This window comes from Bos javanicus, chromosome 21, assembly GCF_032452875.1.
Source record: "Bos javanicus breed banteng chromosome 21, ARS-OSU_banteng_1.0, whole genome shotgun sequence".
NCBI classification, from domain to species: Eukaryota; Metazoa; Chordata; class Mammalia; order Artiodactyla; family Bovidae; genus Bos; species Bos javanicus.
In genome coordinates this window covers 67,198,150-67,446,240 of record NC_083888.1, presented here as the reverse complement: position 1 = coordinate 67,446,240, position 248,091 = coordinate 67,198,150, and the positions used below count along the sequence as shown (strand labels likewise).

Sequence of the window (248,091 nt, the reverse complement as noted above, 5' to 3'; positions counted from 1 at the left end):
AGGAAGGTCTCCGGCCCGTCCGTCACCCTGGGCCCGGAATGTTCATTGTGCCTGTAGCTTAGCAACAGGCCTCGGAGGGCCCTGCGCCTCCACCCCAGGGCCAGCCACCCGCATTCCTCAGCCAGGCACTCGCCCCCGCGGGCCCAGGCCGTGCTCACCAAGCGTGTCCAGTGGCCCTGAGCCTTCCCATCGGCGTATCCTGGGTCCTGGGCAGCCATTGGCCCGCTGCTGGCCCTGTGGGTGCCCGTGATGCCTCATCCCCTGGTTCATGCCCTCCCCCCGCCCCCCTCACCCCCCAGATTCACCTTCTCAGCAAATGCAGTGACAGGAACAGGACAGACAAGTGGCATCGGGGGCAGGCGTGGAGGAGACAGACCAGGGAGGGGCGGGGGCCCGGGGGTGCGTGTGTGGGCCCAGGACTCCCCCAGCTGGGCTGTCCTTGCATGCAGATCTCACTGCAAGAGGGTGCAGGCCTCAGCTACTTTCTGGGGGCCAGGGATGAGGTCAGGCCTTGGTGGCAGCAGGGGACCAGGGGGCCAGGGCGGCGGGAAGGTCTGGCAGGAGGAACAGGGCGGGTGTCTGGAGTCGGACGGGCCAGGACAGGGGCCGCCTCGGAGCTCGGAGGCGGGCAGTGAGGGGTCCCTGCAGCCCTGCCCGTCCCGCCCTCCGAGGCAGGGGGGTGGCTCCTGAGGTCCACCCTCCCCATCCGCAAGTGGGCTCCCGGGTCAGCGGCCACTGGACCCGCGCTGGGAGGAGCAGAGTGCGTGGCTCACCGTGTGCCCGGCCGGCACCAGCCCGTGTGTCTCTCGTGGCAAACAGTGCGTGACCCATGGCTCCCTGCCCCAGCGCTGGCGACGCCCGGGACATGCCACTACCTTTGACTTAGGAGGAGTCTGGTGACCCTGGGCATTGACCTTGCTGGCCTCTTAATGGTTGCCTGGAGCACTGCTTCTTAAAAAAAAAAAAAGCCAAAAACAAACGTTTTACTATGGAAAATATCAAAGAAATGCAGAAGCAGAGAGAATCCCAGAGGCTGCCAGGTCTCGGGGGACCTGGATTTCAGCTCCCCCCTCCCCCACCTACGTTATTTTGAGGCAGACTGCAGCCACCCTGTCATTTCACAGTATCAGTAGCACGCCTAAAAGTCGTTCCCAAACCCTCGAGACATCCACTCGGGTTTCCAATGTTCCAGCTGTCTTATTTTGTAAAATAAAACATTTGGTTTGTTCAAATCAGAACCAAAAGAGGTCCCTGCTGCTCTCACTCTGGGATCTCAGGGGCCTAGTGTGATGAAGCCGCTGGGAGACACGATGATCCCAGAGGGGCCTGGGGCCTGTGTACAAACATTCCAACCAAAGGAGACAAAATTAACCTCTCGCTGACAACAGCATGGCCTTGGAAAGAGCCAGGTGGATGGCCCTGGAAGCTCCCCGAGTTGTGACCACATCAAAGTTTGATGAACGTCAAGGTTTTGTTTAAGAAAGAAAAGAGCAGTGTGAGAGGTCCCAGTTCCTCTGCTGGGGGTCACTGGGCCCTCCGCCCCCCCCGCCCCCAGCTCCAGGTGCAGGTGGTCAGGTGTGGGCCTGGGAATCTGCACTTCCCCGAGTTCCCAGGTGACGCAGAGGCAGCTGATCCAGGCCCCACCCCGCTCCGTAGCAGCTCCAACGTTTCCTGAACACACCCGCAGCCAACATTCAGGATCTGTCACCTGAAACGTGATGACTGCCTGGTGCCTTTGTAACGATTAAAGAACCAAGAACAGTGGCGAAAACGTCCACAGCAGAAAGATACGATACATGTATAGTTGTAGTGTTAGCCGCCCAGTCACGTCTCTCTGTGACCCGATGGACGGCCAGGCTCCTCCGTCCCTGGGATTTGCTAGGCAAGAATACTGGAGTGGGTTGCCGTGTCCTCCTCCAGGGGATCATATCTATATCTATCTCGGTCAGGGGTACCTGGGGCTTCCTCAATGGCTCAGTGGTAAAAGAATCTGCCTGCAATGCAGGAGATGCAGGAGACACAGGCTTGATCCCTGGGTTGGGAAGATCGCCTGGAGGAGGAAATGGCAACCCACTCCAGGATTCTGGCCTGGGAAATCCCACAGACAGAAGAGCCTGTGGCTACAGTCCATGGGGTCACAAAGAGTCAGACATGACTGAAGGAACTGCGGGCGGGCCAGAGGGACTTACCGAATGGCTACAAGGAGGGGTTTGGCATTTTAATGTGCCACTTGGTGGCAGGGCACCCAGGAGCCAAAGGGAACATGGGCTCAGAGAACCTGCGTCATCATCCTCCTCAGTCCTGTCAAGGCTACTGTGGGAGGAAGAGAGGGGGACATCAGGAAAAGCTGGGTGGGAAATAAGATGAAAGAGGTGAAGTTCTCTCCACATCTGCCAGATGGACCGCAGACTCGGCCCTGAGCTTCCTAGTGGCTGAAGCAGAGGGAACAAGATTTGCTAGACTAGTGTTTCTCAAGGAACCACCTGGGGCATCTGTTCAGAACACACCTTGAGATTCTTATCAAGGCTTGGGATTGAGGCCAAGCTTGAGATTCTTATCGAGTCCTGTGTCCACCCCCACCAGACACGCAGGGGCAGCTGCCCACAGACTGCATCCCGGGGACAACTCGGTGTCCCTGGGGGGAAGAGTGTGGGGGGAGCAGGACTCAGCCCTGTGCAGGGCAGCAGGCGAGGGCGGTCTGAGGCTGCCCCCCACCCAGCAGCAGCCCCACAACCTCCGCCTCTCCAGCAGGGTCACGTCTGGACGCTTCAGCAGTCGGCAGGGCAGGTGGCCAGCAGAGATAGAACCAAAGGCCAGGCGATGGGAGGACACTTCTGCCTCCCGGGGGTAGGGAGGGCAGTGGGGCAGGATTCGTCCTGGGGAGGACCGACCAAGACAGGACGTGGAGGGCGGGCGGAGCTTTGGATCCGGCCAAAGGCGAGGCCACGCGAGCCTGTCGCCTCCCCCGAGAGGCACGCTGTGTGCAGACACAGAGAGACGCGCCCACACCTGGCTGTGCGGGAGGGAGGGGCTCCGCCCAGGGAGGGAGCGGAGGGCGGGGCCTGAGGCCTGCCGGTGCCAGGTGAGGGGTGGGCACACGCGGCTTGGTGGGACTGTGGGTGCCCCGGGGCCACGTCCAGGCCTCAGGGCCTGGAGAGACCTGAGCCTCCTGCGTTCTCGGAGGGGTGGGGCCTCCCGCTGCCCACCGACACCTTCATCCTGCAAGCAGTCCGGGCGGGAGGCTGTGGGGGGCACCCTCTGGGGCGTGGCATGCCCCTGGAGTGCCCGAGCCCTGAGGAGTCGGGGAGCAGCGGGGCGAGCAGGAAGGAGGGAGGCGGCCAGCCAGGCGGGACGGCAAAGGAAGCGGGGGCAGGTCAGCGGACGCTCCCCACTCCGTCTGTCTCGACCCCCTCGGCTTCTAAACACATGCCAGCAGCCGGCCTGCCCTGCTCTTTGAAGGGACAGCTGTCGGGTAGAAAGCTGATTATCGTCCGGGGCTGGAGGCTGTGCCGAGCTCCCGGGAGCGTGACCCAATTCCGCGCTATTCTCAGCCTGGTGGGAGCGACTGCTTCCCTCCCACCGGCGCTGCCGCTTCCCAGGCAGCCTGACTTTGAAATGCCCTCGTCCCGAGGCCGGCCGGAGACACACACACGCACACGTGCTCACACACGGGGGGAGGGCGAGGCCCCGCGTGCCCCCCGGCCCCGGCCCTGCAGCTCCTCCCCTAAAATCACAGGGTCTCCTTCCACTGGGACCCGAGGTTAGACCCTGTGACCAAAGGCCTGAAAAGCGCCTGCATGACCGGGCTCGCCCCTACCGCGCCTGGGCCGCTGGCCGCGAGGAGCCGGCCCCAGGAGGAAGGGGAGGGGCAGTTTACATAAGCTCGGGCCCCACACGGGGAAGAGCCGGGTCTGGTCGGCCGAGTGCCGCCAAGCCACAGGCCCAGAGCAGCTGGCTGCGGCTTTAAGCCCGAATGCTTTTTTGGGAGCGGGGGTGGGGGGTGGGGGGTGGGGTGATTATTTGTTATGCAGCATGTTTGTGGGGACAGCTAACTAATACACCTACTTCTGAACCTGGGGGGGGCGGGTCAGCTGTGCTGCCTGCCCGTGCGTGGTCCAACAGCCTGTTTCTGGTTTAGTTACACGACTAGCTATAGGCACAGGGACTGGATGACCCGGATTTTCCAGAAGAGGCTCAGTGTCAAGTCTTCTGATAAACATACAAGTGTCCCTGAAGGTGCAAAAAGCTATCCGAGTGCTGCGAAGTGCAGAGGCCATGTCCCAGACGGATTCAGAAGCAGTCCTCAGATTCTGGCCTTGGCAAAAGCAAGATCACAGGTCCTCCTGGAGGCAGTGGTGGCTCCCACGGGTGCGGACCATCAGCGAGACACTGGACACAGACTGTCCACACATCCATGTGATGCTTCATCTCCTGGCAGCCATCCCTCCCCTGCACCCCCTAGGCAGGCAGGAGGGAGGGGGGATGTGATTCTGGAAGCCTGAGCCCTTAAGCGCATCCTCGGGAGGGCAGCGTGGGGTCTGGCCATCCCTGCTGGGGACAGGAGGCCTGCAGGGCCCCATCCAAAGTCCTTGTTCCCCTGTGACTGCGGAGGCCACATCCTGGCAAGGCCTTCTTGTTCCTCCCTGCCCCCCCTGCTTGCTTTGCTGAGAGCAGGCACTTCTCGCCTGCACTGTCTGTGCCTGGTTCCCCTGAGCCCTTGAGGACAGGACAGGCTGCCCTGGAGGCCCGGGTGCTCAGCGCCCCAGGGTGCTCAGCCTGTTTGCTGGGTGAGGCTGATGAAAGTTGCCGTGAGGTCTTGCTTGCTCCCTCTTGGGGGCACTGGGAGCCAAGACCTCTGGCAGGGCCAACCCCCCGACCCGAGACCCTCTCACCTGAGGCGCCGCTGGAAGGAAGGGGCACCCCCACCACCACCACCCTGGCTGGCACGGGAGCCCGGCAGCCCCTGGGCAGAGCAGAGCACTGGTCCTGCAATCTGTGTGGGCTCAGAAGCCTTGCAAACGTGGCTGGCAGTTTCCAGCCAGAGGCTGCCTTCTGATCCAACTTTGCTCCAAAGCAGCTGTTCCTGGCGCTTTCCACTCACTCTCCCGGGTCATGGGAAGATGTCCTGCCTGGGGAGGCCACCTGTTCACCTGCCTCTAAGTCCCATCTGCTCTTCCACATGCAGGACTGTCACCTCTTCCAAGGAGCCTTCTAAGATTACAACAGCCATCTCTCTTCTTTGGCTTCTGTGGTCACACCCAACAACCACATAGTGGGGCAGTGCGTCAGATGTGGGAGGTCCCGGGTGGATGGGATGGGCCGGATCTCAGTCTCACCTCTGCAACACAGGCCTGTTTCTCCCCCCACGCATTGGGCTGGGATGGGGTAGGAGCCGCACCATCCCCAGCTCCAATCCCGGGCCAGGATCCCAAACAGCCCACCTGTCTCCCACACAGGCTAGACGCCCGAAAGCCATACATTCCTGGGAGAACAGAGGCCACGGAGGCAGAGAGAAGGGGATGGGGAGCGGGGCAGGGATGGGAAGCCCACCCCCACCCTGACCACACCCTGCGAGGCCAGTACTGCCTCCAGGGTCCCTACCCGCACTGCCCCAGGTTGGGCATAGAGCATGAGCCCCTCTGATAGGTGATGGAGTGAGGGGGGCTCGGGGGGCCAGGGGCAGCTCACCCTGGGGCTGAGGGGTAGGGCCTGGGGTCTTCCAGGGGAGCTGGCTGGAGGCAGCCCCCACAGAAGTGGGCTCTGATCCCAACCTGGGGCCCTCGGGCAGGTGAGTCTCACAGCCAGGCCAGCTGTCTCAGGGGCTTGGGCCCAGGAGCGGGGGGATGCGTCACACCCTTCGGGCCGGGGCCACGTGGGTGCAGGACTTCCCGAGGAAAAACTGAAGGCCAGGGGTGCGTGTCTGGGGCTGGACGGGACTTTCCCGGTGAATCCTTGTCCTGTGACCAGCCCCAGGCTGCTGCCTCAAGGGGGTGACCAAGTGACCTGCTCATCGGTCACTCGCTCACCAGGGGCCCTGGGTGGCACACTCCCCATTTGAAGGATTTAAGGGAACCGCCTGGCTTCTGGCCATCTGTCTGCAGGGGATCGCTAGCTGGGGTGCCGGGGCGCAGCGAAGCGTTGAGTGGGAGACTACCTGGGGGCAGGGGTGAGAGGCACCAGGACGCTTGAGGGGCTTTGAAGGGTGCGCGGGAGCTCACTGCTGGCTCAGGGCCAGGTGGGGCTCCAGGCTAAAGCCCCTGGGATGGGATCGAGGTCTGGTGGAGCTCTGGGGGCTCGTGTGTGGGCCCAGTCGAGGGGCTGGAGGACCATCCATCCGTAAAAGAGCAGCTCTGCGCCAAGTATAACCACATACGTGGACAGGAGGCCAGGAATCCTGCCACCGAACCTGGTGGCCCTACGCCCGTCATCCATCCTGGGCTGGCCTCCCTTCCGGCTCACGGGGACCCTGGTGCAGGCCCCAGAACCTCCCCCCAGGCAGCACAGGGCCTGCCCCCGACACATACACCACATGGGCCTTTCCCAAAGGCCAAGGAGAGCCCAGGCCCTTCCTGTCCCCACATTAGACTTGTCGTCAGAGGTCAGCACAGGTCCTTGAAGGCAGACATGACCCCTGGAGCAGAGCAAGAGGTTCAGGGGACCCTAGGGTCTCACAGGGGACACAGGTCTTCCTAGGAGACAGGGTGTCCACCCCCCGCCACCCTGCCCTGTGATGAAACAGGAGACTGGTCCTCTTGGAGGTTCACCTCATTTGGCACAACCCCAAGGACCCCCAAAACCTGGGAGGTGGGCTGGGGCCAGAACAGCAGGCCTGGAAGGTCGGGCCCAGCCGGACATGCATGGACGGATGCACACACCCCCGCAAGCCAGACATGGACGGAAATACACACACACACACACACACACACACACACACACAGCTGGAGCTCTCTCTCCTCTCCCACCCCCACTCCAGGAACAAGCAGCCCTCTCTGCAGCCGGGTGGGGGTGGCTTCACACTGGCCCCTTTGTCCACCATGTCCCAGGCCATTGTCCTGGAGTCCACAGCCCCGTGGCAGTGGCCCTGGGAGAGGAAGAAGCAGGGGCCAGGTGGCCATGTGGTGAGGTCCAGCTGGGTGGTGCTGCAGGGAGTGGAGGACCAGGCTCGAGGCACCAGGGGACCAGTCATTGCGTGGGGGCAACAGCGTTTATTTCTCCGCCGGGGGTGGTTGGGCAGCAGCCCCAGACCAGCTGCTCTCGTGCCAACAAGGGGTCACTGAGGCTCCTGCGGGCGGGCTGAGACCAGAGCAGGCACCCCAGCCCTTTGTGAAACAGGGTGCTGGGGGAGGCCACACGGAACCGGAGGCCGGGCGAGGTGGTGCGGCACGGCGCGGAGCTCAGTCCAGGACCCCGGGTCCCCTCCGGGCAGGTACACAGACCAGCTCTAGCGCCGCCAGCCGCCAGGAGGCAGGCCCACGCCCGGCTCTGCTCTCCGCCACGTGATCCGCACCTGAGGCTTTGGCGGGGCCGGGGCCTCGGAGGAGGCGCTTCCTGGGTGGAGAAGCCAGGTGGCGGATGGGGCCTGCCAGGAGGGAACCTGGGCACACGGCCGGTGCAGCGCCCAGTGGGGGTGTCGGGCCTGAAGCCACCTCTCTGCTGGCAGCTGGGCAGTGGGGGTCCTGGGCCCAAAGCCACTGTCCCGGGCCTCCTCCTCCACCCTCCCTGTTTGGGGCCATGTGCCCACCCGGAGGAGCCCGTGGAAGTGAAGACTGCGAGGCCACGAGCCGGCAGAGCGGGCACACTGACCCCGGGGGGCCGCAGGCAGGAGCGCTCCCTGCCAGGGCCATGACGCTGCACACGGCAGCAGCCCCCCACCCGTCACCCCGCCAGCCGTCCGGGGAGGCACCCTCGCCCCAGCCTCCCCGCTGCAGGTCCATTTCTAAACACCAGCCCTGGCAGGCGGCCGCTGACCATACAAGGCAGTCTCAGGCCGAGGCTCGCCTCCCAGCCCCCGGGGCTCCCGGGCGCGGCTCCCTAGCCCGGAGTCTTGGTGGCGAAGGTCAGGTAGCCGGTGTGACCCACGGTCTCCTTCATGGGCGTGCCGCTGCGGAAGGGGGCGGCGTCGGGGCCGGGGCGGGCCCCCAGGTCGGGCACGGGCAGGCTGACGGTGCGCACATTGTAGACCTGCGGCAGCACCTCCAGGGTGCTCAGCTCCGAGAAGCCGCAGGCCGCCAGCGCCTGGCATGTGCGCTGCACCTGCTCAATGCAGGGTGAGAAGGAGCAGAAGCGCCCACCTGCGTGGGGTGGGGGTGGGAAGCAAGAGGCCGGGTCAGAGGGCGGGCGCCAAGCCCCGCCCCCGGCCACCCCAGAGCCCAGCCCCCCGCCGCCGGCGTCCCTCTGCCCAGGGCTCTGTGGCCGGGACCACAGCGCAGAGGCAATGCAGCCTGGCCCCTTCAGGAGTGGGTGTTGGGAGACACCCCGGTGTGCGAGGCGTGGACGCCCAGACCCCGGCTCTGGGCTCCGAGGACGGCCAAGCCCTCCGGCCACGAGGAGCTGAGGCCTCAGAGCGGAGGAGCTGGCAGGGCCCACGGGGAAGGGGCCGCCTGCACCAAGCCCACCACCTCACCCCCTGGGCCGCCAGCGGGCACAGCCACCCCGACCCCCACTGGCGGCCGAGGGCTGGGGCCAGGGTGGAGTCTCCGCACGGCAGCTGCTGGAGCGCTGAGCCCAGAACAGCTCCAGCCACAAGGAGCGGCCTGGGGCGGGGGCTGCTGTCAAAGAAAATTAGAGGCTTCTGCAACTGGAGGCGCCTCCGGAGCCAGCCCTAGGCTCAGGGATGACGGGCGGGGGCGGGAGCCCCTTCCTGCCTGCCACGGCCCCCAGACGGGCACGGGCCCAGGCCCCTCCCAGATCCCCCCTGCAGGGCAGGGGCGGGGAAGCCAGGCTGGGGGAGGGGAGAGATTGGGGAGGGGAGGTGCCCGGGGACAGCCCTCAAAGGTCCCCGAGGCCTGGTCATCTCAGCCCCGCCAGGGAGGCCTGGGCTCGGAGCCAGAGTTGAGGTCAAGCTGGAGGGCACAGGGTCACCTCGGGGAGCCCAGCCCCTGTGTGCACAGTAGAGGCGGCCCCACCGGACAGGGCCGATCCCCGGGGGCTGAACTGAGCCGGCGCCGGGCTCACGCAGGCAGGAGAGCCCTGGAGAACCGCCAGACCACGAGGGAGTCTGGAGCCTCTGGGCCAGAACAAGCAGATGCAGAGAGCGGGGCTCAGTGGGGCGGAGGGGACAGGACAAAACACACAGGGCTCCAGGGCCAGGGACCGCCTGCTCTCAGCCCAGGCCGTGCACCCGGCTCTGGCCTTACGGGACCAGGGCCTGGGCCCGCTGGGGTCCCCGGGGCAGGAGGGATCTGCGGGCGTCGGGGGCCAAGCCGAAGGGGCGGGGGCAAGGGAGCTGGTGCTCCCTGGCCACCCTGGCACAGACCGGGGACACGGGAGTCCAAGGCCAGCGGGCAGGGGACCCACTGGCCAAGCATCGGCGTTCAGAGGGGCGGGCCATCCCCGGGGGTTCCAGGCTTCCCCCTCCCGCTGCTCTGCTCAGCAGGGAGGAGGCAGGGGGGCCTGGCTGCCAGAGCCAGCAACTTCTCCAGAAAAGGGAAAAACCCAAGGCCTCGCCAGCGCCTCCTGGCTCAGAGCCGACCTCCCCGCCTCTGCACCCAACATCTTCCCTAAAAGGGGTGCATTCGCCCGGCTTGCGGCTGGTGGGGAGGGGAGACTCTGCAGGGACTGGCTGGGGTCAGGGGCTGACCTCTGACTTCTGGCATGCCCTGCCTCTCACTCAGGCAGGGCTGCGAGGACATTCCCCAGAGACCTCAGATATCACCCACCTTGGGGTGGGAGTGGGCCAAGCCAAGGGGCAGGGGCCCAGCTGAGCCCCGCATTCCCCAGTCCTGACTTCTCCAACCACCCTCCAACCTCTCTGGGCCACTCTGACCCACCCTGACCCTTTCGTTCCCAGAAGCCCGGCTCACCTTCGACCTTGAGGGCATCCCAGGCATGCCCCACAGCCTCCCAAGGCGAGGGGATGTCCAGGAAGACGGCGTCCGCCACGTGGCTCACGCCGAAGCCGCTGCGGCACACGTCCTGGTTCAGCACGGTCACCCAGCGGCCCACACGGTGCTCCTGGAACTCCTCCCGCGCCCTCTCCGCCCGCTGCTGGTGGAACTCCACCGTGTGCAGGTGGCCCGTGGGCGCGATGGTGCGGATGATGGCATGGGACACGGAGCCGCTGCCGGTGCCTGGCCGGGTGGGGCAGGAGTCAGGTGGGAAACGAGCGCACCCTCACCCTGGGGAGACCCACCAAGGCCCACGAGGTCAGCCCAGCCCGGGTTATCAGCAGGCACCAGTCCGGAGCTCCCTGTGGGGTCCTGGGACACAGGGACTGTCCCAGGTGGCGGTGGGGGAGCTGCCTATTGATCTGGTGCAGGTCCTGCTGGGGGAGGGGGCAGCCCTGCCCACCCCAGCTCTGGAGCAAACCCTGCTGCCCCGACCGGGGGCTCCAACAGGGGTCCTGAGAGGGGCCAGACTGCCCCAGGGCCCTGCAGGGTCTGTGCAGAGCGGAGGCTGGCCTCGCCCCATGTGGCCGGGCCCAAGGGATGCAGGTCCGTCCACCTTCCTGCCCCCAGTCTGCTGCCGCCACACGGTGCAGCTCTGCCCTCACCCTGCGTGAGCGCATGGCACCGTGACACAGTGACCAACGTGCACCCACGTCATCATCCCTGTTTTCCTCCAGCCTCAGGCTACCCCTCTGCTTGCTATCTTGTCCTGCAGTGCCGGGGGGGGGGCCCCCCTAGTCCCTGGTCACCCCCACGACCTCCCCAGCCCTCATGGCTCCAGGTGCCAAGCTTGATGGAGATACTCTGTGTCCACTACACACTGACCACCTCCCCCGTGACTGCAAACAGAGCCCGGCATTTACGAGTGCAGAGCTGGAGTGATCCAGGCCCAGGCAACTCCCTGCCAAGCCTCTGTACCCAGTGACCAGGGCGGTGACTGCCCAGCCAGACGCCGTGGAGCCGCCCCCGCCCCCGCTGGTACCTCCTCCCCCATCTCTCTAGGAGGCGCTTCTCCCCAGCTGCCCGCAGCGCCCACCTGGGCCCCCCCCGCCTCCGTTACAGCCCCCGAGCCCTGCCCTCAGGCCTGCCTCCACAGCCGCCGGTGGTTCTCTGCAGCCTCCGTCAGACCAGGCCTCTGCTCCATGGCCGAGTCGGACTCATTGTGACCCCCGGAGGCATGCACTTCCTCCCTGACCTCATTCCTGCTCCTGCCATCCTGGCCTCCTCGACAGTCCCCCATGCAGGGTCTCTGCGAGGCTCTCCCTCAGGGTGACCCTCCCCTGTGGCTATTCACAGCTCCCCATCAGGTCCTCCATGACCACCCAGCCGGAGGGACTCCTCTCAGTCACCCTCAAATGCGCAGTCCACAGTAATACTGAGACAGTCATGCTGAGCCCACTGTCTGTCCCCTTCGAGAAGCAGAAACCCAGCCTGACTTGTCGCAGCTCTACCACGGTTCCCAGAAGGGGAGCTGGCACCTCAGAGGAGCCCAGAAGCCCGCTCACTGACCGCGCTTTTCAGCTGAGTGGAGCCAGGTCCTGGCCGTGGATGCCTTGTGGCCAGGGGTGGGTGTGGGAGGCACCAGGGGATGAACTGGCCCTGAATCCTGTCCACCCCCAGCTCCCCTGGTGCTGAGCAGCCAGCCCCTGCCCAGCCCCTAACCCACTCTCTGAACCTACTCACTGTTCAGATTCTGCATCTGACTCTCTCCATTTCAAAGTGATCGGCTAGGCAAAAGCAACCATCCCATTGTCCGCATTGAGAAACCGAGGCCCAAAGATGGAGGAGACGGCCTGAAGCCTCCAAAAGCTGGCAGCAGTGCTGCTAGGAACTCTTCATGAGCCTGGAGCACAGGGGCCCGGGGCGTGCAGAACATTCTGGAAATCCAGGCACACCTTCTCTTGGCCAGGCTTACGTGTGTGTGTGTGCATGCACGCATGTGTGCATGCACACATGCAGAGTCTGGGAATATCTGGCTTTCGGGTACTTTCATCTGCGCCCCAGGCCTGGCCTCAGTGATGAAGGCGATGGCCTGGGAGGAGCACAGGGCAGGCTCTTCCCCCACAGTGAGCACCCTGGAGCAGCCCTGGCCTCCCTCCAGAAAGAGGCGATTCTCAGCCCTGGGCCCCGGCTCCCATTCGCGGCAGTGAGGGACTCCTAGGCCAGGCACCCCTGCCCTTCTGTCAGCACCTTGGTCAGCGCCAGGCAGCGCTCACCACCCCCTCCCCACCTCAGACAGGCAGGCTTCCCCCTGGGCCCCTGTTCCTCCTGCAGGCTGTCCTCGGTCAGATCCCATCAAGTCTCACCAGAGGACAGCACCAGTCTCCTAACCAGCTTCCCTGTGTTTGTCCCCCCACCTCGCTGCAGTGAGCCCCCCCAGAAAGACCCTGTAGAGACAGATAGTGAGTAACTGTGCCTCTGCCTGGGAAGGGCAGGCTGAGGCTGCCTGGACACTGGGTCTAACCTCCGCCTTCATTAACAGAGACAGCCTGCGGAACTCACCGGATTCACAGACCACGGAGCCAGGCCGAAGCTCCAGCATCATGGTGAGCAGGGCGATGTCGGTGGAGTAGAGGATCTGGGTGCGGTGCGGCAGGTTCAGTGTCCAGAGCTCCGGCGTGGGGTGCAGCACATACACCCAGCCGCCTCGTCCGCAGGTCACCTTGGAGCCGAAGGGGCGGCCGATGAGGTCTACTGAGTGCCGCAGCACGCCGTGCCGGGTTTGGGTCTGGGCCCCCCGCTGCACGCGCACGGCCACCATCGCGCCATGGCCCAGGGACAGGATGGCTGTGTCACCCTCTTTGATCAGCTCCTCGTAGGCCACGAAGCTCATGGTGCTGCTGGTCCCACAGGTGCTGGGGACCTGGGAGGTGTGTGGGCATGAACGTGTAAGGGGCCAGGAGGTGGGACTGTGCGCCTGGCATCCAGGGAGAAAGCCCTTCCTGGTCTGGTCCTAAGAGGAGAGCCATCAGCCCAAACCTCAGACGGAGAGACTGAGGCCGGGTCCCAGGATTCCCACAAAGTAAGGGCCTGACCCTCTCCCTCGGCATCCTTCTCTGGGAGCTTGGCTCCCGTTCTCTAGCTGTGAGACAAGAGAGGGACCACGCAGGTGGGGCCCGCGAGGTCACCTCCAGGCCAGGCAGAAAGCCCCCTCTTCACCTTCCCCCGTGGCGGGCTCCTGGGCAGACGGGTGACGGGGCGATGCAAATGCACGGGTCCCCAAGCGGAGGCTGGGGCCGTGCAGCAGGCAGTAAACAGCAACATCGGCCTGGCCTGCGTAGAGGCCGGGGACGGCGGCTCAGGCCAGGCCGGCAACAGGGCTGGGCGCGGCCATGGGGGGGGTGCCGGGACGTGCAGGGCCTGCCGGGGAGACGCCCCCCACACTACCCGCGCTCTGCCACTGTAGCCCCGCCGAGCCTCACCGGCGACGCTCGTCGGCCTCCGACTCCTGGAGGCGCCGCACGTGGCTTCGCGTCGCCGCGGCAGCACTTCCGCCTCCGGCTAGGGTGCGGCGCCCGCTGATGACGTCACAGAGCCCCGCCCCCCCCCCCAGCGTGCGCGGGGCTTCCCGGGAGAGGGGGCGGGGTCTCGGGAGCGCGCGACGCCCGTCCCCGCGTCCGGGGCGCGCTCTCGATCGGCTTGTCCGGGTGCCGTCTGCTCGCGCCCAAGACCACCGAGAGTCCGGGTAGCCCGCCCCCAAGCTGCCGCGGTCTCCTCTGTGGGCGCGGGCGTGACTGGTGAAACTCCAGAAAATTGAGCTGCAGAGGAACGGGTGGTCCCACAAAGCTTTGGCGGAAGGCAGCCTGAGCAGCAGGGGACGGTGGCCAGGAGCGGCCTTAGACCCAGGCCTGGGCGCTCCTGAAACGGGCACGTTCTCCGGAGTGCGGAAGCCGCTTCCAGGACGGAGGGAGCCCTGCGTCCCCTCCTGGAACCCAGGGTGCGCTGAGCACTGGGGCTCCTCTTGGGGCCGGGTCAGTGAGGACAGGAAGAGCGGCCTGAGCGGGGGAGGGCCAGATGGAGGGCCCGGCAGAAACAGGGAAGCTGCAGCCCTGTTGTGTCTCAGCGGGGCTGAATCAGAGCCAGGCTCTGGGCGGAGTGTGTGCGGGGGAGGGGCACGGGGGCAGGGACCGTCTTCCTCCAGTGTGCATGTCCCCGTGGGCCAGGCCTTATTTGATGGAGACCCCAGTCCACCCAGCCAGGCTGGGGCCTGAGCCCCAACTCAGAGCCAGCTAGCATGACCCTTGGCCACGCTTCCCAGGCCCAGGCTGCTCCATCCTGGACATCTGGGAGTGGCCAGGCCCTGCGGAACCAGTCCCTTCCCAGAGCCCTGCCAACTTGTGGGGCGCTGAACTCTTCCCTCCTCTGGGGCCGGGGCTAGTGAGGGTGTCTGCGGACCGCAGAATCCATGATGGAGACCCAGGTGCCTAGCCTTAGCCCTTCCATGACCCTTCCCTGAGTGGGCCTGGGTCTTGGAACCCCAGGAGAGAAAGGTGAGGGCCTTTAGTGACCTCCCATTCTCTGTGGGGCCAGTGCTCTGGCCACCAGCTGCCCGTGTGGCTACATCACAGCCTTGCCTCCTCCTCTCGGACAACCCAACTCCCATCTACAGCTCGCCAGCCTTTGTTGCAGATGACTTTGCACCCGCCTGAATCATCCCTTAATTGCTCTCCTGGTAGACAGCAACTTTCCACTTCTTGGGGGTTCCTCTTCCCCAGCCTCTCAGCTACTCAGAGGCTGAGTGCACACTAAGAGCCTAAATTAGGACTCGGTGACTCGGCAGTGGTTTCCTGTGGTCCCAACTTCCCATCGCCTTTCTGTGGGGGACTGGTTGGCCAGCTTCTCCATTGCCCCCTCCTCCAGGCAGCCTTCCCAGGGCTGTCCGTCTTTTGTGAGTCTGCTCAGCCCTCAGCCTGAGTCCTCAAGCACCAACTGATTAGCCAGGTCAGGTGGGTACTTTGCCTAGGACAGAGTTTATATATTGCTCCCCCCACCCAAAAAAAAAAAACAAAAAAAAACAAAAAAAACTGATGCTGTGTAAGCCCAGTTAAGTGTCATCACTTTGAAGCTTCCCCACAATCCTGTGAGAGAAGGACCATTTTACAAACTCAGGAAAGTCAAGTAATTTGCCTAAAATTACACAGCTAATGTGGCCAAAGTGGGACTGGGATTTAAAGCCAGGAAACTCAGCTTCAGAAAACCAAAGGCAGATTGGAAGAAAGATGAGAGCAGGCAGGAACAGGGCCCTGGAGAGCAGGAGGCCGATGACGCCCCTGGGGAGGGCCGTTCTACTCTGATCTCTGAGCCAAGGTCTCCTCTCCCCTGGCCTGCCCAGCCTCCTGCCCCACCAAACTCTGTGGCCGCAAGGCAGCCCCTGCCCCTTTTCTGACCCCAACCAACTTCCCCTTTGGGTTCTGTGGAGCTCAGGGACAGGGCATTAGGAGGAAGTCCCAGCCCCTGCTTGGGGCCTGGCCCTCCTCCACCAGGCCCACTCTGTGCCTGCCGAGCAGGGCCGTATCCTGTGGATGAAAGGCCAGGGACTCCTTTGAGGCTCCCCACCCCCTCCAGGGCCAGGTGGTTAATGTGTAACCAAGTGTGATTTCTGAGAAACCTGGACCATAAACTGGCCGGATGATGTCACCTAGCTTCTTGCCCAGACGCTGCCAAACCGGCTCCTGTGGGCCCTGGAGAGACTGGAGGGTCCACAGGGGAGGGCTCGGTTAGCTGGGAGCAGCGTTCTTCTGCTGAGGTGGAGGCTGGTACCCTCCTGGGCCCCCCTCCTTGTTCCCTTGCTCAAGACCACCCAGGCTCCCAAGTGGCCACTGCCCAGTAGGGGCCTCACCCTGACTTTTGGGTCTAAAGGCCTCCAAGACCCCTCCTCTCTTCCCCCGTCACAGTTGCTGACCACATGTGTTGTCAGTCTGAGTCCAGCCCAGGCGTGGCCAGCTGGAGGTCTGCAGGGTGGGCCCTCGGTCAGGTTAGCACAGGGCCAGGCACTGCAGGATCACAGGGGGATTGCCAGACCTCGGACCTAGTTCCCCATCACCCACTTCTCATCTTCCCTTTGCTCATCTGCAAAACTAGGACAAAACATGCATCTCAGAAGGCTGAGACCTGCTGGAGCCCCAGAGCAGGCCCTGGGCAAGACCTCAAGCCTCTGGTCTTCGCTTCTCTAGTGAGGACCTCGCTTGTGGAGAGAGAGGGGAACCGGGGTCTTTCCCTGCCCCCGCCCCCCAAGTGGGTCATGCCGTTGGTGGCCTGAAGGTGCGGGGGGCGGCGGGGGGTGGGGGGAACCTTCTGAGAAGCTGCTGAGGCTACAAAGAGGAAGGAAGCCCTGAGCGCCCCCGCCTGCAATCCCCGGGGTCTGAAAGTCAAGTAGGCCTCCAGGGCCAGCGCTCATTTTCTAGAAACAGAAACTTGAGTCCATCAGGCCTTTGTTCATGGGGAGATGGGGAAGGCAGGTGCAGATATTCCTAAAATTAGGGAGAGGGGCAGCAGGGGGCACGGAACACAGGAATTTCAGGCTTAAAGAACACCTGTCTGGCCAGTCCAGAGCCATTTGTCTTTTTACCTTGCTTTGCTTTACGGGTCTAAAAAAATGCTGACTGGGAGCAGGTCAAAACACGCCAAATTGAGCAAGGGAAGAGTCAGGAGTCCTCCATGGTAACCGCAGGCGGTGCACAGAGGCAGAGGCAAAGGGACGTGCTCACCCTGTGCTCCAGCGCCCTCAGAGGCCCCCGCACACGGATCGCCGCTTGGCCCCGCCGGAGGCACCCGTCTCCTCCTGGTTCTTGACTATATCTTGTTCCCTTGGCTGCTTGCTCACAGCTGCCAAGCTCACAGTCTTCCTCTAGCAGCAGTCCTGTGCAGTCCTGGAGGGATTTTGTTGAATAAACACATAGATAAGTGTTTCCCCCCTTCCTTGCTTTGTTCACAAAGCAACCATATGATGGACATTAACCATAAAAGCGCCAGTTCACCCTTTAAAAAAATATTTATTGATTTATTTTTGGCTGCTCTGGGTCTTCGTTGCTGCTCTCAGGCTTTCCCCAGTTGCAGGGAGCAGGGGCTGCTCTGTGTCGTGGCCCGCCAGCTGCTTCTGGCAGTGGCTTCTCCGCTCTCAGGGCTCAGTAGTTACGGTGCCCGGACTTAGTTGCCCCTTGGGCAGGTGGAATCTTCCTGGACTAGGGCTCGAATCCCTGTCCCCTGCATTGGTCGCTGGGTGCTTATCCACTGCACCACCAGGGAAGTCCCTAAGTCGCACTTTTCAATAGCTGTATAATATTCCACACTGGGGTGATGCCCTCCCCACCCCCGGCCAGCCCCCAGGAGACGGGCATCCGGTCACATACAGGTTGTTTGTGTCTGTTTCTCCTACTAGAGAGGGTTGGCCTGTGTGCAGACAGAGATGAGACTATAGGCTGGATTCCTAGAAGTGGGATTGCCGGGTCATGGAGTACAAAGATTTTACGTTTTAATAAATACTGCCAAATTACTCTCCAAAACTGATGTAGCACTCCTCAATTGCAGGCAGCCTGTGAATGCCTATCTCCCCACATCCCAGCCCACAGCCAACACTGGCTGGTGCCAGTCTGGGGCGTTGGGGACAGTGGAAGGCAGAGTCATTACTTTCACTTGCATGATTCTGGTTTTCAGTGAGTTTTTTTGTTTTTTAAATCTCACATGTGCTTACTGTTTGTGAGTATTTCCTCTAGCCCCTGCGGAGATTCTCTGAGGATGACCTTTGGGGTGGGGTGTGGAGATGGATTTGTCCCTGGAAGAGAGAGCCCAGGCCTGGGGTCTGGGGGCTCTAAGACTGTGCACTTCCCAGCAGGGCCGCAGTCAGTATTCGCTCATCAACCAGAAGGGGCTGAGTCTCTGGCTCAGATGACCCCAAAGCCCGGGGACTTGCCCAAGGTCACGGCACCAAGGGTGCCGCCGGGCTGGGCCGCAGCCAGACTGCGCCTCTGGCGTGCCTTCGCTCTGCACCAAGATCTCCGGGGAGATGCCTGCGGGCACCTTGAAGAAGGTCGGCGGCTCGCCGCCAATTCAGACTGGGCGGGAGAAGGTTGGGGGGGCGGGTGGGTGTTGGGCGGCGGGGGGTGGCGGTACCTGCCGTGGAAGCCCAGGACGGCTCCCGCCTGGCCTGTCTCTGCGACCACCGCGAGGACTAGCGGGAGGGGGGAAGGCAGGGGCCGGGGTGCAGACCAGGCCGAGCGTTCTCAAGTGCCTGCAGGCTCTTCTGCCTCGGTTTCCCGCTCGGAGGCAGGCGTGGGTGTGGGGGAATCCGGAATGTCCGAGGGCCTGAGGTTCTGGCTTCGGGATCCTGGGCGGGAGCGAGGTGGGGTTAGGCAGGCTGTGCGGGGTCCCGGCCAGGGGATAGTCGGGGTGGGCTGCTTGGGGTGGGGTGGGGGGGCTCCGGGGGCAGAGGGTGGCGGACAAAGCGGCGGCACCACCCCGCAGCGCGACCCAATCGAATGAATGGGCTATAAATAGCGGCCAATGGGCGGCCTGCGTCGCGCCCCTTAAGAGCCGCGGGAGCGCGGAGCCGCCGCTCTTCGCCTGCGCCGCGCCCTGAGCTGCAGACGGACCTAGAGCCCCCGCCCCTGCCCGACTGCTCAGTGAGTGAGCCCGGGGCCGGGGGTAGGGGGCGCTGGGCATCGAGGCGGGGGTTATTGTGCACGGAGCGGGGGGCGAGGGCCAGGGCGTCGCGCGCTCCGGAACTCCCGGGGTCCGCCGCCTGGAGTGGGAGCGCCAGCTGGGCCGGGGGTCCTGGGCGCTGTGGTAACCCCCTGCGTGCAAGCGCCGACCCCGCTGACCTTGACCGAGACCTGGCTGACCGGAGCCCGGGGCCCTGGGTGGTTAGCAGGTCACCAGGAGGCCCGGAGCCTCGGGACCCGCTGACTCCCGCGTCTACCCGCAGCCCGCCGCCGCCATGCCCTTCTCCAATAGCCACAACACGCTGAAGCTGCGCTTCCCGGCCGAAGATGAGTTCCCCGACCTCAGCGGCCACAACAACCACATGGCCAAGGTGCTGACCCCCGAGCTGTACGCCGAGCTGCGCGCTAAGAGCACTCCGAGCGGCTTCACGGTGGACGACGTCATCCAGACCGGCGTGGACAACCCAGGTACGCGCGCCTCAGTCCCGAGGTCAGGACAGGAGCCCGCGGCTGGGGTCCAGCGCCCCCGCTCCCTCGTCCCCCGCCCCCCGGGCCAAGGTCCGGGCGCCCTCTTTGCGCGCACAGCTGCAGGGTCCTCGGCGGCTTGCTCGGGTCTGGCAGTGACGTCACTGTCCCCATTCCGCGCTCCCCCCAGGCCACCCCTATATCATGACCGTGGGCTGTGTGGCCGGCGATGAGGAGTCGTACGACGTGTTCAAAGAGCTCTTTGACCCCATCATCGAGGACCGGCACGGAGGCTATAAGCCCACCGACGAGCACAAGACCGACCTCAACCCCGACAACCTGCAGGTGCGGGGTGGCCCAGGGCGAGGGGCCGGCTGGGTGGGGAGGGGTTGCCCAGCGCTCAGCCCTGCTCGGCCCCCAGGGCGGCGACGACCTGGATCCCAACTACGTGCTGAGCTCGCGGGTGCGCACGGGCCGCAGCATCCGCGGCTTCTGCCTCCCCCCGCACTGCAGCCGTGGGGAGCGCCGCGCCATCGAGAAGCTCGCCGTCGAAGGTAAGGGTCCGGCCCGCTGAGCGGCGCTCTTCGGCCTCGGGCCCTGCCGGCCTGTTTACCAGTCACCCGAGCTGCCGCGCTCTTATCTCCCCGTCGGCTCGGGTTTCCCGGAGGCACCGAGCCAGCCCCGCGCCCACAGAGCCCTGGGGCCGGCCGAGGGTCGGCTTGGGCCGTGTAGCTCCGGAGCGGCCCGCCGCTCGGACCTGGAGGACTAATTGGGCTCCAAGCCAGGCCGAGCGGGCATCCTGGGGGTACGGGGTGGGGCAGGAGCCCACCCGTCCTCCTGAGCGCGTTCCTCCGCAGCCCTGTCGAGCCTGGACGGTGACCTGGCGGGGAGGTACTATGCGCTCAAAAGCATGACGGAGGCGGAGCAGCAGCAGCTTATCGACGACCACTTCCTTTTCGATAAGCCCGTGTCGCCCCTGCTGCTGGCTTCGGGCATGGCCCGCGACTGGCCCGACGCCCGAGGCATCTGGTGCGTATCCCCCGGCCCCCACCCCGTGCCCGGTACCGGAGGAGGAGGGCGGCGCCGCGCTCCTCAGGTGGGTTTGGTGCCGCCGGGCCTCCTCGCGGGAGACTTTGACCTCGCTGGTGCGGAGGGCCTCGGGCGGGTGGGGCCGTCGTGTCGGCGTTTCTCCTCCCTCCCCCCGCCTCCGGGAGCCGCGGCTCTTGTTTGCTCTCTCCTTTCCCACCCGCCGCCCGCGGGGAGTCGGTCAGGTGCGGGATGACGCAGACGCTTCCTCGAGTGGGGGTGGGGAGCAGGGCTCACAGGCTCCGGATCTGATCGCACGGTCCGGGCACCGGGCCTCTGCGCCGGGATAAAGCGACCCCCGTGGGCGGGGCTGGGCCAGCTGCCTCTGCCCCTCACCCCCTAAGTGGGGACCACACGGTACCTGACCGGCTAGCTGGGAAGCAGCTCAGGGCTTCGTGTGCCCTCTCTGAAGTGCCCTGTGTGCCCCCAGGGTGTTGATAGGGCTAGAGTCGTGATAGCAACCCCCCCCCCCCCCCCCCCCCCCCCGCCCCTAGGCACAGCTAGCACCTCAGCGACTTGGGAAGTGCCCCGGCCCTGGGGGCCTCGCGAGGTTTTGTTCCTGGATGTGTCCCGAGCCCCTCGTCCAGGGAGGAGGCTTGACTGTGCCCCTCCCCCAGGCATAACGACAATAAGACCTTCCTGGTGTGGGTCAACGAAGAGGACCATCTGCGGGTCATCTCCATGCAAAAGGGTGGCAACATGAAGGAGGTGTTCACACGCTTCTGCAACGGCCTCACCCAGGTCAGGGCCAGGCCCCAGGGTTCAGGCAGAGATGGAGGTGCCCCATCAACCCCCCGGGGAGCCCAGGTCTTTGTTGCCTCAGGGTCCTATGGGAGGGGGCACCCCAGGTCCCAGCTGGTCCCCTGGGGAGGGCCAGGCCTCCCCTTTCACACCTTTTCCATTTCCAGATTGAAACGCTCTTCAAGTCTAAGAACTACGAGTTCATGTGGAACCCTCACCTGGGCTACATCCTCACCTGCCCGTCCAACCTGGGCACCGGGCTGCGGGCCGGGGTGCACATCAAGCTGCCCCACCTGGGCAAGCACGAGAAGTTCCCCGAGGTGCTCAAGCGGCTGCGGCTTCAGAAGCGAGGCACAGGTGAGTAGGGGGGCTCCGGGCAGCTGCCCACTCCCCCAGGGCCGCCCCCCACCCAGCCCGGCTGAGCTGGCTGTCTCCCCAGGCGGTGTGGACACGGCCGCCGTAGGCGGGGTCTTCGACGTCTCAAATGCCGACCGCCTGGGCTTCTCGGAGGTGGAGCTGGTGCAGATGGTGGTGGACGGTGTGAAGCTGCTCATCGAGATGGAGCAGCGGCTGGAGCAGGGCCAGGCCATCGATGACCTCATGCCGGCCCAGAAGTGAAGCCCTGGCCACACCTGCCGCCACCACCAACTCCTCAGCTGCTTCCTAACTTATTGCCCGGGCCGTGCCCACCACGTGCCCTGGAGGCTCGCTGTGTGGTGGCTGAGCCCTTAACCTTACTGTAGAGACTTCCGTCGCCCTCGGTAGAGTTTATTTTTGTGATGGCTGAGATGTTGCTGATGCTGAAATAAACTAGGGTTTTGGCCTGCCCCAGGTCTGAGTGGTGCCTCCTTTTTCCAGGGCAGCCCAGGGCCCAGCACCTGGTTCTGAGGCCTGGCCTGCCCCATCCACCTCACTGTCAGCTGGGACCCTGCTGTGGCCCCCCGCCCCCTCGTCCTATTCCGTGAACCTCTGCCCTCCTGCCTTGGCCCTCCCTGCAGGACTGGGTTGGGCTGCTGGCAGAGACTCAGCCTGAGCATCTAGAGATCTATTCGGGGGCCTGCGGGGTGGAGCCTGGCACTTCACTGGCACTGTAGCCTGGAGGAGCTCTAGATGCTGGGGGGAAGGGCAGGAGCCCAGAAATTTGGTACTTTTCCAGCTCCGCCCCCGAAAGCCATTTCCTCCTCTTCCAAGCAGCTTCTCCCTGCTGCCTCCCCCTCCCACCCCAACACCTACTCTATTTCCTAAATAATCTCTCTGCTCTGCTTCCTTCCCTTCTAGCCTCCTCAGGCCTAGCCCTCCCATCCCTCCCAGGGAGCTCCAGGGCCCCCGCTGTACCCCCATCCTTGCAGCCTCCTCTCTAGGACCCTCCGTGCCCCAGTTCCTGGGCCTCACAGGGTCCCCAAACAGGGAGGGGGTGGGCTGTTCGGGATAAGATCTTTTGGTCTGTCTCCTGGCTGCTGCAGTCCCCACCCACCATCTCACTTGGGAGTCTCACCATGGGTGGGTGGGCAGGCACCCTACGCAGGAAAAATGAGCCAGCCGCGCCCCTCTCCTGGGCTTGTCCGCTCCAGCTCCTCAGTTCACCGACAGTCTCCTGCCCTCTGCTGGCCAGGGCTGCCCCTGCAAAGTCAGCCGCAAAGACCTGACCCTCCTGGGGTTACCCTACCGCTGGGAGAAGCGTACCCCGGGCTGGCAGTCATGCCTACCAAGAACCATGGGCTCTCATGTCCCAGGGGCAGCTTGTCAATCTAGACCCTGGGGCCCCGGACAAGGAGGTTGGGGTGACAGCTGTGGAGTTGGCATGCCTTGGCGTCCTCCACGGTGGCCAGGCGGGTGTGAGGGACTCATGCAGGCAGAGCCTTTGCCGGGGGAGGGGGCAGAGGCTGGGTGAGTGAACACCTGAGTAGGCTGGGCCTAAGAGGGCAAGCCCTCTGGCACAGAAGGGGTCTCTGCACCATCCTGGGGGTCCCTGACTAGCCTGCGGGCCAATGCTGCACTTGCCTTCTCACCACGAAGTTCCAGGTCAGGGCCATGTATAGGCAGGACTCCTTTTCTCAGCTTCCTCTTCAGCTACGGTCCCCCTCCAGCAAGTGGGGGTTGGACCAGGCCAGGCAGTGGCTTTGTTGACTGCCTGGTGATTCAGAGCAGAAAGTACGGAAGTGCATCCCTCTGGGAAGGCCTCTCCATGCTGAGGGGGGCTTGCGCAGCTCAGAAGAGTCAGCAGCGGGGTGGGAGGCCTCCCTGCTGGTCCAGGAGCCGCCAGGGTAGCTGTGTTCCCATCATCTGCGTGGCCAGCAGGCAGGGTTCCAGGCCTGTCTGCCCGTGTCCACCCTGAGGCCCTTGCCTGTGTGCTCCCTCCAGCTGAAGTCCCCCCTGCCTGACCAGCCCCCCTCACCACCCGGGACTTGAGTCAGGGTGCAGGCTGAGGAATGACTGTGCATGGGTACCTGAGGGGCCTGGCCTGGCAGGCACATTGCTTCCTGATAAAGAGATGCCCAATGCCTTCAGCACCTAGGCTGTCCGAGTGGGATGTGCCCCGCACTAGCAGTGATCACACCAAAGGAGCTGGAACTTCAAGTCACCCTGTGCGGGCGTGTCACCAGGAAGGCCGGGTGGGCAGGGCTCCCTTACCAGACAGTAAAGTCAACACCCTGGGAGCCTCGCCCCTGTGCCCGCAGCTGGGGTGGGGCCCTCAGGAACCAGGTCAAGCTCCCTGGGACCCTGTAAGAAGTGTCTTCTGCAGGCTTAGGGCTACTCTGACTCAAACCCACTTCTGCTCACTGGGCCACTTGTTTTCTCACTTTTTACTAAACATAAACTTGTAAACTGCACTATTTTTGGAACAAGACATAGCTGATGATACACCCAGTGAGAGCACTTCTGCTCGGCCATCCATGGACCCTTCAGCTAGAGTCCCTACAACCCCCCCGCCTTTCCTCTGGATTCAAGAGACCTTTACATGGGGCAATTTTAACATCCCTTGAAACTACGGTCAAACGTGGAAAGTTTAAGAAATGCCCAGCCACATGGAAACACACATTGGTTCCCATTCGGTGTCTGGAGTGGAAGTCACCCGGGAGCACCAGAGCCCATCGCACCTGCAGTGCAGCCAGGGCCCGGCCAGGATGCCCCTCACCGTGGTGCCAACAAGAGCAGGTGGGAGGAGGCAGATGCTCGCTGTCGCCCGCCTCCAGATGCCAGCAGTCTCACTCACCCTGCTCGGGACAGTGGGAAGAATCTCTCTCTCTAGGCACTGCGAAGTGTCTCCTGGGGGCCCAAATAGCCCTCAGCCCCTTCAAGAACCATCACTGCATAGAGATAACAAAGAAGGCAATCACTCAGAACAGAGGTGAGCTGGTCAGGACCCCAACAATAAAGGTCTGGCTACAAAACCGGGCCACCTCCCTCCCTCGACGTGGCGCCACGCGGGCGAGAACTTGGTGAGCCGGCGACACGCTTAAAACAGAAGTGTAAAAGCAGGTTATAAAACAGCTTGTCCTTGTGGGATCCCACACAGATCATGGATGGAAAAATCCCGGCGAACAGTAGTCGGCTGTGGGTGGCGGGGTAACAGGTGACTTCCTTCTTTATACTTTCTTTTCCAGATTTTCTACAGTGAACATGTATTCCTTATATAAATAGCTGAAACAAATTTCTTTGAGTGGTTTAAAATAAACGCTCTAAGGTGTCCTAGTTGGTGGGAGACTTGAGGCTTCTCTCCTGACATCCTGGACTGTCTACTGGTCCCAGACTCCTCGCCAGCCCAGCCAGCAGGTGGGTGTTGCCTCACTTCTGCAGACAGGCAGCCTCCTTCGCAAGGACCCTAAAGAGGGGAGCTTGTCTCCTGCAGGTATCACTGCCTTAAGGCACCACAGCCCTGCCCTTGGGCTCTGCTCCTTTCTTTCTGTTGTTTCAGTGATAACTGTTTAGTTAGGTCTCCTCCCTCTCGGTCTGACTCTGGTTGCTTGTTCCCGACTGGCTCTTGATCCTTTCCTTGACTGATCCAGCGGACCTCCTTAGGCTAACCAACCTGGCAGACTTTAGGAGATCACAGGACCCCGTTGTTGACACTGGGAGAATACCAGGACAAGTAAGTACCACCAGCCAGGACCCATTAGACCCCCTGTCAAGCCATCCCAATAAAACACAGGAGCAACTGTAAGCATCCAGATGGACTCCCTGCTAGGATGCATATTAGCTAACTGGGGAAAATTTAGACCAATAGGGCAAAAAATATTAGGTCATTAAATTACAATACCATCTTGCAGCTGGTCATATTTTGTAAAAGAAAAGGCAAATGGGGAGGGGAGTCCATTCATCCAAATGTTCAAATTAAAGTCACTCAGTCACGTTGGACTCTTTGCGATCCCGTGGACTATACAGTCTATGGAATTCTCCAGGCCAGAAGACTGGAGTGGGTAGCCTATCCCTTCTCCAGCGGATCTTCCCGACCCAGGCATTGAACCGGGGTCTCCTGCAGTGCAGGGGAATTCTTTACCTACTATCAGGGAAGCAAGACCCTATTCCAAAATCCGAGTCTAGAGAACTGCCTGGCGTTGCTGGCTCACACCCCGTCCCCCCACAGGAACCCCATGTTTTAGATGATACCCTTATGAGTCAACTTCCCTGAGGTCCACAATTGGGAGCTCCTACATATCCCAATTCTGAAGGGGTGACAGTTTTCCAGACCATTTACCCCTAATGTACCATCTGGGGAGCTGGAGACCCCAGACTCCTATCAATAAGCTCATGGATATGGTCTTTGGGATATTTAACAGTACAGATAACGTACAAGGGGCTACCCTGGTGGCTCAGATGGTAAAGAATCCGCCTGTAAAGCCGATGTGGGTTCGATCCCTGGGTGGGAAGATCCCCTGGAGAAGGGAATGGCAACCCATTCCAGTATTCTTGCTGGAGAATTCTATGGCCAGAGGAGACTGGCAAGCTACAGTCCATGGGGTTGCAAAGAGCTGGACATGACTATTTCTCTTTTTCTTTATAGGGGACAAGAGACGAAAAGGATTTGGGGACAATGTGAAAAAGCCTAATCACTGGCAGCAGCCTTAACCCCAGCACCACCTCAGGGTCACGCACCCTTGCGAAGACCCATGCTAAGACAGGACCCAGGAAGCCTGGATCAGAGCCACTCTCTCCCTGAGAAAACAAGTTTTAAGTGTGGACAAGAGGGCCACTGGAAGCATGACCGTCACCAGTCCTGAAGGGATACTGGGGCTCTCAAACCAATGATGGATGAGAGGACCAGAGGCTGACGGGGCCCAGGGCCTCCCTGTCTCCCAAAGAACACCTGGAGAAGCCTCTGGGGTTCATTTCCCTGGAAAAGCCTCAGGTAAGCCTTGACATGGCTGGTAGAAGTATTCTTAGCAGACACGGGGGCTTTCTGACCTCCCTCCCAACCCTGTACGACAATGGGGACTGATGGAAAGCCCCAGACCAAGAGCTGCTCCTGCCTGAGTGCACCGCTCCCTTGCTTGCTCACTAAATCCCAGGCAACAGTACAGTCTGGAGACCCTCAAAGAAAAGGCACCCACCAAGAAAAAGTTACTCCTGGTGGGGAGGGGAGCATGCTCAGTCCCAAGAGACAGGTCTCTGTTCTACCCCATCCAAGTTGTCAAACTATGGGCTGCTGACCTGGTTCACGGTGCTGGAAGTAAAGGTGGCTTTCTTCTGCACCCAGACTCTCAACACCTCTTTGCCTTCGAGTGGACAGACCCAGACACTGTAATGCCATGAATGCTTCCGCTCTGTGTGCTTATAAAACTCAAGCCAACGGTGCCCACAGGATACGAATGGAAACAAGTCTGGCAAAAAACTGTCCCAGTACCTTTAAAAATGGGATTCCATGGGGCTGTAGACAAGCCTCCTCACATCAAAGGCCAGACTGAGGGCCATACAAAATTGTAAATAGATTACCAAAACGGGAGGCCAATGGTCTGACTCAATAGCCGTACCTGACAGGAATTTTGGGTGAGGGATTCCCCGCTAAGTTAAATCAGGAAAAGTAAAACATCCCAACATGGGTGAGCACGGGTGTGTCAGTCTCTCAATGGCAGTTAGGTAGCCACCTAATTCTTTTTAAAAAAGAAAAAAAAATTGTCCCTGCTTTACAAGTCTTCACAGAACTAGAGGTGTGGCTCTAAAAGCAATCCAAAACCCACCAATCCTTTACCACTCCCAAAACCTTGCCTATTGATCTTAAAAAAAGTATTAAGATTAAAGAAAGGGAAAACAAAGTCAGGCTGGGAGGAAGTGCCTGTGCCTTTGAGATACAAATGTCCTACCTGGTTTTCTCCAGGAACTCTTACCTCTGCCATCTTTTTAAAATACAAAAAAGCGGAATCACTTGTTTGACTCAGTATGAATAGAATGCCCTTGTGGCTCAGCTGGTAAAGAATCTGCCTGCAAAGGGAGAGACCTGGCTTCAATCCCTGTGTTGGGAAGACTGCCTGGAGAAGGGAAAGGCTACCCACTCCAGTGTTCTGGCCTGGAGAATTTTTGTTAGGGCTACAGTCCAAGGGGTCACTGAGAGTCAGACACAACTGAGCGACTCTTTCGCTTTCAGATTTTAAAAAAATAGACATGCCACAAGCAGCAGAGGTTTACTGTACAGCACGAGGGACTATAGTCAACATCTTGTTCTGTTCTTAGTTGCTCAGTCATGTCCGATTCTTTGTGACCCCATGGACTGTAGCCCGCCAGGCCCTTCTGTCATTGTCCAACCCAACCCAATCCACTGGAGGGGGTTGCCATGATGTCTTCCAGGGGATCTTCCTAACCCAGGGATCGAACCCAGGTCTCCCACATTGCAGGTGGATTCTTTGCCATCTGAGCCACCAGGGAAGCCCAAGAATAGTGGAGTTGGTAGCCTATCCCTTCTCCAGGGCATCTTCCCAACCCAGGAATCTAACCAGGGTCTCTTGCACTGCAGGCAGGTTCTTTACCAGCTGAGCTACCAGGGAAGCCCCAATATCTCGTAATAACCTACAATGGAAAATAACTTCAAAAATAATATATGTATTTAAGTGAATCACCAAAAAGAATCTACTTTTTGAAAATAAGTAATTTTTTAATTATTTATTTTTGGTTAAGTTTTCTAAATGTCCTTTGGACATCCAGTAACAAGGAGCGAGATACAACATTTTAAATATATTTGTGTAGGACATAAGAGTGATACGATTTTTGCTTTATCTATTTTTATTTGTCATATGTCTAATGGTTTATGATATCTATCTTCTCTGTGAATTGTATCTTTTATCATTAAAAATACTCATCTTTGTTTCATTAAAAATAATAAAATGCAAATTTTGAAAGAGGGAGTAAATAATTTGAAACAGGGACTTTACCGATGGTCCAGTGGTCCAGAATCTGCCTTGCAAAGCAGGGGATGCAGGTTTGATCCTTGGTCAGGGAACTAAGATCTGACATGCCAAGGAAAAACTAAGTCCCCACACCAAAACTACAGCCTGTGTGTGGCAACAAAAGATCCCATGTGCTGCAACTAATAACCCACACAGACAAATTTTTACAAATTAATAATTTGGAACTTGTCAAGGACAAATAAAAATCTTAAGCATTTTCCATAAATATTAGCAGAAAGGGTTTAGCCAGTGAGACAAATAAGCTTGATTTGTTCCATCTGCCAGAAACTCAATTTCAATCCAACTTCTTTTGCAGACTAATGGGTTTATATTGCTGTACCTGACTCATGGCTAAATTTTAGAATAGGAACTATGAGGCCTCTGTGTTTATGTGTCTTGTAGATGTAAGGTACTGGCAAAAATTAATTTGTAAAATTGACTTAAAGAAAATTAAGCTTATATAAATACTCAGAAAATAATCTGGCCAGAATGAACTTCAGTTTCACATCATCTGGAAAATATTTAGTACTAAACTGATGTCATCAATGTTATGTACCATGGTTTACTAGACCTTGTATCTATTGTTAATGTATCAGCAAGAAAAATAACATGGAAAAACTTTTAAGGAAAGCATGTGTTTTCAGTAAAAGAAGGTGTGAGGAACGAAAAAATACTGAAAAGAGTTATGTACAATCAGGATTTTCTAAGATTGGATTGAGTTTAGTTAGGTATTTCGGGAGGGCCCCCGAGGCATCCCAGAGAGAAATATTTAGCTAGTATTATTTACTATGTTGGGAGTAAGGTAAAGTAACACCTGGATTTGGTTTTTCTGTTAAAAGGGAACAAAGTCTTCCTGGAATGTCTTTTAACTTCTGACCACGGACAGAATCCTTGTCCCCTACAATGGAAGTGCAGAATCTTAGCCACGGGACCACCAGAAAGTCCTGGAATGCCTCTGATAACAGATTGTGTAAGTGATCTGTATTTGCTTTTGAGATTTCTTATAACTTTTAAGTGTTAGTCACTCAGTCCTGTCCAACTCTGCGACCCCATGGACTGTAGTCTACCATGCTCCTCTGTCCATGGAATTCTCCAGGCAAGAATACTGGAGTGGGTTGCCATTTCCGTCTCCAGGGGATCTTCCCAACCCAGGGATTGAACCCAGGTTGCTTGAATTGCAAGCAGATTCTTTTCTGTCTGAACCACCAGTGAAGCAAATAAATAGTGTAATGGGAGGGAAAGGGGCAGGGCACACTTTTTGAAAGAATGACATAGCCCAAGGACACAACATAAACCGATTAGAATCAAAAGGGACCAAGACTAGACAAGACTAGACCTTGATCCTCAATCAACTGGTGACATGACACACCCAGAGGTGCCATGACAGTTCCAGTGAAGTGAAGTCGCTCAGTTGTGTCCGACTCTTTGCTACCCTGTGGAGTGTAGCCCACCAGGCTCCTCTGTCCATGGGCTTTTCCAGGCAAGAATACTGGAGTCGGTTGCCATTTCCTTCTCCAGGGAATCTTTCCAACCCAGGGACTGAATCCAGGTCTCCCACACTGTGGGCAGATGCTTTAACCTCTGAGCTACCAGGGAAACTCAAACTATTTCATCTTTCCCTTCTGTTAAAAGACCAAGGAGTGGGCGTTTCTAGAAAAGAGAGTTCCAGAAAAATATCTACTTCTGCTTTATTGACTAAGCCAAAGTCTTTGACTTTGTGGATCACAACAAACTATGGAAAATTCTTAAACAGATGGGAATACCAGACCATCTTACCTGCATCCTGAGAAATCTGTATGCAGGTCAAGAAGCTACAGTTAGAGCCAGATGTGGAACAGAATGGTTACAAATCACTTCATGGCAAATAGATGGGAAACAATGGAAACAGACTTTATTTTCTCTGGCTCCAAATTCACTGCAGATGGTGACTGCAGCCATGAAATTAAAAGATGCTTGCTCCTTGGAAGAAAAGCTATGACCAACAGACAACATACTAAAAAGCAGAGACATTACTTTGCCAACAAAAGTCCGTCTAGTCAAAGCTTTGGTTTTTCCAGTAGTCATGTATGGATGTGAGAGTTGGACTATAAAGAAAGCTGAGTTTGGAAGAATTGATGGTTTCGAACTGTGGTGTTGAAGAAGACTCTTGAGAGTCTCTTGGACTGCAAGGAGATCAAACCAGTCCATCCTAAAGGAAATCAGTCCAGAATATTCATTGGAAAGACTGATGTTGAAGCTGAAACTCCAATACTTTGGCCACCTGATGCAAAGAACTGACTCACTGGAAAAGACCCTGATGCTGAGAAAGATGGAAGGCGGGAGAAGGGGATGACAGAGGATGAGATGGTTGGGTGCAGCACGGACTCAATGGACATGAGTTTGAGCAAGCTCTGGGAGTTGGTGATGGACAGGGAGGCCTGGTGTGCTGCAGTCCATGGAGTCGCAGAGTCAGGCATGACTGAGCCACTGAACTGAACTGAACTGAGTGGGCGGTGGCCCAAATCCTGGTAATCTCCGCCCCTTCCCCCAAATACTTGGAATAATCTTCCCACTCATTAGCATATGAAATTACCCAGCCTATACAAACTAACCACATCACATTTCGCAGCTGAACTCACCCTCTGTGATGGTCTACACTGTCTGTGGAGTATGCTTCTCTCTGAATCTGAATAAATCCACTTCTTACCTATCACTTTGTCTCACTGAATTCTTTGTGAAGAGACATCAAGAACCTGAGCTTCATTAGAAGGTCCTCAAACCAGGTACTGTGGGTTTTGGCTGACTCTGAGTACAGTCATGTGGGTTTGAGTCCTAGCCACACGGGTTCAAGTCCCAATCTGAGGTAAGTGGTTTCAGCAGTGAGAAATCCTATTTGATCAACTATTTTGAAACTTTCTGACAAACTTTCCAAATCCCAAATTTTAATCAAAAGTTCTTTTGACTTTTAGCTAATTTGGGGACGCTTCAGAGGGACCCTGAGGCATCTCAGAGAGAAATATTTTACTATTATTATTTAGCATGTTAAATTACATGGAAAGCATTATCACATAAGTCATAATCCTACTTAAAAACATACTGTTTGGGGGTGGGAGGGAGGGGATATATGTATACATACAGCTAACTCAGTTTGTTGTACAACACTGTAAGGCACCTCTACCCCAATAAAAAATTCTTAATTTAAAAATATAATGTATGGATGTTATTAATGCAGAAATTCTAAAAATTACATACTTTCTAAAATCTGGACATGTCCTGGTATAATGCTAGAGCTCTAGTTGTTACCTTAAAATGCTGTATGTCGTACCAGTAACTAAGATGATCAATTACACTGTAATCAGATGTTTAACTGTGCCTTTTAAGTCTTTTGTCGTTTATAGAGTTATCGTACCCTGATGCTGTTACAAAAATGCTTCATCTTCAAAAATAGGAAGCTATGGAAGCAGTTATAACAATTCCACATCAAGATAATGGCTGTGTGAGGACTGCAGGCCATACCTACTCAAAACAAGGAGCTGTCCTGCCCCTGGGGCCCTTAGATCAGGCATCCAGAGATTTTCACTCCCTGACAGGCAGGGTCGATGCCCCTACTCAGCCCGGAAGCAGCTACAGAAGACAGACTGTTGTCCCTCTGCTTTCCATAAGAACGGGGAGTAAATCTCTGAGGGGTGAATTAGTCAGGAAGTGGGCCTGGCACAACCTTTAGAAGAATGACACGGCCCAAGAACATGCCATAAACTGACTAGAACCATCTGGGTCCAAGACGGTGGACAAGCGGACTTCCACTAGACCTTGAGCCTCAGTATACGCTCACTGCAACACGTCAGAAAGTTAAGTGACACAGCCACAGGCACCATACTGCCAAGGCAGACAGTAAAGGTTAAAAAAGTGGGCAGTGGCCCAATTCCTGGAAATCTCTGCCCCTTCTCCCAAACAGCTGGAGTACTCCTACTCATTAGCATATGAAATTACCCATCCCTATAAAAACTGACATCCTCATACCTTGGGGTCACTCTCACCTTCTGAGACGGCCCACGCTCTGTCTATGGAACACAGTGGTTTTGTTCAGACACCAAGTTGAGACCAGTCTCTGCAACCTCATGGACTGCAGCATGTTAAGCTTCCCTGTCCTTCACCATCTCCTGGAGTTGGCTCAAACTCATGTCCATTGAGTCGGTGATGCCATCCAAGCATCTCAACCTGTTGCCCCCTTCTCTTGCCTTCAGTCTTTCCCAGCACCTGGGTCTTTTCCAACGAGTCAGATCTTCCCATCAGGTAGCCAAATTACTGGAGCTTCAGCTTCAGTCCTTCCAGTGGATACACAGGGTTGATTTCCTTTAGGGTTGACTGGTTGGATCTCCTTGCTGTCCAAGGGACTCTCAAGAGTCTTCTCCAGCACAATTTGAAAGCATCAATTCTTCAGTGCTCAGCCTTCTTTATGGAGGCGCTCACATCGTACGAGACACTGGAGAAACCACAGCTTTGCCTATAGCGACTGTTGTTGGCAAAGTGATGTCTCTGCTTTTTAATAGTATGCCCCTGAATAAACCTGCTTTCTCACTAAACAGAAAAGGAGGCCCTCAGCCATCCTCCTCCGTGTACGTTATCCCACACTGGCTATGGGGTCAGGCGTTAGGCCTTTCCCCGCTTGTCCCACCCCACCCAAACTGGGCTGCTCCTGTGTCTGGTACAGGTGGTCTGTGTTAATACATGCCTTGGTTATTTTAGAAATGTACCATTTAGTAAATAAACAAACTATCAGGTTTCTAATGGAGTAAAAAGTCTGGTTTTGTCAATACTTTTGACCCATCAACTGCGCAACACTTCAAAGAGAATCACAATTTCAAAAGACCGTAATAAAGGTGGTCCATACTCATCCACACTTGAAAGTGCTGACTGTTTGACTGGGGCCACTTGCAGGCAACACCAACAGTCACGGCACCAGTGCAGTGTCTGTCTCAGAGCGGAAACGCTTTCAGCAGGGGGGGCCAGGGTCCTGCCTCCTCCTCCTTCCTCGAGACTAGAGAGGATGCAGGTGCTGACGTCTTTCCTCTATTCTCCAGCATCAACGAGACATGCTAACACAACTTTGCCTCTCTAGTCCTGTTTCAGTATTTTGGTTCAATTCATTAATACTGCGAGGCTAGGGAACTCAAAACACACCCCACATCCTGAGCGAGGTCAAGACAAGAGGATGTCCGGCATGCTCTTTCAGGATAACATGACTCCCACCCTCTACTCACAGGCTAAGCCACGAGATAAGCCCACGCGGAGTCTCCAGAGCTCAGAGAAGGGGAGGAGAGGATCCAGGGACCCAGGGTATTGGGGCTGCAGAGAGAAGCCAGCTGGGCTAAAGGGGAGGACACCAAAGACAGGAGGCAGCGGATGCCAGTGGAGCTGGATGCTGCAGGCCGACAGAGGAGGGAGCAGCACACAGTCCTTCAGGGAACAGGGTGCGTCTGGGGTGGTGGAGTGGCTGCAGCTCTGGTGCTGGGACATGACCCCCAGGGGTCCCTCTACCAAGTTCTCCTGGTCCCATACGAAGGACTGACTGCATATGCTCCCACTTCCCGGCTTCCTTCCATGCAGAGCACGCCTGCGTGGGAGTGCATTCACACCTACTCCTGCCCGCTGGTAGCACCCTCCAGAGGGGGACGGGCAGCCAGTGCAGCCCTCACTCCAGAAAGAATGGGAGGACCACATGGGCCACACCGGATACCTCCTGTCTGGCCCCCAGCACCTGGCTGCCCAGGGCAGCAGGGTCTGATTTGCTCTGGAGGCAGCACTGTGCCCAAAGCCTGCCACTCCCTAAGGAGTGCTGAACCCGAGTCCCCTCAACGGAACAGAGCAGCACTGAGCCCACTGCTGCCCCAACACTCGCCCCACAACTCGGGGACACGGTGAGTCCGCCGTGCCTGCCTTGGCACAGGCTACTCAGTCCCTCCCTCCCACTGTGTGACCTGGGGCGTTTGGTCGTTCCTTCGTCTCCACCTGCCTCCTCCACCTGGACTGGGCTTCCTGCTCAGCCCTGAGCCCGGCGTTCCTTTACGCAGCACTGGCCCTGCCAGGCTTCGCAGCTGTGCTTGTGTCCCTCTTCCTGTGAGGGAACTTACAAGAGAACATGGCTGTTACCTCATTCTTGGATCCTCAGAGCTCAGCACGGGGCCCTCTGAGAGCAGCTGTCCCACCTTGAACCTCCTAGTGTGAGTGTTGCTAAGTGAACACACAAACGTAGAAACAATGAGAGACTCTTCCCATCTTGTCCTGAAACACTTGAAAAGAACTAGAACAGTAATCACCTGGAGTGATAAAACTCAGGGAAGGAATACAATTTTGATCTTCAAACACTGGAGCCTTGAGCATAAAGCTGCCGAGGAGAGGAGAGCACCAGGGCGGTGTAGGAAGCTGCGACACGTCAGGAAAAGGCAGCAGCCGCCAGAACTCCCCGCAGACCCAGGCACCGGAGGCCCCCAGAGCAGAAGTTCCTGATGAGCAGCTGCAGGTTTCCTTTCTAAGAGGGTGGGTGGAGGGGGCAGGAAGGAGGCATGGCACGGGCTGGGTATGGATGCTCCGCCGGCTCTTCCCTCGGTGACACCCCCAGGAAGGCCTCTGTGTGTCACCACAGTCAGAAACTGCAGGGATGAATACCAGGGAGCTGGGGAGGGCACGAGAGCATGTAGCCACTCAGCCCTGTCACACAGACAGCCACAAAAAAACCACAACAAAAAAATCCACAAGGCAACCAAACCAACGCTGACGGCATCAGACCTGCCAATCCGGCCCCAGTGGCCCCTGCTGTCACCCTGAGACTGGGTCGTCTCGGCAAGTGTGGTCTGGTCTAACCTCCACCCCAGAGTGACCCTGGTCTGTGGAAGGCTCCGGCTCGTGACTAAGCAGTCAGAGGTAACTGGTGGTGGCCACTGTTAATCAGAGTTAACGGTGGGGGCCACCTCTAAACAGAGGAGATGGTGGTGGCCGCTGTTGATGCCCAAGTGAATCCTGACTAACCTCCCGATTGAACACACCTCACATGCTGGCGAGCCTCAGGTCGCTACTCTTTCAAGGGACTGAAACCCAAATGCCACGCTGACTGTGTGACGCTTCATGGCCAGGCCCAGAGTAAGGCGCTCAGCCAAGCGTTTCAATTTGAAGGTTCGCATCTCATGGCCGATTCCTCACCAGGTGGCCTCCTCCTCGACGTCTGCAGGAACCTGCAGGGTCTGGACTGAATGACACTGCAGGGGCATCAGTACAGGCAGACGGGTGAAGAGCAAGGAGCACCGGCCCAAGCGGGACCACGGGCTCCATTCTCACCCCACCGCTGGGCCTCGTCTGCAACACAGGAAGGGTCCAGAGTTGCTGGAGATCAAGCAGGATGGGCCTTGTCCGGACCAAACACCACTCCCTGCAGCTGCAGCCTGTGTCAGCCTATCTCAGCCTGGGCTGACGGGGGAGAGGCGGCTCGGGGGAGACTCAGAACAGCCGCCTCATGTGTCCCAGACCCTCGGGCCTGTGCTCCGTCACTGTCGCCAATGAATACCTCTTTTGTAGTATGTACCAGGCACCATGCTAGATCCTTGGGTTACAGGAAGGAAAAAAAAAAAGACCAAGCTCCTTGCCCCATGCGCTTGTAGTCTAGTAACAGCATACAGAAAAGAGAAACCTGTAACTGCTGTTGGCTGTCAGGGCGGCAGGGGCAGGCACAGTGGCCACTCAGGGCTGAGTGGGGCAGGCAGGCCCGGGAGTGGCCGGCATCGGCGGTGGAGACTCGAGCCCAGAGGAGGTGAGGCGCCCTCAGCTTCCTGCCTGGCACTCACACCTGGCCCACTGCTTCTCCCTGTCCTCTGGGCACACTGGCACGGGCCTGTCAACTTTCCTCACAGCGGGCTCTGAGCCCAGAACCCTACAGACACAGGTGGAATGTCTTCACGAAGTCTCTGCAGGCAGGGCAGGTCCCCTCCTGAGCGCCAGAGCACGCCGTTCAGGGACTTCTGTGTTCTGGGCAAGCCGGGAGGGGAGAGACAAGGACTAGCCCGTGTTCCCACCTAACAGGGCCTGCGCCTGGGGAGCTGCTGACCTCCAGACGGCTGCCAGGAGCCCTGCTCTGCACATGCCGTCTGGGGGCCCCGGCCAGCATCCCAGCGTGAGACACCTTAAACATGTCGACTTTCTGGGGAGGAAAGCCGAGGTTAAGAAGCTGGGATCCGGAAAGAAGCCACCCAGGTGCAGGGCATACAACAGGAGGGCACGCTGCGTGACCCACGTTTGAACAGGGCTCTGCGGACCATGGGGAGGGACTCTGGTCCCTACCTGCTCCGCCCTGGCCCCTCTGGTGGCACTGACCCCGCTGTGGCAAGGAGCAGGCAGAGGCCCCACGGTGGCCAGCGGCCCCCTTCCCGGCAGAGGACATTCACTTTTGAGTTCACATAGCCTTCCTCAAAATGCCCGTCTACTATCTGTCCTGGGCCCTAAGGCCACTGCTGCACTCTCAGCGTCCTGAGAGTTGGGCCCAAAGTGAAGAAAAGTCTCAGACTCTCCCAGCAAAACCCATTTTCCACATGCCCCCCTCACCCGGTGAGCTCCCTCCCCTGGGGACACAGTGAGGCCCAGTTTCCTGTCACCTCTGGCTTGCCTCTGGTCTCTCAAGAGGCAAACCAAGACCAATCCACAGAGCTGCTGGCCTCTGGCCTCCTCGTGGACTGGCGGGGACAGCCGGGTTCTGCGCTGGGGGACAGAGCCACCTGGACTCACCTGTGCATCAGAACGCCTGCAAGGCATGTCACGCTCTTCACGTCGCTCCCTTCAAAGCTACCACTTTTCTCCCCACTTAAAGGGCTGCTGAACTGTCTAAAGGATTTCACGGCCAAGTAGTAATAAAACCCACCCCAACAAAACCCCGAAGAGCAAAGTTCTGGGCCCTGTGCTCCAAGCCCTTCCTATACCTGCTGCCTGTCTTGCCTGAGCCGGACCAGGAGGCAGCACCTCACAGACGTGCCCCCCGGCATCTCTGGTGTTGCTCACGGAGCCACACGAGGTCCATGAATCCCACGGTCACCAAGCATCACTCACTGAGCAAGAACTGCTAGGAGAGGGTGTTCCAGGGACAGTTTCCAAGGCAATGGTAACTTGTTCATACTGCACAGAGGGAAATTTTTCTTTTAAGCATCATCTTCTCTAGGTTTTTGGAGCAGTATGCTGTGAAAGCGCTCACAGTTGTTCTTCTGAAAGTTTCAGTCATGTTTCTTAAGTTTTCTGCACAGGTCTTCACTTTTGGAAATGAAAAGGACAGTTTGAGGACAAGGCCTGTCATTAAAGAATGCTGTCTTGGTTCCCCCGATGTGCCTGACCTAGATGAGCGGGAAGTCAACCTAACTAGGAGATAAGCCTTATTTTCAGGAATAAGAAAACATTCTGGGTGTCGGGTAAATAAAAACAGTAGCATGCCCCCACCAGGTATCTTATCTCACTTCTGGGGATTCAAAAAATATGGCTTTGTCTCAAGTGACTCAAGTACTCTAGAATATTCTCTTTCAAAATTCACTGTATGAAGAATAAAAATGCTCTATCCTGAGGGTACAGTATCTCAAGGAAGGACACGGGTCCTTTAGTAACGGATGAGATTTCACATTTTAACCTCAGTAAAGGTAACACTATCTATGCTGCCACTAAAATCAAACCTGTATTGTTGGAGCCCTTTAAATATGACCAGTTCAGATGACTTCTGCAGGTGAACACTGGTGCTAAAGATAGCATTGTTCATTGGGTCAGTAACATACTAAAATACAGAGATAGCTTATGACAGATGAGTAATCAGAGAAATTAAACTCCTTTAAGAGAACTTTGTATTCCGTTTGTCCTTTAGAGCATGAAGTTCCAGGAAGGTGAAAAGGACCTGCTCTGTTGTTAGGTCACAGGGCGTTCACCCCACCACCCTTCCCTGAGCCCCGACTCAGGCCCACCGGTCTGGCCTCCCCCGACCACAGGGCCCTCCCGCCGGGCCCCCTTCTCCTGGCCTCCCCCAGCACCGTCTCAGGGCTCAGCGCTGGTCCTCTCCTCTGCTCCTCTTACTCGCTGAGGGCTCTGGGGTCTTCCCCCCAGTCACCACCTATACCTAAAGGTACCTCAAACTGCGTCTACACCTGCTCTCTCACCCCTAAACTCTCCCACAACTTGCTCCATTCCATGGACAGCAACCCTGTACTTTCTACTGCTCTGGCCAAAAAAAAAAAAAGGGACAACCATTCTGGCTCTTTCTCACCCACTTGCAATCAGGAGCAAATGGACTCTTATTTCAAAACATACCTAGAATCCAACCACTGTCTTGCCAGGACAGCACCACCTCTCACCTCATTACTGCAGACAGCCTGCAAATGGCTTTTCTGGCCTTTTTGCAATACAGCTGCCAAAACAAGCATCTGAAAGCCTGAGGCCACTCCTCTTCCATCCGAAACCCCACTCCCCATCTCCCGTCTCAGAGCAGACACACTGGTGTGGCCTCTGTGGCCCAGGTGGGCATTCTGACCCCCACCACTCTGCTCCAGGCCACGGTGCACTCTGGCCTCAGCCAGACACAGACTCGGGTGCCTCCCTTGCAGCCACGTCTTGGCGAAAGCACCTCATCCTCACCCGTCACCCATTTAACATGGCACCACTCACCCCGGGACCTCTGGATCCTTACCCTGCGCTGATCTTCCTCGTGCCATTGACCCCTTTGTTCTGTACTAGACACTTAATCACTGTTTACTGACTGCTGCCCTATTAGGACATAAACTTTAAGAGGTCAGGGATGCATCCCAAACACCTACACCACCTCCCTGCCTGTGTAGATGGAAAGCACTGACGACCTTGTGTCCAGACTGTCATCTGGACCACCACAGACAAGCCCAGAACCCACAGCCATCAGTGTCACAGCATTCCCACGAGACCGAGACGTCAAACTGACCGATGACCTCAGTATCCTCTCTGCGTAATCATGCAGCAGCTGGGAAAAGGCTGTGGGTCTAATTCATGTCCTGAATCACAATGAACAAGAGAGGAAAATTACATACTTCTTGGAGAACAGACCCAGAACAGCCAAGGCCTGGCGTTTCTCCACGCAGGGGCACATGTGACTCCCGAGGGTGAGGCAGACAGCCACGGCCCACTCCCATCCAGCTCTGGTCGCCATGTGGGCCGTCTTCTCCCTTCAGTGCCTTTGGGGAAAGAAGATGCTAGAAATGACAAAATATTAGGATCCACAATAAGGAAAAAGTGGCCTGGCCTTCACACGCTTTCCATTTGCTTTTGTTCAAGGTGGTGGTGGAGGCAAAAACACATACTTTTAGTCACTGCCTTAATCTGAGTCTTAAATACAGCATCAGGAGACAAAGCAAGATTTTACTGAGAAAAAGTGAATTTTTAATTATCTTGTGAATCTACTTAGAAAAACACACAAGCAATGTTCACAACTATAAATTTAAACCTTTTGCACTAAAAAAAAAAAAAAAAACACAAAACATCAAACACAAAACCACAGGCATGAACTGTAAACCTGTATTAATTATCAACTAGTCTTAAAGTTAATTCTTAGTAGTAACTCAATATTTTCCTCCTTGGCAATTTTAATGTTTTAGCACCAAATAATCTCCCACAGAGGTACTCATAAAAACTCTGGTTGCCAGTGTAAGGAGATGCTTCTGTAGCACTACACACACGCACACCGTCCACTCTCACACCCGCACAGACAGGAGGCCCGTGGAGACGGGTGTCACACGCTGACTTCAGGCAATGGAAAGGAGACAGAGGGCACGCGTGTCACACGTCTTTAATGTAGTGCATTCGTAGAAAAAAGGCCAGCTTTCGCTCCCAGGCGTGCGCTCGTCCTTAGACTTTAATATCATGATTTAGAAGATGCAGACGTTATTGCCTAAATATTATTCTATACATTTCCATCAGTGTTCAGGAAAACACTTTAAATTGCTACTTAATTTACACCATAATTACTGGGTTACAGCTTTAGCTCATTGGCAATTTTGGAAGCGATATTTTTGAAAGCTATGGACGTCCCTGATATCCGCTTAAACCGGACCCCGTTCAGAGACAGTCTTGGCAGCTTGCACACCTCCATCTCCCACTGCACGAGGTTCTCCGCGTGCCCATCGCCGTGGACACAGAAGAGTAAGAAGCGCTCTCTCTGCTCATAGTCGCAGTTATTGGCGTCCAGCACTTTGCGGATTTCCCGCATCATGTCATTGGGATCCATGGAACTAGTGGTTTTCATGCTCCAGGTGAAGCGCAGGGAACGAGGTTTCGCTTCTTTGTTTTCCTCCTTTTGCTCGGCAGACACGTTGCGACTGAAATGCACAGTGGCAGGTTTATTCTTAACGGCACAGGAAACCCCGCCTTCTCTACTCTAGCTCACTCAATGCAGCACGATAAACGATTCCTGGGTGGGTCCTGCAGAGGCTCACCGTTGGTAATCAGTTCCTTCTCTGAGAAGCATTCATCTATCTATCCATTCTCCCATCCCATCATAAGCCAGGACACAAAAAATCTACCTGGCTGAAAAATCTTCACCAGTCATCTGGTGAAAATTAAGAAAACAATTTGTTAAACAGAATCCTTGGGAGTCAGGCAAGGTAGAGAGTGATCTGAGCATATCTCCAAGAGCCCAGCCCTTGTCATCTGGGCTGGCTGCAGGCGGCAAGGCCCATCACAGCCCGTCACAGGCCCAGCTCGGGGAGGTGGCGTTAGCAGGCCAGCCTCCAGTTCTGCCCCGCCTGGCTGCTTTTCCCACCAGTTTTTAAAAATTCAACTCATCATAACCTCCACTGTCACTGTTATTCAGGACAATCAGTGACAAAAGAGTTTAAAATCACTTTCCCTGTAAATGGCCCCAGTTGCTAAACAGAGCTGGGTGGCAGGTGGGCCATTCTCTCAGACCCCTACAAAAACCTCAGCATTTTTCCTTCTATTCTGTTCATTTAAACTTCTAATACATCACAGTTAAAAATAATTCTTACTACTGAAACAGGAAAGTGACATGTTGAGACTAATTTGCTGCTGAGCACTAAAATGACTGGTCTAAATGCAAACCCTACAGACTCACAAAGTGCAGGCTGTGGCCCCAGGCACGGCTCTCTGAGGAACTCCAACAGGCGCCTACCAGGTCTGCTCCGCAGCATTTAATCATTACTGCCGGGAACCGCTACTTACGTTCTCCTGTGTGTTTCTGGAGGTCTTAATTAGGATGGTGAATACCTATCACTCTCGATCATTAAAACCTCCCAGTGTATGTGTTAATACACTCAATCCTTTGGCAAATTCATCAGCGCTAAGGGTGGGCTATGGGTTTTACTGTGTACGTAGCCCTCCCTGTCATCCACCTGCTAGGAGAATATGCAGTTTGGTTCACATCTACCAAAACTGTTTGAAAGCTTCTTAAGTATAAAGTGCTGTTAAATATGACATAGGTTATAAAAAAAAAAAGCAAAAGCACTCAGAGCTGGGGTCAGGGACACAGCCGCAGCACAGGTGAGGAGCGGGCAGTCTGCTAGAGTCGCAGAGAGGCAGAGCCCGCCTCGCGGGAGGACTGAGAAAAGGGACAGGAAGGGCAGGGGTGGGGAGCAGCGTCTGAGGAGAGCTATGAAGAACCTGGGGACTTTCAACAACAAGATGGAGGTGGTTTAAGCCTGCCTGCTGAGCAGAGGCAATCTAAGGCAGGCAAGGAGGTATGGAGGCACAGAATGCGTCCCGAGCCCCTGATCCTCAGCACATCAGGAACAAGGGTCTGTCCTGCCCCTACCCCGGGGCTAGAAACAAACTCAAGGCAGCTAGACCTGCTCCAGGGCAGGCTGGGGGTGCTGCCTGGCTCTCGCCCCAGACTTCTGCTCAGCTGAGGAGGTTGTGTGTGGGGGAAACTGAAGCTGCTGAGGCCACACAGGGCCTCGTGTGGACACGCTCGATCAGGCGATGGGGCCACCGCAGGCTTCCATTCAGGGAAGTCATATGACCAGAGTTGTGCCTCAGGAAGAAAGCTAACAAGGACCTCAAACAGCACGGTGGTGACCGGTATAAAAAAGGGCCCAAGTGGAAGAAATCTAGAGTCCTGAGTCCATCTGGTCACTCTCTCTGCAGCCAAATCCATGCACTGACAGCTAAACAAAACTTAAAAGCAAAACCCACTCAACCACATAATCATTCTTTTTTCATTTTTTTGGCTGTACTGCATGGCTTGTGGGATCTTAGTTCCCCGAACAGGGACTGAATTCAGGCTGTTGGCAGTGAAAGTTCAGGGTCCTAACCACTGGACCTCCTGGGAATGCCCCACATAGTTATTATATATATACATATTCCAGTGGTTAGGACTCAGTGTTTTTACTGCTGGGGCCACGGTTGGAGTTCAATCCCTGTTCTGGGAACTAAGATCCCACAAGCCACGTTGCAAGGCCAAAAAAAAAAAAAAAAGAACATTCTCCTGAATATTCTGCTTTCCTTCCTCGAGATCAGAACTAGGCCAGGAGTATTCACATGTCGACAGTGCTGCCACAGACTCCCGGGCCTCAGGGGCGCGCAGGCAGGAGGAATGGCACCTTAACACCTAAACACTAGCGTGAACCCGACGGGGCTGGGCGGCGTGCAGGCGGCGGCACCGCAGCGCCCTCGCGTGGCCGCCAGGCACCAGCACACACGCTTCCTGACCACAGACTGCTGCCCGCCCTAAGCAACCCCACGTGGAGCAAGGATATGACGCAGAACGTTCGAAAAGTGTTGCCTCCGCCACAGAAATGAAGTAAATACCTATAAAATATTTTAAGTAAAAATCATTTCCCTCACCTGGAGCCCTCATATCTCCCGTTCCTCTCATATTCAGTTGGAAGCCTCAATGAATAGAAGGCAGAAGCACAGAGAAGTGGGAAAGAGAAAAGAAATCTTACACACCAGAACACGACCAACCCCAATATAAACACAGACATTATAAAACAAACCCGAAGTACTTTTTGGTCACCTGCTGAGCTCATTACAATTCTTACTCTCGTAGGTGTGACTCAGCCAAAAACCATCTGTGTGCCCACAAAGGCTGTGCAGGAGGCAGGCTGCACATCTGCTTCATATACACAACAGGTATTCCTGCCCAGTTCTGGAATCTCTGCACATGCATGGCTTTCTAGTGGAGTTATTCTGACTTTTTAATCACTCCCCAAAGTATGTGCTTAGTCACTCAGTCGTGTCCAACTCTTTGTGACCCTATGAACAGGAGCCCACCAGGCTCCTCTGTCCATGGGATTCTCCAGGCAAGAATACTGGAGTGGGTTGCCATTTCCATCTCCAGCCCCAAAGTACAGTACGTTTCCAATTACATCATCAGAGTGGAAAGAAGGAAGAAGAAAGCACTCTTCCTGTGGTTTCTGACAAAGAACTCCCGTGAATAAAGCCTCTCTGTGACCCACTTGTGGCATCTCAGGTAAACCCATGGCCTGGCCTCTGGGGAGCTGAGAGGCGCGGGCACAAGGCTGCAATGGCCACTTTCCCCTGAAGGGCGTGTGTCCTGAGAGTGTGAGCAATGCCCCTGGTCTCTTGACTGTCACATCACAAAATATCCACCTAATAAGAGTAACATTTACTAGAATAAGACATACTTTCTTCAGAGGTTGGTGGAAAGTGCCTTTTAGATACAAAACTATTTACTCTACAACTCTTAGCTTTTCCCTAATGCAATCCTCCATGAAATTAAAAAAAAATAAAAAAATCAACACAATTACCACTTACCTTTTGCATGCCTGGGGCTAATCATTAATTGCATATTGTTACTGAACATCTCATTCTTCCAACAGAAACATGCTAAGTGTTATTAGTATGAAGACAGAATTATTTGGATGCTAAACAATTCTACCAAAGGAAGAAAATGCACAGAGCATGCGTAGGCCTCTTGTTACATGGGTGCAACAGTCCCTTTTAAGATGCCTGACAGAGTTAATCTCTTTCTCTCCAATTTCCTTTCAAAGAAATAAGTATTTAGTTCTCAGCAGAAAGTTTAGTTTTCAAGGGAAAAAACAGGGCTACAAAGCCAAACCTGATGTTAATTGCAGGAGCCATTTTGGGGTGAGGATTGAAAAAAAAATGTGTATATATAAATCCTACCTTTTGATAAACCTGAATGACATGTTTCTAAAAGAAATTAAGCCAAAAAAAAAAAAAAAATTAACAAAAATGACTTGCACAAGTTAAATAGTTAATTACAGATAGAATAAAACCAGCAAGTAAAACAGGGCTCCTCTCTTGCCCAATGAACAATGAAAACAATGACATCTGATGAAAAAGTAAAATTATCACAAACAACTGTCTTTTAAATATAAATATAAAAAAATATAAAAAAATAATAAGAAAAAACCTAGCAGTAAATATTGACAGTATCTACAATTAACATTTCTTAAGGTTCTTCAGATGGGTACACCTTAAGATAATAAAATTCAACATCTTGTATTAAAGAAAAGCTATTTTCAATGTACTAGAAATAAAATAACATTTCTCAATTTTCTTCAAAATATCTTTGAACAAAAAATATCACCTTATTCAGAAACATTAAAAATGTCATTATAAAATGTTTATTCATGAAGAGAATCAATACGTATCACAGTGACTCGATATAAATCACTTTTTAAGGAGAGGGAAAAAAAAGTCATCGGAGATTTTTTTTTTCCCTTCCAGTTTTGATATAACTGACATACAGCACTGTAATAAGCTTCTGGGATTTTAAAATGAAGTAGACTTTTTAAAGCTTTTATACCAAAATGATAGAAAATTAAATGACAACATTGGGAGTTTCATTTTTAAGTAATACAACTGAAAGAGCTGTATTTAAAAGAACTGACTCTGCTTGTTAAAAAATTGAAGGAGATGTTTAGGTTGTACTGAACTGAATTTGACAAAAGAAAACTTCCAGCTGTGGCTCAGGCCTGTATGATCACACGATAAGCATTCCTGGGTGAATGCGTCCTGGGCTTGTAAAACTACTGATATTTCTAAATCTCAGATCTGTGGCAGCACAGGAAGTACCCGTAAGTATTTTGCTGTGATTGAATTAATAGTTTTCTTTTTGTTGTTTTATTTTTCTCTAATTTGGGATGACTTTGGCGCTGCTTCAGATACCTACCAATTTGAAAAGTACGTAACCACTGGAGATAACCAGCATCTACTCCACGCTCACATCAAGAGTAGTACACTTTGGATTACACACAGTAGGAAAGATGCCTGTGAAAACTGATTAAAAGGTCTTTAAGACCTATTTTCATTTCCAATTTTTCTACCTGAGAAAAGTCAAGGGGACTGCTCAGGAGTCATAGGACTTATTTTAACTTGTCCTCTCACAAACCCCTTGAGGGATTAGAGGAGGAAGTCTCGGGGGCACAGGGCCCCGTGCGTGCACCCGGGCTGTCCCGCCTGCAGGGAACGGACTCTCTAAAGCACTCACACTGTCCAGTGCGCAGCCGGGGGCAGAGGGCGAGCTCGGACACCAGGCCCTGTTCTGCCACATCCCGGCAGGTCTCCCCTGAGGCATTCGTGTGCCCACACCTGAGCCTTTCAGGCATTAGCACTTTGATCAGCTCAATTATTAGGGGCGGATAAGATGCTGCTGCAGCAGCAAGGACGCTGGCTGCTTTTAAGAATTAACTGACTACAACAGAAGTACAGCACCGCGGGAGGCTCCAAGTCTGCCTGCAAACTAATGAACAAGACTTTCTGAAAAAATTTGGGGGTGGAAATCATAGTTAGATGACCCTCTCTAGAATATTTTTAACAAGGGGCCCCAGCCTTCAATTTCAATTCAAATACATAAAATAAACAATTAGAAAATGAGGGAAAAGGACTCACATCCACAACAGCCCTTCACTGTTCCCTCCCAGGGACACTATGTGGTGGGGATCAAGGGCCTCTCCTGGAAGCATGGACCTGACTCAGCATTCTTCTACCGTGGGATCTTGAACACGTGCCTTAGTCTCTCTGAATCTTATCTCCAGTTTCTTCTATAAAACTGGAGTAATGTGTACTCCACGGGGTAGACTGTGGAGATTAAATGTGTGAGAGAGAATGTATGTGTGTATACGCACATACACAGGTATATAAAACAAGTATCTCCATATCGATAAATGTACAGACATCTATTTGTTAGCACATAATAAGTTATTTGATGTACTGTGGCTGATATTACTTTTATCAATGATAGAATTCAAGACAAAAGAAAAAGAACACAAAGGAGACAAATAAATACAAGGATTTTAATGATGTGCAAGGCTTTATTTAAAGAGCCCATCTGAGACCAAAACCTAAGGACACAAAGCTGATCATCCTGCGACCGGAGCTTAGACAGTGTACCTGACTGCCACACCCCCTCTTTGCGCTGGGGCACCAGAAGGCAAAATACCAGTTGATACTAAGCAGCCTAGTCTCTGAGGAAGGAGCTAAGGCACAGGGAGGCTTGGGAGAGCCCCTGGAATGACCCTGAAAGGAAGCAATGCATTATTCTGGGGTCATCAGACTCTCCTTGGGTTGAACTCATTGTCTCTCCTGCTGCTCACAAATGGGTGCCTCGAATCTGGCAAGGCCCCTTGGACCACTCTGCTCTTTAGCCCATCCTGGAATGGGAGGTCTCAGCAAAAGGGCTACGAAGAGAATGAGAGAGTAGGCCAGAAACTTTTTATTCCTCTGACCTCTAGTCAGTTGCCAGTGGGTATCTGAAGTCCTCCTTAATCTGGTATTCAACATCCTGACAATGAACAGATAATCTAGGGAAAGATAGCTTAATGTGATTTGTCTGAATTATTTTTTATTTTTGATGTGGACCATTTTTAAAGTCTTTACTGAATTTGTTACTATGTTTTTGTCTCACAATTTGTCTTTTTGGCCCTGAGCATGTGGGGTCTTAGGTCCCCAACCAGGGATTGAATCCTCACCCCCTGCATTGGAAGGTGAAGTGTTAATCACTAGACTGCCAGGAAAGTCCCATTTTGTCTAAGTTTTAGATGGCTGATTTAAAATAACATTACTGGAGGCATTAAGGAGACTGCCAAGTGATATCCAGCTTACAGTTAAGTAACAAAGATGGAATGGAACACATCAGCAGGATAATGCACCACAGGGAATGCAGAGAAGTGCGGAATGAGGAGGGCATCTATCATTCCAGACGCTGGGAAGGCCCCATCACTGTCCTGTGAGGGTCTCTAACAGGCAAATCTGCAGAACACCTGGAGAAGAGACTACTGCACAGAGAGGCTCCAGTACAAAGGATTTCCTCCAGGTATCCGGGAACTGCAGGGGGTGGAGGCTCCCTGCGAGTGGCCCTGGCTTAAGGTGCCCTTGCTTTCTTGAGCGCAGTGCGCCATGCTGTCTTCTCTCTGTCCTCTCGTAGCGGCCAATGTTTCCAGGCTTAGCAACCTCTAGACTAGCTTCTGCAAGGAAAGCGCCTTAGAGGTCTCCCAAGGCCCCAGCTGACAGTCAACTGGACAAACAAAAGATTTCATACATGACCAGATAATAGTTCTTCCTGGGGATAAAGCAGGGATTTTATCTCCAAAACTACACAACAGAAGAATGCGGCTTTGTTCTCGTTATGCCTGAGGCCAACAGAGAGCAATGTCCAGATCTAAGCTCCCAGGAACTTAGTGCTCCTCCATGACACTGGGATGAAATGAGAAAAGAGGCACTGTGTCTCCCCTCTGTGTCTACGGGGGGTCAGACCACACAGTTTTCCTCAGTGGCAGCTTGCAGGGCACCAGCCGCTGGACGACAGCAGATCTGGGGTTTTGCTAAATTGCAGTGCACGCGCCATGTGGAGAGGTGTATGATTAACAGAAACGGTAATTAAGGAACAACAATTTCCCAAGCGCTAGAGAACTTTCAGTGTTGTGAAAGGACTCGGGGCTCTATAATTTCTCTTTTAAAAGGTTTTAGAAGTACAGAGTTAGATATACAAACCAGAAAACTGTGAGCTAAAGGCAGAATGGAAAGCATCTGGGCAGCGGCTTCACATAATGGAGGGGACATTTCTCCTTTTGCCCTTGTGTGTGCTCCAACCAACCAGGGCCACCTGGCACTTACCTCCTTGTGAGTTTGGAAGTTAATTTACTAAAAAGATTAGTGGAGCCTCGGCTTCGAGTCTGCGACAACGGTGTGGCTTCATGGGACAGGCTGGGCGAGGCAGGTGGGCCATTGTACGTGGCTGTGCGCCGCTCCCGGGGCTGACCGTGGAAAGTGCTACGACTGGCAGTGCCTCTTGGGAACCGGGTTCGATCTGGGGTGGTGCTGCTGCTAATACTGTGTGTTGAAGCGACCGGAGCTCTCTGGTCAGGAATAGTGCTAGGAGACCAGCAAATGACAGATTCTTAGATCCCTGTTCACAAAATCCTGGCTTCGTAGCAAACAGGGCACACAAACATTTATAGTCATAATATACCTTTGATATAGAGTAGAAATAACCAGTATATAAATCCAGATCCAATGGGTATTTTATAGGACTTAAGAGCAAAAGGTAAGTTAAATGGCCAAGGGTACCAAAGGAATAGTACACAGTGAAACGACACCTTATGGAGTTGAAGGGGACAATACGTACATATTTTCAAGGACAAGATTAACGCAGGGAAATTCTAGAACAAAGAACAGCTAACTCAAGCTTCTTTTCCTTTGCTTCCCTCTCAAATTGCTTACATGCAGAGAACCCTGCCAATACAAAAGAAACAAAGGCTATGCAGGTGAAACTGAAGAACAGGCAACTAAAAAGTTTCGGAAGCACAAAAATGGCGTAAGTATTGTAAAATCCCACATGCTGAAAGCAACTTGGAGAAAAAGGGGAATGTCTTACATCCTTTATAGTATGAAGAGGCATGAAAATACAAAGATGACCAGGGACACCATGAGACAGGATGTGCGTAACTAAAACCACACACAGGAAGGACACTTTGTGGACAACTGGAACAAAACCTTAGACTGTAATATCCACAGCACAAAATTAAGAAGCAGTGGGTACACATTAGTTTCACAAGGAATGTGCATTTTTCTTACATAGCCTTGAAGTTATCTCCTTCACTGTCTATTGGAGGTAACATCATCTTGGGGTGCCCAGAGGCTGACATGGACATCGACTTCTGATGTCTCAGCCGACAGGTGGAAGATGTCTTACAAACAGAGGCAGGGCTAGCTGCGTAAGCGAACATTTCTGTCAGGCTGGGAGGGGGTTTGGGTTCAGGCAGAGGCAGAAACAACAGTATGATGGACCAGTGACAAAAAGAGCAACCTGTTGTTCAAAGCACATTACCTTCCTCCCCAAACCATCTCATTTCTGTCAAAGAACAAAAATCTCTTAAACTCGTTTTGGGGATTCTGGAGCAATTGCTAATCTGTATCTGCTTTTTAAAAACCAGTAATTTTAAAAAGTTTATTAGTTTTAAAGAAAAGAAAGTAACACTGTACATGTCTGAATATTTATGTGAGTGATGATGATCTCCGAGCTATGCGTAAAATAAAGCTTATCTTAAAAGATATCTCCATTCAAATCAAAGCGAATCTGTAATACGTACACTGTGCTCTCAACCTGTTCCCAAGCACACTGTCATACATTAAATGGACTGGAAAAATTACGGCTATGGTAGTAACTAGTTGTACTTATCAAAGTATCCTATGTTATCAAACCATTCCTACTCAAAGCACACTGACTTCTTTATAAAAAACACTCACAATTCTTAAGAGGTCAACAAAGCCCCATTTTTTCAAGGTGGGAAAACTAATAAGAGCAAATTAACTGTTTACAGACAGAGAAAGAGCGACACAAGCGACCACACACCAGCAGTCCCACCAGGCACAGCTACAGGACACAGCGACCCAGGGCTTCTCTCGCTCTTAACGCCAGCACAGCCATCACGTCCGTGCAATTTCAAAGGGAGCAGTTAAGGATAATCAGGGATTTAGAATTCTGACCATACTCTTTCAGTGCCTCTCTGCAGAAATCCTCTCAAAGCCTGAAACCTAGAAAACATCAGGTTTTCCCCTCACGCCCGACATACAGAGCAGCTGGATCTTCCTGTTGGTGTCAGCCCCTCACAGCACTTCACTGGGCTCGCGCCTCCCCACCTGAGGGTCCCTGTGCAGAGCTTCGTCTCTCTCCCAGGCCCAGACCTCAGCCACCTGTCTTCACTGCTCTCCAATCTCACACTTTCCCGTCTGTCCACCATACAGCTGTGAACTTCCTAAAACACACACCTGACCTCGTCCTTGTCGCTTATCTGCTTTTAACCTTGGAAAAGCACACGGCCTCTTCAGGATAAAGTTCAGACTCCTCACCCTGGCCCTGAGCCGCATCCTCAGGCACCCGTCTGGCTGCGACCCTGCCACCTCTCTGGGCTTGACCTTCCACTGTTACTTCCCAGAATTTGACTTTCTGGCACATCAGATGACCTGCCGTCTCTTGGTCATGCATCAGGTCAAAGAACTTTTGCAGGAGCTAGTCTCTGTGTCTGGAAAGCTGACATCTTTCTCTTTTCATCAGATTTCACCTCCGAAGTTATCCCTCCACGAAGGCTGCACCAGTGCCCTCTCTCACCAGGAGTTACCCCTTTCCCTCTGTGTATTCAGTGACAGCACCTGCTGTGCACACCCCACTGCACTGCAGTGACTCGTCTCTTGTGTGCTCTGGAAACACGGCCTGCAGCCTCAGTGTGACCCCACACTGTATGTGCAAGACCATGTGGACAGGTGCTCTGCAGTCAGCAGTATGCCTCAGATAGAGCAGGTGCTCAAGAATATTCAATAACTGAGAAGGAACATTAGTGAGGTGAGCCACTGGAATTCCAGCAGTCCCAATAATGGAGGAGACAGGTCTGTGCAACAAACTACTCAAGAAGATCTGCTTGCCCTGTGTCTTTGACAACCCTGCCCTCTGACTTGGGTGTGACTTGAATACAGTCACAGAACTGTACAAACACCTTATAAAAGATAAACACGGATTCGCTTTTTTGTCTCTGACACTTTTTTCCCTTTGGCGCCTGAATTCTGTTTTGGGAGAAATAGGTTCTTGGTCTCCGTCTCCCCATGTCGCTGACTCCCTGCTGGATTTTCCTGCTATTCTGGCCAGTGACAGATTTAGAGATGGGCAGGCCACAGCCAAACCAACACTGCCCCAGGGCTTCTGCTTGAGCAGAGCTGAGTGTGGGACAACATCAAGGCGGATGTTGCTGAGCCCACCAAGGAACTCCTGCAGAAGCAGCAAAACTAGGAGACAAACCCTGACTCTATCCCTGGACTTTTTCACTTACAAGAATTCATAGATGCCCTTTAATTTAAATTTGTTTGGACTGAGTTTCTGCCACCTCAACGTAAGAGTCTTAAGTGATTCAACTATGTGAAGAAATGTTTTGTTGTTTCCAATATGCACATATAGACATTCGCACACAGAGATACATACACGTTTACTTTACTAAGTTACAGATAAATAACTTTACCAGCTGGGCCACCAGGAAGTCCTACAGATAAATGCAACTGTCCTTTGTGCTCTATTATCTGTTCAGAGCAGCTCAAGGGTCAACATGCTTTATTCCCCTGCCCAGCAGCTGACATTCTCTTGCCCAAATTAGGACCTAGAATCAGTAAGTGCACTAAAAAAAGCAGCAGCAGAAGAGGTGGTAGGGGTTACCTGGCATGTTCTCTGGAGAATATATAAATGGTCCCAAAGACTCAGATGAGGAAATTGGCTTTAGTCAGAATCCCGAACAGGGAGAGGCTCAGTCTATTCGCCCTGAGCTATCCCCCTGGCTGGAGAGTGCAGGCAAGATTACGTGAACAAGTACTCTGCAGCAAAAAACTGACCTTCCTTAGAGTCAGAGACCTTCTTAAAAAGGAAGTGCAAATTGATATATTCAACTATAAATTATTCAATTTTTGGCATAATCTTAAAAGCAATGAAACGAATTATTTCTTTAGAAATTTAATCATGTCATATCACAAGCTCCACAAAGCAAACAACAAAACAGATTTTTTTTTGAACTCTCAAAGCAGGCCTAGGACTTCAAATTAGGAATCAGTAAACTCAAGAAATGTTTGTGGAATTTCATGTTTGTACAAATTCACAAAAGTTCTATTTACAACAAACAACCCCAACTCACAATGGGCTGCATCAAGTTGGTTGTTGTGAAAAAGCTGGACAAAATTTTTTCCTCAGAAATGTGGCAAAAAGGCTGGTTATGTTCCACAGACTATCCCACAAAAATTTACACAAACAAAACAGTAGTTGCATCATATTTTTAGCAGTTCTGGGTCCAAGGAAAAAAAAATCATTATTTAAAGAAATAGCACTAGTTCTTAAAATTCAAATTGTGTGAAGTTCCTATTGATCTTTTGACTTTATATCTAAATATGTCTAATATGACTTTTATTCCATATTGAAATATTCCAATATGAAACATTTTGGATGCTTTATGCAAAGCATACTCAGTGATTGGGCAAAAGCAGAATTAAAAATAAAATCCAAAGATACATGTGTTAACTGTGATAAAACCTTCTTTGCTCATCTAATTTTTATTAGCCATGGTCATTCTTATGTTGGAATTCTGTAACAACACTCACATATTTAAGAAAAAAGTCAAACATACTAAAGGCTAAAATAGGAATTCATGTCTTTCTTCCGGAAGTTAACATAGATCCAGGCATCCTGTACCTCACTAGTATTTTAGTCAAGGAATAAGATGTGTGTATGTGTGTGTGTGTGTATATATATATCTATAGGAGAGGAAAAAGCAACAATCTTCCAAAGAAGTCATCTGTGCACAGAGAAGGCTCTGTGAATAATTTATGACTCAAGCATCTATTTTAAGGGTGGAAAAATTGTCACACTTAATGTCTTCCTTAACTGAAAGTAAAAAAAAAATATGACCACTAGTTTGGAACTCAAACCTCCAATATTTTTCCATTAATTTTTCAATTCATTTATAAGATACAAAAACAAAATCCAGGTATTATTAAAATTATGTGCCCCGTTTTGTGTGGCAGGAGGCTGTTTACTAAGATAAAGACAACACTTTCAGAAGGAGAGCACTTAAATAACTGACGCCAACAGAGCAACAAGGCCCAGGTTTGGATATGGAGGGGGCAGCCCCACTGAGGAAGGTATCTGCAGGTAGAAACCAGGTAATGACTCCAAAGAAATCAAGAGTATTCTTAAAACTGTCTCCAAGGAGTGAACTGTGTAGCTGCACGAGAGGAGAATCAGAGGAGCCATGTGCACAAACCCAAGTCGAGGGAGCAGAGAGATTGCGGTCATAACAGCCTTTTAAAGCAAAGTCTGACTCTACCTCAGAGAGCTGTATATTCTAAAGTTCAAGAGGAATCTGAGAGAGCAGTTCAACAATTTAGAAGAATTTTTAAAAAACAATAGTCATGAAACAACATTCTTCTAGTTCTACAGATTAAAATTCGTAACAGAAATGTCTGGGAACTCCCCGATGATCCAAGGGTTAGGCCTTGGCGCTTTCACTGCAGGGACCCAGGATCAATCGTGGCTCCTGTGGAGCCAAAAGAAAAAGAAAGAAACTTCTGTCTAATTAAGTCTTCTATTAGTATCCCCTACTCAGTCCCCTAAACCACAAGCAATTTGATAGATTTGAGAAAGCAACTGTAATAAAAGAAAATTTACTGAAGAACAGACTATTAAAAAAATAAACATACCAATCATTAATCTGTAAGTTATCTAGCCCAGTGGCTCTACTCAAGTTATTAGGAGAGAACAAGCATAGACAGGACTCAAAGACAGAATACCAAGATGTAAATATTTCTAAAAAGTCACTGAAAAAAATGAATGAATGTAATTTCACAGAACAAGCTTTTCCCCTCATGTCAATTCAAACATAAGTGGTCTGTGCAAGAGGGGAATGACAAAATAGTCTGGTTTTAAGGATAAAAATGATAGATAGGTTGTTATAGAAGTTAGTGATCAAACATTTCATTTGACTAGTGAGATCTAAGGACAGAAACTTTACAGTGCAATTTCAGAAAGTAAATGTCAGAAAAAGAAGAAAAACAATTTTGATGCTACACATGAGAATGTGCTATGACCAAATAATGTTCAAGCTGAGAGGCCAGGGGACAGTGAACGATGATGTGAATTTATTTTATGGATTTCTATTTCAGAACTTTTCTACTCTATCTCATCATTCTGAATTTAGTTTTATACTACTCTTCCAAAACAGAAGAAGGAAAACCATACCCATTTGCGAAATCTTTTCTATACCGAATATATTCAGCTGCTCTGCCAAGCCAACGTTCTCCTCTCTTTTCTCTCCACCCAAACTGAACTCTATTGCATCATTGCTGGATCTACTTAATCCTACTTTTCTTATTTTGAAACCCCTAGAAAGGGGTCTGTATGATCTGATTCCTTACTGATATATTACTGTTAGTATTTTAAAATCATGCTTATTCAATCTAAGACTGCCTCTCTACCAGATTAAAATCATTGAGAAGACTGAACTCTCCATTTCTCTGGATATTCAAGTGTGTCTCTTTTAAGGTGAAGACTACCTTTACAGGGTTACTTGTCTACCCGGCCCTTCTGGCACACTGCTGACCTATAACAGATGGCTCACCCACCCCATCTGGTGCTCCATGCCCCTGAGGCGTGGCTCCCTGTCTCAGGTCATCATCCTTCCCCGCTTCCAGTCTTGGTTCAAGATATTCACGTGCACAAAGCAAACTCTATTTCCCTGTTCATAGTTCTACAATTAAAGCACAGCTTACCACCTATTTCACCTGGGAAAGCTCCCTGGTTTAACTCAACCCTTCCAATCATCATACCCAGCCCCCCGAGAATAGGCTCTGGACCAGGAGAGGAATTTGGAATTCTAGGATCTCACTAGAACTGCATTTAAATTTAACTTACCATTAGAGAATACTTACCACTATTACTTGAATTTTGATTATAAAAACTAAGAAGTAAATACCATCCTTCCATTTCTCTTGGGAAAAACACATTTTCTTGCAAACAGGTAAAATTCCATACCTGTTTTCTTTGCCATTCTGGATTACTGAATGTCTATCAGCTGTAGTTCTTTCACTGCAAACGTAAGTATTCCGTCGCGTCATTCCACCAGATGCCGTATTACTCTATTTAAAAAAAAGGGCATTTTGGTTTTAAACGATTTATTAAGTATAATACAACAGGGAAAAAAAGTCCTATTTAAATAAACATAAGTACTTAGTCTTTAAATAAACCTGAAGTATTAATGGGCTTCCCAGGTGGCTCAGTGGTCAAGAATCCACATGCCAATGCAGGAGATGCAGGTTTGAGAAGGTCCCCTGGAGAAGGAAATGGCAACCCACTCCAGTATTCTTGCTAGGGAAATCCCATGGACAGAGGAGCCCAAAGGGCTACAGTCCAAGGGGTCACAAAAGAGTCAGACAAGACTTAGCAACTAAACAACAACAAAGTATTAACAGCACTAGGCACTAGATCAGAAGAGAAGACAAAGGCAGCAACCTCTACCCTCTTTCCTACCTTCCAGTACTTCTGCAATAATGAAAAATGGCTATGGAAAAGTGACTTTGAAAAGCTGGCTACAATAATCTATAGAGTAATAACTCATGGATTATTTAAAATGAAGAAGGAAGGTAGAGAAATTCACTTTTTAAAAGGTAATAATTTCAAATTAAAACATTAAAAAGCACAGATTATAAGGTAAATATACAAATGAAACAAAAACTTAAAAATATAAGAATTAACACTGCAAAACTATTAGAAAAAAAATTTTTTTAATAAATAAATAAAACAGATAAATCTGCATGATCTTGGATCTGACAAGAGATTCAGATATGTCACACAGGGCAAAGGACAGAATAGACATTTTTCCAACGAAGGCCTACTAACAGCCAATAACCATATGAAAAGATGCTGAATACCACTGGTCATTTAGGAAATGCAAATCAAATCCACAATGAGATACCACTTCACATGCACTAGGAGAGGTACAATCAAAAAAAAAAAAAACTAGAAAATAACAAATATGGCAAGAATGTGGAGAAACAAGGACGTGAATATGTAAGGACGTAAAAAAGTGCAGCTGTGGTACACAAACTTGTACACAAATGCTTATATCAACATTATTTATAATAGCCAAAGGGTAGGAACACACTCAATGTCCATCGACAGATAAGGAGATAAACTGTGGCATATAAAAAGGAATGAATTCATCCAACAACTTGGATGAAACTTGACAATATTATGGTGAGTGAAGGAAGTCAGACACAAAAGGCTTGTGTAAGTGCACGTATATGAAATGTCCAGAAGAGGCACATCTACCAGGAGAGAAAGAGGTTAGTGGCTGCAGGGGCTGGAGGAGGGTGGACTGGGGAGGAACTCCTCAATGAGCACAGGGCGTTCTGCGGTGTTTGCGAACTAGAGAGGCAGAGGCTGAACGTGCACCAGATGTGCCAAATAAATGCTTCAAATGGTTAACTGTATGTAGGGGAACTTTACGTGAACTTCACATCAATTTTTAAAAGTTAAATACTTTCAAAATTTTAAAAAAAAGGAGAACAAAAGTCACGGCACAACTTTTATTAGATAACTTAAAAAAAAGATTAAAAGGAGCCACCTTTACCACAGCATGAGCAGGTCGTGTATAAGGAAACTGAAGACAAATGGGAGAAAATTAAAGCAACATACTTTTTTCCTTTATAAATAAATATGAGTGGCTAATAATGCTTGGGATATATTTTCAAAAGAGGATGTGCTAATGAGTAGAGCCAAGGAACAGACGTTATGAAGGCAAGGAACAAGTTTCTTTAAGGCTGGATTTAAACTGCAGGGCTATGGAATGACGATTGAAGTCGAAATAAAAAGCCTTTCCATACAGTGTTTATTCCGATGAAGCACAAGGTCAGCGGACAGAGCAGACAAGACTCTCTGGGCTCCTGTATGAGCCCCTCCCCAGAACAGGACAAGGGAGCTGCACAAATACGGGATCCTGACTCTGGGGTTTCTTTAGGGTTGGAGGAAGGCTGTGTCACTGTTAACTTTCAGGGAAAATGTGATTACAGGATATCCTTAAAATTGTTCATTTTCTGCAAATTCTTATCAAAATTACTTTTGGAGTCTTCTATTAAAATAAATAAGTCATGGGGATGCAATATACAGCATGGTGACTATAGTTAGTAATACTACATTGTATATTTGGAAGTTTATGACCAACCTAGGAGAAGGCTATGGCACCCCACTCCAGTTCTCTTGCCTGGAAACTCCCATGGACAGAGGAGCCTGGTAGGCTGCAGTCCAAGGGGTCGCTAAGGGTCAGACACGACTAAGCGACTTCACTTTCCCTTTTCACTTTCATGCATTGGAGAAGGAAATGGCAACCCATTCCAGTGTTCTTGCCTGGAGAATCCCAGGGACGGGGGAGACTGGTGGGCTTCCGTCTGTGGGGTTGCACAGAGTTGGACACGACTGAAGCGACGCAGCAGCAGATAGCATATTGAAAAGCAAAGACATTACTTTGCCAACAAAGGTCCGTCTAGTCAAGGCTATGGTTTTTCCAGCGGTCATGTATGGATATGAGAGTTGGACTGTGAAGAAGGCTGAGCGCCAAAGAATTGATGCTTTTGAACTGTGGTGTTGGAGAAGACTCTTGAGAGTTCCTTGGACTGCAAGGAGATCCAACCAGTCCATTCTGAAGGAGATCAGCCCTGGGATTTCTTTGGAAGGAATGATGCTAAAGCTGAAACTCCAGTACTTTGGCCACCTCATGCGAAGAGGTGACTCATTGGAAAAGACTCTGATGCTGGGAGGGATAGGGGGCAGGAGGAGAAGGGGACGACAGGGGATGAGATGGCTGGATGGCATCACTGACTCGATGGACGTGAGTCTGAGTGAACTCTGGGAGTTAGTAATGGACAGGGAGGGCTGGCGTGCTGCAATTCATGGGGTCACAAAGAGTCGCACATGACTGAGCGACTGAACTGAACTGAAGAGAATACACATAAGTTCTCATCACAAGTAAAAAAAATTCTGTAGAGTGCTAAGAAGAGTGATTATTTTTTTAGCTCAGAGAACACATTTCAATCCATGAAAAGTTTCTGAAACTGAACAGATTAAATTTAATAAACACTACCTAATCTCTAGGGAGATTTTGTTAAGTGCAAGAATGAAGAGATGGATTTAGGTCAGTAGTATAATTTTGGACAATTACCTAACTTTTCTTTGATTTCTTTGCCTTAAGATTCAGCTGACACATGGAAAAGCACTCGGCAGGGTGCCTGGCACAAGATTAGGGCTCAGTCAATGTTCTGTATTGATAGAGCCCTTTGACATGCTGGGCCAACACCGTGTTCCTGCCTTGCAGTTAGACCTCACAGTGTCCTGGACAGAATCCGTCAGCTGTGACCACCTGTCTGCACTGTCACCATTGCTTTTATTGATTTCCTGTCAGACTGTGCGGTCTTTCCATCTCTCAGACATTTTTGGAGTAACTATAAACAGCCCCTGACATGAAGGATCTCATCCAGTGGGGTGGCGTGCATGCAACAAGAAACATCTGCAACAAAGCTAGTGACCCCACATGGTGACACTGTACACAGGGGCCCAGGGGGCAGGGCTTTGCAGGCAGAGAAGAACAGAGGAGCAAAACGTCGTGTCATTTCAGTCCTACACTCCCAGGCAGGTCATACAGCCCAGCAACACTTACACTAGGGACAGTGGAGCTCTTCTTCCGTTCAGGGATATCCGCCTTGTTAGGATTACTTGCGTTCCCAAGCATGGGACTGGCTGGAGCAATCCCCTTTCCTCCAACAGCACTGGCGCCTGGTTTCCGGGAGGGAACTCCGTCTTCTTTGAGGTCACTGTCTGCAGTGCTGGTCTGACTCCTTTTTGGATATGCCACAACTGAAGGAATAGCTGGTCCAGCTAAAATAAAGAATTCACTTTTTAAAATTCAGAGTATTTTATCTTCTGAATATTTTTAAAGTTTTATATTTTATCTTATGAAAATAAACTTTATAAGATGATCCAAGATTTATATTCATCTAATATAAAACAGTAAAATCTTCTAAGATGATTCCCATTCATGTATGCTTTCCCTATGCAATGAATTCAATTTTAAAATTTTACTTACTAGTCCCCAACTTTCTAAAAGTGTTTTGTTTCTTTTTTTTAATTAGTAAGCTTATATAGTTGTCCTGAAACATCTTCACAGGGTGTTCCTGGACAGATAAGTATGCACACACATCATGCAGAATAACTGCTTCACCTGGTACATCTGAGTGAATCTCATCCTTTTTGTACAAGAGATGCCTTCACCTTTTGGAAAAGGACAGTACAGATTTACAGGCCATTTCTTCTGACACTTTATCTTGCATCTTTTTTAAAGCACTCATGCTCATCTAGATAAACAGGAATTTGAGTCGATGAGGAAAGGCAGCACAAGCAGAGGAAAGCATGTTCCTCATGCAAGTGACTGGGAGGGCATGGGGTGTGGGTGCCGCAGCTCGCGCCTGCTCCCAGGAGGGTGCTTAGGGACATCATCCAGAGACTGTGATGACACAGGAGAGCTGGCGTTCAAAGGATTTTGGAAATGAACAAGGTAACTTGCATGTTCATTATAATGTCCAGTGGTAATCTTAAGACACAGCACCAAATGCTCAACATTTATGTTGAGAAAAGATTTTTATATACTTAGGTCTATTAATGGATGGAAGGGGAAGGGAGGGACTATGAGTTTGCGTCACTGTCCTCTGACTATACACACAGGATGGGCAAACAACAAGGCCTTACTGTACAGCAAAGGGAACTATAGTCAATATCTTGAGATAAACCATAATGGAAAAGAGTATAAAAAAGAGTGTATATTTATGTATAACTGAGTATACATAAATACATTCTGTACAGCAGAAATTAACACAACATTGCAAATCAACTATATTTCAATAGAAAAATAAATCAATAAAAAAATAGGATGAAGTGGGGTACAGAAAAGCTACCTCTTGGACAAAAATCTAAATGGTAAACCTAGAGAATTCCCGGGCAGTCCAGTGGTTAGGACACTGCACTTTCACTGCCAAGGACTCGGGTTCTATTCCTGGGTGGGGAACTAAGATTCCACAAGCCACTCAGTTTGACCAAGAAATAATAAATATATAAACAGTAAATCTATTTGGAAATGAATTAAAAATGAACAGAGATTTGATTTCACTTGTGGGAAGAGAACAATTAAGCTCCCAGTTTGGCAATTTTAACATATAAAACAAAGAATCAGCCAAATGTAAGATGATACTACCCTTAAAACTTACTTTTATTCTCACTATCATGATACATCCAATGACATTCTAAACCTTTACGGTTACTATATCAATTTGTTTTCAACATCTATTATTTTGATTAAGAAAAAAAATTTCTTTTCATTTTAGGATTTGGGATTGTGCATGGAGATGGCTGTTGATACAGCCCACTGACCTCATTCCTTCAAACCACTCCAGCTTTACTTGCATTGTGTGCAGTGTATTCAGTTCTACACACTTTAATCACACATACAGATTCATGTGTTCACCCTCTGCCACGACACAGAACAGTTCTGTCTCAAGGATTTTGAGGGCAACCCTTCAGAGCCACCTCTATTCCACAAGTCCCTTTCCTAAATCCTGGCCAATCTGTTCTCACCTCTGGAATTTCCTCATTTCAAGAATGTTATATGAATACAGTCAATGCAACCTTCTGAGATTGCTTCCCCCTACTCAGCGTAACTCCCCCAAGATCCTTCCAAATTGCTGTATTTATCAACAATTTGCTCCTTTTCATTGCTGAGGAGTGTCCCATGTTGTGTTTCATATCACACAAAAAAGTAACCGTTCCTTTTTAATTTTTTAGGGGCAAAGGGGGGTGTACTGCGCAGCTTTCCAGATCTTAGTTCCTTAACCAGGAACTGAATCTGTGCCATGAAAGTGCCTAGAGTCTTAACTAACCACTGGACCACCAGGGAATTCCCCCAAATATGACTTTTATGTAGTCAAATTTTTTAAGTCTTTTCTTTTGTGGCTTTTAGTGTTTGGGGCCATAGTTGAAAAGACCTTAACAAGTCCAAATTACAAAAAAATTATCTCATTTTTTTTTAACATTTTTCTGGTTTCTGTTTATATATATTTACATCTTCATTTCAATTGGAATCCAACCTTGCGTAGGATGTGAGAAATGGATGCAGTTTTTTTTTTTCTGATCACTACCAACTACCCCAATACCATTTATTAATAGAATAGTGAGTCTTCAGCATTTTTTTTTAAATAAAAGAATCCCTTACACATCTGATGAAGAGCTCCCTTCCAAGGAAAAAATATACACACGTGGCAGCAGGGTGGGGGGGGTGTTCACACAGGGGACCCAAACGAAAAACACAAAGAAAATTTGTTACCATTTTACAGAAGCAGGCATATATAAGTCAGTGGCATTGAGAGCTAGAGGACAAGAGGAGAGATGAGGGTGGGAGGCTGAGCTGGACTGGCCAGGCTGCCTGCCGCACCTGGATGTGCTTTACGAGACCCCAGTACTTGGAACCTAGCCCATTCTTAGCACTTATATGAACAGTGCCAGAGGCATAATCAATTCTTCTTTTATTGCTGACCACTATCTTCATCCCCAAAGAGAGTAAAAAAGAATATGGAATCGGGTCTGCAATCTGTGTACAGAACTTCCTGATATGTTCCTTTGTGAATTTTTTTAGTATTAAAGGCTCCAAGAAGGCAGGATGACCATCACCACACAAGCAGCGCGACAGCGGCAGTGGTGGGCTAGTGGGCTGAGCCCGAGCCAGGGCCAGGAGTGCTGGGTCCTGTTGCGAGCACTCCACTTCCATTTAACCCCAGAAAACCTGGTGAGCAATCTTGACCTATTTCTTTATTGCCAGTACGGGGGGGTTTGGTGATCTCTTTTTAGCTCTACAATCTTCTGAGCTGGGAAAAGGGCATTACTAATCCAGACAGATTCTGCTTAAGGAAGAATGAACTTACTAAGACAGTCATTAGGGACGTGAGAAAACTAATACCAGGTTTCTTCCAGGATTTAGGAACAATTCTCTTTATTTAAATTCAGAGCAACACGTAGGCATTTCGCTAATTGCTCTGTACCTAGTACACAGAAAAACCCCTCCTTGCTAGCAACGAATATGAACACAAAAGACTGAGACCCAGATCAACACTTGATTTACAAATGCCATCTGCAAAATTCTGGCATCAGACAGGCTCTGAGCTCTCAGTTTCAGCCTGGAAAACAGCAGACGTGCAGACAGCTTACTGACAGCATCAGTAAGCAGTACAATGTGCTGCTTCAGCCTAAACCACACAGAGGCACTGGCAGCAGGAAGAGAAATGGAAACCAAGCAAACAGTCATCACTTTCGGCACAAAGCCAAAGCTGTAGACACCTGGAATACTCTGTACAGTTCTAAGTGCCAGCTCTCAAGGTGGAAGAACACAGGAGGACAAAGCCCAGGGAAGGGAAGTGAACTGAACAAAGAAATGAACGAGGATTCCATGTGAGGATGTATTTTTAAAAGTCAGGACTAGGCCAACATAAATTTGTGCACTGGAATTAAAGGAATTAACACGTGAATAAATGCACATCTGCTAGAGTCTCTGGATTCCAACAAACGGGACTGCCTTGAAGGCAGAATAATTGGCACGTGTGGTAAGCATCCTTTTGGGTCCTAAGTCTCACGAAAGATTGACTCTATGGTGAAAATGTAAGAGTGAGGGTGTTTAGACACGTGGACAGTTAAGAGTGTGGTCGAGAATGACATGAGTCAAAAATTTAAACCAATTAAGGCAAAACTGGTGTACTATACATTTTCCAGGGCTGTGCTGTCCATGGTGGTAGCCACTGGCCACATGTGGCTTTATAAATTTAACTTCGACAAAACTGAAAATCACTTTCTCCGTTCAAGTGCTTGATAAATTCCCATGTGGCTCAGGTTTCTACCCAGCCAGGCCTTGTCAACCCAAGACTAAGTGTACCAAGGAGTGTACCAAGTTGAGTGTACCTTGGTACATTGAGTGTACGAAGGACTGCTTTGCAAGAAATGCTAAGAAGGGCAATCAAGCAACCTTAACCCCAGGAGGCCATAAGCAGAAGGATGCTTGGCAATGTCAGGAGGCCTCTTGGTTAACGGGAGGCCTGGAACACGCTGGAACGATCTCAAACTTACGCACCGTGGTCACTGTAACGCCTCTGCTTCTGGCTTGAAGAGACGCTTCTCTGCACTTTGTGGTGAGGAGACTGGCCAGTACTGTTGTTGAGGTCACTGCTTGGCCTAACCTTAGCAAGTGAAAGATTGCTGCTAGAACTGGAATCACTAGCATCCAGCTAAGAGAAAATGAGAAAAACAGAGCAAACCACAACACGAGCCCAAATGGTTTATTATGAAACTAAACTTCTCATAACACACAAACCTCTTACAAATTGTTCATTTAGAGAGAAAAACCACAGTGTACAAAAGAGACACCCTAAACTCAGGCAATAGTATTTTTCTGACTACTGGAAAAATTCACACAAGGATAGATATTTATGTCCTTCTAGGCTTTTTCAAAAAACTAAAAATGCTCTATTTCATCTGATACTTTACACCATTTTAAAAGTATCACTGACTACATAGGTTAACTTAACAAAAGCCAAGTTAATTAAAGTTTATTCTCTTAAAGCTAAAATAGTAGCTCATAATAGTCATAGGAGGTAAATTTGAAGGTAATTTGAAGTCATTTGAAGGTAAATTTAAAAATATCATCAATGTTATACACACTAAAAAAACCCAAAACTAATTATTACATGAGCTAATAATTCACAAAAAGGATATTATACATTTTTATCTGGTTATACTTACCTCTGAAGATTTTCTCCCCAACAATAAATATGTAGCTGTGATTTCATCATATTTCATCTTACTAAGAGATTCTTGAATTTCTTCTTGTGTATATCCCATTCCCACCATAATATCTAAAAGAAGGGCATAATACAGTTTATGGGTTTCCTTTGGTTAAGAAATCATTACATTACAGGGTAAACTAATTTCCTTCATTTGACTGAAAAGATCACACATTGTTCTAACATAAATGGGCAGTTGGCTTATTTCTGAGTTACTGAGTACTATTACAGGGCCTGCAGATAACTTCCTAAATATGACAAAACATATTAGCTGCTTCATGTAACCTACATTTATCCCAGTTATAATCCCCGTTTTGGTGGGTTGTGTCCCACTCTTGTGATCCCATGGACTGTAGCCCACCAGGCTCCTCTGTCCACGGGATATTCCAGGCAGGAACAGTGGAGCAATTTGCCATTTCCTTCTCCAGGGGATCTTCCCGACCCAGGGATTGAACCTGGGTCTCCTGCATTGCACGCAGACTGTTTACTGACTGAGCTACCAGGGAAGCCCATCCCTGTCTTAGGTGTACACATATAAGTGAAGGGAAAAGTATGTTACTTGCACATACACCAGCATGCAGGCACAGAGTAATTACCTATTCTTTTCTGGTCTGAGATGTCCAGTTCTGGTTCAACGAACGGTTTCAGCTCATCATCCTCATGCCCTGCGTTGATCCACCTGTCCTTCATGATTTGCTGAAAGGTGAACTGGGTCGTTAGCAGTATAAATGAAGCATTCTGATAATCACAATATTTAGGGAAATTTATTCTCAACATTTCATCAATTATGGTTCAAACGATAACTTTTTTAAAATGTCTCAATCTTGTTTAAAAAAAAAAAAAAAAAAAACCCAGGATAGTATTCAATATGGCATACAAACTAAGCAAAATTCTAAAAATACGTTTAAAGACTCTCCACTGTTGTTCTTTATTCCACTTATGTGATTACCTCTAGAGTGCCTCGTTTTATTGGATTTAGCACCAGGAAACGTTTGAGAAGGTTTTCACAGTCTGTGGACATGTAGAAAGGGATTCTGTATTTCCCTCTTAATACTCGCTCTCTCAGTTCCTTTGGGGAGGTAGAGAGGAAAGAAAACTACTAAGTCAAGTTTTAGGTTAAAAAAGAACCCAACTCCCCCACTGAAACAACACTGACACGTTAACTCTAATCATTTGACAAAATCCTTTAAGCTTTTTGAAGAACTAGGATGAAACTGCTTCATATACCTTTAGGTTCTGCCCATCAAAGGGGAGCGACCCGCTGACTAGAGTGTAAAGAATGACGCCGAGGCTCCACACGTCCACTTCCGGCCCATCGTATTTCTTGCCCTGGAAGAGCTCTGGGGCCGCATACGGAGGACTGCCACAAAACGTATCCAGTTTACTGCCAACAGTAAATTCATTGCTAAAACCAAAGTCAGCTATTTTAATGTTCATATCAGCATCTAACAATAGATTTTCAGCCTAGAGGGAAAACATCAAGACAAAAATGAAATTTAACAAAAAAATATAGTGAACTGTGAGAGAATTAGGCATTTCATAAAACCTTTCTGTAATGATATAAACTTAATATATCCTAATGAATAAGAAAACATTCTTTCTAGAGAGAAAAAAAAAGATAATTCAGAATACCTAATGTTCTAGCATTAACCACCACCAAGAGGTGCACGGTACAGTGGTCCCTCGGTCTTCTGAGGGCACTGGCTCGGGCACCGTGGACACCATCCTCCACCATCATATAAAACGGTCCAGCCAGCCAGCCCTCCTAAGCCACAGATGCAGAACCTGGGGGTATGGGGGCCCAACTGTATAGATCAATTCCAGCACCAATTTAAACAGCAAATGTTCATGACAAAACAATATTGGAAGAGCTTATTCAGCTAAGAATAAGGGGCTTTTAAAAAACAGATCCTTCTAAGTATCCTTTTAAATGGACAGTCACATTTTACAAACACTGCTAAATAAGGTGTATAATGGCTATTACTGAGAACAGGGGCATCCTAAACTTCATTTAAGACAGAGATCACAGTCATGCCTGCTTGTCTTAAGAGACATTTAGGCAATTATACACCAGGTGTTATATTAGTGTCTGGATGCACAGACAGACAGGGTCCTGCCCTCAGAAAGCTCACAGTTTACAAAGGGAGGGGAGGAAAAACCTGCAGCTATACTCCAGGCCCCCAGTGCTGTGACCGAGAAGAGGGGAGTGGTGGGCCCGGCACTGAGAGGTGCGGTCTGGCTTCCTAACCAGATGGACTGAACCACTGCGAGGATTAGGTGATGGCAGTGGATGTGTCAACGTGAGGGATTTCAAGCACAGTAACGGTCTGAAAACCCAGAAGGTGAGACAGAACATGGTTTGCTCAAGAAACTGAAAGGCAGAGTACGGTAGAGAGGGCTGCGGACACGGCTATGGCTGAATTACAAATGGCTAAGCGACTTGAATTTGGCAGTAAGGAGTTCATGATCTGAGCCACAGTCAGCCCCTGGTATTATTTTTGTTGACTGTATAGAGCTTCTCCATCTTTGGCTGCAAAGAATATAATCAATTTGATTTCGGTGTTGACCATCTGGTGATGTCCATGTGTAGAGTCCTCTCTTGTGTTGTTGGAAGAGGGTGTTTGCTATGACCAGTGCATTTTCTTGGCAAAACTCTATTAGTCTTTGCCCTGCTTCATTCTGTATTCCAAGGCCAAATTTGCCTTTTACTCCAGGTGTTTCTTGACTTCCTACTTTTGCATTCCAGTTCCCTCTAATGATGGCCTCTGGTCCCATCACTTCATGGGAAATAGATGGGGAAACAGTGGAAACAGTGTCAGACTTTATTTTTTGGGGCTCCAAAATCATTACAGATGGTGACTGCAGCCATGAAATTAAAAGACGCTTACTCCTTGGAAGCAAAGTTATGTCCAACCTAGATAGCATGTTGAAAAGCAGAGACATTACTTTGCCAACAAAGGTCCGTCTAGTCAAGGCTATGGTTTTTCCAGTGGTCATGTATGGATGTGACAGTTGGACTGTGAAGAAAGCTGAGCACCAAAGAATTGATGCTTTTGAACTGTGGTGGTGGAGAAGACTTTTGAGAGTCCCTTGGACTGCAAGGAGATCCAACCAGTCCATTCTGAAGGAGATCAGCCCTGGGATTTCTTTGGAAGGAATGATGCTAAAGCTGAAACTCCAGTACTTTGGCCACCTCATGCGAAGGTGGCCAGCCCCCAATCCCCCCCAGCATCACAGTCTTTTCCAATGAGTCAACAGGAGAAGGGGACGACAGAGGATGAGATGGCTGGATGGCATCACTGACTTGATGGACCTGAGTCTGAGTGAACTCTGGGAGTTGGTGATGGACAGGAGGCCTGGCATGCTGCGATTCATGGGGTTGCAACGAGTTGGACACGACTAAGTGACTGAACTGAACTGAAGCGACTTATATTCAGGAAGTTTAGCTTTTTATCCTAAGGGCAATGGGAAGCCACTGAGAAGTCATTCAAGCAGGGAAATGACAAGTTTTATTTGTGTGTGTCGTTTTTTAAAAAAACATTTATTTACTTATTTGGCTGTGCTGGGTCTTAGTTGTAGCATGTGGGATCTAGTTCCCTGACCAGGGATCAAACCTGGGCACCGAATGCAGGAGGCCCAGAGTCTTAGCCAGTGGACCTCCAGGGAAGTCCCACAACAATCTTATTTGTGTTTTTAAAGGACCATTCTGGTTGCAGTGTAGGAAAGAGGCAAAATTGGAAGCAGGGAGGACCAGGCAGGAGGCTAGTGCAGTGATCCGGCCCTGGACACCAGGGGACTAGAACTGGACAGTGCAAGTGGGGACGGAGAAAATCACACTCAGGAACACGCAGGGAGCAGCAGCAGGGACCTGAGGACCGAGGTGGCGTCAGAGCAAAGGAGACAGAGGCACCTGGGGTGCATCAGTCGCCACAATGAGAAATACAAATTTAAGTTTAGCAAGGGAGAGTTTAGGTATCTAACGTGCTAAATCAAGCTGCCTGGGGGTTGCTGAGGAGCTGTCCTTCTGTCAGCTGGACACTGAGTCCTGGAAGAGAGCTCTGGGTGCAGGAACAGATCTGGGGGTTAGCAAACCAGAGGTGATGGAGTGAATGTGAATGCAGCAAGGGTGGGTGAACAGAGGAACAAGCCAATCAGTAAACAACAGTTATGTGAGGAGAGAGAAGAAGTGATCACCAAGTTAACAAAGAATCTAGACAATGTTTAGAGAAAAATGGCTGTGAAGGTGAAGAGAATAAAAGGGTATATTGGGAAGAAGAACTGGGGTGGGAGGTTCTTAGGTAGAAGAGGGTGTGAATGTAAGCATGTTTTACACATGCTGCTATTGAGGCGCCAGCAGAGACAGGAGGTGAAGAAGGAGGGGTGGGAGGAGACAGCAAAGCAGCCTGGGAGGGAGGGACACAGATCCTGAACACCAGAGGGGTCAGCAGCAGTGCTGTGCTGTCCTGTGACAAGAGGAAAACTCTGAAAGGTCAAGGGTGGATGCAGGTGCAGCTAAGCTGAGGGCCTGCTGGGAAACAGGGAGTTTCTGCCTGCTGTTTCTATTTTCTCTGTGCAGTAGGAAACCTGAGCCTATGCCAGGAATGTGGGCAAAGGCGGAGAACCGTGCAGTCGGTCTCAAATAGCCGCTGCTGTTAATAGGAGAGAATGCTGACTAGGGAGACAGAAAAGGGTGAGGGCAGCACTCAGCATGCTGTCCAGGGGAAAGCGTGCACTTCTGGGAGTGCTCAGCTGTTGGGTGGTGGGTGATTTTTCTCCAGAGACCAACAATAAGCTGCTTTAACTAAAATGGAAACTAAACCTTAGGATTCCTTCTAAATTTACTAACACAATCTAATGTATCCCTCATTTGTGTCGTGAGCAGCAGGAGCTGAACACACACAAGGAAAGCGTACAGGAGTAAGGGCACATGGCTCACCTTGAGGTCTCTGTGAACGATGCGCTTCTGGTGGCAGTACTGCACTGCAGACACAATCTGGACAGGAGAGAGGCAAGGCCATTAACCGTCACCGACGCAGACTCACGGTCAAGACAGAAAAACGCCTCTAATGTCCACATACGCAAAGCACTCAGTGGGCACTTCAACGGCTGTGTAGATCTCTACAGATAATTTTCTTATGCTTTATACCTTTCAATTTGGAGAGACTGAGGGGTGAGTGCAAGAAGAGCTAGGTGAGGCTGTTCTCTCCAGTTTTAACTATAAAGTCTCTTCTCAGGCCCTGTCCCTCAACATTCCAGTTATTTCTAAGTGTGGTGCTGGGGCCCAGCAAACCACTGGGACCCAGAGCCCAGAATCAGAAGGCTCTCCACGCCCACGCCATCAGCTCACAGCCCAGCTGGCAGCGGCAGACCCTCCGCACCAGGTGTGTCATCAGGCTGCCTCTCTTCTGCCATCCGCTCCTGACAACACTCTCCTCCTTTTGGCTAATGTAGGTTCAAGGGCAGCAAAAATGACTTCACCTCTCTAATGACCAGTGTCCTCTTTCTTAAAATGGAAGAATGAATGTTGTAATGCATGTGAACTACAAACTATTAAAACTATTATGTGCTTTATCAATAAGAATCTCTTCTACACTTAGCAAATGATATCCTTTTATTTAGCCAACTTTTGATTACTCCTGGGATTAGCACTGTTATTCTTCCTATTATTTTCAGCTGCACAGTGCAGCTTGCAGGATCTTCGTTTCCCAACCCTAGGGATTGAACCTGGGTCCTCAGCTGTGACAGTGCCAAGTCCCAAACACTGGACCGCCAGGGAATTCCCTGATTGGCACTGTTAAATAACTGCTCTAGAAATTTAACAGTTACTACCAACTTTCAAGACTCTTATCCTAAAACTTTATAAGATTTATTAAAGTTTTATATGATTATAAAAATTTTAGGAAATACAGAAAGTACATACAAGAATATGCTTTTATAACCATCAAAGGCAAAATGAAAGGAAAATGATATGAAAAGGCAAAATGATAGGATACTGAAAGAGGAACTCCCCAGGTCGGTAGGTACCCAATATGCTATTGGAGATCAATGGACAAATAACTCCAGAAAGAATGAAGGAAGGGAGCCAAAGCAAAAACAATACCCAGTTGTGGATGTGACTGGTGATAAAAGGAAGGTCTGATGCTGTAAAGAGCAATATTGTATAGGAACCTGGAATGTCAGGTCCATGAATCAAGGCAAATTGGAAGTGGTCAAACAGGAGATGACAAGAGTGAACGTCAACGTTCTAGGAATCAGCGAACTAAAACGGACTGGAATGGGTGAATTTAACTCAGAAGACCATTATATCTATTACTGCGGGCAGGAATCCCTTAGAAGAAATGGAGTAGCCATCATGGTCAACAAAAGAGTCCAAAATGCAGTACTTGGATGCAATCTCAAAAACGACAGAATGATCTCTGTTCGTTTCCAAGGAAAACCACTCAATATCACAGTAATCCAAGTCTATGCCCCAACTAGTAATGCTGAAGAAGCTGAAGTTGAACAGTTCTATGAAGACCTACAAGACCTTTTAGAACTAACACCCAAAAAAGATGTCCTTTTCATTATAGGGGACTGGAATGCAAAAGTAGGAAGTCAAGAAACACCTGGAGTAACAGGCAAATTTGACCTTGGAATACGGAATGAGGCAGGGCAAAGACTAATAGAGTTTTGCCAAGAGAACGCACTGGTCATAGAAAACACCCTCTTCCAACAACACAAGACAAGACTCTACAAATGGACATCACCAGATGGTAAACACCAAAATCAGATTGATTATATTCTTTGCAGCCAAAGATGGAGAAGCTCTAGACAGTCAACAAAAACAAGACCAGGAGCTGACTGTGGCTCAGATCATGAACTCCTTATTACCAAATTCAGACTTAAATTGAAGAAAGTAGGGAAAACCACTAGACAATCAGGTATGACCTAAATCAAATCCCTTATGATTATACAGTGGAAGTGAGAAATAGATTTAAGGGACTAGATCTGATAGAGTGCCTGATGAACTATGGACTGAGGTTTGTGACACTGTACAGGAGACAGGGATCAAGACCATCCCCATGGAAAAGAAATGCAAAACAGCAAAACGGCTGTCTGGGGAGGCCTTATAAATAGCTGTGAAAAGACGAGAAGTGAAAAGCAAAGGAGAAAAGGAAAGATATACGCATCTGAATGCAGAGTTCCAAAGAATAGCAAGAAGAGATAAGAAAGCCTTCCTCAGCGATCAATGCAAAGAAATAGAGGAAAACAACAGAATGGGAAAGACTAGGGATCTCTTCAAGAAAATCAGAAACACCAAGGGAACATTTCATGCAAAGATGGGCTCGATAAAGGACAGAAATGGTATGGACCTAACAGAAGCAGAAGATATTAAGAAGAGGTGGCAAGAATACACAGAAGAACTGAACAAAAAAGATCTTCACGACCAAGATAATCATGATGGTATGATCACTGACCAAGAGCCAGACATCCTGGAATGTGAAGTCAAGTGGGCCTTAGAAAGCATCATTACGAACAAAGCTAGTTGAGGGGATGGAATTCCAGTTGAGCTATTTCAAATCCTGAAAGATGATGCTGTGAAAGTGCTGCACTCAATATGCCAGCAAATTTGGAAAACTCAGCAGTGGCCACAGGACTGGAAAAGGTCAGTTTTCATTCCAATCCCAAAGAAAGGCAGTGCCAAAGAATGCTCAAACGACTGCACAATTGCACTCATCTCACATGCTAGTAAAGCAATGCTCAAAATTCTCCAAGCCAGGCTTCAGCAATACGTGAACTGTGAACTTCCAGATGTTCAAGCTGGTTTTAGAAAAGGCAGAGGAACCAGAGATCAAATTGCCAACATCTGCTGGATCATGGAAAAAGCAAGGGAGTTCCAGAAAAAACAACTATTTCTGCTTTATTGACTGTGCCAAAGCCTTTGACTGTGTGGATCACAATAAACTGTGGAAAATTCTGAAAGAGATGGGAATACCAGACCACCTGACCTGCCTCTTGAGAAACCTATATGCAGGCCAGGAAGCAACAGTTAGAACTGGACATGGAACAACAGACTGGTTCCAAATAGGAAAAGGAGTATGTCAAGGCTGTATACTGTCACCCTGCTTATTTAACTTATATGCAGAGTACATCATGAGAAACGCTGGGCTGGAAGACGCACAAGCTGGAATCAAGATTGCCGGGAGAAATATCAATAACTTCAGATATGCAGATGACACCACCCTTATGGCAGAAAGTGAAGAGGAACTAAAAAGCCTCTTGATGAGAGTGAAAGAGGAGACTGAAAATGTTGGCTTAAAGCTCAACATTCAGAAAACGAAGATCATGGCATCCGGTCCCATCACTTCATGGGAAATAGATGGGGAAACGGTGGAAACAGTGTCAGACTTTATTTTTGGGGGCTCCAAAATCAATGCAGATGGTGACTGCAGCCATGAAATTAAAAGACGTTTACTCCTTGGAAGGAAAGTTATGGCCAACCTAGACAGCATATTCAAAAGCAGAGACATTACTTTGCCAACAAAGGTCCATCTAATCAAGGCTATGGTTTTTCCAGTGGTCATGTATGGATGTGACAGTTGGACTGTGAAGAAAGCTGAGCACCAAAGAATTGATGCTTTTGAACTGTGGTGTTGGAGAAGACTCTTGAGAGTCCCTTGGACTGCAAGGAGATCCAACCAGTCCATTCTGAAGGAGATCAGCCCTGGGTGTTCTTTGGAAGGAATGATGCTAAAGCTGAAACTCCAGTACTTTGGCCACCTCATGCGAAGAGTTGCCTCATTGGAAAAGACTCTGATGCTGGGAGGGATTGGGGGCAGGAGGAGAAGGGGACGACAGAGGATGAGATGGCTGGATGGCATCACCGACTCGATGGATGTGAGTCTGAGTGAACTCCGAGAGTTGGTGATGGACAGGGAGGCCTGGCGTGGTGCAATTCTTGGGGTCGCAAAGAGTGTAACACGACTGAGCGACTGAACTGAGCTGAACTGAACCATCAGAGATGACATTTCCTGTTATTTTGGTGTATTTGCTTCAAGTCTTTACTTTGGTATTATGTACGTGTACTTAAATATATATGATTATATACATACAAAAGTGGGGCCATAATGAAAATACTTCTTGTTTCTTCAAATCATCAACTTTCAGTTGTAAGCAACATGCACCTAACTATACTGGACACAAAAACTCAGAGAGGGCTGATCTCCTGGTTGATATTGGTTCAAAATAAGCAGCAAGGATACGCTGGGCTGGGTTTGGGAAGGATGCCAGAGTCAAGGCTTCACTAAGCAGCTTCCTACTTTATAAAGTGAATACGAAGATTAGACCCACTCACAGTCACCTGCTGCTGCTGCTAAGTCGCTTCAGTCGTGTCCGACTCTGTGCAACCCCACAGACGGCAGCCCACTAGGCTCCTCTGTCCCTTGGATTCTCCAGGCAAGAATACTGGAGTGGGTTGCCATTTCCTTCTCCGATGCATGAAAGTGAAAACTGAAAGTGAAGTCGCTCAGTCGTGCCCAACTCTTAGCGACCCGATGGACTGCAGCCTACCAGGCTTCTCCGTTCATGGGATTTTCCAGGCAAGAGTACTGGAGTGCGGTGCCATTGCCTTCTCCCACAGTCATCTAGAGGCCCACAAATCCTGTGGCCAAGACACCAGCTCTAGAGCATCTGTTAGCAACGACGCTGCTCCATTCTGGCAGCATGAGAACTGGGAAAGTGAAATAGATTTGTTTCCCCAAAGGAACAGGTTTATTGCCGAGGACACAATTTTATCTTACTTCTTCTGCCTGATCCAATTTTCCCTGTCTCTTCGCCCCCGCCCCCCTGCCCCCATAGTCAGATTTCTCTCATAGGTTATTTTCAAATTCTACTTTTGAACCAGATGTGACACTTTCGTACCATTTCTCAAAGAGAATTTCTCTTCTTTTACCTCCAAACAGTGCAAATGCCACAACAACTTGGAAGTACTCAACTTTAAATTATTGCTTTTTCACATTCTGCTTTTAATGTAAAAGTAGTTATTTCTATGGAAGGCTGAGAACCTAGGTTGAGTCTCAGGTTAAAATAAGAATGCAAGCCTAATTCACTTCTAGTCACACATGAAAAAGTAGACGTAGCAACACAAGCAACCCATCAAAGAAGAGCGAGGAAAGAAGATGGAGCCAGGAATCTATTCTTCTTTGGAAAGAAAAAACTAAAGCAGCATAAACAGTGATTAGGATGAGAGTGGTGAAGGAGGGGGGAAGAGGAAAGACCATCTGCTGATGAATATGGAAAGAAGGGCTTATTTCTGGCAGAAAACAGATGAAGCACAGTGTACTCTGTGTGTGTGGCATACCTTTGTCTTCGCTGTAAACAGGAAAACTTTCTATTTAGTCAAAGTAATGAGGACTTAAGTTTTTGGATCCAATAAAACAACAACAAAACCTTTTGGAAAGCATGGCAATTAGAAACAGAAAAGTGGAGGTACCAATATCATGCCTGACCTTTCCAGGTTTACACAAGCGGACTTAAGGAAACACGGTGGCAAGGAGAAAAGCCGACATTAATTATAAGCACTGTAAATCAAGGCATTAACTGTGAAAGCACATAAACTATCTTTCCTAGACCAACTAATAGATTCCTCAACTACATACTTCAGAATCTGTGCTGGAAATTTTTAAGATAAAAAGCTGTGTGACAGGACTTCCCTGGCACAGTGGGTGGGAATCTGCCTGCCAATATAGAAGACACAGGTTCGATCACTGGTCTGGGAAAATCCCATATGCTGTGGAGCAATTAAGCTCCTGAGCCACAACTACTGAGCTGGCAAGCCTGCAGCCCGTGCTCTGCAATAACAGAAGCCCGAGCACCACGAGGAAGAGTAGCCCCCATTCACCACAACTAGAGAAAGAAAGCCCGAGCTAAGCAATGAAGACCCAGCATGGTCAAAAAATACAAATAAAAAGTGATAAATGTCCAAGTCCCTTTGACAAGTCAGATCCTACCTGGAAAATGGGTGAAGAAAGAAGAGAGGAGCCAGAGATCGGAGCACCACACTGCTTCCCTGAAGAAGGTCCAGACTCACATCTGATACGAGGGCTGGCAGGAGCCCTTCCCTCACAGTCAATAAATCACACTCACATAAACACTTGCAAGTCACACTCATCTGAGTGGGAAGAAATTCCAGTTTTATGAGGCAAAAAAAATCTTGATTTTCAGGTGGCCAATTTATAAAAATTAAGAGTACAGATACGGAAAGGGCCAAACAGACTTGTTTTGTAACAAAGAGAAATTTGAGCTTCCTTCCATAGACCACAGAATAAAGTGGTATCAAAACTGGAAAGGACTTCAGAATTAATCAAAGAGAACTTCCTCTTTTTAGAGCTAGAAAAACTGAGGACCAGAAAAGTTAAATGATGGTTAAAGTCTGATATGTAACAGGTTTTAATTCAAAGTACCATTAGGATGTCTTAAGATTTTAAAAGTAAATTTAAGCAACAGCAAAACTTGAGACACTTATTTATAAGCCCTTATCTGTAAACACTAGACTAAGCAGATCAAAATCTTGAAAATCAGTTAAACCTGCCTTTATAAATATTGTGAAACCCTTAAAGACTCCTACCTATACTTCCACCTTAACAACCTTACATGTGAATAAAACAAAAATGTTAAGTTTCTAAAAGAAATGAGGCTATACTGCCATTTACATACAGAACTTCAAACTATGGGAGGATAGTTAGATAATAAAGTACCTGCCCTTCCTTTTACCTGAATCTGAGGTGGGCAAATTATGGCCTGTAGGCTGAATATGGCCCACCACTCGTTTCTGCGAAGAAAGTATTGTTGGGAACACAATCATATGAGTGTATTCATCCAGATATTGTCTAAGCTGCTTCTACGCTACAATAGCAGAATTAAATAGTTGCAAAAGACTGTATGGCCTACAAAGCCTAAAATTTACTATCTGGCACTTTACAGAAAGAGTTTGCTGATGCCTACTCTAAGTAAGACCACACCATAACGATTAAGAATTTTAGTTTGGAATCACAGGTCCTGGCTCTGAATCAATGGAAGGTCTGCTATTTGCCAGGCATCAAATTTTGGGCAAATTATGTAATCTTCCTGTGCCTCAGCTTCCTTATCTTTAACAAATGAGCACAATGATCTTTTGGGCTTCCCTGCTGGCTCAGAGGTTAAAGCATCTGCCTGCAATGCGGGAGACCTGGGTTCAATCCCTGTGTTGGGAAGATCCGAAAGAAATGGCAACCCACTCCAGTATTCTTGCCAGGAGAATCCCATGGACTTGTAGAGAAGCCTAGTGGGCCACAGTCCATGGGGTTGCAAAAAGAGTCGGACATAACTGAGTGACTTCACTTACTTATGATGATCTTTACTGACAAAGCTGCTGCAAGATTTACATTAATGGAGGTAAAGGACTTAATCCAATACTCACGGGTAAGGATCAATCAATAGTTACCTTTATTAGAGACTTATATCACATTTATGCTCAAAACCTACGTATTAAAATGAGTCTCTTTAAGGCAATGGGCAGAGACAAAGCAAGAAGACAAGTCATTAATTCACAGGTTAAGTTCTGTTTGGTTTTGGCTTATGTAAGACAAAACCGATAATGAATTTTGAGATTATAACACTTTTGCTAAAAATTGGAAACAGTTTTAATTAATGCAATCACCAAGTGCTCAAAGACTCATTTTTTAAGGCTCAACTGTCAAACAACTAAGATTAAGAGTGGGACTATAATTCCAATTACAAAGCTAGAAACAGAACTCATAGCTGCCTCTAGCACAGTGCTTTAGGCATGAAAGCACTTAATAAATTAATATTTTGTTGCATTGAACTGAATGGCCAACCCCTGCTTCATCCAATGCACCTTATGACATTTATAGAGGCAAACACTTGTTTGCTTCAGGGTTTAAGCCAGATAACGTTATTTAATCAATAAACTAAACGTGCAATAATCCATACCTGTCTAAATTTAGCTCTTGCTTCTTTTTCCTTCATTCTTCCATGTGCAACCAAATAGTCAAACACTTCACCTATAATTGAGAAAAATAAAAGTAAGCAGAAGGCCTATTTCTGAGCATTAACTTTCCCATAAATTAAAAATGCTTCACTTTTAGCAGTGCTGTAATTTTAATTTTTAAAATGCAGTTATGAAGATAAACAGAAATATGTGGAATTTGAACTAACCCAGCCTTAACTATAGGAGAAGTTTATTGATAAAATCTTTTAAGTTATAGAAAAGCCTTAACATTAAATTCTCATATATTTCAATTGTGACACTTTTACTTTAAAGGTTTTGTTTCCAGTATGCTTTAGTAAAAACTTGGCAATGAAAATTGAAAGTTAAAATGGAAATGTTATTTGTGTTCAAAGAAGGTGTTTTCACTATAGGATTATGACAGAAAAGCATTTCCTAAATTCATTCATGCAACAAATAATTACTGAGAGTATACTAACTGCTGAGAACTGTTCTTGGCTCTGGGGAAATACAGAAGTGAACAGAGCAAAGTCTTTCTCCTCACGGAGTTTACATTTCAGGAGGGGGTAGACAGATAATAAGCAAATAAATGAATATACAGTGTATCAGATGATAAAACGTACTGTGGAGAAAACTCAGGGGAAAGGAACAGGGTGTGTGCGCGTGTGCACGCGTAAGCACTGTGCCGACTGCTGTGAGGGAGTGCATACTGTAGTCAACCGTCAAATGAAACATTTTGATACTTAAAAAGCTTAGTTTCAGAACTTAAGTATTTCTGAGGAAAACCTTATTCTGAACTGTACATTAGTATCTCTGACTTTTGAACTTTCGGCCCTAACTCTGAATAAATTTTAAAATAATAAATGGGCATAAATATTTTCAAGTTATTACTGATTGCATAATGATCTTTTGAAAGGAATTACATACTGTTAATTTACACTACGCAATACATTTAACTATGGTGAATTATAAAATTAAATGTCAGTATTTTCTCCAAGAATGCCATTCTATCTGCAGAATAAAAAAATATGTCAAAACAAGTGGTTAAAAAGTGAAAAAACAAAGATGTGTGCATACCACATGGAACAGTTTTGACTTAAAAAAAAAATTATGGATTAAACCCAGTAGTTGTACAGTCACACAGATAATGTCAATGTAATTTTAAAATATTTTAGGATTCCAATGCGATATAAACCTGTTAAGAGATTTTGGAACCACAAAGTCATACTCACAATCACTGTTATAAACCAGGCATACAACCCAGACTCCCCCCGCTCCATTAAAAATGCATTAGCACTCAGGGTAAGCAACTAAATTAAAAATCTCTGCATGATATTATTTACTAGTAGAAAAAACAGCAAACAGTAGTTCTCCCCACCCATGTCAAGACAGTTCAGAAAGCCCTTGGTTCAGGTCCTGTCACTATAACCAGTGATGAAACCATGGGCACCAGACCAACTTTTCAGATGTTCATCTGTAAAAACTAGGCAGTTGCCCTGGATGACTTTCTGAGATTCTTTCCAATTCTAAAATTCTATGATTCTATAAAACTGAAGAATATGAGGCTAGGGAGGAGTAGGTAGCCAATTTAATGAAACTTTTGTTGTTCAAATTGGCAAACATATCAACAATAAACAGCTGCCTTGGAGACAGAAGGTGCTTTGTTGAGCTGATTAAAACAAATGGTCCAAGCCAATAAACCACCACTGATCAGTGCTGTTATCATGTTAAGCAATGGCACTGAGGCCTCGAAGGAGGACGGTGCGGCCATGTCCACTGAGTAGTTCAGAGACATGCAACTTATAAGGTCACACTGCCAATGAGGGGCACTGGCTAGACTGACTCCATGTTTGTCCTTTCCAGAGCCGATCCTTTCGGGATGGACACTTCTCCAATACAGAGCAACTGCTATGACCCTGTGACCTAAAATAGATGAAACAGAAAGCCATGACTGACCAATCGGGAGAGGCTATGTGGTATTGGAAGGCTCGGGCTCCAGGCCTGGTAACATGACCACAGGGGTATTTCCTAGCCTCCATCTCCTCACTCACTGCCTGGCCACATCATGGACCCATTGTTAAAGTCAGAGGAGATCAAGTAAGAGAAAAAAGCACTTGTGCACTGTAGAGGCTCCATAAAGGAGAAGATTACGAACTGTAAGAGGAGTAGAAAGCACGGGAACTCCATACAGATTCATGGTTCTACAATTCATGAACTGAATTCAACTCTTCCTACTACTCCTCAACTGTGAAAATCCCAACTAAAATCTCAAACCATACATTTAAAATACGAAGCACACAACTAATAATGAACTGCTTCTGCTGCTGCTGCTAAGTCACTTCAGTCGTGTCTGACTCTGTACGACCCTATGGACAGCAGCCCACCAGGCTCCTCTGTCCACAGGATTCTCTAGGCAAGAATACTGGCGTGGGTTGCCATTTCCTTCTCCAAATAATGAATCAGGAGTATGAAAAAGTGGTGTAGGGGGTGCGCTTGCTCTGCCCACAACAGATTTACAATCTTTTATTTAGTGGTCAACTCATCACAATGAGGCTGTGATTCAACTTTCTGTCTCCAGGTTTTACATTCTGGATCAAAGGGTTTGTTTAATAAAACTCTACTATAATCAAAACAATTAAATCTATACTGTGGAGTTAAACAGAACATGTCGCTAGTAGATTAAAATTTCATTAATTCAACTCAATTCTTATTTGCTTAGAGCCTGCTATGTGCCAGGCACTGTATTAGAGGCAGGGAAAACACAAGCAACAAAGCTTCTGCCTTTCACAATGAAAGTTCATGCGTGGTCCACAACCTACAAGCATAGCCTAGCCAAAACCTTAAAATAAGAATCTCTGTGAAAGAGAACAGCTATATACATTCATTTCATAAAAATGTCTACCTTTATATATCCTTATAGGCAAGTAATTACTAGTCTTTAATCTTTAAGGAAATCTAATCCTATACACTGTGACCACCATTTCTGGCCTTGGGAAACAAGGGGCACAACTGATGTAAAAATCTGATAAAGAAATCCATCCAACATGCAGTACACATTTATTTCAAACAGGCTAATGCATTGATGCTTTTGAAAATTCAAGTACTGGAATAAAAAAAATGTGCTATAAACAATGGAATATTACTCTGCTTTAATAGGGAAGGAAATTCTGACACATGCTACAACATGGATAAACCTGAAGGACACTGTGACGTAGGAAGTCACAAAAAAGACAAATACTGTACGATTCCAGTCATATGAGGTCCCTAGAGCAGTCAAAGTCATACAGACAGCAGAATGGTGGTTGCCAGGGGCTACAAGGAGGGAGGACGGGGAATTATTGTTTAATAGGGACAGAGTTTCATTTTGGGAAAATGAAAAAGTTCTGGAGATGGATGATGGTATTGGTTAACAATGTGAACGTACTTAATGCCATAGCACCGTACACCTGAAATGGTTAAAATGGTAAACTTTATGTTACACCATAAAAAAAATCCAACTATTTGCATATTATCGATTAATGATGATAACAATGAAACGCTTAACAGCAAACCACTGAACTGCTAGGAATCGGCTCTTCTGATTCTCGTCCTAGTGTATTATGATTCTGAAGGTTACATGAAACTCTATCTTTATCTACATGGGCAGTGCAGTTGCATATTCTTCTAAAAGGGAGGGACGAAAGAAAAACAATTTATAAATGCCTTACCTCCACTTGCATACTCCATGATTAGGTAGAGTGTTTTGTCAGTTTCAATGACTTCGAATAACTTCACTACGAGAGGAGAGAAGATACAGGAGAAAAAGAAACAAATGTCTGTATGTACATACCATATACATATAAACTAACTACAAAAAGTTAACTTTTTCCCTGTTAATACCTGGCCCTCTTTAAAAAAAAAAATGATTTTAGGAAACTTTATATTACAAAAGCAGAAAAGACTTTATAAAAACATGGAATTCCATAAAAATGATTTCTGGGTTCTCAAACACTGTAACTTCAGGATGCATCAGCAGTTTCTCGGCTCTCATTTCATGCCCCTGTAGTATGTCTGTATCTAGCCTACTCCTGTATGTTCATGTCCATTCACCTGTCATTGTGGGTTTAAGGATACATAGAATTCCACTTGAGACTTTTGTTGCTTAAGAAATTTATCACAATTCTCAGAGAAAAAGATTCCTTTCTTTTTTAATGATGTATATTTTATTTTTGTTTGTCCGAGCCATGCAGCATGCAGAATCTTAGTTCCCTCACCAGGGATCTGACCAAGGATCCAGGGATCCAACCTGGGCCCTGTCAGCGAGTGTGCAGGGTCCTAACCACTGGACCACCAGGGAATTCCTAAGATTCCTTTGTTTCTATTCTAAAGCCAGAGACCAAAAAATAGAACAGGTTATACTGAAAAGAACTTTTTAATTATTTTCAATGGGTCAGTGTGACTGCTATAGCAGTCTCTTATTACAGATAAAACTAAAATTTCTATTATTGCTAATTCATAAAACCATAACAAATCAATCAGAAATATATAATTTTTAAATAAAACTGAAGTTGATTTCCAAAACTATCAAATCACTATGTCCTGTATCTATTTTGTTAATACATATGTTACAATTAAATTCAGCAAAAAGGAGAGCGGCGAGCGAGAATGCTAGTCTCTTCTATTGTGGGTTATTTTCTGATGCTTTAATACAGAGTATTAAATCAGATCAGTAGCTTGTACAGTATTTGATGTGTTTGTCAAACTGGTGAGTTAAAACTATCATATCATTTCTAAGATGGCATATGTTCAGGTTGTTAAGAAAAATTATTTAAATAAATGTAAGACATATGCTGGTAAGCCATCAACATATTAGTAAATTCTGTAATTCCAATGCAGGGGGAATCCCTGGCAGTGCAGTGGTCAGGACTCTGTGCTTTCACTGCAGGGGGCCTGGGTTTGATCCCTGGTTGGGAAACTCAGACCTGGCAAGCCAAAAATAAATTAAAAAATAAAATTCCAATGCAAATATTGGCTCTTCTAGGAAAACTACTTTAATCCAATGGGAACTTAAATTTTTAGAAATTTATATTTTCAAAGATATGTCATTTAGTGGTAAGTATAGAGAACTTCAATCAGGGTACAACTTAAGAAAAAACACAACAGGTTTCCGTGAGCGGGCTCTTGGCAGTGCATTTGCAGCAGGGAGCTGGAGTTTGAAGTCTAGCGCTGGTTGGCTGCCCTCACACAGCTGCAGTGCAATATGGAGGCCTCTCTGCGTTGCTATATATCCTGCCACACCCCTCGCTATTCTCCCCAGCCCTGTCACAGCCCATGATACGGATCATTTCACATCTTAACTAACATCACCGATAAGGGGATAACGGCTTGGTAGCATTTTCTTAATAGCACATGAACACAATAATGCCTTTTACATGATGGTGGCTCAGATTAGATGAAATAGGGTGTAAGTTTTTTCCATTCTGTGGTTCCATTTTATTTTTCTATTCTTGTGCTTCAAGAAGTCTTGATAAGATTTCCCTAACACCAAAGTTATCACACTCCCACTTCCTAGAACTGATTTTGATATTAAGCTGATACAACTGGTTCTCTTAGGAGCTATTTCACTCAAATATTTTTAGATTGTAGGACTTATTACTATATAAGAAAGCAGTTGTATTATTTTAAAAGATCTGCATTATGCATGGAATCAAAAATTTTCACTGAGGTGTGTACACAGGGTCAGCTTTCATGTTGTTCCTACAACTACGATGAGGGCAGGACCATGACCCACCCTAACCTTTAGACACACCTCACTGCATACAGCACAGAGGACACAGAAAGCAGGTCTGTACAGTGTAAAACAATTCATACCAAAAAATTCTATTAGATAGCAAGTACCCTGTATCTGTTTTTTTTGGCCGTGCTGAGCAGCATGTAGGATCTTAGTTCTCTGACCTGGGATCGAACCTGTGCCCCCTGCACTGGAAGCACGGAGTCCTAACCACTGGACTGACAGGAAATTCCCTTTATTTTTTAAAATATGTTTCAATGCACCATTATTTCCTCAGGAATACAGCTAGAGCAAAAAACACCTTTGAAAACTTTAGCTTACTGTAATTCCCTCTAAAATTTAGGTGCAATTATGACATTTTGATATATTAAAATTTAGAAAATTACAATCTGATTACAGATGTTTCTACTAAATTAAAGCTTTACATTTGAATGTTTAATACTGAATCTTTTAACCTATCTTTAGCAATTTCAAAAAGTTAACAGAAATGATCAACTACACACACACACACACACACACACACACACATACATATATTCTAAAAGTGTACCTGGAATGGGAGAAGGGAAGAAATCTCCTGTCACTTCTGGAATATATGTTTAGCTTTATGAAAAACTTTCAAGAATGCATTTAGACCCAAAAGTATTTAAGAAAGCAGAAAGTACCTATGTTTGGATGATTTAAAATCTTCATTATTCTCACTTCTCTGAAGAGCTAAAAAACAAACACACACACAATCCCCCCAACACAGGTTATTAAACATTATATTCCACAGTGGCAATATCAATTAAATTGTTCTCTTAGATAACTGATTCACTGATAATGTTTAGTAGTCCACATCTAAGACATGGAAATCCAGAGTAATTATGACGTAATTTTGTTGTCTAATACTAAATGAGTCCATTTCAATGCTCCAATACTAATGCGTCAGTTTTATCGTATGAAAAAGCAGAGTTCCCAGAGGATGATACTTTGCTATTTTGAATTATATTTTGCTATCTTGAACACAGAAATCAGATTTAAGCAGAATAGTTTGTTATTAGCCTTAGTCCAATTCAGTATCTATCGAGGAATTCTAATTCTGCAAATCAAAACTTGTACAGTCCCAATGAACTGCATCATGAGTGTAATGGATTGATAATTCCAAGTAATTCTATAAGGCTTTAAATAAAACCACTTCAAGCTGCCTAGCCATCACACAGAATAAAGCAGAATATTAAACTGTTGCTGTACAAACATGCTGTGAATTCAGAGCATCATGGTCTGGGCTAATATGATATCTCATAAAATAACAGAATTTTAGAGGTCATCTTAGACAACCCTCCTGCAAACCAGTGGAAACCAGAAAAAGAGAGGAAAGATCTTCCAAGGTTCTCCTATGGGGGAAGGTGGGGAATGTGGTTACAACTAGTCTCCTAGCACCCAGGGTATCACAGCCTGTAGGAGGCAAGGCTAGAAAGTGGTCTGGGAAACGAGGAGCGGCTGCCTATGGGATGGGGAAGGTGGGACTCTCCCCGCCCTTGTCTTTGTCCACCAGGTCTAACCTAGAAATGAATCAGCAACTAACAGGCATGGAGGCAGCTGAAAGGCAGGGAGGCACAGCATCTGACCTACAAACAGCTCAGAGCTTAGAAACATGGAATCCAGATGAACGGCCTTTCTGTCTACAATACCGGGCTTCCAGGTGGTGCGGTGGTGAGGAATCTGCCTGCCACACAGGAGACACAAGAGATGCAGGTTCGATCCCTGGGTTGGGAAGATTCCCCTGGATAAGGAAATGACAACCCACTGCAGTATGCTTGCCTGGGAAATCCCATGAACACAGGAGCCTGGCAGGCTATACAGTCCATAGGGTCGCAAAGAATCGGACATGACTGAAGCGACTAAACCACGACCACCTATGATACTGGACCATCCACTAAAGGCTTGGGCTCCTTCTTCATTTCCTTCTGTTACACAAACACAGGAACCTTGTTTTCCCAATTCATTATAGCTGGACTTGTACCTATAATTTGAACCTCCCAGTTATTTCTATGGCTGTTAAATTAGAAGAGTGACAAGTTGGCTGTCATACTAACTCAGCTCAGGACACTGTTTTAGAATGAAACCCTGAGCATGGCCATGGCAGACTGCTTACACTTTCAGCCTCAACTCCAGGCACTCTGATTTCTCCCAGAACATACTCTTTCTTTCCTTAAAATTTTTTCTCCTTTTCATCCTTCAAGTCTCAGGCAGATTCTCTGAAAACCTTACTTAAGTAGGTTTCCTTCGTTTTACATCATAGCACTTCTTTCCCAGAATGTCCTTCACGTTGTGATAATACATTGTGTTTATCAGTGCATTTTTGCCGCCTCATCTACAGGGAGTGTGTCTGCCTCCTGTCACCAGTGGAACCTCGAAACCCAGCCTGGCACACAACAAGAACTCATCTGTCTGATAAAAGCCTGCAAGAAAGTACTGGGTATCAAGAAGTGTGGTTTGAGCCAGTCTCCTTAGCATTCTAATGACCACACTGCTTTTAGATCCTGAGTAGCAGAATGCCTAAGACAGGGTTGTCACAGTTCTGCTGGCAAAAGGGGCCCAACAAAAACACCTTACATCCTACTAGCAGCACATCACCACAACATCAGAACCAAAGAGCAGGAGAAAGACAGAGTCCTGCAGGGACCCAAGGGACAGAGAGCTCACCTCTGTCTGCGGTGCTGGGCACCATGGAGGTAACTGGATTTATGCAGTTCCAAATGGGCTGGTGATGTGAGCAAGACAGGGAGGCGCAACCAATGAAGACTATTTCAAGAAGACCAGGTGCTCCACCTGCCAGAGCACGGGTTTCCAAGTGTGGACTTTACACCACCAGCATCAGAACATTAGGGTATCTGTGCAAACTGTAGGTTCCTGGGTTCTACCTATCACTAGATCTGAAATGAGCTTTGAGAATTTTACATTTCAACTAGCACCCCTGGTGTGGTGCTTTTAAAACAGGTCCACAAATACTTTGTCAATCCTCTTCTCAAAAGGTAGAACTTAATATTCCTCCCTTTCAGTGTGGACTGCACTTAGAGACTTGCTTCTCATGAAGCGAGGAAAGCAGAGCGATAGGGAGGGGACATCAGAGACTAAGCTGTAAAGGCACTGGGGCTCCTCCTTGCTCTCACAGATCACTGACATGCACGTCGTAAGGACAGTAAGTACTTCAGTGGACAGGCCCAGGTGGCAAGGAACTGAGGACTCACACCTGCGGCTGCTGAGGAACCGTGGGCCCTAGACAAGAGCCAGGTGAAAGGGCCTCCTAGAAGCGGATGCACCAGCCCCAGTCAAACCTGTGGGCGCCTGCAACTGTGGCTCTTCCCCAAAGTATCTTGAGAGCATCTGAGCCAGAACCATCCAACTAAGTTACCCTCAAACAGATGACTCAAAGAAACTGAATTACCACAGGTTCTAAGTTGCTAAGTTTTAGAGTAATTTTTAGAGACTAGTAGTAGGTAATACACTAGAGGAAACACAATGAAGTTTGAAAACCAAATCTGTGTGCAGGTCAAGAAGCAACAGATAAAACCGGACATGGAACAACAGACTGGTTCCAAATTGGGAAAAGAGTATGTCAGGCTGTATTGTTGTTGCCCTGCTTACGTAACTTACATGCAGAGTACATCACGCGAAATGCTGGGTTGGATGAAACACAAGCTGGAGTCAAGATTGCCAGGAAAAATATCAATAACCTCAGATACGCATATGATACGACCCTTATGGCAGAAAGTGAAGAGGAACTAAAAAGCCTCTTGATGAAGGTGAGACAGAAGAGTGAAAAAGTTGGCTTAAAACTCAACATTCAAAAAACTAAGATCATGGCATCTGGTCCTATCACTTCAAGGCAAACAGATGGGGAAACAAAGCAAACAGTGACAGACTTTATCTTTTTGGGCTCCAAAAATCACTGCAGATGGTGACTGCAGCCATGAAATTAAAAGATGCTTGCTCCTTGGAAGAAAAGCCATGACCAACCTAGACAGCATATTAAAAAGCAGAGACATTACTTTGGCAACAAAGGTCCGTCTAGTCAAGGCTACGGTTTTTCCTCTAGCCATGCTATAAAGAAAGCTGAGGGCCGAAGAATTGATGCTTTTCAACTGTGGTGTTGGAGAAGACTCGAGTGTCCTTTGGACTGCAAGGAGATCCAATTAGTGAGTCCTAAAGGAAATCAGTCCTGAATGTTCACTGGAAGGACTGATGCTGAAACTGAAGCTCTAGTACTTAGACACCTGATGTGAAGAACTGACTCATTGGAAAAGACTCTGATGCTGGGAGGGATTGGCGGCATGAGCAGAAGGGGACGACAGAGGATGAGATGGTTGGATGGCATCACCAACTCAATGGACATGGATTTGAGCAAGCTCCGGGTGTTGGTGATAGACAGGGAAGCCTGGTGTGCTGCCTTCCATGGGGTTGCAAAGAGTCGGACACGACTGAGCGACTGAACTGGGTCACACACAGCAGAGGCCACACCAAGGGAAATGTTGTGAAAACACACAGGACAGGTGAGTGGGACCAGACAGAGGGATGAATAGTACAAGTTTCTTTCCATAGGCAAACAGAGTAGCTGAAGGTCTCCCAGCTGGACAGCGTCCAAAGTTATACAAATAACTTTATGTATTTACCTCTGTCAGAATTACATATCAGGCAGAAGCTAGAATCAACTCTATACCAACTTAATCGCAGGGGGTGGGGAGAGGAGGCATGAAGCCAGCAGCTGTCAAGTGTCACCTGTGTCTGAAGTTCAGCACCAGATGCTCCACGGCTATGATCCTACCTAACTGAATGTTCACAGCTCTGTCAGGTGACTATGATCATCTCCAGTGCACAGGAAAGGAGGACTGAGAAAGTTAAGAAACCAGCCCAAGTTTGCCCAGCTAACCCATGCCAGAGCTCAGAGTCTGAGTTGTCTGACTCCAAAGTCCTAACTCATCTCATGATTCCAAACAGCCACCTTTGAAATGTACAAGTAAAGCAAAGGATACATTTCAAGTTGGCAAAGACAGAAAACTCCAGAGCAACAGGTGGGTACTGGCACAGAATTTTTTAACGTTGACAGTTTACGTATGTGATTCACATGCCAGAGATCTCACTGCCATCAACTGTGAACCTGATGGCTGAAGATAAATTTGGGTAGCAATAATTTGCTGAAAACATGCACATTTGAAACTCCAGTACTTTGGCCACCTCGTGTGAAGAGTTGACTCATTGGAAAAGACTCTGATGCTGGGAGGGATTGGGGGCAGGAGGAGAAGGGGACGACAGAGGATGAGATGGCTGGATGGCATCACCGACTCGATGGACATGAGTTTGAGTGAACTCCGGGAGTTGTGATGGTCAGGGAGGCCTGGTGTGCTGCGATTCATGGGGTCGCAAAGAGTCGGACACGACTGAGCAACTGAACTGAACTGAGACCTTGTATCTCATTATACACTTATTGTAACACATTAGCATGTTAAATAACTCACCCACAGGTGCCATGACAGTTCTAAGGCCAACCATAAAAGGGCAGTAAGTGGGCAATGGCCCAATTCCAAGCTTCACAACTTCTCTAAAACAGCTGGAATAATCCTCCTACTCATTAGCCTATGAAATTACCCAACCTATAAAATCTAACCAGCCCATATTTCCGGGCTGCTCTCACCTGTTGAGGTGGATCACATTCTGTCTATGGACTGTGCATCTTTCTAAATAAATCCACTACTCACCTATCAAAAAAAAAAAAAAAAATGCACATTAAGGAAAGGCCTCACTAGGATAGTACAATACATATTTTTTTAAGTTTTGCTATATAAAAGGACATTTAAATATGAAGCTCACCGATTTCTACTATCTTACTTCTCTACATTCCCTTTCAACCTTATCCAGATGCTAGTTGTAAAAAATAAACTGAAATAACACAGAAATGTGTAAAGTGAAAAAATTCTCCTCTCTTTATTAATCTCCATCTTCTACACTAGCAGCCCCCAGCCTTTTTGGCCCCAGGCCCAGTTCTGTGGAAGACGAGCTCTCCACGGATGGTGGGGGGGTGGTTTCAGGACGATTCGAACACAGTACATTCATCATGCACTTTATTTCTATTACTACCTCAGCTCCACCTCAGATCATCAGGCACGAGATCTCTGAGTTTGGGGACCCCTGCTCTACACATCTTCCCGTTTTTATGTCCTTTAGAAACTGGCAGATAGGAGGAGAACAAACATTTCTGAAGGCAAAGACCTGGATCCTGGTGATGAGAATACTGAAGAGACACTAAGCCTACAGTACCACAGAAAAAACAAATGTCCCCAAAGCCAGGACCAAGGACATACAGAAATTATCCTTGGGAAAAAACAATTTTATCAATTGACCTAAAAATAAAATGAGCAGGGTCTTTACTGGGGATTCAGTGGTGAGGAATTTGCCTGCCAACGCAGGAGACACAGGTTCAATCCCTCATCCAGGAAGATCACATATGCCAGAGAGCAACCAAACCTGTGTGTCACAACTACTGAGCTGTGCTCTATAGCCCAGGAGCTGCAACTCCTGAAGCCCGTGTGCCTAGGGCCTGTGCTCTGCAACAAGAGAAGCCACTACAATGAGCAGCCCGTGCTTGGCAGCTAGACAGAAAGCCCATGCAGCAACAAAGACCCAGCACTGCCAAAAATAAAGAAATAAAATAAAAAAAATAAGCATATCAGAGAGGGCATGGGGTGAGGTATTGTCATAGCCATCAAACTGCGACATAAGTCATCATGGCAAAGGTGACCCGACTGGCTTCTCCGGATATACAGGCATGAGACAGGCCAAAGGCTGAGAGCCTGTCAGCTGGGCAACTGACTGGATGACAACTTATCTGTTAAAAATAATGAACAGGTATACAATCAACAACCTCTTCTTTACTAGGAAAGAGCTGTACTGTAAACTCAAGGTTGTAAGGAAACACTGAGTGGGTAAGGGAGAGGAGGCAGAGTTGAAGCAGACACCCATGTTTGTGAATTTGGGTGCCACTGTGAGACAGAGAAGACTCAAGCTGCAGTGAGGAAGGGTGGCAGGCTGAGTCTGCTTTAGGACACACCCCGTGAAGGGCAATTAAGCGGGGATAGTGAGAACAAAGCTCAGTAGCTGGTATTTTGGTTTGAAGCTCAGGAAGAAATCTGGGCTATTCTGGAGAATTATCAGCATAGGCATAGTATCCTTGGAAGGAAATGACAACTGCCTAACTGAAAAATGGAAAGACAGAAACATCAACAAACAAGCATTTCAGTGCGAGAATGAGATGGGGGTCACAACAGAGACACAGGAAAACGCAGCTGGAGCGACAGAACGAAACCCAGACACCAGAGTCCAGTGCCTCCCTCAGACTGACAAGGGGGGGGTCACAAACCTCAATTTATGCCCAGCCTCCCCGACCCTAACACCTCCGGGGTACTTCATGAAGGAAGGAGGGGAGGACGGCCACCTACTTCTCCTCAGTATGTCCCTCTGTCTCACTCACCACACTGACCACAGAACCTCTGCTGAACAAAAGAACAGATCAAAGACCCTCAGACAGTCCTGAGGGGGAGAGCCTGGCAAACGCCCGAGTTCATGGAGAAGGAATTGCCAAGAAAGGCTGGTGTGAACAAGAAAAAAATACACATATTTTCGCCTCTCTATAAACAGGGTATTTCTGGAAGGACCAAAGAAACTGATGCCACTGGCTGTCTCTGGGCAGGCATCTGGGCAGGTAAAGACTTTGACTTTTATCTGTCCTGTGAACTCGGAAGCACAACTGAATTATCTATCTAATTACCTATTTATCTAAATATCTAATTATCTATCTCCTTTTCTACTATTAATTTTAAGAAAAAGGTTGAAAATAAAGTTTTTTTTTTTTTTTTATAAAAGGGGAATTTCTGAAAAAGAAAAGGTAGCTGCAAGTTGCTGTATTCTGAGGACTGTTAACAAGAGTTTACTATTCTTTTCATGGTGTGGGCCAAAGCTGCTGGTGGGTGGAAGGCAAGCAAGTTTTCCAGGGAATGTCTTTAAAGACCAGCAAATATGAGAGCCAGCATAGTAAGGCAAAACCTAAGGAGCTTAAAGAGAGTTCAATTACTCTCAGAACCACCCTAACATGAAAATAAACAACAGAATAGGAAAGCTAACAAATGACAGAGAAATTAATTAAAAGCATTATTAAAATCTGTTTGTCTAACACTAGGCAAAAGCATGACCTGTCTCCTACCCAGGAAGAGCTGCCTACAGATAGGGGAACATAAATGTGTGGATGTTGTTGTGTTTCAGTCGCTGTCTTCTGTGACCCCATGGACCATAGCCTATCACGCTTCTCTGTCCATGGGATTTCTCAGGCAAGAACACTGGAGTGGGTTGCCATATATTTCTCCAGGGAAATCTTCCCAACCCAGGGATCAAATTAGAGTCTCCTGCTTGGCAGGCAGATTCTTTCTATTGAGTCACCAGGGAAGCCCATGTGTAGATGTACTGCATGTAATTAACCAGTATTTTACTGATATCAGTTCAGTTCAGTCGCTCAGTCGTGTCCGACTCTTCGCGACCCCATGAATTGCAGCACACCAGGCCTCCCTGTCCATCACCAACTCCCGGAGTTCACTCAGACTCACATCCATCGAGTCAGTGATGCCATCCAGCCATCTCATCCTCTGTTGTCCCCTTCTCCTCCTGCCCCCGATCCCTCCCAGCATCAGAGTCTTTTCCAATGAGTCAGCTCTTCGCATGAGGTGGCCAAAGTGTTGGAGTTTCAGCTTTAGCATCATTCCTTCCAAAGAACACCCAGGGCTGATCTCCTTCAGAATGCACTGGTTGGATCTCCTTGCAGTCCAAGGGACTCTCAAGAGTCTTCTCCAACACCACAGTTCAAAAGCATCAATTCTTCGGCGCTCAGCCTTCTTCACAGTCCAACTGTCACATCCATACATGACCACAGGAAAAACCATAGCCCTGACTAGACGGACCTTTGTTGGCAAAGTAATGTCTCTGCTTTTCAATATGCTATCTAGGTTGGTCATAACTTTCCTTCCAAGGAGTAAGCGTCTTTTAATTTCATGGCTACAGTCACCATCTGCAGTGATTTTGGAGCCCCAAAAAATAAAGTCTGACACTGTTTACACTGTTTCCCCATCTATTTCCCATGAAGTGGTGGGACCGGATGCCATGATCTTCGTTTTCTGAATGTTGAGCTTTGAGCCAACTTTTTCACTCTCCACTTTCACTTTCATCAAGAGGCTTTTGAGTTCCTCTTCACTTTCTGCCATAAGGGTCGTATCATCTGCATATCTGAGGTTATTGATATTTCTCCCGGCAATCTTGATTCCGCTTGTGCTTCTTCCAGTCCAGCATTTCTCATGATGTACTCTGCATATAAGTTAAATAAGCAGAGTGACACTATACAGCCTTGACGTACTCCTTTTCCTATTTGGAACCAGTCTGTTGTTCCATGTCCAGTTCTAACTGTTGCTTCCTGACCTGCATACAGATTTCTCAAGAGGCAGGTCAGGTGGTCTGGTATTCCCATCTCTTTCAGAATTTCCCACAGTTTATTGTGATCCACACAGAAGAAATGGAGTAGCCATCATGGTCAACAAAAGAGTCCAAAATGCAGTACTTGGATGCAATCTCAAAAACGACAGAATGATCTCTGTTCGTTTCCAAGGAAAACCATTCAATATCACAGTAATCCAAGTCTATGCCCCAACCAGTAACGCTGAAGAAGCTGAAGTTGAATGGTTCTATGAAGACCTACAAGACCTTTTAGAACTAACACCCAAAAAAGATGTCCTTTTCATTATAGGGGACTGGAATGCAAAAGTAGGAAGTCAAGAAACACCTGGAGTAACAGGCAAATTTGGCCCTGGAATACGGAATGAGGCAAGGCAAAGACTAATAGAGTTTTGCCAAGAAAATGCACTGGTCATAACAAACACCCTCTTCCAACAACACAAGAGAAGACTCTACACATGGACATCACCAGATGGTCAACACCGAAATCAGACTGATTATATTCTTTGCAGCCAAAGATGGAAAAGCTCTATACAGTCAACAAAAACAAGACCAGAAGCTGACTGTGGCTCAGATCATGAATTCCTTATTGCCAAATTCAGACTTTAAATTGAAGAAAGTAGGGGAAACCACTAGACCATTCATGTATGACCTAAATCAAATCCCTTATGATTATACAGTGGAAGTGAGAAATAGATTACTGATATCACGTAGGTTTATTGCTAACTTTTGGCCGCTGAACTATTATAGTGAGCATCCTTGTATATATACCTCCTCATACATTTCTGAAACTATATTGGCAGAGCAGATTCCTAGAAACTGAATAGAAGCCAACAGCGTACATGCTTCTAACATTTTGTCCGTACTTACATTACTGCCAATAAGAGAGTTCCTGATTCTCCACACTCTTGCCAACAATATGAATTATCCGTTTTGCAAATCTGATGTGAAAAACACGTTATCTTTTCGGATGTGGATGTTGAACAGTTTTACTTGAACACTGACCATCTGTCCTATTAATTGCCTGAGTATATCTTTTGACTATTTTCTATTGGGTTATATACTCCTGTTTCTCCTCAATTAGCAAGACTTTTTCCATAGTAAGGAAATAGGATCTTTGTCTGCAATAGCAGACAACGTTGGGTACTTATCCAAATTCATCCTGACTCTTTCTTTGCTGGCTTTTCAGAAACAATCCTTTCAGCTTCTTTAGCTATGTCATCTATTGTTCACCTACATATTTCTAAAATGTCAGATTATACAGCTTCCTTGATTTCCCACTGTGGATTTAGCTTTCCTAAAGCCCTTCCAAACAGACTTATGCTTTCCCTCTCCAACCTCTTCATGAGGTTCTATTATAGTTTTGGCTAAATAAATAGTTCAATTTTTATTGCTAAAAGTAGTACATATATGTAGCTCTGAAAGTCAAACTGTGTAATGTAGTCTCTCTCTCCACCCTCAACCCTTGTTCATAGCAACAAGCCCTCTTATCTCAAGTATTTGAGCTGCCTTACTTCAAAACAGAAGTGCCCCTAGTCTTTATTTCTTAGCTCCTCCCTCTTGATATTGACTTGGTAACACTAGCAATGAAGACTGCTCTGACATCCTGCCCCCCCACCCTACATCCCTTCCCTCCTTCCTCTGATCAGTCACCATAATATTTGGCTAAACTATTCAGTTTGCACTATAAATATTCTTTACAGCCACACTAGGAATGCATTTCCATTCTTTCTTATTTATCAAAAATGTTTTGATTTCCTTTGAGCTAATAATTGTTTTAGTTATTCTGTTAACTTAGGTTTTCTGTCTATCTCTCACTTTACTGGTGCATCCTTAAGCTTTGTAATGGAAGTATATATCTCCTCTCAAATACTTTCAAATAGTCAAGTATTCTTTTTCCCCTCTCTGAAGATATTAATATTCTGGAGGCCTTTGTTCTGTTCTTAAGACCCGCTGTGTTGGATTTCCTGTTCTGGATCCTATGCTTTCCCACTTGTGAGTATCCTCCCTTGCTAGCCCCACCAATATTCCTGAGCAAGGGTAAGCAGATGTCTAAATTCAAGACCTTACATGGCCCAGAATGTTCTGATTCCACCTTCACCTTTGATTGACATTTGGCTGGGTAAAGAATTCTAAAGTTTTCTCTGGTAACTTTTTGGTACCAAAAAGTTGGTAACGGTCAAGTTTTCTCTGAAAGTGCCCCACCCCCAATTTAGAGAGATATACCTGACATATACTATATATTGTGTTTAAGTCTAAGGTGTACAATGTGATGATTTGATACACACAGATATTGTGATAGCTTTACCACAATAAAGCTAGTTAACATATCCTTCACCTCACATGATTACCATTTTTTTGTTGTTGTTATGGTGAGAATATTTAAGACCCATTCTCAGAGCAACTGTCAAGTCCCCAACACTTGTTAACCACAGTCCCCATGCTGTACATTAGACACCTGGAACTTCCCATCTCACAGCTGGAAGCCTGTACCCTCTGACCAGTCGCTCCCCATGTCCCTCAACCTCCCACACCCTGGCAGCCACAATGAACACTGTTTATATAAGTTCAGCTTTTTTTCCTTTTTTTAAGATTCCACATAATTGATATCATAGCTCCAATACTTTGGCCACCTGATGCAAAGGGCCAACTCATTAGAAAAGACCTTGATGCTGGGAAAGACTGAAGGCAGGAGGAAAAGGAACAACAGAGAATGAGATAGTTGGACGGCATCACCAGCCCAATGGACATGAGTTTGAGCAAACTCTAGGAGACGGTGCAGGACAGGGAAGCCTGGCGTGCTGCAGTCCATGGGGTCGCAAAGAGTCGGACACAACTGAGTGACTGAACAACAAGTGTTTGTCTTTGTCTGATTTAACTCAGCATAATGCACTTAAGGTCCATCCATGTTGTCACAAAGGGCAGGATTTCCATTTTTACAGCTGAACAATATTCCTATTATTATATAGCAGAGACAATTATGGAATATATAATAATACCCCTCACACTTTTTTTATCCACTCATCTGTCAATGAACACTTAGGCTGTGGCCCTGACTTGGCTATTGAGAGCACCACTGCAACAAACACGGAGGTCAGACACCTCTTCGAGATAGTAACTGTGTTTCCTATGGATACACATTCAGAAACGGACTGCTGAGTTGTATGATAGCTGTTTTTAATTTTTTGAGGAACCTCCACACTGTTTTCCACAGTAGTTGTTTAGATTCTGACCAACAGTACACATTTCCCATTTCTCTACACTCTTTTGATAGCCATTCTAACAGGTGTGAGGTGATGTATCTCACTGTGGTTTCAGTTTGCATTCCCCTGATAGTTAGTGATGTTAAACACCTCTTCATGTACTTGTTGGTTATCCGAATGTCTTCTTTGGAAAAATTCCTATTTAGATTCTTTGTTGTTTTTTAACTTGGATTCTTTAGGGTCTTATTTGCTGTTGGGTTTTAAACGTTCCTCTTCTTCCCTTTTGCAGGCTGCCTTTTCACTTTGCTGATCGCTTTTTTTTGGGCTGTGCGCAAGTTCTGTAGACCCACTTTTTGTGCTTGTGCTTTTAGTGTCACATAAAAAAATCACTGCTAAGAACAATGTCAAGGAGCTTTTCCCCTCTGCTTTCTTCCATGAACTTTGTTTTCAGATCTTCCACTTAAATCTTTAATCCATTTTGAGTTAATTTTTGTGAGTGGTGTAAAACAGGGGTCCAGTTTCATTCTTTTACACAGGAATATTCAGTTCTCTCAGAATTTTAAAGGCTTTGATCCATTTTCTTCCCGTTTACAGTGATATGGACTGGTATGATGACATTCTGTTACAATTCTTTATGACCTATCTTCCCCCTCTTTCTTCTAATTTTGATGTATATATGTTTTAATGTACCACAGACTCAGTCTCTGTGGTACATTAGCATTCAGTCCAGACGCACTGTAGATCTTTTGTCCTTTACTGCATTGGCACCAAGCCTTTCAATCTGGAAATTCAGGTCCTACAGTTCTGGGAAGTCACATGTTAGTCTTTGATAATCTTCCCTCCTATCCCCAGTTCTTCTTACAACTCCTCTTCATCAGAAACTAGACCTCCTAGATAGGCACTTCAGTTTTATGTGGTATCTTAATTTTCATCTCTATGAACTGAGAGCCTTTGTTGACTTTATTTTGTAACCCCTTTACTGAATTTCTTTCCAATACCATGAACTCGCCTCTCCCCAAGAGTGCGTCCTCAGTGTGCCACGTTCTTCTCTCATGAATGCAATGGTGGTTGTTGCACTGTCTCCCTCTTTTTAAGCTCTTTGAAAACACCAATTGCAGTGTGTGTGTGTGTTTCTAAAGTAGTTGAGTTTCCTCTTCAGTGTTCCTTTCTCTTATTCCTATTTGCTTCAGGTTATCCTCAAATATCTGGAAATCCTTGGCTGTCTGCCCATATTTAAGAGAGGCACCAAAACACTGGACTGAACGTTATATAAGAGCTGGACCAGAGGATGACCAGGCAGAGATTAAGTAGATTCACTGAAAGACATTAAATGTCTCTAGCTGTATTTTCATTTAGCTCAATTCTCCTGGAGAAGAATCCTCCACTCTCCTATTAGGCAGCATGAAGGGCTAAGAGAGTTCTGGGGAGCAAGCAAAGAGACGGGAGACGTCCATCACTCAGCGGGCCCCTGTTTTTAGTATGCTATGCTAAGTCACTTCAGTCGTGTCCAACTCTGTGCAACCCCATAGACGGCAGCCCACCAGGCTCCCCCGTCCCTGGGATTCTCCAGGCAAGAACACTGGAGTGGGTTGCCATTTCCTTCTCCAATGCATGAAAGTGAAAAGTGAAAGTGAACTCGCTCAGTCGTATCCGACTCTTCGCAACCCCACGGACTCTGTTCGACCCCATAGACGGCAGCCCACCAGGCTCCTCCGTCCATGGGATTTTCCAGGCAAGAGTACTGGAGTGGGGTGCCATTGCCTTCTCCGGTTTTTAGTATGGGGGACCCCAAGTCTAAATGCTCTTTGACTGAACCTCTTCAGAAAACAATCTGCCCAATTTCTACTGGGGGAGAGAAGGGTGGGCTGCCTTAAGGTGATATAAGGTCCAATTACAGATTTTCAGCCAATCCTGTTTTCAGTTCTGCTTGTACCTCCACCCACAAAAGGACCCAAGAGAACTCACTCTTAAACTTCCTGAATTCTGTAGCATGGTTCAGCATGATTCTTGCTGGACCAGCCTACCTATTCCTACCCCTAGCTGCTTCCTTTGGGGACTTGGTTTCAGCTCACTATGATATACAAAATCTATTATGTGAAAAAAACCATACAATAATGTGTATACACACACACATGCACCATTCACCCATCTGTTTTCCGTCTGGCAAAGTTGGTTTAATTCTTTGTCTGCTAGTCTTCTCTATTTTTGACATTCCTTTTTAATTTTTTTACTACTATTTAGTGAGTGGGAGGAACAAGCAAAGATAAATGTTTAACTGGATGGCCTATATGCTATGTTAATTCCCAATTTTTGAACGGACGTTATGAGATTGAACTACAGCTTTCTTCCCTGTTTCTGATACATTTTGACAGCTGTTGCGGTTATCTGGGTGATTAAGACCTTTTTTTGGTATCGTATTTCCGTGTATTCTCGCCACCTCTTATCAGTATCTCCTGCTTCTGTTAGGTCTTTACCGCTTCTGTCCTTTATCATGCCCATCCTAGCATGAAATGCTCCCTTGGTATCTCCAATTTTCTTTTCTTTTATATATTTTACTTATTTGGCTGTGGCAGGTCTTTGTTGCAGCATGCAGGATCTCTAGTTGTGGTCCAGGGACTCAGTTGCCCCATGGCGTGTGGGATCTTAGTTCAATCCCTAGCCAGGGACTGAACTCGCATCCCCCGCATTGCAAGGCAGATTCTTAACCCCTGGACCACCAGAGAAGTCCCTCCAATTTTCTTGAAGAGAAAGTCTTTCCCATTCTACTCTTCCCCTCTACTTCTTTGCATTGTTCACTAAAGAAGGCCTTCTCCTTGCTATTCTCTGGAACTCTGCTTTCAGTTGGGTATATTTTTCCCTTTCTTCTATGTCTTCCGCTTCCCTTCCTTTCTCAGCTATTTGTAAGGCCTCCTCACACAACCACTTTGCATTCTCCCATTTCTTTCTCTTCAGGATTGTTTTGGTGACCGCCTCCTGTACAATGTTTCAATCCTCCGTCCATGGTTCTTCAGGCACTCTGGCTACCAGATCTAATCCCTTGTATTTATTCATCACCTCCACTATATAATCTTAAGGGATTTGATTTAGGTCATATCTGAATGGCCTAGTGATTTCCCCTACTTTCTTCAATTTAAGCCTGAATTTTGAAATAAGGACTTCACGATCTGAGCCACAGTGAACTCCAGGTATTGAGTCATGTCTGACTCTTTGCAACCCCATGAACTGTAGACTGCCAGGTTCCTCTGTCCATTGAATTTTTCAATCAAGAATACTGGAGCAGGTTGCCATTTCCTTCTCCAGGGGATCTGCCCAACCCAGGAATCAAACTCAGGACTCTGTGTCTTCCTGTACTGGCAGGCGGATTCTTAACCACTGTGCCACCTGGGAAGTCCATTATTAGTTCCTTACATTATTCTTAGTTCCTGAGATTTATTCTGTTCCTTCTTCTAACTTACTACGTATTCAATGTACTGTCATTTTTTGTTAATAATATGTTTAAGGTTTCAAATTTTCACGAGCAACAAAAACAGTATTCTATAGGTGCTGATACACAGTGTTACTTTCTAGATACACTGCAATTTTGATTTGCTTTTTCTCTTAGACCCCAGGAGTTCTGTGAGTGCTTTAAGCTCCATTCGTTTGTACTTTTTGTTTGTTTCTGTTTTTACTGCTTGTTCAGAAAATGCAGCCTGGAAATATCTCTTACTTAGGCTTATTAATTGTATTAACTGGACCATTGCTTATAGCTAGCTGCACAAGTCGGAGAAGGCAATGGCACCCAACTCCAGTACTCTTGCTTGGAAAATCCCATGGATGGAGGAGCCTGGTAGGCTCCAGTCCATGGGGTCACTAAGAGTTGGGCACGACTGAGTGACTTCACTTTTCACTTTCATGCATTGGAGAAGGAAATGGCAACCCACTCCAGTGTTCTTGCTTGGAGAATCCCAGGGACAGAGGAGCCTAGTGGGCTGCCATCTATGGGGTTGCACAGAGTTGGACATGACTGAAGTGACTTAGCAGCAGCAGCTGCACAAGTGCCCAATCCTGAGGAAATCATTTTGCTTGCAGTCATCACAGTTTTGAATAGTTATCACAATAATTTCCTGGCACACAGCAGTAATGTATCCTAAGAAAGGGATGCTTTAAAAAAAAAAAATTCACAAATTTGTGGGACTTCCCTGGTCAATTGGTTAAGGCTCTCTGCTTACACTGCATGGGGCACAAGCTCCATCTCTGGTCAGGGAACTAAGATCCCGCATGCCACAAGCTGTGACCAAATAATTTAAATTAAAAATGCGCAAGTCTGCAATATGGGCTAGTGGAGGAGCTGTATATAAAGATCTGTATCTTTTTCTCTCTACTTAATGTGCTATACATAGCCTGAGAGAGATTAAGCCTCCTTTGTTACTCTTGTGTTTCTACTTTTAGCTCAGATTTTTTACCTGTCACCTATTTTGGGATTCTATTTATCATCTGCCCTTGTACTATTGAAAATAAAAATTTTAAATGCAAAAATAAATGTAAAATAAATGTCTTTAAAATAGCAATTGTGCAATGAACCAGGAAAACCACTTCAAAGAACAAAGTGTGTGTGTACAGGTATGAATGAAAACTGCTGCAGATCAGTTGAGAAAGGAGAGCCTAGACAGTAAGATATAACACGTGAAAAAAAAAACATGAAATTAAGATTCCTACTTCACAATATGCACAACTTCAAGGTAGATTCAAGAGTATAAAACTTAAAGACAAGAGAGAAAACTATCCTTATGGCCCGAGGCAGGGAAGAATTTGTTAAAGACATAAATGTACAAACCATAAAAGAAAAGACTGATAAATTCAGGTGTGTTAAAATTAAGAATCTCTGCTGTTCATCAAAAGACAATGTCCAGAGAATGAAAATACATACCATCAAACAGAAGAAGCTACGTGTCTGTCACATGTTAGTATCCAGAATATATAGTCTCTAAAATGATTAAGAAAAAGAATCCAATACAAACTGAACAGAAGACTTCAACAGGCAATTTACAGAAGAAACAAAAGCCAATACAAATATGAAAGATGTAACACTCATCAGTAATCATGGAAATACAAATTAAAACCACAGTGACATAGTTTTATATCTACCAGATGGGCAAGAACTGAAAAATCAGACAAAAATTTGACAAGGATGTGACATAACTTGAACTGCTCATTTGTAAACTACAGATAAAAATAACGATGTCACAGGGCTGCTGTGACAACAGGCAATGAATGATGCAGACCGTTCACAGTCATTGAGAATCTGGCCTCTGGAGCACACTATCTGGCCCCACCTAGGCCTCTGCCACTCACTGACTGACTGAACCAAGGTGGGTGGACCTCCTAGGCCTCTGGTACTCCCAGGATAAAGGATCTGACAGGCAGAGATCTTGGAACAGTGCCCGGCACACAGTAAGCAACACGCGGCTGTGATTCTAGCTGTTATTGCCAGGATTCTTTCCCAAAGGTCTAGTTTTTAAACCTATTTTCAATTTTTTGCAAACTGAATTTCTCCATGCTGGGCTCCAGTCTGACCCCTTTAACTCATTACTGACCAGGGGATTTTTGTAGAAACTAATGCATATGGCCGGTGATGTTTATTTTGGTCAGCTAAAAATTAATTCTGTTATTTCATCAGCACTGCAGGTCACTACATCCAACAGTTATACCTGACACACCTGTTAAGTCTTCCAATTTTTGTGAAATATCTTCTGCCTCTTTCACTGAAGCAAAGGAGCATTCTCTAGCACCATGAGTTTCATTTTCACTTTCTGGATCAGAATCTATCACTAAGGTTTTTCTTTTTGTTGGTGTAACATTCACACTGTCTGAATCGGAACTATATTCTGAAGAACTACCATGTTCTGAGACACTAATATATATTTTGCTCGGACAATCAGAGAAAGTATCTGCATAAAACTGAAAAATTCTTCTATGCTCAAAATATCATGATGCATCATTTTTGGAAATTTTCTGTTTATAATATACACTTTGGTTGAAAAACCTAACAGAGCAAAACATGAACGACGACGACAATTGTAAGTCGTACAGTGAACCCCTGATAATTTTAAGCTCTAACAGCATTCTCACGGTGATGCTAACTGTACCATTCTCTAAAAACTCACTGATACGTCTCCAGTCAATAACCTTCAGGTAACAAAAGACATATTAGTACATCCCCAATCAATAATGTGTTAACATACTTGGTTTTTCAGTGACTTTTCTAAATAGCACAATGAACCACTGGTATAATTAAAAATAAATTCTAATATCCTCAATTCAAAATCTACTCTAAGCCTCCTACCAAAGTGAAAATAAGTCAGGCAATAAACTGAAATTTTCCCTCTAAAGCACCAGCAACACTGAAGCTATATTTTCTTTCACTTCTATTTCACCACTTTTGAAATCTAACAATATACATATATTTTAATTCTCAGTATTTTAAATACATAAGATGAAGAAGGGTTTGTCTTAGATTCCATTTACCACATTCTATGTGTAAAAGTCTGTATCCTCTATCGGAGAAGGCAATGGCACCCCACTCTAGTACTCTTGCCTGGAAAATCCCATGGGCGGAGGAGCCTGGTGGGCTGCAGTCCATGGGGTCGCTAAGAGTCCAACATAACTGAATGACTCCACTTTCACTTTCATGCATTGGAGAAGGAAATGGCAACCCACTCCAGTGTTCTTGCCTGGAGAATCCCAGGGATGGGGAAGCCTGGTGGGCTGCCATCTATGGGGTCACACAGAGTCGGACACGACTGACGTGCCTTAGCAGCAGCAGCAGCAGTATCCTCTATCTGATTCGTTACACTGATCCAAATGCAGATCCTGGACTGTAAATAATAGTCAGGGCTCTAGGTATTTTTTTAAATTTCCTATCTGATTTCTTCAGTGATCCACTGGGTTAGTGATCCACGTTGTTCAGCCTCCATGTGTTTTGTGTTTTTTGTAGTTTTTTTGTTCTTGTAGTTGACTTCTAGTCTCACAGTGTTGCAGTCAGAAAAGGCATTTGATGTGATCTGCATTCCTAAATTTGCCAAGGCTTGTTTTGTTGCCCAGCATGTGATCTATTCTAGAAAATGTCCTGTGTACACTTGAAGAGAATGTGTATTCTGCTGCTTTCAGATGCAGTGCTCTAAGGAATCAATATTGTTAAAATGTCCATAATGACCAAGGCAATCTACAGATTCAATGAAATCTCTATTAAAATACCAATGGTGTTTTTCAAAGAATAGAAAAAATAATTTTAAAATTTGCATGGAAATACAAAAGACCTCATATAGCCAAAACAATCTTGAGAAAGAACAGAGTTGGAGGAATCACACTCCTTGACTTCAGACTATATTACAAAGCTATAGTCATCAAAGCAGTATTGCACTGGCACAAAAATAAACATAGATAAATGGAACAAGACAGAGAGCCCAAAATAAACCCACACACTTATAGTCAATTAATGTATGACAAACAAGGCAAGAATATACAATAGAGAAAAGGCAGTCTCTTTGATAACTAGTACTGGGAAAACTAGACAGCTACAGGTAAAAGAATGAAATCAGAACATTCTCTAAAACTATATACAAAAATAAATTCAAAATGGGTTAAAGACCTAAATGTAAGACTGGATACTATAAACCTCCTAGAGAAAAATATAGGCAGAACACTCTGATGTAAATCACAGCAATATTTTTTGGAACTTCTCCTAAAGTAAAGGAAACAAAAGCAAAAATAAACAAATGTGACCTAATTAAACCTAAAAGCTTTTACACAGCAAAGGCAACTACTGACGAAATGAAAAGGCAACCTCCTGAATGGGAGAAAATATCTGCTAATGATATGACCAATCAAGAACTAATATCCAACATATATGAACAGCACATATTACACAACATCAAAAAACACAAACTCAATTTAAAAATGGGCAGAAGAACTGAACAGATATTTTCCCAAAGAGGAAATGCAGACAGCCAAAAGGCACATGAAAAGATGCTCAATATCACTTATCATCAAGGAAATGCAAATCAAAACCACAATGAATATTACCTCATATCTGTCAGAATGGTTACTATCAAAAACAACACAAAGATCAGTGTTGGTCAGGATGTGGAGAAAAGAGAACCTTCACACACTATTGATGGGAATGTAAATTGATACAGCCATTATGGAAAACTACAGAGTTTCTCAAAAAACTAAAAATAGAACTATATACAACCAATTCCATCACTGGGTACGTATTTAAAAAAACCCCAAAACATTAATTCAAAAAGATACATGCACTCCAATGTTGACAACAGCATTATTTACATCTGTCAAGATATGGCGGCAACCCAAATCTCCATCAACAGATGAATGGATAACGATGTGGTGTGTGTGTATATATAGAATACTACTCAGCCATAAAATGAATGAAACTTTGCCATCACAGTATCATGAATGGACCTGGAGGGCATTATGCTAGTTAAGAAAAGTCAAAGACAAATACTGTATATCACTCAAATGTGGAATCTTAAAAATACAACAAAGTGTGACTATAACAGAAGCAGACTCACTGTACAAACTAGTGGTTACCATGGCGGGAGGGGAGTGAGGAGGGGCAGTACAGGGGGAGGGGAGTAAGAGGCACAAACTATTAGGCATAAAGTAAGCTACAAGGGTCACTGTACAACACAGGGACTACAACCAATATTTTACAACAACTGTAAAGGGAATATAAACTTTAAAACCTGTGTATTGCTTATTGTACACCTTTAACTTATATAATATACATAAGTAACTATACTTCAATTTTTAAAAATGAATTTAAAAAAACCCAGGACTCTAACAACTCTTTTCGTTAGTGGCCTGAGCTACGTAGCCTCTACAAGTCAATATGGAAAGAGGAAGCTACTGACAAAGGAAAAGATGAACAGAGCTGCTTGATGAAGAAGATTCCAAAAATGACCTGGGCTTCACCAGATGGGCAAGGAAAAGTAAAGAAATCCAGAAATCTGGTTAGGAAGAGTTTGAGAGAAGGAGATATTCAGTACTGGTAGTGGCACCAGCCTACAAGACTTAAAACCACTGGAGGAAGGGGTCACCTTTAACAAAGGGCAGCCTCAGAAAGAAGAGAGAAATTAAGAACCCTGCAGGGAACCAAAGAAGTCCGGGACCCACTCTCATCTGAGATGTGCACCCGGATCCCTCTGCCTCACCCCAGACCCAACCAGTCGGCACCTCCAGGGGGTGGAGTATTCTGAAGAAAACATGGGCCTTTTTTTTTTTTTTTCTCTAAAACTCCACTGTGTGTTCAGTCACCCAGTCATATCAGACTCGTTGTGACCCCATGGACTGTAGCCCGCCAGGCTACTTTGTCCATGGGATTTTCCAGGCAAGAACACTGAAGTGGGTCACCATGCCCTCCTTCAGGGGATCTTTCCGACCCAGGGGTCGAAACCACATCTCCTGTGTCTCCTGCATGGCAGGCAGATTCTTTACCCGTTGAGCCAGAGGATTCCATGAGAGATGACTCTAATGCACAGCAAGGGTTAAAAAAGATTGGCCTGAGACTGAAGCAAAGGTACTCCAAATAACCTAGTGTGGTTAACAGTAAAAGTAAATTACATTGTAGACCATATGAAAAGCATGAACCGGTTCTGCTTCCAAATATACAGTTCTTTGGTTTGTCCCACAACTAAGATTTCCTGGGATGCCAAGAAAAAGTCACTTACAGACCTCTAAGCATTACAGTAGCTTAAAAAAAAAAAAAAAAAAACCGACTTAAGAAAACAGACTTGAGTGGGTGTAAGCAGAATTTCCCAGAAAGACTGTGATAAAAGGAATCTATAGTCAATATGTCAATAATCATTCAGTAAACTGGTATGTATCTTACGCATACTTTTTTTTGGTTGCACTGTGTTGTCATAAAGAAAGCTGAACGCTGAAGAATTGATGCTTTCGAACTGTGGTGTTGAAGATTGAGAGTCCCTTGGACTGCAAGATCAAACCAGTCAGTCCTAAAGGAAATCAGTCCTGATTATTCATTGGAAGGACTGATGCTGAAGCTGAAGCTCCAATACTTCGGCCACCTGATATGAAGAACTGACTCACTGGAAAAGATCCTGATCCTGGAGAAGACTGAAGGCAAGAGAAGGGGACAGAGGATGAGATGGTTGGATGGCATCACAGACTTGATGGACATGAGATTGAGCAAGGTCCAGGGGTGGTTGATAGACAGGGAAGCCTTGTGTGCTGCATGGGTTCACAAAGAGTCAGACACGACTGACTGACTGAACTGAACTGTGCTGTCACTCAGGATGTCAGTTCCCTGACCAGGGATTGAACCCATGCCCCCTGCAGTGGAAGGGCAGAGTTCTAACCAACGGAACACCAGGGAATTCTCATAACTTGCACATACTTGAATTTAAGGTTCATTCTCCTTTTTCTTCTGTAATTTTGATCAATATTTTTTAAACACAGGGATTTCCTTTTCTAATAGTCTGGATTTAAGTGGCGGATTCATTTTGATATTTGGCAAAACTAATACAATTATGTAAAGTTTAAAAATAAAATAAAATTTAAAAAAAATAAATAAAAAGTAAAAAAAAAAAAAGGAATGGTGCTTGAATCTTACTGAAAAAATGTTTTTCCTGGGTCAGCAAGATCAACTAAAACATGGATTCTCCATTGAGGGCTCTGTCTCTGCCCTGTCAGATCTTTAATTAGACAAACACATCCTTGTCCAAAGCACAGAGCACCAGACTAGAAGTGACAGGTAATACAAAACACTCATTTTTTAGAAATACCCCCAGCAGACTGGGATTACCAATTAAATGGTTTTTAGCAAAAATCAGATAAATTCAGATAAGAAAAAGAATCAAATATAGATATGAAATAAACTAGCCCTGTGTTGAAGGCAAGTCCTGTAGTTGGCCCAAGAGGCTCAGTGTATACTCTGTAGATTGGACCAATAAGACTCAAAATAGGTGGTTATACTGCATTAGTAGGGTTTGGGTTTTTTCTTTTCGGATTGCCATATTCACCACAGCTCCATATGAAAGAATGGAGAACAGTGTTGTACATGTTTCTAGACGACAGATGTTTAACTAGAAAAGAAAAAAATCTGGTCATTAACTGGAGTCATCAACACTGGAGCAGAGAGGCACAGGAAGAAGATCGCCTCCATCTCTCTATGTGTTTAAAGCTGGAGAAGTGCTAAGTCGCTTGCTTCAGTCATGTCCAACTCTTTGCAACCCTATGGACTGTAGCCCGCCAGGGTCCTCTGTCTATGGGATTCTTCAGGCAAGAATACTGCAGTGGGATGCCATGCCCTGCTCCAAGGGATCTTCCCCACCCAGGTCTCCTGCATTGCAGGCAGATTCTTCACCACTGAGCCACCACGGAAACTCTAAAGCTGGCTAACCAGCTATCACAAACATATACTAAGGGGAAAAAAATCAATTATTTCATTAATTTACATAGTTCTTGTTTTTAACTAAATGGTTCCAGTTTAAGAAAGAGACGACGGACTGCTTATATTGATGTCACAGTATGGTGATCAAGAAGACTATTTTCTTAAAAAAAAAAAATGTATTTGGCTGTGTTGAGTCTTAGTTGTGGCTGCGGGATCTTTTGTTGCGGCACATGGACTCTCTAGTTGTGGCACTCCAGGTTCAGTAGTTGTGGGACGTAGGTTTAGGTGCTCCGCAGCATGTGGGATCTTAGTTCTCTGACCACGGATCAAACCTGCATCCCCTGTATTGCAAGGTGGATTCTTAACCACTAGACCACCAGTTAAGTCCCAAGACTATTTCCAAAATAACACAATCTCAGTCAGAAGAAGCCAGGGGAAGGTTAGGGAACCACCAAAAAGTTTACTACACACAGATGAGTGTTCCTTAAAGAGCCGGGGCATTTGAGGCTCCCCGTTCGCCCTGACACATCCTCTGGCTCAGGGCCTTACAGGGCCCTGCATACTTGCAGGCCTCTGCTGCCCATTGCTGCTGCTGCTCCTCAAATTGTCTGTGCAATCCTCCACGAATGCTCAATGAGGACCTCCATGTCAACATTGCAATGAGGACTGAAAATGTCTTTCCATGCTTCATTACTTACTGAAAAATATTTAGATCCTCAAGGCCTAGGTAAAATTTTACTGCAAACCACACAGGTTCACCCAGAGTCCACTGCACTTGTCTGACTTCTTATCGCAAGGCTTGGTTCAGAAGAACAATAAAGTTTCTCAAATGAACTGCTAAGAGGACACCCCTACACATTCCTCGCAACACTATCTCCTCACCCTGCACTTTAAAGCATAAGTTATTACTCAGGTATGGTGAGCCAAGAGGCTACGAGAAGACTACCACTAAAAGGATGGTTACTTAGAGTTCCCAAAAGGGGGCACACAGTGCCATCCAGGGCCTTGTGAGGGAGCACCAAGACGGGTCAGGAGGCAGAAAGAGCAAGGGGAAAGCATGGGCAAGTTTTTATCCTGGTTTCCACAGGAAAGGCAAGTCCAGGCAGGGCGAGCAGGCTGCGGACTGGTTCCTTTGGATAATTTCAGCAGATCTCAGGTATAAGTATAGTTGTTAGGTGCCCAGTACCTGCAGGGCAGAGAAGTAGCTGCCTCCTGGAGTTTAAGAGCAAGCAGAAGGCGTGGTCGGAGCACAGGCTCTGTGCTGCTTGGTCTGCACCTGAACAGTCCTCACAGGGGAGCAGTTTTCTATTTCCAGAAACTAGCAAATTCTGGGAATACTCTCTCCCAGATCAGACAGAGCATCGAGAATATAAAAAATAAGAAAATACAGTTCATACATCTTGCTCTGTTTTTCTTTATGGCACTGACATGACAGGACACCATGTATCTGTTCACTGCTACTCCCCCACTATGATGTCAAGTCCATGAAAGCCAGAACTTCATTTGGTTCAATGTTTATCATCAGTACTTGAATAATGCCTGGCACACAGCAGGTATTTACTAATAAGTGCTTGTTAAGTGAAGGAGTAAGTAAACAAATTTGCATTAAGACATGACTTATGCAAAGTTCAGACAGGGAGGTGGGGAACAAGGCTTTCTTTTCTTACGTACTTGAAATATTTCTTCAAACTTGAAATTATTAACTAACTTCTTCACCACCACTACAGAGAAGTCTCAAGTTAGTTCCCACCTCAACAAGCGAGATTTAATCACAGGAGGGTAGTGTAAGGAGAAGGCAGTGGCAACCCACTCCAGTACTCTTGCCTGGAAAATCCCATGAACAGAGGTGCCTGGAAGGCTGCAGTCCATGGCATCCCTGAGAGTCAGACACGACTGAGTGACTTCACTTTCACTTTTCACTTTCCTGCATTGGAGAAGGAAATGGCAACCCACTCCAGTGTCCTTGCCTGGAGAATCCCAGGGACGGGGAGCCTGGTTGGCTGCCGTCTATGGGGTCACACAGAGTCGGACACGACTGAAGTGACTTAGCAGCAGCGTAAGGAAATGCAATGAGTCCATCCTCTGGAGCTGGACTAAGATCTACATCTTTGCTCTATCACCTACAAACTGGACAGCTTGACTAGAATAACTTTTTAGTCTGTCTCCTCAATGGAAAATCAAGACGGCAGTAATACTCACTTATCAGAGTATGAAGAGGAAGATGCCCATCAGGCTAGTGAGTGTGAAAAAGCCTCTGCATGTGAGGACACAGGAAGCCCCTCTAGCATCTACCGACAATGCAATCCTATCCAGTGAAGGACCCAAGGACACTGCCTACAGCAAGTGCTCTGTTATCTAAACTGTGCTAAACACGCTTTCACTTAGAGTTCACGAGAGTTCAACTCCACGCTGACTACATCCACCATAAAATGACTGCTCGCACATCTATCAGCGAGGGGACTCTGGGCAGGTCACTTTACCTCCTGGCCTCTCTCTCCTGAATAACAGAGCCTACCTCATGAAACTGTTCCACAGTGTGATATGCGGAGACGGGGCATCCAGGAATTACGTTGGTTTAGATGAGGTCATGAGGGTGTTTCCTTATGATGGGATTAGTGCCCTTTTAAGCAGAGACATCAGAGAGCATGCACACGTGCTCACACACCTTCCCCCCACTTTGCTGTGAAGACACAGTGAGATGGCAGCTCTCTGCAATCCAAAAAGCAAGCTCTCACCAGAACCCAGCCGTGCCGGCAACCCTGATTTTGGACTTCCCAGCCTCCAGAACAGTGTGAAATAAACAATTTGCAAAAGCCACCCCGTCTACAGTATTTTATTATAGCAGCTTGAGCAAACTACTCCAGTATGTTATACTAAACACGCAAATTTAAGCCATTATCAGAAGTAGTCTACAGCACATAGGTCCTATGAGACCCAAGTCAGAACCCACAATTCAATTCTTAAGCTTTACCTACTTCTTGTGAGGGTAAAATTAAACAAACAAACAAAAATATCTCTGGGAAAAGAATTTAAAAGAGAGAGAGAGAGAGAGAGAATATATATATATATATATATATATTTATATTTATATATATATATATATATAAAAATGATTCACTTTGCTGTACACCGCAACTAAAACAATACTGTAAATCAACTACACTCCAAAAAAAAAAAAGAAAATCTCCTACTCCCCCTCAAAATCAATATTAAACAGGATACACAATAATAACACTCAGTCCTTAGCATATGCTAGGAACTACACTCAGCTCTTCTAAGGGCTTTAAAATGTTAACTTATTTAATTCTCACCACAGCCCTAGAGATAAGGTTATTATTTCCATTTTAAAAACAGGGAAATGAAGATCCAGGGAGGTGACGTGTCACAAAGCTAGGCGAGGTTGAAGCCTAAACTCGAATCTATGTAGCCTGGCTTCACCATTTTCCCATCCATGACTCTATACTCCCTCTCTTCTTGTTAGTACTACTCCAAGATTAGAAAAGAAAATAACTTCAGGTGGGTTACACTCAGTGTACTGGCATGTCTTAATAAAGTCATAACTTGCTTCTTAATGACACACAAAACAAAACAAGATCACAAGATCATCTGCATGTAACCAAATCACAGCTAAAAATGATTCTATAAAACCAGGAAGAAAACTACATTTTTTAAGCTCCTGTTGTTTTCAACAGCATTATAAGTACACAATGTTACACATTTCTTTAAAGGCTGACCTAAAAGACATTTATAAACAGCAAAATGTCTCAGGGATAGTACTTAGAAATTAAGAAGTACAAAAAAAAAAAAAACAGGAGAAAGATATATCTTACTAGAATCTAACATGTATTCACTCAGTGGCTGGAAAAATTAAAAGGAAAAATGAGGGAACTTAGTGAAAATAACATCAGTTTACAAATACGCAGTCACCTCAGGTTTGCTTATCTGTGTTTATCAGACACGATCGTGTGTGAGCCAGGACACTGAGAACACTTTTAAACTATCGTAACATCGGTGATCAAACGCTGCCTGAATGAGCAGTGCGCACAGTTGTGGCAGTGGCAGTACAGAAAGATTACACACTGCGGACAGAACGCTCCTGAATGTGAATGCTGGCTCCTAAGGCTGTACACCAAGCTCCGGAGTTTAAGATCACAACATAAAGAGCTCTGCTGCTGACGCAGGTGTGATAACAACTGTAAGTGACGCTGAGGAAGAAAACCAGGTGCAAGAACCACTACTCCAGGGGCGTAAGATGCCAGGTATACATACCACTCTGCTGCCACTTTTCAATGGAAAAGGAACTCAGCAAAAAATAATTTTAAAGGAAATATTTATAGAACGCTTTTAATTTATAAGAAAAGAATATGAACACATGATTTACAGCTTAAAACAATGCCCTAAAACTGAAAACATTACACTTCTCAGATTATTTAACTTGGATGGATCTTCCTTTTAGTATAAATCTTCTGTGAATGGTTCATACTTGTACTATGCCAAACAAATCTTAAAAGTCATACCTATTGTTCATGTGCCAAAATTAATGCTAAACATATCTGCATAATCAAGCTAACCAGACAACCTATCATGTACTGAACTGATAGTGATATAACAAACTGTAATTTGTAATAATAATAAAAAAGAAGAGTGGCAGTTAAAAACTATGACCAAAAATAATGAAAAAAGCAATCAAGCTTGAAACAAAAATTGCAATCAACTCAATACTATGACAAAATTCTTCCTAGAAAAATGCCACAATTCCAGTTATTTACAAGTACACTTGAACAATGGAAGATTTGTAACATCATTAGAATCCTCAGCAAACCTCTTTACATACTAATTTTAGTTCTGAATACCAAATTTTTATAACCCCTTACCTATTAATTAGCACCAAGTCCCTAGGTACATGAAGAAATCAAAGTTTAAGGAAAGGGATATAATTTCATCTTCAGAACAAAGGACTAGCTAGAATTTCTGGATACTTCCAGGGCCACCCTGAAAATCCTTAAGGCCCACTATGCCCTGCAGAACCACTCATTTAAATAACATTTTCAGTACAAGATAAAATCTACCTCTTTTCCCACCTCAACCTCTACCCCACCCCTCAATGATAAGATTTCAAAATCATGATGTAAATGGGAAATAACCATTGGAACTACATTAGAAATGTACATAAGGCATTATACTTAAAATACCTTATACATTGCTTTGCAATTTACAAAACTCTTTTATATGCATTATTTCATTGATATAACCCATCATGAAAAGATTAAATCTCCATTTAGTTATTTTTTATTATTTTCAATTGAAGTTTAGTTGACATACAATATTACATTTGCTTCAGGTGTACAACATAGTGATCTGACAATCAAATACATTATGAAATGATCACCATGGTAAGTCCAATTACCACCTGTCACCATATAAAATTATTATAACATTATTGACTTCGTTCCTTATGCTGTATGTTACACCCCCATGACTTGCTTACTTCGTAACTAGAAGTTTTTACCACTTAAGTCTTCCTTACCTATTTCACTCAATTCTCCTCTGGCAACCAACAGTTTTGCTCTCTGTAAGTCTATTTCTGTTTTGTCTGTTTGTTTTGTTTTGTAGATTCTACATATAAGTGAGATCATATGGTACTTGTCTTTGTCTGACTTATTTCACTTAGTGAAATTATCTCTGTTTTTAAAGACGAGAAACCCAATGTCAGAAAGTTAAGTGACTTGCTCCAGGTGAAGTTAGACATTCAGTTCAGTGACAGAGGACTTCCTGTTCTTATTTCTAGGTCTCCATACCTTCCAGCTACCACAGGCCAAGTCTAGAAATCTAATAAAGAATGCAAAAAGGCTTTGCAAAACTAAAAAGAACTAAAAGGATCTTTTTATGAAGAGTGCTAATCATTCACTGATGCACCAGTGAAATACCTATGACCAGGCCCTGCCTCAGCAAGTACATCTTCCCATGGGCCATGAGGAGCTTGAAAAGAGGCCCAGGTGATTTTAACATGAAGCACGTTGAGAACTTCTGAGCTACATCAGATGATACAAATGGCAGCAGTGTATTACAAACACATTTTCAACTATCAATTCAGGTTTACTTTTTTCCTTTCACATGAATTAATCATCACTCCTTAATTAGACATATAGTGATAGCTTAATAAAGCTAAAGTGCTGACTTGAAAAAAGATCACAGTATTAGCTGTAAAATATGTATAACTCTGCATTACACTAATTACATGAAAATACGTTTTTCTGTTTTTTTATAATTCTATTCTAGTCAATATTTAGAAAATTCAATTTGAAAGTACAGCCTTCAGTTTGTGCTATTAAGAACATTTAAAAATCATTATCTTCAACTGGAAAGGAAGGAAAAAAATTGAACAATACTGCATTTAAACAATATTACATTAAAGTAGTAGTCATCTGAGGAAGAGGAAGCTTTACTGTGTGCTAAACACAATAAAAATAACAGTACAGGTAATTAATGCACAAATTAGATGGCAATTAGCACTGAAAATCATTTTTTAAAAAAATACCGGCTGTTGGACCAATCTTACCTTTTGTAGACTTGTTGGATTCAACTGAGTTTTGTCAATTATTTTTATTGCAACCTAGAAAAAAAATAAATTAATAAATTTTAAGGATTTTAAGAATTTGGTGTGAAAGTCACTCATTCATGACCAACTCTTTGCAACCCCATGGACTATACAGTCCACGGAATTCTCCAGGCCAGAATACTGGAGTGGGTAGCCTTTCCCTTCTCCAGGGGATCTTCCCAACCCAGGGATCAAATCCAGGTCTCCTGCATTGCAGGCAAATTCTTTACCAGCTGAGCTACAAGGGAAGCCCAAGAACACTGGAATGGGTAGCCTATCCCTTCTCCAGCCGATCTTCCTGACCCAGGAATCTAATCAGGGTCTCCAGCATTGCAGGCGGATTCTTCACCAACTGAGCTATCAGGGAAGCCCAAGAATTTGGTAATCATAGATTAACTGGTAACAGGTTTGTAAACACCCAGACACGAGACATCGTTAAAAAACAAGTACTTAAAAACAAACCTTAAAAACTTAAAACTCAACTAGTTACAATTATTTAACATTTTATAAATATTTTATAATTGACAAGAGGGGCTTCATACAAATACGGGTACAACATTTTACATTTAAATAGACAAGGGGGGGACTCTCTCTCCCACGTGACTCTCTCTCCCACGTGCATGTGCTCTCTCTCTCTCTCTCTTTCTCTCTCTCACTATCTCTCCCCCTCACTCTCTCTCCCCAGCTCCCCACTCACTCCTCCACTCTCTTCTCTTCAAGTCTTGGATTCTCCTGCTATCTTCTAAATAAAATAGAGCTGTAACACTGATTTGCCTAAGAGCTGTAGCACGGTTTGTCCAAGACCCAAGAGCTGTGACCACCAAGGGCTTTAATGTCCGTCGCTCCAAATCTTTGTTGTGACAAGACAAAGAACCAAGGAACATACACTAGTGTGACATCTATGGTGCCGTGACTCGGATATAACCTGGCTGAAACAACCTCTGCGTGGAAGAGGCCAAGCACAACAGGAGCCCAACTCAGCAAAGCTCCCACGCTAGAAGCGGAAGGCGAAGAAACCCAGTGCAGGGGAAGGCCCATCGTGCTGGAAACCAGGACAACGAAAACCAAACTCAGCAGAAAGCTCACGCGGCCCAGTCTCAGATTCCAGAAGACCTCCAGTTAAGAAACCTTGGACCACTGGACAAAACCCCGAGAGGGATTGTCAGAAGATCCTCTGACCAATCCTGAGGAAATCTGGCACACTGATGGAAGCAGCTTTGTCTTGGATGGAAGAAGAAGAGCCGGGTCAACCAGCTACAACATGCAGTGCCAGTTCAACAAAGATATAAAACTACAGCTGATCACAGAAGATATCACACACCCTTGGACACTGCTCTAAGGACTCTGAGGATTGAGACTAGCAAGAGGGGGAGGCCCAATACCCCTCGCCATCCCAGTTCAGCAGAAAGTAGCCAGAAAGACCTTGACGCCCCTATTCCCAAAGAATTGGGCCTCCCATCTCTTGAAGGGGGAATGTTAGGTAGGCAGAATAGGGAAAAGGAGTCCAAAATGGCGGTGGCTAAAAGACAAGGAAGGTCCGAGGACCAGAGTGAAGACTTCAGGCAGAACAAACAGAACAAACAGCACTCCTGGCTAAGCCCAATTTGCATAGGGCAGGCCCAGGTGGAGAAAAAAACATAAAAGGAGGAGCCAAAGCGTTTTCTCTCGAACTCTCTCTCCCGTGGGCATGCGCGCGCGCTCTCTCTCTCTCTCCCCCTCCCCACGCACTCCTCCACTCTCTTCACTTCAAGTCTTGGATTCTCCTGCTATCTTCTAAATAAAATAGAGCTGTAACACTGATTTGCCTAAGAGCTGTAGCACGGTTTGTCCAAGACCCAAGAGCTGTGACGCGCCGAGGGCTTTAATGTCCGTCGCTCCAAATCTTTGTTGTGACGCGACAAAGAACCAAGGAACATACACTAGTGTGACAGAAGGAATGATGCTAAAGCTGAAACTCCAGTACTTTGGCCACCTCATGCAAAGAGTTGACTCATTGGAAAAGACTCTGATGCTGGGAGGGATTGGGGGCAGGAGGAGAAGGGGACAACAGAGGATGAGATGGCTGGATGGCATCACTGACCCGATGGACGTGAGTCTCAGTGAACTCCGGGAGTTGATGGACAGGGAGGCCTGGCGTGCTGCGATTCATGGGGTCGCAAAGAGTCAGACACGACTGAGCGACTGATCTGATCTGATTATATAATTATCTTAAAACTTGCCAAATTATGAGGAAATTTTTCTTATATAACTTATATCAATTGATTATTTTTCTCTGGTAATTGGCCCTCAGTATTAAATAATGTCCTCTCCAAAAAAATAAATAAATAAATAAATAGACAAGGGGGAAAAAAAACTCCCAGAAACCACACCAAAAGGGGGAGATACTATATAATGAAAATATTATTCATCATTTTCATCTAATCTGGGATCCAAATCAAATTCCAGCTGACTTATTTCAAACCCTAAAAGATTATACCATTAAAGTGCTGCACTCAATGTGCCAGCACATTTGGAAAACTCAGCAGTGGCCATGGGACTGGAAAAGGTCAGTTTTCATTCCAATCCAAAAGAAAGGCAATGCAAAGAATGTTCAAACTGTCGCACAACTGCACTCATCACACACGCTAGCAAAGTAATGCTCAAAATTGTCCAAGTGAGGCTTCAACATTATGTGAACCAAGAACTTTCAGATGTTCAAACTGGATTTAGAAAAGGCAGAGGAACCAGAGATTAAATTGCCAACATCCGTTGGCTCATAGAAAAAACAAGAGAATTCCAGAAAAACATCTACTTCTGCTTTACTGACTACACCAAAGCCTTTGACTGTGTGGATCACAACAAACTGTGGAAAATTCTTAAAGGGATGGGAAAACCAGACCACCTTACCTGCCTCCTGAGGAACCTGTAATGCAAGTCAACAGGCAAGAGAATGAAACATGGAACAATAAACTGGTTCAAAATTGGGAAAGGATTATGCCCAGCCTATATACTGTCACCTTGCTTATTTAACTTATACGCAGAGTACACCATGCAAAATGCTGGGATGGCTCAATCACAAGGGGGAATCAAGACTGCCAGGGGAAGTATCAACAACAACCTCAGAAATTCAGATGATACCATTTTAATGTCAGAAAGTGAAGAGGAGCCTCTTGACGAAGAGGAGCCTCCTGAAGAAGATGAAAGAGTGAAAAATCTGGCTTAAAACTCAATATTCAAAAAGCTAAGATTATGGCATCACTTCACTGCAAATAGATGGGAAAAGTGGAAACAGTGACAGATTTTCTTTTCCTGGGATCTAAAATCACTGTGGATGGTGACTGCAGTCATGAAACTAAAAGACGCTTGCTCCTTGGAAGAAAAGCAATGACAAACCTAGACAGTACTTTAAAAAGTAGAGACATCACTTTACCAACAAAGGTCCACATAGTCAAAACTGTGGTTTTTCCGGTAGTCATGTAGGGATGTGAGAATTGGAACATAAAGAAGGCTAAGCGCCAAAGAACTGGTGCTTTCGAACTATGGTGCTGGAGAAGACTCTTGAGAGTTCCTTGAACAGCAAAGAGATCAAACCAGTCAATCCTACAGGAAATCAACCCTGAACATTCATTGGAACAACTGATACTGAAGCTCCAATACTTTGCAGACCTGAGGCAAAGAGCTGACTCATTCAAAAAGAACCTCATATTGGGAAAGACTGAGGGCAAGATGAGAAGGGGGTGGCAGAGGAAGAGATGGTTAGATGGCATCACCAACTCTATAGACATGAAGTGAGCAAACTCCGGGTGACATGGAAGCCTGGCAAGTTGAAGTCCACGGGATTGCAAAGAGTTAAGACAGGACTTAGCGACTGAACAACAACAGATATCCAAAACTAGGGGCTACAGACAGCAAGAAGGGGGGATAGGGTGACGACAGGGGACAGAAGGGGATGTAAGTGAATAGAGAGGCTGTACCAGGAACTAGGGAACATACATAATTAACCCAGCTTTACACCTGAGGTCCAGAACAACAAATGATCTCACCCCAAACTGACAAGGCTGTGTTCCTACCACGTGTCCCTCAGAACACAGATTCAAAGATTCTTTATCAACAGTTCTTGCACTTTTTGGTCCCTTTTATATTCTTAAAGATTATGCTGAACCAAATACAGGTTATATCTATCAATATTTGGGCTTCCTCGCTGGCTCAGCAGTAAAGAATCCACCTGCAATGCAGGAGCCGCAGGAGATGTGTGTTCCATCCCTGGATCAGGAAGAGTCCCTGGAGAAAGAATCAGCAATCCACTCCAGTATTCTTGCTTTGGAAATTCCATGGACAGAGGCGCCTGGTGGGCTACAGTCCATGGGGTAGCAAAGAATCAGACACAACTTAGCGACTAAACAACATCAACAGCAAAAAGACATATGCTGTGTACTTGCACTTATATGAGGTTCCTAGAATATTCAAAGGCATAGATACAGAAAGCAGAACATTGGTTGCCAGGGCCTGGGGAGAAGAGGGAATGGCGAATTTAATGGATATAGTTTCAGTTTTAGAAGACGAAGAGTTCAGGAGATGAATGGTGGTGATGGCTGCACAACATTATGGATGTAATTAATATGACAAATACACATTTTAAAATAGTTAATACATTTTATACTATGTGCATGTTATCACAATAAAAAATGGGAGAAGTCCACTGCATGTTAATATAAATAACATTTTAATAAAATTCTCACATGTCCTCCTGTAGTCAATCGGTTATTGTATCACATGTCACACCGCTTCTGGAAAATTCTACTTTACAGTTGTGGAAAAGAATCAAAGAAGCAAATAATGTCTTAATGGTATTACCAAAACAGTTTTGATTTTGCAGACCCCCATTAAAAGGATCTCAGAACACATACAGGGGTCCACATTCCTACTTCAAGAACCCTGTACTACTCATATTAATGTTTTAAAAAACTGCTTAACATGGTTTAAAGCCTTCATCTGCCCATATATTTGATTACTTCCTAGGACTCTACTAGCCTCCTAATGAGCTAAAGAAAGGCATCCAGTGAGTCTGACCCTGGAGTGGAAGAAACCCACCACCCCTTCACCCCTGCCTGGGAGGAAAAAAATCAGAACTAGTGGAGGAGGGGAGAGTTAATGACTGTACATGTCTGAAAAAGCAAAGTCGAAATTCTTATATTCAGAAAATTTAAGTCTTGATGCAAACTAAATAAAGCAAAAGGAAATACTGGCTTCTCACGTATGCAAATGATGACCACCTTTTGCGTACCTTGGTTGACAAGAGGACTCCTATTATAGCCCCAGCATACAGCCTGTACACAGGAAGCAGTCAGTGAACGCTTACTGCAGTGACCCGAGGCCTTGAACACTCGCATCAGTAACCACAGACACATCAGAGATGGAGACAGAACAGTGAAGAACAGGGTTTCTGATGTTTTAGCAAACATCAGTGTGGTTTTAAAATTACATTATTTCAAAGTCAAGGGACTTCCTCAACAGTCTAGTGGTCCACTGCAGGCGACATGGGTTCAATTCCTGGTCGGGGAAATAACATCCCACATGGCCATGCGGTGTGGCCAAAAAACCCCCACAAACTTTACTCTCATAAGTAATTTTATGTGGTATACTTGGATCTGCCCATTCCCAAAGAAACCCCTTTGATAACACTGTTCTGGCCACAATCCTGCTTTCTTTCTTCCTCTCATATCCAAATCCACCATAAATGCTGTCTTTCCAGTTCAATTTCTATTCTCCTCAGAGGCCCCTTGTTCACTCATTTCTTCTGCTCAGTATCCACCTTCTAGAGATTCCATTCTGATTCTGTTAGTACACATATTCACTTTCAAGTACTGCTGTTCAAATGCGAGAAGGAAATGGCAACCCACTCCACGGAGAATCCCAGGGACAGAGCAGCCTGGTGGGCTGCCGTCTATGGCGTCGCACAGAGTCAGACACAACTGAAGTGACTTAGCAGCAGCAGCTGTTCAAATAGTATCTAAAGCAAGATCAGTTCAAAACATGTTGCATTCAGCTAAATCTCACTGTGGACGAGAGGCTTTATCAAAAGCAAGAGTCCTCATTTAACACAATGCGTGTATGTGTGGCAATGAAAGCTGAAGGGGAAGCTCCTAATCCCTTCTTCCTTCCAGCTCCCTGCTGGGATGACTCAACTACCAAAATAACCCAGGGCCAGAGCTGGAGCCAGGAGAAGAGCTCTGACCTCGAGGCAACTGTGGGGCATCACTAGCTGCCTGAGAAAGACAGAGACCTGACAGACCACTCAGCCACGCCCAAGGTTGTAGAGGGTGTGTGTGTATGGGGGTGCTCTCAAGTGAGCTCACACCTGCACAACAAATGCCACGGGGGTTCACTAGGCAAGGAAACAGAAGTGTCCCTGCCACTGTGTAAAGTTCCGGGAAATTCCATTTGTTCCCCCTGATGCCTAAAGCAAAGTGGAAAATTACAAAATAGGAATAAAAGAGAGCTCACATGTAAGAAAGGCTTCCCTCAACATTCCTCAAATCAAGAGTCCAACAAACCTGCGGCAAACACCCAATGGAGAAAAATCTTTATCTTCCAGTTCCTGTCAATTAAATACTGGTCAAAAGACCCTTATATCCTGCTCCTGGTGGGTGTTAAAGCATTACAGCTTTTACAGAAGAGCAGGGGCAAGAAAGACTACCAAGTCCTATAGAAGTACACAGTGATCCAGAAGAATGGCATATTGGTCAGCTCAGGCTGTCACAGCAAAAATACCAGAGACAGGGTGGCTTAAAGAGCAGAAATGTATTTTCTCACGGTTTGGGAAGCTGGGCGTCAGGGATCGGGGCACCAGCACAGGCAGCTCCTCGTGGCGAGCAGACGCTCAGCTTCTCACCGTGTCCTTATGAGGTGGAAAAAGCAAGCAAGCTCTCTGGTGTCTCCTATATGCACACTAATCCTATCAGATCGGGTGCCTACCCTTATGACCTAATTTAACCTAAATATTTCCACAAAGGCTCTATCTCCAAATAAGCTTTTACATCTGAATTCTGGGGGACACAATTCAGTCCACAGCAATGGAGAACAAGCCTACCAACTTCAAATTAAACCTAACAATGCAAAGCAAGATGAGTGCCTGTCACGAGCACAAGGCAGAGTCACAGAGGCACACAAGTTAATGAACGCTGTGCGGCTCCATGATTTTAAGAGGAGAACACACAGAATAACCTGCGGTGTTTTAGAAGTCATTATAGTGGTTATCTCAGGGGGAGGAAAGTGAAGTGATTAGAAGGAGGTAGAAGGGAGGACTTCTGGGGTTTAAGTCATGGCGTATTTTTGCTCTGGGTCATGGTTTTGCAAATACTTATATTTTTTTCTCAATGTGTGCACTATATTTCAATATGGAGTTAATTTTTTTAAAGTCAGTGATGACTTTTAAAAAACTACAGTTCAAAAGTCAATAGCTAATGATGCCTAAAATTCAAAAATAAGAAAAAAACCTAAAGAACAGTTTAAAAGGCTGAAAGTGATTAGGAAACTGGGGTGGGGCCAGGGAACACTTAAAAAAACCAGCATCGATTCTTTAAACTGTGTAATAGATCATTAACTTGAATAAAAATAACTAAAGGGCTTCCCTGATAGCTCAGTTGGTAAAGAACCCACCTGCAATGCAGGAGACTCTCGTTTGATTAAGAAGCTCTTTCGTACCCATAGTGAGTACTTTCAGTTAAAGATGGCACACTAATCATGTGCGTTCGCTCTTCTCCCATCTGACAGTCCCATTAAACAATAAAGATTAAATGACCAAAAAAAAAAAAAAAAATGGCAAAGAGAATGGGAGAGGTAGCACCAGTGAACAAGAGATCTGAAACAATTTCTGGGAGACAAAAATCAGAGGTACACACAACAGGGCACACACAAGCCTAGAGTATGCTCAAGGAAGGATACAACCCAGGAAAAACTTCACTGACCACAGAAAACAATTCAATGCTGTGTACATGAAGGTCCGAGTGAAAGGCCAACTTTCATCCAAGCCACTGTGGAGCTAAGCCAGCCAACTCCACACACCTCATGTAAAGAGCTCTCAGGGTGCTTCTGATTCCTCCGCTCTTGAAAATGTTTTCAAGACACCTGAGTTCAGTTCAGTTCAGTCGCTCAGTCGTGTCCAACTCTTTGCGACCCCATTGAACTGCAGCACTCCAGGCCTCCCTGTCCATCACCAACTCCCAGAGTTTACTCAAACTCGTCCATGGAGTCGATGATGCCATCCAACCATCTCATCCTCTGTCGCCCCCTTCTCCTGCCTTCAATCTTTCCCAAAGCCTACAATCTTTCCTAATATTCCTTCCCATGTATCTGCTGTCACAAGAAAACATCGGTAACAATTAAGCCTCCTCCTATTTCAAAAAAAAAGACAGCTGATTCACATTACTCATGGTAATTCCATTCTATAAATTCACTGTGAACACGGAATTGGTGGATACTGAACCACTGTTTCTAGAAGAGGTTCCTGTGAGCCCCTGGTCGTAACATTTTCATCAACTGACCAATACATAACCTTGTTTTATGTTTCTGCTTAAGGACATCTCATTTACTATACGTTATTGATCTATTAACACTGACTAGCACTATCTACGGAGAAGGCAATGGCACCCAACTCCAGTACTCTTGCCTGGAAAATCCCATGGGCAGAGGAGCCTGGAAGGCTGCAGTCCATGGGGTCGCTAAGAGTCGGACAGGACTGAGCGACTTCACTTTCACTTTTCACTTTCATGCATTGGAGAAGGAAATGGCAACCCACTCCAGCGTTCTTGCCTGGAGAATCCCAGGGACGGGGGAGCCTGGTGGGAAGCCGTCTATGGGGTTGCACAGAGTCGGACATGACTGAAGTGACTTAGCAGCAGCAGCAGCACTATCCAACCTCATGCCTGAATGAAGCTTATCTCACAAATATATTTTCTCTATAAGGCGCTCACAGCCTTTGCCCTTAGAAACAATGGCTAGTTACCTCAGCCCTACAGTTGGGGGTCATTTTAAATAGCAAAATCACTATCAAAATGCACCAAAAAATGTGGAAAATATGGACTAAATAACCACAAAACAGGCATCTGTTACTAGTATGAAAGCTGAAAGAATGCCAAGTGTTACCCTGTTGGACCTCAGCAGAGCAAACACACATAAAGCAATTCAAACTTCTCACTGCTCTGTGCATGGCCAAAACAGACTGCAAATGCACTGCTGGTATTGATTTCTGGATTGTAAACAAATTTTGGAGAGTATGTAAATTTGCAAATCTGGAATTTGTGAATAATGAGATTGACTAGTGGGTCTATTCTGAAGATGGACAGTGGTGATGGTTGCAAACAACATAAACGCACTTAATGCCACTGAGCTGCATACTTAAAAATGGCTAAAATAGTAAATTTTATGTTATGTATATTTTATCACAATAAAAAAGTGTTACAATTATGTAATTAAGTGCTTTTTAATTTGTAGAAAGTAGGTTTATGTCAAGTTCGTTTCTTTCTCTGCACACTAACTGTAAATAGTCGCTCAGTTGTGTCCGACTCTTTGCGACCCCATGAATCGCAGCACGCCAGGCCTCCCTGTTCATCACCAACTCCCAGAGTTCACTCAGACTCACGTCCATCGAGTCAGTGATGCCATCCAGCCATCTCATCCTCTGTCATCCCCTTCTCCTCCTGCCCCCGATCCCTCCCAGCATCAGAGTCTTTTCCAATGAGTCAACTCTTCACATGAGGTGGCCGAAGTACTGGAGTTTCAGCTTTAGCATCATTCCTTCCAAAGAAATCCCAGGGCTGATCTCCTTCAGAATGGACTGGTTGGATCTCCTTGCAGTCCAAGGGACTCTCAAGAGTCTTCTCAGTTCAAAAGCATCAATTCTTCGGCGCTCGGCTTTCTTCACAGTCCAACTCTCATATCCATACATGACCACAGGAAAAACCATAGCCTTGACTAGACGAACCTTTGTTGGCAAAGTAATGTCTCTGCTTTTCAATATGCTATCTAGGTTGGTCATAACTTTCCTTCCAAGGAGTAAGCGTCTTTTAATTTCATGGCTGCAGTCACCACCTGCAGTGATTTTGGAGCCCCCCAAAATAAAGTCTGACACTGTTTCCACTGTTTCCCCATCTATTTCCCATGAAATGATGGGACCAGATGTCATGATCTTGGTTTTCTGAATGTTGAGCTTTAAGCCAACTTTTTCACTCTCTACTTTCACTTTCTTCAAGAGGCTTTTTAGTTCCTCTTCACTTTCTGCCATAAGGGTGGTGTCATCTGCATATCTGACTGAGCTTATTGATATTTCTCCCGGCAATCTTGATTCCAGCTTGTGTTTCTTCCAGCCCAGCGTTTCTCATGATGCACTCTGCATATAAGTTAAATAAGCAGGGAGACAATATACAGCCTTGATGTTCTCCTTTCCCTATTTGGAACCAGTCTGTTGTTCCATGTCCATTCTAACTGTTGCTTCCTGACGTGCATACAGGTTTCTCAAGAGGCAGATCAGGTGGCCTTTTCAGTTATATGTTATTAGACTACTAAGGCTATCTTTTACCATTCTGCTGGCTTACTTCCAAATCTGCTACTATTATTTCCAATAAAAGCAAACTGTTCAAAATATTCTTTTTGTGTGTCAACAGTTGTTTTGAAGAAAACATTCTATTAATCACTGCCCAAATCCCAGCAATGACTACTTACTGAGTTTTAACAGAGCAGCAAAGGGCAATACCTGGAACCACCTGAGAGAGATAATGAGGTCTTCTTTTCTTCGTTCGCTACTTATCTGAGTGGGGCCAGATTTTCTTCATACACTTCAACCAGAATCACATACCAAAATTGTCTGAATGCAGAGCAGACTTAAAATACAGCTACCTTCTATTAAAAGAGATATTAAAGTGAATTGCAAAAAATTTAAACAATGTCATTCTTTTTTGTAATTTGTTTTGGAAAATAAGTCATTTTTCATAAAAATATGTTATTTATATTAACAAGTAAAAGGTCTATTATTTTTAATAAATTAACACATATTTTAAGTTTCTTAGTGCTAACTTCTAAAACAGTAAACAGCAATAGATGTAACTCATATAAACAAAAGCTTGTTTTGAGTCCTCAATTTAAAAAGTTTAATGGAATTGTGAGATTAAAAAAATCGAAAACTACTGTTCAAATCAATGAAACTGCATATAACCACTGAAACCTACAATTTATGATTATGCAGCATTGGGGAAAACTGTTAAGGATAAAATTCTGAAGGGAAAAAACCAGCATACAAAATCAGGGCCAAAAGTATGCTGAAAAATATATATAGGATATGATATACCAAAATAATGGTATTATGCATATTTTGATTGGGGGAATTTTTTTCCTTTCTGGTCTCCAAACTTTCTGTAAAGCTGTTAACAGTCTTGACACACACAAAATGTTGTAAACTAAAATCTCAAGAAGTTTAGCACATTCAAAGATGAAAAGCTGAGGTTTTATCATTCTTACAACCAACAACTAATGCTAATTGAGTACTCAGAGGCCGAGGACAAATGAGGTTCGAGACTGAAATCTGTTTTCCTCCCGCTCCCCTCTGGCCTCTCCTCTACCGCAGGACACGGACTGCCAGTGAACGTGGGCAGCCACAAAAGCGCAGAACAGGCTGCGAGGACAACGGCGGGCACGCACTTCAGGGGCCTTCTGAAGGAGACAGGGTGCAGGCTTGAAAGGGCTCCGGACCCGGAGCTTCCAGGTGGCAGGAGCTGCTGGGCTAATTCCCAAGTCAAAAGTCTGCATAAAGAATGCTGCTGCTCCTCAGCCCAACCAATGACTACCGATTCCAGAAGTTAAAGAGGCTCTGGACTCCAAGTCAACAAGCCAGGAGAGGGCAGGAGTGAGGCATGAGAGGAAAAGGGGGGGATTAAGTGTCAGACTGCCACTGAGGAGGGGTGGGACCACGGAGCTTCCCAAGCAGAACAGAGGATTCTTAATCTAGAGAACAGAAGGGTCCCAGAGAAGAGATGGCAGAGATACCTGGGTCCTCCAATAAAAGCACTGGACAACTCCCAAATGAAAGTGGTCAAACATATTCTATGCACGCAAACCCAGCTTCCGATCAGCTTCTTAGGGTTCCACCTAAGACAGACAGACAACCAAGACTTACCAGATTCCAAATGAAGTCTCTAAGGAAGACACCAAGAAAGAATCCCAGCGACAAGAGAAACAATGTAGGGAATAAGAACAACAAAAAGAATCATGCTTTTTACTATCCTCAGGGAGTTAACAGAAAAAACAGCACTGATACCAGAACTGGACGCTATAAAGACAAATAATCAGAGAACAAGAAAGAACCGGGGGGAGGAGGACACCCACAGGAGCATACACACATTTAAGAGAAAGACTGGAAGATACAGACATGTCCCAGAAAGCAGAACAGAGAGAAAACAAAACAAAAACCCAGAAACTAAAAAATCAAGCCTCTTGAGAATTCACTGGTGGTCCAATGGTTAGGCCTCAGCACTTTCACTCCCAGGACCCAGGTTCAATCCCTGGTCACAGAACTAAGATCCTACAAGCCGTATGGCACAATCAAAAATCATATAAATCAAGGCCCTTTGCAAGGCTTCCAATCTCTGATTAATTGGAACTCCAAGGAATTCCCTGGTAGTCCAGTGGTTAGGAATCCACACTTTCACTGCAGGGGGCACTGGTTCAACCCCAAGTCAGGGAACTAAAGACCCCATGGACTGCAGTATGCCAGGGTCCCCTGTCCTTCACCATCTCCCAGACTTGCTCAAACTCATGTCCATTGAGTTGGCGATGCCATCCAACCATCTCATCCTCTGCTGTCCCCTTCTCCTCCTGTCTTCAATCTTTTCCCAGCATCAGGGTCTTTTCTAATGAGTCAGCTCTTTGCATCAGGTGGCCAAAGTATTGGAGCTTCAGCTTCAGTCTTTCCAGAGAATATTCAGGACTGATTTCCTTTAGGATTGACTGGTTTGATGTCTCTTAACATACCATATAATAACTCTTTATCTTCTACTGACTGAATGAATTAAGTCTCTGAATTACCAAAATCACCTCCTGAAGCACTCTGGGTTTTCTTTAGAGGTCTTAGTACCTCAATAGGAAAGACACATCCTATTCCCATAAAAGGGCAAGAGAATGCTGATGGAAAAACTTTCGTTTTCAATGGGCTGACTGGAGAACAGTACCAAGTGATAAAAATACAATAACTATAGTTTTTAGGTTTCTTTTAATCTATTGGGAATATTATAATAAACCTGTAATAAAATATATACTATAATAAACCTATAATAAAATCAACTGTCTAAAAAAACTTCAGTTTTTTATCATAGGACCCAGCAATCCCACTCCTGGATTAATTATCCTAAAGAAATTAAAATTTATGCTCACATAAAGACCTGTACAGGGACTTCTTTGGTGGGCTAGTGGTTAAGACTCCACCACATTCCCAATGCAGGGTGCAGATTCAATCCCTGGTGGAGAACTAAGATCCCTTATGCCACATGGTGTGCCCCCCACCCAAAAAAAGTGGAATATAATAAAAATTCATCTGATAGACTAAATGGCGAGAAGAGCAAGGAAATTCTTATAAGAATAATCATCAGGGAACTTTAACCTACTTCAAAAAATCAAAATGTACAATCAAAAGCTGCAGTAATAAAAACACCATGACTGGGCATAAAACTAAATAAATTAAATCAGAGAGACAAAAGGGAATTTAACAATCGGGGGAAAGAACCAATGATCCAGGGAAAGCAGTAATGCATGTAGGGGGAAAACGTTAAGACTCTACACCTCATACTAATCCTCCAAAATACACAGTAAGTCAATTAAACATTCAAATGCCAGTCACAGCAGTATTTAAAGAAAAAAACAGAATCATTTTTACAATCTGGGAAAAAAAGTAAACTGTTCTCACCAAGACATGAAACCCAGACAGATCAGACCGATGTCTAAAAACACATAAAAGGTTTAAATCACTAAGAGGAAAAGAGAAAAGAGACACAGATAAAGGATATACAGCAGGAAGCTTATTTTAAAAAGAAAATATAAATGACACAAATATATGAAAATATCATCAATGTAAGCAGCTATCAAAAAAGCAATCTTTTTTAAAAAATATCATTTTTTTGTTTATTCGATAGACAAAAATTATCTACAGTGTTAGCAAGGGTGTAGAAAAATAGGCACTCTCATTCATTTTGGTAGGCTAATAAAGCAGTACGACATTCTCTCAAAACCAATTTAGCAGTACCTAGTACTCTTGCCTGGAAAATCCCATGGACGGAGGAGCCTGGTGGGCTGCAGTCCATGGGGTCGCTAAGAGTCAGACACGACTGAGCGACTTCACTTTCACTTTTCATTTTCATGCACTGGAGACGGAAACGGCAACCCACTCCAGTGTTCTTGCCTGGAGAATCCCAGGGACGGGGGAGCCTGGTGGGAAGCCGTCTATGGGGTCGCACAGAGTCCGGACATGACTGAAGCGATGCAGCATCAGCAACATTACGGTATTAAAATACAGAAACATCACTTTGCTAACAAAAGGTCCATATAGTTAAAGCTATGATTTTTCCAGTAGTCATGTACAGATGTGACAGCTGGACCATAAAGGCTGCATGCCAAAGAATTGATGCTTCTGAACTGTGGTGTTGGAGAAGACTCGAGAGTCCCTTGGACTGTAAGGAGATCAAATCAATCACTCCTAAAGGAAATCAACCCTGAATATTCATTGGAAGGACTGACGGTGATGGTGAAGTTTCAATACTTTGGCCACTTGATGCCAAGAGCTGACTCACTGGAAAAGACCCTGATGCTGTCAAAGATTGAAGGCAAAAGGAGAAGGGGGTGGCAGAGGATGAGATGGTTAGACAGCATCACTAATTCAACGGACATGAATTTGAGCAAACTCTGCGAGTTAGTGGAGGACAGAGAAGCCTGGTGTGCTGCATTCCGTGGGGTCGCAGAGTCAGACACAACTTATCGCCTGAACAGCAACAAACTACAGTCTCACATTCCCTCTGAACCAGGACTTCCAGACATCTAGGAATTTATCCTACAGAAACACTCTTAATAAAGGACAGAAAGTTATGTTTAAGGATATTCAGTGCAGATGTTTGTAATAGCAAAAAAATCAGAAACCACCCAATGCCCATCAATATAGGTAAACTATGGTGCCAGCACACACTAGAAGGCAACGCCCCTAAAGAGAGTATGTCAGGTCCAGAAGCACTGAAATCCAGACGTGATGAAGACGTGACTGAGCACTTGGTAAGAAAAACCACCATTATGTCCTTTCTTGTTAAAATAAATAAAAATTACTGTGTCTATAAAGAACTGTGGTAATGTATACCAAACTGCTGAAAGTGATCCTCTGAGAAGAGAGAAAGTTTAAGGAATTTTATTTTCTACATAATGAGTTTCTATAATGTTTATATTTTACATGATTCTGGGTAAGACCTACAATAGGGGGGAAAAAAAGTAAAATCAATTTTTTCAGACCTCAAAAAAAAAAGTGTTTTAAGTTAGCCACTATATAGTCAAATTCAAGCATTTCTGGAGAGAACACACTAGATGTAAACATGGCAAGTCTCACTCCAGCACAAGTAAGTTATGTAAAAGGCGAGAGGGTCTGTCTGTCTCACTCCTCTTTTAACCCACCATCTCTATCTATATAAGGAAACTGGCCAAGTAACCACCTGAAACTGGTTGGGGGAAATAAACTCAGAGGTTCTGTTCCTTATTTCAAAAAGTTTGGATCTAGGGCAGCAAAGAAAGCTCCACTAACTCATGCTACTTACTGATTCCAAAAGCAGTCCCGGCATCTCTATGGAGTCTTAACTAGGGAACTGCCACTAAAATTGAGATGAAACGTGAGGAGGCAAATTTTTAGTTACAGTCTTTACTTAAGACTCCAGTTAGAATAGACCAATGATGCACAATCTTCTTCAGGTCCCAGAACACAGAGGAAGTTAGAATATTTGTAGGGCAAACTGTAGCAAACCCAGGGTGGGTCTCACTCCAGCAGGCCCTTGCACAGTGGACTGCAGGCCTCAGCACATCTTAACACTGCCTTGGCACACATATCAGGAGGCTCCATTACATGGGAATTATTTCTTTACAGTTTCCTTCAAAAGTAGCATTAAGTTCATCCAATAAATATTTATCAAGTACAGGGGGAGAATGGACACATGGCTGAGCCCCTTCGCTGTTCACCTGAAACTATCACAGCACTATGTTAATCGGCTATATCCCAATATAAAATAAAGTTTTTTAAAAAATTTATTAAGTACTTAATAAGGCTTCCCTGGTGGCTCAGTGGTAAAGAATCCATCTGTCAACACAGGTGATGTGGGTTCAATCCCTGGTCTGGGAAGATTCCCTGGAGAAGGAAAAAGCAATCCACTCCAGAAAATCCACTGCCTGGAAAATCCCATGGACAGAGGAGCCCGGGAGTTACAGTCCATGGAGTCGAAAAAGAGTCAGACACAACTTATCAACTAAACAACGAGCACCTAGTATGTGCCAAATATGGCTAAGTGCTGATATCTTCCCCATAGACTAGAGTGGAAAGACAGATAAATAAGCAATTTGCAATATAATTGTAATTATAATAGTAAAACATACTATTTATTTAACTGTAATGGTAAAAATGCTAGCTAGGGAAAAAGTACCGTGATTTTTAACATGAGTGCCATGCCTGGGGAAAGGGAGTCTGTTAATCACTACTTTCCCCAAGAAGTGACTCCAACACAAAAGGATGAAGTGTATTTTAGGCAAGAAACAGCAGGTAACAAAGATCCAAGAAACTATGTAAAAAAAAGCAGAACAGAGACTTTCCTGGTGGTCCAGTGGTTAAGAATCCACGGTTCAGTGCAGAGGTCACAAGTTTGATCCCTGGTTGGGAAACCAAGACCCCACGTGCTGCAGAGCGACTCAGCCTGTGCACCACAACTAGAGAAAAGCCTGCACACCAGCAAATGGCCCGTGTGTCTCAATGAAGACCCAGCGCAGCCAAAAACCAAACACACCAGAACAGTTCTGTGCTGCACAAAAAGAATGTGAGGAGGGAGTTAATTAAGGAGCAGTTTTAATGGAAGTGTTTTTTATAAACATGGAATGTGGTTGAGCAGAAAGCAAATATGACAAAAATTAGGAAAGCATGTGCCTTTCTATATAATAACCTATCGAACATAAGCTATGAGATAAATGTTTGGGGAGATGAAGAAGCTTCTTGATAAATCTATAAAAACAGTCAACAAGATTTTTGCAAGTACCATGAGCTTATAATGAAGTTAAAACATTTTTACTGTGGTGGTACATATTTACCACTGAAAAAGAACGCTATCTCTTTATAAAGGCAAAATCATTCAAACACTCAATATGTAATCTTTACAACAGAGAAAGAAATGAGAAAGTAAATGAAAAGTAAAGAAATGAGAAAGTAAAACAACTCCCAGGATAATTAATATATAAGCTTCCTATTCTTAAAAAAGGTTTAGCTTACAGAAAGCCCAAATATATACATTGTGTTCCTCTTTGTCTCACATGGAAATAAACAGGAAAGTGTATTAACAGAAACCCAAGCATAATTCGTTACTTACCTCTCTGCCTGTAAGGATGTGTCTTGCCAACTTCACTTTTGCAAAATTCCCCTTGCCGATAGTTTTTAACAGCCTGTAGTTTCCAATGTGAGGCTGTTCATCTGCACAGGAAGCTATAGAGTTTCTACACCGTGCTCCAGAGCGCCCAGAGCGAGAGGTAACTTCTTGCCGCCCATCTCCATGTGACGTGTGCTGCAGTAAAATAGACAACAAAGGGCAGGGAGTGAGGAACCCACACTAGTTGACAAGGTTAAAGAGTCTCCAGTTGAAGAAACAAAACATCTCTGCTTTAATTTAATCCCACTACATATGGCACTTTATGGGGACTTGCCCATGTGATATAAACTCATGAGGAAAATAAAATGCTGAGAAGAGAAATACCAGTCTTGAACTTCAACTGGGTGTTCAGATAGATGAAGATTATTTTCTGTAATGTGGCTATACCATAAAATAGGAGAAAGAAGACTGCCTTACAGTCATAAAGAACTTAACTTTCCCACATGCTATTAAATACACCAGCACATATTATAGTCAACACACCTTATGATATAGGTAGAACAGGTAACATCACCATTAACCAGATGAGGATACCTTGAGATTTATTCACCACCAAATCACTAGTGAGAAATTCAAAAAGAATATGGATTCCCAACTTCTTTCTAAACTATGCTGCTAACAATGATTTTTAAGACAGTGTGTGCCAGACTCTAAAGCCCTTGATAAACATTTGTTGAACAGATGAATACAGTATTCAACATACTCCAAAAAGGTAAAACAAATCATAAACACCTCTAACCACATTAAACAGAAAGGTGCTCGAGTTACAAAGTGCCTGATGAGGACAGCGCTGCATGCGTGAGCAACCAGCTGCCTAGCGCTTCCTCTCTCCATACCTCACTGCCTACCTCTCCTGAGCGCTAACTGCTTCCTCTCCTCTCGGGACACTGTCAAGCACCTTCATCCCTTTCTCCTCTTGTCCAGGAAAACACCCCTTGTTTCTCATGTTCACTCTCTACCTGTAGGTCAAACAAGCCTGATTCTAGGTGATAAACATAAGAAACTACACTTTGTAACACATTCTTATCAAGGAAAAATGGAAAAAAAAAAAAAACCAACTAGTATTTTACAGTGAGAGCTTAAGAATTTGTGCCATCAACCTCTGAATTCGTCAAAAGATATCCTTTTCAGAATGTCCACATTAATTTCCATCTACATTTTTATATTCCTCTAAGTAAATCTCTGTCATTCCTGTACCAAGTTTTGAGATAGGTTTTCTTCTATTTTAAGTTAAAAAGACTTTTACAAACTGGTTACAAATCTAAACAACTTTATTCCTGTAGCAAAAAGATTCTAATTTTCAAATGAGAATTTTGGGAAAATAGCCCATTACAAACGAGGAATAGCAAGGAGAGATAAGGCCTTCAGTGAACAATGTAAAGAAGTAGTGGAAAACAACAGAATGGGAAAGACTAGAGTTCTCTTCAAGAAAACTGGAGATATCAAGAGAACATTTCATGCGAGGATGGGCACAATAAAGGACAGAATGGCAAGGACCTAACAGAATCAGGAGACTTAGAAGAGGTAGCAAAAATACACAGAACTGTACAAAAAAGGTCTTAATGACCAGGATAACCACGATGGTGTGATCACTCACCTAGAGCCAGACATCCTGGAGTGTGACGTTAAATGGGCCTTAGGAAGCATTACGACAAACAAAGCTAGTGGAGGTGATGGAATTCTAGCTGAGCTACGGAAAGATCCTCAAAGATGATGCTGTTAAAGTGCTGCACTCAATATGTTGGCAAATTTGAAAAACTCAGCAGTGGCCACAGGACTGGAAAAGGTCAGTTTTCATTCCAATCCCAAAGAAGGGCAGTGCCAAAGAATGTACACTGTGTACAACTGCACTCATCTCACACGCTAGCAAGGTAATGCTCAAAACCCTTCAAGCTAGGTTTCAACAGTACGTAAACCGAGACATCCCAGGTGTACAAGCTGGTTTTAGAAAAGGCAGAGGAACCGGAGATCAAATGCCAGCATCTGCTGAATCATAGAAAAAGCAAGAGAATCCCAGAAAAACGCCTATTATGCTTCATTGACTAGGCTAAAGCTTCTGACTGTGTGAATCACAATAAACTGTGGAAAGTTCTTAAAGAGCTGGGAATATTACCTGCCTCCTGAGAAAGCTATCTGTACGCAGATCAAGAAGCAACAGCTATTTAAAACCTTACATGGAACAACTGACTGGTTCAAAATTGGGAAAGGAATACGACAAGGAGTATGTCAAGGCTATATATTGTCACCCTGCTTATTTAACTTATATGCAGAGTACATCATGCAAAATGCCAGGCTGGATGAATCACAAGTTGGAATCAAGATTGCAGGGAGAAACAACAACCTCAGATATGCAGATGATATCACTCTAATGGCAGAAAGCGAAGAGGAACTAAAGAGCCTCTTTATGAGGGTGAAAGAGGAGTGAAAAAGCTGGTTTAAAACTCAACATTCAAAAAACAAAGATCACGGCATCCAGTCATTTTATGGCAAACAGAAGGGGAAAAAGTGGAAGCAGTAACAGATTTTCTTTCCTGGGCTCCAAAAATCACCACAGATGGTGACTGCAACCATGAAATTAAAAGACGTCTGCTTCTTGGAAGGAAAGCTATGACAAACCTAGACGGCATATTAAAAAGCAGAGACATCACTTTGCTGACAAAGGTCCATCTAGTCAAAGCTATGGGTTTTTTTTTAGAAGGAAATCAACCCTGAATATTCATTGGAGGGACCTGATGCTGAAGCTCCAATGCTTTGGCCACCTGATGCGAAGAGCCGACTCATTAGTAAAAAAGACCCTGATTCTGGGAAAGACTGAGAGCAGAAGAAGGGGGCAGGAGAGGATGAGATGGTTGGATGGCATCACCGATTGAATGGACACGAGTTTAAAGAAAACTCTGGGATATAGTGAAGGACAGGAAAGCCTGGCATGCTGCAGTCCAAACAGCAACAAAGTACTGTTTTAAAATAATTTTGGTAAACGTGTTTCATATATGCTTATTTCCAAACTAGACATGTTTCCTAAAAACAAGGACAGTAATTTACTATCCCTTGTATCTTAGAATAGTAGACATATATAACAGGTACTTAATGAACACTGCAAAGTGAAAAGTGTTAGTTGCTCAGTCGTGCCCAACTCTCTGGGACTCCATGGAAAGCAGCCCACAAGGCTTCTCTGTCCATGGGATTTTCCAGGCAAGGATACTAGAGAGGTTTGGCATCTCCTTCTCCAGGGATCTTCCTGATCCAGGGATCAAACCTGGGTCTCCTGCACTGCAGGCAGATTCTTTACCAACTGAGCCACAGGGAAGCCTTAATAAATATTGGAATGACTAAATAAATGATATCAAAACACTAATCCCTGTAGCAGATGGTTAAATTACAAGAAATTTTTATTTCCCAAATTTCTTTCTTCTATTCAAATATTTATTGAATGATAATGTATAATAGATTTTATATAATTATGAGCTAGGCACTGTTCTGAGTGTCAGAAACCCAGCAGAACATAAAACAAAGTCCCTGTAACCATGAGGTGTATGTCAAGCGGTTTTGCTATTTATACAATGAAAACACAGTTATTAAAATTAAACTACTATTCAAAATTTTGGTTATAAAAGCTTTTTAAATGCAAACATAGACTTTTAATTTATATGTTCATAAATTCAACCCTTCATGTATTAATTAGTTTACAGAAAATTAGTTTTCTGGAGTGTGGCACAGTTAAGTAGACAAAATATTAACTTTTGCACAAATCAACTGTCTTCTACTACATGTAAAATAGAAATATTAGAAGAACCTTAAAATTCATAGCAGAGAAGGCGATGGCACCCCACTCCAGTACTCTTGCCTGGAAAATCCCATGGATGGAGGAGCCTGGTGAGCTGCAGTCCATGGGGTCGCGAAGAGTCAGACACAACTGAGCAACTTCACTTTCACTTTTCACTTTCACGCACTGGAGAAGGAAATGGCAACCCACTCCAGTGTTCTTGCCTGGAGAATCCCAGGGACGGGGAGCCTGGTAGGCTGCCGTCTATGGGGTCGCACAGAGTCGGACACGACTGAAGTGACTTAGCTTAGCTTAAAATTCATAGGCATGAAGTTTATACCTTTGCTTACTCTCCAATCTATTTATAATAAAAAAATAACTCCTGAGACTTCTCAGGCGGTCCAGTGGTTAAGACACTGCGCTTCCATGGCAGGGGGCCCAGATCCATCCCTGGTCAGAGAACTAAGACCCCACATGCTGTGCGAAGTAAGGCCAAAACATTAAAAAAACAAAACACAAACAACTGCCCCCGCAAACTAACTCCTTAGCACTACACCCACTGGTATGTTAGGAGGACAGAGGTGTCTGTTCTGTTTATCATCAGATATTCCCAGAAGCTGTGACAGTGCCCACTATGGACTCCCGCTGCACGAATACCAGATGAAGTCACGGTCCTCTCTGATCTCAGCCATTACTCCTCGGCCGCTCCATCACCCACTATTTTCTAGCGTGATTCTCTCCTCAGTCTGAGTGCCCTTTCTTCCATTCAAACCTAAGGACATCCTACTCTTTCCCGTATGCTTGAATCATTTGTCGCCATCTTTAAGCAATCTTCCCTGACTCTCCCTGCGTCCCAGCAGAACTGCTTTTTCTTTGGACTCCCAATGTACTTCGCTTGTATCTGTCTCTATCTTGCTACTTTGTCATAGACACTTATCCACCACACTACACTGACTTCCTACAGAAACTCACTCAACTTGAGGTTCCACACAGTCATTTGTCCAAGTATGGCCGATGAGATACGAGTGAAAGTGAATATGTCATTTTCATGCTGAAGTCTTTACTGACAGTGCTTGACTCAAGCCCTGTGTTCTTCTGTTCTCCTGAATTTAGAATCCTGTCCAAAGAGTGAAGGTCAGAGGACCAAACGGCCTGGAAATGGAGATCAGGCTTCATAGAGTCAATGTTAAGCCACTAAGATTCTGGTCATCTATGTCACCACAGCATAACCTAGCCTACGTAATACACCCTCATGCAAATAAACACTAATACAAACCCAAAAAGAAACCTGTATTTTCCCACAAGAATATAAACTCATATAACAGATTGAAATAGCTGATGTTTGCTAAATTCCAATAGAGTTAAACTCAGAATATTTAGTTTGATAAACTCCCTAAATTTTAAAATCTAAGGTTTTTAACTAAAAAATTCTCTCAGAACAGAAGCAAATTAAACTGCATTTTGATTCTACTTGGCTTCCATCTTCCCCATGCATCCATGAGTAGGCCCAAAGAAGAAAAAATTTCCTAGCGTTTTAGCAAATAAATAAATTCTTGTACTAATAGCCAATTTATCCATAAATTTTTTTCTCCCTAAGGTGACAAAAAGTGATATAATAGTAGCCACTTTTTGTGGAAGCACTAAAAACCCAACAGGCACTCAAAGCTGTTTAATTTAATCTTTATTAAAGAGTAAAAGAAGGGTGGGATGATTTGGGAAAATGGCACTGAAACATGAATAATATCATATATGAAATGGATCGCCAGTCCAGGTTTGATGCATGCTACAGGGTGCTCAGGGCTGGTGCACTGGGATGACGCAGAGGGACAGTATGGGGAGGGAGGTGAGAGGGGGGGTTCAGGATGGGGAACCATGTGTACACCCATGGCGGATTCATGTTGATGTATGGCAAAACCAATAAAATACTGTAAAGTAATTAGCCTCCAATTAAAATAAGTACATTTATATTAAAAGAAAAAGAAAAGAGTAAAAGAGTCCAGATCTTTCTCTCTCTCAGGGAATTGAGCTGAACCATTTTATCCACCAAGAACACTAGAACATGGGCAGTGCTACTAAAAATTTTGCAGAATCAAGGCAAAAATAAAAAAGTATTAACAAATTCATAAAGTGTTCATTTTCAAACTAAAGTTTCTGTTTAATGCAAAATATTTAAGCTGCTAGGTAATGTTATTAAGGAGTGGAGCAAAACTGGAGATATCTACTCAACATCCATACCTCCCTTCTTATCTAACAGAAGCCAGACGTGAATCTGGGGAGGAAACATGGCCAGTGAAATTCTTGTTTTCCCAAACTTCTCTGTAGCTGGAGGTAGCACATGGCTTGGTTCTGGTCAGTTCTCATTAGTGAAAGTCTACTGGGTGGTCCTGGAAAAATTTTGTTTCTCATAAAGGCAGACAGGTACACTAACTAATACGGCCTCTTCCTCCCTTCTGCTGCCTTGAATGCAACCACAAGAGCTACAGCTCTGTAAGTTACCCTGTAGTTGTAGGTCTCAAACAGGAGAGAAAAGACAAAAATATTTTTAAAAACCACCAACTCCAACAATATTGAATTGCTGAACCAAAGCTAGAGGCCGTCTAGATTTGTTTTGTGAGACAAATAAACCCTTATTTGGTTAAGCCATGGTATAAGTTAGTTACTTTTAGCCAAAGCACTACTAAACTGTCCCAGGTGCCATATCAATACTGAAGAAAGAAGCAATAAAGAGTGAATGAGAAGTGCACTCCATTTCGTTATACATATTAGTTCTTCTTTTAAAATGTGTCTACATGTAGAAGAGCTCTAGAAACTACAAAGAGATATCACCTCACACCAATCAGAATGGTCATCATCAAAAACCCCAATGTTCACTGCAGCACGGAAGCCACCTAAATGTCCATCAGTGAAACATATATATAAAATGGAATAGTGTGTTTGTTCAGTCACTCAATCTGTCTGACTCTTTCCAACCCCATGGACTGTAGCCTGACAGGTTCCTCTATCCATGGAATTTTCTAAGCAGGAATACTGAAGCGGCTACTACTAAAAGTCTAGAAAGTTTATTATCTTATGACTTAAAAAAATTTTGAATGAGGTTTAAAACTTTTAATCCAATTCTGAGAATATAAAGAAATACTATGTTGTTAAAAAGAAACAAAACAGGAAATTAACATGATACCATATTAATGAAAGTATAGATTTTGTTCAAATTTCACAAAATTTTATGCTACTGTCCACTATTTGTGTTCATACCTTATTCAAGATTCCCCATTGTACTTAAACTGCATCAAGCAGTTTCAGCTGCATGCAACAAATTCTGGCCAATTCTCTTCTCATTTTTATTTTGTTACAAATATTTTCTAATTGTCCTTGTTATGGCTTCTTAGATACACCCATCATTTAAAAGTGAACATTTAATTTCAAAAAAAAAAAAAAGGTAACCAACAAGGACCTACTGAATAGCACAGGGAACTCTGCTCAATGTGATGTGGCAGCTTAGATGGGAGGGGAGTTTGGAGGGAGAATGGATACATGTATATTAATGGCTGAGTCCCTGTGCTGTGCACCTGAAACTATCACAACATTGTTATCAGCTATACACCAATATAAAATACAAAGAAAAAAAAATACTGGAGCAGGTTGCCATTTCCTACCCTATGGAACTCAGGCATCAAACCTATGTCTCTTGCGTCTCCTGCATTGGCAGGTTGGTTCTTTATCGCCAACTGGGAAGCCCCATGATGCAGTATTACTCAGCCATTAAAAAAAAAAAAAAAGAAACAATGCCATATGCAGCAACATGGATGGACTCAGAGATTGTCATACTGAGTAAAGTAGGTCAGACGGAATGACAAGCATCATGTGTTATCACTTGTATGTGGAATCTAAAAAAAATGGTAAAAATGAACCTATTTACCAAAAAGAAGCAGAGTCACACATGTAGAAAACGAACATGGTTACCAGAGGGAGCAAGTGGGTGGGGGACAAACGAGGGGGCTGGGAGTGGCATGTACATATAACCACAGTGTAACAGGTAACGAACAGCCTACGGTACAGCACGGGGAACTATTCCCAACTCTGTAATGCTCAACATGGGAATGAGGTCTAAGAGTGGATGTAGGTTTAACTGGCTCACTCTGCTGTACAGGAGAAACTAACAACACTGTAAAACAACCATACTCCAATTAAAAAAAAAGAAAACCTAGAGGGAAACAGAGCCACAGAACATAAACTATTGTGCTTATGGTGACACAAACGAGAACATACCTTAGACACATGCACACGGAAAAAAATTTTTTTAACTGTATGATTTTTTAAACTGTATGATTCCAGGTTTGCCCTTGGATCTATCTGCTAAAGCACCAACCTGAAATTTGAGAGGCCTACTTAAGAAATCAGGTTTAAATGTCTACAACAACAACTTTATGCCATATCTGAACTCTTCCTGAACAGAGCTCGGCCTTGTCTATAAAATGTGTGCCCACACATCCTTTCTAATCCTTCAAATAACAAGCCACCTCATTAACACATGAGCAGGATTTTCAAAAGTGGAGGGGGGGAATTTACAAAAGTTGGGGGGGGGGTCTACAAAGCCAAACTATGACAGTAAAAAGCTGTTCTATAAGTATTTTATACTTTAGAGATATTCACAAAGCCAAAATTTACTTTTGAAAACAACTGAGCAGTTATTTCATTCACTGAAGGAAACATACCTGTTAGGACTGAATCACTTGTGTTTTTAAAAATTTAGCAAACTGGGAATAGAATGGAACTTTCTCAATCTGACAAAAATCACAGACCAAAAACCCTTTAACAAATATTACCCTAAATAGAGACTTTATTTTATTTTTATTTTTTGGCGGCACTGGGTCTTCACTGCTGCGTATGGGCTTTCTCTAACTGCAGAGAGCTGGGGCTACCCTCCAGCTGTGGTGCGTGGGCTTCTTCTCACTGTGGTGGCTTCTCTCGTTGCAGAGCACGGACTCTACAGCATGACAGCTCAGCTGTCATGGGCTTAGCCGCCCCATGGCATGTGGAATCTTCCCAGACCAGGGATCAAACCCGTGTTCCCTGCATTGGCAGGCAGATTCTTAACCATTGGACCACCAGGGAAATCCTAAACAGAGAAACTTAGAATCATTTTCTTAAAATCAGAAACAAGACAAAGCTGCCTATTATCACTACCATTATTTAACAAAAAACTGGAGCTCATGGCTAATACTTTTAGGAAAAACTTATAAGAATCTTAAAAAGAGAGAGAAAATGTCATTATTTGTAGATGATATAAACTACCTGCAAACCAAAAGAACTGGAAGTACCACTGGAACTCAAGAGAGAGCTTAGCAAGGTGCAAGATCAACCTATAACAAAAGTTCCCTACACTAGTAGTAACCTACCACAAAATTTAAGTAAAAAATAACCTTCATAATAGCAATAAAAAGTAGGTAGAAATTAACTGAAAACTAACTGAAGCAAGAGCTCCCTGGACAAAGCCTTAAATTTTCAATAAAAGACATAAAAGATACTCTAAATACTGTAAAATGGGAATTCCACACTCTTGGACAGATAATATTATACATTCTACCCAAATTTATCTATAAGTTCAAGGCAATCTCAATTAACATTTCCAGCCAGTAGTTTGAGTAATTTTAAACTTACTCCAAAGTGTACATGGACAAATATTTCATGGCTACCAGGTTAGCCTTAAAAAAGAGTTAAATAAAGCTCAGAAATAAAAAGTGATCAAGGTTAAAACCAGTAACAAGACATACCCGCATCACACTGTACCCTCAAAAGCATGTACTAAGAGCGACCCAACATCTTTTCTGTGGCTTTCTTGCCAAAAGGATATAACCTTAATCTAATTCTGAGAAAACATTAGACAAACTTAAACTGTGGGATCTTTGACTGGATCTTGAAACACAGAAAAGAACCCTGGGGAAAAGCAGGTGACAATTCAAGTCAGTTCTGCAGCCCTTGTTAACGGTATTGGGCCAGTGTTAATTTTCTAGTTTTGGTTTGGGCTTCCCTGGTGGCTCAGACGGTAAACCATCTGCCTGGAATGCAGGAGACCTGGGTTCAATCCCTGGAGAAGGAAATGGCAACCCACTCCAGTACTCTAGCCTGGAAAATTCCATGGATGGAGGAGCCTGGTAGGCTACAGTCCATGGGACTGCAAAGAGTCGGACACGACTGAGCGACTTCACTGGTTCACTGGTATCTAAGTGGTCAACATCAGGGGAGACTAAGTGAAAAGTACACACATACTCTGTACTAATCTCACAATTTTAAGTCTGAATTGATTTTAACATGAAAAGTTTGATAAGCATATACATATAAAGATACAAAGATTACAATATTCTATAAAGCCATACTACTTTTTAAAGAAAAGAAAACCTATAGGGTATTGGCACAACAGTAAAATAGACAATGCAACAAAACACCAAGATAAAAGCCACTGAATGTACGGGACCATAAGATACAATGAAAGCGATCCTATAAACCACTGGGGAAAGGACGGACTATTGAGTGGACAGCAGGAGGAAAACTGATTCACTGGATCAGTCTACAGAGAAAAATAAAACTAGACCCCTATCTAAGTCCCTGTGCAGAAGGGACGTTCCCTTTTAATCTAAAGGGACTAAAAAACCCACATGTGAAATATAAAATGAAATTTAAGAAAATATCCTTGTGAGCCAGATATTTAAGCAAAACCTCAAACGCACAAACTTAAGGCAAACATTCATCTGAGTTACACCAAAATTAAGAGCTTCGGTCCAAAGGGACTTCTACGAAGATGATAGAAGATACGTGCAATGTCTTAAACCTACATTGGATTAATACCTAGAAAATCAAAGAGTATCTAAGAATCAACAAGAAAAAAATCATCAAGTAGAAAAGGGACAGAGAAAAAACAGCAATTTATAAAAGGCCCCCAAAGCCAAGAAATATATAGATGTACTACAAAGGTCCGTCTAGTCAAGGCTATGGTTTTTCCAGTGGTCATGTATGGATGTGAGAGTTGAACTGTGAAGAAAGCTGAGCACCAAAGAATTGATGCTTTTGAACTGTGGTGTTGGAGAAGACTCTCGAGAGTCCCTTGGACTGCAAGGAGATCCAACCAGTCCATTCTAAAGGAGATCAGCCCTGGGATTTCTTTGGAAGGAATGATGCTGAAGCTGAAACTCCAGTACTTTGGTCATCTCATGTGAAGAGTTCACTCACTGGAAAAAGAGTCTGATGCTGGGAGGGATTGGGGGCAGGAGGAGAAGGGGATGACAGAGGATGAGATGGCTGGATGGCATCACTGACTCGAAGGACGTGAGTTTGAGTGAACTCTGGGAGTTGGTGATGGACAGGGAGGCCTGGTGTGCTGCGATTCACGGGGTCACAAAGAGTCAGACACGACTGAGCGACTGAACTGAACTGAAAAATCAGGAAGAAACACAAGTTAACAATGAAGTATCACATTATACTTAGGGCTGGCAAAAAAAAAAAAATTAGAAAACTGGAGAATTCTAATGATGGAGGAACCAGTGTTACAAAAACCCCTGTGCACTACTAGTGGGAGTATGGGCTGATAGAGCCACCCAGAAGAGCAACCTGGAAGTACGTGACATTTCCTGTGACCCCGGAAATCCACTCCTAGCTGCACATCTGCAAGACTTTCTTACACAGCTCCACAAGGAGACATGTATGAAGATATTCATTGTTGCACTGTGTGTGCATGCGTGTATGCAGCAGACAGTCTACCCCTGGCACGCAGGTAAAATGTGGCAGACTCATACCACAGAAGTGCTCTTCTACAATTAGAGGCAACAGGTTTGATGCATAGATGAGACTGAACTATTTACACAAAGCACAAAACACACACGTTTAAGAACACATATGAGAACACTAACATCTTGGAAAGATAAGGGACATGATATATAGGGATTAACAGGAATAAAAAGAACGGCCTCACACTCATCAAGATGTGACTTCTGCAGCTGAGTTTATGAAAATTTTTCCAAGAATATGAATAATAGGGAAGGGGAACTATTATTGTTCATTTGCAGAAATTCAGCCAACTTGGTTTCATTTGTAACAAAACGCTTATTATCGGTATTAGGACCTAACAGAGGCAGAAGATATTTTTTAAAAAAGGTGGCACGTATACACAGAAGAACTACACAAAAAAGATCTTAAATGACCCAGATAACCACGATGGTGTGATCACTCACCTAGAGCCAGACATCCTGGAGTCTGAAGTCAAGCAGGCCTTAGGAAGCATCACTGCAAACAAAGCTAGTGGAGGTGATACAATTCCAGCTGAGCTATTTCAAATCCTAAAAGATGATACTCAATATGCCAACAAATTTGGAAAACTCAGCAGTGGCCACAGGACTGGAAAAGGTCAGTTTTCATTCCAATCCTAAAGAAAGGCAATGCCAAAGAATGCTCAAACTACCGCACAATTGCACTCATCTTACACGCTAGCAAAGTAATGCTCAAAATTCTCCAAGTGAGGCTTTCAACAGTACATGAACCAAGAAGTTCCAGATGTTCAAGGTGGATTTAGAAACAGCAGAGGAACCAGAGATCAAACTGCCAACATCTGCTGGATCATGGAAAAAGCAAGGGAGTTCCAGAAAGACATATATTTCTGCTTTATTGACTATGCCAAAGCCTTTGACTGCATGGATCACAACAAACTGTAGAAAACTCTGAAAGAGATGGGAATACCAGACCACCTGACCTGACTCCTGAGAAATCTGTATGCAGGTCAAGAAGCAACAGTTAGAACCAGACATGGAACAACGGACTCGTTCCAAATTGGGAAAGGAGTTCAGCAAGGCTGTACGCCGTCACCCTGCTTATTTAAATTCTATGCAGAGTACATGATGGAAATGCAGGACTGGATGCAGCACAAGCTGGAATCAAGATTGCTGGGAGAAATATCAATAACCTCAAATACGCAGATGACACCACCCTTACAGCAGAAAGCGAAGAGGAACCGAAGAGCCTCTGGATGAAAGTGAAAGAGGAGAGTGAAAAAGCTGGGTGAAAACTCAACATTCAAATACAAAGATCATGGCATCCAGTCCCATCACTTCAAGGCAAATAGATGGGGAAACAATGGAAACAGCGACAAAGACTTTATTTTCTTGGGCTCCAAAATCACTGCAGATGGTGACTGCAGCCTTGAAATTAAAGACACTTGCTCCTGGGAAGAAAAGCTATGACAAACCTAGAAAGCATTATTAAAAAGCAGAGACATTACTTTGCCAACAAAGGTCTGTCTAGTCAAAGCTATGGTTTTTTCAGTAGTCAAGTATGGATGTAAGAGCTGGACCATAAAGAAAGCTGAGCACCGAAGAATTGATGCTTTTGAACTGCGGTGTTGGAGAAGACTCTTGAGACTCCCTTGGACTACAAGGAGATCAAACCAGTCAATCCTCAAGGAAATCAGTCCTGAATATTCATTGGAAGGACTGATGCTGAAACTCCAATATTCTGGCCATCTGTTGTGAAGAACTGACTCATTTGAAAAGACCCTGGTGCTGGGAAAGATTAAAGGCAAGAGGAGAAGGAGACGACAAGAGGATGAGATGGTTGGATGGGATCACCGACTCGATGGACATGAGTCTGAGCAAGCTCCAGGAGTTGGTGATGGACAGGGAAGCCTGGCGTGCTGCAGTTCATGGGGTCGCAGAGTTGAACACGACGACTGAGTGACTCAACTGAACTGATTACTGGTATAGCAGATGAAGCATCGTAATAATGAAACATACTGAAAAATAATTTACTTGATTTACCCTCAGAAGAATAAAGCACAAACTGCAGCTAAAGAAAACTGACTCAGTAGCTTCTGACCAGTTAATTATATGCTGGTCTAGTCTAGTCTAAGTCACTTCAGTCGTGTCCGACTCGGTGCGACCCCACAGACGGCAGCCCACCAGGCTCCCCCGTCCCTGGGATTCTCCAGGCAAGAACACTGGAGTGGGTTGCCATTTCCCTCTCCAATACATGAAAGTGAAGTTGTTTAGTCGTGTCTGACTCTTAGCGACCCCATGGACCAGTACTCATTAAATAACAGGCTCTACAGCGGAATAAAACAAATAGAACATATGCACACAGTTTAGCTGAGGAGCTAACGGAGAACAGTTACTGAAACGAGGGGCAATCCCTGCCCCATGAGAAAATCAAAGTGCGAATACTCTAAGTACCACCCAACAGGTTTGTGAGAAATGTGTTTTCATCTTGCTATTAAAGCAATAGGTTAATTTTATTCAATTTGTAATTTATTTTTAAAAATATATTCCCAAATATTTCAACACCTAATATAAAAAAGTAAGATTCTATATTCCTTTTTTCATATTGTCTTTAAAATCTGGAATATACTTTATATTCACAAGACATCTTAACTCAGACCAGTCACATGTCAAGGACTCAGTAGCCACACATAGCTGGTAGCTACTGTGCTGGACAATGCAGCTCTAAGCACTCAGACAACATGACCACATTCGGGCAAGATGAAGGAAAAACAGGTGTCCAAGATGAAGGAAAAAAAAGGGGATGGAGTCTTTGAAAGACAAGTAGCAGAGTTTTAAAGGAAGATGAAGGCCATTTCAAGCCAGACATGAGCACAAGGAAAGCTTAAAAATCTTGGAGGTGCCGGGAGAGACATCCCTTAACCTGAAGGTCCAGCCAATTTCACCTCTCACAATTCTTTCACACACCTCTAACACTGAAAAAAAAAAATTGGCTTAATTCCTTGACATCGTGACTGCTGGAAATTTCTTCTCTTTCTGTTCTTGACTAGGCTGGCACTTCTGTCTTGCATCCCCTTGCTTTAGTTAATTTCTGCACTGAAGTACTTGACTAAGAGCTCCTTGATGGTAAGAATTCTCTCTGTATTCTTAGAACACAGGACCTGGCAACCAGCAGGTGTGAAACTGCTAGGTGAACAGTCAAGGAGAACAGGCAAACAGTTAGAAAAAACAAAGCGTGGGTCAGTATTTGAATAATAAACCAGACTTTAGATTACCCAGTTTTCTAGACTCACACTACAAAAGCTACCTGAAGAGGGAATTTGACATGTACATGCAGAACCCTCGTCACGTGGAGCAGACCCGGCCAAGCTCTTCTTGGTGTCAGTTTCCTCAGTCACAACAACCCTGAATAGATGATGTTACTCTCTTCTGTTAGATAAAAAGATGTAATGTGTAGCATGCTGATTATATAATATTGAACACATAACACTAAATTATATATTTGAAAGCAGCTAAGAGAGTAGATTTTAAAATTCTCGTGAACAGAAAAAAAACCTTAATTATATGTGGTGATGAATATTAACTAGACTCATTGTGGTGATCATTTCACAACATATACAAATATAAAATCATTATGTTGTACACCTGAAACTAATATGATGCTACATGTCAATTATATCAATAAGTTTTTAATTATATTAAAAAAATCTTAAATGAGGCACAGACAAGTAATTAACTTGCCCATGGTCAAATACTTGTATTAGTATTGGAAGACCAGGTTCAAATGCAAGCCTCTAACTCCAAATCTGAATTTCTCTCATGTTTTGCTGCTCCTTCTTTTGGGCTCCACATCTGGTCCACTCTACACCAGAAGTGTCTTCAGAATCTCTCCCTCAACCACAGTCTTAGGCTCCCATCTTTACCTCTGACTTCCAAGCCCAGACTCTCTCCATTAAGCCTCCCTTTAAGAAAGCTATCTGAAAAAAAAAAAAGAAAGCTATCTGAGGTTTTAAAAAAGGAGAAAGAAGATGAATTCATTGGAACTACAGAAAGAAGAGGCTGAAGACACAGGACATGAGAGATGAAAGAAATGACAACACAGAGATGAGATGAAAAGACCAAGTAACAAGCATTAATGATGGCTAGCATTTATCTATTACTTATGATGTGCCAGGCACCATTCTAAATGCTTTACCCATACTGTCCCATTTAATCACTAATTCAACCAGTATTTATTTACAGATCACCTGTAATAAATGACCAGCATTGTCTAGGTATTTGAAATAGTATCAATAAACAAAACAAATATTCCTGCTCTCATGGAGTATTCAGTAGCCACAGGAGATCGACAAAACACAATAAACCTAAGAAATATATAAACTATATACTATGTTAAAGGTAACAACACAATGGGGATTAAGAAAAAAAACTAGATCAGGGTTAGGCAGGTTGGGAGGGACATCAATGGTTAGAGCAAGCCTCACTGAGGTGATGCCTGAAAAGAGGAGAAGGTGAGAGAATTAGCCATGTGGGTACCTGGAACAAAAGTGTTCGGACAAAGAGAAGAGCCAACGCCAAGGCACTGAGGCTGGAGTGTCCCTGGTGTATTCAAAGAACAGCAAGGCAAGAGATGAGAACAGAGGTAAGGGAGGCACGGCATGGAAGGTATTCTAACAGCCCCATGAGGTGATTACTACCACCAATCCCATTCTATAGATGAGACATGAAGAAGTTAAATAACTTGTCCAAGGTCACACAAAAAATGCTAGGTCAGATTATAAACTCGAAGAGTTACTATTACAGTGGCTGGAAAACAAGACCCCGAAGTCTCTGACTCCCATTACAAGGGCTATGTCTCTTCCACTTGAATCTGGGTGCCCATGACTGCTTTAGCATTCTAAGAACTGATACTATGTGACCTCTGAGGATAGGCCATAAAAGGCAAGCAGCTCTGTCTTGTTTGCTAAAATATCAAGCCACCTCGTGTCTGATCACACTGAGGTCTCCAGGCTGGAGAGGCCCACATAGTGGCTCTGACCAAGAGCCCCAGCAGCCTTTTGACAATACCTGTCAATGTGCCAGATTAAGAAGTGGTCTTAGGTGCCTCAGCTGGTAAAAAATCTGCCTGCAATGCAGGAGACCTGGGTTTGATCCCTGGGTTGGGAAGATTCTCCTGGAGAAGAGAAGAGCTACCCACTCCAGCATTCTGGCCTGGAGAATTCCATGGACTGTATATAGTCCACGGGGTCGCAAAGAGTCAGACACAACTGAGCGACTTTCACTTTCACTTAGGATATGCATCTTTCAACCCAGCTGTTCAAATCCCCAAGCCTTTCATGATATCCCAAGTGAAGTCCCAGATATAAGTCATTCCCGTTTGAATTACACTACTCACACAAAATCTGTGAGTATAATGAAACAGTTGTTTTATACTACTAAGTTGTGGAGTGGCTAGTTCCACAGGAATAATAAGTAGGATAACTATATAATAAGCAGGAAATAAATGTTAAGCACCTGACCTAACAGAAACAGAAAAAGAAACTAGAATACATGACCATGGTATGTCGAAGGTTCTTTATCACTGAAAATCTTTAATGTCTAGAAGGCAACCTTCTTTTAAGAAAAAAAGGTATGAAGTTCCTTTAGTCCATTCTACTAGTGAAGCTAACACATGCCTATGAATACCAAGGCAAGTCTGGGACAGGCAAGGGCTACGCAAAGGAAGGAAGACACGGAAAGAGGTAGAGACAGAATGTGAACGGAGTGCCACCAAAAACACCTCATGTGCCTTCAACAATAAAAGTTGCCTGCCCAGCTTAAATTATGCTTCCGGACAAAGAATGCAAAGGGCAGAAGGCTATGTTAGGAAATTGTTCTACGTGTACTCCTCTCTGGGATTCTCATTTTAATCTGCTACTGTGGTCAGTGAAGTCATAAAGGTACTGACTATAAAAAGAATGGGGCTATATAAAATTCTAGAATAAGACCCTTGAGTTCAGCTTACTCAAACTTCATATGAAACTCTCCCAAAATAGATTTTCATATAAAATGTCCTAATGGTCACGTGCAGTTGTGAGAGCTGGATCATAAAGAAGGCAGAACGCCAAAGAATGGATGCCTTTAAACTGTGGTGCTGGAGAAGACTCCTGAAAGTCCCTTGGGCAGCAAGAATATCAAACCAGTCAATCTTAAGTGAGATCAACCCTAAATATTCACTGGAAGGACTAATGCTGAACCTGAAGCTCCAGTATTTTTGTCATCTTATGTAAATAGACGACTCACTGGAAAAGTCCCTGATGCTGGGGAAAATTGAGGGCAGAAGGAGAAGAGGGCGTCAAAGGATGAGAAGGCTGGATGGCTTCACCAATACAACGAACATGAACTTGGGCAAACTCTGGGAGATGGTGAGGGATAGGGAGGCCTGGTGTGCTCAGACCATGGAGTCACAAAGACTCAAAGACATGACTAGGCGAATGAACAATACAAGTCCCACAATATTTAACCTCCACTCCCAAGCAACTGCCTATTAGTGAGAAATACAAACAAAACATCTTAAGCTTTGTTCAAGCTTCAGCTGTGAACACCAAGACCCCAGGTAACCCAGATACAATAAGGTAGAAACAATGCCTTATCTAGTCTACACAACACTGTGTAAGACTAACCAACCATCGCCAAGCAGCTCAGGTGACCTAAGGGCAGTGCTAAAGAATCTAGTTTGAAGAAAAAGTTGGACTCGCCTCAAAAGTCATTTTCTTCCAGTGCCGCCAGCTGCCCTCTCAATGACTGTACAGGCAGGTGCGTGTGGGTCAGCACAGACCCTTTGTGACTACTTGTAGACCAATTCCAAGCACATTCTTTAAATTCCTGTGTAAGACAACACTAAAGTTGGGAGATTCCCAAGGAAGAGATCTGTTTTTTCATTATTTTGAAAGTTTAAAATGGATGGGAGACAAGTGAATTTATACTTTTATCTTCCCAGTGGTGATCAGAAATAGCTATACTCCTCGACTCTTACTTTCAGCTTGAAAACAAATTCCAGGGATAATATCTATCCATGTTTTAGAATCCAGAGCAATCCTCTTTGAAATTAAAGGTAACACGTACTATTAATTCACATTAAACTGTGTATGAATCTCTTAAAACTAATTACAATACAAACAATCATGCACTACACAATCAAAGGGGCGTCCCAGATGGAGCAGTGGTAAAGAACCCACCTGCCACTGCAGGAGACACAGGAGATGGGGGTTCTATCCCTGGCAACCCACTCCAGTGTTCTTGCCTGGAGAATTCCACAGAGGAGCCTGGAAGACTCCATGCCCATGGGGTTGCAAAGCAGTCAGACACAACCAAGCCTACATACACATACACACACACACACACACACACACACACACACACACACGATCTAAACGAAAAATATTCTACTCATTGAAAATTTCCACCTTCACCTAATTTACATAAAAAAAGAAATGAAAACAACTCTCAAATTGAATAAGATCTTTTCCCAAACACTTTGACCCAATAAAAAATATTAATTCTTCAGAAAGCAACCTTTTTTTTTAAGGCCCAAACAGCTTGATTCAAAAGACAGTTGTGCTTAGAAGTTAAGCAGATTAAATGAAACCACACTACATGTTTTAAATTAAATACTATATAAAGTACTTAGTACTGTTGCCTGACACATAGTAACCAACAACCAGTAACTATTTTTATTCTCGATAACCTCACTTTCAACAAAGAACCAATTTTAAAACTCAAGGAACCTGAAAATGTTATTGAAACCACCGAAATCTCTTCTTTAGTCACAATACAATCTAAAGGAACATAATTTAGTCAGCAAGCCTTCACTGAATACTAACACAGCAATTCTTTAAAGTGTGATCCCTAGATCTGAAGCATTAACATCATCTGGTAGAACTTGTTAGAAATGCAAACTCTAGGACCCCAAAGCTAGAATCAAGGTCTGGGGGTGAAGCCCAGCCATCAGAGCTTCCATAAGCCCTCCAGGCGGTGTGTGCTCCAGTTTGAGAGTTAGCAGGCTAGTTTCACAGAGCTCAGGGTGCTGTGTTCTGCAGGGACTGGGAGCCCAAAGGCAGAGGAGTGATAATAGTTCCTAGGTAAATCCTCCATGGAGCCTAGAGCAGTGCCACACACAAAGTAGGCACTCAGGTCTGAGCAGGTAATAGTCAAACAGCAGGTGGCTAGCTAGACAATAACAACATCAGTTTATTATTTCACAGAGATAAGAAATTCTGATGACTGTTTGCATTAACATATAATGCACTAAGTCAGGACACAACGTGCACACACCCGGAGCTGTTTAACTGGCAAAGTACTCCAGGGCCTCTGGTACTCTGGCAAGTAACCCAGGCTTGCTTACGAAGTGTCATATGCTTTGAAATGTAAGTGGAAAATACATTTCAAATTTACCAGTACACAATTTGTTCATGACCTCTATGCAAGTCAACTGTGGAACATAAACTAAAATGCAAACTTTTTGCTGCCTTTAAAAAAAAGCATCTTGTTTCACATATTAGCCATCTATAATATGTGGACCCAATATAGATTCTAATTTAAACAAACTGTTTAAAAAAAAAAAAGACAACTGAGGAAACTTGAACACTGCTAACTAGATATTTGATATTAAAAAATTATGACAGAGGATTAAGATTACATTTTTAAAGAAGCTTTATCTCTTCTAAAAGCTTTAGAAATGAAATGATATGTTCTGAGCTTGATTCTTAGGGACAGAACATATAAAATTAGTCTGGTCACTGAGCTGCTGAGTACATAGGAATGGGGGGGCTAACTATATACCAGGGTTGAGAACTCTGGCTCTATTGCCATTTTGGCTATTTCTTTGTTGAGGGGGTAGGGGGCACTGTGCTATGTATTGTAAAATGCTTAGGTGCATTCCTGGTCAGGAGCAACCCTCTTCCCTGTGACAACCAAAACCAACACTGTCCAATGTCCACTGGGGGTCAAACTTGTCCCCACTTGAGAACCACTGATAAATACCTATTAAATTCTATTTGCTTTCCATAGAAAAATATTTTTTAAAGTCTACTTTTAATTATACTCTATGTATTGGTACAACTGCATCTCCCTAGCTGAATAATTACTACATAAAATTTAGAGAAACAGCCTGATACACAAAAAAGCAGAGAGGGCTGGGATGGAGATCTGAGGCCTAGTAGATGCTCTGCTGCTAAAGTCAATAGTTGCAAGCAGGTCCTGTCACCTTTTTGAGCCTCAACATCTTCATTAGGTCCAACTGTTTGACTAGTCCTTTTGAGTTTTTTGTTTGTTTGTTTGTTTTATCCTTTTAAGTTTTAAAAGGTAACAGTCTATCAGCTAAAGGTGGATATTCAAATCTGGAAATCAAATAAATGAAAATAGAGTCGTGTACCAGCATGAAGAGAATTTTCTTTTTGCAAATTATCTGCCTTTTATTATTCTTGACCTATAAGCAACATTCTTTACACAATTTATATATAATTATTTAAAATTTAAATAAGATTCCTGGGGTAAGCAAAAATGGAATATTTTTACAAAATATAAAGACAAAGCTAATTGTCATATCAGCCAAAACTGTCCATCAACTGGTGAACGGATAAAAAAAAAAAAGTTACACACCCAAACAATGAACTACTTACTACTCAGCAATAAAAAGCAATGAACTACTGATACACACACAAACACACATAAATCTCAAAAATGTTATGCCAAATTAAAGATGCTAGACACAAGACTATATGCTCTTTGATGCCATTCAAGTAACTTTTAGAAAAGGAGAAACTACAGAGACAGGTAACAGATCCATAGTTGCCAACGGCTGGGGGAAGGGAAAGGGAATTGTAAAGAAACACAGGGCACCTTTTCGGGCAATGGCAACGTTCTCTAACCGTGACACTGATTACGTAACTATACATTTGTCAAAACTCATCAAACTGCACACTTGGGAAGAGTGAATGTTCTATCTCAACATACACAACTTAAAAGAGCTGCCCATCAGACTGAGAACTCCCATTCATTCTTGAACCCTTATCATTCAATTGGCAAGAAGTCTAACACTCAGTTCAGTAGTATCAGGTAAATAATATTGTATATGCCAGACAAACACCACACAAGGTATCACACTGTGAAAAATATACAACTACTTTCAGAACATGTCAATACCAGAGTTAAAAAGACGGCATGGTGCAATAATGAAATGATGTGCTACAAACCTCTATTTCACCACTGTCAGAAATTCAATTTAAATACATTCCAAGAGAATAAAGGCACACTCCATACCCCACATTTTTTTTAAACTTAGTAATTTCTAATGACACACAAAAAGATTACACCATAATTCAACAAATTCAACAGAGAACCAGTAAAGACCCATTTGGTGTAAACCCTTCATTATCACAAATCTGCTATCATTGTTTCTGATTATAGTTTACTTAGAAACTATGGAGCTCCTGGGACTTCCCTGGTGGTCCAGTGGTTAACACTCTGCACATCCACTGCAGGGGGCCCAGGTTCCATGCCTGGTGAAGGAACTAAGATCCCACATGCCAGGCAGTGCAGTCAAAAAATAGAAAAATAATAGTAGTAACAAAATAGGAAGTATGGACCACCTGCTCTGGTTCAATGTAAGACTGTGCTTCTCTGAGTGAAAGTCAATGATGTAAGTTAACTCACATTTTTGTTTGCTCCACTCTACACAAAGAACAAGAAAACAATGAAGAATTAGGTTCTATGAGAAAATGAACTCACCAATTCACCTTGTCTAGATTTTCTATTACTTTTTATGTAATTTTCTAATCCATGTCATGAAAAGATACATATATCACTGTGCTACTGATTTACAAGGTTAAGAACATTAAATATCATCCGTTAATATACCAAAAGGATGCTTTAAGCCAAGATTTACATAAACAAATTAAATCACCTAATAGTTATCCAGCAAATAAGTGGCATTTTGAAGATTAAAATGAAGGTATTTGATACCACTACGTCACAAGGTTTCAGGACGTTATTGAAAGCATGATAACAGGCAGAGCAAGGAAGCTTTTCCTAAGTGACAGCATTTTCTTGCCAGGAATTACCTCATAACACTTATAATAAAAGGCCAGTGAAGTTTCATTACAAGTTATTTTCCAGATTTTTTTTTTAACTTTTTATTTTGTATTGGGGTATAGCCGATTAGCAATGCTGTAAGTTTCAGGTGAGAGGGACTCGGCCGTATCTATACGTGTATCCGTTCTCCCCCAAACTCCCCTCCCATTTAGGCCCCCCACAACACTGAATAGTTTCATGCGCTACATATCAGGTCCTTGCTGGTTATCCACAGAGCAGAGTGTACGTGTCCATCCCTCCCTCCCCACCCCCAACCTAGATGTTTTTGTTTTTAACAGACGATAACTCACAGCTAGACTGAACAGTCCCGAAGCCAGAGCTAGAAAAGAGTTCCAATCGCACTGGGACAGAAGCAACATCGCTCCAATGGAATTTTTACTACAAGTTGTCAGTCACTAAAACTGCTGTTCCTTGCCTTTTTAAAAAGTTCACACGAACAAGTGCCAAGGTTCCTTTTACAGAATCGTAGAATGTGAGTGCCAGGATGGACCAGAGAGCTCATCTAAGCCAAGTTCTTTTCAGGAAGGAGAAGAGCTAAGCCCGGAGTGGGTGACCCTCGGCTAGGCACTGCGAGGCAGGCAGCCTGACTATACACACCTTCCTTTGAAAGGTGCTCAACCAACTCTCAACCAACTCCTTCAAAACAGCCGTCTGGAAACGAGGCTGCTCCTCGGTAAGTCTAAACTCTCTCCAAGAACTTCTGAATAGCTCTGGAGTTCCACCTAAGGGGGCCGAAAACATCCCTCAGAGGGGGCTTACTTCTAGTGACTGTCACTAAACTCAGCTGCAGACGATTTACAGAACGAGGCAAAAAGGACAGTCCACTTGGTCCAATCAAGTACGTTGAGTCAACACCACGAACCAGTTTCTAGCCCGAGAGCCTCTCAAGAGCCGCCTACTTCATCCGAAAGAGTCCAGTAGCGGAGACCCGACACCCGCTCCGAGCGCCCACTGCGCTGCCACCGCCTCAGGACCGCGGGCGGCCACGCTGCAGCCTCCACGCGTCGCTTCCGAGGGAGCCCCCGGCGTCGCCACGGAGGCGCTTCCCGCCCCGCGCGTTCAGGAAACCGGCCGCCCCCCGGACCCCGGGGGGCGAAGAGAGGGATGCGGCCGCGTTCCCGGGGGCGGCGCGCGGAGACCCGACCCGGGCGGCCGCCGAGGTTACTCACGTTCTCAGTGTCCCGTTCATTCACCGTCGGCAACGGGGTCCTAGTGGACATTTTACTTCACTTCACTTCACAACGCGAGGGCGAAACAAAACAGCGCGGCCCCGGGGCCGGCGTCGCGGCGTCGAGCGCCCGGCGGTTCCGGAGCGGCGCCGCGGGAGGGCGGCTCCCCTCCCCCACGGCCGTCTAGAACCCGGGCCGGGCCCGGGCCGTCTCCCGGAGGGTCGCGGGGCTCATGCTCCCCCGGCCCCGGCGGCCGCGCCGAGGAGCCCCGCGGTCGGCGGTGGCGGGGCCGGGCCGGCGGCGGCGGCGGCGGGCTGCGGCTCGGCCCGCCGGCGTCCCCGCGCCTCAGGGGGCCCCGCAGGCCCGGACCCCCTCGCCTCCTCCTCCGCCCCCGCCCGTCGCGCCGCGGATTTCAGCGCCGGAGCCTCCACACAGCGCCGCCGGCGGCCCCTGAAGTAGAGGATGTGGAGTGCGAGACAGGTCCCCGCGAGCTGCGGGCGCCGACCATGGAGGGGACTGCGGAAGCGGCGCCTGCGCCTGGCTGCTCTTCTCCCTCCGGCTCGATTTCCGCCTCAGCCTCCGCCCGGTGGCTGCCGACACCGCCGCTCCCGGCACCTTCGAGCCTCACGGACCCAAGATGGCCGCCTCTCGGCTTCCTTTGCTGCCTCCGGATGCCGGAAGTGACGACACCGCCGCCTCCCGGAGTTCGGCCAATCAGCGCGGCTCGAGATAGCCGGCCGGACTGCTGTTGCTAGGGGCGACTCCCGGGCCGAGGGGGCGGCACCCATTGCTGGGAAGGGCTGGCTGGTACCGGCGGGCGGCTGGGGCGGCGGGTTCCCGGCGTCCTGACCACGCGGCCCTCGGGAAGGAGCCGGCAAATGGTCCTGGGCGGCGGCCTGAGCTAGGCGTTTGTAGCGTCGATGGAGCGCCTGCTGTGTGCAACAGCCGAGGTCGCGTCCCTCAAAAGCTGGGAGCGCGCCGCATCTAGATGGAGCCGTGACAGTAGTTTTGAGGCCAGGGCTGCGGGCCGGAGCATCGTTAACAGTGACCCGGGAACCGTGAACTCGGTCATCTTTCCTGCCCCCGGCACGCTGAGCAGCCCTGGGCTGAGCTCAGCATCCTGAGGGCAGCAGGCCCGTCCCGCCCACGAGGAACTCGCGGTCGGGAGGGAGATAGACCCGGACGCAGCTTGCAGAAGGAAGAGTGCTCCAAGGGGGCCCGGAGTCCTAGAGTCCCCCTGGGACCACTGCCTGAACCCCCGTCGTGGGGGAGGGTTATAACCGGACTCCATCCCTTGGGGCGGAGTTTGGTGGACGCTTGCAGACTGAGACGTTGGAAATAGAACCTCCCCTGGAACGCTTCCTAGCTCCTGAGCCTCTGAATGTGTCCCGTGGACCTGCCCAGAGTCTGGCTGGAGGTGGATGGAATGCTTCAGTGCGGGGTTCTAAGGAGGCAGGGCGGAATGAGCTGGAGTAACTGAACTGCTACTGAGAGTCTACCTTGTGGGCTCCAGACATCTGTTACCTCATTCAAGCCTCGGGGTAACCCTCCAAGATGGGCAGGCACACCTAGAGATCCCAAGTCTAAACAGGTTACAGTCACGTGACCGAAGTACTCAAGTTGGTTAGCTGCAAGGCTGGGATTTGAACTCATATCCTAAATTTTCCATAAAAGAAAAGAGCTTGTAGTGGGTATGTCCTGCTTTTCTTTTTCTATTTTTAATGTTTTCTCCTTTGGTCCCCCAGGATGTGACTCCTCTTGCTCTGTCTGGGACATTTCCTGCCCTGTGAGACATGTATGTCTTTAAACACCAGAATCACTCCCAGAAAGGACAGATGCTCACAATGTTAGGACTGCTGCTGGTGCTGCTAAGTCGCTTCAGTCGTGTCCGACTCTGTGCGACCCCATAGACGGCAGCCCACCAGGCTCCCCCGTCCCTGGGATTCTCCAGGCAAGAACACTGGAGTGGGTTGCCATTTCCTTCTCCAATGCATGAAAGTGAAAAGTGAAAGTGAACTCGCTCAGTTGGGTCCGACTCTAGCGACCCCATGGACTGCAGCCTACCAGGCTCCTCCGTCCATGGGATTTTCTAGGCAAAAGTACTGGAGTGGGGTGCCATTGCCTTCTCCGAATGTTAGGACATAGGAGTACTAAGATGCAGTCAGGGCTTCCATCGCTTCCTCTCAGGAAAGTGTTCAGGCCAAAGACTGCCCTGTTTGAATTAAAATGTCCTTCTCTTTCTCTCTTTGGCCAAGCAGAGATGGTTGAATTTTTGTTAGTTAAATGTGTGTTTCACACAGTTCAACTGAGAAATGTGGGTGAGCACAAGACTGTGGGAGTCCCTGTAGGCACGTTTGGCCCCCAACCTGGGAAGCTGGTCAAGAAAGCTTCCTGAAAGAGTGGTGGTTATGCCACATCTAAATGCATGAGTTGAGTTAGCCAGGTGAGGGTGGCTGAAAAGGGATGCCAAGCAGAATGGCCTGTTCAGACGAGGAGCAAGGTGGTGGTTTAGGTAAAGGTCAAGAGGTGAGTGGTGAGACTGGAGGGGTAGGCCAGGCCCAGGCCAGGTCTGGACACAGCATGGCACTCCTGGTGATAGGAATGTCAACTAGGTCAGCTGCATAAACACCCGGAGGACCCACAAAAGGGTTTCAGCCTGGGGCAGGAGCTGAGAGAAAGGGTTTGGACGATTCAGAGCATTCCACATTGGCCAGAGAAGTGGCTGGCGGATGAGATTTCCACCTCAACGCTTTTTTCACTGAAGGCACACATTAAATAATGAGTCAGTGAATGCCAAGAGGTAGGAAATGAAACTGACAGTACTCAACAAGATGCTTCTGGTTTTCATAAAGGCTAGAATTAAAGAAACACTTCGAAATTTTCGTAGCACTTGTGTCAAATGGTATGATTGTACTATAAAGACCTGGAAATGGGAGGCAAGGTGTACGTGTTACATGCAAAAATGGAGGAGGAGAAAAAAAGAAAAACAACCCACTTTTCTGTCTAAAGGACCCTCTGTAGCCTAAATTATGTACATCTAAGGATCTGTCTGGAAGAGATGAAAGAGTAGGATCTGAAAATTGATCTTGAAATGTCTTCTGTCCTTTTTCACATTCCTATTTCCTGTCTTCATTTTTAAATAATTTTGTGTGTTTATTTCTGGCTGTGCTGGGTCTTCACTGCTGCGTGGCCTTCTCTCTTGCGGCGAGTGGGGACCACTCTCGGGTGCAGTGGCTCTCCTTATTGTGGAGCGCAGGCTCTAGGATGCTCAGGCTTCAGTAGTTGCAGCACGTGGGCTCCAGAGCACAGGCTGTGTCGTTGTAGCGCACAAGTTCAGTTGTCGCATGTGGGCACTTCCTGGATCAGGGATCGGACCCATGTCTGCTGCAGATTCTTTACCACTGAGCCACCAGGGAAGCCCTTCCTGTCTTCATATTAAAATAGGTTTTATCTCAGGCTCCTTGGACTGAAAAGATATAACTAAATACACCAAGTTGTGTATGTGCACAGATGGTGCCTGCTCTCATGTAAGATAATCTTGTCCTACACTTGCTGCTGTAGGACAGAAGAGAGACTGAGCCTGAGTGAGGGGAAGTGACTTGTCTGAAGTTGCACAGCTGATTAGCAGTAGAGCCAGAATGGGCCCTGATTTCAGAAGCCCCAGACTTGTGTCCTTGTCCACAGCTACTGAGGGCACATGGTGGGGAAATCTGTTTAGCACCCACTTCATCCCAGCACCAGAAAGAAAGAGCAACTGCATCAGTCCTGAAACTGCTCTCCTCCAGACTTCTTATGCCAGAAAAAATAAGCCCCTGTGTGTTCAAGCCAGGAGAGTTTAGGCTGGCTGTTACTTGCAGCTCAGTGCATTCCTAACCAGTACTATCATGTCAAGTGGTCAGATCTGACCCCCGGGCCTGTGTTCTCTGCACCACACCTAGTTTGGACAGAGGTGGAGAGACCCGCTTCTGCCTGCCCATCGCACCACAGCACTCACAAGCACAATTCTGATGTGAGAGGGTGTGGGAACTGCTGGGATCCAGGATCCATTCCTCAGCAAGTGTGCGCAAGTGTGTTGTTGTCATTGCTGTGTAACTGATAAGGAACAGAATGCTAAGCACTTAACAATAAATAAAGTCAAGAAGAGAAGGAGGGGCTTCCATGGTGGCTCAACAGTAAAGAATCTGCCTGACAGTGGAGGAGACACGGGTTTGCTCCCTGATTCGGGAAGACCCCACATGCTGCAAAGCAGCTACGCCCATGTCCCACAGCTATCGAACCTCTGCTCCAGAGCCTGAGAGCTGCAACAGCTGAGGCCTGCATGCCTGGGCCCTGTGCGCCACAAGAAAAGCCACCACAATGAAGCCTGCGCAACTAGAGTAGCCCCAGCTTGCTGCCACTAGAGAAAAACCCCTGCAGCAGCCAACCCAGAACAGCCGAAAATGAATAAATAAAATAAATAATGTGCAAATAAATAAAATAATAAAGTAAATAAAAGTAATTTTATATTTTTATTTAAATAAAAAAGAATAAAGTAAATAGAAGTGAATAAATAAAATTATCTTTTTAAATATTCGCTTTCTTTTTTAAACAGAATTGTGGTGATTGCGGGACATCTGGGGTCCTCATGCCTGGAGGCAGGGACAGCGTGTCCTCAACTGGTCACAGGTGCTCAGAGGCCACCACCCAGGGAAACACGATGCCGTTCCAGACTCCACCCGCCGCAACATCCACAGGCAGGGGGCAGAGCAGGGGTCAGAGCAGACATGCTACTATTTTTCTAATTCACTGCTCTGATGAATTAAATTCCTTCTTCACCCACATGAAGATGCTGTTGTCCTCTGCAAGGGTCAGCAGACAGCTTAGGAATTCTCGCGTCCTGGCCATTGCGCCAGGATGACTTCCAGACTACCTGGATCTTCCCTCTTGTTGTGAAGCCCTGTCATGTTACTTCCTGCATGGGGCCTTCTCAGACTAGCTCCCAGTGAGCAGAATCCTTGGTGTTCGCTGTCCGTGTACATAGCACATTCACTGAGCTCCAGCTCTATTGGCAGTGCACCAGGCGCCTATGCTAAGACCACCAAGTGCACCAGCCTGCTGAGGGAGCTGACAACTGGGCTCAGAGAGAGGCTGGAAGTTGCCCGGCGTTGCCACAGTCCAAAAAAGAGCCATGATCAGACTCCGAAGCTGTGATTTGCCCTCCAACTGTCCAGCGGCGATTGGTCCCTTTTGTTCTGAGTACACAGAAGGCATTCTAGTCGAGTTGCTTACCTCCGTGGAGGGCTCAGTTAGAAACCCAACATAGACCTGTCGAGGGTTTTCCTTCTTTCTGTCTTCCACAGTACTGTATCTTTTCAGGATAATTGTGGATGGACTGCTTCTGAGATAGATCATAGACTTCGCAGCCTTCCTAAACACACTATTCTGAAAATTTCAGCTTTTATCAAGGACTCATAGTCCTGTCAGTTCCTGTGAAGCGCTGCAATATTAGGGTGATCTTGGGGGATATGAAGATAGAAAGGGCCATTTTCCCTTGTACTTGCTGGCCCCAGGCTATTGAAATGTTCTATTCTCTTATCTGTCCAGGTGTGCATGTATGTGACCTTCTGTTGGGTGTCCTTGCTACATCCTGACAGTAGCTCCCTGTCCTCTCAACTCTGAGCTGGGAAAACCCACTGTTTAGAACTGTACCCAAAGGTCTATGGAGAGGGCTTCCCTGGTGATTCAGTGGTTAAGAATCTGCCTGACAATACAGGGGACGGGTTCAATTCCTGGCCCAGGAAGATCCCACATGCTTCGGGGCAGCTAATCCCATGCACCACAACTCCATGACTACTGAACCCCCACGCCTAGAGCCTGCGTACCGCAACAAGAGTAGTCCCTACCTGCCACATCTACCCACACACAGCCAAACAAAACTAATTTAAAAAGAAAAAGGTCTATGGAGACAACAGAGGTGGCAGAAAAGCAGGGGCTCTGGAGTTTCCACCCTGGATGTGAGTCCTGGCTGTGGCCCTGAATGCTGGGCGACCTTAAGCAAATCGCTTCATGTCTTTGAGGCTCAATTTTTTTAATCAGTCAAATGGGAATAATAGAACTTTCTACCCATGGTTGCTGTGGGGATCCATGGAGATAATGCCCAGAGAACAGCCAGCATGTATGTGTGGAGTTCACCTCCCACCATAGAGGGGACCCACCTTCCCGGGCAGCTGCATTTCTCTGTTCTCCCCTGGATGAGCACTGGACTTGGAGGCTGGAGACTTAGGTCAAGGCTTACCAGGCCACAGGTGGCTGGAGCTCGGGGGTCACTCCTCCTCCCATCCAATTTCACCCAGCTCACATGTTGAGCTCATTATAGGAGGCAATGGATGCAAATGTGCTTGGCAAGGGGCCTTGCGATACAAAAATTCTTGGTACTCACATTTATTGTCTCTATTTTGCAGACAGGTACATGGAAACTCAGGAAGGGCAGGAGGCTCACTCAAGCTGCTCTAGGCAGAAAGTAATGCCATCATATTCCACTTCGGTGGCCCTGACACCCTGCTGCCTGCAAAGACAGACAACAAAAGGATGAGGGAGATAAAGGATGAGCAGGTAAATAAAGCCCACTCTCTCCTGGAGCCTCCTGTCTGCCCATTCCTTTGGGGTTGCCCTATTAAAGCAAGCAACCCCAGGACTTCCCTAGTGGTCCAGTGGGTAGGAATCCACCTTCCAATGCAGGGGACGCATATTTGATCCCTGATAGGGAAATGAAGATCCCATGTGCCGGGGCAACTAAGCCTGTGTGTCGTAACTGGGGAGCCCACGCCACCGTGGGCCGAATGAAGGGTCCTGCATGCCTCAACTGGGACTCGATGCAGCCAAATAAATAAACACATGAATAAATAATATTTAAAAAGTAAGCACCCCCCAAGTAATACAGATCTCCCCAATACAAATCATGACTTTTAAGTGTAAGCTGTGTCTGAGCAAAGACTTCTTCTACTAAGTTTCCCACCTAACCCTTGGAGCCCCTGAACCCCCACAAATGCCGTGTTAGCCCTTCACGGGGGCCCTCTATCCTTCCCTCCACTCTTTCCTCTCTTCCTTTCTTCCACAATGTTAGTTGAGCACCTGTTTTGTACGAAGCAGTGGTGTAAGCAATGACCTTGAACAGAAAAATTTAAAGTCCTCAATGTCACTTACAAGATGTGTAAAAGAACTCATGAATAATATAATTTCAGGACATATAAAAACTAAAAAACTGAATTGGGGTAAAGTGATAGAAACTAGCTCTTTGGGGTTTTTGTTTGTTTCGTTTTTGGCCATGCCTATCAAGCAGCATGCAGTATTGAACCTGTGCCCTCTGCAGTGGAAGCGTAGAGTCGCAACCACTGGACATCTGGGAAGTCCCTAGCTGTTTTTTGTTTTGGCTGCACCAGGTCCCACTTTTGTAACATGCAGGATCTTTATTGGGATATGGGGGAATCTAGCTCCCTGACCAGGCTCCCTACATTGGGAGTGCAGTCTTAGCTACTGGACTACCAGGGAAGTCCCTGGGGCCCCTGAATTTGAGCAGTGGGAAAATGAAAATGAATGGCTGACTTGTCCCTCCACTCAGAGGAAGGAGCCTGAGTTTGCTCGTGTGGTTAATCCCTTAGCAGACCAGGAGGAAGCAGAAGCCAGGGACCCACCAGGGTCAGAGGTGCTGGAGAGGTGGCAGCTCTTCTACCTCTGACCTCCCAGGGGATGCTTGGGGCCTGCCAGGCCTGGGCTCCCTCTGGTGCAGAAAGGGGCATCAGCTGGGTCTGGACAAGCCCCAGCAGGCCACGCCCACCAAGCAGAGCAGTAGGCTCCCTGGGGACCAGCATGGCGCACCTACATCGTCTCCTCGCTGCCCCCGGGTCTCCACATGTCAGTTTCCTGCGGGCACTGTAACAGCTGACTACAGATAGTGGATTAAAATGACGTACGTTTATTCTCTCACAGTTTTGGAGGCCAGAAGACCCAAATCGAGGTGTTGGCAGGCTGCCTCCTTTGGGGGCTCTCGGAGCATCTGTTCCTGGCCTCTCCCGGCTTCTGGTGGCTGCTGGTGTGACTTGCCCTGTGGCTGCATCACTTCAGTCTCTAGTAACACTGCCATCTCCTCTGTGCATCTAATGTCCCACGGCCTTGTCCCAGCTGAGGCCGTGCTGAACAGGGCAGCTCCCAGTCTGTCCACCGCTGACTGCAGGTACCTGTGCGGATGGACCTGGCTGAGATCGACCAGACTCACCCAAATCAGCAGAGCCACTCAGCTTACCTGAATACTCTTGAGCTAAATTAATACTTACTATTAAAAAAAAAAAAAAAAAAGGATACTGTGATGGCATTTAGGATCCACTTGAATAAGCCAGGATAATCAATTTCCCCAACCTCCCCATCTCAAACTCCTTAACAGAATCCCATTTGCAAGACCTTTGGCACACACGGTAACACTCGTAGGCTCCAGATATCAGACCTGGCATTTTGAGGGTCATTATTCAGTGTACAATACTTGGGTTTAGTGGAACTAACTAACTTGCTCAAGGTCACCAACCTGAAGTGACAAAATGACCAAGAGAGTGTTAAAATATGCAGACAGACAGTTTATGTGGACTATTTTTTGGTTTTGAAAGTAAGGAAAGCAATTCTTTACTTGCTGCTAAAGGATTTAACTTTGTCTTGAAGTCAGTGCACGAGGGTGTCATAAACGGTCGACTGACCTCCTCTCTGTCCCTCACTGTGGATTCAGTGTGGGGAGCAGACAGAGCTCTGCCCACCTTGCACCTGGTTGGCTGAGTAGCCCTGCCGAAGACCCTTTCTCCATCCCTCACTTCTGTTTCCCTAATCTGCTGGTCTCCATGATTCTGATGGTTCATCATGCTGCTGCTGCTGCTGCTGCTAAATCGCTTCAGTCGTGTCTGACTCTGTGCGACCCCATAGACGGCAGCCCACCAGGCTCCCCCGTCCCTGGGATTCTCCAGGCAAGAACACTGGAGTGGGTTGCCATTTCCTTCTCCAATGCATGAAAGTGAAAAGTGAAAGTGAAGTCACTCAGTCGTGCCCGACTCTCAGTGACCCAATGGACTGCAGCCCACCAGGCTCCTCCGTCCATGGGATTTTCCAGGAAAGAGTACTGAAGTGAGGTGCCACTGCCTTCTCCGGATGGTTCATCATATTCCCCAGCAAATGTCAGCTGGGAAAGCAGTTGTCACGACTGCATGTGGAAAATGTTTGCTGCCAGTACAATTTCCAGGTCAACGACAAGGGCAGGACTTGAGGAATGAAACCTTCAGAAGTCTAGCATTTTATCTTGATAAATCCCTGACTTCACATGGACAGCGCAGGAGCTGGGCATGGTGAGGCAGCTTGGAGCCTGTCAAATTGTTAGAACAAAATTCTCTTCCAGCGGGTGTGACCTCAGACATGAGTTGTCCAGGGTTGGCCTTCTGAGTCAGCCCTGAGTCCTACCTACACACCCTCTCTGTGGGGCCTTCAGACTCAAAGCCTCCTTTCACAAGGAGGGCAGGAACTTGGATGACTCGGAGTGTGTAATGTGTCCAAGCTCAGATGAATAATAGATGTGCTTGAATATTAATAAGTAGGAACTGGTTTCTGTATCCAGGGAAACCCCAAAGAGATTCTGTTAAACTCTTGAATCTAGACCTATGGCAGGCAACAAACATGGGGACGGCAACCAAACACCAAACTTCCAAAAACGCCCCTAAAACCAGAAACCGACACAGACTCACATACACAGGGAAAGTGCACAGTTCAGAGAAATCAAGAGAAAGCAGTAGAACTGAATGATGATGAAAAGTTTACACATCAAAACCTGTGGGATACAACGCAAGAGGCATTTAGAGAGAAAATTATAGGCTTATATGGTTCAGTAAGAAAATCAGAGCTAAAAATTAATGAGCTATGTGCTGATACTATGTAGTTAGAAAAAGAACCCAGTATACCCAAAGGAAGTAAAAAGATGATGAAAAGCAGCAATTACTAAAATAGAGAACAAAGATAAAATGAGATCAACAAAACTAAGAAATAGTTCTTTGGAAAAAAATTAGGAAAAAAGGCAAAACTCCACCCTGGTTGCTGCTGCTGCTGCTGCTAAGTCGCTTCAGTCGTTTCCGACTCTGTACGACCCCATAGACGGCAGCCCATCAGGCTCCCCCATCCCTGGGATTCTCCAGGCAACAACACTGGAGTGGGGTGCCATCACCTTCTCTGCTACCCTGGTTAGCCAAGAATAAAGGAGAGAAAGCATAAACAGCGCATATGAAAATATAAATGAGGATGGGCCACAGGTGTTGCATAGATTAAAAAATTAAGGGACTAGTATCAACAAATTGTGTCAATAATTTTAAAAATTTATTTTAAAAGAGTTTTGGCTGCACTGAGTCTCACTGCTTGCTGCTTGTAGAAAGCCTCGTACGGGCTTGCTCTAGCTGTAGGGGAGCGGGGGCTTCTCTCCGGTTGTGCTGGCTTCCCACTTCGGTGGCTTCTCCTGTAGTGGAGCACGGGCTCCAGGCTTCGGGCTCTGTAGTTGTGGTGCACAGGCTTAGTTGCACCAGGGCGTGTGGGATCTTAGTTCTCAGACCAGGGATTGAACCCGTGTCCCCTGTATTGGCAGGTGGACTCTTAACCACTGGACCACTAGGGAAGTCCTTGTATCAGTGATTTTAAAGCTTCAGGTCAGGTCAGGTCAGTCGCTCAGTCGTGTCTGACTCTTTGCGACCCCATGAATTGCAGCATGCCAGGCCTCCCTGTCCATCACCAGCTCCCAGAGTTCACCCAGACTCACGCCCATGGATTCGGTGATGCCATCCAGCCATCTCATCCTCTGTCATCCCCTTCTCCTCCTGCCCCTAATCCCTCCCAGCATCAGAGTCTTTTCCAATGAGTCAACTCTTCGCATGAGGTGGCCAAACTACTGGAGTTTCAGCTTTAGCATCATGCCTTCCAAAGAAATCCCAGGGCTGATCTCCTTTAGGATGGACTGGTTGGATCTCCTTGCAGTCCAAGGGACTCTCAAGAGTCTTCTCCAACACCACAGTTCAAAAGCATCAATTCTTTGGTGCTCAGCCTTCTTCACAGTCCAACTGTCACATCCATACATGACTACTGGAAAAACCATAGCCTTACTAGATGGACCTTTGTTGGCAAAGTAATGTCTCTGCTTTTTAATATGCTATCTAGGTTGGTCATAACTTTCCTTCCAAGGAGTAAGCGTCTTTTAATTTCATGGCTACAGTCACCATCTGCAGTGATTTTGGAGCCCCAAAAAATAAAGTCTGACACTGTTTACACTGTTTCCCCATCTATTTGCCATGAAGTGGTGGGACCGGATGCCATGATCTTCGTTTTCTGAATGTTGAGCTTTGAGCCAACTTTTTCACTCTCCACTTTCACTTTCATCAAGAGGCTTTTGAGTTCCTCTTCACTTTCTGCCATAATGGTGGTGTCATCTGTATATCTGAGGTTATTGATATTTCTCCCGGCAATCTTGATTCCGCTTGTGCTTCTTCCAGCCCAGCGTTTCTCATGATGTACTCTGCATATAAGTTAAATAAGCAGGGTGACAATATACAGCCTTGACATACTCCTTTTCCTATTTGGAACCAGTCTGTTGTTCCATGTCCAGTTCTAACTGTTGCTTCCTGACCTGCATATAGGTTTCTCAAGAGGCAGGTCAGGTGGTCTGGTATTCCCATCTCTTTCAGAATTTTCCATAGTTTATTGTGATCCACACAGTCAAAGGCTTTGGCATAGTCAATAAAGCAGAAATAGATGTTTTTCTAGAACTCTCTTGCTTTTTCCATGATCTAGCGGATGTTGGCAATTTGATCTCTGGTTCCTCTGCCTTTTCTAAAACCAGCTTGAACATCTGGAAGTTCATGGTTCATGTATTGCTGAAGCCTGGCTTGGAGAATTTTGAGCATTACTTTACTAGCATGTGAGATGAGTGCAATTGTGCGGTAGTTTGAGCATTCTTTGGCATTGCCTTTCTTTGGGATTGGAATGAAAACCGACCTTTTCCAGTCCTGTGGCCACTGCTGAGTTTTCCAAATTTGCTGGCATATTGAGTACAGCACTTTCACAGCATCATCTTTCAGGATTTGAAATAGCTCAACTGGAATTCCATCACCTCCATTAGCTTTGTTCATAGTGATGCTTTCTAACACCCATTTGACTTCACATTCCAGGATGTCTGGCTCTAGGTGAGTGATCACACCATCATGATTATCTGGGTCATGAAGATCTTTTTTGTTCAGTTCTTCTGTGTATTCTTGCCACCTCTTCTTAATATCTTCTGCTTCTGTTAGGTCCATACCATTTCTGTCCTTTATCGAGCCCATCTTTGCATGAAATGTTCCCTTGGTATCTCTAATTTTCTTGAAGAGATCTCTAGTCTTTCCCATTCTGTTGTTTTCCTCTATTTCTTTGCATTGATCGCTGAGGAAGGCTTTCTTATCTCTCCTTGCTATTCTTTGGAACTCTGCATTCAGATGCGTATATCTTTCCTTTTCTCCTTTGCTTTTCGCTTCTCTTCTTTTCACAGCTATTTGTAAGGCCTCCCCAGACAGCCATTTTGCTTTTTTGCATTTCTGTTCCATGGGGTTGATCCCTGTCTCCTGTACAGTGTCACAAACCTCATTCCATAGTTCATCAGGCACTCTATCAGATCTAGGCCCTTAAATCTATTTCTCACTTCCACTGTATAATCATAAGGGATTTGATTTAGGTCATACCTGAATGATCTAGTGGTTTTCCCTACTTTCTTCAATTTAAATCTGAATTTGGCAATAAGGAGTTCATTTTAAAGCTCATACGGAAGCAATTGTTAGAAAACTGATACATAATAACCACTGAAGAAAAAATAGAAAATGAATAGCTCTATAACTATTAAAGAAATCAAAGCAAACCCAAAATGTTTTACAGGCAAATTGTACCAAATGATCAAAAGAACACATAATTTCAGTTGTATACAAAGTCTTTCAGACAAGAAGAAGAAAGAGTAAAAATCCAAGATCGAAGCAAGAATCTCAAGAAGCTTTAAAAGGAATGGTGAACTAAACCCAAGGAAAGTAGAGGAAAGGAAATAACAGAGGAGAAAACAAACAAAACAAAGAATGAACAAAGCTGCAAGCGTCAGCTCTGGTGAGACTGATCACGGTTAAAGAGGGTAGCACAGATAACGTCAAGAGTGAAAAAAAGGCGTTACTAGAGCTCCTTCAGACATTAAAATGCCAATAAGATGGTATTAGGAACAATTTTATAGCAATACATTTACAAATGTAGCCACTATGGACAAATTTCTAGAAAAATACACCTTACCAAATTGGCATGAGAATAAGTAGAAAATCTAAATAGCCAGCAAAGAAGTTATGCTTGCAAGTCAAAACCTTCCTTCCCACAAGGAAAATTTTAGGCTCAGATGACTTAACTAGCTGGTCCTACCAAACTTCTTTTGGGCCGCACTGTGCTGCTTGTGGGGTCTTAGTTCCCCAACCAGGGATTGAACGTGGGCCCTCGGCAGTAAGAGAGCAGAGTCCTAACCACTGGACTGCCAGGAACCCCTCTCCTACCTTTTGAAAAGGAGTAACACGAATCTCACACAAACTCTTCCGGAGAAAAGAGAGGATATGACACAGCAGAAATTAATGCAACATTGTAAGTCAACTGTACTTAAATAAAATGAATTTTATTTTAAAAAAAGAGGAGACATCCAATCTTTGTTTCTGTCCTTATGCATCCTTCTCTGTGTGTGTCTCTCTCTCAAAACTCCGTCTCAGGACTTCGCTGGCAGTCCAGTAGTTAAGACTCTGCACTTCCATTTCAGGGGGTGCAAATTTGATCCATGGTTGGGGAACTAAGATCCCACATGCCACGGGGCATGGCCAAAACAAACAAGCAAACAGACGACAACAGCAGCAACAATAAAAACTGCCTCTTTCTTATAAGAATACACGCGATTGCATTTTACTGTCCACTCAAATAATGCAGGATACACTTTCCCTCTCAAGGTCCTTAAGTTAATCACATCTTTTGCCACATAAAGTGGCATTTCCAGGCTCCAGGGGTTTGACATGCCTTTCTTTTGAGATACCATTTTCCAACCTAGCACACCATCCTAGTGGGAGTGAAATTGTATCTTATTGTGGTTTTGATTTGAATTTTCATGATGGCTAATGGTGTTGAGCATCTTTTCATGGGTTTATTAGCCACCTGTACATTTTCTTTGGAGAAATGTCTATACAGATCCTTTGCCCAATTTTTAACTGGTGTATTTGTCTTTATAATTTATAAACTGGGTTATTGAAGTTGATTTCTTTATATAGCAGTGACATCAGGGAAGATGATGGAGCAGGAAGTGCCAGGGCTCTGTCTCCCCATCAGACAACAATTGCACTGGCAGAATCTGACTGATGTAACTATTTTGGAACTCTGGAGTCGGCTGGAAGGCTTTTAGTTTCCAGGGAAGGCTTAGATGATAAACTCTGGCTAATTCCAGGCAATTTATCTCTTAGCATGAGCAGTAGCCGGTACCCATTCCCCAATCCCCTCGGCCCGTGTAATGCTGGAGTGGTTTCTGGGAGCCAAGGTAGGGAAGGGACAAGGACCCTGTTCTCTGAATGCCAGGGATCTGTGCACTGATTGGTTGCTTCTTCTGACCACAAATGTGCGGATAGAGAGGTGGGCGGTCGTCACTGCAGCACACAGCCACTGGTCGAGGTGGCCTCCAGAGACTCTAAAGAGACAATCTGCTGTCCCCAGTCTCCTTTTATTGTTCCCTTTTCTCTTTTTGGATGAGTAAGGACGGGACATTTTACTTTGGAGTTTTTTGTTTTGTTTTTTGTCCATGCCCCGTGGTGTGTGAAATCCTCATTCCCTGACCAGGGATTAAACCTGGGCCCTCAGCAGGGAAAGCAGAGTCCTTACCACTGAACTGCCAGGAAATTCCTAAGGATGGGGACATTTGAAAGTAACCACATATACAGGGGAATTTAGAAAGTCACTGCACATGCCCAAGAAAAGACATAGAGTCTCAGAGAGGACCTGAGAAGACCTTAAATTTGTATCTCAGGCTGATACCCAGCACAGAGATACCCTGCAACAATTATTTTTATTTTTTATATTTATTTATTATTTGGCTGTGCTGGGTCTTAGTTGTAGCATATGGGATCTAGTTCCCTGACCAGGGACCAAACCCAGGCCCCCTGCATTGGGAGCCCAGAGTCTTAACCACTGGACCACCAGGCAAGTCCCAACAATTATTTTTAAAAAAGAAAGGAAGGAAAGAAGGAAGGAAACACTGGAGAAGACAGTCTGACCTCAAGAGTTACATTACAAAATTCAAACATCTAGTTTTCAACAACAACAAATCATAAGACGTATAAAGATACAGGAAAGTCTGGCCCATTCAAAGGAAAATATAAATTGATAGAAACTTTGTCTAAGAAGCAGCACGTGGTGGACTTGCTAGAAAAGACTTTAAAACAACTGTCTTCAAGAAAGAACTGAAGGAATATAAGGACAGAAACAAGAAAATAATAATCGAACAAAATGAAAATTTCGGTAGATAGAAAGCATAAAAAGGAACCGAAAGGAAATTCTGTATCTGAGAAGTGCAGTAGCTGAAATGAAGAATACACTAGAGGATTTCAAAAGTGAACTTGAGCAGGGAGAACAAAGAAGCAGCATATTTGAAGATAGAAAAATGAAAATAATATTGAGTCTGAGGAACGAAAAGAAAAAGACTGAGGAAAATAAACAGAACCTAAGGGAGCAAAATGCGCACCGTGGGAGCCTCAGAAGGAGAGGGAGAGAAATGGGCAGAGAGGTTACTGAAAAATGGCTGCAAACTTCTTGACTTTGATGACAGACATGATTGGAAACACTCAAGAAGACGCTCACCAAGGCATTACATTCAAAATTTCAAAACAGAGAATCTTGAAAGCAGCAAGAGAAGCAAGTCATACCATACAGGAATGCCCACTAAGATTTCTCATTAAAAACTTCAGAGGCCTGAAGGCAGCTGGTTGATATACCCCAAGTGCTGGGCGGGGGAGGGAAACAACCCACACTTCCACACTTCCAGTGCAGCGGGTGCAGGGCCACTCCTTGCTTGGGGAATTAAATCCCACAAGCTTTGGGGCCAAAAAAATGAGAGCAAATTAAGATATTCCTAGATAGAAGCAATGGCAACCCACTCTGGTACTCTTGCCTGGAAAATCCCATGGATGGAGGACCCAGTAGGCTGCAGTCCATGGGGTCGCAAAGAGTCGGACACGACCGAGCGACTTCACTTCTACTTTTCACTTTCATGCATTGGAGAAGGAAATGGCAACCCACTCCTGTGTTCTTCCCTGGAGAATCCCAGGGACAGGGAGCCTGATGGGCTGCTGTCTATGGGGTCACACAGAGTCGGACACGACTGAAGCGACTTAGCAGCAGCAGCAGATAAAAGCTGAGAGTGTTCATCACCACTAGATCAGTCCTCCAAGTCCTTCAGGCTGAAATAAAGGACATAAGATAGTATCTCAAAGTCATATGAAGAAGTAAAGATCTCCAGCAAAGGTAAACACATAGGCAATTATAAAAACACTTAGCATTGCTGGAATTTTGGTTTGTAATTCCACTTTTTATCTTTATATGATTTAAAAAGCTAATGAATAAGAAACAATTATTAGCCTGTTCTTGGACACACAATCCATAAAGATGTAATTTCTAGCAGCAATTATGAAAGGTGTGGTAAAAAATTTGATAGGATGCTATTGAATTTAAAAAGATATACATTTGAATCAGTGTTTTCAAACTTTGGGATGCAATCCTAAATATCCCTGATTATTTTGGGTATTATTGACATCTTAACAATATTAAGTCTTCCAATCCATGAACATTGGATAGGTTCTCATTTATGTCTTCTTTAATCACTTTCAGCAGCGTTTTGTAGTTTTTACTGTACAAGTCTTTCTCATCTCCTTGGTTAATTCCTAAGTATTTTATTCTTTTTGATAATATTGTAACTGGAATTGTGCTTTATTTCCTTTTCAGATTGTTCATTGTTAGTATATAGAAACGAAACAGATTTTAGTGTGTTGACTTTGTATTCTGCTACTTTGCCGAATTAATTAGTTCTAATAGTTTGTCTAACTATTGTTTGTTTTGCTGGAATTCTTAGCATTTTTACTTGCTTAATTGCTCTGGCGAGAACTTCCAGTACTATGATGAATAGAGGTGTTGAAAGCAGAGCAACACCTGCTTGGTTGCTTGCCTGGTTTATGATCTTAGAGGAAAAGTTTTCATTCATTCCCATCAACCTTCCCTGTGGGCTTTTCATTTATTTATTTTATTATGTTAAGGTAGCTTCCTTCTTTTTAAAAAAAGAAGGTTTACTTATTTAAGGCTGTGCTGGGCCTTTGTTGCTGCACCAGGGCTTTCTGCAGTTGTGGTGAACAGGGGCTACTCTCCATTGCGATGTCAAGTTTCTCCTGTTGTGGAACATGGGCTCTAGGTACTTGGGCTTCAGTAGTTGCGACTCATAGGCTTAGTTGTCCTAAGGCCTGTGTGATCTTCCCAGACCAGGGACTGAACCTGTTCTTGCATTGCCAAGTGGATTCTTTACCACTGAGCCACCAGGAAAGCCCCCAAGGTAGTTGACTTCTATTCCTACATCGTCGCTTGTTTTTATCAAGAAGAAGTGTTGACTTTTACCAAATGCTTTCTATGCATTATATTTATGCATTATGTATTGTGTAGATGTTTTCCTTCATCCTGTTAATATGGTATACACTCACCAATTTTTGTGTTGAATCATCATTTCATTCCAGGAAGAAATCTCACTTAGGCCTGATGTATAATCCTTTTAGGGGCTTCCTGGGTAGCTCAGCTGGTAGAGAATCTGCCTGCAAAGCAGGAGACCCCAGTTCGATTCTTGGGTCAGGAAGTTTCTGCAAAGCAGGAGACCCCAGGGAAGTTTCCCTGGAGAAGGAACAGGCTACCTACTCCAATATTCTTGGGCTTCCCTGGTGGCTCAGCTGGTAAAGAATCTGCCCTCAGTGCGGGAGGCCTGTGTTTGATCCCTGGGTTGGGAAGATCCCCTGGAGGAGAGCATAGCAACCCACTCCAGTATTTTTGCCTGGAGAATCCCATGGACAGAGCCTGGTGGGATACAGTCCATGTGGTTACAAAGAGTCAGACATGACTGAGTGACTAAGCACACAGTCATTTTAATATGTTTCTGAATTAGTATGTTAGTATTTTATTGAGGACTTTAGCTTCAATGTTCATAGGATGATTTTGAGAAGAATTATATTAGTTCTTACTTAAATGTTTGGTTGTGTTAACCAGTAAAGCCATCAGGTCTGGAGCTTTTACTACTTGGAAATTTTGTATTTCTGATTCAATCTCCTTATTAGTTACAGGTCAATGCAGATTTTTTATTTCTTGGCGATTTAGTCTTGGCAGGCTTTGTGTTTCTTTTGTTGCTGTTCAGTTGCTAAGTCATGTCTGACTCCTTGTGACCCTGTGGACTCCAGCACGCCAGGCTTCTCTGTCCTTCACTAACTCCCAGAGTTTGTTCAAACTCATGTACTGGGGCTTCCCAGGTGGTGCTAGTGGTAAAGAACCCACCTGCCAATGCAGGAGATGTAAGAGACAGGTTTGACTCCGAGGTCGGGAAGATCCTCTGGAGGAAAGCGAGTCAACCCACTCCAGTATTCTTGCCTGGAGAATCCCATGGACAGAGAAGCCTGGCGGGCTTCAGCCCATAGCGTTGCACAGAGTTGGACACGACTGAAGTAACTTAGCACAGCAAGCATGTCCAATGAGTCAGTGATGCCCTCCAGCCATCTCACTCTTTGTTGCCCTCTTCTCCTGCATCAGGGCCTTTTCCAATGAGTCAGCTCTTTGCTCAGGTGGCCAAAGTTTTGTAGCTTTAGCTTCAGTATCCATCTTTAGCTTCAGTATCAATCCTTCCAGTGAATACTGAGGGTTAATTTTCTTTAAGATTGACCGGTGTGATCTCCTTGCAGTCCAAGAGACTCTCAAGAGTCTTCTCCAACGCCACAGTTCAAAAACATCAATTCTTTGGTGCTCTGCCTTCCTTATGGTTCAACTCTCACATCCATACATGACTATTGGAAAAACCATAGCTTTGACTAGACAAACCTTTGTTGGCAAAATTATGTCTCTGCTTTTTAGTATGCTGTCTAGGTTTGTCATAACTTTTCTTCCAAGGAGCAAGCGTCTTCTAACTTCATGGCTGCAGTCACTGTCTGAAGTGATTTTGGAGCCCAAGAAAATAAAATCTGCCCATTTCCATCTTTCCCCCATTTATTTGCCATGAAAATGATGGGACTGGATGCCATGATCTTTGGTTTTCGAAAGCTGAGTTTTAAGCCAACTTTTTCATTCTCTTCTTTCACCTTCATCAAGAGGCTCTTTAGTTCCTCTTCAATTTCTACCATTAGAGTAGTATCATCTGCATATCTGAAGTTGTTAATATTTCTCCCAGGAATCTTGCTTCCAGCTTGTGCTTCATCCAGCCTGGCATTTTGCATGATGTATTCTGCATATACATTAAATAAGCAGGGTGACAATATACAGCCTTGACAGACTCCTTTCCCAATTTGGAACCAGTCCATTGTTCCATGTCTGGTTCTAACTGTTGCTTCTTGACCTGCTTACAGATTTCTCAGGAGGCAAGTAAGGTGGTCTGATGTTCCCATCTCTTTAATTTTCCACAGGACTGTTTCTAGGAACGTACATTTCACCTAGGTTATCTGGTTTGTTTGTACAGTTATGCATACTGCTGTTATGAACCTTTTTATTTCTATAGATGATAGTAGTATCCCCATTTCCATTTCTGATTTTAGTAATTTGAAAATTCTCTATTTTTTTCTTATTCTTTCCAGCTAAAAGTCTATCAGTTTTGTTGATCTTTTAAAAATAGACAACTTTGGTGCTGGGGGGAAGGGATAGTTAGGGAATTTGGGAAGGTCATGTATAGTCTGCTATATTTAAAATGGATAACCAACAAAGACCTATAGGATAATGCTTGGAACTCTGCTCAATGAACCAGCCTGGATGGGACGTGGTTTTTGGGAGAATGGATACATGCATATGTATGCTTGAGTCCCTTCACTGTTCACTTAAAACTACCACAACATTGTTAATTGACTATATACCCCAAAACAAAATGTTTTTGGTGTTAAAAATAAAAATTAAAAAAAAAAACAAACAGAAAAACAGGCAACTTTGGGCTTCATTTATTTTCTATTATCTTCCTATTCTCTATTTTATCTCTGCTCTGGTTTTTATTACTTCCTCCCTTCCACTATATATTTAGTTTGTACTTTTTCCAGTTCCTTAAATTCTAAAGTTAGGTTGTTGATTTGAGATCGTTTTTAATGTAAGCACATATAGCTGTAAATCTCCTTCTTAGCACCACTTTGCTGTCTCTTAAGTTTCGGTATGATGTGTGGGGTTTATTTAGGCCACATTGCACGGGATGCAGGATCTTAGTCCCCTGACCAGGGATCGAACCCCTGCCCATTACAGTGGAAGCACGGAGCTTTCACCACTGGACCACCAGGGAACTCCTCTGTTTTTAAAATTATTTGTCTCTAGGCATTTCTTAATTTCCCTGGGTTTCTTCTTTGATCCATCAATTGTGTAAGAACATTTTGATTTTTACAGCTTTTTTCCTCCTAGTTTTACTTCTGTTGTTGGTCTCTAACTTCATTATGGTCAGAAAAGATACTTTGTTGATAGACTTAATCCTATGAACAGAAGCCAGGTGGGCTACAGTCCATAAATTTGAGAGTCAGACATGACTGAAGCAACTCAGCACATATGCAAGACAGTGTCCTAACATGTGGTTTATCCTGAGAATACTCCACGTGCACTTGAGAAAAACGTGTATGCTGCTGCTGGGCATGGCATCATGCATATATTCATCGCATCGACTTGGGTTGTGTTCAATCTTCTGCTTGTTCTATCCATTACTGACAGTAGGGCATATAGTCTCCAACCACGACTATACATCGTCTATTTCTCCCTTCGATTCTGTCAGTTTTTCCTTCCTACATCTTGCTGGTCTGTTATTAGGTGTGTAATTGTTCATCTTGTATTCAAACTCTTAACACACAGTCTTCCTCTCATAGACTTTTTTGATTTAAACTCCATTTTGTCTGACATTAGTATAGCCACCCCTCATTTCTATTATTACCATGGAATATTTTTTTCTACTCTTTCCATCTTTTTGTGTTTGAATCTCGAGTGTGTCTTTTGTAGATGGCTTGTTGTTGGGTCATGTTTGTATTCACTCTGCCAATCTCCGTCTTTTCATCAGGCAGCTTAATTCATTTAAAGTATTACTGCTAAGTAGGGACTATGGGATCGCAGAGTCGGACATGACTGAAGCGACTTAGCAGCAGCAGGGACTTGATTCTGTCCTTGTGCTACTTGTTTTCTTCCTGTATGTCTCATAGCTTTTTGTTCACTTCCTGCCTGCATTACTATTGTCTTTTGCATTTGAAAAAAATTTTTTTGCAATAAATGCTTGAATTTCTTTTGCAGTTTATTTTTTTGGCCACACTTTATGGCATGTGAGACCTTAGATCACCAACCAGGTATCAAACCTGCGAGCCGTACACTGGAACCACAAAGTCTTAACCACTGGACGCCAGGGAAGTCGTCCCTGCCATCGCATCCAGGGCTGTTTTCTTTTGTGGTCATCATGGGCACTACATATGACACCCTTCAGTTATGACACTCTAACTTGAATTTACACAATTCTAACAATCTCTTCTCCTTTATAGCTTTACCCTACCCTCTATCCCTAACTGTACCTGTTGATGTCACGAAGTAACATCTTTATACTGTGTAGTGCCCTCAAACATAACACAAACCAGTTATACTACTAGCTTTTAGATTAATAATTATTTTTAATGTATCATTTTCTTAAACCACGTAGACAATTACAAGTTAACAATGTTGGCTTTTGTAATGTTTAATGTATTTACCTTTATCGGGATTTTTTGCTTGCTTTATTGCCCCGTCCTTTAGTTTTACCCTGCAGGAATCCCTCAAGCATTTCTTGCCAAGGCCCTCAGCTTTTGTTTATCCAGGAATGTCTCAATTCCTCCCTCCTTTTTGAAGTTTTGACAGTCTTGTATTCTTGGTTGACAGGCTTTTTCCTTCTTTCAGCATTTTAAAAGATCAACTCACTGCCTTCTAGTCTCCGAGATTCCTGATGCAAACCTGTGTGTTAACAGGGCCCTGTATGACTTGCTTCTCTTAATGCCTTCAAGATCTCTGTTACCTTTCAGAAATCTGATGGTCTCTGGTGGCCCTGTTTATCTTACTTGGAACTTAAGTCTCTTAGATGTTTGTGGAGCCTCATTCATTTACTTAGGGACCTTCTCACCTGTTATTTCTTCAAATATTCTCGTCCTTTTAGCTCTCTCTCTTCCCCTTCTGAGACTCCCACAATGCATATGTTACTCTTCATGGTGTTTCACAGGTCACTTAGGTTCTATTAAAAATTTTTTTTCAGTCTGTAATTTCCATTGGCCTATCTTTAAAGTTTCCTGACTCTTGTATGTGTCCAAATGCTGCCTTAAATCCCTCTGGTGAATTTCTCATTTTAGCTACTGTACTTTTTAACTCCATAATTCAACATTTTAAGACATCATCTTGACTTTCTCCACATCTTTAGCTCCTTGATGTCCCTTGTGTTGTTACCTATAGTCTGGCCACCAGTCTTGATTTTTCTATCAAATATTACTCTCTCTGGCTCTATCATTCGGGTCTCCCAAATGGCCCAGAGAATGTTACTAAACTCATGGACTCCTCCACTCTGCATCCTCTCAGGAAACCGTCACTGATGGTCACTCACAGACACTAACCACAACTGTGCAAGGCCACCTCTCAAGTAACCTCCAGCAGCTTCCCAAACTGTGCCTCCAGCAGACTGCATGATCGCCTCAGCAGGACCCATGTCCTGTCCCCTCTTGCCTCCCACACAGGAAAACTCAAGTGCTGGTCACTCAATGAAGGGCAGAGTCCATTTGCTGTTAAACCGGTGGTATCAGGTGGCTGGTGAACACATGTCCTTTACAGAGAACTTAGGTTCCAGTGAAAAGTAACCTGTTCTAAATATCTCCAAGGACTAGGATTTCTCTGGCTCCAATCACAAATTCCCATTGTGAGGTAGCCTTTGGCAGCAGTGTTTAAAATCCACACACCCTCACCCCTTCATTCCCAGGTACGTTTGACTGGAGCTGCCAGTGAAGCTCATAGTACAAGTCAACCTGACAAATGCTGAAGACCTGTGGAGCCCATCAGATCTGAACTGGGAAGTCTGGAAAACTAGGCATTATGCAGCTTCAACAGAACCCCGATTGCCATGCAAGAGCCAAATAGTTTTGGTGCAGCCCTGCAGGGCCAGAAAACTCATGGGTAGTGGAGACAGTCAAGAGAAACCTTGAGAGAAGCACAGGTGAGCAGCACACTGGAGGAAATGTCCTTTCTTGCTCAGATGCCTAGTTGATATCATGTGTCCACAAGGCTGGATCTGCTGCTATCTTTGGATCTGTGCAAGGCCAGGCTTGTGCTATACAACCGTCATAAACCCTTGGGAAACCCTTCTCCCCATGACTTTGCTGCTGCTGCTAAGTCGCTTCAGTCGTGTCCAACTCTGTGCGACCCCATAGACAGCAGCCCACCAGGCTCCACCATCCCTGGGATTCTCCAGGCAAGAACACTGGAGTGGGTTGCCATTTCCTTCTCCAATGCATGCAAGTGACAAGTGAAAGTGAAGTCGCTCAGTCGTGTCCGACTCTCAGTGATCCCATGGACTGCAGCCTACCAGACTCCTCCATCCATGGGATTTTCCAGGCAAGAGTACTGGAGTGGGGTGCCATTGCCTTCTCCACATGACTTTGGGTTGTCACCAAATGGACTACACGTGATTGCTGATCACATCTGAAACTCTTCCTTTGCTCTGTGAGGAATCCAACCCTGCAACCACTTGATGGCTGCTCTCGACCTGAAGGTCCTAACCGGAGAACCATGTTCACTCAGGCTCTGAAACCTCCTGGAACCCCCTCCTGGGTGCTGCCCTTACCCCAAACAGGATATCTTTGTCTCAAGGGAAAATTCCAATACTCCTGCACTTTCAGATTCTGCTGCAGATGGGACAGGGGTTTGGGGTTGTTAATCCTTCCAACTTGACACTATGCCCTTAGAACAGACACGTTGCTTGGGGACCCCAGTCTTCCTGAGGCAATGTGCATCCTCATCTGACCAGTCTACCCTTGAGGCAGTTGCTGGTTTTGTGAGCCATGGGATATAGATCTCCATTCCACACCTCTCCATTCCCACAGTGGCTTAGCACTCCTGGCAGGATACAAATGCAATTCCATTCCTGCAACTTGTAGACATTCAGCCCTCTGGAGCTCAGCTTCCAGGTCAATCCTGTCCTCTCCTCCCGCCTCACCACCACCATGCACTGCATTCAGCTAAGAGGAGCTTCTACTTTTCATTAGTGCTCCCCTGCTTACTTCTACCAGGCAAAATACTCTTTGAAATGCTACCTCTTAAAAGACATTCCTCAAAGTCTCAATCATTTCCTCCCTCCTCCAGAGTTCCATCCCTGTCCTGTGTGACGTGGGCACAGCAGTCCTGGTGGCTGAGTGGTAAAGAACCTACCTGCCAATGCTAGGGACTTGGGTTCAATCCCTGGTCTGGGAAGATGCCACATGGCAAGGAGTAACTAAGACCATGCTCCAGAACTACTGAGCCCACATGCTGCCAGTTAGTGAAGCCTGTGCACCAGAGCCCACTTGGCACTAGAGAAAGACCACATGCAGCAATGAAGACCAACTGCAGCCATTAAGTAAATCTTAAAGTTACAGCCAAAGTTGGAGCAAGTGTGAGTGCAGGCCAGTACAGGTAGGGTGCAAGGTTGGCACTGGAAGCACTGGTACTGAAACTACAGTATTCTGGCCATCTGATGTGAAGAGCTGACTCAATGTAGAAGACCCTGATGGTGGGAATGACTGAAGGTCAAAGAGGGCGGCGAAGAACGAGATGGTTGAATGCCATCACCAATTTCAATGGACGTGAAATTGAGCAAACTTCGGATAGTGAAGCACAGGAAAGCCTGGTGTGCTACAGCCCTGAGTGTTGCAGAGTTGGATATAACAGCAACTGAACAATAAAGAACTGGCAATTTCTGAAGACCTCTTTATCGGGCTGGGGCTAGAAGAAAGAACTCTGCACTTGCGCTCCCAACCTCCTATGAACAAAGGGCTCAAAAGGACAAATTCTGGAGGCTGTGCACAGTCACGGTAGCAACTTCAGCAGGTCTTTAAGAAGTGTCATTTGTGGAATGGTCTATACAGGGTACCGGGGATACAGAAGATGTAAGCGTAACTCAGTTTAGGAAACACGGAACACAAACCACACAACAGTGAGAGAGGCAGAGAGATTCCAGTGCTATACTGTTCCTGGTACTGAGAGCACTCTGAACCTTTGGAATGGTCATGTATAACTGAAATTTGTACAACCACTGAAACTGACAATGCAGAAACTGGACAAACTGGCATTTTGGGGCTACTCTTGGAATACTGGCAGTTCAGAGCAATCGAGAGTTCCTTGGATAAGGTTTGCATGGTAACAAAAATTTAAACCCTTAAGAGTTTGGTTTCATTAAAAGTAAAATTTACTTAAAATTTAAGTAGATTCCAACAGAATCTTGTTTGGGTTTTAAACATGTTATTTAAGCCCTACAAGACACAGCAGCCAGGCTAGTTGAGTGACCACAGGGTAATACATCTCAGATACCACAAAGATTGAGCGAACACACAAAATGTAGAAGGCTCATCCACACCAGTACCCTTTTGTTGTTTTTGTCCAGGTCAAAGGCTTAGTGTATTACAGTAAACAGTGGGGAGCAATCCTAACACAGCTGCACGTGGAACACACAGGATTTCAGAGACCACCACTTCTCTCAAACCTTTAGGACCCCACATAGCACCTTACAAGTTCATTAACCTCAGAGAATTTTAGAAACATTCCTTTCTTAACTAAAGAGAAATGCTATACCCAGTTATTTAACTGCATACTTGACCCAGCTAAAGTCACTCATCAACTAAAGAAATCAGATGAAGGCAGATTTTTTCAGTTTCTAATCAATTTGAGATACAGATTAGGAACACAAGATCTAAGGAAAGCCATTTTAATTAGCAACATGGGTTTTCTGAGTAGGGACACAACGGCACAAAGAAACATCCAACACAAATTTGAAGCAACAGCTACCAAAAGGGAGTTTTCAATTCTCCAACTTTATAAACAAAAATTCAGATTAATATTAAAGCAGAGACAAAAATAATTTTAACATTGTTTTAATCAAATAACAGCTGTTTGAAACAGGAAATTTTAAGACAGTTGAATAGAGCAAAGTGAAAGATCACTCTACCAGGATAGCTACTATGAATAAATTCCTTACTATGTGGATTTGAATCCCATTTTAAGTTTGGCACTAGACTGAACACTGGTCTAAGCCAAAATTTTCTCTTTAGTGTTTTAGAAGCCCTGAACGTTTTCCTTCAGATTTAAGAGGGGCGGGGGAGAGGAGGAAAAAAGGGAAAAAACCCTTCTATAACAGAACCTCATTAGCTTGATAATGGGTATCCTGAATGCAACTTGGTACTCCCCAAAATTTCAGAAAATGGCAAGAAATTTAACACCTAGGTAAGATGTGAATTTACAAAAGCCTCTTATCTTTGGTGTGACAAAGCACATTCCCTCCACATAGACATATGACTCTCCTTTAATCTCAACAAAATTAAAAAAAAAAAAAAAGGCAGCTGGAGACCACTTTGTATCTCCCCAGTGAGAATGCCAGTGTTTTTCCTTAAAGTATCAAGCTAACAAGGTTTTATTATACCAGATTGTATAATTTCAATGTGAAAAAAACTTACATACATTTGTTAACATCTTGTAATCTATGAGATGGATCACAAAGAGATGAATGATGTAAGCCAGTGTTCCAAACAAAGTTCACTCCATGCATTTGATTCCCACACTGTATGTTCTGTGTAAATTTGTACCTTCAAGACTTCTAAGATATTCTCATAAGCCCTTCTATCAAGTGAGTTTAGATCAGCAAATTGGGCAAGCAATTCCCAATGATGTTATTCCCAAATCTAAAGCCCAGGATGGGCTGGGTCAGGCCCTCGTTGCCATCACCAGTCTTCTTGGGTATCTCACTATATTCAGTATGAAATAAAAACACACCAAGTCTTACACCAAAATATAGGCTATGATTTAGAAACATGCTTTTAGCTTTTTTTCTTCTTTTAAATAACACATTTTTTGGGGGCTGTAGCAGGGAGTTTGAGACACAGTTAATACTTATTTTGGCAAGATAGCAACAAAAACCGAAAAAGCGTAAGTTACGTATCCAAATGCAAAAATAAAAGAACCATAGTATCCAGGGAAAAATTCACACTAAACAAAAGATACAGTATGTCTAAGTATTCTGAAACTGTAATTTGAATCAAGAGTAAATGCTGAGAAGTTAACGCTCAGTTTTTGCTTGAGATCAATTTCATCTTTTCCTGTTTCCCTCAAATAAAATCAGAGATTGTTAGTATTTAACCACTCCCCCAAATTTCCATTTTCTCAGTATAAAGCAACAGCCACATACACATAATAAAATGCTTTTATGTTAATGTAATAATTCCCCTGGCTCATCCAACGTGCAATGCATACGACTTCAAGACTACAATTTGGGGCAAGTATAGACTTTTAAAAAACAAACACAATTCAAGTTTCAAAACCTGCTCTTAAGTTTATAGGACACTCAGGTCATTTTCGCTTCTTGGTGAGATAAAGGTGCTGCACTGCCATTTGATCATCTGTCCACCTCGGCATGGGAAGCACACACATCATCAGATGCCAATTTCAGGGACCAGAGGTAAGACTTAAAAAGCACTATGTATTCCCTAATGACTGAGTAAGGTATTTGTAAGTTTATGTTCACATTCTGCTAAAGGACCTCATTAAAGTCTCGGCACCTAATATCTAACAGGCTCCAACAATCCTATCAGGTTAAATGATGGTACAACATTTTTCAAGGAGCCGATTATTTCAGCTTACTTAAGTCATTCAGAGTCAAAAATCTGAAGAATGACCAAAATCAAATCTTTATTTTTTAGAACTGTATAAATGTGATCCAAATGTGTCCACCACTAATTTTTCAAAAAGAAACATGCTATAAATAAGCAAACTATACCTGCTCACTGATATGTGTATGGACTCCCTAGATGTCTTGTTGGGTTTAAATACAGACCACTCACAGCAATACATTTTTAGTAGAAAAGTGTAGCATGATGTTAAGCCATTTTAGCTTTTGCACATTCATGTTGCACTTCTGGCCAATGATGCAAAAAGATTCTCAGCATTACATTGTTAAGCTGGGCTGCACCCACCCCTTTAAATGGCATCAATATCAATGTCATCATCTTTGTTGTCAGACTTTACAGCTTCAACTTTCGGTACACTGGCAGTCTTTGAATACACCACCTGGTAAAACAGAAGATTTTTCATTGTAAACTTTTATCCCTGTAAAACTGCTCATAAAAACAATAGTCAGTGGTCAACAAAGGAGAAAAACTACCTAGAAATAGCCATTTGTTCATGAAAAATTTTAAATTTATGTAAAAACTAAGTTAACACTCTGCATTTATAGACCCCTATATAACTGAGGTGAAACAAAACCCTCTGAGAACCCACACAGTATTTATTTGAAATCATGATGTCCGGGGGTAGGAGAGATTTCTAGCACCTTTTCTATTAATGTGATTCCCTTCCTAATTATGTTTAATTTGCAACTATCTAATATTGGCATTTTATAGTTCTCAAACACTTACCACTAACATGGTATTTAACAATTTCCCCAGCGTTTACCTCAATATTCTCATCTTCATCATCATCTTCACCACCGGAAGATTCTTCCTCTGCTTCCTTCAACCATTTTATAAAAGGTTCCGCTTTGACACGAATCTCTTTGGCAAGCTCTTTTGAGACATATTTCTTAGAGGTCTAAAAAACGTTTAGTAAAATTTTTAGTTCAAACTACTTAACAGTTAACTTGAGTTATACATAATTGTCTATACCCATCCTTTGAGGAGACTGGAACACATATTAATCTCAAACTCTAAACAGATTAAACGTATTCAGCAAAGAGGAAAAGATTTTCTTTGGTCGTTACTAGAAGCTACCATGGTGGGGATCACCCTACAGATTATACCAGTCAAGCAAGTAGAGACTAGGCGTTAGAAAACTTTTTCCAAAAAAGCCCCAATCCTTCTAATCTTTTAGAGCTCATCAATATATTCCCCACCTTTTCCGACCAGCTAATGATGACCTCTTCCTCCAAAAGGTCTGCGTCATACATCTCCTTCAAGATATGTGGAATCTTGGAAATGAGCTGAGCTTGATGCATTGCTACCACACACTCCAAACCATGAAGAAGGTACCGCTGAGCTTTTTTGTTGTTGTGACAAAACTGCAAATAGATATTCTTGGCGTTAACAAGCTTTCTTAGATGTAACGGCCCTATAACAGTAAGAAGTCAATGCTTAAAGATTTCTAATTTACTTCACATATACGGGACCACATGTAGCATTTTCCAGATACTCTCATGCTTGTTAAGGTAGATCAGTTATTTCCATTTTTTCAGGATGACAGAATAAACGGGAGCTTAAAATGATGTTTCCAAGGTCACACATCTGCAAATCTCACTATGAACACAGAACAATTTGCTTACTCGTAAGAAATGGCGCCTATATTTCTTAATTTGTTCTCTAATTTTCTCATTAAAAAGAACTTCAGTCAAAACAAGAGGGCCCATGGCTTTTACATCCAGTCTTTCTGCTTCAGCTACAATCTCTTTGTCAGATGAGTCAATAATACCTTCTTCTTTCTTTTTCTGCAAATAAAAGGAAGCACGTTAAAAACAAAACAAAAGAAGCAATTCAGTGAGATGGAGGGACTCTCATTCTTATCCCCAGGGACTTCCTTGGTAGCTCAGATGGTAAACAATCTGCCTGCAATGCAGGATCCTGCACATGGGTTCGATCCCTGGGTTGGGAAGATCCCCTGGAAAAGTAAACGGTTACCCACTCAGGCCTGGACAATTCCACAGAGTCTGGAAGGCTATAGTCCATGGGGTCGCAAAAGAGTTGCACACGACTGAGTGACTAAGCACAGCACCATAGTCTCTGCTCTGATGAACCTTTCCCTTACCTAACTGAAGATTCTACAACTTCTAAATAATACACACCTGCCAAAAACAGTGCCTGGAACCACCCTCAGAAATTTTTTGAACAAACAGCTTAAGGTAATAAATATCTAGCAAAAGCTCAAGGCTAGGTAGAAGCTGACTTACTGATCAACAAAATGTTTTTACCTTAACAAAATCAAACAGGATATTGACTCGCTCTTCAACAGTCCTTTCCAAATCGTCACTGAGGGTTAAAACTTTTGCATGGTCACTGATTTCATCCATTCTGCGCCTTTGAGCTTCCTCTGTTGTATCCTCCCCCCAGTCGTCATCCTCTTCTTCTTCCTGTTTTTAATAACAAAAATGCTTGGCCAAAAAGAGACCTTAAAGGTGTAAAAAAAAAAAAAAAAAAAAAAAAAATCCAGATTTCTAGTGAAATTATCATTTTCTCACTAAATTTCTACTTAATCAACCAATAAGCACCTGGAACCCAATGTACTGGTGCATTGTTCACAGAAAAGCAGTTTGTTTCTGCCCACCTCAACCAAAGGTCACATTTTACACCATTTTAGTGCCCACCAGCCCTCAAACCTTGCACTCACCACAGCATGTGGAGGAGGACTGATCTCATTTGGTGGTGGGGGGGGTGTCTCACTGCTGGAAACGGAGCCATTTTCCTTGTCTTTGCCCTTTCTATTTTTCTTTTCCTTTTCTTTTTTTCCTGTACTACTATCACTATTCTCTACACAGATAAAAAGGAAAGAAAGTTGAGTACCATGAGTTATATTACACCTTATTGCCACCATTAACATTTAAAACCCTCCCCTCAGAAAACCACAGAAAATGCTACCTGTAATTCTAAAAGGGTTCATAAATCAAATTCATTTACTGTGTTTCATAGGTAATCGACTAAGTCTAAGAAAGAAAAGCCAGTAAATATCAAAGGTGTTAGCTGTTTTAGTAAAATTAAGAGTTGGACACCACGTAGCGACTGAACAATGAAATAAAGACCACAAGGTGACACCTCAGTGGATCAAGTACTTCAAGTTAAAAGTGGGCACTCATGGCCCTCTCTTTCCACTCCTCATAAACTGATAAACAAAGGTATTCTCAACTATGCTTCAGCCAAAAACTGGAACAGTGTTTAAGTCTATATAACGGCTAGTCTCACAGAAAAGAGAACACCGGAATAGGTTAGACTTTCTTGTTATAGCAAGCTCAAATTGTGTCAGACAATTTTGGTTATCTGCCACAGAGTGTTGCTTGCATGCTCTAAAGCCACTTCGGCCTACTGAGCCAAGGCCCTCATGTACAAATGAGTATTCCAGAAGCAGTCCGTGGGGTTGCACAGAGTCAGACTCAACTAGCGACTGAACAATTCCAGAGGTAGATCTTTTACTATGACCCCATCACAATTTGTCCAATATTTCATACATCCTAAGATGTCTTAAAAACTGAGGATATGGTTGAGTTTAATGGTAGCCTGTACTTGACCTTTAATAGTACATACAACAGCAGGTTTATTAAAGTTGACCTTTGAACGTAAGTTGAAACCACACAGATCCATTTACATGGAGTTTCCCCCCCCCTCCAATAATTACATACCACAGTACTACACTATTCACTGTTGGTTGGTTGATCCTTGTATACACAGGGCTGACCTTATTGGTATAAGCAAACTTTCACTTGCAGGGGTGTTCAAGGGTTAACCTTATTCTATATAGTGGTAAAGACACTTCCACAGTTTTCAACAATCAGTTGCTTCACATTAAGGTTTTAGAAGTTCATCATAAGCACTTACCAGGTGGGTTTTTGAGAATGAATGTGCAGAGTTTATGATGTGTGTCAAGCATGCCTCGATAGCCACAGGCTTTACAAGAATTACCTATTGTTTGCTTCTTTGGATTGACATGCTGTCAAAAAAGAAAAAATATGTCATCCATTAACACATGATGAAAATTCAAAAACAAAGTGTGAAACTAACCATCAAAAGCCACCTAAACCCAGTTTAACATCAAAAGAATTTTTTTTAACATAAGGTCAGTATGGAAACAATAAAATTTGAGGTTTTCCAATTTATGTAAGTCTGCTCTGCCTTCTTGGAAACATGATTTGGTGACATCACAGAAATACAGTTTTTCTCCTATTGACAAGAACCTCAAAGGCACTCACCAGATCTGTTTCAGGATTCTCACACTCAGGACAGAGAACAAATTTTTTAATGAATCCATCCAACATGTCTTGCAGCTTATTCGCCTCATGAGATCCATTGACAATGTAACGGTCATTCTTAACATCAAACTGGGTCTGTGCTCCCAGCTCACAACCAAAATATTTGGTGGGATCTATTTGGGGGGGAAAAATTTATTACAGTTAACTAATCTTTGGATGAGTGCTGAGTCACTCAAGTCATGTCTGACTTTTTTTGACCCCATGGACTGTAGCCTACAAGAGTCCTCTGTCCATGGGATTTCCCAGGCAAGAATCCTACAATGGGTTGCCATTTCCTACTCTAGACCTCTTTGGCTACTCACCCTCATTTATAGAATTATCACTCTTGCTATCAATCAGTTTTAAATCCAAGTTTCCACTTAACTCAAAAGCTAACTCAATTCAGGCAAGATTTGCAGACCGAGAGCATCACAATTATGTCAATAAAATGCGTTCTCAGACTCCTTTTAAGAGGCATTACTTACACGTTGGAGGCCGATTAAGCGCTTTCGCTACGTCAACCATGTTGACTATAACTGTCTTGATTCCATTTCCTTTGCCCTCAACCTAAAGGAAGTAAAAATTTTAATTTTGCATTGTCCACACTGGGAGAAGCAACCTTTAACAATCCATGAAAAAAGCAGAGAACTTGCTACTAAAATGAAGATTTAGTATTACCTTGGCAATCAGACGGGGCATCTTGTAGCGATAGAACTGGTCTGACACGCTGCGGTTGACGTTGACAGACATTTTGGCTTATTAGTGACTTTATCAATAAGATGAAGAGATCTTTGATTGCAATTTTTTGGTATCCTCTGTCTGGAGAAGAAGGGATGACATAAACGACTGCAAGAGTTCTCGGTCTCTGACATGAAAAATTTTTCGCCACTGAGGCTGTAAGCTTCTTGCTTGTATGCTATGTTTCCCCAATACAGGTACCAATGGCTGCGCAACAGCTCTGAAAGAGAAAACAAACCAACCCCCACGTTTAACAACTCCTGCAACGAAATCCCTCCGTGTCCGTTCTGTATAATTACGCCTACTTCCCCTACGTTAAAAACATGAGTTTATGTACAAAGAACAGCTACTAGTCTCATGTAACTCGGGACACCTGTAGCAACAAAAAGCCTTCATTTTGACGAAGATGTGACTTTGGTCGGTGCCTGACTGAAACAAGACAAATTACGCTGCATCAGCTTTTCATCAGACCAGTCATCACGTCGACGGCTTGCTTCCGCGGGTTGGCCGTATTTTAACCGAAGGACCAACCCAGACCTACCCCGCCCCCACCAACCCAGACTGTGGTACCCACAAACTTCTCAGACACATCAACATCGCTCCAGGACGGCAGGCTGTGGAGCTGTTCTTCGAGGTCGAAGCCTTTGGCAGCGAGCGCTTACTTCAGAGCCACACTTCGGTAACTACGCCTGCGGAGCATGATCTCGCCGGACTGGCGCGCGGGGAGTGTGGCCCCCTTTCCCTTCTCCACGCAAACACCCCGGCCCCATTCGCGCCCGCCCCCAGCTGTCAGGGCTGATCCGGCGGCCCCCGCAAGGCGAGCGTGGCGCCGGCGCGACATCGCCAGCTTCCACGGCAGCTCCGCCATGTGCGCCGCCCGGGGCTCTCTCCGCGGACGCAGGGCCGCCTCTCCGCCGGGGGAAGCGAAACCGGCCGAGGGGCGCCGGCCCCGCCCCGCCCCGCCGCGGCGATGACTCATAAATGCAGCAATTAGGCCTGAGTCAGCCCCGGGCGGCGGCGGGGCCGCGCGGCGCGCTCCCGGGAGGCCGCGGCGGGGGTGGGGGAGAGCGGGGTGCGGCGAGGAGGGGACGCGGAGGCCGGCCCCGCCGCCCGCCGAACTGCGCCACACACTCATACACACGCGCGCGCTCACACACACACTCACACGCGCGCGCGCGGGTCACGCGGCGCGCCGCCATCTTGTGCGGCCGCCATCTCCCCACCGGCCCGAGCCCGCCCGCTCGCCGACTCACCGTTTTCGTCAAATAAAGACATAAACCCAACGCTGCTCGCCCGGGACTGGGATGAAGTGAGGCGCGCGAACCCGAGTCCGAGGAGCGGCGGCGGAGGCAGCGCAGCGAGCAGCGGCCGGGCCAGGCGCCGCCGAGCAGCGGGGAGGGGCTGTCCCAGCGACGTCCGGGGTCCACACCCTTCAGCGCCCGGGGCCTGGCGACCTGGTGCGGAGAGACGGCGCAGTGAGCTGCGGGCGACGGGGCGCCTTCCCCGCCAGCCAGCGGCCCGCGGGGGTCGAGGGGGCGGGGAAGACGGGGGAGGGGGCGCGGGGCTGCCGCCCCTCCACCGGACTCACCTCTGGAATGTTCTCGCTTTGACTGAACAACGCCGCCGCCGCGCTCAAGCTACCCTCGGCCCCAGCGCCCGCCCCCCGCGCCAAGCCGCACAGCCCATTGGCTGGCGGTCCGCCCGAGCTCGCTCGTCATTGGCCTGCATGCCGCGTCTGTCGCGTTTTTCCCCGCCCTTTCTGCTTCCTGAGGCTCCACTCGCCGCCTCCGCCCGCCCCCAGCCCCGCGTCCCGGCTTCCTTCTCTCGCTCTCCCCTCCCCCGCTTTTCCCAGAGGCCTTTGCGGTCTCGCGAGAGTGGGCGGGCCTCGGCGGCGGAGATCTGCCGCTACACTGTGCTTTGTCGGTTTGGGCGCCGGGGAAGATGGCGCTTGGCCTTCCCCCTGCCCCGGTGGCTGCGTCGCGGCTCCCGAGGCCGCGTTTCCTCAGGTGTTCCCGAGATGGGTGTGGGAACTCTCGGGGGCTCCTCTCTGTCCCTCCTTTTCCGGGGACCCTCGTCCTCCAGTCTTAAGAAAGAAGTTGCTTTTCTTCCACAGTTCTCTAGGCCTGGGCAGAGAGCGAAGCTTGGAGGCTCTGGGTCTTTCGTCCCACGTGCCGCCTTTTATCCTCCGAAGCTCAGGTGTGCGTAGTCGCGGCGATCGTGATTCAACCGTCCGCCTCGCCCCTTCCCCGGAGCCCGGTCTGCAGGCCAAGCTTGACTGGTGTCTCTTGTCCACATGTTTTCTAAAGAGGAAAACATGAAAGTAATTCTTAACCCCTGGACCTCCTGGAAGTGATCTTGGCGGGGGGAATGTCTCCACGTTCTCGTGCTCTACCATCATTGCTCAAAATAAGCCTCACATCACCTTACCGTTCGTGGAATCATCCCCCGCAGTGTTTGCGAATTGTGACCTCCTTGCTGGGCAAAGCAGAGATCAAAGTGGGTGTACTAATGAGGTTCCAGTTCCAGTGTATTCACTTGCAAACGATTACAGTTTACCAGGAGCTTCTCAAATTTTAGTTTTGGTGATTACAGAAACTCTCTCATTCTTTCAGATACTTTTATTTTGTGTAAAATTTCGATTGCGACTGTAAAAATGCAGAGTCCACCTTTAAATGTGAAAACATACTTGATTATAATAGAGTAAGAGCCAAATAACCGGGCGGTTGGAGCAGTGTCCTGGGCAGCTGTGTGGTTTCCCGGATCTGGATGAAGTAGCAGTGTTGCTGAGGACAGGGTGAGTTGGATAAGGGGCTGACCTTTGATTTACACCATTCAAATGTGCAAGGTTAGGATTGAAAAATGTTGATTTTTAAAATCAAAGTTCAAGATTACTCTTTCAAGGTTTTATAAGTTTTATAAATCATTTAAAACCCGACAGGGTCAGTGGGAAAAATAAATAAAAGGGAGAGAATAAATAAAATGGATGATCCAGAATTGAGAGAAGTGATCTGTCCCTTGCTGCAGGGGCTTTTATTACAATCACACGGTGTATACTTCGGTACATAATTGTTAAACCAAATGCATAATGCTTTATGGGTACCAGGGTTCTGGTCACACAAACTGGATAGATAAATCCAGACATGCTTCTCTGGTTCACGCTGAGGCATGACTTAGCAGTATTGAAACTTTGGAGTTTTTGCATGACTGCACACAAATGACACTATTTTAGAAACTAGTTTATGAGCATGAAACTAGTCTGAGGCTAGAGGCCTGCTTCCTTAAAAGAGTTTTTTAATAACTAAATACAAAGTGATCACTTTTTTTGGATCATGTTTGATGGCCCCATATTTTATTTCATTGAAGTTTGTACTAATTTTAATTAGTACATGTGTCATTCATTGTATCTAATCATGGACAATTTTTAAAAATCTCAAACATACCATTTGTTGAATGTTTTTCATAACCTAGAATTTTCTAAGTCCTTTGAATACACTATTTCACTTACTTCTTTGCCTCTGAGGAGTCTTTATTCCCATTTTACAAATGAGCAAACTGAAGCTTACTGGAAAAAATAAAGCAGCTTGCCCTAGATATATTAGTAAGTGGTAGAACTAGAACCAGATCTGTCTGATCCCAGGGTCTGTTCTCTTCACCATTACCCACACAGGCCTCTCCAGATGAATATAACCATTCACATGAGGGAGTGTTGTTATGCACATTTACAGGTGAGGAAAGAGACTCAGGAAGATTGTTTCCTCAAGTCACCTGTCTAGTAAACAGTGCACAGTGTTTGAACTCCAGCTTGACGCCAAGCTCATTGCACAATTCCATCTGCCATTTCTGGGTCTCCGCCTCATTTGGCTGCATTATTTCCCCCAACCAGGCGCTCACAGTTTACTAAATAGGGGTACTTAGTGCCTATGAAATCCCTGTCGAATGAGTGCTTGAGCTGTGCGTTTCAGGGAATGTCCTGGACAAACATGATTAGCTACTGAAAAGGTAAATTATTAACTTGGCCTTATGATTGCTTAGTTATTGGTGTCTGTGAGTCTGTTTGGCATGAATTAAGCAAGACCAAGTCTGTGTGCCCTGGGAACCTTGTGCTGAGCTGAGGGCCACTGAAGGGACCAAGGCATTGCCCTCTGTGATGGGTTTCTAAGACATCCCTCTCAGCTCTCTCTACTCTCTAGCATACTTTTAAAGCTGTGCATTATTAGCTGTGACTTAAGCTCCTGTCTTCCCCCCTTGAGGATGGGCTACGGGGGGTATGCATCATTCTTTTTCTAGCACAAGTCTGTAAATGTATGCAGGCAGACATTCGAAGCTGCTGGAGGAAACGAGGTTATCTGGGGAGTACAGAGGTAGTGGAGGGCGTTGGCTGTGTTGAGGGCTAGCGTCCTGAGCCATGTTAATCTAATGCACCCATGTCAGCAAACATTCCTGGATTACTAGGCAGAGAGGATGAAGGCCCTGCCTACATCTCAGGCCCTGCCAAGGGAGACCACATGTCAACAAGTAGGGGCTAATACCTTCCTGGTGTACACCCAAGTGAAGCTTACCCCGCTCTGTGGATTCAGCGACCCTCTGGGCAGGATGTCTCCCTGCCTTTGTGACTGGCCCCACTCCCACCCCAAACCGCGCATTCACGGCACTTTATTGTAGTTGCCTGTTCACTTAGCCCTCTTCTTCCTTAGGGTAAGTAACTTGTAGACAGGACAGTTATCCTTGAGGAGAAACAAGGAATCTGAACTTTGGCTGAGGACTAGGGACCTTCAGTTGGGGAAGGGGACAGGTGCCTCTGAGGGAAAGAGGAGGTATCTAGGCCAGGTGTCACTGGGGACTGATAATCCAACCAGAGTCTATCCTGTGTCACTCCTGGGAAGAAAAGGAAAAGTGCAAAGTGGCATCGAGTCAGTAGATGACAGGGAAATAAGGGCGATTTGGAAGGCAGGCCCTGCCCGTGGGTTGGTTGTCCCAGTCACACACAGCATCTCCGGATGGGACAGTGACCACACTGGTGGCTTCTGGTCCCCTCGGGTTCTTCTGGGAAGCAAGGTGTGTGTGTACTGAACTGGACCTTCTCCTCCGAGATTTTAGTGGCAGTGGGCACAGCATTCGCCTACGGGGTGCCCTGCAGCTGGCTCTCCTGCTGAGACTAGATTCCCATTCTGATTCCTGACATTTGCAAACCTCTGTGAGAGAACGTATGTTTTTTAAAAATGTTTGGCCGCACTGCGTCTTAGTTGTGGCATGTAGGATCTAGTTCCTCAACCAGCGATTGAACCTAGACCCCCTTGCATTGGGAGCGCAGAGTTTTAGCCACTAGACCACCAGAGAAGTTCCAGTGAGAACATGTTCCCATTGCTGCCACACACTGCCTCTCTAGCTGGGAGTCAAGTTGGGAACAGTTTATCCACGAGCCAGCCAATGAGCCCCCTGATTGCTCTCAGGTTGTGGCCTAGGCCTTGGATTCAAGCCCTAGACCCACGCCCAGGGAAGCACATTCTTCGCTGAGTAAGCTGCCACTTGGAGTAGGCTTGACACTTAGGACTAGTTTTTGAGAGCAAACGTCTGTGATTACCTTCTGGGTTCTGTATTTCTTGAAGGATTCCTATGTTACTTATCTGTGCATGGCCTGTTTTCCTTAAGACAGTGGTTCCCGAGTAGGGGTGAGCTTTAGAATTCCTGGGAGAGCTCAGAAAAACACAGATCCCTGGGCCTTCCTCAGACTGGGATTCAGTAGGTGTGGGTGGGCCCGGAGTTTAGATTACCAGATTTCCAGGTGCTGTGGGAGCTGCTGGCCTCCGGAAACGTTGCCTTAGAGCCACAGGACCATGTGACTTTGGAGTCTGGGTCCCTCTTTTCCCCCACACCAGAGTCCCAGTAGCTTTCTTCTGAGATAGTCCATGTGCCCTGATTCAGGCAGTCTGTCTGTGAATCAAAATAAGTAAAGAACAAAACTGATGCCCCATGACTGCATTGCAGCAGTGCTCACCTGGCCTAATGGCGGAGTTATGAGACTGGCTGTCCAGAGACTTTGCCTTATTCTGACCGCACCCATTAGAGTTAGGCTAACAGTTCTGATGAGGCTGTATTGCTGCTGAAGCCCTATCGCCTGCTTTCTCTCGTTGGGATCCTGACACCTCGGAGAGGTGGCAAGTATGCACGGTACCCCCTCCTCGTGAACGAGAGAGGGTTTACCTCGTTCTTGGGATCAGGTGTTCTGACTCCCAGCTTTAGGGCTTTTCCCATGTGGTAGGGACTACTTACCCTGCTTGGCGTGTCCAGATTCATGCAGTTGGCTTCTCCTTTAGTCGGATTCCAGTGGCTCTAGTGCTGTGTTCTTTAGAGGAGGTGGGATCTATGAGCTGATAACGTTTTCTTTATGCCACTCATTTTTCTTTATTTTTTGTTTTACTATATGGAAAATTTTAATCCTGTTCAGTAAAAGTCACCGTACACAAAATGAACAAAGAAAAACAATGGACTTTTGCAGATTTTAATACGTGCACACGCAGACAAAAGAGCTAGGAAGGGACTAATATTCAAAACATAACAAAGAATCTTCTACAAATCAATAAAAAACCCAAACAACCAAATTGAAAAGTGAACTAAAAGCGCGAACTACTCTTTTTCAGGGAAGCATTTTTATTAATACATCTTGGAGATGGTATTGATTGTCTCTGACTACAGCTTGAAAAGTGCAAATGACTATAAACCATCAATAGTTGTATAAACTTAATGAACAACATTGGAGATTATTCTGGCAATGACTACTGCAATTCAAAAATTCCACTTCTAGGTATGTATTCTAGAAATATAAGGCAAATGTTCATTGCATCATTGTTTCTAAAATTAAAAATGTTCTAAAATATCCATCAATACAGAATAGGATAATTAAGTTGAGGTATATGTATGTAATAAAGTACTACATGGCAGTTAATTTACATAATAGGAATATGCCTAAATTTCTCAAAAAGTATAGAATAAAAAAATGCAAGTTATTATATATGCAAAACATTATATGATAAATATAAATGTCTAATTTAAATATAACAGATATGTAAACGTAACATCTATGATTGTGGAAGCCCTTGAGATTAAGAAAAAAGATAACTTACATACTAAAGAAAGATTCAACTGAATCTGTATTGTCTGTTTCATGAGTAATGGAAAAGATCTGGAACAAAGACTACAGGCTATTGAAATGCGTTAGTTCTATATGGGGATACATTGATGTTTAATGTATCATTCTCTGTAGTTTTCAATATTTTAAAAATATTTGATTCTATTGTGCAAGTACTTGTTAGGTACTAGTTGCATACTCAGTACACTGCTAAGCAAAAAATAAAAAGAGAAAAGGTAGTGATAAAAGAAATTTTCACGTATTGAGGTATGGGAAGTCATTCTGGCTTATACATGTTAACTTTGAGTTTTACACTGACTAGAATAGCCTTTATGTGGCCTATCAAACATATATACATTGTACATCTGTTTTAATTATTAAAGAAAAGGGCATACTGACCAGAAATAAAGAATGTCCTTGTTAAAAATAAAGATTAAATGCCTCCCTTTCGGGGACATCCTCCTTTGATAATCAGACTCCCTCCCCAGGTGCCAAGGCCACACTGACTCGCTGGGTATGTACCAATTTGATTTTTGAAACCTTGAGAGATTATATTCTTGTGTGATGTTCTTTACTCTGACCAGACATAAAACTGTGCTGAAAACCATGTTTCTCCTGAGCAGCTTCTCAAGAGTAATCAGAGTTTGGCTCAAACAAAACACTTTTCTCTACCTATTATAAGTTGTTTATTGATTGTTTTTGTCAAAGTTACTTGGCATAGTTGGCAGGATATCAGAAAAACCCACATAATGTCACCCAGACTCTGCTTTGGACCAGCAGTTGGTACCAAGCCTGGGCCTCTTGCACCCCTGCTGCTTCTCAGTACCCTTCAGGCGATTCTGTACATTGTTCCTGATATCTGGGTTTCCTTGTATTTTTTTTTTTTTTTTGCTCATGCCATGCAGCATGCACGTGTCCAACTCTTGGTGACCCCATGGACTATAGCCTGCCAGGCTCCTCTGTCCATGGAATTTTCCAGGCAAGAATACTGGAGAGAGTGGCCATTTCCTACTCCAGGGGATTTTCCTGCATTTCAACCTGTATCTCTTGTGTCTCCTGCAACGTCAGGGAGGTTCTTTACCACTGAGCCACTTCGGAAGCCCTTAAGACTTGCACTTTATAACAAAATGAATCTAAACCAAAGGGGGAGTACCTCCTTGGTGGTCCAGTGGCTAAGACTCTCTGCTCCCAATGCAGTGGGCCCGGGTTTGATCCTTGGTCAGGGAACTAGATCTCACATGCTGCAACCAAGACCTGGAGCAACCAAATAAATAGGTCAATAAATATTTTTAAAAAGGGGGGAAAATGTGTTTCTAAAGCTTATCAGCACCCGGGCAGGCAGTCATCCATTGGAACTCTGGCTGGCTTCTTCAATTTGTATGGAAAGAATACTTATAAGTACTTTCCTAACCCTAAATAGCCAGGATAAAGCTTTTTTGACATTCCAAAACTGATTTCTGCATGCACAACTAAAGAAAGCTGGCTTGATAAACATCTTTTCAAAATTCTGACCCTGAGAGAACAGAAGTACTCCCAGGAGAAAACAAAATTGTAACTCTTATCATGTCCTTGAAATACAAACAGCAGCATTGCCTGAGACTACAGCCTTAGCTCAATGAGTAGAACCTAAAACCAAAGGGGGAGAAAAGCGAGGGAGGCTTTTTCTCTTTTTAAAAAATTAATTAATTTTTGGCTGCGTTGGGTCTTCTTTGCTGTGTGTGCGCTTTCTCTACTTGTGCCTGGGGCTACGCTTCGCGGCAACGTGTGGGCTCCTCACTGTGGTGGTTCCTTGCTGCAGAGCACAGGCTCTCAGGTGCGTGGGCTCAGCAGTTGTGGTGCATGGGCTTAGTTGCCCTGCGGCACGTGGAGTCTTCCCAGATCAGGGATTGGACCTGTGTCCCCTGCATTCCCACCAGGGAAGTCCTGAAGAACTTTTAAAATTCAAGTAAGAAAACTGTGAGATCTCTGTGTCTATCTAGATGTATGTATGTCTGTGTGTATGTTATGAATGTGATATGTTTCTACCTCTGGACAATATTATCAATATGAATTTGTAAAAGAGCTTTATTTGATTGACTTAAAAGTGACCTCTTACATTGTGCTTAGTTGCTCTGTTGTGTCCAGCTCTCTGCGACCTCATGGGTTGTATGTAGCCCGCCAGGCTCCTCTGTCCATGGTCTTCTCCAGGCAAGAATACAGGAGTGAGTTGCCATTCCCTTCTCCAGGGGATCTTCCCAACCCAGGGATCAAACCTGGATCTCCTTCATTGCAGGCAGATTCTTTGCCATCTGAGCCACCAGGGAAGCCCAAGCTCTTACATTATTCAGCCATAAAAAAAATTAAATAATGCCATTTGCAGCAACATGGGTGGGCCTAGAGATTAGTATATTAAGTGAAATAAGTCAGATAAAGACAAATATCATATGATGTCACTTATGTGGAATCCAGAAAAAACAACACAAATGAACTTACTTACAGAACTGAAACAGCTCCATAGACATCAAAAACAAACTTTGGTACCAAAAGGGAAACGGGGGAGGGATAAATTAGGAGTTTGGGATTAGCAGACATACTGCTGTATATAAAACAGATAAGCAACAAGGTCCTATTGTATAGCACATAAAACTATATTCAATATTTTGTAATAAACCATAATGGAAAATAATCTGAGAAGAATATATACTGTATCTATAGCTATACACCTATATCTCTCTATATATGTGTGTATCTATCTTTGAATCACTTTCCTGTATACCAGAAACTAACACAGTATTATAAATCTATAATACTTCAATTTTTAAAAATTAAGTATTTCTAAACGTAACATATGGAGAAGGCAATGGCAACCCACTCCAGTACTTCTGCCTGGAAAAATCCCATGGATGGAGGAGCCTGGTGGCCTGTAGTCCATGGGGTCGCTAAGAGTCGGACACGACTGAGCGACTTCGCTTTCACTTTTCACTTTCATGCATTGGAGAAGGAAATGGCAACCCACTCCAGTGTTCTTGCTTGGAGAATCCCAGGGACGGTGGAGCCTGGTGGGCTGCAGTCTGTGGGGTCGCACAGAGTCGGACACAACTGAATCGACTTAGCAGCAGCAGCAGCAGCAGCAGCAAACGTAACATAAAAGTAATCCAAATGCTTAAAGGATCATGTGATCCAGGATTAATCAAGATTAATCTTTAATAAATGGAAACAAGTTTAAGTTGTGGGTTTGATTAATGCAGACATGTCTTTAGGGTCATCAGCATTAAGTATGATAACTTTTATTGTACGCCTGGAGGAGGGCACAGCAACCCACTCCAGTATTCTTGCCTGGCAAATCCCATGGCCAGAGGAGCCTGGCAGGCTACAGTCCATAGGGTCTCAAAGATTCACATATGACTAAAGCGACTTGGCACAAGTTTGCTGAAAGTCAATAAGTTCATGTTATCTATGTCACAAAATTTCTCAGCAAGAAAATTAACTTGGTGTGATGATATTTTCACAAGTAATGAAGTAGAGATAAATGAGATAAAAGTTTTAGGTGAACTCTTAAAGAATGATTATGTTTTATGGGATGTCTAAATGTAGTTCCTCCAGATTTTTGGTAATTTAAAACTCCAGAGTTTTGTTAAATTAGGATAGATGATGGGAATTTTTTTTGATATCCAGATCATTTCCAATTAAGATAAAAGTACCAAAACCTTCATTGGTAAACATGTCTAAATTTACCTACTTTGTTGTCTTACAAGAGAAAAAAACTAAAGATATTCAGGTTTATTAGACACGTCTCACACCACATAAAAGAGAAATTATGCTATAAGGAAAAGGTATGTTTTTAAAGGTTATGGAGTATATTCTTAGGTTTGCTAATCAGGAAATACTGGTATGACAGAGTCAATTACTTGCTTCCTGATTTTCACTAAAGTTTTTTAAGGTTTAAAAATTATAATCTATGTAAGTAAAGATACTAAAATAATAAAGTAAGCATTTCAGTTATAAAAAAGTAGTCTATCTAATGTTGACAGAAAATATAAAAAATGAAATATCTTTGTTTAGGAGAAAAAAAAGGAGTATAATTTTGTCATAGAATGAGTTGTTTCTGGGTGGAAAAAAAGGACAAATAAATAATGAATACAAGCAGTGATGTAAGGTTATAGAAAAGAAAACTTGAGAATTTTGTATGTGGTCATAATTGATTAAAATTAGATTGCATTTAATTAGGTAAATAAAATGTGTTATTAAAGGTAAGCTGAAGCAAGACTGCATTTGGTTTTCTCTCTGCTGAGAGAACAAAATTCTCTTGCAGTGCCCCTCTTGGTAACAGATGGTGTGACTTTCCTTGCCTTTATATGATCTGTACTTGCTTTTGAAATCTTTTGTCACTTTGGTTAAGTAAATAAGTATTGTTTCACAGTAGCCTATGATCCTATTTGACCAAGTGTTTTGAAGCTTTCTGATATTTTTGACAAACGTCTAGAATATCAAATTCTCATTAAAGTTCTTTTGACCTCCAGCTAACTTTGAGGTGCTTCATAGGGCCCCTGAGTCATCTCAGAAAAATATTAACCTAACTAAGCTTATTTGGTAGATTAAATTATGTAGGAAGCACTGTCAAATAAGACGCACCGTTAAGCCTTCTCTATGTCATGTCTATGTAAGTGTATGTATTATATGTGTTTTAGAAATTACATGAAATTCCTGGAAATCATACATGTTCTGACATAAAATGCTATCTGTCATCAAAATTGAGGCTCCCATTAAAGAACTGAACCCGAGTATTTGGGAAATGCCCTCGCTGACTTTCATGCCAAGGCAATGACGACTGACCATAGAGATGATGGCACATGTAGATAAAGTCCGTCCTGCTTCTACAGAACATTAACCCCTCATTGTCAAACTTCTGCCATCCTGAGGTCCTCAGGACAGTCTGCTCCTAAATCAGAAAAATTAGATGGTAACGATAGCTGTGAGTTGAGCAGCTGGGGCTTCAGGAAACCCAAGATGCCTGCTTGGCTCCTCCTGACTCCCTGGCAAACACTGCTTTTCATTTGGGGGGTTAAAGCCTTCCTTTGCTGCAAGGCTAATGCCCTCACAGAGACAAATAAGCTGATAGAAATTGTGTTTTCCACTTAGGGTTATGCTTTCCACAATCTCCAGTGATCAAGGCACCCACTTTATTGGGCAAATCATACTAATCTTAACAAAAACCTCACGAACTTCTTAAAATTATCGCTGTGACTGTGCTCCTCAGTTATCAGGCAAAGTCAAAACAGTAATGGAGAAACTGGACTCAAGTAGAACAAAAATTAATTACCTTGGATTAAATGAACTGATAAATATGAAATATAAATAAAATTTGTGTGACTTTTTGTCTGAAATATTACTAAATTTTAATCTTCCAGATAAGGGGATCTTTTGCTTTAAGCTAATTATGACTTACAGCAATTTGGTAAATTGCACATTTGTAAACAGATTTGAGGGTTTCCCAGGTAGCTTAGTGGTAAAGAATCTGCCTGAAATGCAGGAGACACAGGTTCGATCCCTGGGTTGGGAAGGTTCACTGGAGAAGGAAATGGCAACCCACTCCAGTATTCTTGCCTGGAAAATCCCATGGACAGAGGAGACTGGTGGTCTACAGCCCATGGGGTAGCAAAAGAATCAGACATGATTTAGTGACTAAACAAACACACAGACTGGAAGCATTTATCTTTTCTCTCTACCTGTTGTTTCATTGCTAAGTCATGCACTGGACTTGGTCTGTAGAAAGGACTGCTGATTAAACAACCATGACTGCATTCTGTTTGCTGTGTGCTAAGTCACTCAGTTGTGTCTGACTCTTTGCGATTCTATGGACTCTAGCCCGCCAGGCTTCTCTGTCCATGGGATTCTTCAGGCAAGAATACTGGAGTGGGTTGCCGTGTCCTCAACCAGATCTTCCTGACCCAGGGATTGAACCCAAGTCTCTTGTGTCTCCTGCATTGGTGGGTGGGTTCTCTACCATTAGCACCATCTAGAAAGACTGACTATGTTCTATTGATGGATTATCTTCTTGCTAGGAATGACTTACAAGAAACTCCCATTGACAATGCTGGTCTGATTTGGTTTACTGATGGGTCCTGCTTAAAAGATGAACAAGAATATTCAGTTCAGTTCAGTCCCTCAATCGTGTCCGACTCTTTGCGACCCCATGAATCCCAGCACGCCAGGCCTCCCTGTCCATCACCAACTCCCGGAGTTCACTCAGACTCAATGTCCATTGAGCCAGTGATGCCATCCAGCCATCTCATCCTCTGTCATCCCCTTCTCCTCCTGCCCCCAATCCCTCCCAGCATCAGAGTCTTTTTCAATGAGTCAACTCTTCGAATGAGGTGGCCATAGTACTGGAGTTTCAGCTTTAGCATCATTCCTTCCAAAGAAATCCCAGGGCTGATCTCCTTCAGAATGGACTGGTTGGATCTCCTTGCAGTCCAAGGGACTCTCCAGAGTCTTCTCCAACACCACGAGAATATCACCAAGCTGTAAATATAGTAACGTCCAACGTGCACATAATTGAAAACTCTTGTTTACCAGAAATGAGGTCAGTAAAATCAGCTGAATTAACTGCTTTAATTCAAGCTTGTCAACTAGCTAAAGACCAGGTAGCAACTATTTATACTGATAATTCTTATACATTTGGAGTGGCCCGTGACTTTGGGATATTATGGCAACAATGAGGTTTTTTTACCTCTTCGGGACAACCTACCAAAAAAAAAAAAAAAATGGTAAACGAGGGCTACCTTGGTGGCTCAGTGGTAAAGAGTCTGCCCACCAGTGCAGGGGACGTTGTTTGATCCCTGATCTGGGAAGATCCCACTTGGCGTGGGGCAGCTAAGCCTGTGCACCACAACTGTGAGCCTGAGAGCCGCATCTGCTGAGCCCACGTGCCACAGCCATGAAGCCTGCACGCCCTAGAGCCCGTGCTCGGCAACAAGAAAAGCCACCACAACGAGAAGCCCTTGCACTGCTGCTAGAGAGTAGCCCCCACTCTCCACTAGAGAAAAGCCTACGCAGCAAGGAAGCCCCAACAGAGCCATAAATCAATGATAATGGGAAACGGCTTGCAAAGTTATTAAATGCTATACAATTACCAAAAGAGTTACCACCTATTAAAGCCCCAGGACATTTGAAATCGAAGGCTATGGAAACTAAAGGAAATCAGCTTGCTGGTACAGCCACCAACAGCAAGCAGCTCTAAATAATCGTTCTGTCCAGCGTTGAGAATGTCCACCGCTCTCTGTCAACCCTGCTCACTCAGTGAAGGATTTCCTTCTGCAAGCTCAAGAAACTGCCACTGAAGAACAGATGTGGTAATAAAAAAGGAGAAATTTTTAACCCTGTCACACAAATATGGTTTGGACCTGAGAGGAAACCTGTTGTGCCTGCTGGAGCCCAATTGCCATGGCTCCAATATATACATTCTTTTACTCACTGGGTGCCTGAGAAAATGATTCTGTGGGGAAAAGAATATGTTTAGGAGCTTTTTCCCCACAACTGGTTCATAGTGTATACGCTTGCTGTAATGTACATCCTATGTATAATCCAGGAAAGTCACTCTGTGGGTCACAGGCCCACTTTCCCCTTCCTAAGGGACCCTTTGATGTATGGCAATTGGATTTTGTCCAGCTGCCACCATCTCAAAGAAATAAATATATGTTCATAATGATCTTCATGTTTTCACACTGGCTTGACACTTTTCCATGCAAGAGAGCAATGGCTTTAACAGTAGGTAAATTGCTATTCAATTCAGTTCAGTTTAGTCGCTCAGTTGTGTCTGACTCTGCGACCCCATGGACTGCAGCACGCCAGGCCTCCCTGTCCATCACCAACTCTTGGAGGAGTTTACCCAAACTCATGTCCATTGAGTCGGTGATGCTATCCAACAATCTCATCCTCTGTCATCTCCTTCTCCTCCCATCTTCAGTCTTTCCCAGCATCAGGGTCTTTTCAAATGAGTCAGCTCTTCCCATCAGGTGGCCAAAGTACTGGAGTTTCAGCTTCAACATCAGTCCTTCCAATGAACACTCAGGACTGATCTCCTTTAGGATGGACTAGTTGGATCACCTTGCAGTCCAAGGGACTCTCAAGAGTCTTCTCCAGCACCACAGTTCAAAAGCATCAGTTCTTCAGCGCTCAGTTTTCTTTATAGTCCAGCTCTCACATCCATACATGATTACTGGAAAAACCACAGCCTTGACTAGACAGACCTTTGTTGGCAAAGTAATGTCTCTGCTTTTTAATATGCTGTCATAGGAAAGATAATAATTCCTGTCTGGGGAAGTCCTTCTGAATTACACAGTGATTGGGAAACACATTTTACTGCACAAATAATTAAATCTAATGTGACATTTGACCAATTACGTGGCCTTTTCACCGTGCACATCTTCAGCATCGGTAGAAAGGACTAGTGGCACCATCAAGTTGCAACTGGCAAAACTTTCAGAAACAGTTCTTTCACGGCCAAAAGCTCTTCTCCTAGAGCCTCTTGGCCTTAGACCTATGCCTTTTGGTGAGCACGAGCCATGTCCTTTTGAAAGAATTAACAGGATGGCCTGTGATTAGATGAGGGAATATATGGACCAACCTCAGTCCAAGGGGATATATTACATTATTGTCAGGGCCTTATTAAAACACATAAGGAAAATGAAAAATTAGTAGCTAGCCCCTTTCACTGTGAGCTCTTGGAAGATGAAATCCTTAAAGATCATGGATTATAGTCTGGAGGTTTTATTTATTGGAAAAGACAAAAGATTTGTTGCAGCAACATCAGAAAGGATCTTATCAGTTACTATTTACTAATCCATGTGTTGCCAAACTATTAATAGAAGGCATAGACTCATGGATTCACATCTCTTATTTTTTTTCCTTTAGAATTATTTTATTAAATCATAAATGTACAACAGCTTCTTAACTCTACACATGCACTTACATTTTTTTAAAGGAAAAACGTTATGTTTTATTACACCATGATCCTGGCTAATAGCTTTTCAAAACTTTGGGAAAAATCTTAAAAAAGGTTTCACATGTCACCTGAAACTTACAAATTTAACATTATCAAAGAAGGAATGCTTCTACACTCTTACAAAGACCACTAGAAAGAAACAACAATTAAACAGCTAAGACACTGTCTCAAAGGCATTTTTTTTTTTTTTACAATCCTTCCTCCACAGTAAGGTAATGTTATTAAATAAGCCAGTCCATTCACAAAATGGCTCTCTGCATCTGCTCTGGTGTCTTCTGCCATATCACTGCATATTTATGCATGACTGAGATAAGATTTTCCTTAACATTGTTATTTCGATAACCTGAAGCTGTTCTGTTACCTCTGGGCTCTCATCCTCTCCTATTTATACAGTGAAGCCCATGGCAAATAGGAAGCAGCTCAGTATCTGCTTCTCCCTCCGTAACCCCCACTTCCTCCACTGCCTCCTGGACCATGGCTTCCTCCACCATATGGTCCCCCAATGTTCCTGCTACCACCAAAATTTCCACTCTTCATTGGACCATAGTTAGAAGGTTGTTGGTTATAATTTGCAAAATCATTGTAATTTCCACTCCCGTAATTTCCTCCTCCATAGTTGTCACAACCACCTCTGTAGCCCCCAGCCTGGTTGCCATATCCAAGTCCTCCACCACCATATCCTCCTCCATAACCAGGGCCGCCTCCAAAATTGCCACCTCCAGGTCCCCCTCCATACCAATTATAGCCATCCCCAAATCCACAGCCACTTCCATATCCATCAGATCCCCCTCTAAAGTTACTTCCTGGTCCTGGTCCAAAATTTCCACCACCACCACGAGAATCTCCAAAACCAAAGTTGCCTCCTCTTCCACTTCTAGAACTTTGGACTTCCTGCATTTCTTGTCTAGACAAAGCCTTTCTTTTCTGCATTATAACCATTGATAGTATTTTTGCAACACAATCTTATCCACAGGATCATGGTCATCAAAAGTAAGCCTCTTTTCTTTCCAGACTGCCTGTCAGTAATTATCTCAATGGTATCAATTTTTCCATATTCCTCAAAGTAATCTCTAAGATGATGTTCCTCAGTATCTTCCTTAATTCCACCAACAAACAGCTTCTTCACACTTACATGAGCCCCTGGCTTTCCAGATTCCTGTCTTGCAACAGCACGTTTTAGCTCAACCACTCTCCCGTCAACTGAATGACTTCTTGCGGCCATGGCTGAATCCACTTCAGCCATGGAAGAAAAAGTCACAAAACCAAATCCTCTTGATTTTTGCTTGCAGGATCCCTCATTACCACACAATCTGTAAGTTTTCCCCATTGCTCGTAGTAGTTCCTCAAACTTTCTTCTGTAGTTTCAAAGCTCAAGCCACCAATAAAGAGTTTACAGAACTGTTGCTTTTCTCTCTCCATCGCGGACTCAGTCGCTTCAGCCCGATTTCCCGCAGCCGAGCGAGATGAGAGATCTCCGCGGACGAACACGAACCGGACTTGCCCTGGCGCTGTAGCGAGAACTGCCGCCGCTCAAAACAACACCGCTGGAGCACCTCCACTCCAGACCCGGCGCCGCTGCTACTGCCCACATCTAATTTTAAAAACCTCCTCTAAAAGACAGCCCTCCTAAACTGTTGGTGGGATTGTAAGTTGGTGCAACTGCTATCAAAAATAGTATGAATTTTCCTTAAAAACCTAAAAACAGAGTTGCTGTATGATCCAGCAATTCCATTCCTGGGTGTATATCTGGACAAAACTCTATTTCAAAAAGACACATGCACCCCTATTTACAATAGCCAAGACGTGGAAGCAACCTAAGTATCTATCAACAGATGAATGGATAAGGAAGATACTATATATATATATATACACATATATACTGTTACTTCAGTCGTGTCTGACTGCTTGGACCCTATGGAACATGGCCCTCCAGGCTCCTCTGTCCATGGGATTCTCCAGGCAAGAATTCTGGAGTGGGTTGCCTTGCCCTCCTCCTGGAGTTCTTTCCGACCCAGGGATTGAACCCGTGTCTTACGTCTACCTGTTGGCAGGCAGGCTCTTTACCACTAGCGTATACACACACACACGTTTCTGTTCTGTAAATAAGTTCATTTGTATCATAGTTTAGATTCCACATATAAGTAATACTAAATGATATTTGTCTTTCTCTTTCTGATGTATTTCACTTAATATATAATAATCTCTAGGTCCATCCATATTGCTGCAAATGGCATGACTTCCTTCTATTTTGTGGCTGCATAATATTATATATACTATGTTATTCATATATATATTATATACAGTATTATGTGTGTGTTAGTCCGTCAGTTGTATCTGACTCTTTGTGACCGCACGGACTGTAGCCTGCCAGGCTCCTCTGTCTATGGGATTCTCCAGGCAAGAATACTGGAGTGGGTAGCCAGTCCTTCTTCAGGGGATCTTCCGACTCAGGGATTGACCCCAGGTCTCCAGCATCAAAAGCAGATTCTTTACTGTCTGAGCCATTAGGGAAGCCTAACATTATATATATATCCATATGTATACTATTACATAATATATCCATATGTATAATATTATTCAGTCATAAAAAATAATGAAATAATGGCATTTGCAGCAATGTGGACGGACCTAGAGATAATTAATTAAATGAAGCAAATCAGAAAGAGAAAGACAAATATATGGTATCACTTATACGTGGAATTAAACTATGGTACAAACGAACTGACTTACAGAAACGGAAACAGACTCACAGACGCAGAAGAAACACGCATGGTTGCCAAGGAGGATGCGGAGTTGGGGAGGGATGAACTGGGAGTTTGGGATTAGCAGATGCAAGTGACTGTATATTGAATGGATAAGCAGTAAGGTCCTACTGTAGAGCACAGGAACTATAGTCAGTATCCTGTAACAACCCATAATGGAAAAGAGTATGAAAAAGGGAAATATATACATGTAAAACTGAATCACTCTGATGTACTCCAGAAACTAAGACAACATTGCATATCAACTGTACTTCAGTTTTTAAAAAAGAATCTTGAACCTACACACACACACACACACACACACACAAGCCCTCTCCACCTGAGTGGACTTTGTTCCATATTTCTGACACCTGACTTCAAGTAACTAAGCTCAAATGACACCCTCATCAGGATACGAAGATGACAACGGCAAACAGCTGGCCAAAGAATCTGGGTCAGGCCTGTGAGACTGATCCTACTAGTTCGGTCAAACTGTTTATCAAACATTTGTCTTCCTATCATAATGGAAAGTTATTGTTTTACTTCTAGCTATATTTTTGCTCCAATAGTCAGGGTGGGAAGAAAATGCTCTAGTAAAGTTGTCATCAATAGAGTTATTGGGATAAGCCCCTCGTAATATCCACGACTGTTCAGATTCTCCTAACATGACCACTCACCCAGGCCACCTGCCCTCTGACCTAATCATTCAGGTTCAGATTCTCCAACAAACTAACATGCCCGCCCCTGTCTGATACCATCCTCTGTTCTCAGAGACTGCACATATTTACCCCAGGACACCCTTGCCCTGTTCCTTACTCAACTGAAAAATGTCTTAAAGAGAAAAGTTGCTAGAAATTGTGCTAGCAACTTCTTTATATCGAGAGTCTAGTTGATTTTTGGAAAACCTACAAGTGATCTATAGTTTAATAAAATTGTGTTGACAGAACTCTGAGTTCATGAGGCAATCAGTGGGAGAACCCTGGCGGGGATCTCCTGTGCTCCCCAGGTTCTGTCTTCACATGTGGTATTGGAACCGATCCAGCTTCCCAAGGACGGGCACATAAATGTCTCAACAGCTGACAAACAGAAGGTTTATGTTTACTAGGACATTACGTTGCCCCATTGTCTACACATCAGGAAATAGATGAACTTCCTTTCTGTCCTCATTACAGAGTCAAGAGGTCCACGTTAACAAGACACCAAGATGTGTGCTAAGTCACTTCAGTCGTGTCCGACTCTGTGTGACCCTGTGGACTGCAGCCCGCCGGGCTCCTCTGTCCATGGGATTCTGCAGGCAAGAACACTGGAGTGGGCTGCCATGCCCTCCTCCAGGGCATCTTCCCCACCCAGGACTGAACCTGCATCATAGGCAGGTGGGTTCTTTACCACTAGTGCCACCTGGGAAGGCCAAGATCCCTGGAAGCAAAATATTTTTGTTCTGAACACAAGAATATATGTAAACAGAGAGAGAATTAGAAATCTATCAGCTACCATTGGTCAAATAGCTGAAGAGACTGCAAAAAACACTGAAGCATAACAGACATCCTAAATTCCTTACCCAAAGTACTGTTAGATAGTGGGGTTGCCTTGGATGGTCTACTGGCTAAACAAGGGGCCGTTTCTGCTGTTGTGCATACTTCTTGTTCTACTTATATCAGTACCTCTGGAGAAATTGAGACTTGCCTAGAAATAACTTCCCCAAAGGCAAGGTAGTTACAAGACGTAAGGAAAACTGACCCTCAAGTGACCTGTTTAGTTAGCATCCTTCAGGAATAAGATGTTTCTTCCCACTCTGCTTTACAGATGATTATTATATTTATAATATATGCTATCATTATTTTCCTATCAAGCTACTCATAATACGTATCACTGCTTGCATTATCTACTGCTGAGATCACAAGTATTATGTTTGTGTGACAATTTGATAACAGTTGATAATACATATAGCTTATGTTTCCCCCATCGATATATATCCATTACATTCAATTGGTTACCCCCAAATGAGGATAACTAGGCAACTCTTTTCCTATAAAAAATAAAAATACAAAAAAAAGCGCAAAGGAAAGAGATTGATCTATGATCAAGGGACATGATAGCCCCAAGGCAGGCAGAAATCACCCTGGCATTGAAGGACTAATATATTTTAGATAATTTAAATTATTTCTTTATCTTTGGCTGTGCTGGGTCTTCACTGCTGCACGGGATTTTTCTCCGGTTGTGATGCACAGGCTTGTCATTGCAGTGGCTGCTCTTGTTGCAGAGCGCAGGCTCCAGGACGCCAGGGCTCAGTGGTTGCGGCTCCCGGGCTCTGGAGCACAAGCCCAGCAGTTGTGGCTCGTGGGCTTAGTTGCTCCGTGGCATGCGGGACCTTCCCGGATCAGGGATCGAACCTGTGTCCTGCATCTGCAGGTGGATTCTCTACCACTGAGCCACCAAGGAAGCCCCGAGGGACAAATATTTTGATCATCAGGGCTTTCCATAGAAAGATTTACAATCAAAAAAGGGGAAATGATAACAGGAAATTTCACATATTGATGTACAGGTGAGTCATTCTGGCTTATAACTTGAGTTAGCTTGAGTCTTACGCTGACTAGAATAGCCTGTTTGCGGTCTACCAAGCATGCATTATACGTCTGCTTTAATTATTGAAGAAAAGGGTGCATTGACCAGAATGAAAGAACGTCCATGTTAAAAACAAAGGTTAAATGCCTCCCTTTCTGGAGCACCAATGCTTATATTCTTTTCAATGATAAGACTCCCCGCCCAGGTGCCGAGGCCATACTGACTCGCTGGGTATGTACTGATTTGATTTTTGAAATCTTGAGGGAATATATTCTTGACTTGTGTGATGTTCTTTGTTCTGCCCAGACCTAAAACTGTGCTGGAAACCATGCTTCTCTGGAGCAGCTTCTCAGAGTAATCTGGGAAACTGGCTTCTGGGCTGTAGTCCTCAGTTTGGCTCAAATAAAACCCTTTTCTGTACCTATGATGAGTTGTTTATTGATTATTTTCCCTGACAGTAGAAAGGGGGAAGGAAGGAAGGACAGACTTATCTGTAGGTCCCTATCTTAGTGCTGTTCTCCAAAGATCTGCAAGACTACGAACGATGCCTATTTCATGCCAGTGGTTTTCATCAGGCAGACGCTGTGTCTCCTGCCTGAGGCTGAGCCAGACGTGAGAGATGCAGCTGAGCCTCTGGAGGTGCTTGTACACTCACTTTGCTGTGAACGAATATCTAAGAACTTTGGAGATTTCTCCTAAAACCCCAGATCTCTGGTTCTTTGGAAAGTTGGAAGCTTTGGCACACGGGGACCTATTCCCACATGCCAGCTTTGCCAGGAACCAACTGTCTGTCGTTCAGAGCCTAAATGGGGCGTGAGTGTTCGTGGACGAGAGCCAGTGTCACGCCTGTCCATCCAGGTGTGCGTGGACACCCGTGTCTACATCTGTCCTGTTGCTCCCGTCGCCTGCCTCCCTGTTTTCTTCACGCATCTATTCATGGGTTCATTCCTTCAACTGATACACATCAAATGCCCTCTGTGTGCCAACTCTCAGGAATTTAAACACTTACGGCATTGTGTTAGTTTCTTAGTGCTGCTGCATCACAAACTGCCTGGCTTAAATAACAGAGGTTTAGTCTCTCAGAGTTCTGGAGGCCAGAGGTGTTGGCAAGGCCCGCAGGGGGTGGCCAGCAGTCCTTGACTGGCAGCTGCATCACTCTAGTCTCTGCTTCCGTCGTGTGACCTGCCCTCCGAGTGTCTGTCTTCACATGGCCTTTTCCTCTCTGTGTGCGTCTCTGTGTCTCTTTTCAGAAGGACAACAGGCATGATGCATTAAGGACACCACCCTCCTTCTCAGTTCAGTGTGACTTCATCTTTATATTTATTTAGATACATATATTTATTTAGTTTTGGCTGTGCTGGGTCTTTTTTGCTGCACAAACTTTTCTCTAGTTGTGGTGAGCAGGCTTCTCATTGTGGTAGCTTCTTTTGTTGTGAAACACACAGGCTCTAGAGCACGGTTTCTGGGCTCTAGAGCACAGGTTCAATAGCTGTGGCCAATGGTTTAGCTGCTCTGCAGCATGTGAAATCTTCCAAACCAATGTCTCTCGTATCGGCAGGCGGATTCTTTCCCTCTGGGCCATTGGAGAAGCCCTGACCTCACCTTGATTACATCTGCAGCAAGCGGCAGCTACAAACAAGGCCTCACTCAGTTTCATCAGGGTCAGGACTTTAATGTCTTTCGGGAGGATGCAGTTCAACTCACAACCGACATTAAAAAAAAAAACCCAACAACTTGGGCTTCCCTGGTGGTCCAGTGATTAAAAATTTGCCTTGCAATGCAGGGGACTCTGGTTTGATCTCTGGTCTGGGAAGATCCTACAGGCTGTAGGGCAGCTCAAACTGTGCACCACAGCTATGGAACCTAGGCTCTGGAGCCTGCGAGCTGCAAGTACTGAGCCCACGGTCTCTAGAGTCTATGCTCTGAGACAAGAGAAGCCACCACCATGAGCAGCCCCTGCACCAGCGCTGGAGAGGAGCCCCTGCTCACCGCAAGGAGGGAAAGCCCGAGCGCAACAAAAACAACCCAGCACAGCCAAAATAAGTGAATAATAATCATGAAAAAACCCACCTCAAACAACCCACGGCCCTTGCTCAGCATCCACTTCGGAAGACAAGACTCCTGAAACGTCAGCAAAGCACCCCAATGACAACCTGTGTGGGGCACGTACGCTGACTCGGTTTTGTGTCCTCCGAGGCGGACTGTTGTGACTTTACTTTGCAGATGAGGAAACTGAGGCAGGGAAAGGTTACACTGTGAAGGTCACCAAGGAAGCAGAGCTCAGTGTGAAAACAGAACAGTGAGTTCCAGCGAGTGGGTGAAGCTCAGCAAACTGCTTTCCCCTGCCCATCTGACTTTTCCCCACGATGTGGACGTCAGACAGCGTGAAGCTAGCCTGTATCTTGGCCCCCATCATGAAACCTGTGCTTATCTCATTTACAGTCCCCTCATTTACACTCCCTGCTGCTCCAGGGACTTCCCAGGGTGATTGCAGAGGCTGTGTGTGTCATGTATGAAAGGTCCGATTGTTTTCTTGACTGGAAGGGTGATGTCTCTACATTTACATTTGAGCAAAATATAGTCCATATTTAGGGTCAATTTCCTGTGTCTCTGTTGCATTCTCTCGTAGATGGAAGAATCATCCAGAAAACCATAACAAGATGCTCTAAATAACCTTTCTTTTGTGGTACTGATCTATCTAAGTAAATATAGTTAGTACCAGATGGGACTTTTGCAGAGCAGAATTCTGAACGAGAGAATGGATTCATTTTGAGTTCCCTTAAATTAGATGAGAGATTTTTTTCCTTGGGTGATCGACTCCCACATTCAATATTCCCAGTATGACATTTTGTACTGTTATACTTGGTAAGTTAAGCACAGCTATTCTGAGCTTCATGTGCAAGGAGTCTGAGCTCAGAGTTCCTTTTTTAGTTTAGCTCATAAAGGCTGCTTGTATGTTTGGGTATTTCATGCAGAAAGAAGTCTTCTGGGCTAGGTCACTCACATTTCATACTCTCTTGCTAGGTATATACAAAGTTCATGGCTATTTTTAACACACACCTCGGCTACCTTAAAACCACAGTCAGAATTTAAAGCTATGACTGATTTTTTTCAGTTAGCATAATGTCTAAGTGAAAGTTAAGTGAAACAAGCCAGTCACAAAAGGGCAAATACTGTGTAAGTCCACTTATATGAGGTTCCTAAAGTAGGCAGATTCAGAGAGACAGAAAGTAGAAGGATATTGCCAGGGCCTGAAGAGGGGGGAGGAATAGTAGAGAGTGTAACCTTAAAAAATATTCATCACCTAAAAGTTGAGGGTTATGCTTTATTGGTGAGAATTTTTAGGACTTCAAGCCTGGTAGATAGCATCTCAAGTAACCCTGAGAGAACTGCTCCAAGGAGGCGAGGGGAGGAACCAGGTTATACAGAAGCTTTACAATGAAGGGCAGGTAATCTGAGCATCAAAATATCATTGTTAATTAAAGAAAACCAGATATACCAAGTTAAGGAACTTAGTACTTTTCCACGAAGGGAAAAATGGGAGAGTCTGAGCTCACTGGAGGCATCATTCCGTGGGCATCTCAGCAATCCTGGGTCAGTGTCCTGTGTTTCTCACGCCCCAAGCTCCCCGGGGCTCACCATAGGGAGTGGCTGCAATCTGGCCGTTAGATCCCAGGTATTCTTCTCCTTCCCGAATGCTCTTAGGCTCACACTGGAAGGCTGGAATTGCTGACGACTGTTACATCCTTGTTTACTGATATGGCAAGAACTATTTCCATTCCTAAAAGTTAGTGTTTAATAGGGACAGAGTTTCAGTTGGGAAGATGAAAAAGTCCTGGCGATGCACAGAGGTGATGGCTACACAACAACATATATTATATAATGTCACTGAACATACACTTAAAAATGGGTAACACAGTACATTTTATGTTTTGTCTATTTCACCACAATAAGGGGAAAATGCCTACAATAACCCAAGTCACTGTAAATCCATATAATATGTATTTACGTTGTTGTTCAGTCACTAAGTCATTTCCGACTCTTTGAGACCCCATGGACTGCAGCACACCAGGTTCCTCTGTCCTCCCCTAACTCCCAGAATTTGCTCAAATTCATGTCCATTGACTCAGGGATGCTATCTGACCACTTCATCCTTTGCTACTGCTCCTCTTTTTTTGCCTTCAATCTTCCCCAGCATTGGGGTCTTTTCTAATGAGTCGGCTCTTCACATCAGGTGGCAAAAGTTTCAGGCTTCAGCATCAGTCCTTCCAATGAGTATCCAGGGTCGATTTCCTTTAGGATTGACTGGTTTGATCATCGTGCTGCCCAAGGGACTCTCAAGAGTCTTCTCCAGAGTCACAGTTCAAAAACTTCAATTCATTGGTGCTCAGCCTTCTTTATGGTCCAACTCTCACATCTGTACATGACTACTAGAAAACCATAGCTTTGACTATACTGACCTTTGTTGGCAAAGTGATGTCTCTGCTTTTTAAAACACTGTCTAGGTTTCTCATAGCTTGTCTTCCAAGGAGCAGGCATCTTTTAGTTTCATGGCTGCAGTCACTGTACACAGTGATTTTGGAGTCCAGGAAAAGAAAATCTGTCACTGCTTCCACTTTTCCCCCTTCTATTTGCCATGAAGCGATGGGACCAGGTGCCATAATCTTAGTTTTTTGAATGTTGAGTTTCAAGCCAGATTTTCACTGTCCTCTTTCACCCTTATCAACATATATTGAACATATCTATATACATACAAAATATATAAAACCTCACATTCCCACAATTAAATATGATATATATCATAAATATTGTTAACAATTACATGTATAGTTTTATAGAATTTGTTCACTGTTTTGTGCTTGTCTATATTTTTTAAGTTAAAAAGTTCCTTGGCAAATATAAATAATTTTAGCTTTCTGACTTACTGTGTGACTTAGTGCAAGTCTTTTTAGCATTTTGAGCTATTATTATCCTGTAAAATAGGGACACTAACTCTACAGGGCTACCAAAGAGGGAGGGAGAGTTAAAGACATGAAATAGACTCTGAAACACAAGTGGGAACCAAAGTAAATTGAGATCACCCCTTAGTAGGGTGTACAGTGTAAAGGAATCTGTAATTCTGGAAATTTCTTAGCCCCCTAGAGCAAGAGCGGCAGCACGGTGTGAATAGTAAGGAATGGCAGGGACCACAGAGGCCGTTGCTGCTGTGTGCGCTCAGTCGTGGCTGGCTCTTTGTGACCGCATGGACCGCAGCCCACCAGGCTCTTGTGTCCTTGGGATTTTCCAGGTGAGAATACTGGAGTGAGTTGTCATTCCCTTCTCCAGGGATCAAACCCTGGTCTTCTGGTTGCAGGTGGAGTCTTTACCGTCTGAGCCACAGGGAGCAACCTTATTTTTTTTCAATATAGAAAAATTTATTTAATTTCATCTTACTGCCCAGATCAAGTCAGCCCATAGTACAACATTTTTCTATTTTAATAGTAGCTGCCAGTTCCCAACAAAATCCAATGCTCAACGGTAGGCAGAAATTTTGATATACTTATTATATTCCAGTAGCTTTTTAAAATTGCAATTATCTGGGGCTTTCCTGGTGGTTCAGTGGTTAAAATCCGCCTTGCAGTGCAGGGGGCACTGATTCGGTCCCTGGTCAGGGAAGATCCCACACGCTGCAGGGCAGCTAAGCCTGTGCGCCACAACTGCTGAGCCTGCGTGCCCATGCTCTGCAACAAGAGACGCCGCTTCAATGAGAAGCCCACTCACGGCAGCCAGAGGGTAACCCTGCTCTCCGCTACCAGAGAAAGCCTGTGTGCTGCAATGAAGACCCACTTCAGCCAAAAATAAATAAATATTTTTAAAAAGCTTCAGTTCAGTTCAGTCGCTCAGTTGTGTCCGACTCTTTGCAACCCCATGAATCGCAGCACGCCAGGTCTCCCTGTCCATCACCAACTCCCGGAGTTCACTCAGACTCAACGTCCATCGAGTCAGTGATACCATCCAGCATCTCATCCTCTGTTGTCCCCTTCTCCTCCTGTCCCCAATCCCTCCCAGCATCAGAGTCTTTTCCAATGAGTCAACTCTTTGCATGAGGTGGCCAAAGTACTGGAGTTTCAGCTTTAGCATCATTCCTTCCAAAGAAATCCCAGGGCTGATCTTCAGAACGGACTGGTTGGATCTCCTTGCAGTCCAAGGGACTCTCAAGAGTCTTCTCCAACACCACAGTTCAAAAGCATCAATTCTTCAGTGCTCAGCTTTCTTCACAGTCCAACTCTCACATCCATACATGACCACTGGAAAAACCATAGCCTTGACTAGATGGACCTTTGTTGGCAAAGTAATGTCTCTGCTTTTCAATATGCTATATCTGTATCTGGTTGTTTGGATTAAAATGCCAAAAGGAGTTCATTGGTGGACATCTTCACATCTCTGCTTCTGCTGGCCTTCTGAGAGATTTTAACATGTCTTGCAAAAGACAGGTTTTTCTCTGGCTCTTTGATTATTAACATCAGTTGTGAGAATTCAGATTATTCTAAGAAAACTCTGAACCGGCACGAGCTGGCCTACCTGGAATGCATATGGCCCCTGCAGATGTGGTTGTGCTTGGCGAGGAGGGGAGGAGGGGAATGAAATGCCTGAGGTCATCATGTGCTCTGGGAAGACCAGCACACAACTCCACTCCCCCACCAATGACTCTTTTTGTTTATTTATTTATGGCAGTGTTGGGTCTTAGTTGCAGCACACGGGATCTTCACTGGGGCACCTGGGCTTCATTGACCCTTGGTATGTGGGATCTTAGTTCCCCGACCAAGGATCAAACCCAAGTTTGAAACTCCTGCATTGGAAGATGATTCTTAAGCGCTGGACCACCAGGCAAGGTCATGATCTGTCTCACTAAAGCAAGATCACAGTGCCGTGCTGTGAAATTGAGGTTCTCTAGAAGGAGAGTTCCGAGGTCAAGCGTATCATCTGACCATGTCAGGACAGCCCCACGTGCGGTCACTGGACTTGGCCCCCTGGACAGGGAACAGATCCATTTATTGCTCTGCCTCTGGCTGTGTGGCTCTTTAGCCAGAGTGTTGGAAGTCGTATCCTCATGGAAGGGGTGAGGGCTGAGGAGATACAAAGGAGACCCTCATTTAGGAATGGAATTTAAAACCATTCCGATCCCATGCAGCCCAGTCAGCATTTATGGAAGCATCCCCATGGTCAGGTGCACAGGGGCCATCGATATGAATAATCTTCATAAAGCAGTGGCCCACGTCTGTTCACCTCCTGTGGATTCTGAGCAAGGTTCTTTTCAAGGGTTAGAAGTCAGACTCCATGGCGCTAACGGAGCTTTGGCTGCGAGGGGAACTCTGGGGAACAACTTGTTCCAGTTTGCTCAGGACTTTCCCGGTCTTCCCACTCCTCTCTGTCCCAGCAAACCCCAGCAGTGAGCCACCCTGGGGAGGGCACTCATTTTATCTAAATAACCTGGTATAGCACCAAGAGGAATAAAAAAAAAGTGGGCCAAAAGCATGATCAAGATCAAGTTCTCTAGGACATTCAACTCTGCAGGTGACGGCCAGGGGTAAAAGCAGTGTAGTGAGGCCAGAAGAGTGTTTGTTTAAATGTGTATTTTTAATTTTTTTAGAGAAGCTTTGGGCTCACGGTAAACTGAGCAGAAAGTACAGAGCTCCCCTCTACTACTCGCCTGTCACAGGCTCCCCACAACCGACCCCCCACGCACACCCCCACCAGGTGGGACTTTTGTTCCAGTCGATGAACCTCCAACGACACATAATTAGAGCTTAAAGTCCATGGATTGATTTGGGGTTCACTCTTGGTGGACGTTTTATGTGGAAGAGCATCTCAAAGAAAATGGAAGGATGTAGAATGGATCACTAGTCCCTTATCAAGCACACCTGTGCCGGGCAGTCATGTAAAACTTTCTAACGGGGTCGTGGTGACAGGTGGTCGAGATGCACTGCTTAGAGTTGAGGGTCCAGGGGCACGTCAGGCTGGGGAGAACCTGGAAGGCTCCCTTGGGTAGGGAGGAATCCCCGAGAAGGCCCCGGGGAAGGGACTGAAGAGACAGCTGGGAACGTGGAGGAAGGCAGGACGGGGGTGGAGGACCCGGAATCTTGAGGCCTTGGAAGTCTGGGGGCGGTCAGGTTTGACACCTGCTCTGTGGCTCACTGGTGTGTGACCCCAGCACATACTGTACCCCTGGGGACCCCTGCTTGTCAGCCGTGAGATGGGGGTGGTCACGGTGCCTCCCGGGCAGGTTGCGCTAGTATCCTGCCTGGAGTGTGGGGAGAAGGTGTGATTTACCTGCTGCTACAGTCAGGCTTTGTTTCGGAAGGTTTGGGGGCAGCCACTCCTAGAAGAGCTGAGGGAGGTCAGAGATGGCGTTTGACCAGGTGGCCGGCAGGTGTGGGGTGCAGGCGGGGACGCCGAGGGCCCAAATGAAAGATCTGAGGTGGGGGAAAATTTGTTTTGGCCATTCTCTCATGTTCTGCTTCAAGGGGCAGAGATCACCCTGAGATCACCGTGTTTGCTGTATTGACTTGTTCGTGGAGTGGAGGTTTGACCTCGGGGCCAGGGAGGGATGTGGATTTTGGGGGCTCCAAGGAGACTCCTGCAGGACCCCAGGCCTCCCACTGTGGCATGCCTGGCTCTTTCCTCGTGCAGCTGGAGTTCCCCAGGGTGGGCCCAACACAGGTCAGGATGCCTTCAGCAGTCAGGGGCCACCCTTGGCCGCTTTCTCTTTTAAACCAAGTGACCAGGGATGTTGCTTCTTGGCCGGTTCAGCTTGGTCGCCTTGGATGGAGCCTGTGCTGAATTCAGGGTACCTGCTGCCCCCGGACTGGAATGGGTGCCACGTCTTCTTCCAAATGATGCTGTGGGCCTTCTCTCTGCCCTGGCACCCCCTCTAGCTCTCGCCAGTCCCCTCCTGGAGAATGCCCATGTTCCCTCCTCCACCTTGGCAAGCCCCAGTTTTTCTACCTGTTTATGGACTGTTATCCCCTTCATGGATCACAGACTTGTCATCGTGAAGAAGTTTGGGTAACTCAGGGAAGCTATGAACCATGCCAGGCAGGGCCACCCAAGATGGATGGGTCATAGTGAAGAGTTCTGACAAAATGTGGTCCACTGGAGAAGGGAATGGCAGCCCACTCCAGGATCCAGGACTGTTATGGCTGTTTAGGGAGCCCCACATCCACGCAATAGCTTCCTACTGCTTTTTTGGGAAACGCCATTGCCAATGACTTCCCAGGCTGAACAACTGAATCTGCTGCTTTGAGAGATCTAGACTTTGAAACAAAAAGATCTATTTATCATGCTTCATCCTCCCAAGGGCCACCAGGGGACCAAGGGTCTCTCTGACCCTCTTTGGGACACTCTATTGCTTTCCAGCCAGTTTCCTGGTGACCGGATGCTACAATTGGCATCTGGGCCGCTGTGGCACCCGGAAGGTGTCCTGCCGCATCAGCTACTGGGTGCTGAGTATCTGGGTTGGTGATGAGACCCCATCGCCTCAGGGGACGGGGTGTAGTGATACTTACTACTCACACAGCTGTGGAAGAGTCATCCCCAGCTGTTTTCCCCTCAGGAAAGCACCCGGTTGAGGGGCAATGGGCCTGAGAGAGCATCTGATGCTAACCTTCCAGGATCTCCTCCAGTGGCCCTGACTTTCCATTCATCCAGCAGCACACCTTGAGTACCTCCCCCATGCCTCCAAGAACACCGACTTTCTATGTCTGATGCAATGTGACAACTGCTAAATCCAGAATGCCTCGTGTTCAGAGAAGCACCGTGGGCTGGGGTGGGCAGGAAAGCAGACCCAGCCTCAGAGGCAGAAGGAGGGGATGGTTGGCATCTGTCCTGGGGTGGTGAATAGCAGGAGCCAACCGAAGAGGTGGAGGTGTGGAAGCAGAGACCGCCTTTGGAAAGCAAAGTAGCCCCCCAGCGGTGGCAGGCAGGGCTGAGCTGGGGAGGAGGGTGGGGAGTGCTATGTCGTAGCCTCCGCTTTTGATCAGCTAAGTAATTATGTTTATCAGCCACCTCCTGAATACAGGCCATGTGTGAGGCCCCAGGATACGGCGATGACCTGGATGGCTGTGGTCCTTGCTCTCGGGTGTGGACAGATGTAAACCAGAGACAGCAGGAACCTGACGAGCTGAGCGCAAAGGGGAACCCAGGGCGCTGACTCAGGAAGTGACAGGTTCCACAAAGCTGTACATTCTGAGCAGGAAATGGCCAGATGAGCAGAGTGGGGGACGTTCCAGGCAGGGAACAGCAGGTGTAAGGGCTCAGAATGAAACAGGGACATGGGCTCGTGGAGGATGAAGAAGCAGTGAAGTGAAGTGTGAAGTGTGACCGCAGGTGTATGCCTGAAAGCGGTAGAAGGAGAGCTCTCCAAGGCTCCAAGCAGAGCGGTGGCCACAGGGGAGCCAATGCTGGGCAGCATCTGCCCTTCCGAGGCCCATTGAGGGGCAAGAGGAAATGGGCCTTGGTCTGCATGTGGTGAGGGTGCGGGGTGACCAGTCCTCTGGTGTCAGGCTCTGGGAAATCCCAGCGAACCGGCTGCTGTCCCCACTCTTGGGACTTGTGGCCCGTGGGGGACTCTGAAGCCCCCAGGGGCCTCCCTGGACCTTGTATAAGGCAGGTGGAGGACAGCTGGGCCCATGGCAGATTTTTTTTTTAAATATTTATTTATTTGGCTGCCCTCGATCCTTCAGTTGTGGCGAACTCTAGTGGGATTACTACGGGACCACTTAGTGTGAACTCAGGGGGATCCAGTTCCCTCACCAGTTCCCTGGGCCCCTGCACTGGGGGTGTGGAGTCTTAGCCACTGGACCACGGGGAGGCCCATGACAGGTTCTCATAAAGGGCACCTGTGTGCATTCTTTCCTTACAGGCCACAGAACTCTGTGTGTTACCCACTGGGCTCCGGATCTTTTACCTCCATGCTGTTTTTTTTTCTGTCAGTATCTGAAGGATCAATATTTGAAGGATGAGTTGAAATCTCTTCCTAAGACAGTCGCTCTGTGCCTTTTCTTTTTGAAGGTCTCCAGTCTTCACTTTAGAGGTCTTGAGGTTGTGTTATCAGTTACACATTTTATTTTCGTTGAAGTATGGTTGGTTTACAATGTTGCTAGTTTCTGCTGTACAACAAAGTGACTCTGTTATACACACACACACACACATATATATTCTTTTTTAAAGTATTCTTTTCCATTATGGTTTATCACAGAATACTGAATACAGTTCCCTGTGCTCTACGGTAAACCTTCTTGTCTGGTACACACTTGTTTGAAGTCACATTACTGTCTTGGTGATTTGGTCGTTTTTCCATAATTTACTGACTATCTGTATTCCTGGTAAAGCTGAATAATATTATATGTGTGTGTGTTAGTCGCTCAGTCATGCCCGACTCTTTGCGACCCCATAGACTGTAGCCTGCCAGGCTCCTCCGTCCATAGGGAGTCTCCAGGCAAGAGTACTGGAGTGGGTTGCCATGCCCTCCTCCAGGGGATCTTCCCAACCCACGGGTCGAACCCAGGCCTCTTGCATTGCAGGCAGATGCTTTATCGTCTGAGCCACCAGGGAAGCCCAGAGCCACCAGGAAAGCCCAGTATTAAGGTGTAACTAAATACAATAAACTGCACATGTTTAAAATGTATAACCTGCTAAGTTTGGATATACGTCTGTGCCTGTGAACACATCCAAGATGGCGGAGTAGGAGGACGTGCGCTCGTCCTCTCCTGCGAGAACACCAGAATCCCAACTAGCGGCTGCACAGCCATCGACAGGAGCATGTTGGGACCCATCAAAAAATATACCCCACGTCTCAGGACAAAGGAGACGCTGCAACGAGATGGCAGGAGGGGCGCAATCACATTAACATCAAACCCCATACCCGCCAGAGACTCTTGGAAGGCACAAACAAAACCTTGTGTGAAACAGGACCCAGGGGAAAGGAGCACTAACCCACAGGAGGCCGAGCCAGACCTGCCTGTGAGAGTCTGAGGGTCTCCTGCGGAGGCACGGGTCAGCAGCGGCCTGCTGCAGGGTCAGGAACACGGACAGCCGCAGTCCGGGGAGGCGCAGCATGTTAGCATAAGTTCTCGTGCAGCAGGTTGCGGTTAGCCTTATTGTAGAGGCTGTAATGCTACCATAGAGACTGTGGACTCCAGGACTGGGCCGCCTCAGGCCAATCTACAGGGAGGGAGCACAGCCCTGCCCATCAGCCGAAAATTGGAAAGATTTACTGAGCATGGCCCCGTTCACCAGAGCAAGACCTGGTTTTCCCCATAGTCAGTCCCTCCCATCAGGAAACTTGCACAAGCCTCTTATTCTCATCCGTCAAAGGGCAGACAGAAGGAGGAACTGCTACCCCATGGCTTTCCGAATGGAACCCACAGAAAACTAACCAAAATGATTACACAGATCACAGCCTTGTGTTACTCAATGAAACTATGACCCACGTATGCAGGGCCATCCAGGACAGACAGGATCACGGTGGAGAGTTCTGACAAAACGTGGTCAACTGGAGAAGGGAACAGCAAACCACTTTAGTATTCTTGCCCTAAGAACCCCATGAACAGAATGAAAAGTCAAGAAGATATGAAACTGGAAGATGAGCCCTCCAAGTTGGTAGGTTTCCAATATGTTGCTGGGGAAGAGCAAAGAAATAGCTCCAGAAGGAATGAAGAGGCTGAGTCAAAGCAGAAACGACGCCCAGCTGTGGATGTGTCTGGTGGTGAAAGTAAAGTCTGATGCTGTAAAGAATAATATCGCATAGGAACCTGGAGTGTTAGGTAAATTGGAAGTCGTCAAACAGGAGATGGCAAGAGTGAACATTGACATTTGAGGAATCAGTGAACTAAAATGGATGGGAACGGGCAAATTTAATTCAGATGGCTATTATATCTACTACTGTGGGCAAGAATCCCTTAGAATGAATGGAATAGCCCTCATAGTCAACAAAACAGTCCGAAATGCAGTACTTGGGTGCAGTCTCAAAAACGATACAATGATCTTTATTCATTTCCAAGGCACACCATTTAACATCATAGTAATCCAGATCTACAACCTGACCACTAATGCCAAAGTAGCCAAAGTTGAACAATTACATGAAGACCTATAAGACCTTCTAGAACTAACACCAAAGAAAGATGTCCTTTTCATTACAGGGGATTGAAATGCAAAAGTAGGAAGTCAAGAGATACCTGGAGTAACAGGCAAGCTAGGCCTTGGAGTTCAAAATGAAGCAGGGCAAAGTCTAACAGAGTTTTGCCAAAAGAATGCACTGGTAAGAGAAAACACCCTTTTCCAATAACACAAGAGATGCCTCTACACATGGACATCACCAGATGCTCAATATCAAAATCAGATTGACTATATTCTCTGCAGCTGAAGATGGAGAAACTCTATACAGTCAGCAAAAACAAGACCTGGGTCTGACTGTGGCTAAGATCATGAGCTCCTTATTGCAAAATTCAGACTTAAGTTGAAGAAAGTAGGGAAAACCACTAGGCCTTCAGCTGTGACCTAGATCTTTTCCCTTATGATTATGCAGTGGAAGTGACAAATAAATTCAAGGGATTAGATCTGATGGACAGAGTGCCTGAAGAACGATGGATAGAGGTTTGTAACATTGTACAGAGGTGGTGACCAAAACCATCCTCAAGAAAAAAAAATGCAGGAAGGCAAAAGAGTTGTTTGAGGAGGCCTTACAAATAGCTAAGAAAAGAAGAGAAGTGAAAAACAGAGGGGAAAGGAAAAGATATAGCCAACCGAATGCAGAGTTCCAAAGAATAGCAAGGAGAGATAAGATAGCCTTCCTAAGTGATCAATGCAAAGAAATAAAGGAAACAGTAGAATGGGAAAGACTAGAGCTCTCTCAAGAAAATTAGAGATACCAAGGGAACATTTCATGCAAAGATGGGGGCTCGATAAAGGACAGAAATGGTATGGACCTAACAGAAGCAGAAGACATTAAGAAGAGATGGTAAGAATACACCGAACTGTGCAAAACAGGTCTTAATGACTCAGATAACCACAAGGGTGTGGTCACCCACCTAGAGCCAGACATCCTGAAATGTGAAGTCAATTGAGTCTTAAGAAGCATTGCAATGAACAAAGCTAGTGGAGGGGATGGAATTCCAGTTGAGCTATTTCAAATCCTAAAAGATGATGCTGTGAAAGTGCTGCACTCAATATGCCAGCAAATTTGGAAAACTCAGCAGTGGCCACAGGACTGGAAAAGGTCAGTTTTCACTCCAATCCCAAAGAAGAGCAGTGCTGAAGACTGTTCAAACTATCGGACTATTGCGCTTATCTCGCATGCTAGCTAGGTAATGCTCAAAATCCTTCAAATTGGTCTTCAATAGTATGTGAACCGAGAACTTCCAGATGTACAAGCTGGATTTAGAAAAGGCAGAAGAAACAGAGATCAAATTGCCAACATCTGTTAGATCATGGATAAAGCAAGAAAATTCCAGAAAAACATCTATTTCTGCTTCATTGACTATGCTAAAGCCTTTGACTGTGTGGATCATAACAAACTGGAAAAATTCTTAAAGAGATGAGAATACCAGACCACCTTACCTGTCTCCTGAGAAACCTGTAGGCAGGCCAAGAAGCAACAGTTAGAACCAGATGTGAAATAATGAACTGGTTCCAAATTGGGAAAGGAGTACGTCAAGGCTGTATATTGACACCCTTCTTATTTATCTTATACATACAGTACGTCATGAGACATGCTGGGCTGGATGAATCACAAGCTGAAATCAAGATTACCAGGAGAAATATCAACAACCTCAGATACAGAGGTTCCTTGGTGGTTCAGATGGTAAAGAATCTGCCTGTAATGCAGGAGACCTGCGTTCTATCCCTTGGTTGGGAAGATTCCCTGGAGAAGGAAATGGTAACCCATGCCAGTATTCTTTCCTGGAGAATTCCATGAACAGAGGAAGCCTGGAAGGCTCCAGTCCATGGGGTTGCAAAGAGTCAGACAGGGCTGAGTGACTAACACATACTTCAGATATGCCGATGATACCACCCTAATGGCAGAAAGCAAAGAGGAACTAAAGAGCCTCTTAATGAAGGTGAAAGAGGAGAGTGAAAAAGCTGGCATAAAACTCAACTTTCAGAGAACTAAGATCATGGCATCGGATCCCATCACTTCATGGAAAATCAGTTCAGTTCAGTCGCTCAGTCTTGTCTGACTCTTTGTGACACCATGGACTGCAGCACCCCAGGCCTCACTGTCCATCACCAACTCCTGGAGCTTGCTCAAACTCATGTCCATCGAGTCAGTGATGTCATCCAACCATCTCATCCTCTGTCATCCCCTTCTCCTGTGTTCAGTCTTTCCCAGCATCAGGGTCTTTTCCAGTGAGTCAGCTCTTCACATCAGGTGTCCAAGTACTAGAGCTTCAGTTTCATCATCAGTCCTTCCAGTGAACATTCAGGACTGATTTCCTTCAGGATTGACTGGTTGGATCTCCTTGCTGTCCAAGGGACTCCCAAGAGTCTTCTCCAACACCACAGTTCAGAAGCATCAATTCTTCAGTGCTCAGCTTTCTTATGGTCCAACTCTCACATCCATACACGACTACTGGGAAAACCAGAGCTTTGACTAGACGGACCTTTGTTGCCAAAGTAATGTCTCTGATTTTTAATATGCTGTCGAGGTTCTTCTAAGGAGCAAGTGTCTTTTAATTTCAGCTGCAGTCACCATCTTCAGGGATTTTGGAGCCCAAGGAAATAAAGACTGTCACTGTTTCCATTGTTCCCTTATCTATCTATTGGGACTTGATGCCATGATCTTAGTTTTTTGAATATTGAGTTTTAAGGCAGATTTTTCACTCTCCTTTTTCACTTTCATCAAGAGACTCTTTGGTTCCTCTTTGCTTTCTGCCATTAGGATTGTGTCATCTGCATCAGTTCAGTTCAGTTTAGTCACTCAGTCATGTCCGATTCTTTTCGACCCCATGAACCACAGCACGCCAGGTCTCCCTGTCCATCACCAACTCCCAGGATCAACCCAAACCCATGTCCATTGAGTCGGTAATGCCATCCAACCATCTCATCCACTGTCGTCCCCTTCTCCTCCTGCCCTCAATCTTTCCCAGCATCAGGGTCTTTTCAAATGAGTCAGCTCTTCACATCAGGTGGCCAAAGTATTGGAATTTCAGCTTCAACATCAGTTCTTCCAATGAACACCCAGGACTGATCTCCTTTAGGATGGAGCATATCTGAGGTTATTGGTATTTCTCCCTCAATCTTGATTCCACGTTGTGCTTCCTCCAGCCCAGCGTTTTTCATGATGTACTCTGCATATAAGTTAAATAAGCAGGGTCACAATATACAGCCTTTGCTAAGTCACTTCAGTCGTATCCGACTCTGTGCAACCCCATAGATGACAGCCCACCAGGCTCCCCGTCCCTGGGATTCTCCAGGCAAGAACACTGGAGTGGGTTGCCATTTCCTTCTCCAATGCATGAAAGTGAAAAGTGAAAGTGAAGTCGCTCAGTCGTGTCCAACTCCTAGCGACCCCATGGACTGCAGCCTACCAGGCCCCTCCGTCCATGGGATTTTCCAGGCAAGAGTAATGGAGTGGGTTGCCATTGCCTTCTCCGTATACAGCCTTGACGTACTCCTTTCCCAATTTGGAACCAGTCTGTTGTTCCACATCTGATTCTAACTGTTGCTTCTTGACCTGCATACAGATTTCTCAGGAGGCAGGTAAGTTTGTCTGGTATTCCTATCTCTTGAAGAATTTTCCAGTTTGTTGTGATCCACACAAAGACTTTAGTGTAATCAATTAAGCAGAAACAGATGTTTTTCTGAAATTCTCTTGCTTTTTTGATGATCCAACAGATGTTGGCAATTTGATCTCTGGTTCCTCTGTCTTTTCTAAATCCAGCTTGAACATCTGGAAGTTCACAGTTCACGTACTGTTGAAGCCTGGCTTGGAGAATTTTGAGCATTACTTTGCTAGTGTGTGAGAGAATTCAATTGTGCAGTAGTTTGAACATTCTTTGGCATTGCCCTTCTTTGAGATTGAAATGAAAACTGACCTTTTCTAGTCCTGTGGCCACTGCTGAGTTTTCCAAATTTGCTGGCATATTGAGTGCAGCACTTTCACAGTATCATCTTTTAGAATTTGAAATAGCTCAGCTGGAATTCCATCACCTCCACTAGCTCATGGCAAATAGATGGGGAAATGATGGAAACAGTGACAGACTTTATTTTTGGGGGCTCCAAAATCGCTGAGAATGGTGACTGCAGTCATGAAATTAAAAGATGCTTGCTCCTTGTAAGAAAAGCTATGACAAACCTAGATAACGTATTAAAAGGCAGAGACATCACTTTGCTGACAAAGGTCCTTTTTTGGTTTGTAATTTCCAGTCACGCAGCCAATAGGTGTGTCATTCAGTACATTAATATATTAAAATCAGGGTGTAATGGACTCAGGGTCTACTGGAGGTCAGATTCAAGGCCATATTGATTCCAGTCTGTGCCATCTGGTTTTTGTCTGGCTCTCTCTAGAGCTTCCTTTCTTATCTCTAGAACCTGTGGCTTAAAGATTTATTAACTCGTGGTAAAGGTGGGGGATGGTAGGTTTTGAGCAAGGGCCTGGAACAGCTTGGGCAACAAAATTGGCCATATTTAAAACATTTTTTTCCTTTAAACAGAACACCATTTAATTAATTAATTAATTTTTAAAATATTTCACTTATTTATTTGGGCGTACTGGGTCTTTGCTGCCGCACGCGGGACCTTCCGTCTTCACTGTGACGTGCTGGACAGTCTCCTCTTTTCTTTTTTTCAGCTGTGGCATGTGAGATCTAGTTCCTTGACCAGGGATTGAACCTGGGCCCCCTGCATTGTGCGTGTGGAGCCACTGGACCACCAGGGAAGCGCCTTGTCCATCTTTTTAATTTCAGTCTTTCTAATAAGTGCATAGCAGCACCTCATCGTGGCCTTAATTTGCATCTCCTTAATGACTAATGACGTTGTGCATCTTTTTATATGGTTTTTGCCATCTGTGTGACTTCTTTGGTGAAGTGTCAGTTCAAATTTGTTGGCCTTTTAAAAAATTGTGGTGTTTGTTTTCTAAGTTTCAAGAGTTCTTTATATATTGTGAATAGAGTTCATTTTTATTTTACTTTTGTCCCTCTCCGGACTCAGCTTATTCTTTCACAGTGAAAACTTGAGTCTCTTCTCTGCTCTGAAAAGTTTTACTATTTCTTTGTCTCCCCTTTATTTTCCTCTTCTGAAAAGTCCTAGGAGATGACGGTGTAAAGACGCTTGGCTTTTCTCTCCTCTGCTCCATCGTCCCCTTGTTTAATGCAGGGGCCCTTCCTGGTTCCTGGGGCTTCGCTGGTAAGCAAATGAATACGCGGCCTGCCTTGTTCTTGTGGAGTGGTGAGGCAGAGTGAGTGACGCTGTGAACTGTTTCTTCTGTAAGCAGGTATCCTTGCCGTGGAGGAAACTGGAGCAGAGGGAGGGGGAGGGGAGGCTGCCCCAGGAGCTGGTGGTCAGGGCCGGTCTAACGAGTGGAGGAGGAGGCGTCTGGGAAGAGCTGCTGGTGGAGGGAACAGCTGTGCAGAGAGATGGGGGCCGGGGGCCAGAGCAGAGGGAGAAAAGGGGCTGCAGAAGATGTCTGGTCAGACAGGAGCAGGGTCAGGCCACAGGTGGGGTCAGTCTGGTTGCTGCATTGAAGGACAGACTCTGGGGGTGGGGGACCGGGAGGAAGGGCTTGGCCACTGTCTGGTGGAGGATGGGGTCAGCTCAGGAGGCATGAGGCCTGGCAGCTGGTCTCTTTGTTTTGCTTCCCTGATAGCTCAGTTGGTAAAGAATCTGCCTCCAATGCAGAAGACCCCGGTTCAATTCCTGGGTCAGGAAGATCCCCTGGAGAAAGGCTAGGCTACCCACTCCAGTATTCTTGGGCTTCCCTGGTGGCTCAGCTGGTAAAGAATCCACCTGCAATGTGGGTAGACTTGGGTTCAATCCCTGGGTTGGGACGATCCCCTGGAGAAGGGAAAGGGTACCCACACCAATATTCTGGCCTGGAGAATTCCATGGACTGTATATAGTCCCTGGGGTCTCAAAGAGACTGAGCGACTTTCACTTTCTGAGAAGCAAGGGGATTAAACGTTTTAACATGAGAATGTCTGTGGGAGGGAACATGAGGGGGTGGGCAGGCATGCAGGTCGGACCCCAGGGAAGGAGGGGAGACTGATGGCATCCTGTGAGCCCTGCAGCCTATGAGAGTTCCTGCCAGGCCATCAGAGGAGCTGGCTCCTAGAAGCAGGCCTGCTTTCTCCACCTTGCTGCTCTAGGTCCCTGGCTGGGAGGGGCTGCGGGGAGCATGAATTTCAGACTCAGCAGCTGGGACCCTGGGTTGATTACCATTCTTGGATCTGCAGGGTCCACACTCCCTTGCCCATGACTGGCCTGGACTGGGCCCCTCCCCTCCACCTCTGTGATCCCAGCTGCAGTGGTCCAGGGGAACAGTGGCCCTAACCAACGCATTCATTTGTCACCAGTTCCTGCTTGCTGCCTGATGTGTGTGTCCTTTGCTTGGAGGGTCAAGTCCCTGTTTGATGGGTATTGGGGTTAAAATGGAACGTGATTCTATTGCTACACAGAGGTCCCAGCAGAGAGAGAATGGAAAATCAGGTCAGGAGATCTAGGAAAGAATGTGGGTTAATTAAAATTTAAAACACAGATGTCTCTGCAGTGGTTCCGTGAGTCAGCGTGGAGCATGGGGAAGGAGGCCCAAGATGCGGCAACCGTGATGAGGTCCCGCCTGGGGGTCACGGCCACTGGCTGGTGCCCACACCGCTGTCCCCGCTGGGGAGGGCAGCCCGAGTTTGCTTTTAAGAAACATTTAAATTCATCCCTGTACGTCCTGGCCTGCCTGGGAAACATCCTAATTCAAGCTGAGAATCTGGGTCAGCTGTTTGTAAGAGCAGTGTTTGCTGGATGGAGCTAGCAGCTGGGACGGCGGGGGACTTCTTGGGGAGAAGGAGGGGCTGGACGGAGGAGGGATTCGCTCTTTGACCTCTGCTCTGTGACCTCTGCTCTGTGACCTCTGCTCTGTGCTGCGCTCTTGTTTCTCCTCTCCGGGCCTTGACCTGAGTGCTGCCTGGAAAGGTGATGCGGCATGGCTCCCTGAAAGGCTTCCCTGGGGACGGGGATGTGGTGGGAGCCACTGGTACCTGCAGCACAGGTGACGTAGCATCTGTGGCCTGGACACACACACACACACACACACACGCACACACGTACGCACACGCGCATACACACATGCATACACACACGCACGCGCACACACACACACACGCACGCACACGGTTTGCTGGGCCGGGTAGGGTTTCTCCACGATGGTTTTGGGTGAGGCAAGCCCCCATGCCTTCCTTTTCTGGGCTCCTGCCTTGATGGTCCCGTGCGGGTTTGAGCTCTTCTCTGGGTGGGGCCGTAGTCACATCTCCCAGACTCTGAGGGGTCCCAGGACTCTGTTTTCTTTGTCTTTTTTAAGATTCAATATCCATCTTATGGACTGAGTTGTGTCCATCCAAAATTGGCCGGTTGAAGTCCGAACCCCCAGTCTCCCAGAATGGGGCTGTATTTGGAGACGAGTCTTGACAGATGATGTCAGGTCAGGAAGAGGTCACTAGGGGGTCCTGATGGGCTACGACTGGTGTCCTTACAGGAAGAGGGGACGAGGACTCAGCTGCACAGAGGGGGGACCGTGGAGGTGGCAGAGAGAAGACGGGTGTCCCCAAGCCGGGAGAGAGGCCTCGGGAGAAACCAGCCTTGCTGACACCTTGGTCTTGAACTTTCCAGCCTCTGAGACTGGGAGAAAATTCTCTTGTTTAAGACCCCCAGTCTGGGGTGCTTTATGTCGGACCTAGAAAACACCGTCTGGTGTATTTGGGTAACTTAATAAACATTTGTGGAATAAGTATAGGTGGGAGCAAACTTTAAAAAAATCTTTTATTTATTTATTTTTGGCTGTGCTGGGTCTTCGCTGCTGTGGGGGCTCTTCTCTAGCTGCGGCGAGCAGGAGCTGCTCTGTACGCGTGTAGCGTGTCGATGTCTCATCGCGGTGTCATCTCTCGTTGCGGAGTACAGGCTCTAGGCATGCGGGCTCAGTGGTTGAGGCACGTGGGCTCTAGAGCTCGGGCTCAGTAGCTTAATTGCTCCATGGCATACGGAATCTTCCCGGACCAGGGATCGAAACTGTGTCCCAGGCACTGGCAGGTGGATTCCCATCCACCGGGCCACGAGGGAAGTCTGAAACGATTGACATGTAGCTAATGCAGTGTTGTGCTTCAGGTATACTGAATGACTTCACATTGCACACGCTGTGATCATCACGGTCAGTCTCGTAACCATCTGTCCCCACACAGAGTTATTACAATATCGTTGACCATATTCTTTATCCTGTGTGTTACATCCCGTGACTTATTTACTTCCTAACTGGAGGGTTCTGCCTCTCGATGCTCTTCTCCAAATTGCCTTCCTCCACCCTCCAGCAGCCAGCCGCTTGTTTTCTGGGTCTATGAGTCTGTTTTCATAAGGTGGGAGCCATCTTTAGTAAAATCACCAAATGAAGGGAAAGTTACTCAGTTGTGTCCAACTCTTTGGGACCCCATGGACTATACAGTCCATGGAATTCTCCAGGTCGGAGTACTGGAGTGGGTAGCCGTTCCCTCCTCCAGGGGTTCTTCCCAACCTAGGATTCGAACCCGGGTCTCCTGCATTGCAGGCGGATTCTTTACCAACTGCTGCTGCTGCTCCTGCTAAGTTGCTTCAGTCGTGTCCAACTCTGTGCGACCTCATAGACGTCAGCCCACCAGGCTCCCCCTAGGATTCTAGGATTCTCCAGGCAAGAACACTGGAGTGGGTTGCCATTTCCTTCTTCAATGCATGAAAGTGAAAAGTGAAAGTGAAGTCGCTCAGTCATGTCCGACTCTTAGCAACTGAGCCATCACCAAATCCTGGTGTTACTCTGCAGCAGAGGCAGGTGAGGCCCTGGGGAGGAACGGCCCATCCACAGCTGAACCGGATGTTCTGGCTGGAGCTCAAGTCCCAGGGCTCAAGTCCCAGGCTATGTCCCCCCAGGAGTTCTTTCTTTCTGAGTGAGGAAAGGAGGGGCCACGGTCCTTGCCCTCCGCACTTCCCACTGAGCTTGGGGGGAGGGGGGCTGCCCCAGGCAGTGGGGTCAGGGGTGTGGGTCACACCTGGGCCTGATGGTGTGTGTGCTTAGTCACTCAGTCATGTCCGACTCTTTTCGACTTCGTGGACTGTAACCCACCAGGCCCCTCTGTTCATGGGATTCTCTAGGCAAGAATACTGGAGTGGGTTGCCATTTCCTCTCCAGGGAATCTTCCCTACCCAGCGATTCGGCCCTCATCTCTTATGTCTCTTGCAATGGCAGGCGGGTTCTTTACCACTGCGCTGTCTGGGAAGAAGTCCTGGGCCTGATCACTTGAGCTCAGAGCCATGTCTCCTGTTGTCAGCCCCAAGGGCCCAGTGCTGAGCCCCGAGTGCTCTGGGTGATAATGGAGGTGGGTTTCTTTCCGTGGGTGTCTGTTGAAAGTGATGAACTTGCCGAGGGGCTCGGCCTTGGGCTCCATCTCTGTGTGCTCCCCCTTCTCCTTAAGGCAGAGAACTTGCCAGCAGTTCTCTAGGATGATGAGGGAAAAGTCAGAAGAGCACTGGGAAGACTCACTCACATGTCTGTAAGGTCTCTATGTCTCAAACTCTCATCACCGCTCCGCCACCCCCCGCCCTCCCCGCAGTGTAAGGCTGTTGACATTTAAGAAGGTGTCCAGCAGTGTAGCCCACACTTTGAACTTGACGGATCACTTGCTCGGGGGCCATGGACTTGCCCTGGTGTTCCTAGTGACCGGCTTGGACCCAGGCTCAGTCTCTGCCTTTGGTGGTGCTGGACACAGAGGCGGGAGCCTGGGCGAGGCCCTGGTCCGCTGGGCCTCAGTTGGTTTGAGCACGGGGTTTTTTCTGGCTGGGAGTGACAGCTGCGGGGTCAGGTCTGTAGTCGGAGTTAGGAGCTTTTCATCCTGGTGCTGGCGTGACTGCTTCCTGGTTAGTGTTGGCCCTGCTGGCCTTGTGTACAACCTGGGACAATGTACTAAGAGTTCTAGAGATGCAGTGAGAAGATTGGCTTGAATTTGGGAGCTCTAACGTGGCATTTGGGCTTCCCTGATAGCTCAGTTGGTAAAGAATCTGCTTGCAATGCAGGAGACCCTGGTTCAAATCCTGGGTTGGGAAGAACCCCTGGAGGAGAGAATGGCTACCCACCCCAGTATTCTTGGGCTTCCCTTGTGGCTCAGCTGGTAAAGAATCTGCTTGGAATGTGGGTTTGATCCGTGGGTTGGGAAGATCCCCTTGAGAAAGGGAAGGCTACCCACTCCAGTATTCTGGCCTGGAGAATTCCATGGACTAAGTCCATGGAGTCGCCAAGAGTCAGACACGACTGAGCAACTTTGACTTTGATTTTCACTTTCAAGGTGGCATTTAGGGTGTCAGTGATTCTCCCCCTGCTGCCTGGATGTCAGGACCCCCATTCCTCCACCCCTCCCTAGACGGCTCAACCCTGCATCTTCCCCTACTTCCCCCTCCCCTTATACCAGCCTGATCTGCCCGTCCTGGGCACTCTGTGCCTGGGCTCCTGTCCACGGCTGAGCTCAGCCTTGCCCCTCCCGCCACCCCAGGCTGTCCTGGGGCTCAGCAGAGGGCCCAGGGCCTGGGCTGATGCCTGGTGGGAGAGGGCTGGTTGACCTGAAGTACCAGAACAATGAGCTAACACCGGGGTACTTGCTGCTAGATGCATGCTTTGGGGTAAAACTCTTCGAACCCTACTGTAAAAAGGCTCCTCTACCTGGGCCTGCAGAAAGTGAACTTTTGGCTTACAAATGTGTATCCAGAGGGAGAGAAGCTTAACTGACTTTCAAAGTAAACTTTGGAGCTTTTTACTGAAGTATTGAAGAAAACAACAGAAGGGGAAAAGCTAGAGATCTCTTCAGAAAAATTGGAGATCTCAAGGGAACATTTCACCCAAAGATGGGCACAATAAAGAACAGAAATGGTAGAGACTTAGTAGATGCTGAAGAGATCAAGAAGAGATGGAAAGAATACATGGAAGAATTGTACAAAAAAGATCTTAATGAACTGGATAACTATGATGGTGTGGTCAGTCATCCAGAGCCAGACATCCTGGAGAGCAAAGTCAAGTGGGCTTTAGGAAATACTTCTTTTAATAAAGCTAGTGGATGCAATGGAATTCCAGTAGAACTATTCAAAACCCTAAAGGACGATGCCATCAGAGTGCTGTGTTCAATATGTCAGCAAATCTGGAAGATGCAGCAGTAGCCACAGGACTGGAAAAGGTCAATCCTCATCCCAGTTCCTAAGAAGGATAGTGCCAAAGAATGTGCTAACCATCGGACAATTGCAATCACCTCCCATGCTAATAAGGCCGTGCTTAAAATCCTGCATGCTAGGCTTCAGCATTATGCGAACCAAGAACTTTCAGATGTCCAAGCTGGGTTTAGAAAAGAAAGAGGAAACAGAGATGAAATTTCTAACATTCTCTAGATCATAGAGAAAGCAGAGGAATTCCAGAAAAACATCTACCTCTGTTTCATCGACTACACCAAAGCCTTTGACTGTGTGGATCATAATAAACTGTAGAAAGCTCTTAAAGAAATGGGAATACCAGTCCATCTTACCTGTCTCCTGAGAAACCTGTATGCGGGTCAAGAAACAACAGTTAGAACCCTGTATGGAACTGGTTCAAGATTGAGAAAGGAGTACAACAGGGCTGTTTGCTGTCACCCCGTTTATTTAACCTATACACTGAGCACATCATGAGAAATGCCGGGCTGGATGAGTTACAAGCTGGAATCAAGACAGGTGGGAGAAACATCAACAACCTCAGATATGCGAATGATACCACTCTAATGGCTGAGAGTGAAAAGGAATTAAAGAGTCTCTTGATGAGGGTGAAGGAGGTGAAAGAGTCAGCTTAAATATTTAAAAAACTAAGATCATTGCATCCAGCCCCATTACTTCATGGCAAACAGAAGGGCAAAACGTGGAAGCAGTGACAGATTTCCTCTTCTTGGGCTCTAAAATCACTGTGGATGGTGACTGCAGCCATGAATTCATAAGACGATTGCTTCTTGGCAGGAAAGCGATGACGATCCTAGACAGTGTGTTGAGAAACAGAGACATTACTCTACGAACAACAGTTTGTACAGTCAAGACTATGCTTTTCCAAGTGGTCACGTACGATTGTGAGAGTTGGACCGTAAAGAAGGCAGAACACCAGAGGATTGATGCCTTTGGACTACAGTGCTGGAGAAGACTCCTGAAAGTCCCTTGGAGAGCAAGGAGATCAAGCCAGTCAATCTTAAGGGGAATCAACTCTGAGTAAGTCGTTGGAAGGACTGATGCTGAAGCTGAAGCTGCAGTATTTTGGTCATCTGATGAGAACAGCCAACTCACTGGAAAGTCCCTGATGCCGGGAAAGGCTGAGGGCAGAAGGAGAAGAGGGTGTCAGAGGATGAGATGGCTGGATGGCATCACTGATGCAATGGAATGAACTTGGGCAAACTCCGGGAGACTGTGGGGGCAGGGAGGCCTGGCGTGCTGCAGTCCACGGGGTTGCAAAGAGTCAGACATGACTGGGTGACTGACCAACAACAAAACCATAGCATGATCTACATGCAGAATGTATGGCCCACTGACTGTTCACACACTGACCCCTGTGGGAACCAGTGCCCGGATCACGAAACAGAACCTTACACCTGCACTTTGAAACCGCGCTCTTGACCAGCTCTGTCACCCCAAAGGTGATATCCCGAGGTGTTTGGAAGGCTGGTTTTCTCTAACCGTAAAGATGGCTGGGCTGTGCCTGAAGCAGACCAGTCCTCCGCCTCTCCAGCTGTGAGCGTGCCTCCCTGTCCTTCCCACTCAGCGCCACTGCTCCCCAAGGTGCTCATCTTCTTCAGAAGGGAGCCGGCAATGCTTTATCTGGAATGAATTATTTTCTGCTGAGATTCAGGAGGCGGACAAGTGGTCACTGATAAGAGGTTGTTACGGACGGGTTTGTAAAGAGGGTAACACTTGCCCCCTCTAGGACATGGCTTGGTTTGTGGGTGTGTATATGTGTGTCCATCTGTCTCTTTCTCTCTCCAGCACCTTCATCAGCACAGCGAGTGATGCAAAGAAGATACTTCTGTGCCAGGACCGAAGACCCACCGTATTGCTAGGTAATGCTTTGTTCACTACTAAATTGAAGTGTTTGAAGCATTTAAATATGTAGTTTTAAAAGTTTAAGAGTTTTTACTTAAACTGGTTTGTCAGGAAGACTGAACATCAAAGAAGGCCCCTGGTAAATGACTGTTAAAATTGACTGGATTTATAAAGGGGCTTCCCTGGTGGTTCAGACAGTAAAGAATCTGCCTGCAATGCAGGAGACCTGGGTTCGATCCCTGGCTTGGGAAAACACCCTGAAGGAGGGCATGGCAACCCACTCTAGTATTCTTCTAGAGAATCCCTATGGACAGAGGAGCCTGGCAGGCTACAGCCCGTGGGGTCCCAAAGAGTTGGACACGACTGAGTGACTAAGCACAGAACATAGGGTTTATAAACATAAAAGATTTTTAAGTTGGACGTCAATGCTTAAGGAAAAACTATGTTTTTAAATGTAGTATTTCAATAAATGGAATTTAATTAATTTATTGAAAAACTTTATTTAAAAAACAAAGTGACTGCTACTAGTTGTTTCTGCACACAAAAGTCATCTTTAAATAAACTCCAGAGTGCGCATGGCCACAGTGGCCGGTGTGGGGTTGAGTCAGTCATGAGACCTGGAGCTGTGGACCCGCGGGTGGCCCGGCAAGCCGGCGACAGAGTGGCGGGTGCGGGGTTCAGGAGGCCTGGGCATGCCGCTGCCACCCCCACCCGCAGCCAGCCACACGCTGTGGGCATGCCCTGGCTCTGCACTGTTTCCGATGGCATCCGCCTCTGCGACCGTGGCAAAGCACAAGCAGATCCTGTCAAATTCAAAGGCCCCTTCACAGATGGAGTCACTACAAATCTCACATCGAAAAATCCATCAGATCGAAAGGTGTGTTTCAAAGTGAAGACGACAGCACCTCGTGGGTACTGTGTGAGGCCCAACAGGGGAATCGCTGACCCAGGGTGGACAGTGACCCCAGTGAGACGAGTAAACACAGGTTTACGGTACAGGCGATCTTTGCTCCACCAAGCGTTTCAGACATGGAAGCCGTGTGGAAAGAGGCAAAACCCCATGAAGGAATGGGTTCTCAGTTGAGATGTGTATTTGAGATGCCCAGCGCAAATGATAAATAGAAGGACATAGAACCCAGCAAAGCCGCTCCTCTGAGCGCTGTGAAGCTGGACGACCCCTGCCAAAGCCCCACTGTGTTTCCCTCAACAAGACGGAGACGAGGAAGCTCAAGGAACAGTGCAGGAGGCTCCAAGGGAGAGCTGGAAGAGGAAAACCAGCCCCCGAGGGAGGAGACTCAGGCTCTGGAAGGTAGCACATCCGGAGAAACCTGGATCCACCTGGGGCCTCCAGAGAGAATGTCACCAGTACCCCGCCTTTACTTCTTGCTGTCACTGCAGCCATCGTCACTGGATTCTTTATAGGGACATTCAGCTTGAAGAGCGAAGCACACAGAGTGCTATCTCTTTGTTTCCTTTTGACCAGAAAAGATTCATCGCAAAGACTGAAGCTGAAACTCCAATCCTTTGGCCACCCGATGCGAAGAGCTGACTCATTGGAAGAGACCCTGATGCTGGGAAAGACTGAAGGCAGGAGGAGAAGGGGACGACAGAGGATGAGATGGTTGGATGGCATCACCGACTCGGTGGACATGAGTTTGAGCAAATTCTGGTAGATCGTGGAGGACTGGGGAGGCTGGTATGCTGCAGTCCATGTGGCTGCCAAGAATCGGATGCAACTGAGCAACTGAACAACTGTGTTACTGGTAATGTGGTCCACAGTGACCACGCTTTGTGTGTACAGCGTCCTGCAGGCCTCGCCAGCCGCGGCCTCATGGTTAGAAAGAGACACAGAGGAGCAGAGCTCTGGCCCCCAGAAGTGCCAGCCGCGGCCTCATGGTTAGAAAGAGACATGGAAGAGCAGAGCTCTGGCCCCCAGAAGCGCCACTGTCACCAGACAATCCCTACGGGGTGTGGTTGCACATTCAGTCCTTTATGAAATTCACAAAGAAAGAATTGTTCTTTCTTTGTGGTTTTAATAAGAGTTCAAGAATTGTCCAGAGTCTTGCAAATGTTATTTTAATGATCCCTTTGAATTTTATCTGTTGCTGTTAACTCTTGAAATATGATCTATTTAGATTGCTAATCCCACTCATTCAGGAAATGCCAGGAGGTGTTCTGTGGGGGAATGGTGCCTTGTACAGTGTAAGTTTTCTCCTTCACCTTTGCTGATATCAAGGCAGGATTTTTTTTTATCCCTTGTAAAACAGTTGTTGACTGAGTTTTTCATTTTTCCAATCCAGCCCCGTGGTATTTAACACAAAAATAATAAAACTGTTAACAGATTCTTGCTTGATTAAAAAAAAACCACAAACCTTTTACTGCAGCAAGTGCAGGCCTTTGCTGGGGTGGGGTGGGCGGAGGGGAGGAGAGTGTGACAGCCGGGAGGGGTGGTGCCCGCGGGCTTCGGATCTAGTTCCTGCACTTAACTTGGTTTCCCATAATGAAAGAAGTGCTGTGGTCCTGTCACCTAAGGGGCCTGAGACTCACTAGTAACATCAGGTTAGGGGATTGTGACCAGCATTTTAAAGGGTTGTCAGGAAATACAGGACCTCCGTTAAATCTGAATTTCAGACAATGAAGGCATTGTTTTCAGTATAAATATACCCGCAGTGTTATACAGGGCTTACACATACTAATCAAAAGTCTTTGTTATCTTAAGGTCATATTTAACTGGGAGTCCCTTATTTTTGTGGCTAAATCTGGCAACCCTAAGTGGTGTAGAAATGAAAGCCTCAGAAAGGGCCTCACAGTGTGGGAGTAGATGTTACTTCAGGTGTCTGTGTGGGTGTGCACAGGGTCACACCTGAGATGCGTCTCTTACTGTGGACTGGGGTGTGAAAGCTATTGTCTCCGGTGGCCGTGTTGGTGTCAGAGAACCAGAGAGGTAACAGCGCCTGGTGATAATAAGGGCACTGCTGCTGCTGTAATAATCAGTGTTGCCCCATTCTCTGCCCTCCTCCACATTTTTGTTTTGGAGAACATTTCTCTCTTAAAAAAATTTTTTTTTAACTCGGCTGCACCAGGTCTTAGTTTTGGCATGTGGGACCTTTTTTTTTTTTTTTTAAGTTGTGGCATGCGAATTTAGTCGCAGCATGCAGGATCCAGTTCCCTGATCAGGGATGGGAACCCTGGCCCCCCAGCACTGAAAGCTCGGAGTCTTAGCCACTGGACTACCAAAGAAGCCCCATGGAGAGGATTTTTCTTGAAAGAACTCTAAGCTTTCAAATGTTTACTGCAATAGTACTCCGAAAGTAGCCCCTGTTGATCAGACTCTCAGCTCTCCTTGGAAGAAAAGAGACCAGTTCCACGCTCTGGGCTCACCCGGGAGCAGACGCCCCCAGGTGGGCAATGCGCCCTTCCCGTGGAACACCTGCACGCAGCACCACGAGGAGCGACTCAGCCCGTCAGGCGCCGGCACCGCGGTGACGCGCTTCCGGTCGGTCCCGCCAGCGCCCCGGGGCGTGCCCTCTGCTCACCCGGAAGCTACGGCCCGGGGGAAAGAAGCCCTCTGGCGTCGGGACCCGCCCGGTGAGCGTGGGCCGAGGGTGCCAGACCTGCGGGCACTCCAGGTGCCGCTGCGGGACGGTCCGCCCCAGGGCAGGGCGGCTGGGACCGGGTTAGAAGCGAGCGAAAGGCCGCGTAGCCGAGAGGAGGCGCCCGGGGCAGCCCCGCGCCGCCGCCCCTGCAGCCGCGCCCCCTTCTCCTGGCGCACCTGCTTCCCGCTGCTGCTGGCGCTGTTCTCCCCTCAACGGATCGCCTCGCCGCGCGGAGCAGAGGGAAGAGCAAAGAGCCCACGAGGAAACCGGAGCTCCAGTCTAGACGGAAAACCTTCAGAATGCACTGCAGTCTTCGCCGAGTTAAAGAGAAGCTTGCTGAATTTACTTTACCCTCGTTTGCTGTTACTCAGACGTGTAACCATGAACGTGGATTATTGAGTCATCTGGTAGCAAGTCTCATGTTTACACTTACCACTTGCTTCACTTTGTCATTTCTCCTTTTCTCACTTAATTGGCTTGAATAAATCCTCCGTGTGTGTGCGCGCGCGCGCGTGCGCACACGCACATGCTTGTGTCACTGATTGCAACCTTTGCATATAGTGGTTTTTGTTTTTTGTTTGGTCTTAATTTTGAAATCTGGTGAGTTGAGTTTTTTCTAATTTTCTGCTAAAATAGTTTCCAGATTTGATTCAGGTGACCAAATAACCAACAACATCAATATTGTGTTTGATTTGTTTAACCCTGTTGAGATAACTAGTGGCCCAGCTACTCAACACTGCTGGAAGGGGCACCTCCTTGAGATATTTGGGTGTTTTGTTCTGGGAGGAGGCCTTTCCCTCATTCCAGATCTGGGCTCCCAGCCTCCACACCCCAACCCTGCGCCCGCATCTGCTCTGCTGCTGGGCTTCTGGGAGCAGAGGCTGGGTGAAAGTCTGGGCCTGGAGGAGAGGCGGTGGGCTTCGGGGGGTGGGGGGAGGTGGGGGTCAGTCAGGGTGCATTCACACTCTGACAGGGGTGGGGAGCGGGTGCTGGAGTGACTGCCCACCCAGTGGTGCCACCCTGGGGGCCACAGCCTGGGCCCATGTGGGCCCTCAGGTGGGCTCCTCTGCAGACATGAGGGTGGATGAAGGCTGGAGCGTCCACCCCCACCCTCTGTGTGCATGTTCTTTAGGGTCTGAGGACGGACAGGGGTGTTTCCTGGAGCCTCAGCCTCCTGCCATGCGAGCCGAGCCGCATTCCTCAGAGTCCGTTCTTACCTGGGCTGAGCAGACTGACCCCGGGCACCCGAGGTAACCTGGGCTTACCCTGTGTTTCCCACCTGTGCCCACCCTCCACTGTCCACGGCCTTGCCTCCACTGGGCCCTACTCACCTGGCTGGGTGCTGCCCTGCTCACAAGACGCCCACCTGCCTCAGGCAGCAGGCCCAGGCAGGGTTGGGGCCGGACAGTCAGGTTTTGGAAACAAAAGTGGGTGTCAAGATGAACCTTGAGATCTGACAGTTCTTTGGCAGGCCTGTTGTACAGTTTTATGTTTCATGAGAATTTAGGATGTGGGAAAGATGATCCCAACATGGTTCCATCTTTCCCTTTCCTGAAGAGGCCCATCTCTGTGTCCTGCTGGCTGTTGTAACTGAGTGGACCCCACAGGCCTTCCCTGGACAGACCCCTCCCCCAGGCCCTCTGCTTTAGCTCCTCTCTGAAGTACCCAGATAATAGTATCTGATGCACATTTCCTAAGTTGTTTTACAGGTGCTAAAATCACCCCCAATGGGCGAAATTAACTATTAATACTTGATGACCATGAGCACATAGCCCCTAGACGTCCTGGAGCCTGAGGATTGATAATGTTAACCCCTGTGACATCACCCTGTTCCCTCACCATCTACCAGTCAGAGAATTGTGCACGAGCCATTCACATACCCTGCAATTTCCCTCCCCGCTCTTGCCTTTTAAGAGGCCACTCTAGGACTTCCAGGGTGGTACCGTGGATAGGAGTCCGCCTGCCAATGCAGGGGACATGGGTTTAATCCCTGGTCCAGGGAGATTCCACATGCCATGGAGCAACTAAAACCCGTGGGCCACAACTACTGAGCCCAAACTCTAGAGTCCACGAACCGCAAGTACTAAAGCCTGCATGCCTGGAGCCTGTGCTCTGCGACAAGAAAAGCCACTGCAGTGAGAAGCCTGCATGCTACAATGGAGAGCAAGCCCCTGCATGCCGCAACTAGAGAAAGCCCGCACACAGCAACGAAGACCCAGCGCAACGGAAAAGAAATACATACATAAATTATTTTAAAAAATGACAAAAAAAAGGCTGCCTTGAACTCACTGGGGAATTTGGGCTTTTTAGCATTATCTGTACCCCACTCCAGTACTCTTGCCTGGAAAATCCCATGGACGGTGGAGCCTGGTGGGCTGCAGTCCATGGGGTTGTGAAGAGTCAGATATAACTAAGCGACTTCACTTTCACTTTTCACTTTCATGCATTGGAGAAGGCAATGGCAACCCACTCCAGTGTTCTTGCCTGGAGAATCCAGGAGCCTGGTGGGCTGCCGTTTATGCGGTCTCACAGAGTCGGACACGACTGAAGCGACTTAGCAGCAGCAGCATTATCTGTTCCCAACTCCTTGTCTGGAGACCTACAATAAACGCTGTGCCTTCCTTCGCCACCACCTGGTGTCAGTAGATGCTTTACTGCATGTGGGCAAGCAGACCAACACTGGTTCAAAAACAATTCTGGTGTCCAGCGTGGAGCCTGAGTCCCAAGTGGACATCCCCCTGGTGGCACATTGGCCCCTGGGCGCTGGCGGCTCCTGAAAGGGCAGCTGCATGAGTGCATTTGTCTCAGGGACAGCCTCAAGGGCTGGCTGCCAATCAGGTGTAGCTGACCCTCAGCACCTTTGATTTTTTAAAGTAATTAATTTTAATTGGACAATAATGGCTTTACAATATTGTGATTTTTTTTGCCATACAGCGATATGAATCAGCCATGGGTGCACATGTGTTCCCCCATCCTGAACTGCTCTCCCACCTCCCTCCCCATCACATCCCTCTGGGTGGTCCCAGAGCACTGGCTTTGAGTGCCCTGTTTCGTGCACCTAACTTGGACTGGTCATCTATTTTGCATATGGTAATATACATGTTTCAGTGCTATTCTCTCAAATCATCCCACCCTCGCCTTCTACCATGGAGTCCAGAAGTCTGTTCTCTTTTGCTGCCTTGCATATAGGATCATCATTACCGTATTTCTAAATTCCATATATGTGTGTTAATATACAGTATTATTGTTTCTCTTTCTGACTTACTTCACTCTGTATAATAGGCTCCAGTTTCATCTGCCTCATTATAACTGACTCAAATGTGTTCCTTTTTATAGCTGAGTAATATTCCACTGTTTATATGTACCACAACTTCCTTAACCTTCATCTGTTGATGGACATCTAGGTTGCTTCCATGTCCTAGCTATTGTAAACAGTGCTGCGATGAACCTTGGGGTACATGTGTCTCTTTCAATTCTGGTTTCCTTTGTGTGTATGCCCAGCAGTGGGATTGCTGGTTGGTATGGCAGTTCTATTTCCAGTTTTTTAAGGAATCTCCACACTGTTCTCCATGGTGGCTGTACCAGTTTGCAATCCCACCAATAGTGTAAGAGGGTTTCGTTTTCTCTACATCCTCTCCAGGATTTATTGTTTGTAGACTTTTTGGTGGTGGCCATTCTGACTGGAGTGAGATGGACCTCATGTGGTTTGGATTTGCATTTCTCTGACAGTGAGTGATGTTGAGCATCTTCTCATGTATTCACCATCCGTCTGTAGGTCTTCTTTGGAGAAATGTCTGTTCAGCTCTTTGCCCACTTTTTGGTTGGGTCGTTTGTCTCTCTGATATTGAGCTGCATGAGCTGCTTGTGTGTTTTGGAGATTAATTCTTTGTCAGTTGATTCCTTTGGTGTTGTTTCTCTCCCATTCTGAAGGCTGCCTTTTCACCTTGCTTATAGTTTCTTTCATTGTGCAAAAGCCTTTAAGTTTAATTAGGTCCCATTTGTATATTTTTGTTTTTACTTCCATTGCTCTGGGAGGTGGGTCATAGAGGATCTTGCTATGATTTATATGAGAGAGTGTTAGCCTATGTTCTCCTCCAGGAGTTTTACAGTTTCTGGCCTTGTATTAAGACCTTTAATCCATTTTGAGTTTATTTTTGTGTACGGTGTTAGAAAGTGTTCTAGTTTCATTCTTTTACATGTGGTTGGCCAGTTTTCCCAGCACCACTTATTAAAGAGATTGTCTTTTCTCCATTGTGTATTTTTGCCTCCTTTGTCAAAGATAAGGTGTCCATAGGTCCGTGGCTTTATCTCTGGACTTTCTGTTTTGTCCCACTGATCTATATTTCTGTCTTTAACACCTTCGGTTTTTGTAGTAGAGGAAACAAGGCTCTCGCACTGCCCAACTGAGATGTCTATGGGGCGCTCGCAGGTGATGACACCAAGCTAGCCTTCCCTAGTGTGTGGGCTTCACCTCCAGTGGAGCCCTGGCTGGGATTTCCCCTTTGAACTAAGACTTGGTCGTGTGACTTTGCTGGGAATCTTTTCTGTGGCTGGGAAGCTGCGCCCCTGAGAGACCGATTTGCATTGTGATGGTCGGTTGGTTTGCTGTTTGCCAATACCCGCCATGAATAATGAAGTGTGAGTGGTCAGAGCTCTGTTCCGTCTTGTGGTCCCCTTAGGGTGTATTTTGCAAAACTGGGAGATCTTCAGTTACACTCCCACAAATGAAAGACGATGAGACTTTGATTGTAATACTGTTTGGGTTTGGTACTCCCTGATACCCGGAGAGCAAAGACCCCCAGTAGCTCTGCCGTTACAGCAAAGTGAGTCTTTGGAACTGGTCTGGCTTTCTCTTGGGGGTGTGTGTGAGTGTCTCTGCACCTGACTCCATATCCTGTGCTCTCTTCCTGGTTTCTTTTGTTAAGTGTCCTGGTGACTTGAATGCTGATTCATGTTCCTCTGAAAGTGAGGGATATGAATGTGAGTGAATGCCATGTATTATTGCTTATTACTATCAGGCAGTAATAGACATATTTGGAAAGTGAAAAAAAAAAATCCCTGAAATGGCCAAGGTGGCTGAGTTTTGCTTAGGCTGTTAGAAGAAGCCAGTTTTCTAGGATGAACCTGCTTTGGGGATATAAATGGTCTACCTGGCTCTCAGGAACTTCTGTTTAATTATCTGTGATCCCTGAGACTGCAGAGAAAAATAAAGCATTTTTAAAATTTAAGCAGGAATATTTTGAGTTCTTTGTATATATGGATGGATGTCAAAATTAACTCGCAAATGAGCTCTATTCCATTGCCTTAAAGGAAATTGAGCACATATACATTCTCAGAAATGCAAAAGAAACTGGCCAGAATGAATTCATTAAATTAATACCTTGTATTAAACCTAGCTTAAGCTCATTGGTTTGATTAATATGAACCTGTCTTTAGACTCATTAATGTTAAATATAGTACTTCTGCTGTACCTAAGTTTGTGCTGTGCTGTTCTTAATTGCGTCTGACTCTTTGTGACCCTATGGACTGTAGCCCACCAGGCTCCTCTGTCCATGGGGATTCTCCAGGCAATAATACTGGAGTGGGTTGCCAGGCCCTCCTCCAGGGGATCTTCCCAACCCAGGGGTGGAACCCAGGTCTCCCATACTGCAGGCAGATTCTTTACCATCTGAGCCACCAGGGAAGCCCAAGAATACTGGAATGGGTAGCCTATCCCTTCTCCAGCGGTATCTTCTCAACCCAGGAAGCGAACCAGGGTCTCCTGCATTGGAGGCAGATTCTTTGCCAGATGAGCTACCAGGGAAGCCCTGTACCTGATTCAGTTCAGTTCAGTTCAGTCGCTCAGTCATGTCCGACTCTTTGCAACCCCATGAATCGCAGCACGCCAGGCCTCCCTGTCCATCACCAACTCCCGGAGTTCACTCAGACTCACGTCCATCGAGTCAGTGATGCCATCCAGCCATCTCATCCTCTGTCATCCCCTTCTCCTCCTGTCCCCAATCCCTCCCAGCATCAGAGTCTTTTTCAATGAGTCAACTCTTCACATGAGGTGGCCAAAGTACTGGAGTTTCAGCTTTAGCATCATTCCTTCCAAAGAAATTCCAGGGCTGATCTCCTTCAGAATGGACTGGTTGGATCTCCTTGCAGTCCAAGGGACTCTCAAGAGTCTTCTCCAACACCACAGTTCAAAAGCATCAATTCTTCGGCACTCAGCTTTCTTCACAGTCCAACTCTCACATCCATACATGACTACTGGAAAAACCATAGCCTTGACTAGATGGACCTTTGTTGGTAAAGTAATGTCTCTGCTTTTCAATATGCTATCTAGGTTGGTCATAACTTTTCTTCCAAGGAGTAAGCATCTTTTAATTTCATGGCTGCAATCACCATCTGCAGTGATTTTGGAGCCCCCAAAAATAAAGTCTGACACTGTTTCCACTGTTTCCCCATCTAATTCCCATGAAGTGATGGGACCAGATGCCATGATCTTCGTTTTCTGAATGTTGAGCTTTAAGCCAACTTTTTCACTCTCCTCTTTCACTTTCATCAAGAGGCTTTTTAGTTCCTCTTCACTTTCTGCCATAAGGGTGGTGTCATCTGCATATCTGAGGTCATTGATATTTCTCCCGGCAATCTTGATTCCAGCTTGTGTTTCTTCCAGTCCAGCGTTTCTCATGATGTACTCTGCATATAAGTTAAATAAGCAGGGTGACAATATACAGCCTTGACGTACTCCTTTTCCTATTTGTACCTGATTACTAAAGGTCAAATAAGACCTTATATCTGTTGCAAATTTGTCAGCAAGAAAAGTAATTTGATGTGATAAAACTCAAGAAAATTACACGTAAGTGAGATAGTTTTTTTGGGTTAACTCTTTTGGAATAATCATGTTTTAGGAATGTCTACTCAAGAATAGTCTCCCCAGATTTTGGCAACTTGCTAAATTAAGTCAAATAACAAAATTTCATTGACTATATGGATCACTTCAAAGAGGACAAAACATTGGAACGTTAATTGCTGGGTGGTTCTAAGTCCACTTACCTCTGCCTTCTGATGGAAGGAAAACTAAGGATGTTTGGGTTTGTTAGACACATGTCTTACATCACATCGAGGAAAGAAATCCTACTATGAGTAAACAGATCTTTCAGGAAGTTAGGGGATGTGTTCATAAGTTCCGATCAGGAAGCACTAGTATGACAGACAGTCCACAGTTGCTTGCTTCTTGTTTTTTCCTGGAGATTAAGGTTTTTAAGGGCTAAAATTATAGTCTATGTAAATACAGCTACTAAAATAATAAGAGAAACATTTCAGTATGCCAGGAAAGTAGGATGTGTAAGAAAGCATGAAGAATGAAACATACACTCAAAAAATACATCTTTATTTATTGTGGGCTCACTGGGTCTTCGTTACTGCGCGCGGGCTTTCTCTAGCTGTGGAGAGCGGGGCTGCCCTCAAGCTGCGCTGCACGGGCTTCTCAATCTGGTAGCATCTCCTGTTGTAGAGCACAGGCCCCAGGGCGCGCAGGCCTCAGAAGTCGCTGCACGCGGGCTCAGCAGCTGTGACCCGCGGGCTCCAGAGCCCAGTAGGCGTGGCACACAGGTGTAGTTGCCCTGCAGCGTGTGGGATCTTCCCGGACCAGGGGAGCCGGTGTCCCTGGCATTGCAAGGTGAATTCTTAACCACTGAACCACCAAGGAAGCCCAAAAATACATTTTTCTCAAAGGAAAAGCAGGTAATTTTATCCTAGAGCTAGTTGCTTCTGGAAGGAAGAATAAGGGCCAATTAATATGGACACAGAAAGTTGTGAAAGGCTTGCAGAAAGAGGAGCCCTGCAAAAGGAGCTTCATGTATGAACAGGCTGGGACTAGATGGAATTTAACTAGGCAAATTGATTTTGTTATTAGCAGTAGGCCTGTGCAGGACTAGATTTGGTTCAAAGTTTTCTTGGAATGCTGCCTTTGATAACAGATTGTGTGGACTTGTCTTTAAGTGATCTGTATTTGCTTTTCAAATCTTTTGTCACGTTGATTAAGTGAATAAATATTCACAGTGACCCATGATTCTGTTTGACCAAGTGTTTTGAAACTTTGATATTGTTTGACAAACTTCCTATTAAATTCTTTTTTTAATATAAATTTATTTATTTTAATTGGAGGCTAATTACTTTACAACATTGTATTGGTTTTGCCATACATCAACATGAATCCACCACAGGTGTATCATCCTGAACCCCCCGC

The 248,091-nt window shown here is 45.8% G+C and overlaps 4 protein-coding genes, 1 long non-coding RNA gene, 2 other non-coding genes and 2 pseudogenes across 19 annotated transcripts; 4 read left to right on the top strand and 5 right to left on the bottom strand.

Annotated features, from left to right (window-relative positions):
* Positions 1-7,185: 7,185 nt before the first annotated feature.
* TRMT61A (tRNA methyltransferase 61A) lies at positions 7,186-13,627 on the bottom strand. 2 transcript variants are annotated; one of them, XM_061395474.1, is made up of 4 exons: positions 13,529-13,627; positions 12,609-12,969; positions 10,023-10,289; positions 7,186-8,291 (listed from the first exon to the last, which is right to left on the bottom strand). In XM_061395474.1, exons 2-4 carry the CDS (start codon positions 12,937-12,939, stop codon positions 8,032-8,034), a joined length of 858 nt encoding a protein of 285 aa, XP_061251458.1. In that variant the 5' UTR covers positions 12,940-12,969; positions 13,529-13,627; the 3' UTR covers positions 7,186-8,031. The 2 variants fall into 2 exon arrangements, with proteins under 2 accessions (XP_061251458.1, XP_061251457.1); XM_061395473.1 differs by having other exon boundaries at positions 13,266-13,548.
* Positions 13,628-18,614: 4,987 nt separating this feature from the next.
* Positions 18,615-21,882, top strand: CKB (creatine kinase B). Its single transcript, XM_061395472.1, is given in 8 exon segments — positions 18,615-18,724; positions 19,027-19,231; positions 19,419-19,593; positions 19,595-19,782; positions 20,086-20,257; positions 20,932-21,055; positions 21,223-21,412; positions 21,495-21,882. Coding segments are annotated over 7 exon segments (1,221 nt in total). The 5' UTR covers positions 18,615-18,724; positions 19,027-19,038; the 3' UTR covers positions 21,674-21,882.
* An 18,331-nt stretch (positions 21,883-40,213) lies between these two features.
* On the bottom strand, positions 40,214-155,604 carry MARK3 (microtubule affinity regulating kinase 3). 11 transcript variants are annotated; one of them, XM_061395457.1, is made up of 19 exons: positions 155,306-155,604; positions 131,433-131,624; positions 113,782-113,835; positions 83,750-83,798; positions 81,022-81,087; positions 77,299-77,369; positions 69,266-69,322; positions 65,557-65,793; positions 65,279-65,398; positions 64,926-65,025; positions 64,289-64,401; positions 63,621-63,774; positions 59,118-59,335; positions 55,442-55,545; positions 49,462-49,623; positions 48,502-48,759; positions 44,548-44,574; positions 43,243-43,287; positions 40,214-40,760 (listed from the first exon to the last, which is right to left on the bottom strand). In XM_061395457.1, exons 1-19 carry the CDS (start codon positions 155,354-155,356, stop codon positions 40,415-40,417), a joined length of 2,424 nt encoding a protein of 807 aa, XP_061251441.1. In that variant the 5' UTR covers positions 155,357-155,604; the 3' UTR covers positions 40,214-40,414. The 11 variants fall into 11 exon arrangements, with proteins under 11 accessions (XP_061251441.1, XP_061251444.1, XP_061251443.1 ...); XM_061395460.1 differs by having other exon boundaries at positions 63,621-63,726; XM_061395459.1 differs by lacking the exon at positions 43,243-43,287.
* A 462-nt stretch (positions 155,605-156,066) lies between these two features.
* Positions 156,067-163,766, top strand: LOC133234645 (uncharacterized). The gene is made up of 4 exons (XR_009732236.1): positions 156,067-156,996; positions 159,897-159,970; positions 161,746-161,896; positions 163,271-163,766. It is a non-coding gene; the product is annotated as an uncharacterized LOC133234645 (long non-coding RNA).
* Positions 163,767-181,540: 17,774 nt separating this feature from the next.
* On the bottom strand, positions 181,541-189,902 carry EIF5 (eukaryotic translation initiation factor 5). 2 transcript variants are annotated; one of them, XM_061395455.1, is made up of 11 exons: positions 189,812-189,902; positions 188,499-188,778; positions 188,306-188,387; positions 187,782-187,954; positions 187,411-187,522; positions 186,212-186,351; positions 185,796-185,954; positions 185,154-185,315; positions 184,728-184,892; positions 184,292-184,426; positions 181,541-183,907 (listed from the first exon to the last, which is right to left on the bottom strand). In XM_061395455.1, exons 2-11 carry the CDS (start codon positions 188,568-188,570, stop codon positions 183,818-183,820), a joined length of 1,290 nt encoding a protein of 429 aa, XP_061251439.1. In that variant the 5' UTR covers positions 188,571-188,778; positions 189,812-189,902; the 3' UTR covers positions 181,541-183,817. The 2 variants fall into 2 exon arrangements, with proteins under 2 accessions (XP_061251439.1, XP_061251440.1); XM_061395456.1 differs by lacking the exon at positions 189,812-189,902 and adding an exon at positions 189,133-189,475.
* LOC133234826 (small nucleolar RNA SNORA28) lies at positions 186,749-186,874 on the bottom strand. The gene has a single exon (XR_009732323.1). It is a non-coding gene; the product is annotated as a small nucleolar RNA SNORA28 (small nucleolar RNA).
* An 11,250-nt stretch (positions 189,903-201,152) lies between the features above and the next one.
* TRNAF-GAA (transfer RNA phenylalanine (anticodon GAA)) lies at positions 201,153-201,223 on the top strand. The gene has a single exon. It is a non-coding gene; the product is annotated as a tRNA-Phe (tRNA).
* Positions 201,224-204,940: 3,717 nt separating this feature from the next.
* LOC133234636 (heterogeneous nuclear ribonucleoproteins A2/B1-like) lies at positions 204,941-206,186 on the bottom strand (annotated as a pseudogene).
* A 29,751-nt stretch (positions 206,187-235,937) lies between these two features.
* On the top strand, positions 235,938-238,134 carry LOC133234635 (vesicle-associated membrane protein-associated protein A-like; annotated as a pseudogene).
* Positions 238,135-248,091: the final 9,957 nt, after the last annotated feature.

Bases quoted from the DNA above. Each gene is read 5' to 3' on its own strand.
- EIF5 (XM_061395455.1), bottom strand. From the start codon at position 188,570: ATGTCTGTCAACGTCAACCGCAGCGTGTCAGACCAGTTCTATCGCTAC. The intron at 187,955-188,305 runs GTAAGTAATGCC...CCCCCCAAATAG, and splicing joins GCTTAATCGGCCTCCAACGT to ATCCCACCAAATATTTTGGT. The intron at 187,523-187,781 runs GTGAGTGCCTTT...CTTTTTTGACAG, and splicing joins AGAATCCTGAAACAGATCTG to CATGTCAATCCAAAGAAGCA.
- TRMT61A (XM_061395473.1), bottom strand. From the start codon at position 13,370: ATGTTGCTGTTTACTGCCTGCTGCACGGCCCCAGCCTCCGCTTGGGGA. The intron at 12,970-13,265 runs GTGAAGAGGGGG...CACACCTCCCAG, and splicing joins GGAGCCCGCCACGGGGGAAG to GTCCCCAGCACCTGTGGGAC. The intron at 8,292-10,022 runs GTGAGCCGGGCT...CACCCCACGCAG, and splicing joins GGATGCCCTCAAGGTCGAAG to GTGGGCGCTTCTGCTCCTTC.
- MARK3 (XM_061395457.1), bottom strand. From the start codon at position 155,356: ATGTCCACTAGGACCCCGTTGCCGACGGTGAATGAACGGGACACTGAG. The intron at 81,088-83,749 runs GTACTTTCTGCT...CTCCTCTCGTAG, and splicing joins TTTAAATCATCCAAACATAG to TGAAGTTATTCGAAGTCATT. The intron at 55,546-59,117 runs GTAAGTGTTGCT...TTTTTTAAATAG, and splicing joins AGAGCTCCACTGTCCCTAGT to AGTAATACGGCATCTGGTGG.